The sequence below is a fragment of the Lepisosteus oculatus genome, chromosome 2, assembly GCF_040954835.1.
Source record: "Lepisosteus oculatus isolate fLepOcu1 chromosome 2, fLepOcu1.hap2, whole genome shotgun sequence".
Lineage (NCBI taxonomy): Eukaryota > Metazoa > Chordata > Actinopteri > Semionotiformes > Lepisosteidae > Lepisosteus > Lepisosteus oculatus.
In genome coordinates, this window is record NC_090697.1 from 46,936,884 (window position 1) to 47,185,766 (window position 248,883).

Below are 248,883 nucleotides of genomic sequence, written 5' to 3' on the forward strand. Positions count from 1 at the left end.
GTGGAAAAACGTATCCTATGTGACTAAAAAATTAGCATTCAGCTAATGGCAATTTTGCAGGCGAAAATGATGGTCATGAAAAATAAAACTACCATTTTATAAGAAGAAGCATCAAAGGGAAATGAAAGAAATAAGCTATTGGAGCTGAATTTAAATTGAAGCTTGCTGGCTCTTACTTTCTCTGGACCACATTATATTCAGGTTTCGTGGAATCATGCAGATTATATCAAAAGTGCTGTATACTGTATCTGAAGAGAATTTTCCTTCACTAAGAGCACACACGTAATCAGAAAAGAAATTTGCAATGGCGAAGAGCAAGGAATATTATTTGATGCAATTATCGTTCGTGCTTTATATTCTTGAGGCAGACGGTTTGTTTCTATCTTTCACAAAGCATGTTCTGTAAATAAATTATTTTTATATAGAAATTGTTGCAAAGCTAATGGGAATAGGCCTGAATATACAAAATGTTAAAAATGATAAATATAAAAGTGTATGTCACATTGTTCTCCATCTCAAACTTTCTGCTCCTTCCAGAAGAAACAAGTGCAGATGTTCCACGGAGGCTGGGGAAGCCAGACCCTGGGTTGTTTTCCATCTGAGATTCTACTTGTCACAAAGAATAGTACATGAGCATTAATGCACTAGCAATCATTGGAATGAGCATCTCAAACATGCACACTACAAGTGATGTAGCAGCAAGCTGTCAGTCACTATAGCCTTTTAACCAACAGAAGGCCCTTACCATTAGGAATCGGTAACCTTCAGGATGCAGCTTTTCATCTGAATGAATGAATAAATAAATTAAACTACTTCTTGAGAGTGGCATCTATTTTTAGGTGAAGGAAAAAAAACAGATTGGCAACATCAGGCGTGAATAAATGAATGACAAGTCTAATCCCTTCCTTGTAACCTTCAGGAAACAAAATAGAAAACATATGGAGATGAATGGGATGGGGCATGTGTGCCACTCTCCCTTCAGTTCCCCACGATGTAAATTGAACTTTCTAGAAAAAACAATAGGATCTCCTGCACTGTCTTTTGGAACATAAATACATCAAAAACAACAATACAGAAAATTGTCTCTAAACATTATATATACCCTTCCTCTCTGGCTTGTGGACTTGAGGTCTCTGTGACAATTCGTTTCTTTGGAGAAATCCGCTGTTTGAAGTATCTCCAAATGCTAAAAAAAAACAAGAATGTTTTGGTTTTTTTTAATGAACATCATACATGATTCCAGTAGTGTTGAACCTTTGCCCTGATCCTGTGTTGAATTCATTGTTAAGTTTCTCCTCAGATTGCCTTTAGAAACAATATTCTGATATGAGTGCCAATGACTTAAGATAAACTTGGCACTACTTGCCATGCCCTGCACTGCTGTACTGGTACCTGAAAGGCATAAAATGGCATCTTTTGAACAGAGCCATACCAGGGTCACTACACAGAAAAAAAAGCAGACTTCAGGCAAGCAGAAGCCCTAAATCTCCTCAGCAGAGATTAACAACTTTACTGATGACACAACATTATTACTACAAATGCTTCTGCTTCTGTCTTTCACTGACTTTAGACCCTGGAGACCAGAAGTCACCACCTCAGGGCTGATATCTGTATCAGTGACATACAGCTAATGGACTAATGGACTTTTCATTTTAAGAAAGTATGTATATTTTCTGAAGATGAGGGGGTAGCACTCCAGCATATATTAAAGTGTAAACTCCATTACATGCATTGAAATCTTTGAACACTTAAGAACTCCTTTATACAAAAGGAAAGAAAGTGGCATCTATTATAAGATTAAGGAAAAAACAGATGAACCTTGGCTTTAATACAGAAAGAGCTGTATAAGATCCTTGGATCAATTAACTACAAACTATCATACGTGCAAGATAGGCCAAACACCCTTCACTTGTTTGTGAATATTCTTATGTTATGTTCATATAAACATTTTTATGACCACTTCCCAGGATGTAATCATGCATAGAAAAACAAAGGAAAATGATGAATTACCATGATGAAAACAAAAGGATTAATTAAATTATTCTTAATAGGTTTGTCCAGTTATAGCATGCATGTATGTCACAGTTAATTATAATAATTATGTCCTTATCCTTAACAAAAGCTTGGGATTCTAGAATTCAAATGGCAAATGAGGACCTGATCAAAGATTAAATGAATGGAACAGCAAATTATAATTCTGTTTTTGTTTTTGTAGCATAAGAAAAACCACACTCACAATATTGAGAAAGCTGTTAATATTATACTTTGTATATGCTCATTGTTAGGTTAAGTTAAACATGCATTTCTACATTTTGCTAGCAGAGAGTAGGAGAGAAACAAAATGACATAGCAGCATCTTGCAACAACAGCCCCCCAACATACAGTAAATACACACCAAAAAATGTTTTATACAATAGCAGAGCATTCAGGTACTGTAGTTGTAAGAGAAATAACAATTCGGCATTGTTTAAAAAGTGATAAACCCTGCAAAAAAAAGGATAATATCAAATCGAAATATCAAGAATGTTGATGAATGAGAACACAAAATCCACAATACTTGAAATCTACTTTTTTAAAATTTGGGATTAATATGCCATCTATACATTTTCTAACAACTTTATTCAATACAGGGCTGCACAAGAAACACCCTGGGTGGGATACCAGTCTATACCACAACACAGACACACAGACGCACGCTCACACCAGGACCAATTCTTCCAGAGGCCAACTAACCTACTAGAGCTGTGAGGCGGCAATTCTAAGCACTCCTCCACCATGCCACCCACTGATTTTCCAATATAACAAAAACTCTACAAATGATGGTTAGACACAATGCTATACGTGGATCCAGGCCTCACGAACACACGAAAACTGAAACTTGTAAAATTGTTAACTTTTAAAATAGAGTAACTCAAGTAGAACTTTTTTCTTTGTTAATGAAGATGTGTTGAGGACTATGTGGAACTAACTGTATTTATTTGTGTCTGTGATAAAATCATGTATGCATAGTGTTTAGTGAATGTATATCAATGATTGTATTTTGATGTCATCTAATGGTCTTCAGGTTAACCAATCATGCAGAATTCTGTTGTGCTTTAATATAATAACATACCAAGGGATGAGTATCTTAGTAGGAGAGCACAATAAACACATTTTTATTTGAGAAAAGGTGTTAGTCCACAAAAACTGTTCTCAATGTAAAACCCCAGCCTGTTTTCTGTCTGGCACTGAGAAAAATTGATCATTTTTGACTGTGCCAAGATGCTAAAATAATAAAATAATGAATTTGTAAAAACATTTCCATCTTTGAAGCAAGGTATAAAAACAGATTTTCTCAGTGCTGATGTCAATAGCTGTAGTTGATGCAGAGTGATGGGAAACTTTTGTGCTGCTCAGCTGTAGAACTCCAGTGAACACAAGGATGTAAAAGTGGTGTCTTCTTAAACTGCTCAAGATGGATTAACTTGATGTTACTGTGATGCAGGATACCTTCGAGTAACTTTCTGTTGTTTGTGACCAGCAGTGAAGATGAAAGCAATCTTTAATTTTTCAACATTTATCACACTTTACAACAGAAATGATATTTTCTAATTGTAAATCTCCAAATCTCATGGGGAGAATGTGGGGGTGCACATACTGTAGATTGAAGAAGAGGCTTCTGTCTCACTGATGTGACCACAAAATCACAAGTGCCCAGGAAGCTGTGGGGTTGTTGTTTTACTAAGAGCCAAGAGAGATATTCCTAACTATTCCCAACCGTAGCCCCAGTAGCTCTGGATTACCTGTATTGGAGTGTACATTAATCTAATGATATTTGGATCATAAATCTCAACCTTTGCTTGAAATTAATGCCTTTATTGGTTAAATCCTTTGAAGCAATAAATATACAGTATTCTAAAATTGCTGTTCTACACTGCTTGACAATGAAAATAATATTCCATGGATTACAACTGAAGATTCCATAAACACACAACATGTTCTATATAACAGCTCTACGATACAGACTTTTTTGTGTGTGTGAGAGACAGATGCTTATTGTAATTTAAGGGACAGGACATTAACTTTGGTATATTTGCAAACACTATGTTGAGCCTGATAATCTAATAAGGTTTTGTTTTTTTCACCTGAAATGAAATAATTGAGATGACTCGTCTTTCCATGAAAATTGCCCAAGGACACATTTCTGACAAACTCAGTAGAGAAGGTTAAAACCACCAAACTACAGTCAGACTAATATTAATTAATAACATTAACATACAACTAGGTTTCAGGTTCCACAACTGCAGAAAAAAATGACCTGAGGCAAGTGGAAGGTTCAAGGTTATTAAATTTTAAAAAACCCAACCTGAAGAGACCCTGGGGGCTGGAGGGAAAAAAGTAATAAAGTTAATTTATGAAACTCGGGTTTATCAACTCCAAATATGTTATTGTAGAATTAGAAATGGGCCAGCATTTACATTTTATAATTTTGCAGTGTGTGATGGGTCTATACACACAACATTCTTTTTTATATACTCAGGATAAACAACAAAATGCAGAAAACATTAGGTATAATAAATAGAAGACAAGTGGCTCCATCCATTGCCTAGGACCTACAGTACTCTTCCATCAAACTCTCACCGACTGGTGGGACTATTAGTACTGCACCATTGACCGTAGAACTTGCCCAGATTGCATAAAAAGAATCTTAGAACAAGAAGAAAGATAAAAAGAAGGATCCAGAGCAAATCCCACCTACGAACAGACATTAAATGGAATATAATCTGGACATGACACCAGCCTATCACAGACATTCACCGGCATAAACATGAACACGCTCACACCAGGGCCATCTCTGTGAGGCACGGGCCATATATATATACTGTATGCATGCATGCATAAGAAACCATGATGCACACCTAAAGTTGTGACAGAATATCTAGACAGTCTATTTTTATCAATTTGATTTTCTTTTACAGAAACGTCTTTTCTTTAGTTCGTTTAAGAGAACTAAATTGTTTTTTTAAAGTGATATGATAATGTATGAAATAGTTCTTAATTTCCTGTTGTTTTCTTGGGTACACGATTCGGTGGTGGCAATCGAAGCAGAAAACTCTGCATTTTGAAGGCAGATGTTCGCTAATGGTCCACAGCTGCTGATTATCCTGTCATTCCGTATGTGCACTGTATATGTAATAAATTCTAATACACGAATGCTCGAGGAACTTGGTTTTAAAGACTGTGCACTGCTTTGGGTCTGCGTAACTATGGAGACATGTACAGTACCACCACAGCATCATTGGAAATAATTAAGAAAACACTTAAGACATTTTACTGCAATAAATGTACTTTATAATTGTGTTGTTTTTCCTCCTATTTTTATTACAGTGATACCATGTTTTGCCATCACTGCTGTTATTAAACCTCACTATGCTTTTATGATGTTTACTGTAAATGATGACTGAACATGTATTACATTATTTTACTTTTCTTTTGCCACAATAGACTAGAATAAAAAAGCTTACACACACTTCATTAAGCTCTCATCATTTCCCATAGCAGGTAAGCATCACAGTATTTAAATTAACATTTCAAACTCACATTTAATTAAAACCTTGTTTTCCCACTTTTGCTGTGGTAGAAAGTAAGTTTTTTTTGTATAAATATTCTGACACATGCCTACATCATATCATTTCTATATACAGTATACTGTACACTACATCCTAATTTTTAATGGTAGTTGCACCTGGTAAGATACTGTACAATACTCACCAAGAAAGCTAGAATCTTTCTCGGTCTTAATCGCCCTTTTCTTTCTGATCAGCACTTGTGATGGACGGTCATTTTTTTGCCTAAGAAGTCATATCCAGGGTACCTCAAGGCATTGTGTTGGGCCAATTACCTTTTCAACTATAATGATCGCCTGCCAACAGCAATTCCAAATGGATGTCTGTTGATCACATCATTGCATAACGGTCTGGTAATGTGGTAAATTGACTGTTTAAATAGCCTTTAGCAAAATGAATTTCCCTGTCCACCAATTACCCAAAGTCCTTTAGATATTCTTTTTTAAAAAAATGTCTGTGGTCTTTAAGAGACATTTTACCAGGAGATGTTGCAAAAATGGAATACCACAAAATGATTTCTGCTCGAGAGGACACAGTCGTTGTAGGGTCATTTTAAATGTTTTAAACACCTTTCTCTCAGATTCATCTTTAACCATTGATTCTACTCTTTACTCTGAGTAATAATACATTAATGGGTTTCTAGGTTTCCAACTTTTTATACCTAATTCCAGGTGAGTCCAAAAAAACCTTCATATACCTACTAAAATGGAGACATTATTTTTTGCAGGATCTACAGTACAACTGCAATCTGTTACTGTATATCTCTAACTTGTACATCTACTAATAACATGTAAAGGGTTAAAGAAACAGATAACTTTTTTGTAACAGCATTTCAAAATGTATACAAATTCCATATAAAATATATAGTGCTTCATGTTTTGCTTTTCCAAAAATCTATGCACTTGATTCACTGTAGGTGTCATTCAAAAAAAGTTTTTTGTGTTTTGCTTTATTGGTTATTTCTGAAGCGTATATTTTCATATATTTAATAGTTCACTGCCAAATTCAGACTTCTCCTCAACAAATGGTGTATTAATTAACTCTTTGTTCAACACATTAAATCCTTTAGTTTTAATATCCAAGTTATATTTTGGATGTTTCTTATTTATTTGAATTGATAGCTTGGGTCCACATAAGTCAGTTAAGTTCATGAACTATTCCACAAACCTAAAGCAAAAGGTGATTTGGCTTAAATTCTATTCTTGTTTTTCTTTTTTCCCCTTTGTTCACTGTCAATCAGGATAAAGGCTTTCTTGTCTTGAGATCTGGGTAATATCCAGTTATTCTCAGTTCTTGAAGAGAAAATACAACCCTCATGGGTTATCTGCTCCTTCTGAGAATTTCTTGGTGTTTGGAAATTTATTCTGCATTCTGGAAAAAGAAAAAAAAGCATGAAAACATGTTTAAAAAGAAAAAAATCAGTTTTCACTGCATCTATAAAAGATCTAAAAAATAATCCACAGAAGAAAGGAGCATCTACACTATTTTTTTAACTGTGAAACTGTGAAAAGCTGCCCTCACCCAATGCTTTTTTGCAATATAAAAGCACGGGAATGATGATTCATCTAGGAAAACTGGGGAAAATGAAGAATAGTGAAATAAACAAATGTGTAAGATTTATAGAAGGAGAGAAGGAGTGTTTATAGAAGGAGAAGGAGAAATGTCCATATCTACATTTGATCATAGATAATTAGACATGATGGTCTTCACATATCATAAGTGCAATATCCATCCACAAAAATGATGACTTTAATGTTAGTTATATGTTAGCAAAGTTATATATATATAGTATACAGTACAACATATATGACAATATGAAAAGGGAAGTGTTTGAGTCTCCTATCCCTCTGGCTCACAATTCTTATAGATTTCTTGAAAGATAAATAAATACAGTTTGTATAGTGCCCCTATCACTTCAAAAACTAATGATTATTGACTACCCTCAAGCAGGCATCAGGGAGCCTAGCCTCAGGGCCTTTCCAACCACCCCCTCCCCAACACACCAAACATTAAACACATGTTTTCTGGATTCTGCCAGCTATTGGACACAAACAAGGCAGACGGAATCAGCCATTTAGCATACAACTCATCTTGACAGATTCCCTGCTTTACACAAGAAGGCAAGAAATTCTCCTTTTATTAAAGCAGGCAGAAAAGCCTGGGGTGCTTTCGCCCTGTGACTCTCCAGCAAAAAGTGCTCGTGTCAATACGCGTCTGTGTCACCCGCTCAGAGCTGCCACACTGTATCGTGTCCAGGAACTGCAAACACAAGAGCTTGCTTTTGCTTTGCCCTCTTTATTGGCTGTCTAATGCTTCCATGTTAAGTGAAGTAGAATAGGGTAGAGAAAGGAGGAGGGGTTGTGCCAAAAATGCTGTCTTCAAGATGTGCACTGTGTTATTTTCCTTTCTATTTCTGAGAACAGCAACATCGTTCATTGTGCATCGCTACTGCCTCAGACTTTCCCCCCTTATGTACTGTAAATATATACACATACATACCTTTCACATTAATTGGGAAGCTGGGAGAGTCATAACATTTAAAAAACACAAACTGTGATTAAAAACACTAAAGAATGATTTGAACATGTTTTAGTCGTATTCACACAATGTACTGTATGAATACGATTATTATGACAATTATCAGTACAGTTTGATGTCTAGAATACTGAAATTGAATGAAAAAAATTACTTCCTTCATTGATAGATTGTATTTATACATACAGGAAGATATAATGTATCTGATAAATAATCTAGTCCTGAATATACAGTATGTCATATACTGTCCAGTACCTGAATACCTGAATGCTGGCTTGGAACAGTCAGTAACAAATTATTTTTTAATCATTGCAACTTGTTAACTGGACTTTCTTGTTTCTTCCATTCTATCTTTTAGATCTATCTCCATACATTATGACTGTTTTAACAGCCACATTCAAAATTACAAATTGTCTTGCACTGCTCAATATTGATAGCCTTCAATGGATTTGTGAGGCACTCTGCACAATACAGCCTACATGGTCAGTAGATTAAACATAGTGAAGTGTGATATGGACAATCTAAAAATTGAAAACAGTGTATCACCGCAATCTTCAGGTAAAATGATGGGGGGGTTTCTGAAATTAAAAAACTCTGAAATCTGAAATCTTTAGTTCATTTCCACATTGACGTTGCAAGTTGTCAAGAGGAGCCGCCCAGTGAATCTCAGACATGATTCTTTATATACTGTAACACTTGGTGTTCAAAGCTAAAGGGGGCTTCCATTAATTAAGATCATTATATTGTACCAGTATCTTGCTTAGGCTCAAGTTATGATCACAAAATGTAAAGCACAAAGATTACTTTGATTTTCAGAAGGTGGAATGGAGAAATCACTTGCAAGCTAAAGTATTACAAGCCACAGATATTAGACTGACAGACAGATTTACTGTATATATACAGTACTTATACAACCTAAGACAAAACAATATATTTTTAACTTATCATTTATTATTTCATAATTGATGAAGGCATAAGCCAGTACAAATTCATCAGTGCCAATAGCTCTTTCTTTGATGTGGAAAAGAAGCATATTGAAGGGGGTAAATAGGGGGAAATGTGCCTTCTTTTAACCATTTTAAATCTGTCAGAGGAAGCTGGTTAACCCCTTAAGTGTTTTGCCCTGAAGACAAACATTAAAAGTTAATTAGCACCACCTGGGACAAGCACCTCAAGGACAAAGTTAATGTGAAACTGTTACCAATGAAGCATGCAGCGTGCAGGAGAAATGATGCATCAAGGAGTGCATCTCGCTGAGTGAGCACTACCGAATTTGACAATCCCACATTGCAACTAACTTGACAGCACTTCCTGCCGAGCAAAAACCTGTACACAAAATGAAGTGTGGAATGCAGTAAAGCATTTATAATTGATAGCAACTTTCATTTGGAGAGCACAGGGAATGAAACTGGAATTTAATTTCATGAGAACTAGGATTCTGGTGGAGGCTGTGTGCTTCAACATGTTGGTTCAAAGCCTTTTATGTCTTTCTGTCTAGGTTAGGAACCTAGGCCAAAGTCTGAGGGCATCCTGCACTGCAGTATCTGGTAATGGGCTGACTTTTGACCTCTGTGAGTCAGAATAGGTACAGTATGTGTGGTGTAGGGAGAACAATAAATAGAGCTATTTTAGAAGTTGCTTCACAGAAACTATATTGATATGATTTACTTAGTTATGACAAAAAAATGAAGGTATTGAACCATTTATAGTTTAACTCTATAATGTATAAAATACTGTATATTATGTCCATTCTGTTCTAAAATGCCTTATTATTTTCATAATCTTGCATTTCTGTAACTTCTATTGATTTGAGAATTGTTAGCATAAAATTAAATAAGCATATCCATTACACACATAAAGTAAACCCATTCATTATTCATATATGCTTCTATGTTTTAATTAAGATTCCATAGAAACTAACTTCTAACATTTTCCCTTTTATTATACTATGCAGCATAAACTCCATGCATTTATCTTACCTTTGTTAGACTCCTGAGTTTTTTTAGTGTCATGGGTTCTTTGAATTCATAATATTCTGAGAACATTTCATGAATAAAATTATCACCTTCTCAAAAAAGCAAAGCAAAACAATGATTCATTTTGGACTATAATGTGGGGTGGTATCTTTCATATTCGCATGCATCAGATATAGACTGCCATATTTAGCCTTGATTTTATTGTTTTTGCATGTGCAAACTCCAGATATTCTCACAGGTGGTGTAAGGCATAAACCTCTTATGGCAGAAAGTGGAGAATGCCCTGAGGCTGTGGGCAGTTCAGAGGTGGCATCTTGATCCCATTTATCGACCGCCATTAGCCCAAGAAACCTTTCATTATATTTTATCCTACAGAAGTAAATACATATTTAATCAGTATACATTTTTAAAGACAAAGATCTTTACTATCAAGTTTCTGTGAATCTGACCTGAATGCTGAATGGAAATAAACTAACACTGGAAAAATGCTTATTAATGTATTCACATTTCTTTTACCTTGCAAGTAAAATTCTTAATAGTTAATTTGCATAGACATTACTTACATCCACATGTATAATTGTGCTATTTGGAAGTATTTATCATATCAGTACCTTGCCTACTCTTCTGAATCTATTTTTTAATGTGGAAAAAGTCTTGCTCATTTCAATTAGATTTCAAAGATTGATTCAAACGTAGAATTAAACAGATTGCTAATAACGCTGTAAGAATGTAAGAGAAGCTTGGTTCAAATTCATGTTTAACATTTAAAAAAATCAAATAACAGTATATAGTTGACTTTCATGGCTCAAATTATGTTGATATCTACATTTTTGATAGTCCATCCCTTGAGTACTGCAAATACTGACAAGTACATACAGTATACAGCACTGTATAGCATATCTTAAAGGTCAGGAGTAAGTAATGATAGCCTGTATCCCAGATACTAACTGGCTTGCCTTGAAAACATTTTAACTTTTGTGGCTCGTCAGACCACATTTGATGTCAGATTAAAAAAAACCCTCATTTAGATGTAAATAATGCAAATATCTGTTATAAGCTGGAGGCTTCACTAAAATGTGAATTAACCTTCACATAGATATGACATGGGTCTTTGTTAAAGTCAAATATTTCTGAGGGATCAGAAAGTGACAGAACAGATCCAGCTGTATTGTACTGTATATTGGTGGGCAAGAACTTTTGCTCCTTATGTGAGAGAGTTTTAAATGAAATAATGGTTGGGGTAATAGGAGTTGGGAAAGAAAATCCTATTATTTTTTATAATTTGTAAAAAAAAGAGCAGTTTGGAAGCTTATCGCAGAGAGAGTTGGAGTGTGTGAGTTAATGGATAGCAGTGGAGGAAAGCAGAGCGAGATGGAAAAAAGTTTAAGATGCATCACTATGTATATTTAAACCTGCATATCATTTGTGTTCACTATGTTTCCTCGTGACAATAGATTTTAATAGCCCACGATGAAACACAGTGGCAGTCAGATCTCCAAGTTGGATTTGTTTCCCATATACTGCACAAATGCTTATAGCCATGCAAAACAAAAACAGGCTGCGTTGTAATATTATCACAACATACTGTATGTATTGTCATTTCCAATATATTCTCAAAATTAAAACTATATATTTCTCTGATCTTATTCCAGTTACATTTTATTTCAGATAATAAATAACTTGTATTATTAAACTGCCTATCTACAACATTCTATAATTGCATTGTGGTGCTATAGTAAATCTAATCTTTGTCCATTTTTCCTCTATTTTGAGATATAAGCTTATCTCTTAATGTAACATGTTGTAAAACCTTTCAACGAGCATTGAGCAATTATTCATTATTTTCAAAATGCAGCACCTACTCAGGTGACAAGCAGTATTCAGGCTAAAACATTATGCAATTTCTCCGCAAACCTCTGATATACTCCATCAGCAATGTAGGGGCAGTGCCAGAATGTTTTGTGAGACATTTACATGAAGGACAAATCCATGCTGCTTGACTTGTTCAATTACTTTCTGTTGCTTTCAGTCACACTAAAACTCAACTTCAATGGGCTTCCCAGCACATCTGATAGAATCAATTTCAGTGGGCAAATGTGCATTTCTGTGCCTTTTGTAGATGAATTAAGTTTTAAATCCTGTTGAGAGCTAAGAACATGTATTTGTCAGGTTCTTGCCTTTTAAAGGCAACCCCAGAACTTTGCAGAGCTTGAGAAAGAACCCAACAGAAGAGGGAACACATTTCTCAAAGGTCAGGACTGAACCCTTGTATGTTATGACTGGTGCTGACAGATTTTGCTTCTCCTTGTCTTGACACAAACAACAAGTTTACTGCTTAATCTGAAATGAAATGTGAAATTGCTTATGAATGGGTGAGCTTTACATTACAGTGTCATGTATTACTATGGAAAAACAAAACATCAGGATGCATCTGTGATATGTAAGGTTTATATGGTATTATACATTTGGTAAAATGTGAATTGTACCTAGTGTTTTTCTTTATTCTATTTCTAAATGAATTAACAAAGATGAGTAAGGCTGCATTGCATTCAGATTATGTCATATTTACTTAACATCAATATACTCCTTTGAATATTTTTTAAAGTTGTCAAAAACCCCATTTCAAAATACATTAATTCTTAAGGCTGTGCACCTTAATACCTTGCTAACCATCTTTATGGACACCAGATATGTAAATGAGTACTTTAAGATACACTGAAGACTTCAGAAAAAGATCTGCAGCTCATGGTAGAAAATCCTGTTTCTCCCATAAGCGTTTTTTTTCCAGTCTAAAACCAGACCATAATAACCCATAGGAATCACCCTCCAGAGGACAATATCTTCAAGTACAGTTCGCCCCTGACAGTGTAAAAAATACTGTGCTCACTTGCTTAATATTAACACATGCTTAAGGGCTGATACACCAGTTTTGATAGATAAAAGCAAATTTATGGAACACTGGTAATTTCTGCCTGCAAAAAAATGCATTTGGATTAATATTCAAAACTAATTCGTCACCTAAAGAAATGCAAAATGCAAATCACATGTTGCATGCTAATGCAGAGCCTCTGTTACTGACAGCTTTATGTGCTGAAATGCTTTACAATGACTGCACTCTCAATTACACAAAAACGGGACCTCTGTTTAGAATTAACAATATTCCGAATTATTTTACTGAATACTAACAATGGGATTAGTCTGTATTACTGATAAGGAGCACATCATTGGACGACCATATTAAGAGCAAGTAAACAGAATGTAGACATTCTCACTATAGGAATTTATCTAACAATGCCAATCGTTCCTAAGACTGCTCAATTTCCAAAATTTGTTTTCTTTAATGTGCAGGGCGTGGTACATGCTTACTTAATAATTTCTTAGACCTATTTATGATTTAATCTCCAAAGGCTGCTATTATGTCTTTCAGTGCCATTTGTACAAACATAATGTATTTTACTGTACATTTCTGAAGTATAGTCTTGCATGGCATCACTAAATCTGCACATAGCAAAAGAACAACAACTCATAAGCAGGGACATTGAGTTGTAATGTAAAGTTCACATGAAGAGATGTTAACCTGAATATTCTGATTATATAGTTTGACAGGCTGCAAGGACATCCTGTCAGGCTCATATGTTCTCTTATCATTCAGTCTAGACAGATAATACACAGCTCAAGAGAACATGACACACAAAAATGTCTTTAGGATATTATGTTCTATTTCCATCCCTGGGAATGATGATATTTAAATTGGCTAAAAATGCAAATGTATTTTCATAGGTTTAAATAGCAGAGTCTCATTTAACATGGAAAGAGTCCCAGATGCAAAACATAAAAATAAATGCCTACAGTTAGGTTACAGTTTGCAGTACAGGAAAAGCTTTATTGGACAGCTCCAAATTACTTTAAATATAACATACTGCAGTAACCAACAGCCAATAAACTAACATTATTTTAAACGTGTTCATGTTCGTATTCTGCAAAACAAAAGTATTTGTTCTGGTTTCAAAAGTGCTTAAAATGAACATTTTCCAATTCCAGTGCACTTCTTTCAAAAACTAAGGACTTACTGTGTGCAGAGCACAACCTAAGAAACACTGCTCTTTTCGTTAAAGAATGGTACTAGGTAGAAGCGAACAAAGCAATCTCACACCGTAGGAGAAATCATATTTCCATGGGAAATCTTCAAAATCATGGGATATATTCATGCAGGGTTATCAGCCCCATCTTGGTTTTAGAAAATAATTGGTAGAATATTGGAACACTGTCTCAACAAAGGTAAAAGGCTATGCAGTAAGCATATTTAACTGCATGCAGGTTTTAATCTGGGCTTCCTACATGGAACCGTTTCAGGCTTCTTTGCTATCTGAAACATGGTTTTATAGCCTTAGCTGTGCATTATTCTACCACAGAAAGAATGTCAAATACTGTGAACTGGCTTACTTGATTGTATTGTCATTAGAATTAGTACTTAAATGCAATCCTTGGGGAGCAAGCCAGGTGCTAATTTAGCAGTCAGAGAGAAATGTTTTAATTGTGTGACCCTTATGGTTCAATAACTAGGAAGTTTATTACATGCAAGCCACTTACTGTACATTTGCAATGACTACTAAGTTGTCATCAAATTGCATTACTTCAAAGCAGCTAAAATAGAAGCAGCTGTTGATGATACTCAAGAATGGATATTGTCTGTACTTTAAAGCCATATTATATATGTAACCACAAACATAATTGCATATACTGTAAGTGAACACTTACATGTAAGTGAAAAGTTGCATGCATTACAAGTAACATTCTGACAATGGCTTTACTTGTCTGTTAGTTCTAGTAATGTTTGCTATCGTTATGTATTAGCTAAATTTTTCAAAAGGTGCTAGCAATTCACTGTCAAATTAAGAGAATTCAAGTGGAAAAGAAAGTAGATTTTTACGTTTATACTTGGCCTTCAGTACTTCAAACATGAACGAAGTTTGTTTGATGAATTGATATACTGTAATGGTTAAGGTAGGTAGGACCTTAAGGTACATCACCTACTGTATACCTACTCTTTACCCACCTTGGCATTTAGAAACAATTTTGTTTGCGTGTTCACTAAGCATTTCATTAGCGATAATTAGTATGAATAATATTGACATAAACCCAGAAAGAAAAAAGTTCGAGTTAAATGGAGATTTTAACTTGAAGGGTGAGTGAAAGAACACATGAGAGCTATTTTTATTAAAAGACTTCTGCATTACATCTTGAAAATGAGGCTCGAATCTGATGAGTGGTGCAATAATACTTAATTTTCTATGGTATTCTTCAGTCTTGCTTTTGCAATACAGCTCTTTAAAAGCTGTGAGCTATTTGCTTTGTGTTTATCACACAACTGAGCAGGACTTTCTGTCCTATATGAATTAGTCTGAAAATTGAAGATTATCCATAACACTGAAGTATTCGGGGAAGAGTGCCCCGTATAAAAAGGATAACGGTTTTATAGACAGAAATAAAATGGCTTTTGAGGATATGTCACTATTACATTGCAATAGGAACTCCAAAGTAGTTTTACTTTAACTGCCTGATTTGATTCTAGACTGTGACATTATTGTTGATAACTTGCTTTTTGATGAGAGCTGTGCTGCCAGAAAAACGGGATTTAGTAGAACATTAAGCCATAAACCAGTATGCGGAGTGCAATTCAGGGCAGCTTCATGGCATCTTGTCCAACTGATAATGTACCATCTTTTTATTTTCCAATTCTTTAGAAACAAGAAGTGAAACTGTTTCTAATCTCCCCCCATGTCATAAAAATAAATAGGGATGACATTTCCACTAATTCCTGGAGACCTGAGATTGTACCTCTGATGTAGTCAGCCACTCATCTGAGAAAAAACACTTTAAGATCAAGTAATAGAGATACACAAGGTGCATATTGAGAGCTTACAATGTTGTTATAGTTCAGTTTTTAATGTGGTAGGAGATGGCATTAAAAGGAATGAGCTTCTTTGTGTAGGTCAATTAAATGTACTATTTCATACAAGAGAACATTTATCCATTCATAATTCACACAACCATTTCAGCTTCAGCTCCAAGTATTTTTGTGTTTTTTTTTTTTTTGGTGTCTTTAAAGTAAATGCTTCCTAATATTAGTTATGGCTAAAATATCTAACAATGTTTTACTTTTCCTTCTCTTTCCTTTTTAATCGTTGCTCAAATGTTGTTTTTAAATCCTTGCCTTTTAGTTTTATGTTTTAACCTATCACACAATCATCAGGCAGTGCAAGAATTAGTAATGTTTTCATCACTCTTTATACAACATAGGTTGAAAAGTAAGTAGGGTTAAGAAGGGAATTTTCTTCAATTAAATACAGTAATTAATATGTGGATATCATACATACCAATTGTGTTTATACAATTTCCAGCTCAACATATTATTCAAAGAGATAAACCACCCTTACAGTAAAATATTTAAGTAGTGTTTGGATTATATACAGTATATATTATATTGTTTCAAATGCCTCTCAGTATTAACACTGAAATTAAACTAATTACAGCTGACGGTTTCTTTGGATAATACTTCCTACTTAGGTCTAGCACAGCTACAATTATTTATTGCTCAGAAATGGTTATAGCTAAGAAAGTTTTCTTTTCACTGTTATTGCTTGTTAATTATCCCTTTAAATTTTGATGACACAGCTTCATATTTAAAATTCCTCAAATAATTGGAAGGGGATTGAAAGAGTTTAACAGTACAGTGGGGGTCAGTCCCTTCTCTGGTGCCAACTGTGTTTTTTTCCAGCTCTGTATGAGACACAAGTCTTTCCAACTTGTAATGAAACAGAAATTATTTCAGTCATTTCAGTCTGGGTTTGTGCCTATCTAATGCACCAGAGGTGAAGGGGCCAGTGCACAAAGACTGCACATTAATCAAAGCCATTATTCCGTTTCCAAATAATAGAAAAGGAAATTAAAATATAGACATTGTAATGTCAATCTCTTCTTCCTCAAGGGGAGCAATTATTATCCGCATATTTATGTATGCAAACACAATATGAATAATTTTACTACCCAATTTTTCTCTCCGAAGGTTACAGTCTATTAATTAGTGTAAAACAATTAGTGCTAAAGTTTTTTTTTCTAAAGAGCTCCCTTTCCATAAACTAGATATGAAATTTCAGTCACCTCTTCAGTCAGAGAGTAGCTGTAATTAAAACTGCCATTATGATTCATCCCTTCGTTAATTGCAGCCTTTTAACATACATATCATTTTCAACTCCCAACACTTCTGAGATTTTTTTGCTAATATTTTTGTCTAATATGTAGATTATCCTGATGAATTCATTTAAACAAAGTGAATTGCTTGCATTACCCTAACACCAAACTGCCATATTGGGAACAGAAGAAATGAATAGGTACTGTATTTGAGTAATTAAATCTTCAGATTTATTTATTTTTACTTCTATGTTCTTTTAACATAATGGATGTGTTGACACTAAAATACATTTTCATTAGTTATCTTAGTTCTTATGTAGCGATAATTCTTTGAACTCTAGTATTGACTATAACCCTGGTTGCTCAGTTTGAGCAAGGGATCTGAGAATCTGACTCCAATTATCTACATGATCTTCAAACCTCAAAAGAAAAAAAAGTACATCAATGATTTTTTTTTTCATCTGGAAGTCCATCAAGTCATCAAGTATGTGAAGTCTCTCCTTAGTACCCACTTTTCTAAGCTGCCTAAATGCCTATAGTGTTCATATTCTTTAAAATTATTCAGCCAGCCAAACAGTTTGAAAAAAATACTAATGTGCATAATATTGATGAATACCATCAGACCAAGGACATTTCGATCAGTCGCTGTCTGATTACTTTAACCACTCAGTTCAATCTAGAGCTGTGCTACAAATGTAAAAATATAGTTTCATGGAAAGATATTATGCACTTTTTTGGCATATAAAGAACTATACCAGAATTAAAGGTCTATTGTTTGCATAGTACCAAGATTAGCTTCACGTGAAAATTCTGAAAAATTATTCAAGCAATGGTGCTACCCATCAGGTTTACAGGCTAAGCCCAACAGTCTAGACAGACCCTAGCAGTAAGATTCTTTGCCTTTAGCTGTTTGTGACAATGGATTCCTCAAACAGTGATGCATAATTATCTGAGTTCTGGTGGGTTTGAGCAGGCCCAACTAACCTCTTACTTACCAAAAGCAACCTGTTGTACCTGTCAGCCCTTCAGGGCATTTGAAAGTAGTATTCCAGTCTGAAATTCTGTGATTAGAAGCACTAAACTCCTTCGTAAGACTCAGTAGAACCATTATCCTGCAGCAATGTCCTAAATTACTTTTGTGTTGCCTAGTTTTTCCCGCAATGCCAAAATCAAAAGAAACGGTTAGGGAGCTAACGACAAAGATAGATTTTTTAATTTGACCATTTATTCCATAGGACAAGATTATGCTCATGCTAATATTTACTTTGTGGCAGTGTGGTGCATTACATTGTCCCCTGAGTTCTTTTAAAAATATGAAGTCATAGACCAAACCATGTAGGGATGACACAGCATCACCATTAATAACTGTATTAAGTAGGCAGTTCAGCCAAAAAGAAAAAAAAAAGAATGCATGTTGGAAAAAAATGAGTCTTTTAAAAATATCATCCTACTTGGTGATGTTACTATCTCTAGTAGTTGTAGGGGAGACATCTGAAACTATTTCTCATAGGATGTAAAAAAATAGAATGATTTTTAATGCACATTTTTCCAGAAGAATGCAATGCAGAATTGCATAGATATCTTAATTTTAGTATTTTTTTAAGAATCCAGCTGTGTACTGTATATGTGTTTTTAATAATTGTATCAATGATACAGACTCCATTCATATCTATAATGGTTACTGAATCAATTTGATATACAGACATTTCAAGCTTGTTGTACTTTTATCATTTTAAGTGGGTTTTGTAAGATAAAATAATTGAAGCTGCCCATGGCAATGAAGTGTAAATAAATCAGAATGCTGACTTCATAATTTTCTTTCATGAAACACTGTAATATTTCACATTTTGAATCTTGATTCAGGGTTATAAAATAACATAATTACTCTGTTTTCTATTTGTTCTATTTGCTTGATCTCTAAACAGATAGCTTGTAGTATAGATAATTCCTTCAACTAGGTACTGTAGCTGTGTCAGGCTGCAAAGGAGCAAGTGAAGGTTTATTCCATGCTGGAAAGAGAAGGAAAGAAACAGTGTTTTGGCTGTGGAGGCGAAATGTCGTGTTTCTTTTCTTCTTTTTAGTCAGCATGGAATAAACATTCACTTGTTCCAGTATAGAAAATTAAACAATGCCTTGTCAGAACTGAGAAACTAAACAAGGTTGTGTCTGGTCAAAACTGGGATGAAATTTACATTATGCTGCTGTAGGCAGTGTTTGTAAGGAGGACCAGCAGTATTCCCTCTGTACCAGAAAGGTGACCTGGGAGATTGTTCTTTAGGAGACACTGGACTTCAGGTGAGACATTAAACTCAGGTCCTGATGACTTAGTCTTTAAGGATCGTTTAGAGCTGCTCGTAGAAATAGGGGTGTTAACCCCAGGGTACTGGCTAATTTCCACTCTGGAATATCAGAATCCAACATCTATAAAATTATCCCTTAATTCAATGGATGTATTATTTTCTCACTTCTCTATCCTATCTGATATGTAAAGGACTACATTAAATGATTCATTCTTCTCATGATGGATGAAGCGGCTCTGCTCATATACTGTAAACGCAGGTTGTTGCTGTTGTTAATAGCAGTATTAATAATATAATTTGAAATGTTCTTAAATGCAATTACAGTACCTTAATTGTGGCTTGTATTTAAAGCAAATCATAGAGCTGCAACACATTTAGAACATAAAATGTTTGATACTGTTTGATTCAGAATGTGTTTTTCTTTGAGGTGGGGAACTATAAAATTATGGATTAATTAAATTCTGTAAGTTATTTTTCACTACAGTGGTGTGGCTTATTAACATATCTAAATAAATGTAAATCAAAGAGGCAAAATATACCCGGTGCAAATGGACTTCTTATGTTTGAGGTGCTATCTGGGAGTTTGGATGTTCACGTGGGTTATCTCTGAGTTCTCTAGTTTCCTCCCACACTCCAAAGTCATATATGTACATTGATTGGCTTCTGTGAAAATTAGTCTTTATGTGAGTGTGAGTGTTTGTGTCTGGGTGTATCCCTCCTTGCGCCTGTTGCTTGTCAGGTTAGAGTCTAGCTCCCTCACGACCCAGAAATGGATGAAGCAGTAAGAAAATGGATGGATGGATTTTGGTATCATTAAATTGTCTGTTCTTTGGCAGCTAGGCTTTCTGTGTGTCTACATTCATTTTAACTTAAGACATTAATTCACGTTGGGAAGCACTATTTGCAGTTAAAGTAAACATCCCCAGGGAAGGACAGGGTGAATATCATTTACTGTATGAAATTTGAAAGCAAAATTTGAAATCATTGCCCACTTTTCTCATGTGCATGCCAAATTTACATGAAAATCTTCACATGCTATACAGTACTTGTGCTGTTTCCTTATTTAAAACACTATTAAGGACACAGGGGAATAGGTACATTTCCAAGGAATAAGGTCAAACTTTGACTACGAATTAGGAATCAAGACCAATCTCGGAGACTGTGTGGACAAGAGATATCTGGAGTTTCACTATCTATTAGCAACATAATAAGAACAGTTCTCAATACAGACAGCCTTGAGAACATATGAGGAAAACATCCTTGCACAGATTTTCAAATAATTGATTTTTCTGAAATGGGCTGGATCATTTTACATTTTAGTTTTAATTTATTGAAACATCCTGTTTTCCATCAATAATGCCACATGAAAAATATATCTGGACAACATATCTAAAAATAATATTATTAGATAGCTAGGAGTGAGCCACCCATCATTCACATTTTTTGTTGTACAGTGCCTTGCAAAAGTATTTGGACTCTTGCACAGTTTTCACATTTTGTTTACTTAAAGTTTTCTGTCATTAAACTTTAAAGTAGCAATCAATATTTATTGCATACACAACCTCTGTATTACTCTATGCAATCATAGGAAAAAATAAAAAGAAGGAAGTAGATAGATAATTAAGATGAAAGAAAAATGCAATGGTCATAATCAAATAAGTATTCAAACCCTTTTCTGTGGCAAACCTAAACCCATGTGGGTACACCAAGTTTCCTTAAAAACAATACAGTTACAGTAGTTGAGTGGCCTCAGTATGTGGGCAAAAAATGGTGGTTCTGACGATTTCACAACAAAACACCTGTCTTTATAAGGTTCTTCAGCCAGATAGTGAATTTCAAGCAACGATTCAATTATGTAAACCAAGGAGCTTTCAAAACATCTCATGGATCAAACGGAATAAAGGCTCAGATCGGGAAAAGTGTATAAAATCATTTCAAAGTTCTTTAATATCTCTTTGAATGTGGTGAAGTTGATAATTAAGAGGGTTAAGACACCCAGACACAACCTAAATCAGATGTCCCTCTAAACTGAGCTGCTAGGCAAGGGCGACAATAGGGGTGTGACTAGTGCCAACAGTTATTCTGAAAGACTTCAGTGGCTGAGATGGAAGAAAATGTCCATTATTCAACAATACCCCAGTTAATCCACATAGGGCACTTGTATGGAACTAAAAACTTGACTCAAATCCCACCTGGGATTTGTAACAAAGCACTTAAGTGATACTGAAAAAATGTGTAAGCATAATTTTGTAATTACACAAAATGGAACAACATAGAAATACTTTTTGCAAGGCACAACACAGTAAATAAGTAAATAAGAACAACAATATTTCTGTTATTATGGCATCACAATCAAATAAAACTTTATTTGCCAATCAAGTCATACAAAGTGACAACAATTTTATACTTTTTGGTTACAGTTTTGTAATTATTCTACAGAGGGACTCACATCAGAATCAGGTTACATACCTATGGGCTCTTCCACAAAATACAGTACACAATAAAATATACAACATACTGATATACCTGTGCAGTATTGGTGTATATATATGTATTCTATATTTTATATATGTAAAATATAGAAACTTTAAAACCTCTTTGAAAAAGAATTTAATGAGATCACATGTCAGTTCTTCAGTCTGTTGAAGTTTCTGACAGCTTTAGGGTTAGATTTTCCATATTGATTGGAGATGTATGACGTGTGAAACCATTTTATATTTGATGTTTAATTGTATTATTACTGTACTATGTTGACATCTGAGAATGAGCACTCAATTCATATAAGGGAAATCTATGCTTATTGTATATGTTGTTCCAAAAAAACATTGAAGATCAACTTCAATTAAGTAACCACTATGTCTCTGAAATAAGGTTCACTAAATTAATCCATTCATTTTCTAAACTATTTTACACTCTGAACAGGACACCAGTCCATTGCAGTGCATAACAGATGCAAACATACACATTCACACCAGGGCTAATTTTACAGAATACAATTAACCTCTCAACATATCTTTGGACTTACGGGAGGAAACAATAGCACCCGGAGGAAACCCATGTGAACATGAAGAGAACATACAAACTCCATACAGAGCACCCCAGGAATTGAACTGTAAACATCTTCCTTTCAAGTACCGATGACAGAAACTGAGTCGCTCCGCTGTATGAGTTGGGGGTAAGGGTGTCCAGAGGTGGGCACCAGTGCTGTGAGGCAGCATTGTCAACTCATTGCTGTTCCTCAATGAGTTAATGCCCTTTTAAATCTTTCAACTATCTCTGAAGCCTCACTAATCATAAATTTTGTGCTCTTGGATTGTACAGTAGCTCCAGTCCTTTGCAGCCTGTAAACAAGATCTTAGGTCAACTAGGTATTACACATGGGGTGGACACATCTAGAACTGAAATTTTGACCTGAGGCTAGATTACTTCTCCTTCCTCTTCACTCTTGCCTTGACAAGTTTTTTATATACAGTATGTGAAACATAGCATTGAATTACACATAGTTGTTTTTTTAAATATTTGAAATCGCCAATTATTTTTTGCACACAACCCCTCAATTTGTAATGACCAGCTATCACTTAACTCTGCTGATAGATACAACCAGTAAGGAGAACTGAGGATCATGCATACTTTCCCTCAAAACATTTTCTACATTTTTTAACATCTGTCCTCGTTAGTTGGAAACGACATTTCCAAGACATCTGTCGTTTTTCACACTGTGAGCCTCTCAGCAACAATATAAGAGATGGTATCAGCTGAAGGAGTGACAAAGTTGTCAGTGAAAACCCTGAAAATGCACACGTGCCTGTCAGCCCTGAAAGATCAAAACCGTATAGCAAGCTGAGGACTCCTTAGCCAACTTAAAACCACCCATTAATTGAAGAACTTAACCATTTCTGGGCTGTCATTTAGGGAACCCTGGTCACAGTCAGCTAATGATAAAGCCAAGACTGTGCTGTAGAGTTCCGCCTGTACTTTAAAGATGAGTTTTTTATGGCATGAGCCACTTGGGAACTCTGGGTAAAACCGTAAAGCCTGAAACTGATGCTACCTTCAGAAGAGAACTTCCCTGTCTCACCATTGCCTGTTATGTCTCACATTTAAACTTACAGTTACATTAATCCCCACAGAATTTACCAGAAACCTTCAAATACATAGCTTAAAATACTGTGTACTATGCAAATGATCACATTTCTCTTCTAGTAGCTAAATCTTCTGCTCATATACTGTAGCACTTCTAGTAGTTACATCTTATGCTCATTGCAACATATGTAACGAGTACAAATAGAGAAATAAAAAGAGAATGGTGTAATTTTAAATAATTGAGACTTTCCCTGATTACACTGCTAATTTATTAACTGGTGAATGATTCATAAATATCATGTATGAGAGGTTTCTACACTGAAGGTGGTGTGAAAGGAATGTAGTCTTCCGCTCCTCATTTTAAATATATTTGTACATTTCAGTATGAATAATAACACCAAATCAATGCCATACATGACTTCATTGAAGAAGTCTTTGAAGTCTTCTTAATAAATTACCTCCCACTTTACAAAAAAAAGTGGTGCAATATTTATTAAGCTTCAGAAAATTTCTATTTGAATGTGGAAAAAAAAATCCTTGAAATTTTCATCAAAAGCATTCAAATCAGACTCTCCTCAGGTCAGCTAATGAGTTGGCATGAGCCTGCCCCTCACTGCAGTGTGCCTCCCGTAAAAAAAAACATAGAAGATAGTTGGCCATGTTTCATCAAAGGAAAAGCTCATTAGTAGAGCTTTCAGGAACTGATTTGATTATAGTTTCACTTTTTAAAGTGAAAAATATTTCGCTCATTAGGATGATTATGATTCAAGGTCATCGTTTGAAGCCAAGCCTGTCAATATAAGATAAATCGACCTCTATCTTTCTTCACAGTACTTCTTCATTCCTAGGCCTTTTTAAACACCTCTCTATCCTTTTGGTCTAAAAAGTTTCATAACTGTAATTACTCTTTTTTTCTCCTGCTATTTCCTTTCTGTAACAAAAGCTGATCAGAAAAGGCAGCAAGAACAAAGAGTGGGGTTGAGGAACAAAAGCCGGAAAAAGATGAGTGCGAGAGGGATGATTGTTTAGCTCTGGCAGAAGTTGGGGGGGAACATGCCTGAAATAAAGATCTTGTAGGAATTTGTGTGTGTTCTTTTTTGACTTTTACACTAGTTTATACAGTATGACACCCTTTTCCAAATTGCTTTGAGGAACTTGACTTAAAAAATGTAGAAATGCTCACCCTAGGGAACTATTTCTACATCAGGTAATATCCTATATACAGTACACTATCACTCACTAAATAATTACATGAGGCACAAAGTGGCACCCTTTTTAATTACATGTCCATGGCTGTAGGCATTCTGAAAAAACCTGTATACTTACAGCTACTGTATATCTGAACGACACCTCAGCAATACAGAAGCAGAAGCCCTCAATGAAGGCTGCATACAGATAGAATGAAGGTACAGTACCATTTCTAATTACATGGATCCTTCTCACATTATATATTTTTACATCTCAAAATATGACGCAAATTATCAGGATCTGGAGAAGCATTCAAATATTATGGCTTAATATGAAATATATTTTTAAACGAAAAGCTTATGTATCCATTAGGCATATCAGTACAGAAAAATCCTGGAAAAATACTCATGAAATATAAAAATAGCCCTAGTTTTTTCTTGATACTTTGTGAATCCACAACCTCAAGAAAACAACATGATTTACAGATGTAATCGTGAAATCAAAGCTGAATTGCTTTTTAATTAACTTTCACATGTGAATACCTTTGATTGAGTCAATTCAGAAATATAAAGATTTGACATCTTGGTTGGTAAAAGTTTGTCTGTCATTGTATTGTTACAGTGTGCTGGAAAACTAATTCATCAAATTTGACAATAAAACTTGAATTGGATTCATACGTATTAAGTGATATTCCTATTTTTATTTTAAAGAAGATCTCTGGGAAGGTAAATGCATGGTCTTAGCTCATTTTATTTAATTTATAGATTTATCAGTAAAGAGGTGAGTTTATATTTTACTACTTCAAAGTAATTTACTGGCATGCTTGTTAATTGTATTGTAGATTTAACAGTTTTAATGTAATAGTCCACTCATAGTCCGGGCGGAGCGGTGGCTCTGTGGCTAAGGATCTGTGCCTGTTGCTGGAAGGTTGCTGGTTTGTATCCTGCGGCCGGCAGAAGAATCCTACTCCGTTGGGCCCCTGAGCAAGGCCCTTAACCCCAACTGCTCCAGGGGTGCTGTATAAATGGCTGACCCTGTGCTCTGATCCCGTGCTTCTCTTTCTGTCTGAGTGTCTCATGGAGCATCCATGTCATCTTGGTGGACCATGTCTCTTTTTGGTCATATAACACTATTGCATTAATCCTTAACATACACTGGCAGTTGTTAGCATTGCTGGTTCACAGTGTGGGGCCCTGGAGTTAATTCCCGGGATGCTATCTGCGTGATATGATGTTCACATGTTTGTGTGGATTTCTTCCAGGTGATCTAGGTCTCACAGTCCAAAGACATGCTGGTATGTTAATTGGTTCTGTAAAAAACTGGCCCTTGTGTGAGTGTGTCTGCAATGTCTTCAATGGACTGACACCCCACCTGGCATTCCCCACAATGTTTCCTGGGATGTGCTGAGGCTCCCCACTGACCCTGAATTGAACGTGATGTGATGGGATGTGATCTGATGATGAACAGGATTTTGTCATAAACTTTACTGACAGAATATTATTTTCTTGGACCCAAAAAGTGCAACTAGTAAAAATTCATTTCAAATTCAGATTGAGATCTATAATCCAGACATCTCCAGTTTGAGGCTGGGATAAGACAAATCACCAGGTTTACCCAAACAGTGATGCACCACAACTTAAGAGCTGTTGGGTTTGTGCTAGTTATAGTATCCCATGCTTACCATAGTGCATGACCACTACAGAGGGTCAGTAACATGTAAATTTTAAGTAATATTAGTTTTATCTGCCCCAAGATTAATCCAAGATTACAGCACCAGTGTTAGGTGCTGTAGAACCTGTGTTGTGATACAGTGCTCATCTCATATGATTCCTCAGGACTCCTTTTGAAATAATTTCAGTTGTGTGATCATTCTGGTGAAATAGAATAGAAAACAAATGCTTACCTTTACAAAACTGAACATGAAAAACAAAGCATGTATCTTGTTGACACACAATAGTTGTTTGAGGAGCTTCAAGTTACATGAACAATCCAAAAACTTTTCCTGGTACAAATGTTGCTCTCTTTATGTGCATACGTGTGATGTTCATACACATGTAGAGATAAAGACATATTTATTTTTTATTATAAAAAATATTACGATTCCTATATTATTCCACTATTTAGCTGTCATAGTTTTTACAGTTGCTGTACAATAGTTGCATATCTGGCATTGCTTAGGTGAAAGCCAGGTCTAGCATGACATTGCCAGACAAGTTAAACGATTGGTAAACGATGGATAGCTAGGATATGTCTCCAGTGGTTGACCTAGCCAGCATACACAGATAATTTATCTGAAGAGAGAGATCCAGGGAAGCCAGTGACAAGCCTGGCTCTTAGGGCTTGCCCCAGGCAGTCAACAATGGTGAATGCTCTGCATAGGCTCACATGAAAAGTTTCCTTACCAACATAAAGCTTAATGGAAGTGAACCTTGACAAGTCAGACAAGTCAAGTGTAAGTGACATACTGCTTGGTTTGCCATTATGTATCATGCCCCCAGCGCAAGGTGTAAACCCTCCTGTGGGATCTGTTATATTCAAATGCCACTACATTGTTTGACAAGTTTCTTTTCCATTAGTGTTTAAACTATAATTAAACCAATGTATATATAGCTTTAATACTTGCTCAAATATCAGTATGTAATCTTGAAATCTTGAAGATTATTTGCTACAGTGGCACACATTGTTCTGTTGCCAAATTTTTGCAGTAATTCGTGTGTTCATGGGTGAAATAAATTGGATATTTCTGAAATGCAGTGATGCAGACAGGTAAAGGTTACTCAATTAAAAAGAAATGGCCTACAACACCTTTTTATCACTGTCTCAAAATGAAATGTATCCCACATTAGCACCTCTGTTCAATAACTTAGCAAGGCTAACTGATCAAGCTGTTTGTACATTATGTGATATGAGTGCCTGTGATATCCCTGATGAAAAAGTTATAGTTCACAGCCCTTCTTTTCATTACTCTGGAGTACGAATAGACAGAAACTGTAGCATCAAATGCATGGCAAGAAGAGACGCTCTTGTGAGTTACTATTATTGATAAACTATAACATGCTTACAAAAAATGATGATAAATTAGAAACATAGAAAAGACTGCTTAAAACAAACAAACATTCTGTAACAGCAGAAGGTGAGTTCAAAATGTTTTGGATTTATTAATAAAAGTGTTTTTTGTACATACTTTCAAATCTGAAACAGGTATATCTTAAAGCTCCTAATATCCACAAATACATACAGTATACATAAGGTGTGGATACACTAGGGTTATGCTCAAGCAGTTTTTACACTGAAAATAAGAAGGAAACACACCCTCTTTGCAAGAAGAAATGATTAATTTCAAGCACTGATTTGTGGGAATGGTCAAGAAAGATTTAACTTCATACAATTAATGTACAGGCTATACATGTACCGACGATAACATTAAAGTGTACAACATATTAAGGCTTTTAAGATCCCTCATAAAAGGTTAATCCACCAATTAAAAGCCAAGGCAATGTAGGAACATGGACCATGAACTGCTTAATGGACAGGAAACAGGTCATTGCTTTAAGCATCATAACATCAGATTGGGCAGATATAAGCAGTGGTGTACCACAGGGATCTATTCTAATCCAGTTGCCTTTTCTATATCAGTGATTTTGATTCTGATTTTGATCAGGCTAGTTACATTTGCAGATGATACAGAAATTGAGGGAATGGCAAAAACATAAAGCAGCAAAGGAATTATGGAAAGACAAAAATCACATTGGGCAGCCAATTTACATACTGTACAGCGAGGGAGGGCCCAGTTTGAACAAAACCCAGTGGACACAGGGGGATGCACCAGGACCAGGAGTGAGAACCCCTTGTGAAAAGAATGACATTTCTCATGTACTGGATATTGTGGTGGCAGCACAATCACTGGGGTGGCTGCAGGTCTATAATCACTCAGGCAGTAAGTCAGAACATAATCCAGCAGGCACAGGATGCATGGTGGGACTATAGCCTAAACAGGACACCGGTCCATCCCAGGACACAATCACACACAGAAATTCAGACATGCCAGTCAACCTGGAAAACATGCCCTTAGACTATGAGGAGAAATCTGAGTGCCAAATTGAATTCTGTACTATAACCTCTATGGAGAGCATACAAACTCTACACTCTACCCTCAACACAGGACCCAGGGGCATTGAAATACAGTAGCAGAGCTAATTGCCACACCACCACGTCTTTTTAAAAAGAAGTGCACAAATTCAGCTTTGGCAATCAACAAGCAAACATCTGACAAAGCACATGAGTTCCCTCTGCAAAATAAAGATTAAAAATAATACCCTTTCCATTTGAATTGAAAAACAAAATTAAGCTAGTGTTTTACCTTGGACAAAAAAAAACACAAAATGAAAGAAATCCCTAGAAGGATTACTTTTACTGTTTGAATATATTTTTCAATTGAAGAGAAAACATTACAAGATGTGGCTCCCAGTGCAGTGATATGTCTACAAATAATAGAAAAAATGTATTAAGCTCTACATTACTGAATGAATTATATGAGTGGGAAAAAAAGCTTCCTCAAATTAATCTTTTTTTTCAGGTAAGTGGGACTGGTGCTGAGAACAGAACACATATAAAATGGCTTAAAATAAGTTATTCAATTCTTACAAAGTTACTTGGATCAAAGTGCACAGTAAGCTACAGAAGTTAAAGCCACAGCTACTCTTTGCTTTACATCAAATAAAATTCTTCAGCATACAGTATTTGCAACAAATGGTGAAAGTCTTATACAGTCATTTACTGTGAATTTGTTATGAATAGTCCATTTATGCCACCAGCAATCAGTTTGAAATAATAAAACAATGAAACAGAGCACAGCAAGCACGCAGAAACAGAAAAGACTATACTGTATCTGGGGGTACTGCTGTCCCCCTATTCTGTGACTCTCACCAACACTTACACGTTTATCCAGTAAATCCTTGAAAAGTCTACATAAGACACTTAACATTGGTGGATTCATGAGTCTCATTGTGTGTGTTTCTCATTGGAGCTTGTTTCAGGGTGACCATGGAAATCAGCGTGTTGGAGTGACACAGATGGTATTGGCCAGGCATGACGAGTGTAAATTGCAGTCCCACCTAACGCATGCTCCCTCACTGGCTGGAATAACTGAATTTGAGCTTCTGACTGCCACAAATACTCGTTTTATATTTAATACATATATTTAACACATCAGAGCACCAATCTACTGGCCTGTCTCTGTATCTTTTAACGTTTGGCAGTAAACGCTGATTACTTGCAGAAGTTTGCTCTGAATGGTTGGTTAGAAGAGCTGACAACTGGCCGGTAGAAAATTAGGAAGCCTTAGAAGTGTGAATTGAAGTGACTCTTATTGGCTTGAAACAACTTTTGGCTATGGGGATGGAATAGCAAAGAGAAAAAACGGGATGAGCTGCTCATTTATTAGGGGATTGTCAGAAACCAATTTTCTCAAGACATAATACAGGTACCTTCAATCATTCCCTTCCTAGAATAGTGCAATGTCCAGCGGTCCAGGAAACTGTGTATGATGGTGTGCGTGTAGAATTCAATCTAGTTAAGCATCATGATCTTCCTAAACAACTGCTTTTTATCTAAGGGAACAGAGGATGTTTTAGACCTAAATACCCTTTAAAGGGTTTTAAGTGCAATGATCTGGATTCTCCAATGTTAGAGATGCAAGTGATCCCTTATTGAAGGAAGAGCTTAGCCACTAGAAAAGGCAATACCAGCCTCCTGCATCACTCAAAAGTGCCATTCACCAACTGAATCACCAAATGAAGGCTGCAAGACTGGTCACAAAGCATGCACAGAAGACAGTGTGATGTACAAGAGGAAGCAGGACCACAAGCTTGCTCTAGTACTTTTAGCTTTGTAGAAATGATTACTGTATATTGTAATATTATATTGTAACGCTCTGTATTGTATGTGCCGTCGCCTCTGCCACCTCGGGTCAGCCCCCCACCGTTGGGGACTCAAATCCGGGCCTCCGGCTTCACTCAACGGGGACGCAGCCACTTGAGCTAAAGGGAAATCTCCCATCAGCCCGACGGTTGCGGTCCCTGCTATTCACAGGTAAGGGTGGTGATGTCACCGCGCTGGTAAGCCGGCTCGAACAACCTGCAATGCTGGCCGTATGCATTATAATATTTTACAAATACATGTTCTATCCCTTGGTAATCCATTCTTTAGTAATAAAATGAGGAAAATTGATTTATTTTGTATATTTGTTGTTGTAAATGTCCACCTTCCTTTCTTTTGTCTACTTTGAGATTCTGCTCACATCTGAACATTTAATAATGTTAGAACCCCAGATGTTACCGTCTTAGCTTTTCTGTGTGAATGTGCCTCAAAGATACAGTAACTTCACTACAGAATGTATTGGTTACATGGCATTAGACACAGCACACTCTGGTTATTTGAAAAAATGTATCCATTATTTCTCTAAAGAATGAAAACAAACACATTTTTGTTATTTTTTTTCTTGAATTTGTCACTAATCATTTTACTTTTCTATATTCATCAGTGCTTGTGCATTTTTTAAAAGTGACTAGTAATTTTTATTTGGCAGATGCTTTTATCTAAAGTAGTTGACTTTGGAACCCATTTACATATACAGCTCTGTATTTTACTTGAACAATTCAGATGAAGTATGTTGTGCAAGTGTACAGCAGCGGTGTTTCTACTGGGATTCTTCCCCACAACCTTCCAGTCATGGATCCAGAAACCTAAACTCTGCTCCACTTTGCTGCCCCTTCTAATTGCTGCTAATATGCCATATACAGTCTGTAAATACTGTGATAAACTATTCAGACCTTTTGTCTTTCTCTAAACAGTCTTTTTGAATTTTTAAAACACTTTGTACTAGCAGTGTTAAATGACACTTATATCAAATGATTCTCATTTATTTGAAAAGGCAACAATATTGAGGTCTGCCTTTACATCTTATTTTACAATGTAGGCATTGAACAAAAAAAACAATTCGAGATTGTGCACTCTATCTTTAAAAAGACTCTAATTTCAACTCCCTGAGTTAGGGATTATGAGCTTCTGGATTAATTAATTGTTAATTGGTCTTAATTGCCATTTAATTATGGGAATTATGCATACAATGATGAGAGACAAGTCCAGCTGAGTTTGGTGGCTTGGCTATGACACTTAAAATGTCAGGGCCAATTGTATTTGGCCTTGCCAGCCATAATAAACTTTTTTTTGGTCTCAAGAGGATTACAGCCAGACACGCACATTCGGTATGCTATATTTTAATTTTAATTGTGCTAATAATGAGAGCCCAGACCTTGTAAAGCACTTATTAATTTACCCAATTAGTCCCACAAAAGGACAGAAAATCTATTTAATGCTGGATCAGATAATAAGGTAGAAATTGTTATTGTAATTATGCACGGACATAATTTATTTCTTCATGGTTGCATGTACAATATGGCTTGTGCTTGACAAAACAAGGTTTGCATTGAATTTCACCACTAAATATCTGGTAAAATGTATATTATGTGTATTAAAGAAAGGGAAAAAAGTCAAATATATCTTTGCATAGGCACTGAGAAGCGTCCACTTGTCATTTTAATTGGTATTGAAAATGTTTTCCCCACATTTCAGTGTTAAGTAAAGGATGAGATCATTAGAAATGTTCTACTCTGTATTTGCTTTGGTTTATTGCCGGTTGGGTAGTAACAGATTCAAGGCTGAGTCAGGATTTTACTGATGTACTGTATATACTGCACATATATTATTATCTGTTCAGTGTGGTAATCTTTGCTGCCATCACTGAAGTATGGTTGAAATCCTAGGTCACTGTTCTTCCTTTTTTATCCAGGCCCCAGGCAGAGATGGACAGTTGAAATTTATATAGAAATAATGAGAAATGAGTGGCAATGATAAGCAAGTGAGACTGATATTTTTCTCCAGTTGCCCCAGCTTAAATAGAAAGTAGTAAGGTTCCAAAATCCATTAGCCTATACTAAGTGGAAACCTATTATACACCTTTTTCCCTGTGATGAGCTGGCATGCCATCCAGGGTTTGTCCTGCCTTGCTCGCATTGTCTGCTTTGTTGTTCCAAGTGTTAAGTTCTGTACTCCCATGATACGGCACCTTGCATCTCTTCAGCCAGCACTGGGGTTTCTCACCTTTCCAGGTACATCTACACTGACGTTACATACTGTGTGCCAGTATTGTAGCAGTTTATGATATTTAAATGAATATCCCTGAAATTTCACTTAATTACTCAAATTCAGAAAAGAGAACTTTTGATGTATGAAATATTGATAAATAAATTGACATATGAAAGCCAGTACATATAAATGCATCCTTAGTTCTAGTTTTAAAAAAGCAATGGATTTTCCTTCCAGAAAAAAAATGAAGTGCTTGTCTTTTTTTTTCCTTCAAACTGGATGAGATCTTGTCCTCAGCAATAGGTTTATTTTACATTTTTTTCAAGAAATAAAGATACATTTTTTCAGACCGGCATTTTGGTTTCTCATGAGCTTCTGTTTGAGGCATATCCTTCTATTAATTCACTGTGCGGTGTGAATTAAAAAATGTAATAGGTGCTGCAATGCATAATGCATTCAAGGAAAACACAGTTTACCCTTTTTACATTTTTGTTTTCCCTGTTATCTATATCAAAAGTTGAAATTATTGTAATGGATTCTGAATTGAAAATGTGAATGGGAGCTGGAGTGTGACCTGGTTCAAGGTTCAATATGTCATTAAAGCTGTAAAGGGAGCTTATAGAAATCCTGATTGTTGACTGAAATCAATCTATTGAGAGTAAATATACTGTATAAGTGGCTCACAAAGCCTGTTTTGTTATGTATATCCATAATGTTTACATTTAATTATAGTTTTGCATGTTTCCATTTGTCATTTCAGTGTCATCACAGTAGCTTTGTGCTTGATTGAAATGGCTGGTGACAGTCTTATAATTTACAGATTTTTATTTAACTTATGTATTAGATAAGCTCCTGTATAAAAGCTTCCCAGATTCTTTACCATGACTATGCCAGTCTATTATAGAAGAAGGGAAGAGACTTGGAAGAGTTCTGAAAATCCCAAGACTTGTAAGTCATGAATGTTTACTGTAGGTGGTGCAGAATTCTGCTGCTACTTCACATCTTATTAAAGAAAGACAGGTGTAACAATACTGAATGCTCATTTAGATGTTAACACATCATTTGAATGTTCTAAACAACACCAGAAGCAATCATTGTAACAGAATGTTTGATAAGTTACTAAAATTCTAGAATTTAAATATGTGATGTTACTGTGTATTCAAATTGTAGGATACACCGGTAAGATCTCATTGAGAATATTGACAAAAGTTAGTAACAGCCAATAACAAATCAAACTATTCTGCTCTGGAATCACTCCAAAAAAGAGCAAACAGATGTTTGAGAGGTTAAAATAGTACCAGATACTTTCCTGCTAACCTGAGTAGTGCTGCTAAAATTGAAACTCCTCTGGATCATTTCCTTGACCTGCATGGGTGTTTGTGTCTGACTGTATAACACAGAATGAGCACAAACATGCACTTTTACATGTTTTGCGACAAAATGACCCAACTGTCTTGAGCTACAGTATATACCAGGGGAGAACAGCAAAATTAAGATTATATTAGGAAAGAATTTCCTTACCTGCACATAATCAATTTTATTATGTAAGTGTTTGTAGATTTTATATTCAATATGTGTCTCAGACTTGACATCAATAGAGCTTTTGAAACTGTTGTCAATGAATTTTTTTTAAATAATTTGTACAACACCCAAAGATATAACCCTGAAAGGACTGGAGTGTTCATTTTATTGTGTCTGATCACACAGGTACAGTAGCAGTCAATTCAGTGTTTTCTATATTAAAATGAGTTCTGACTTGCAGTGTGAAGGCCTAAGGGTCAAAGGACTTGAATGTTAAGTCAAGTTATTCTAGTTTTACATCTTAAAACTAGAATAACTTTAACTTTGAGATTAACCAAATTGCACCACTTACAGAACATTAAAACACGTCAGATTCTGCAACGCAATATTGCGGCACTGCTGATGTCAATCAGAAGTGGAGTTAATTCCTGATAGAAACATCTTAGTCTGACGCAGGAAGGACTGAAGCATTAGAGAAAAAGAAAAGGCTGGTTCATGCAAATGTCAAGCCAGTGTATTGTTTGATTATTTAGTAGTTCATTACATTATTGCCTTTAGGCAATTTCTTTACAATTATGTAGTTTAAGCTGGTCCATAACACAGTGCAGTACTTTTGAATTGAAGTACTTTTTTAAATTACATAGAACAAAACCAAAATCTTAGGTCAGCAATTTCCTCATCTAATAAACATTTACTAATTATAATTATAAATATTATCACAATTGGATTCGTTGGTGCTATGTGAATTTGTAGTCATCTTTGGATGGTTAAAACATATCTACTGTACTGTATATGTTCATCCAAACAAAGAACTCATATACTGTACATTTTTGTGCAACAAAAAATAATAATTTGTTTGGCTATATGGACTACTACTATATAATAATAGTGCATGAAAGAAAATCCATCATACTGTATACTGTATATCAAAGTGCCATAAAGTCAAAAGGCATTATTGTTTCCTGCAAAAATAATGAACAATGATTCTGAAAAAGCAGCAACAGAGATTGGTTGAATAAGCACAACTCCAGACCAAGGCTATTATACCGTTTTACTGTTGCACACAGGGCATCTTTTAGAAGACTGGATGGTGGTTCACCAGAACTTAACGTGACTTGGAATGCAAGTTGAATTTTTGGGCTAAACATTATTTCTTTATTCCCTAAGGCACACCAATCAAATGAGCCTTTGGGGAGGAAAAGCAAGGATCTCATTTTTTTTTTAAATGGAATAAACTGAATCTAATATTCTTTTCAATCCTTATCCTTCCAGTACACATATCCATGACTCCAGACTTGGTTTTTACTCTTCACTTTTTCAGACAGTGGCCCATACTGATTTAAGTTTTACATAGCCGAGTTTACCATCCATTCCTGATGAAAAAAATAGTTTCCTTTAGAAACTCTTAAATAACTATCCAGAAAGATTTGTTATTTATTAACATTTCTTGTTATCTTAGAAGGAAAGAATAGATGTTAATTTAACACAGCTGTACAAGTTGTACAAAAACAGCCCAATGGCAGTCATACCACTTTCTGTGTTTTTCCCTGACCTTTCCATGACTAAAGACCATAACTGTACGACATGCCTCTTTTTATTCATCTACATAAACTTCAGGTGATTCATTACAAAGTTCGAGGACAATAAAAAGCTTTCACCCACATCCAAATAACTTGATATCCTTGGTGGTAAAATTACTAGCATTCCAAAGGGAAAAGTTTGAAGTTATTCATTTGTGTTTAGTTGGTTCCTGCCATATTCATTTTACTTGTAGTTAAAGGTTCTTGTGTGTGGGGGGGGGGGAGGGGGGTTGGGGGGCAATAGAAAGAAGATATTAGGTACTCTTTTTCCAATTAAATTTAGAAAAGCATGTTTTTATTATTATTATTATTATGTGAGACCTTTTTATTTCAGAGCACCTTAAATATTTCTCTGAAATTTTGCTTTCTTAAAATAACTAGTAATTTTTAAAGAAAAAGGGAAGCTTTTTAATTTCATTTTCTCTTGGTTCATTTTTAAATTGACTGTATAAATCATTCAAAGGCAACACTAAACAGCTTTTTTAGATGCACTTCCAGCTGCCAGTAGGTTTCTAAATTACCAGTATCACAGATTTTCAATTCTTAAATGGCAAACTTTTACAAACAGGGGGCCTTAAAATGGAGGCTTCATTTCTACAGCTGATGTCCAGATGCTGCACTGTGGGATATCAATGACGATCGCATTTAATTACTGACAGGGAAATATCAGTCAAGAATAAATACAGAATTAGCTAATGACTAAGACATGGACAGAGTTTTCCCTCTGTCAATGACTGTTTGACATGCACAGCAAGAGATGCCATCTGGACCTAGCATTGATCCAGAGGCAGGTGGATACCAGCAGTAATTGTAGGGAGGAGATTGTAAAAGTAATAAAATGAGTGTGGGAATAGTTCCCTATTACTAGTTTACTCCCTGAGCACATGCTCACACAGTGGATTTACTCCTTGAGAAAAACTAGAAACTGAGCATTGAACTGACATTGCTCGCTGTTTCTATTAGTTTCAAGATTTCATCTAATAAAACTAAATTTTTATTTAATTATTATATTTCATTAAAAAATGATTATAGTGAGCAAAAAATAAATTGAGCTGGAATACATAAAATACAAAAATACAGTTTGATCATAAACTGTTATACATTTGATGCTACTTAATGTTTTTTAGTAGGATAGTCTCAGCTACAGAAGTGATTGTAATAGCAGTAATAGAGGTAATGGCAGTAGGATAAAATGAGAATTAACCTAGCTAAAATTAGCCACTTGCAAAGTGTAATATTATTACAAAATGAGGGGGATGCAGAAAATAATTTTAAAAACTGAATACACAAGTGGTAGGTATTTTGAGGCACATGAGTTTTGGCACATGGATTCTTTATTCTATCACAACTTTGATCAAAGTGCAACTAAATCAGGGTCAAATGTAGTCAGACAAATGTTTATTAGCAAAAGCAATAACACAGGTAAATAACTAAATAATAATAGCTGTAAATAACTAAAGCATTAAATAAAAACACATATGCTGGTTACGCTGTATACAAAACAATGTGTCTCAGAGGCCTATTTTTTACAAACTCAGAAAACCATAATGCTGGTGCTATAACCTTAAATCTTATGCAAAGCCTTAACAGACCAACAAGAGAAAAAAGAATATGACCCAGCATTAAATACCTTCCTGAACCCTGGATGCCCACATGTACAGCAAATGGAAATCTATCTCCCTATTTTAAAGATGCACCACCAAACCAGGAGAGAATGTCTTTAGCCTGAGGATAACACAATAAAGGAAAACAGAATTTCTTAAAATTAAATAGAACAACAAACTCTCTAAAACAGGATTCAGATTACCTAGCCAGAATCTAATCTTTAAAACAGATCAGAACAATGTCCTTTCGCATAGCACAAACATAGATTAAGAATATAGTGATGGTGTTCCATTGTCTCTCAATCTCGTTCTTTTGCTTCCTTCTTCTACTCCTGTTTCCTTTCTGTCTCTTTATGCTGTGTTTCTCTGTGTTAAATGTTTATCCTTTATTATTATTGATCAACGAGAGCAATTCACTCTGGACTCCATCATTGATCATTTGTTTTCACCTACCTTTAGCTCCCATGCAGCTATGTAAACACCTCAAATTCGGCCCTTTTTTTCAGTCTCCCTGTTTAGGCCCCGGTTATTTTGGTTATAGTGTGAACTGCATATTGATAATGATATCATTATCAATGATAGACTGTATGTCTGTTATTCTTCATTGTGTTTGAAAGTGTTTGACAATATAACTATCATCTGGTAAATAAAGTAGCACAGATATGGTCTATTCCATAGTCATTTTATGTGATAAAGAAGAAAAATAAGATTAAAAAGACATTTTTAACAACTTTCCCCTACAAGCATAATTCATGTGAATGTATCTAATGTATTACCTACAGCATATATTACTTCTAAAAAGAATGCAGAGTGAGTTCAAGAATACACTGATAGTGCTGGGACAATAACTCTAATAGGAAGTACAATACGTGCATTGAATAAATGTTCAGACTTGTTTATTTACTTTACTTATTTATTCAGCCAGAAAATAACTCTCTGACAGAGCTGGCTCTTTCACAAGGCCAGGAAAGACCTTACATACTAATTGCAGCAACTGGGAAGAAGCAAAAAATGAAGCACCTCATTAAAAAAGTAACCTTTTGTTACACTACATAACAAATCTATGAAACTCTATTGTTAAAATAAATATAACTTCAGATAAGTGCTTTGAGTGTCAAAAGGTTTTTGTTTTGTTGTATTTTCTTTATTTCTGTTCTAAGAGAAATGCAGCAGTGCAAAATGTTTTAAATTGAAGTACTAAATTGTTTCCCAAAATGTGACATAAATATGTTATACTGTGTGATCACTTAAAGGTAATTATTAAACAGAATGTACATATGTACATTCAGATCTAAATTTAAAACATAGTTTACTGCAAATATAAGCTTTTTTAATTGAATATTGTGGTATACCTACTACTTATACTAAAAAGTCTTCAAAATAACAATTATGTACACTTGTTCGGAATCTACTGGTTCAACTAAAAACGCAAATCTGAAGACACCATGAAAATAATTATCTTTTATTTACTGTTAGGAGATAAATAATCTGAACAATTACTTGTAAAATATTTCCTGTGTTCCAAATGCAAACCATTTTAGTGAGCTGTCAATATTGCTCTTAAAAACACCACTGCTGTAAAGTATCGTTTTTTGTGGCGTATCTTTAAAAAAGCATGAAAGGAGCTTAAACCCCAGCTATTGATCTTGCCAGCCCTCATCTCTGTGCGGAGTGCCATTTTAACCTCTTATAACTGAGTCTCATCTGGCCAAGAAGAGTCCTTTCTCCCTCATTTGCCTGCACTGATCCATGAACACTAATTGAAGCGAGTAATCCAGTGCATTGTAGGTAGGGAATTGAGGGGTGTGTGGGGAAAGGGTGAGGGCTGTGGAGGAGGGGGGCGGGGTGGAGGCAGAGAAAGCTGACAGCGAATAGTGTCAGCTGCACAGGCAGCAGAAAAAGCCGACATCTTAATAAAACAGCCTCAGGCAAAATCCCATTAAAGCCTTCAGAAGCTTGTTTCCCCGCAGTTGAGCAGGTAGGCGGCGAGTCGTGCGTGGCAGCCCAGAGCGCTCTCAGGGAGCCCGGTTCAAAAATGTGAGTGCTGTAAAAAAAAAAAAAAGAATATTATCCATCCAGGCTGGCTCCTCAGAGTCATTTGCAAGGCAGAGAGAGAGAGTGCCTTGATGTTCAGGGACCGAGTGACTCTGCAGTGACAGCACTGCTAGGGCTGTTAGCGAGCTGTACTCTTCCATTAACGAGGAATCCAGACCTCAGTCTGACCTTTGCTAAAGCAAAGTGAACCAGCAGGACACTTTGGGAATATGAATGAGCAACAACATATGTATAAATACAATCTGTACTATCCTCTCTGTAATAACCCACTGCTGGTTATTATAAGAACCATTATAATTAGATACCCATTCTTACCAGTTATGTTAAACTTATAATGTGTGGCATTAAACATACCAGTCCATCTAAGTATAATTAATTTGTGCCTTATTGAATTGGGTTATTGTGTGAATGTGACAAGTTATCTTTTCAGAAAAGAAAGAGTTATTCGAATGTCTTTTTGAAAATGGACAAGAGGACAGAAGGAAAATAGAATCACCAACATAATGTAATATAAAGGATTTTGTAGATAAGGCGAGATCAAATAGCTCCCTTATGAACCAGGAGCCAATAAATATTTTAGTGAATTTGTCTCAGTCATGTCCAGTGACAAGGCAGTTCTCACATCCTGATTCTCCGTAATCTGTGGTTATATTTAGGCCACAAGTCAATTATGGAAGGCTGGTGGTCTAGAGAGCAAGTGTAGCTTCTTTCCACCCTATCAAAAGCTTCTGTGATGGACTTTTGTTTGACAATACGTTTGATTTTTTTTTCAAAGGAGCAGTATTTTTATGGAAGATAATGCCCCAGCTCATATTAACTACACAGGGCTTCACAATAGTCTGACAGCCATGTTGTTCTGTAAGTCCTTATGAGAACAACCCAGCTATCCATTAACCAACTCCGCAGTCATGCCCAAGCAAAACTCACTCATGCCGAAACGTGCTGCAGCCCTGAAGGCAGGGATTGCTGATCTCTTTCACATAATCAGGGCAGCACCATATTACTCTTCAAAGCAAAGTCTTGTGTTTAGATTTCAGTGTCCATCATTGATTCATCTACAATTCACATTAAATTCAAATTGACAGTAAAAGTAATATTCATATCACAAATTACATTTTGGGCCATTCTCAGTGCATTGTTTTTACAGTTTAGCTGCCACTGTCCCATAAACAAGGTGGAGTGAAAAAAAATCACTATTCAAATATTTAAAAAATGGGTGCATGTTTTAAGAACAAAATTGTATCCATAGGTATTTTATTCATGTTAAGGATCAGCCATTTACTATGATGCTGCCTTTACTAACATTCAGCTATTTATCATTGTCATATAAATTGAAAAAAAATAAATAGAAGATTTTAAACAAAATGTTTTTTAATAAGAGTTCAGTCTATGTACTGTGTGCAGTTTTGTTGTGTAAATGTAATTGTTTCAGTTTGGAGATGAAAGCTGATCTGATCTAAAATTCTACACTACAAATTCAGGCTGTACGGTCAATATTAAATAACCGCAAAAACGGTCAATATTAAATTAATACTCATGAAATAATTATCATAATAACTAATTTAATAATTAAGCATTTAATTATTATCATTCCAGTGTGACATTTTTAACAAAAACATAAGACTGGATATGGTATGCAGTGTTCAGGATCTACTGAATGCTACTGTTAACTCAGTCTTATCAGGAATTATATTTATCAAATAATATATTCAATCAATATTATACAGAGGGATGGATTAATACTAACACCTACATAAATGTGGTTTACCTCATAGTTGATGTGATGTGCTCATATACTGTATCACATACATCTGGCTTTACAATAAAAAAACTGAAGCCTGTTGAGGCTACCAACATGATAGCATGCTAAACTCCAGACCATCATTAGCTTATTGGTCAGGAAAGGTGGAAAACTCAATGATTTTATCAATGAATGATGGGCGTGTATGTTACTGAAGCCACCAAATACTCCACAGTGGTAATGACTATTGGCATGATCCCTTGAACATGACCTAAGGTCTGAACACCATTGTCATCACAGATATGTTCAAAATCATGTGTTCAAGATCAGTCACAAAAGGAATGAAGCTATTAGTTCCTAGATACAGTATAGTGATATACTGTACCGTCCAGGATAACTAGATTGAAAAATGAGCATTCTTGTAGCTTTAGCCCTTGTATGTACATTTTGACATCCCTGTATTATAAGTCAGCTTTGTCTTAATTGCACATACTATATACCGTATGCTATGTGCAAAAGTCTGAAGTGTGTCACACACTGAATATGTAATGAAACACGATAAAACACAAAATAATACTTTGGCACCATGTTTTTGCACTTACGATAATGCACAGTTAAAACAAAATATCCACCCTAACACCTCTGTTGAAATATCTTCACAGCATTTGGTGTAGCTTGATTATAGGGATGGGCAATTAATGGTCTTGGAGAGTCTGTCTGTATGTTTTCTAAGAACTGTCAAAGCCCCTGAGGTTATGGGAGAACATGTAGGACAGGTTACATTAAGTCAATATTAAGTGATAGGCTGGTCTCAACAAACAAATCCTTCCAGGATGAGGACTGATCGTGCATGAACTAGGTAAAGATACTGTACAATCATAAAGAACACCAGTATCCTGGAGCTGTTACTCTTTGACAATGGCTGGCTCCTCCCACTTCTACTATATATACAGCTAATGGTACTCACAACCAAACCAGTCCTCAAGGTGTTGTAACCATCTTGCTGTCCAGAATATCAATATGATGTTTTAGAGCTGATATGCAAGTCAGAATTTCAACATAAAGTAGCTCATATTCCCATTCCTCCTGTCATTTCACATTAATTACATTTGTAAAATATGCAAATTTTACATTTATGATTACAAAGAGAAAAATTATGTTTTCTCAAAGTTTAAATTGTGATGTTAAATACATTAAGTTCCACTTAATTCAGTAGATCTCTCTACTAAATTCAGTAATTCTCCCTCTTTGTTTCTGTCTTCATCTTAAGCATCACTGAAATAATCCCTTTTACGGTCAACTGCAACAACATTGTATTGGAAGAGTTGTGTCTGCAGTGTTTATTTACATTTTAGAAAGACACCTCACAATTAAAGAAATGATTAGGTTTATTATACGTTTGTGCTGTATATGTCATTTCAGCATCATCATTTCTAGATAAGTTCCTGACAAGCACTGTAAATTTGAAAGGCACATACTATAGTCATTTAAGTGATGTACATCTACTGTATGTAAGTGATCAATACATTTCCTAACGTGGTCACCATGAGTGGACCATGAGTGGTGTGAATTAACAGAAACATCACATGGAGACCACAAAGATGTCCTTCTATTTATTCTGTAAAGCAAACACCTAAGCAACAGTGTCACTTCTATGCATACTCTACATCTGCCTGGAGCATATTGCTGCTGTACATTTGGATTAACATTCAGTGATATGCTGGATGGTACATAACATTGATCCCAGATTTAAGCCAAAAATGTTGTCTGACCATTGCTGTGTCGGAATGAGCAATATCAGTCTCAAAGATTGAGGAATTATATTCACATAGGTGTTATAATGCATCAGCAGATGGACCAGCATCCATTATGCTGAAATGAAGTCGGCATAATGCTCTCACATGGGATTACCATCAGCAACAAGCCAAATCCCCAATCTCTCTTTCATGGTCCTCCATACAGTACACAACTGCCACAGTAACAATGCTGTCCCCTTGAAGGCACCTCAGCAACCTTTCACAGAACAAAGAATTATCAAAGGGTGCCACCTTTGTCACAATCCGGAGTTGTTGTCAGTGCAGATATGCATATTGCACTCATGAAGTCTACATACATTAAATCAACATGTCAGACAATTCTTGGGGGGCATTACACACAGTTGTCTTGAAAAAGGATCACCTATGGGTGGTTCATCTTAGTTGCTACCCCTGCAGAGGTCTAGTGAGGATGGATAGTTGGATCCTGAATGTCATACTGTAGCAACATTGCTGCTCATTCTCTCACTCCTTCAGTAAGTCACAGCACCATTGCAGTGTGATTAAATCAGGCAAATCTGTGTGACTCTAGATTCACAATTCCACTTTCTTTGTATATCACAATCTCTTGTATCATACTGAGTCAAATTGATTTAGTAGAGTCATTTGTTTCCTAGCTGGTATCAGATACTTCAATCAAGTGCATGTTGTTTTAGGACTTAAATTATACATGAAAACATTTTTGCTCAGAGAATAATACTTTTTAACTTTTTTCCAACACAAACAAAAAAGATAACTGGGAGTTATGCAGTTGAACATCCTAGAAACTCACTGAGCAAGGTACAAAGTTAGGTACTTTAAGAAACTAATACTGTACATACAGTGGTTTCTTAAAAGCATTTATAAATTAGAATAATGTATGCATACATATTCAGAGCACTGAACTTTATATTGAGTATAGAACTCAAAAAGAAATACTACTGATATAAAAGAAATACACTGCACTACAAATGCTACAAATACACTGATATAAAAGAAAAGAAAGGAAATTATGATTGAACCCCCAATACATGTAAATGTCACATCAGCAAAATGAGGAAGCACAGATTTTGAGTACCCATGGAACTTTGGTGAATCAGGCCCTAAGGTACTAATTATCAGTTAGGAAGGTGAATAAGAAATTGCACACAGACCATTAACCTTCTATACAGGTGTAATGATGTGCCTTACCAGTTTCTATTAACCCAGAGTTCATGGTCCAAATTATAGATTTCTTGCAAATATTTTAAGATATAACTAGAATCCTGGTCTATTCACTGACACTAGATGTAAATTGTCTAGAGGCTCCTGTTCTGAGAGTTTTATTGACTATGACCTTTGTGATTGAGCAGACTCCTATAACTATGGCACAGAAATAATGAGCTAAGATGAAGCCTGTTTGACTGTGGTAGATTTAAATATTGCTACAATGGGCCTGAAAATATTCACTTAAATAACTGATATAATCAAGAATGTCAAAGACATACTGTACCTACAGTAGTGGATTTTTAAATTATCTAATACTGTTTCCTATAAGTGTAAATTTAATTGTGTTGTAAGGCATTGCCACCACCAGCTTTGTCAATTTTCTTCATATTTCATTTTTATAGAAAGTTTGAATCCGTTTTATACAAGTTTGAAGCCAGAATTTAGAGACATCAATTAACCTGGAAAGCATGTCTTTGCACCATGACAGAAAACTGGATATCAGTTGAAAATCCTCATGAACACGGAGAAAATACAAGATTTAAAACCAGGATTCTGGAACTTTAAACAGTGCAAGCTCTACTCCCTATGTCAAACATACATGGAGAAGAATTAATTCATATTAATTGATCGATTGATCGAGTGGTTTCTGTGGTTCAGAACTACTCTACACTAGGGATCAAACAAGTATAAAGAGAAAAGAAAGGATTCTAGTAGTGACCTCTGTATATGGAGAGAGTGAAGTGAAGAGAGGGAGTTACACCATGATACCCTGAAGAAGGACAGAGAGGTAAGAAGAGAAGTGGTTTCAGAAATGCACAATGGTGAGAGTGGAGGACAGAAGCAAAAGCAACAGAAATATCAGGGAGAACCAGTAGAAAGGAGAGAGAAGCAGCATAAATTACAAGAAAAGTTTATATCTGGGCATTTCCGAGAACAATTTATGCTACAAATATGTAAAAAGGAGAGAAAGAATCCTACACTCCACTGTCCATGTGCAGTATCTTCTTTTATCCTCAATGTTGTAGTCTTACTGGAGAAGCTGCCTGCCTTGACACAGAGAATCAAGGTCACTTGTGAATAGAATAAAACATCCCAAATACCACTAAATAAATGATGACAATCAAGATTTTGTTAAATCCTTGAATGAACATTGCTTACTTTATACACAATCTACATGAATTTAATACACTTCACCTTCATACTCTGCACTGACCTTTGAATCATTAGACACATAGATACTGTTTGACTGGTCACATTTGTAGTCACTGATCTCATATCCCTTTGAGCAGAGTTACACATCAAGCTAAAGACAGAAACAAGATCGCCATGATAATGTGCATTCCTGCACGTGCTTGGGAAGTTACTGCAATACCCATTTATTTACATTCTTATGATTTCATACTTGACAATACCCCACCCAACCCTGAAATAGCTTTTCAAAGTTTTTGCCAGTTGGAAGGCACACCCCCTAAACTGGAAAAAATAGTAATTCAAAATATAAACTCCTTATTCATGGGCTAACACTTAAAACTAGTTTTAAACATGAAATTTGTCCGATATTGGATCTCTAAATACCCAGTGGTATGATTTTTTTTCTCCTCTGTCATTTCATAATGTATGTTGCCTAGTCAGACAGAATTTGTGTAAACCCATTTATTTGACAAATACACCAGAACAGTTTTATTCCCTTGTAAGTCCAGCTATCTGTAACAAGTTTAGAAGTATAATAAAAAAAACTATTGATTTAATAGCAAGCAGGGGAGAAGGTCTTATTTTTGTGACCCCGTAGCAAGCATACTTATGCTAGTGTTTCTTGATAAATATTGTGTAGCTTATAGTGCCAAAAACAAAATATTATACTTCCCATTATCGTGTTGACATCTGTTTCATTTCATTTTGCCTCTTCCTGAGCAATGCATTACACAAGTTGTCAGTGACAGCTACCTGAAAGTCAACACAATACTTTCCAGGTACTGCCAATGTTGCCTGCATTTTATTTTTATCTTTTATTTTTGTGCTTCTGACTAAGTTCTTTTTCATCTTCACTGCTCCAACTTATTTCATTATGCTTCACTGTAGTATATGAATAACCCAGGAAACTACACTTCATTCATCTGCAGCTCGATTCATCGCTCAGCAGTTAGAAGTCTTCATAAACACACACAACTGTAGGTACAATGCTAAAAATAAATGTTTTAAAACTGCTCCCTGTTCTGTGTGTGAAATTTAGTCACCTCTTTAAATCAGGACTGAAGAAGAGAACTCAACATGCTCTGGTGGTTTGTTTTTGTCATCAGCAGGGAATCTAGACTGTTTCAAATATGTGTGCCTTGCCTATGGTGAAATAGTGATTAATGAACCATCTCTATCTACAGGTGTTTGTAGGAAACCTAATAAGGGGCAGACATTCCGAACAGGGAGAAATTTGTTTAATAACAGTGCTGATTAACTAAGGCAAGGAGGAGGACAGTATTACAGTATTGTCGGTATTTACAATAATATTGTATTAATGAAGAGGTGCAATATAAATGCAAGAAAATAAGTAGAAGAATTCAGACTTCCCCCCCCATCTTCCTTTCTTACATTATGAGATTTCCCACCCCACTGTGAGCAACATGAGCATTTTCTCTCAAGAGCTAGGACAGTTTTCCACATTTAATAACCATTAAAAATCGAACTCCAAAATGCCAGCACAGTACTTCAGCACTAATAAGGAAATGGAAGGGTTGGTGGATATTTTTACACTACACTCAGTTGTCCATTTCCATTTTCTTTATGCTGGGGAGAGTATTAGAATTCAGTTATTATTGCTTTGGTCTGCTTTATATATTATAAGAATTCAACAGCATTTAACATAAGAATAAATACAGGAAAACATTTAAACATAGTACATTACATATTTCCACAACCAGCACTTGTTGCATTTATAATGTATACAGTTTGAATGAACATTTATCAAACATATCACAATAATTTTAATAAAACAGCAATGCATTTCAGGGCCAAAAAGGTCAAATCAAAGAGATTTGTATCTGTCAGAAAAGTACAATACTACTCAGACTTTCCCCCAATTTGATAAATGGAAATGCTTAAATTTCTCACATAAAATGGCATGACTATCTGCAACAGTATTTGTTCATTAATGCTGTTATACCACATTGTTAACCCTAAAGCCAAAAATTAATTTACTAAACCTCTACATTCTAACTCTGGAGGATGTTCTTCTTGTAAAGACAAAAATATAATTGTGCATACATTGCTTTCAAAGTGACATTCTTTTGAATATTGTCAATGTTGAATGAAGTGAATATTAAAACTGTAAAAGTCTATAATGCAGTTAAAAAGTCTACTGTCCATAGAATTAATGTTTTAGAGAGTATAATGGACCTCTGCACTTAAAAAATAGCCAAACCCAGGCTCTACTTTCAAATAGTTCTTCTTAGGATAACATTAAAATCATTGCATGTGGCGGTATTATATCTTATCTCTTTGTTTGGAATACTGTCAGTTCTCTATTGCCTTCACACCCTATTTGAGACTTTTGGCAGGGTTTTGTGAGAAAAATTAGCATTGATGCCTTCAGTCACTTTGATTCCTTTTGCCACCGAAGTGCATGTTTCCATTGTAGGAAACACACTGACTTTGCATGTTCAATGGTAGGCCCAGATTCCCACCTCACTGTATTCACACTCACTGGGAGGTCAGCCTGCAACATGATGTACAGCACAGAACGATTTCCCCCAAAGAAATGCCTACCAAAACAAAGTTCAATAACATAAAGGAGCTCCCAAGCTCTGGAGACCACAAAAACAAAATACTGGAGAGTAGGCATTAAGTCCCAAGTAGCACTGCTAAATACCACAACTTACTTTTTATTGATCTTAGATTTATCGCAATAAATTCCTAAATTAGACTGATGCTAATTTTTTTTGAGTACCTTATTACTATTTATGTACATGTTTCACGTGGTGAGAGGATTTAAAATTTTTAATGTACTGTGAATTATTAAAGAAATGTATCAGTTGCAATTGCAACAGATAACCTGAAAGTTATTTCAGGTTAACATGAAACTTTAGTGGATGCACTACAATCATTTTGCTGAACAGTAAATTAATTATTGTAATTTGTCATCTAATTTGTCACACATTTGTCATCTACCATGAGTCACAGTTTAATAGCATGTGTGGCGGCTTTTGGCAGCAATACAAGCTGTACATCTGCAATGCAAACCCTATAACAGTTGCGTTGCGGACTGCAATGCATACCTAATACCATCTTGTGGGATTCTGTCCTTTTCCTTGCAGAGACCCTGGACAAGCATGTGTCTGTTCACCGGTCTCTGGGCCTCGGATTCTACACATCACCTCAGCTCCTCTGACCTGTACTGGGCTTCAAGGCTAGGAAATATGGCATCCATGACATAACTGTCAAACTCTCAGCTTGTCCAACTGGAATGTTGTTACAACAATCAATACAAATTGAAAGCTGTAGAAACAAACCTCACACACAAAACCTTGAGTCATTGCTAAAGTGGTGTTGCTCCACCATAGCCACGACTCAAAAACACTGCTGTCTTGCCAATAACGGTTTATTGTTTCCTAACTGCTCTTTTTCTTTCTTAATGTTTGATAGGCATGACATTCAACAGATTGAATGAACTTATCACATATGCTAAATCAGTTCAAATCACTAATGAGGTGATTTAGTGCTTATGGAACAGTCATTTGTCACAGTAATAAAAATGACAATAAAAACATCTCATCCCATGTAGTGTGTCATTCAATCTGTGTGCTTGACATTCCTTAAAAGATACATGCATAAATAGAATGAAATAAATGTTGTTGTTTTTTTAATGGTGGACAGTATAATTTAACTTATAGACTCTTAGGCGCATAATGCCTAATTGAGTTGGTGCTTGAGTTTATCAAAACATTTTCTAACACATTTTTCAACATTATTCATAACAGAACATGTCTTATCTTTCTTCTCTGACAGTGATCAATGTATAGAGCAGCCTGTTTACATCAAATACCTGGTTTTATGATTATTATTAGAGAAAGGATTCAAACTCCAAGATGACCATGCTAGTAGGCACAAAAAGGAAGGCTGCATAGATTATACAGTACTTTCAATACCTCTCTATATCTGCAATCTGCTTACATTCTGTCTCATTGGCTATATCGTTTGATGGAAGCATGTCCAATCAACCACTCTCTTTCAACTACAGGTTTTGACCTTGAAAAACATCTTACATACTGGAATATTCTGCATGCCGGTGTGCTTCATTTATTCAAACAAAGGCAAATTACTGAATTGAGACAGCCTAGACATTTATTGACAGTAGCTAACTTGTGTAGTTAATATTTGGAAGCTTGAAGGAATAGTTCTTGAGGCACTCATGAGTTTCATAGCACATTGCGTCTACATATGGTATATCCACATTGTGTTGCAGAATCTCCTCGCAGTAAAGTGTATTTATATTCTGTATAAAGCATTCTACTATTCAGGAATAGGACTTGCAGCTAACAGGGTAGCCTACCAAAAATATCTGTCAAAACCAAGTGAAAGCCTTGGCTATTGCAAGAATCTCTTTCCTTATGATTGATAATGATTGATAAAGAAATAGAAAATTTGTAAAAAAAAAAATAAATGATGAAAAAATACTACTCCCCCCTTCTGGTGGAATGCAGTACTTCACATTTTTGTAAACTATTGTTTTGACAAGGTGTCATTTCAATTGCTGCATTAAGTATATGAGAAAATATAGTACAACAGTGTGAAAACGGCACAGTTATCTTTATCTAAACCCTTAGGCTATTGTCATAAAGCAGTGGAATACTAAGAAGGGCGAACTAATTCAGTTGTCAGCTGCCTTGCCTATAAAATAGTGCACAAATGCCATTTTAACTGCATCAGCTAATGGGGAAGCTGGTAGGTCTGTTGATGGGGCACTCAGACTGTGTAGTGTATACAAGGAAAACAAAATGGTGTGTTTTGTGTTGTGTTATGCAAATCGAGTATTTTAGTAGCCTTTTCAACTTCTAAACTTCTGTAATGTTAAATCCCAGTGGGTTTAACTCTCGAGTCAGATAAAATATGCTTTTTTTTTACTATTCATCTGAGTAGAAATCTACTGGGAACTGAAATGAAAAAGGTACAGTCTTTTGTAAAAAATTGAGACTACAGACATGTCAAAATAAGTGGCCACATCAGATACACTCCCCACTTTGGAACAATGCGTTTTGTTTTTTTATAAAGATCGGGTTATAAAAAAAAGTAAAATTGGATTGTATAAGATGAACATTCCATATTGTGCAGCGGAAGAACAGCACATTCCATATTGGGCAGCTCTAACTTTCACCCAAGCAATTATTTTAGTAGGGATGCTCTTAATATACTTTCTTAGAATCTGTATTTTAAGGGAAAAGAACATTCACACAAAACTTTTATTTTTAATAAAAGTTGGTAATCTTACCAACTGTACATTCATACCATTCAAAGATTCCACACAATACCATAATTTCATTTTGCCTGTCCTTTAAGGAAACCAGTTAATGAAGAGATGAAAAGCTAAAATGGTGACCATAACACACAATGATCTTTTAACCTCTGTACTGAAGTTGTATCCAGTTGGTCTTCATTTTAAGCTAACACTGAAGCACAGAGAGATTAGACATTGCTGGACCATTCTTACTTTGCTAGAGCTTTAGATTGTATTTTGTACACGTAAATATGTAAATATTTCACCTAACCTGAAATCTTTCACATTTTCTATCCTAAAGACTCTTCCCTACTTATATGCCATGTGATGTTGTTCTTACTGTTGTGACCTTTCCTACATATTTAACCTTTCCATAAATGCCATATACTGTATTTTAGCCCCTTGAAATGAATATTTTATTTTTATATGAAGTGGGATTTTAATAAATGAGTCTCCTTTTTAACTCTGTATTAAAAGGACATTGTCGCTACCATGTCATGTAAATTACATATATTGGGTGCCATTAGGCCCATCAGTCAAGTTAGAAGCTTGGTATTTTGAAACAGAAAGGACATTTGTTTTAATGGGGAGCAAGGGAGTGCCTTAGGTGGCTAGGAAACTGCCTCTGGACTCTTTTCAGTCCTATAATGTCCTGAAGTTCCATGTGCAATAGATTTTTACTTTTTAAAGCTCTGCACTAGGCACAATCTTTCTGTTTCATTGCTGGAGGGCTTTGGACTCTACAGGTGGACAAACATAGTAAATGGTTGACCTCCGTCTGTGATAGGATCTATATGGTATAAATGCCCGTTTCACTGATTGGGAAAACAGTGCTGGCAAGCACCCAAATGGAAGGAAGTTAACTGAGTGTACAGTATTTAAAAAAGTTTCTGTTAAAGGGTGGAATAAAGTCAACTTCCTGGAAATTGGACTTGATTTGACCATATGAAATGAAGGCAGGTTGAAAAGCTAAGAAGACCCCCTAGGGCCTGCATTTTACCATACTGAGGATGATATACAGTACAGTAGATGTAATCAAGAATAGCTAAGGTGACCGGACTTTGCAATTTGTGTGAATATACAGCAGAACAGTATCTGTTCTTACACAAATACCACCCGCTTTCTGTTAAAACCAAAATGATTCAAGTTTTTAGTTTTTCTGCAAGATTCCATAACAGGTTATTCATCACCAAATAATACTGAAATTTATTGAGAACTACATATATCACATGTGAATAATCTCTTATTGAGTATTTATGTTATTCATGTAAAGTTTCAGGCTGAAGCAAAAGGACACATAGTGTATAAACAGATTGTTTTTCTGAAGTCTTTATGTTTTATTGTTTTGCTTTTCTGTAAGTGTTCTTTTATCACTGAAGAAAGTGTACATTTTGTTTAATTTATTTCCTTTGAAAATGCCTTATTGACACATCAACTAAAGTAATCTCTACAATAGAAGCCCTGCAAATTGTATCATACATACAGTACATAAGATATTCCTTTCTGTACATTCTCTTTTTTGTACTGCTGCTGTTTAGAAAAGCATTAAGAGATGAAAAGCTATCAATGCACAGTCATTTGGTACATTTGAGACATTCTTTTATACCATAATGAAATATAGAAAACCTGTTGTGTTTCTCTAGATTTTTCAAATAAGGCTTACTACCAGGAAGAGACACACTGTATGTTTTTATAACTTTTCAAAGGACTACAATCGAAATAATATAAAACAATATACTGACAAAAATATCACAAAATAACGAGATACAGAAAATTAAAATGTTTTGAAGAAGCCTGAATATTATTTTTCCCAGGTTCTTTTAAATGCATTGCAATGTAAACTACAAAGAAAAAACCCCAATACACTTCCCAACAATAGGATTCTGGATGAAAACACATCGCATCCAGTGTCAGAAGGAATAGATAGAGTCATATTGTTCCAACAACAGTTCTTATGCTACCATCTAGTGGCACGATATTAGAATTCATGAGGACAAATTAAACCTAAAGTATAATTTAATACTACGGCTTGCAATACTTTGGCCCCAAAGGCAGATTAGGCACCCAAGGCTGTGGCAGAATCTGAGATGTCTTTTGATGCCTCCGGTATTAAGAGATGCTTACAGGCACATCTTGTTCTGCTGAGAATGCATACCCTGCAACAGAAACAGCTTATCAACAATTTCAGCAGTAGATTCTCCATGAGCACCTGATTTCAGACTCTGTCTTGCCATACCTTCTCTGTTTTTAGTGGTGATATCTGCAGAGTTTAATGAGCCCCATTTGGTCCATTTTCAGCGACATGCTTTGGTTTTTAAAATGGTATGGGAATATACCGCATTCCAGAAATACCTCTCTGAGGCTCAGTAAACTACAAGAACATTACTGGAGCAATATTGACACCTACTGGTCAATATATAGAATGCAGCATAGTAATCTTCGAAATTTTGAACTCTTCCAAAGACATTACTGTGATTTTAGTCATCATAACAGAATCAGTGGTGCAGTTAACATCATTATTAGCAATAGTGGAAACTGTAACGGTCAAGTTGTTTCAGTGTTTTTGAATGCTATACAATCTCCTTTAAAATATAATAAATGTGTGAAATAAAACAATCCTGGTTTTCTATTACAAAGAGTGAAAAATATTAAATACAATCAGTCATATTTTTGTCCCATACAATTATACCTGTGCAAATGAGGCACTCCTGTTCTTTCTGTTTCTTTTTTTATGATCAAACTATGTTTTGTTCTTCAGTCTAAACTAGCTACATTTATAAATAATGTGTATGTGCCATAAGGAAAAGGGCTCTATCTTTTTAGCATTTGATATATGGATGTACATTTTAAGTAGTCTTAATCACAACACAGTGCCAAGTGGGAAAATATATAAACTATCGTGATTACCATTGGACATTTAAGCATGGCTAAAAATGCCATCAAAACTTTTTGGAATTATAAACCTAAAATGTTTTTGTCAGGCAAGCTACAGCATTTACATGAGAATTAGAATAACTAAAACACATACTGTACAATTCACACCTTGAGATTAGTACATTAGTAAAGTGGAGAAAATCAGATATGATAAATAGATTCCTCTTCTTGCCCATGAGTCACTGTCTTTGCTGACCAAAAATGTACATGGCACAACCTGTTTTTATTTCTTGTTAGTTTAAGGGCACAATTAAATTAAATGTGATGTCATGTAAATTTGAATGGTGTTAATATACTTCTTATACACAGTATAGCCCTATCTTTTTTAACGATTGTTACCTGATTTATTTTCCGGTTTCAAAATATGTGGCAAAGCATGATAGAAAAGCTGTCACACGATCTTTCGATGATTATACTTATTCTTTTTTACTTAAAAACTCACTGTCTTTTTTATCTCAAAATAAAGGTATTGTACCTTATATAAAATGATGGTTTTTGCATTTGAATCTCACATATTGTGAAGTCACAGACACATGGTCAAACTGAATAAATGATACACATTATCTATTTAAACAAACAGACACAAATACCATCCTTTAAGGAAGAGCTTTACCTGAATCTTTATGTAATTATTCTTATAACTATCCTGTTGAAAAATAATGCTCTATTCTTTTTTAGGATGTATAGATCGCTTCTTACGGATTACGTTTCTCTACAAAAATAGACAGTAAATCCTGTATACTGTACATTTAATTCTTAAATTAACAATGTTTGTTGTTCTCTAGGCAATTGATATTACACTTTTAAATCTCTGCTTATTAATGTTTTCAAGGGGAAAATGCACATCTCAGACTGTTTTTTTCCCAAACCTGTAATAATGTGGTTATTCATTGATTATAGAAAACATTATTACACTATAATAGATACTGTGTTTTAAATTATCTATATTGTGTTTTAAATTATGCCACATAACATTGAAAGAGAAAAAATATATATTTATATGTCATGGGCATGTCTTAAATACCATTTATGAGATACTAGAAAAAGACATCTGATGTAGAAATATTGTAGACAGATTATACAAAGTGCTGTAGATAAAATTGTATGCACTCAAATACTGCTTATGGATCATGTCTCCCAAACTTTTAACAAATAATTTTTTAAACTAACAGAGAGGCAAACTTGTACACTGCTTTTCATCAGCAGTCCATTCACAGACTGGATGGAGTAGTAGCTTATTAATATTCAATGTATCTGAATGACAATCAAAATTGATGATGAAAATCATCCCACATTGATGTAAGATTTGTTATTTTTCAAGAAACTAAAATGAACTATTGTTGTCATATGAAAAAAAAATAATCTAAAATAAGAAATAGTGTTGGTACCGAAAAAGTGTTAAAACTGATTGCTGCTGTAAAATGTTTAACTTTGAAACTTTTGACAAATCAAGAATTTGTACAGTATAATACAAAGTAAAGTCATATGCATATGTAACATAAAAATATAAAAAGATAATCCCAAACTTAAAAATCAGCAAAAAACATGATTAAAACCTGAAATAAAATAGAGTGAACAGATTACCATTAAAATGAATTTAGATATGTGAAAAGTTAAAGAAGATTGCATGAATTTGACACATGCTTATTGTTACAGTAGCTGCGTGTTTAGATGAATAGTAACAATTCAAAAGGGAAACAAAATATAAACTGTTGTTCATTCAATTGATCCAGAATTTCTTGTAAAGCCTAGAAATGTACTTTCCATTGCTCTGTGTTTGATAATTACCAGAAAAAAATGTATACACATTTTTTAAACATTGTCTAAAAACTCTATTATACATATCTTGAGAAATGCCATCAGAGGCATCAAAATATAATGTTCATGGGTAATAAATTAGGAAATTGTTGTGTGTACTGTATGTATTAAACAATGAAACAGTAAGTTGAAATACTTGATTTCCCCTGCCATGATCCACTAAAGATCACTGCATTTCAGAAAAACTGAACTATATTATTTACTCATATTTGGGAAGCAAAGGCTTATAGAGTATAAAACTACTAATATTTTTTTTTTCATCTGACTACTGGCTTTAGTTGAAACAAGTTCCATTTATACAGCTGGACATTTAACTGAAGCAGTCTGAGTGAAGTACCGTGCTCAAAGGTACAACAGCAGTGTTCTACCTAGGATTAAAAAAACACCAGCCTTCTACAGACTTAACCATTCCACACTGCTGCCTCCTTAAAAGTAAAATCATACGGACTGTTATCAAATTCCTAAATGCACCGAGGAAGCATAGCACGTTAGGGGACCACAGTTTCTGACAAAGTTGAAAAATTTATTAAATAGTCAAAAAAACTTTTATTTCTATCCTGAAGCAGTTGAAGCTAGAGACAGTTATTATTTAAGGTGTAGCTCTTCCAAATCATTAATCATGTTGATATTGTAATGTAAAATCAGATCTGTTAGAAATTGCCTGTGGAAGCTGTTACATATGATTAGATAGACATTTATTTATTGTTTCATATTTTGTTTACAGTATGTACAAATGCAATAATATATGTACAGTATATTGTAGTTTCTAAATGTAATTAATCCACAAGACAATGTATATTTTATTTCGGTTTCATAGACTTTCCTTTATAATGCCTTGCCAGAAGAATACCACAGAAAAGACTACTGTAATGAAAATGACACTTGAAAAGATTCAAAAATCATTTGAAAGACATCTGTTTCTTTCTGATTGTGAAATATTGTCCATTGTGTTCATATTGTTCATATCAAAAGTGCACAGAAGCTGAATAAATATAAACAGAGTAAATATTCCAGAACTACACACAGAAAGGGGCTTGTGGATTACTTTACATTACACTTACTTCACATTTTGGAAATTACTATTTGGGGAAAGATATGTACTGTATACCAAATTGTGCATTGAATAATTGCCAATTGCACTGATCCACTTGGCAAGATAATCAGACTGATAGACATGCAAAATACAAGGATCTCTTTAAACAGCTCTTGGTGAGGAAGAAAAAGCTAAGCAGAGAATAAAAGGAGGTTGCTTTAGTCAGATATACAAAGCAGTACTTCCATGAGCTCTAACCAGTCATCCAGCTTTTCTTTAAAGATGAGATTAGAGCAATATAAAGAATAAAGACTCAGGAATAATTTGTACTGCCTTCACATGTTCTATATTCCAACTTCGTGCTTGTTAAATATCTTATGGTTTTGCTTCCTGAAAAGTCTTCTCAGAGTCTGATTGTGATGAAGTTTGCACTAAAACCCATTGTAAACCTGATCTTCCTCCCAATCTAATTACTCTCCCATTCAGCCTTGAGAAATGTGAGATTATGAATAAGGCACAAAATGTAGCATGGATAGCCGAATTAAATAACCTTTTCCCTTAAATAACATCAATGTCTTCCTGCATGTATAATTTTACCACCATTGGCAGAAACAGTCATCTAGAATACACAATGCTTGTATATTGTACTCAATTACAGAAAAATGCATTGAGTATCTTACATACTCTAAATAACTGAAGAAGAGCCAATACATTATAAGCACAAGCATCAGAGAAACAGACACCAGAGGGACAGCAACCCTTGAGCAAGAAAGATACAGCACATCCAAGACCACAGGACAGAGCTCTGACCTAAGGTCAGAAACTAAATCTCAAGCTCCTGCTGAGGAATATTATACAGTTTGCTGAAGGGAGAAGTAAAGCATTTTATGACTTTGCATGGTGCTCAGAGACTAATTAATTGAAGGACAGATGAAGAAATAGCAGAAAAACAAATTTGCGCGGTCACCAGGTCTTCCAGCGAACAACGCCAACTCACTACTTCTTCCTCATAGCTTTGTCCAGGTTTGAGGAACTGCTGCCCTACAGCGTCAGCTTCTACTCCTTTTTTATAACCTTCCACCTTCTCCAGCTACCACCTAACCTGCTCCCCAAATTAGCACTAGAAAACAACCCAGGGATCATCAATGGACTGCGAAGGAATGCACAACTTCCCCAGACCAACACTATAGGGCAGTGCTTCCGATAACCTGCCCAAAGACACCGAGGAGGGAATCCTACTCCATTTTGTCTGAGTTTCCATGAGGTGACTGAGCTTCCTGATAGTTTTTATTCTTTTTTATTTAAACTGGTTGTTTTGTTTTGGGTTATTCTCTTCATTTTTCCCCACGACATACAAATAAACAAGGTAACCACAAAACCTGGAACTTAGCAACCAGAAATCCTGATATTTCTATACTGAGTATCAGTATCAGTAGCCCTCTGATCAAACAAAATATACAGATATTGGATATTGATTAAGTTGTTGGTATCATTTTGATTGACTGAGTGGTCATGCCTGACCTTCAAATGCTGGAGTGACCCTGACTGTTAGTTACGTAAGGACCAAATTATTGATGAAAGTGTTGATCGGGCACAGGCGATGAGCTGATTTAAACCCCATAAGCTTTCATCCTGGTGCCAAGAATGTGCCCCATACATAGAGCTTGTTCTGCTTCCAGTGGTGGTCACACCATTTCACAGCAGAACCATAACTGACCAGCACAGTTAATGACCAGTTACACTCAAGATAATAAATGTACCTGTACCCTGTCTGTTCAATAAAACGTAAGTGGAGTCCAATTTTTTTCTGATAATAACTTGTTATTCATGGAAGAGATATGTTTGTTTTGAAGATTAGTCTACATAAGGGACAGCCATTTCTGTAAAGAGAAAGGAGGGACTAATTCTCAGCAGCAGAGAACAGTTTGTTTCCCCACAGGAGTGAAAATCATCTTAATGCGTATGTATTTAAGGAGCTAACAGAATTGTTTGGCAAATTTTAATAAGAGGGAAGGTAAAGAGACATACTAAAAACAGTAAACATTTATGATTCTGAGGTCTATAAACAGACAAAAAAAACTAGACTTGTTTTTTTCTGTATCTAAGAAGGATACAGGACTAAGGAACTGAGGACTTGTATTAAAACCTATTTTCTTTCATTTCATAAAATGCAACAAGATGTAAATTAAATTGCGGTATTCTGGTTGAGATGTTTAGAAAGATGGTATCAGAGCAGCAGTTTGCTTTTTCATTTTCATAAAATAAAATATTTGCACTTTCAGGACCATCATTTTGGAACTCAAGCTGATAACAGCCTCTGGAAGATTGATTTACACCTGATTATCACAATAATGACACAGCTGGATCAAAATGTCTAAAAAAAGAGATGGAAAGATTATCTAATCTATGGAGAGGTTTCATGTAGAATTTGAAATAATTAAAAATGTGGAAATATTTAAATGTAATTATTTTGTCTTTATTATTATTAAACTTATCATAGATCATTTATCTCAAACTAATACACTGTATACAGGTATATGCATTTTACAACACCAGGTTAAAAATGATATTTTATGTAAGTGTTCACTTTTATTATCAGCAATAATTATTTTGCTTTACAACCACATTACTCGGAGGAAGACTTTTTTAATTTATGGTTAAGTGAAAAGAAATATTAGCAACATTTTTTTTAAAATATACAGTACAATGAAGAACAACTGAAAAGCATGCATCAGTCTGGAAAAATGACTGTATTTATAAGCACCCTTATATTAAGAGGCAATTTATAATTTATTAATGTGTTGCAAAGATCTTGACTTTTCAAAGTCAAGCATGTGGTGAAATATGGTCAAGAGTTGGCCAAGGGTTCAACATGGGATCTTGTTGTTCAGGTGTTTTTAAGAACAGACAGAATTAAATTCTGTATCATCTTCCCAGTGGGAAAAGTGTCATAACCTTGGCAGCCTGTGTCTCTAGGAAGGATTATGTGTATTTGCTCTTGCTGGGTTGAATGAGACCATTTTTAAAATATTGTCTAAAGATGCCTGTCGCAGTGTTTATAAGAAACAAGCAAAAAATGTTAGTCAAAGGAAATGTTTTTCAAAGATGTATTTACCGTATGTACAGTACGGGAACACAAGTTTTTATTAGTATGATTTTGGGCATGCCCTAAAACTAATGATTGGAATTTGCTGAATATTTTTGACAAGCAATTACAATCTTGTTAAAAAAGGTTTGTGAAGGTGTTTTCTTTTTCAGTTAAAGATGGAAAATTTGATTCCTTTGATTATCTTATGCGTGAAACAAAACACCCAGCTGAAGAATGACATTTTCCTACATCATTAGAGTAGTTCAGAGTGCTCACTTTAAAGGCAACTAACTCCATTTAACTATGTAGTATTAAATGAGGTATGTTTATGCAGTTGTGTGAGCAAGAAGAACCACTTCAAAACTGAAATCATGTTACAGTAATGCTTAGAAACAAAGATATTTTCTATATCCTCATGCTTTGAAATGCTGTGAAAGGCATATTAGCAAGTAATGTTAGACTTTAATCCAGGACATTTAGCAATTCAATATGAGTGACGTATCGTCTCCTGGTAATATCTGCCTAAAATCCTTGGTTTCAATTAATTATCAGACCTTTTCCTTGTTGTAGATCACATATGTTTCTTTTCATACTATTACATATAAACACTGTGGCTTTCTTATCATGTTTCTTCAGGGGCTTATATACACTACACCCACACAGAAAAGCTGCATTGTATCTTATGTCTTGGTTTGCTTGTTTATTAAACCTGTAGCATTTAAAGATTTGGGAATGTCTAAAAAGAGTTGTCCACTATTTGTTGGGTGTCTGCATTAATACTGAACAGAGAGGCTGAAGTGACAAGCAAAAACACTTTTTGAGGGAGATTTAGAATATTGTGCATATTTATATTGTTACACTATACAGTAATTATATTTCACAATTTTACCATGTGCAGCAAACAGTAACAGATATACAAAGTATCTCCTGACTCAGACTCAAAGTCTTGCATCACCTTTATCTTCATTGTACTTAGAACAAAAGAGATACTATTTGGAAGAGTCTGTGTCAAGACTAATATGTTTTGTTTCCCTGTGGCTCTAGGGGAAATTAGTGTATTTCCTTTGTCTCAAAGGTAACCTTTTAACACAGGGCGTGCAAGACGAACTCCATCCAGAACATATCTTCCCTAGATACCTGCTGCTGAGCCGCCAGACAGCATAGTGGCTGCAATGCTGCATGCATCTTAATCAATAATTATGAGACAGATGCAAGAAAAAAAAGCTTCCAGGTCCTGACCTACAGGTGCTTCAGTTTAGAAACATTTTATGGCAGCTGGAATGATGAACACAGCTCAGGCTGGCAGAGAAAACACCATAACACAATCAATATTTGGTATCAGCACCCATGAAAACTGGAAAAACAAAATGAAACACAATACTTGTAGGGGGATAAACTAATGCCTAAACAAACCTAAGCCCCTGCCCGGTATACAATGTGATGATGACGTGTGTCCAAACATTCACAGGACCAAAAAAAATAAATGAATTCTGGGATTCCAGTACCAGAGGGCTGTCAGTCAGCCATCCATCCATCTGACTAATTGGCTTCTTACCCTCTTTCCATCATGTTTTTTCTTAACTGGTTGCCTCTGGCTAAAAATGCAAATGACAAGAAAAGGAGCTGTCTAAAAAAAATTGCAGCTTTGCTTAATTATCTGTCAGAGTAAAGACCAACAGACTCTGGCCCACACAGCAGAGTTATGCTAAGCAGCAAAGCATCATGGGAATTGGAGTGACAGCTCATTTTCCTTCTGCAATTTTATATGAAAGGCAAGGCAGAAACATAGGTTTTTCCCACACTCCCTCTGAACACCTTGGCGAGTGCTCTGGGGAGCACAGTGCCAAGCCTGTCACTTACGCAGACATGGTCTATTTGCCTCCATGGTGACAGGATTTGTTGACAAATGCCAGCAGTCATCTCACTATCATGGGAAATATCTGCCATGATTTTGTCAGCAGCCTGACAGAAATTGTTAATGTCTCAAATCCTTCTAGTGACAGAAACTCATCTTGTTGACAGAAGTTGACATACCAGGCTCAATGTATTTTTTTTTCCTCAAACTTACTGAAAAATTATCAATTACTCATTTTCTTTGCCTTCTCTTGTAGAACAGTGATGATTTCTAGCTAATGAGAATTGTGCAAGTTTGGGACTTTAAAATAAAATAATTAACCTGACATGCTGTGAGCATTTCATGTTTAATTCAAGGATCTCCTTCCTTCTAGCAGTGATCGATATACTTTACAAATTGTAAAAATATTCTTCAAAAACAAGGGAGTAATTATTTTATTCCCTTTCCTATCCTTCAACAGAACATAAATAACCTTGGATGGTATTATCATGTTAAACTCCTGTATATATAATTAAAATTTCAGCAAGATAACCCACATGGATGAAAAGCAGGAAATTCATTATCCCTTCACTCCTTGACATTGAAATCTACTTCTGGACATGACCAATAATTAGTAATCACTGAAATCTAACTTTACTACTGAACTTAATACAAGACCAATTATTTTATGACGTGTTTTCAACTAGAGAAAAAAATATATTTTTCTTTTCACTATTCACAAAATGTGTCCTACAGAAACAGGGACAAAAAAGTGGACTAAAGTAATTACGTTACCAGTTTCGGAGTTTGTACTTCAGTATACAGTTCATGAATATGAAAATAAAATGCTGTACAGAATATTTATCATGTGCAAAGTTAGTTCCTAGTAGATGTATTAAGAAAGAAAGTAATTATTACGCTTATAAGCAAATACATAAAATCTAAATAGTCTTACACCCAGGAGTACTGTATAAATAAATGAACTTCTAATAGTCTCTTCTCATTTTTGAATGTGTACTATTCTACTGTTTGCCACCAGGGAGCTCTGGACTCCAGCCTTCGCTTCCCTTAAGTCTGTTGAAAAATACTAGAATAGCAACAGTAATAAATCTGTAATATTGTGCGATAACAATGTGCTTCTTTGCTATCCATAAACTTAAGACCATTTCCAGAAACTCCAGGGACCTCCCTTCAGTTTGGTCCCACCCACAGGTCTGTATAATGTGGGGTTCTGGTTCTCTCCCAATTTAAGTCTATGAGGTTTACATAATGGCTACCAGAAAATTCTAGAACTGAAAACTAACAGCCATTTATTCAGATACACTAACATATTAGGAAAGTCTAATAATGTACAGAGAAAATGAAAAACACACTGAAAAATGACAGTTATTAAATAGAATTACCTTTAAATATTAGCTTTCCAACTAAACTTAATTCCAGATATATGCTATTTAATATTAAAAAAATTAAGTCCATTGGTGAAGTGCAAATAAATTGAAATTCGCTGGAATAAAAAGAGCTATGTTTTCAAACATACCATAGCTTAAATAAGATAAGAAAGGTGTATCCTCACTCTTCTCATCTCTTACCCTCTAACAGGTGTACCTCAAGGATATGTTCTTGAGTACCTTATGGATTTGATTCCTTAGTTTTTTTTTTCCTTCACTGGCTATGACAACAAGTATCTCTGTGCTTTCTTTACTTTCATAAACACATCATCTCAAATGCACCCTCTATTTTTTACTTAGCATACAGGAGTGTCTCATAATCAAAATCATCAATGCCCTGAGCAACTCGAGCAACATGTGTTAAACACGTTACTTGAGCATGCCTAAAAAGTATTAAAAGATGTCATTTGCAACCTGCATTTATTTTATTTTCAATAGCATAAAAGCATTTATTCTTCCACAACACATCATATTGTTAGTAAACAGCTATTTAAAATCAATTAATGTAGTAATACAGTGTACAGTATATGCTTATTGGACCCTGCATTTATCTTGTTTTGAGATTATAGAAAAACATATTGCTTTAGTTTTTTTACTGTATAAAAATCCTATAGCATGTTAAGAATAAATGACCAAATGTCACTGAATACCATATTCAGAAATTACTGAAATGAGGCTTAATAAGTTATGAAACTAAGTAACAAATAAGGGAAATTAGGAAACAAGATTATATTTTTGTGAATGTCCTAGTGAAAATATCATGAAAACATTTTACAGACTGAGAGCTTAGCCAGTTTGTTGAGCTTAGTTGTCTGTGGTTAAAAGTAGCAAAACGTAAATAAAAATTAAAAGTAGTGAAACCTACATTGTTTTTTATTATTAATTATAAACACGTTTCTAACTAAAGCTAAGGCAAAATAAGTTCTAAATGGAGAAATGACAGAAAATAGTAACATGATAATTGTTAAGCATATCAAGATTATCAGAAAATTATTTAACAGTGGAATTGTAATTGAAAACTAAAAAAGCATAACATCACATTTGTTATGTGCATATTTATTGCATATTACATCTTCAGTTCTTTCACAACTGAAGATGTAATAATTTATGCATTCCTGAAAATTTATATAATTTTATAACACATATAATTATGCATTCTACTTCTAGTGGGTATAATGTATCCAGTGTTTATTGTTCTATTCTGATGAAGAATTTCTGCAAAGCTGGATCAATAAACCATCTGAAATAAGCAAAAGAAATGCTTTGTGACAGACATTGAATTAATATAAGGAAAGGTGTGTTTTTATTGAGTCTAGCCATTTATGATGGCTTAATACTCACTCTCACTTAACTCATTAAAAGTTCATACTTTTATTCTCTGAGCTTTGAGACTAGAACTCAATTATCTCCTGTGGTAACTCACGAAGCTCGATGATTTTGTGTCATTGAGAGGAAATTGAATGAAACAAACAAATCATCTGGGGACTCAGGAAACAATGCATTTGATTAATTGAAATGATTTGTTCAAAAAGAATTGTTTTGAACTGCATGGCTCTCTTTGTAAGCCTGATCTATGGTTATGTGATGCTGTTACTTCCCATATTGTTGTGTGGCCAAAATGTTTTGTGCATGGGATCTTTATGAATACTGCTTCTCTCAATCATTTTCTCCAAATGTCTCTCGGAAGTCACTGAATGGATGGATTTGTCTCAGACTTAGTCCAACACAATAAAATTTGAGCTTCAATATTTTTCACTAACCTCATCCCAACCATTTGGCCTCTACAGTATATCCATTTCTATGGAATAGCTTGGATTTGCCAAACATTTCCTTCTATAATGAACTACTGTATCACTTCATTTTTCATATTTCATCTCTGGTCAATTGGTACTGTATATATATAACATATGTTGTGGCAACCTAAATTAAGCAGGCTTGACTAGGTCATTGTGTTTCTTCTGTTTTTAATTAATTTCTCTCTTTCATATACTTTATAATGAACACCACCTTCACAAAGATCCAAGTGTATCATGCCTTTCCTGCAATGATAAGTAACACCATCTCTGCTGTGTAAAGTTCCCAGCTTTCATCTAAATTTTTATTTTAAACCCATGATCCACACCACATGAATTCACAATCAATATTGGTCCTTCCACATGAAGAAGCTTTTCTTAATTGCCCCATGAAAATGCCAATAATGTATTGGCCTTCCCTCAGTTCTTCACACCACTTACTAGTCTGTTTTGTTTCAATTAGAAAGAAACACTCTTTCACAGTGAATTTAGACCAGTAGCACTTAACATGGGTAATATTGGAGTTAGGTTGGAATAATGAAGTAGCATTTATGTCACGAATCATACTCCGCGAGCACCTCCCAGCGTACACACCGGCGCCGCTGTTAGCAATTAGCACGGCACTCTCCGCTTTCACATATAAACCCCTTCACACCGTTCACTCCTCGCTCACTGTTGAGTTGGTTTTTGCCTTTCTCTTGTGCGCCTTCCTTCTACTACTGCTTTCTGGATATCGACCCTGCTCTGCCTTCGCCCTCGACACCGTCTCTGACAAAATCTTTTGGATTTGTCTACCTCGCTGCATCGACCTCTGGACTCCCGACCTAGCCTGGTTACTCCGACTTCGCACTCCGTCTCCCGTCCCTTGGTAGTCTGACCTGTTTCTTGTTAGCACCGCATAGGGTCCGAAACTCTACACCATTAGTCTACTTTGCGTTGTGTGACAATTTAGCACTGTTGCCCCGGTGCTCGTTGAACTTGGTTTCTGGGTATACAGTACGTCTCCTCCCTTTGTTTTGAAAGTGCTGAGTGTGGCCATTCATGCTGACTAAGTTTGTTTGGCTATTTTAAATTTGTCTCCTTCTCTTTGGCCCTGCAGTGGGTTGGTGTCCTGTCCATTGTGATGTGAGAACCATTTTGTGTTTCAATCTTCCCTTGCATCCTATCCTTCCAGGAAAGATGTGGGGGTTGCCCTAACACTTATGTTGGATCGAATACTGGTGTTATTGAGCACATCTACTGTACGTGCATCAGATTGATTTTACATTATCAATTTCCATTTCCTTATGGTGCTCCTTGTACCTATCTTCTTGAAGATATATTCTCCAGCTTATAGCCAATGCTTTAAAGTATCTTCTAGGTAAGTCTTTCTCTCCTTCTTCTTGCCCACACTCATGCTAACCATTTAAGTTTGCCTTTGCTCTTTGCTTTATTATTCTGCTTGGGATCACTTCAAAACACCTTGGTCTTGACAGCTCCCTCTTAGCACTTTTCTCATTTGACTGGGGTCAATGTACGATGCCTTGTCTAAGTTCTCCGCTCTCCTATGCTTCCTGATTCCTGCCTCAGCCCCACTTGGGTGGACATCGCCTCTCATCTTCTCTCCACCGCCTTCTCAAGACACACCAGGCCAAATTTGCATCCTGTCTCCACACAAATGTTTTATTTATTGCTCTTTGTATTTAAAGTTGAACATAGTTTTCCCCAGTTGTACTTGTGAAATTTTAAGTTATTTGGTATATAATAATTTCAGAAAAGTTTGTTAGTGGATTATTTTATCCTTTGGTAATTGCCTTGGTCACCACAATTCTGTAACTTCTTTTAAACTCATTTTGTTTAGTAGGCTTACCAAAGTACACGATACCAATCATAACAAATCATAATTTTGTTGCAGGTTTAAGTAAAAAACCCACATAATCAAACCCATTAACAGGCACATTGAATACACATACAGTATGAATTAATACAACTGAAATTTCTGAGAGTCTGTTGTAATGTAATATAGCCCTAGAAAACTGAGTAGCACAGAATCTCCCAGAATGCCTTTTGGTATAATGGAATTTACCACAGAAGAGCTATTGTGTGACTTGGGGCTGGGAGATGCCTGAAATACTGTTATTGTATCCCAGCAGAGGATAAGCTGTACACATTACACAGTGGAACAGTTAATGACGCTAATAAGAAATAAGACAAGCCATGTTTTTACATATGAAATAATTTACATTGCATATTTACATTGTTAAATCCTCATTAAAGATCTATCAGCAAGGGAAATACATTTCAACCACCAATTCTACAACCAAAATGTTCTAATTCTAAAAAAAGTTCATCCCAAGCAGTTGAGATAATTGAACTGTAATAATTGAATTTTAAGCAGTCTGGGTTCAATTCCAGACCTGGGATGCTATCTGCCTAGAGTTTGTATGGTCTCCCTGTGGTCAGGTGAGGTTTCCCCAGAGTGCTCTGGTTTCCTCCCACAGTCCAAAGACATTCTGGTAAGTTAATTGACTTCTGGGAAAACTGGCCCTGGTGTGAGTGTGTGTGTGTGTTTGTGTCTGTGTGTGCCCTGTGATGGACCGGTGTCCCGTCCAGTGCGCAACCTACCTTGTGCCTCTGGCTGCACCATAATGGTGGTTAGACAATGGATGGATTTGAAACTGTCTATTTTCCTGTGCATCTCATACTGGATAAATGCATCTCATTCTAGTGCATCTCATACTGGATAAATTGTACAAAAGGTATTATCATTAAACATGTATGAAAAGAACTGAAAATGCACAATATTAAAGGAAAAGAGTTTTTGCAGACTAGTGGGTGCACCATATTCTCCAATTATAATGAAACTAGTTCCTGTCATAAAGGTTACACCTTTCATTTAAATGAAATGCAAGAGAAATGCATGTCTCTTGTGCTTTGCAGGAGCAAAGTGGGACCTGCAGCAATATTGTGTACCCTGCATTGAGTACAGGGCAGTAAGATTAAAGCCTGTCATGTCCTCTGCTCAATTAAGATTCAGGCTCTTATGCATACACAGCAGCCAATGTCTAATTTAGTAAGCTGTAATAAAAAGTACCCACCTAATCAAAGGCTGCTATTCTAGAGAAAATATATTTTTTTCTTTTTTTTTATTACTTGGATTATGAATGTTGAATGATGGTGAAAGATTATATATAAAATGCTGTACACTATTATTATACTACAAGTATTTGATAAGGGAAACTTCCACTAGAACAGAGCGTTGTACTGTAAGTAAGTAATATCTGTCAGACTCTACATGACTCTACAAGCCAAAACTACAGGTTTCTGTCAAGTTTGTGCTTACCTTACTGCAGTAGCTCTATCCTGGTCCTGGAGTACCCCTTCTTGTTTTCTGTTCCAACTGGGCCCTTAATGACCAGCACTAATTGGTGTCTGTAGTTGACCTGCTTGCCGGTTCAGTTTTTGTTTGACTGCACTCAGTCCTTGGTTTCAAAACCAGAAGTAAAGGTGCATTATTTCTGACATCTTCAGCACACAGAATGTCATGCAGTCTTTCCCAAATTTGCTAATTAAGATTTGTTCCCCGAGTTCTGACTCAACAGCTCTTAAGGTGATCATTTGATGCTGATAAAGACACAGGTGACAATGACACTGTATCAGACACTCCCACTGTGAGTCAGTGTTTTTCCTTCTGCTTTAAGTCCAGTTAATTCTATTTTATCTTGAACAGCTGAACTAGGACAGTCCTGAAACAAACTATTGTCTCAGGCTTCACACCAATTATACATGTCATTCAGCAATTTAATCCTCAAAAAGCAAAATTAAATAAATCAGCAGGTGTGATTAATGGCCAAAGTGAATAAAAAAACAGCAGCCATAGTAATTCTTCAGGACAAGGACCAAGAAACACTGCTCTGTTTCCTGAGTGGTATTGGATTGAGAACATATAATATTGTCTTATTATTGTTAGGTTATGGTGATAATTCTATTTTGGAAGAGCTTGGTCTATAACCATATACAAATATTTGCGTTTCATTGTTCCATTTCTGGGCAGTACAGTTGTACAGAGGTTAGCTGTTCTGCCTCACATTGCTGGGGTCCCGAGTTCAATTGCTGTGTACTATCTTTGTGGTGTTTGTATTTTCTCCCCGTGTTTGTGTGTGTGTCCACCAGGTGCTCCGGTTTCTTTCCACAGTCCAATTGGTAAGTTAAGTGGCTTCTTGAAAAATTGGCCTAGTATGAGTGTGTTTGTGCTTAAGTCTATGTGTTCAGTGTAATGGACTGGTGTCTTGTCCAGGGTGTATACTGCCTTGTTCCCACTGTCTGCCATAAAGCAGTTAGAAAATGGATAGATGAATGTTGCTTTTCTTTGGTGTGAATACATATTTGTATTTGTAGTACATCCATCTATATTTGTAGTACAAAGTGTTATTTTTTACTAGATATTTTATTCTCTTGGAATTCACATTATACACCATTTGATTTTTTTGTGCGACTATGTAAATAATTGTTGTTTATAGAAGTTTCCAAACAAGTTAATCTTTCTTTTCCAGTTAATCCACAGGTAAAAATAGCTAATTAATGCTCAGATGAAATGCTAAACTGTAGAATTTGCTATTTAAATTGCACCTGAAAACTAAAGACCAAAAACAACACTTACATTTAAATGAGGAACAGAATATTAAAACATCAAATAACAAGGACAGATGTTCAAGGAACTGGCATAAAGCAGAATTTCTTAAATGAAAAGTGAAGAGGTTAACTATATTTAACACATCTCTACAAAGGTTAATTCAGCAATTTTAAAAATCATCAATGCTGACACTCTGTAACTTTCTGTAACCAAAACTTACTTTTGGAAAACAAAAACCTAAAAAATGTCCGTAAATGTATTCAAAGCAGCTACATAAAAGTCCTTGTAGTACCAGAACTCTTTTAAATTAATCTGTCCCTTCGGAATTGAACTGTATACAGATTTGTGTTAAATTGGGAGGTAGCTGCATGCCCATTGACTTGTAAGGCCAGAAACTAAACTCTTTCATTCCTGATTTGATAAATGTTTCTCCTGCTTCCGCCTTGCACGCCTCCTCACCTAGAAGGAAGGGAATCTTAGCTGCCACCCATCCAGCCTATGGACAGTATCTTACGAGTTTCAAATACATCAGCCACAGATGTTCCCTGTTAGGGTAAGGATGTAATACAGAACACAATAGACAAGGACATGGGCCAAATAAGCAAACATTTGTTATCATGGTCAATATTAGAATCAAAATGGTTTTATTGTATCGTATCTTTATCCTGAAACATATGAAATAAATACATTTGATTTCAGGGGACTGTATTATAAAAATCTATATCATTACCGTATTCTTACAAAATTTAGTTTTTCTTGAATAGCACTTTGATTAGGACTTCGGTCTCCTGCTTTACTTTGCTTGAATTTTAGGGGAAAAAAAAGCTAATAATACTGTATTTTTAAATTATGTGACATAAACAACACTGCTTGGAGTTAAAACATAGTTATCCTTGTTTTACTCTTGTGCGGCATTTTCTAATCAAGCATCCAAGAAGAACAAAGTTTTTTATTTACCAGTTTTAAAGGAAGTGTTCTAAGGTCTTGGACTATAATGTTTAAAATAAAACAACTTTTCAAAAAGATAAAATCATGTCAAATACTACTACATCTAGCCCAAATAAGTGCATTGTGTATATTCAAGTGCTGTATTTTGAAAGGGAAAAAATATTACTGTTGAGGAGTATTTGAAAACAACAAAACTGAAAACTCTCTCGAAGATGAATGAGATACAAACACATGGGGATCCTTAAATCTCACATGAAAGCACTTGAGGGAGTGGGTGAATTTAAATGTGAAGAACAGTTTGAGTCCATTGGCAGTGTCTGTAGTTCGTTTCAACATGGAGTTGAAACACTGTTATTTACAGATAAGAGTTCTATTTCTGAGATAAATAAGTGCAGCATGCTGAATATCATCAGCAGCTGTAGCTCCTATGGGTACAAATTAAAAAGAAATGCCAAAAACATTACATTTCAGCAGTGTGATTTCCCACTGGAATCACCACTGATTTGGCCTGGTGTTTGTGGAAACAGAAAGCTCTGATTCCCCCACCAAAGGAAAGTGAAAACCAGTTCGAATTAAGCAACCTGAGTGTCAGTTAAAAAAACCTAGAACACAATAAAAGTAGGAGTCACAGAGCCCCACATATAGCATTTATACTTACAGCATTTTATACTTACACCTCAATAGGTGTTATAATAATTAGTAACTCCACAACATTGTAATACTGTGAATAAAAATAATTATCCAACAAAGCTTTAAAAATATATATGTAATTAAGAAAATGTGACATAACTCAAATACAACAATTCGTCTATAATTCAAGCTTAATCCTGGAGTAATTTGTGTTGTGCTAAGTAAATATTGATTGTGAAATTTACCATTCTTGCCGGTATCTAGATATCTATATTTGATAGTTCAGGTGGGTAGCTGCGTCAGCATGCATAGGCTATAAAGGAACAAGTAATAGGTTTATTAAATGCTGAAAAAAAGAAGAAAGAAAACAACGTTTTGGCCATGGAGCCTTCTTTAGCTCACACCTGAAGAAAGCTCCACAGCCAAAATGTTGTTTTCTTTCTTTTTTTCAGCATGGAATAAACCTATTACTTTTTCATCTATATTTAATGTCTGGGATAAAAAACTCACTATTTTTTATACCAGATTTTGGAATAACCAATTCTTAGTCAGCTCAGCCTTGCAATCCTGTATCAAACATGGAGGATGAGAATTGGTGAACAAACTCCTCTGACACATCTGTGAGCCAGAGGTACTTGTCATTTGACACACTGTGTGTTCCAGTGTCTTTACAGGACAATTGAGTTTCAACTTCATGCTTTATTATGCATTCCTGAAAAATTAATGAAAGAGATTTTAGACACTCGTTGGATAAGGCTTTTCCTTATCTAGTTGATCCTTTATAAGTAATTTATTGTCTACGGGAGAGCATAATGATTGTCAGTATGAGACTCACAACAGTTTAAATGAATGACAGGAAGCAGGAAAGTCGTCTTGATTGAACTGAGAAGGCATGCATTGTAACATTTCAAACAAGATAAGCCCGTTAGGTAGGTAGTAGCTACTGTAACTGATCCTGATTATGATTTATTAATTATATTACATATATTACTGATTTCTTGAAAGTAACCATGGTATGAGCCACAACATTGCTGTAGAGCTTGCTCCAGACCTCCACAACCAATTGTAAAAATTATTGCCTCAGTTCTAAGTTTTAAATGTATTTCCCCATACTTTTCCAAGTGTGACCTTTGGCCCAAAAGCAAAAAATTCACTAAACCCTTCTCAACTGTTGCCAAATTTGAGAGAAAAAAAAAGAGCACCACATTCCTTTTTTACTTAAAGGACTCTCCCAATTTAATTTTAATGAAAAGGAAAACAATTCTCATAAATATTAATATGTTTAACAAAACCCACCTAAATTCATTTCATTTACTGGCATCTCTTCCTTTTACATCTCTTTCAACTGCTTATTTTAGGTCCAATACACCAGGTTATTTTTCTTTCAATATCTGGATTCATTTTTTTTTTTTAGTGTGCAGATTCCAAATGACATTAGATTAAATAAAATAATGTCAAAACTCAACCCGGCTCTGTTCCACTGCACGTTGTCACAATCAATCAGTCGGTTTGTGCAGAGCATGGCAAGCATGCCACAAACCAAGAAGAAAAATAAAAAAAATAAACCTGCCCAATTTTATGCAGGTTTGGAGAGTTTTGCTGGCTGACATTGAAGCGCACACCGATCTGTCAGTTTGAGTTGTGTCTTTTCGGTTCATGGCCACTCATTCCAATTGCATGTGACAAGACCTTCAGCCACTTTTTTTATTTTTTACAGTTCTGCTCATGAATTCTTATTCTACTCATGCTTAATCCCTAAAGATTTGATGGTTAATACATAATTTGATTCACAATCTGGTCCACCACTTTATTCATTGTGCTTACCTTTGAATGTTTAGTCATTAAAGAAAAGGCAACTCCTGATTAACTTTATAAAAAAGTCCTGACACAATTTACCAATGTTTATGCGAGTCTGTAACAAGTTAGCAGATTCTTTAAGCTTTTAGCTGCACCTTTTCAATGTTGTCATTCCAGTTAAAATTAAGTTTTATTAGCTATGGCATCTTATTTTAAAAAGATTAAAATGGCCTTTTGCATCAGATTAATCAGTTTACATTTGCAGGTTTGACTCTCATTTTGCTTTCAGTGGTATGTTGAATTTGATACAATCTTATTTTTCACCCATTAATTTGGAATAATTCATATTCAAGAAAAACACAAGTCCTGAGAAAGCCATTAATAAATCACTTAAAAGAAAACATACAGACACAGGCACGAGTATTCATGCAGTGTGAAAACGCCCAGAACCAAAAACACAAGACCACCCACTACTTAGCTGCAGTGTACACAGACTAAAAGTAATGGTGATTTCCTGGCAAGGTTTAGTCAAGAGATGGCAGACTTTATAGACATACATGTACTGTATACCACACATACCCTGGAGTATCACACTTGTGCAAGAGCATTAAAATGCCTTGGCCAACATAATTTAGGGCAAAGCTAAGACCAATTATTTTATTCTATTGGACACTGGTCTTATAATCTGGAAATGACCTGCTTAACTTTTACATAAAAGTTAATTACATTTTATCTAATAAATGTCTTTATCACACTGGAGTTGGCAATTAAGCAATAATACTGAACATGTACAGTATAATGCTTAAGTCATTAAGTATTTATTTATTTTAATACATGAGCAATTTTACAATTAAAACTTGTCAGAAGTGTCCTAGAAATTATAGGCCCAGTGAGGTCCCTGTAGTAAAACTTATTCTCCATTTTTAAAAAATTGTCTTTCGATAACAGATAAATTAGAAAATTTGCTTCTAAAACTGTCCTTCTCCAATTTTACGGCTCATCACACTTCATTAATCTGTACTATCCTGACCAAAGAATTAAGCAAATGTTAGGATATTGAAATTATTGGATCTGTACAAAACATGTTTTACTTCTGAATCTGTAGTAAAACTTATTCTCCATTTTTAAAAAATTGTCTTTCGATAACAGAAAAATTAGAAAATTTGCTTCTAAAACTGTCCTTCTCCAATTTTACGGCTCATCACACTTCATTAATCTGTACTATCCTGACCAAAGAATTAAGCAAATGTTAGGATATTGAAATTATTTGAATCTGTACAAAACATGTTTTACTTTTTTTATTATTTCTACATATGCATGTATTAAGATTCATTTAATGTGCTGACTTTTACATTGAAAGCTTTATTTATACCTCTTTACAAAAAGAATGGTTAATGCAGCATATTAATTCACAATGTTTTGATTCAACTGGTGATGTTAACTGTACCTGCATTACATCGCTGTAGGAGAATGCCATAACAGAACCACTTAAAACATCTCACTCAGAAGAACGTACTGGACATCTCCATATCTGCTACCCAGCAACCCTCTCTTGATGGTGCAAACTGCGGACACTCTCAAAAGCAATTCATGACATCAAGGCAATGTGGTATTACTATTTACATAGATATCATTTCCATCTTAAAATCCACACGGCATTCTTCCTTCTCTGAAGTTCAAGTGCATTGGAATTGTTCTTCTAATACTAAGGCATCTCCTAGTCCATTTTCCTAGATTTATTGTGGATAAGCTTCCACAATCATAGCATGGCCCTAAAGAAACAAAGGAAAAAATTAGTTGTAAATATTTGACATCATTCACTAAAACACATTAGTTAAAAAGATTCCGCACCACCTTTGATGATCTATTTTGGCTGCATGTAAATATCTTTTAATAGCTCCATTTTGTGAATGTCAAGACTATAAAGCAACAGAAAATGAGTACGGAAAGAGTCAAGAGGCAAAAAATAATTCAAAGACGAAACTACCTGCCCCCCAGCAGCACAGGCTGCAACCAGGCCGTACTGCCCCCCCTCCTTCATCAGCCTGTGAGCAGCTGTCGTCACCAAGCGGCAGCCAGTTGCTCCAAACGGGTGTCCCAGGGACAGAGAGCCTCCCCATGTGTTAAACTTCTCCATAGAGGGAGCGCCAACCTATACACACAAAAGAATCATGTCTGCAATGAGCGCTTTTGTGCTTAATTTGGGCTTCATAAGCCTAGGAAACTAAAATGTTCAGTCTAACAACCAAGAGTTGTAAGTGAGTTTTAGTGGGAATAATACGAAAAGCAGGACGGCATGGTGATGCAATGGTTAGGGTTACTGCCTTGCAGAGCTAGGGCCCTGGGTTTAATTCCTGACCTGGGTGGCTATCCGCATGCAGTTAGTAATCCTGTGTTCTCACGGGTTTCTTCCAAACTCTCCAGTTTCCTCCCAGTCCAAAACATACTTGTCAGTTAACTGGCTTTTAGGAAACATGGCCTAGGTGTGAGTGTGTGACTGTGTTTGTATCTGTCTGCCCTGTGATGGACTGGTGTCTTGTATCAATCGTACCCCACTGTGTGCCCACTGCTTGCCAGGATTTGCTCCGGCTCCTTAGTAATTAAAGAGTTCCAATTTGACGCACTAAACATGTTTACATTTTTACTGGAAACTGTCTTATTGAAGTGACTCAACTATATAATTTAAGACTTTCCCTACACACTCAAAAAGCATACTTCACGAGCTTGTATCTCCAGCTTGATAGGGTCGAACTACTGACATCTTTATAAAACACACTGGAAATTTACAACACTAAATTCACAACTATAAATTGACCCACAATGCAGAATTCTATTCAGCAATACCAATCCAAGAGTATCAGTGGATTAAAATTGAACTGCATTAAAAGACAATTAAACGCAAATTAAACAGCGAAGATATCGATCAGATTATTTTCAAAATGTATTCATGTATTTCAACACCATAGATGTTAAAGGATTAAGTTCAATAGAAGCCAGTACTTGAGCTACATCATGTCCTGTTTTCACAATAAAATTTAATTTTATATTTGATGACAAAATCAAATCAAGAACAATGGACTGCAGATTTCCATGATGACATGTTAAAAGTGAAGCAATATTCACCAACAAGGCACATAACACTACCTTGGGGATGAGTAAAACCAAATGCTAATGTTTTCTCTGGGCTACACACACTTTGCAGCTTAGCATGTTATTCAAACTGCTTCAATTTAGAACATTTTTACACAGTGCCAGGAAATTATAGAATTCTAAACATGGTCCAACTATTGGCAGAAAAGTAGGTATGACTATTTAATTTTTATAACGATTATACAAAGTCTGTTTAATAATTTAAAAAGTAACTTTTATTAATAAGTTGACAATAATGATATTAAGTTCCCAGTAAATATCAAGCTATTTTAGGCTGCTGCTAATTCCTAGTGTTTAATAAAGTGTTACCGTACAAGGTGACCTCTTCTTAGAAAAACATAGGTTAATCAACTAACAACTCACAAACTGTAAAACTACTTAATCAAATTACAGTCCCAAAATGAAAGATTGCAATATGTTGACATTTAAACATACCTTGGATTTTCTCCCCATATATGTTTGTGCAAACCAATCAGAGTCCATTGCTTTAAGATTAGCCATAATTTGACCCTAGAAAGAGATATTCAAAACTTGATTAGACATTTTAGGTAACTGCAATACTTATGTATTAAAAATCTGAAAAACTAAATTGTACTTAGTATACAACTGAAACTCTGAAAGCTAATAAGTGAAAATGCATAAAAAATAAAATACATTCTGATTTCAACAATATTAAAAGTTGCAAATATGATAAATGAAAATAAAAGGTTCAAGTGCTTAGACACCCACCTACAAAACTTTTCTTACTAGTACAAAAACAATACTTACCGCAAAAGCTTCATGAAACTCAAAAACATCAATGTCAGCCAATGTCAAACCACTCTTTTCAAGAACTTTTGGTGTGCCGTATGTTGGGCTGCAGAAAATTGCATTTACAAATATCTGCTGTTAATTTTTATAAACTTTATAACTATTTTCTTGATGAATACAGTACTTTGCAATTTCAAAAATCTTAAAATATCCAACACTTTTTAAAATTGAAAAACTATAAATACTAATTACAAACAATGTTTAATTTACGGAACTAAAATGTTCTAAATGTAAGTAGGCCTAGTAATGCAAAACTTACCCTAGTAGCAGCTGATCTTTGGGATCTTGAGAGACATACACAAAATCTCTGTGCAAATTAAAAAGAATTATTAAAATTAAAGTTATTAAAGTTGCAACAGCAAAAGATAAAATAAAGGATATAAAAGATAAAATGAGGATGTTGGTATTAAAATTATAAGAAGCAGTACAGCAACACATAATTGTAAATCTGTACAAATTGTTTAAGAGATCAAAGACTGTTCACAAACTCTCAATATGTGAGGTTAGCAGTATTAAAGGTTAAGAAAGATACACATGATTAAAAACAAGAGTTGGAGAAAGCTATTCATGTTCAAAAATCTCTCATACAAATTTGGGTACTTTTCTGATGTGAAGCATTCTTGTAATTCAAAAGAATAAAAATGCATTTTCTTTCCTATGTTATGTACCTCAGGTAAGCTTTTGGCTTGTATCCCATCGCCAGAGCTTTCTCTTCCGACATGATGAGGACAGCTGAAGCACCATCAGTCTTTTTAAAAAGAAAAACAGATGTAATATTTGGGTCACTCTTTGCATTACGTCGCAGCACAAAACAAAAATTAGATGTGTGAGATTGAGGTGCAGAAATCCTGATTTCAGACCTCCTCACATTACCATGGCCGGGGGGAGTTTTTTTTAGAAGCAGAAACACAGAGTGTGGTATGTTTTAGTTTGCAGAACCAACTGATTTGCAAAACATTTGTCATTTTACTTACCAAGAAAGAAGAATTTGCTGCAGTAACTGTTCCATGGGGCTTCACAAAAGCAGGTTTCAGCTTGCTCATCTGCTCAATGGAGCTTGGTCTAATCCCATTGTCTTTGCTAACAGTCTCCCTTCCTGTTGAATTAAAACCACCAAGAATTAATGATCACAATGACAAATATTATATTGACTGAGATGGTACAAAACAATTTCAGAGCAGCAACAAAAAGTGACCTAGCTGCAAACAAAAGATATTCCGGACAGCAGTATATCCCTTAACGTGGAAATTGAACAGTTCAAGCCTGAAGATTGTTCTGGATCTGGAACTATAATGATATCGGTGTAATTTGGGATATAAGCATTAACAACAGAGACAGAATGCCTGGTATAAGGGAGTAAATATCTGCTGAAGTGCAGAAACCACAACAAATCTTTTCTTGTTTACGCAGGCCATCATGAACAGAAAGCACCATACTCAGCACCTTATCTACCTGGTACTTTGAAGCTGATGACGTCACTGAGAAGACCTGCGTCTTCAGCCTTCTTGGCCAGTGTGTGGGAGCGAAGCGCGAACTCGTCCTGCTCCCAGCGTGAAACTCCAAAGGCGGCAGCCAGCCTGTCAGCAGAGTGGCCCATTGTCTCGCTGGTGGAGAACTCCGCTACAGCTGGAAGCTGCAATAATATCATTTAAATTTCTTTATATTATATATATATAATTATTCCATCCGCCTTGTAGAAAAAGTTAAGAACACGAGTAACATGAGCTGATATGCTTGCAAAGCACAAGAAATAAGAGAAAATTGTTCTCACTGTTTAACTTTTCATTCCAGTAGAGTATCAGCTAGGTACACAATAATGAGTTAATTTTGCCCGCATTAAGCAAACAATTAACAGACAATTACCTCAGGGGCAAGGTAACTGGGGCGTATTTTTCCAAGCAATGCCAGCTTCTGGCCCATGGTCTTGGCCTTGTTCAGGGACAACATTGCCTTTCTCATTTTTCGACTGTGGCGAATAGGAACATCAGACATGAACTCTACTCCACCTGCTACTACGGTGTCACACTGGCCGGAAGCTATCAGACCCACAGCTGCACAGAAACAGGACCAGACTTAGTTTGCAAAAGAACACAAAATGCACACAGCGTTATGCAAAAATCCCAAACACCATACCTCCTCACACTTTCCCTTAATGTTTTTTACTGACCTTTTCTCTTTACAACCTTTAAATGGACAGATGGCTCCAAAGCTATAGGTAACACTTAAATCAATGGACTGGAAGGACTGTTCAAGACAGACAATTTCTATATGATTGTTTTCGGTATGGGATAATATATTAAGTTAAAATTTAATGATTATGACATTAGAATGTCCTTTTAACTTCAATAATACTAAAGCTTTGACCTTCAGAGACAAATTTCACTTAATTAATGTCAACAAACTGCATTTTGAAAGCTTTGTTGTTGCTTTTCTTCCTAAATAAAACATTCATGAAAAGCTTCAATTAAAATCAGAGAAAAGTGTTCATTTTCTTACATGCACAAGGAACCATGAAGAAGACGCTCAGATAAGAACGCTACTGCTATGTTTGAACCATTGGAAAAATTGAATTTTGTGTGTAGTTGAACGCATTTCTACATATAAGTAGCGGAGATACCTGTAGTCATTGCCTGATTAGATGAGATACAAGCCATGGTGACTGTATGTGCTGGAATTCTGTCTGAAAAACCAGCTCCCAAGGCAGCCTAAAACACAGAATTAAAATAAATCAGACATGAAACATTTAAGTGCACAAAGTTTCATATTGGTAAATTCAACAGAGGATTTCACAAAACTGCCAGCACACCTTTCATTACATTTAAATCATAAAGGGTAATTCCTCAAATATTTCTGAAACCTTCAAGCAATCCAACAAACTTTAGAAGTCTAAGAAAAGCACTTAAATGAAATACTGTGTTAATGAGAACAGTTTAATTTACCACAGCAATACATGGAAAGGCTGGAACTTATTCAAGACAGAGCCAAGTGCTGCCAACTAGAGCAAAAGTCAAGCTGTTGTTAAAAATACAGTTAAGCAAAGCAACAACTGCATGAGTATTTTCAATGCTTGGCTAATTGATATCATATTTCAGAAACTTTTTTTATAGCTCACATGAACGATCACTTATCAGTTTCATTTTAATAATCTTACAAACTAGGTGCCTTTTTGCTGGAACGACAACTGGTTATTAGAATTAATCAATGAGTGTTCCCATAGGAGTTCCCATGAAGCTCCATGATTAACATGGAATTCTCCTCTGCATGTAGTGCGGATTCATTTTCGTTCAAGTACACAGATAAAGGGAAGCACGAAAGAATGGATACACTGGATGGCATTTGAGGGGTAACATAGGGAATAAAGCACCATAACACTACAGTACATGGAAAAACTGTAGATTCAATGGGTTTATTATATTAAGACATCACTTCAAAACATTCTTTTGAAAAACACTCAGCAAAATGGGACAAGACTTCTGACATATGTAACCACTCTAAATTCTGATTTAACTATGCATTAAAATGAGTATGCAATGTTTCTAAGTGAACCCTGCAGACCCATGTAATGCTGTACATGTCCAAAATGTTTCTTCTTGCGGTGGTATGATTATAGAGGCTTGAAAATACAGGGTAAATGTACAAAATGAAAATACAGGAAAAATGTGTTTGTAGAAACAGAAATGGAAATCTTATTATATCAATATTACCCATAGTTACAAAGCAGCTATGCAAGAGATACACAGGAAATCCATGGAAAACTGCCAGAGTGCTTCTCATTGTCACGGACGTCCAAAGGGACTAACCATGGGGAGCAGGAGAGCAGAAAAAGACCAATATGCGTAGCGGCGAGACGGGAAAAAGGCCCGGGCTCATTAGTGCAAAGGGTTCAGGAATGCCGTATAGAAACCTATGCCCTCAGGGAGCGGACGTGGGGCGCCCTGGTGCTAGGCGGGTCTCAGGACATCCGAACGTCAATGCTGAGCGAGGACAGAGTGCAAGACCCGGAAATATATAGCCCAAGGGAAAGAGAGGGACAGGAAGGACAGCAGACCGGAAACTAGGGACAGGACAGAGAAGGAGCGCCCTCTGGCTGCAGAGGGTGTGACACTCATAGAAGCACTCCGCATGCATGAACAAAAAGCAAGGAGGGTTGAGATCAGTCTGAAAGTTGATCGTTACCTCTCTGGCAACATTGCTGGTCTTCACTTCCTGGATTACTGTTCCATAAACAATATAGTCTACAGCAGTTCTTGGGATGCCAGTCTTGGTGATGAGCCCCCTGTTGAAAGATGGTTTAAAACTGTACTAAAAAAAACACCTTTTTGATTGTACATATATTTAGTGTTACCGAATTTTCATATTGCCGTTTCCTGAAATCATACCCATTACCAAAGACATTTTCTTAAACGTAACCCCAAAGGAATATTATTTGAATTTTACAATTCATTTTACTTACTGCAACGCTGCTCTGGCCAAGTCATGAGGCATCAAATCACTATACCTAAAAAAATGTCAAAGAAATTTTGTCTTAGCTTGAAGGTAGATAATGACTGGCAAAACATGAGCTCTAATTCCCAACGTTAAGGGTAAAAAGATCACTTAACACCCAAACAGCACAAAATAAATACAAGCGTGTTAAAAAAAAAGCTGAAGGGTACAGCTGTAGCCTCAACTGTTAATACACTACTAGGCTATTTCACATGCATTAGCTTGTAGTCCTACTATCACAATCTATTTAAATATTTAAACGAGCAGCACTTTTATTGACTTCAGGAAAGAAGAATATGTCCTGAATGAACGGATGGGTGGATGGAGTTTACAATTCAGGTGTGTTAAGCTGGATTGTTCTTTTTCAGGGGAAAAGCCTTGTAGCATCTTTTGTCCCACCCCATCGGAAAAAAAAAAAGAAAAATGTTCTGCACGTGAAGAAACAATTATGTTTTCTTTGGGAATTAATCCATTAGTTTGAATTAGTTTGTGCATTAATAACTAAGAAAGATTATACTAAAGACATTCATATTTTTACTTACGTTGTTCCAGACTGCAAAAAAGGGGTGCGCACTCCTTCAACTAGAACGATATTCTTCACACCAGGTTTTGCCAGAGTCTTTTTAGTTTTGGGTTGTACTACAATAATAAAGACAAAACATTCAGAACATTTCCATTCTTACTAATACTAAACATAAAAATAAACTTAACCAAAATAATTGATGGTATTGTCAATCTAAATCATTAAACACATCTTTTGTAAAACACTTTTAAACTTTAGGCACAAAAGCACCGGTAAAAAAGTAATAAGGATCTAGCAATTAGAACAACACAGATTTAAAATATTACATTCTGTCCTTCAAAAAAGGATTTTGAAGAATCAAAGATTTCACACCATAAGAAAGGATAATTTACTTTTAGTCTTCTGGAAAGTACTGTAATTATCGATAAATTATTTTAATTCAAAACCCCCAAAGGTAAAATAAACATTTTGCTAAAAAAACACTTTTCTTTTTTGCACAAATGGCACAAAAGAATTAGACTATACCTTGAGCTTGTAAATGTGATGTCGTAGTCAGTGATCTAGCAGCTGATAAGGATGGAAAATACAAAATATTTCCAAGATTAATTAAAACATCCATTGTATATACACTAAAACCTATATTTAAGAGCTTTCCAATTTTTGTTCTGATATTAGCTATTTTTAATTAATGTAAGAAATTGAACAGATTCAACTCAATGCAAATGAACTGAACAAATTCTATGCAAATGGATTGACGTTATTTTCTGATCATGTAGTTACTGCAGAAATAAATTAGCACAACAGAGCAAATGCTCTCCTCCTGTTCTAAGGTTCTGATCTGATAATAGAAAGGGTAGCTGGAGTGAAACCAGAAGATACCAGACTGGAAATCCCAAATGACAGACTGATTTATTCTGAATTTTATTTTTATAACCTGTTCTTTTTTTCTTACCAAGTTTAACAACCCAGGCAGAATTTACTGGGCAGTTCCTGATGCCATGTGTCAAAATGGATGCCATTTTTGCTGTCCTAAAATGCAGAAGAAAAAGTCGTCAACATTCATTCTCCTTCTGTAAGGAAAATGTAATAGAACCCTGATCTTTTTCACAGTTAATCCTAAGATTGTTAAACAAAGTATTTCACTTACACTGAATGATCATAAAAATCCAGGTATGATATCACGACTTTCCGTTTATGAAGGATTCACAATTTTAGGAAATGCAAAATTTACCAAAAAAAAAGGAAAAACTGATTTAAAGCTTGTTTGTAAATGCATATATATATATAGAGGTCTTAAAAAGAAACAAAACACTAAACTAGATAAATAAATATCTAATAATGTTTAGTGGGGTACAAGTCAAACAGCCCCCACTGTTTTCTGTAGCATTTAATGAACATAACTACAACTTGTCTTCCCTTTTCATAAATGACAACTTCACAACAGTATTAAAGCTTTAAATGCAAAACAATCCACCTGCATTATTTCAATAGTTTTATTTAAATTCAGCATGATGTTTTTTTCCGTGCCTTTTACATAGCAACCACATGAACCTAAGTGAAAGGTTGTTCTCAAGATAATAAGCTTGATTTGTGTGAGAAGAGTCATTTCTTCACATAAAAAGCAGCAGGGTTACAAAAACTTTATAAAACTGTACCAATCCTAATCTATTAAGAAAGAAAATAAAAAAAATCAGTTCAATAATGGCCTGCGACTAGCCCATTTCGTGGTAAGTACTAAAAGTACAAGAATCTCAACCAGCCATTTATTTAAAGAATCTAAGATATCACAGCTTCAGCATGGCTGGGTAGCTTGTTCCAGACTCCCACAACCATTTTGGTAAAGAAGTGTCTCCTGTTCCTGTTTTGAAACGCACTTCTTCTTGTGTCCAATGGTTCATGTTTCACTGTTCATTCTGAAGGATTCTGCTGGGTTGACACTGCCAATGCATGTGAGGATTTTGAATCAGGTTCTGGATAATATCCCCCTATAGCCTTCTCTGATCATAACTAAAAAGTTCACGTTTCTTCAGCACTATAGTGTAGGACAATCCCTTCAGCCCCACAATGTTACTACTCCTTTCTGGATGGATTCTAGAGTAGCAATATCTATTTTATAAAAACATGGCGAGTTAAATTGTATACCATATTCTAAATGATGCTGTCCAGCACAGCAGACATATGACAGGTTTTGGTGTCAAAATTGTTTGACTTCATGGTTGACCTTAATGACATCTTTGAAGTGTTTTTTTTTTTTGCCTTCTGCTTGAGTGTATGAAGTTGTCTATCCAACTTCACACACACAGGGTATTCCAAATGAAGTCTGCATCACACAAATGTTAACATAACCCCCTGAGTTAAGTTCTACTCTTTTAAATATTTATCCTGCCATTTTGATAAAACGATAAGACAGTAAACTGTTCTGCAACGTCACTGCCTCAGTCTACACAAAGAAGCTGCATTCTGTTCTAGGAGACTCAAAAGCATTTTAGTTATCTCTCAAGCACTTCTATATATTTGACATTTAACTCCACCTTTTCAGAAATTCAAGGTAGTAAAACGCATACGGAATTCATATTGTACATTATATTCACAGATCGGGTGTTCCGGAGTGAGAGTTTCCTATCTGGGTGGAAGCACCGCCCACAGCTACACTTGACCTCTCACCTACTTCTCCAACCTCCATACCACACGAGCCTCTGCAATGAAACAATACATTGCAGTTCATTTTGGTTGGAAAAGTAAGGTCTGTGATAATCCAATCCACACAATTCAAGAACTGTGTTCCCTTTAATGGTTACACAAATCCCGAGATTAACAAAAAAGTGGGGCACTTCTTACTGGTAAAGAGAACTTTCAAACGATGTTGGAAATGCAAGGCGCTTGCAAAAATAATACAAAATCTGGCTCCGACAACGCTCGCTTAATTTGGCACGATTTTCTCGATCTAGAATAGAAAATGAATTATTCACATAACGTACCAAATCATAACCAACCTTTAAAAAAATATTAATCAGTTATCGAAAACAGTACCGATTGCAACTTATTGATCATTGTATTTCATTCACATAAAGATAACATCTATACGAACGATGCAATGTTAAACTATTAAGTAAGAGGAGTGTCACTGAAATAGAAGCGCCTGAATTTCAAATTACTAATGTGAAAACTGCAACGCAATGATTTGCACCTGATGTTTCCCCATGACTTAAAAAAAAACAATGCATGCTGCTTTACATACTTCTCTGCTTGTTTACACATGTTTTAGCGCTATGTCTGAAAGCATTACCCGATTTCTTTTCTTTCTGGCGAAATACGCTCACCTTGTCCGTAACGGAATACTCACACGCAACACCCAAACCCTGACTGACCCGGACACAACAAGCCTTACAGTTGTCTCTCTCTAAGGACCTTCGACAGGTTGTGCTTTCCCAATCCTCGCCTGACATCCTTGTGCGGCTCGTTACATTAATGAAATAATAGTAGGAAATTGAACAACAGTACAAACTGGAAACCTTAATAATTTAGAATATTTAGACTTTTATATATATTTAAATTTTACTTTTAGAAGCTTTCTCTTATGTTTTGTCTCAGGCTTATCTGTGGTGTCCTCAACAGATATTAATACTGAAGGTCCTAGTCTGCTTGCCAAAGGTTGTTCTCTCCCTTGTCTGAACTTGACTGGCAAAGATGGCTGGCGTAAGAGCGCTTGGAATACTTTCCAGGTTTGCAACGAGCAGATATTCACTCTTTTCAGGTAACTGAATATGTTAGCTTATTAAGATGCTGGGTGCCACCTGCACCTTCCTCTGTTGCCATTATTGTTTAAGAAAAGAGAAGTTTCTTGGTGCTGGATGAGTGGGTGTACAGTATGCAACTGAAGCAGGTCTGCATTGACCTTTCACCTACTTAAATAGTGACAGTTACTTTGATAGAAATGCACACAGAAGTCATAACATAAGGGTTTTGTTGTGTCTATTGTAGCTGATGCATATAAAATTGAATATTTTTTCTAAGGCAATTTGTTCCTTTATGCGTTTTGCAGTTTTAATTCACCCAGACGTTGCTCTCCTTTTTATTTTTTTCGTGATTGATTTGCTTTCTTTGAGTCTTAAAGGCAATTTCATTGAATTTAATCATGATTATTAGCGTTCTTAATAGTTAATGTTTTGGATTTTTGTAATTCTTTGAAGTAAGTGATTATAGTGCAGTACTACAAACAGCAACGCTAGGAAAAATTAAGACTTTTTCTACACACTGAGCACAAAGACTGAACACACACCAATGTACTCAGTCTTACAGTTTTTGTTTATTCTCCGTAGGGTGTGAGAGTTTTCTTTCCTTATGTGTATTGCATTCAGTTAGTTGAATATGGAGATTTGGAAAAAATACCAGAATGCTGTTAATCACTCTGCAGTAATTAAAGTTACCTTTTAATATGGAGGAGCATTCGTTCTACTTGACTACTCAAACACAGAATTGCTAAAGTATTAAATGGGGTGCCGTGCAGTTTAATATTCAGTGTTAATTATAGTGATCAACTTCTGTGCCTCTGACTTAAAGTTCATAAAAAGCCTATAAAGTATATTCATTTAATTTTTGGAAGGCAAGGGGAAAATCGATTTTATTAAGGCACACTGAGCCTATGTGGAGTGAAAACGCTGTTGCTGTACCTTCTTATACCTTAACATTCATGTCACTGTGGCAAGAGAAAATCACTGCAGTCTTCAAAACCCTTTCAGTTTAAGGCACTTTTTTATTCTGTAAAGATGGGAGAAATCAGTTCTATACGAGGGAATATAGATATTTCATGAAAGAGGTCAGAATATTAACAAAAGTTGATATTGTATGGAAAACATAAAACTGCTAAAAAAGCTATAGGAGCTAAACCATGTAGTGCTCTTAGGTCAGTGCCAGTTAAACTTTATTAAAGTAGTAAAATATGATTATTACTCTAGTTTAATACATGTGTTTTATGGTGTTAACATTTAAAGGTTATTCAGGTAGAGCTGTGTTCCATATTTCACTTTTTGGATTTCCATTTTAAATGATAATTTGATTAACATACTGCAGATTAAAATATTCTGTAAAATATTTCACTTGTGAATGTACTGTAACCTTGATTTAAGCAGTGGCCATTACTAAGCAGTTGCCATTGCCAGTGGTATTGATCTTGTGCTGTGTCACATGTTAAAAAGAAGGACAAAGGTCACTTTCTGCAAGCTTTTTATCTTTCCACCTATAAAAGGAATTTGTGTCAAAGTTCATTGCCTTCTTGCATCAAGTAGACTTGACGACCCCAAGTTGACCCCAAATATTAAAGGGACCACTTACTTCAATGTGATTTTTCACTTGACTTTCCATGTTAAGAGTTTTTTTTTTACTGTTTAGCATTTGTATTATTGAAATGCAAGCTAATTGAATATATAAACCTATACTAATGCAATATTTTAAAGCATTTAAAATGCTTCATTAAAAATATTTTTTTTTTATTCCTGAATGACAACTGTTTTGAAGGTCTTCTCATTTATACTTATAAATGTGACGCATTTGTTTCCCTCAGCCTTCTATATTTAACACTACACATCTTGCCATGGGTATTTTATGAATGTAGAAAGAGATTTGTCCCCAACTAGAAGCTGTAGTGTGTCAGCGGTCACTGGGTAAAATGAATATTAAGGTGTTGAAACAGCTACAATTATCCATCAAGGTTACAAACTAGTCTGATCAAGTACCACATACTGGACTTAAAATTTTGTTAAATTCCAGGAAGTTCTAGAAACATCCAGCAGATAATGTAACAATGTTTTGCATTTAGGGAAAGTTAACAAGGACTGTAAGCAAAAAGCATTTGAGCAGGTGTGGTTGAAGAGCACGAGACCAGACTGAACGAGCTACAGCCAAACAATTCAATGTTAGCACTTGATTCTGCCTTGATGAACCAGAACTTGTGAAATACAGGAGCGCTAAAAGGACTTCTTTTAAACACAGGGAAATGAGCTGTACGGCCAAATTTAAGGAGCTAGTTAAGAACCCATTCCGAAATCCACCAAGCAAAGTTTGTTTATTAGGAGTTTTGATTGGGACCAAAATGTGTCTCTCTTTTCCTCCGTTTAAAGGCAGGCTTTGCCATAGATAATTATTTGGTTTGTGAAATTCACTCGGTTTATCTTGATTGAGATGTATGTATCCTTCAACATGAATGATGCATTCATAGTCTTTTATTTAATTAGCTTGCATTTTGTGCTTCAGATAGTGTGATAAGTTTGTCACTAAAGCTATTGCCTATTTCATTGCTACCACCTTGAGGATAGTACATAAAAAAAGGCCACATGACCTTGTTCATGTGAGTAATTCACCTGACGAATAAGGTGGGTTATTATTCATCTTTAATAAATGTGCTGTTTCTCAGATTGTACTGCCTTGTTTGAAAGTGAATCTTAACGTAAAACCTTAACTACCTACTTTTGCTATTAATACCCCTTATATTATTATTCCTCATAAGTTTTATTTTCTTTCTGTAGGTTATGCGTGCCGCAGCTTCACAGTTTCTTCTGCCATGCTAGGTAACTATGGTCATAGTCTGTTATGTTGTACAGTATGTTTTGTTAATATTTTGTAAAATGGTTACAAATTTTGTTTTCCCTACAGTTCGAACCCATGTCAACTATGAAGTTAAGGGAGATGTTGCAGTTATACGAGTCAACGACCCAAACTCCAAGGTACTTCAAATATATCATTAGACTTTTTTTCCGATATTTCCAGCTTTTTTCTGTTCTGTGTTTTAAACGCCTAGTTTTCAATTGAATAACGTCAAGCTTTACTTTTGATATTAATTTGACACTAAAAACACAATAGCAGCTATAAGTGGACCTTTGGTCTCATTCACTGTCAGTTTTTTTTATCCTAACCAATAAGGACACCCGGTGTAACTGCTAAAGACTGGACATACGCCAGCAGAATCACTCTTTTATACCCACCTACAAAACAAAGTAGGAATGTATTAGGTTTATGAAAGTAAAGAACAATTATGAATATCGTGCTTAAAGCAATGCTCCAAATATAAATGAATTTTTCTAAAAAGTTTGTCCTATTTTGAGACATACTTAAATATGAAGATATAGAAAAACTAAATACAAAAATAGACAGGTAAAAAACATGTAGAAAATATTAGTATAATCTTAATGATTATATAATATGCCATAAAAAAGTGACTTAACTAGTTTTTATTTGTTGCCTATGTAAGGCAGGTTACATAGACGACCATTTTAATACTAAAGGAAACTTTGATTTGTCTTTGTCTTTTGCAGGTTAATGCTTTGTCGGTGCAGATGCAGTCAGAATTAACACAAGTAATGAATGAAGTCTGGACAAATGATGCCGTCAAAAGTGCTGTGCTCATCTCCTCCAAGCCTGGCTGCTTCATAGCCGGAGCAGATATCAAGTCAGTCCTAATTAATAGATTAAATTGAAGCAATTTGTCTGTGTATTTGTTGTGTCCTTTATTACCGATAAAAATTATTTTGCAACGCCATAGAAGTGACCGGCGGGTTTTTTTTTCATTTGCCCATTTTGGTGTAACTCTTGTTCAGTATTTTATGTCCAGATCCTGTCCGCTTCTCTTTTAGTTCGTTTTTATTCCTTTTCTTGCAGCATGATAGAGGCCTGTAAATCTGAAGCGGAAGTGACCAAACTTTCTCAGGAAGGACAGAAAATGTTTGAGAAGATTGAAAAGTCCCCCAAACCCATTGTTGCTGCAATTAATGGATCCTGTTTGGGAGGAGGCCTGGAGGTTAGTTTTCATTCAGTTACACACTCTTCTGTTTTATGAATTCATACCCAAACTACAGAAGTGCTTGATTTATGAAGTTTCACTGCAGCAAAGCTCATAGTTTAAAACTTGTATTTTACTGCAGACTGTGATTTTTACAAGGCACTTCCCTTGTGATGTCAGTTATTTTGCTCAGTAATTTTTGTAATTACAAAGGGATCGATTGTAGTTGTACACCTGATTTTTAACATCATGCCAGCAAAATACATTGCAGGTGCTTCAGTTGTAACAAAAGCAGACATGAAGAAGAAAGCAGTTCCACTACTTTAAAGAATTAAAGTGATGGAAAAAATCCAAGCCAAGCAGTTGAAAGACATTTGCCTTACCATGAGATGAGCAGCACTGTGCTGATCTTCATCGGTTCGCCATTTAAAAAACATGTTTACTGCTACAACAAGATAAATAAGATACCGATGAGAAACCTGCATAAGTGTTCTTATTTTGACAATTTTTATTTTGACTCACTTCATTGGTGAGTGCGTTGATGTTTTGTATTTTGTTTTTGTTTTTTCTTTTCAAGTTTGCCATTGCTTGCCAGTACAGAGTGGCAACAAAAAACAAGAAGACAGTTCTTGGTACGCCTGAGGTTATGCTGGGCTTATTGCCAGGAGCTGGAGGAACCCAGAGACTGCCAAAAATGGTATTGATGGAAATGCATCAAGATTCATTCTTCTCATGCATATTATGTGCTGTGTGTGTTCCACCTGTAGATTGACTAAATTATTCTTGGGCCTTTTGTTGGACAGGTGGGTCTTCCCTCTGCCTTTGACATGATGTTGACGGGAAGAAACATCCGTGCTGATAAAGCTAAAAAGATGGGGCTTGTTGACCAGCTTGTCGACCCACTTGGTAAAAAATTCTGTCAACGGAAAACTTGTTCTCCCATTATCAGTGCTTGTCTTTTTTTTTTCAAACAAAGTTTTTCAAACGTCAGCAGGACAGTTTTCAATTTAACTTGAAGTATTAATACTTATTTGGCATCTCCTGATTTATCCTATATGTTCTTTGTAATTATGCAAGGGACTGGGTACTGATCTGTTTCTTTTTCGCTTTTAAGGCCCTGGGTTGAAAAGTCCCGAGGAGAGAACAATTGAGTACCTTGAAGAAGTTGCTGTGGAATGTGCCAAAGGAATAGTCAGTAAGAAAATCTCCCTCAAGAAAGACAAAGGATTGATGCAGAGTAAGTCTGAGGAAGAGTCTTTAAATGTACACCTCTACATGGTCTGAGAGGTTATATAAGAAGGGTTCTATAAAATAGGAACAAGTAATAGGTTTATTCCATGCTGAAAAGAGAAGAAAGAAAACACAACATACGGATTCAGAAATGTTTAGTCTAACTATGCAGACCTTTCTCAAAATCATTGATTGTGGGGAAAAAGTTAGATTCATTTTTTTTTACTAAAACAATGAATGTGTACATAAGATTATGTGAAAGGCGGTGATCTGTCTGCCCGAGCAGTCTTGTGGCTTTAGACTAGGTTTTTAATTGGCGTATCTGGAGTGCTCTGGACTTCTGTTCACCCACAGAGCTGGGTATTTATGCTTTCCTTTTTTTCTTTAAGACACAACAGTCCCAGTCATTATTGTCTACTGCTATTTCGACCCAAGACGAATCGTCCCCAGAAGGAAACATAAAAATCAGTTTCAATACCTGTCTCTCTTTTCTTAGCAACATCATTTACACAGTAGAAAAAGTTTCCTTTGTAATCATTACACAGGGGACCCTTCAGTGGTCTATAACTCTAGATTTCTTCCCTGGTCTTGCAGGTAGAAGGCAATGTTTATGGTAATAATCCTAGTGGGTTTTTCACACAACACCAACCCGTACTCTATCACACCACCACACATCTAGGTGCTCTCTTGCATTTGGACCTACAATGTTACCACTTTACAGGAAAGCCTCCACCAAGCTCTTGGCCACTGTGAGGTTATGGTACTTTATCTAGTTTACCTTCTCTGTGGAAAGATGGAGATATTAAGAGCCAGCTGTTATATTTTCGTCCTCTAACATCACCAGCCTTGGTACAGACTGCAACTCCACTCTCCAGTTCTTGGAGGATGAATTCTGTGTAGCTCTGGGGAGGGAGATAGCACCCTCGTGTGGCCCAAGGCAGGACTGTAAGCCTCTTGCCAATGTAACATTAAATGTTTAAGAATATAATGTTGAGTCTCAACTGTCCAGCTGCTGCTATTAAAGTGTTTACTGGACCTCATCAACAGCCCTTTAAGGCATCACTTGGAGTTCAATATGCATAATACACCCTGTCCTCAGATTATGTAAGGGTTGGGTTCCACAAGTCTTTACATAGCCTAAATCTTGTGTAAATCAAAAACAACCCATTCTTAGTAGTTCTCTGAATACATATCAATAATTATAATATAGCAATTAAACCCTATAATTAAAATCAAATATAATACACTTAAAATATGCTGTACCTTAAATTAGAGAGAATTACTATTTAACAAATTTGTAAATACTGTATATTTCATTACCCTGTACTATAAATAAATATTAAATACACCGTGTATAATAAAATCCCGTAAGTGCTACCCTGACACGATTGCAAATTCAGATTACTGACAATTTTTATTAAAAGGTGTATGGTAACTACTATTTATTATCTTGCATGCATGAAAGCAAAGTGAGACTGAAGTGTAAAACAGAGCCCTGGTAAAGACTGCTTTACATGTACCCTGTTGAAAAAATGTGTCACACAGAGGTTGACATTTACAGCAAAGCTAACCAAGAGAGGAAGTAGTGAAGATGAACAAAACAGGGTTATTGGGAATAATAATTATTTTTTTTCTACAAAATAGTGGTTTTAGGTTATATGTTTATAGGTTTTGATGAATTCTTTATAATTATCCAAAAACACTACTAAATGGACACTTGTTAGTGACACTATTGTCCAGAGATGCAGTTTTCTCTTCTGATTAGAACACAGAGCTGCAGTTTTCAGTCGTTCTTGAAAATGTAATATGCCGTGTTCAGTAATGTTATATTTCATTTAAAATATTATATATGCCGTTTTTTTTTTTGTTCTTGTCCTGTGGATTCATGAGAATCATGTACTTAAATGAAAATGTTAGTTTGTGAGTGACTGTTACATTGTATTGTAACATATCTGGTTGAACAATATATGGCATGAGAAATGGTTAAAACATCTTTTAGACTTCAGTACAGCTGGTTTTTAAAATGTAGATGTTGGTTAAGTAATTAAATACTTGCTAGAATATAATCCATTCATATTAATTGATCAGTAGGTGAAATTAAGCTTTTAAATGATGCATATACAGAGTACTTTTATTAAATTCTTTTATATGGTGCTCCATAAGTCTTTTATCTGTGAATCATATAGCAATTAATGTGAGAGAATCATGTTGTAAAATACAAAACCTGCTTCAGTATTGTGTTTTGATTGCAGTAGATCCTGTAAAATTGCATTTCAATTCCTGTCATATGCTGTCAAATAAAACTGTAAAATCGGTATGCAGTTGATCAGAACAGGAAAGGCATAATGGACAATACTGATGATTACAAGTGTGAAGAACATCACAAAGACAGATATTTCAGGTTTCAGCAAAATGTTCTTTATTCAAACATGCAGGGGAGAGTAACTTTGGGAAAGTCACTTTGACCTTAAGATGTTTAGTAGCTTGGTTATGTGTTAACCTTATGTACCACATTACTTTCCTTCACCCTCTGGTTATTTACAGTGTTTTAACATTGCCACTAGTTTCTTCTTTATGTTCTTTATGTTCAGCCATGTAGCAGATTGTTCATTTGTCATTATCTGAAGGAAAGGGAACTGTAACAAAGAATGCTTTGCAACCACTTACAATGTGTTTTTCCCATGTTTCAAAATGCATTACAGAAATAACAGACTACGTTATGAGCATTCCATTTGTAAGGAAGCAGATCTACAAAACTGTGACAAATAAAGTTATGAAGCAGACTAAGGGACTGTATCCTGCTCCTTTGAAAATAATTGAGGTACGTTGGATGTCTTATATCAGGGATTTTAATTTAACTTTTCCTCTCCCATTAGTTTCTACTTTTGAAGTATAAAGTCCTTATAACAGGAAGAACCTTTCATAAACAGCGCAGATTAAATTTAACTATTTGCTCTTCATACAGTATGTTTTAGGAAGTAACATTCACAAGTACAGTCTTTTTTTTAGAGTTTGTTTTTATAATGTGAATCATTTATAATATTATAGTTATCATTTAAAACTTACACTTGCTTAGTGCGGGTATACAAGTGCACCATTTAGTGGGGTTACTGCCACATTAATTGCAGTAGTAATTAGTAATAGTAACACATTAAAGGATGCAGAGATGCAGAATGCCAATTTATCAGGACTTTTCTGTTTTTTTCTGGATTCCTGTAGGCTGTCCAGACAGGTATTGATCAAGGATCAGATGCTGGCTATTTAGCTGAATCACAGGTAAATACAAAACTATTAATATAAGGTATTATTTAATTAAATGAAATTTAATATTTTGGCCTTATTTTCACATATTAAATGTTTCTCTTCTTCAGTTGAGCCAATTAGCTTTTCTTGGGTTAGCAGTGGGACTATTAAGGGTAGAACATTGTATAAATTAATTCCCAAAAAGAGTGTGGCACAATGATACATCTTTCACAAAATGCTCTTGAAGAGGAAGTGCAATGCTGTTTTTATATTTAGGGGTGAGAAAGAATCAGCATTGATGAGTGCATTTCAGACCACAATGAAAGTATAATGTTCACAGTAACTTGTAAAACCTCCATATTACATCACGAAATAGACAAACTTTCCAGGTATTCGCAGTTTAATTGGGACTGCAGTTCCCCTTCAAGTTCTGTTACCTGCAGTCAAAGTTGGCATCTCCCAGAAGTGTGATTGCCTCATATACACACCAGCCAGCAAGAAAACTATTAAAAACTCAGGCTCCTAACAGTGTTATATTGTTTTTTATGTTCAAAGGGTTTTGGAAAACTAGCCATGACCAGTGAATCCAAAGCTCTTATTGGTCTCTACCATGGTCAAGTTACATGCAAGAAGAACAGATTCGGGACCCCACAGAAAGAGGTCACGTAAGTGCCCTTTTTTACATTTTCAGTCACAGTCATTTTGACGTACTCAACCTATGCCTTATTGTTACTCATCAAAACTAAGTCCGCAATCAAGACCCAATAAGCTCATTTAACTATCCGTTTTGGAGCCGTGCTTTTATATTTTAGGTTTTCAAATAAGGAATACTGCATACATTTTAAAATGCTATAAGCTCAGTACAGCTGAGCTATTTTTTTGAAATATCTGAATAAAACACTATGTCAAATCTAACCATGCTGTGGGTGAATAAACAAGTCTTTTTTTTTTTTCTATTCTAGAAACCTGGCCATTTTGGGAGCAGGTCTGATGGGGGCTGGCATTGCCCAGGTCTCTGTAGATAAGGGTCTCCAAACCATTCTGAAAGACACCACCATTGAAGCTGTAGGGAGAGGGCAGCAGCAAGTCTATAAAGGGTTCGTAAGATGCAATTTGTTTCCTTTACCAAGAGGTGGCACTACTTCTCTATAGTGTGAAATTATTGTCATTGAAATTAAAGTGGAAATAATAAACTGTTAGTTACCTCTGTATATGAATGAAGTATAGAAACAATTCATTTGAAAGATTTTCTGTGTGCCCAGGTTAAATGACAAAACTAAAAAGAGGAACATCACATCCTTCGAGAGGGACAGCATTCTTTCTAACCTCACCGGCCAGCTAGATTATAGTGGATTTGATAAGGTGGACATGGTGATTGAGGCTGTTTTTGAAGACATCAATATCAAGCACAAAGTCTTGAAAGAAACTGAAGCGGTGGGTGTAGCTGTGCGATACTATTTTTTGTTTGCTTGTTCTGTAGCCGTCATGCCTTAAATTAGACTTACCACAGTTAGATGAGAGAATTGTAGAACTCAGATGTGTATGTTATACAGTGTATATATACGCACACTGATTTGGTACAAAACAATGTCATGTCATTTGCCAAACTGCTTTATACCATACGGTGTTGCGGGAAGCCGGAGCCTACCCGGCACGCAAAGATCACAAGGCAGGGTACACCCTGGATGGGGCAGCAGTCCATCGCAGGGCAAGTGCAAGCCAATCATACATGGGGACAATTTGGAGGCCACGGTAAAGGCTGAGGGGGGAAATTTGGCCCAGTCGCCGGTATAATTTCCTGTTCTTATTGAGAAATGCCCGTGGATCTTTAATGACCACTGAGAGTCGGGACCTCGGTTTAACGTCTCATCCGAAAGATGGTGCCCACTACAGTATAGTGTCCCCACCACTATACCGGGGTAATGGGACCCACACAGACGGCAGGTTGACAAAACAATGTATTCAGACATAAACATGATGGAGAACTAAATGCTAGCGCCCCCTATCAAGTGCTCATTGCAATTTAAACCTGAAATACAAGTGCTAGAAACACTAAAAGGGAGGGAATAATTATTAAATTGGTGTTTATTGTATTACAAGAAAATAGAAAGTCCCTCCTCCCTTTATCTTTCATGGAATGATGGAGTTATCGATGCAATATCTAATGCTCAGTCCGTAATTGTTGCTAAAAGTAATTTTAATACTGGTTCTCTAAAATGTTTGTGCACACAATTAGGTTTGCAGGGCTCTTAAAAAAATGTCTTTTCTTTGGTGGGCTGAGGAAATGTTCATTGTAAAAATGTTCCCCAAAATTTAAAGCCGACTTTATAAGACCTTACCGATTTCCTAGACTCAGGAATTACTGACCATGGATAATTTTGCTTACCTGAAGTTTTACTGATTTCAAGAACTGGGCTTTTGAATTTATAATTTACGTTATGCAAGAGAATGGCAAAATGTCATTTCTTTCATACAGTACACTTTCATTTTTTGCAGGTTATTCCTCCTCATTGTATTTTTGCCACTAACACTTCTGCCCTACCTATTAAAGACATTGCTGCCGCTAGCAAACGACCAGAAAAGGTCAGTATTTTTTTATTTATTTATTTTGTACATCCTGTACATTTTTCTTTCTCCTCATCTACACAAATGAATACATTCTGCATTGGATGTTTTACCCAGGTCATTGGGATGCATTACTTCTCTCCAGTGGACAAAATGCAGCTGCTGGAGATCATAACTACTGATAAAACCTCTAAGGACACCACTGCCTCTGCTGTTGCTGTTGGCCTTAAGCAGGGAAAAGTCATCATTGTTGTTGGGGTAAAAAAAGATTTCCATAATGTCTGCAGAAACACTTTTCTAGCCGAGTTGCTGTACTGACTTCTTTTTATACATAAAAAAATGCACATTTTGTTTTTGAACATTAATTAGAGACAAGATCTGTAATCATTGATATTATAAAAATAGTAATTAATGGTCAGTTTGCCATAGTTGTTGTATTGTTTATGATCAAGATTGTATGCGAGTTGATGTAACCTCATTTTAAATTTCTTAATAGTGTATGGTCATCCAGCATCAGTCTTTATTTCTATGATCACTGCTTGAAGCCAAATGGACAAAAATGATCTTTTAATGTACAATTTTGTTTTTCTGCATTCATTTCAGGATGGTCCTGGTTTCTACACAACTAGATGTCTGGCTCCCATGTTAGCAGAAGCTGTCAGAGTCCTACAGGTTTGTTTGCTTCCTTTTTTAGGGTGCAACCAATGATGTGATCTTTTTCCTGTCTATCTCCAACAGTGGCCATAGAATTTAAAGCATTTTTTTAAGAACAATTATGAACAAAGGGGCACTTCTTGTCTTTCACAGTTGATTCTGTAATCCATTGCCATTGACAATACAGGGCAAAGGAAGATTTTGAATGCTTGGATCAGGTCAACTTATAATTTTCTCTGGTCAAATACGTTCAATTCTTTCACCAAGCAGTGTAGGACATTCTGTTAAGCCTGGGGATGTACTCTATCTGACTGCTCTTTTAAAAGCAATAGAGCAGATTTCACAGAGCTACAATATGTTTGTTGTAATGTGGTGAGATTTAACCAATGGATTGTTAATTGATTTTTTTTTTTTTAAGTCTCCAATAAACCTTACTGGAATGGTATTTCATTGATAATAAAACAAGTGCTTCAATAAAAGTCCCATTTGGGTTTTATTAAAATGCCATATTTGGAAAAACAATTGAGCAATCCTAAATTTATTGTTTATACATTTAGAACAGTAAGTTGTTGCAAGCAAGAATCAAGCTAGAAGTGTGTTATTAATGTGTGCGTGAATGTACAAAAAATATATATACATATGCTAGTACCATTAGTGAACTAAAGGTAGCTACTGAGATCTCAATTAAATTTCATAATGCCACAGGCACTGTGGCAGATTCAACTATGTAAGACTCAGTTAATAATTACTAAGAATGAATGTCAAGAAATACTAGAATTTTCATATTGGAAAAATGGAATTTTCCGATTTCTGTGCAGTACATTTGCGTGGTTTGGGGTGTGTGCAGCCTGTTTTCATTATCTTGCAGATAAGCTGTCATTTACTAGACATTTGCTTTCCTGTGTATACAGGAAGGTGTTGACCCAAAGAAGCTGGATTCTCTCACTACTGGTTTTGGCTTTCCTGTTGGTGCCGCCACTTTGGCTGACGAGGTTGGCATTGATGTGGCTGCCCATGTAGCAGAAGACCTGGGCAAAGCCTTTGGTTCCCGATTTGGTGGTGGCAATGTTGAAGTTCTGAAGACCATGGTGGAAAAAGGTTTCAAAGGTAAACAGAATGTACAGAACATTTAATGATGTACAAATGTGCAATAGTCTAAGAACAGGTGTAGTATGGGTTAGACTGAAAATCTTCCATGCTTTTAAAGTTACCAAGTGATGCTAATTAACAGGAAAGTAATGCCCTTGAACAATATTAAAAAGTATTAGCAGAAAATAGAAGTGAATAAATTCTGAAATTAATTAATTATTCTAACATACTAAGAGGAGATTGCATATGAAATTGTGAGCCAAGTTAGTAACCTGGATGGGAGACTTCCGGGGAAAGCTCACCTTGCAGTCTGTGTGGCTCCTAATGCCCCAGTAATCGTGTCGGCATCGCTAACTGTAAAAAAGGCACCATCCTTCGGATGAGACGTAAAACCAAGGTCCTGACTCTCCAAGGTCATTAAGAATCCCAGGATGATTCTCAAAAAGAGTAGGAGTTTTAACCCCGATATCATGGCCAAATTTCCCCCTGGGTTTTATCACTCATGACCTCCTAATACTCCTCATGTATGACTTGGCCTCATTACTCTGCTCTCCTCCCCACTGATAGCTGATGTGTGGTGAGCGTACTGGCACACTTTGGCTGTAATCTCATCATCCAAGTGGAAATTGGAGTGTAGTGTCCAGAGAAGCACTATATTATAATGATAACTTATTAATTACAAATATGAAATGTCACCCATATATCAAAAGCTATAATCATATATGTTGTATATACATATATGATCAATTTATATTCAGATCATTTACATTTGTTTTGGAACTATAGCTACGTATAGCAATTTCAAATTTGCTATTATAAATGTTTAATCATCACCTTAAACTTCCCTAAGTAAAATCAATCTGAGTTTTTCATGATAAAACTATAAAGTTATCCATCTTATCCGTTATATAGTGTGGTTTGCTTTTAATGCCTAAATTGCATTCTTTTTTTTTTTCAGGCCGCAAATCAGGAAAAGGATGTTATGTCTATCAAGAAGGAGTGAAAAACAAAAATGTAAATCCAGGAATTGAAGCAATTCTGGAGAAGTACAAGATGCCAGCTGACCCTCAAGTGTACGTTGGACTTTCTTTGGATTTTATTAAATGTTTTCTAAATCAACAATTAAAAACATCTCTCAGAAAAGGCTGCTGAACGTTATTGAGTAATGCCAGATATTTGTATAGTTTGTATAGCTAGAGGTCACCCTTTAGCCAAGTGGGTTAAAACCCGAAGGAATAAGTAAAATATAACTATATCCAAAAAGGTGGACATGTGTCTTAAGGCATCACCATACAAAACTACAAAAAACAACACTCAAATTACAAAATAAATACACATTAAAACAAACAAAAGTCCTAGACATGCAACGATACAAATACTGTACACACATCTCAATCTGCCCATGTTACTTTACTGTTATTCCTCATCCCATAGCTCATACATAACTGTAATTGTAAACATATTTGTTGATACTGGGTTTGTCTGAAACTCTTGAAAGTCTAAATCTGAGACTTAGCATTTACAGGTTTGTAGTAAATCTAGTTATTTGTTGTACCCTTGATTTTAACCATTTTATTTCTTGATAGAGACTGATTTCCGTTTTGTACTGAGCTGAGAATCTTGCAGATTAACACAATTTCCCAGAGGCCTTGAATGAATGAATTCTGAATCGGACAAAAATTGCACTGTGTAATTCAAGCTACAATACTTTGTATATATAATTGATCTATGGCAGTTACAGAGGAATTGCCATTTTCAGAAATGTACTGTAGTTTTGTTCACATATGTAAAAGAGTCACAAATGGAAATGTAGCTTAAATACATGACATTTAAAGGGTAGATGTATTTAAGGGTGAAACGTGCAGGAGAAAAATTTAGACGCCAAGTACATTAATATATAGCTCAGGTCATGTTAGTTAAACACATTGCTCTGTGAGTAAAGGTTAGGTATTTTTATCTAGTAAATTGGTTTTGTAAATACTGTCTGCCTTTCTTTATATCTGCTTGAACTGAGCTAAGTGAAACAAAAGGATTAAAAAATTGTACGTGTTTGTAGTTGGACTGATTTTACTATAAAATGGTAAGTGTTAACATTTCTTGGGCTTCCCAGAAGTCTTTTGCAAATCAAGGTTGTTTTTCATTCACAGGTCTTCGGATTCCGATATCCAGTACCGCCTCATCTCCAGGTTTGTGAATGAAGCCGTGATGTGCCTGCAGGAAGGTATTCTCAACAACCCAGTGGAAGGAGACATTGGGGCTGTCTTTGGACTTGGATTCCCACCTTGCCTAGGAGGTAAGAGTGTAGCTCTTTAACTGGCCATTGAAATGCTGGAATCAAGAAACAAAAGATGACTGGGGTCTCTTTTCAATTGAATTTGAGTGAATTTTTACATTTGCATCTCTCTTTCTAGGTCCTTTCAGATTTGTTGACTCCTACGGAGCAGATAAACTTGTTGAGAAGATGAGGAGGTTTGAAAATGTCTATGGAAATCAGTTCACACCATGCCAGTTGCTGCTTGACCATGCAAAGGATGCTAGCAAGAAATTCCACAAATAAACTTTGCAGCAATTCTGTTTATTTTCTAATTATGCTAAACTTTTGGAGCCTTTAAGATCTAACATTAGTCTTGAAAGCAATGTAATGGTAAAATCTAGGCCAGTTTAAACCATGTAAATGCATGTGTCATGTACAAATGCATTTAAGTGTTTAACCAAATTAAGCATTGGCATCGCAGGTCTGTTTTCCAAGGTGCCTTAGAATTACATGTGACTACTCAGGCACTTCTGTTTCTTTTAGCAGGGCTACAATTTGTTTGGGAGTTAATGCACTAGTAACTTGTAAAACCTGTAAAAAATGTTTTTTTTTTAAGAAAAGTCAAGCTTAGAAACCCATAGATGAAAAGGTTCTGAAAGCAGTGCACTTGAGTGCAGTGTTCCATTGTGAGAAATCTTGAATAAAAATTTAAATTGTTTAAACCTACTGACCTGGATTGCATCGCTTTTTCCTTTTTGAGTTTCTAATTGTTAAACAAGTTATTTCACCACAGCATGATTTAAAACATACAGACAAAAAAAGAAGCATTTGAAGTATGTACATCTTTCTTAACTGTTTAAATTCTGAGCATTGAAATAGCGATATGTTTCTGTATGTTTTTAGAAAACTAAAGTATTTTTCTGGATATTGATACTTTTGGTACAGTATCATTAAATTGATTAATTGGTAATAATTAACGGGGTTGCACTTCATTTTGTTGCATATTCTCTCATTAGTGAGCATTGGATGGATACAGGTCATGATATAACCTGTTGAAGCTCAAGCTTGGTGGAAAAAAGTAAGTAAAAAGTGGAAAAAGAAAAAAGTATTTTGTTAATATCAAGAACAAAACCCTTGCTAGCTACTTATGAAACAACATTGTGTTGATCACTTTGAAGTATGTCAGACAACACAATTATTGTTCTATACAACAAACCGAATGATGGGGAAGTCTGGGCAAGAGTGTGGTTGCTGTAGGAGTCTACTTGTAGTAATTGATGGTAGCCTGACTGCGCAGTGATCAAATCCTAGGACCTCACTTACTGCCCATCCTACTTGCTTACTCTGGCACGACACCAATCCAGCAGGACAAGGCATGTCTGTGTAGGAACCCTCTTCTCTGGCTTTGCCGTTCATTGAGCAAGAAAGCCAGGATGAGCTGGGAAGACATGTGGCATCCAGGGTCCAAAGACCAATGAACTGGCACCTGCTTGTCCAAGTTTTACACAAGAAATGGAACCAAACCAGAGAAAACAGCCACCTGCCAATTAGTATAAGGCATATATTGCAGATATAGTTTCCTTTCCCTCTAAGGTGGCAACACGCACTACTAGTCTGTAAAGCTCAAGTTGATACCCTGCTGATCAATCCCACTGATGAGAAATGTTAAGCAGCATTGTTAATTTATCTGTGCCCTGTCTGTTCAATAAAAATGTCAGTTACCTAGTGCAAAAATATATTTTTTATAGAGAATTGGGAATTTGTTGCAGTTACAAGTGGTTTCATTTGAGGCTCAGGGCATATATGATAGAAAACCGTGACATTCGATATTTCAGGCTTAGTTTTAGAAAAACTTGGAAAGCTCTAATGAAGACCATCTCTGTTACAGTAATTTTGTTACATTTAGAAGAGATTGAAATATGAGGGGTTAATATGTGATCTGCTTCAGTACAGTTCTAAGTGCACCTCCACCAAATATTATTCAGAATAATACAGAAGAACAATAAATACCATTTGGATCACTCATTGTTTAAAAATGTAGTTTCTTGTGCTCTATTTATTTTGCTAATCCATCAGGATTAAATCATACAAGAAAGAAAAAAAATCAGTACAATTGAAATATCACTACAATTGTTAAATATTATTATTTTATAACAATATTCTACTGAAGGAGAATGGGTGCTGTTCCATAAATATACATACACAAACTTTTGGGCACACAAATGTAGTTAAAAACCAGTCATTAAACTATCATTTCGAGCCATCTGACAAATAACACACTATACATCTCCAGAGAGCAGTGATTAGTAAGCTCAAATTACAGTCTTTTAATTCAATGTATTTAATTACAGGCATGTTCAGAACAATTTACAAAAGGCAATCTTTATTTCCCTTTAAAGGTTCTACTCTAATACGTAGAAAGTTACAATATTTTTTATACAAGTGCAGGTAACTGCACAGTTAAATGAACCCAAACTTCAGATGTGAAGGTTTAAAAAATGAAATGTCTTATTACATTGTTACCTTTCAAAGAAAAATTGAAGAGCAGGTTTCAACAGAAAGGGATTATATTGTCCTGTATTTTCTAAAGTGTATTTGCTAACCACACTGCTTCTTATAAAGTCAACTGTACAGAATACTGGGGAATTCATGTAGCTCATTAAATATTGTATTAAGAGTGAGTAATCCATTGTCTTTGCTTCTTATGAATTAAACATAGTCATACTGTAGCTCACACATATTAATGTATTTTTATACTGTGTGAATTTGGTATGAAATGAGGCTTTCAAATCTCATTGTCAGCATCTGACATTAACAGACAAAAAAATGTAACAAATAATAGGTATCTGACAGCAAACCATGTCACAATTGAAAAACTGCAGTATTTCATTTTTGCTTCACCGTCCAATTCGTAAAGACAGAGTTCACAACATAATTCCATTTCCATTAACAGCTCTTCAGTAGGGGCACAATAACATTTATAAAAATAATCATCAATCATTTCTGGACACAGAAATGGAGCGTTTTATTGGTATATTACAGATAAAAGGCAACATTGCTTGTACTTCCCCTTTCTGTCCAATCCTTTTAATTTTTTGTCTAAGATATTCAATAGGTATAACAGTTGGTAGCTGCAAGATGTTTTTTTTAGGTTTATTGCAAGCAGCAACACAATGTTAAATGTAAACTTTGCTACTCTAAGGTAAGCGCATACAGTAAATCTCTTAATACTGTGAAGAAGGCTTCATAGTCTCGTTTTGGTTCTTTGTTGTGAAAGAACGTGGCAAGAGCTTTAAACTGTTCACTTCGGTTTCAAGGATTTCATACTTCTGAGAACTGTAGCAATCACATGAATGAGCGTTTTAAATGAGTTTCAAAATGTCAGAGAAGAGTCACAATGCTGTTTTACTCCTACAACTCTTCTAATGTCCTCTGACGTCAAAAGGGATCATTACAATTCATCATATAACTGATGATCAACAGTTTAAGGCAATGAAAGGTGATATATCCTTTATATCCTGCTGCTTTATAATGGTGTTTTCCAAGTCATGTTTAAACTAACCTCTATTTTGTGTTTTACATGCATTGTATTATTCAGAAATTACATATCCGCAACGTCAAAATCTAAATTTCTCTCATTTTACATTTTCTGTATTTTATTTATTGGTATGTGCTTTCAGACAGGATCAACATTGTACTGTAACAATGCAGAATACAAAATGAAAAAAAAAACATTTCCTGCACTCTGTAGGAAATCAGTGAACTCTAGAGTCCAAACAAACTTTGACTTTTTTTTTCCTTAAGATCTAAACTTCTGAAAGTGTACTATGCAGACATTATTTAACAATGACAGAAAACATCACTTCCGGATTTTAAAATTAAGGGAAAACTATGTTTGACACTTGCCTGCAACAAATGATGTAAAAGATAATACCTTTGTTGCCTGGGGTAATGTAATGAGAGTTAGTGAATGATGTGAAAGAGAAAATAAATTCTAATGAGGATCCTGCGATTCTATTTGAAAAAATCTCAGAAAGTCATTGTGCTTGATTTGTTGAGAGAGCTAACCCTGGTCTTGATTTTGTATCTTTGTGTGTTTACACAAGCCTGTGCAATAGAAAACACTGTTGAATGCTTCAATGCACAGGACAAAAAATACAGAGATTCCATGCATAATATTAAGTACTACAAGTGTTCTCAAAGATTCATAGTGCATAAAACTCAGGGTGCAGCCCGTACTAGTATTATTTCTGTCTAATCAAACTATTTGAAACACAGCAGAACAAGACTCTGGTAGTTGTTCAATATGCAAATGTGTTGTCATATTCAAAATAATTCTATATTGAAAACCATGGACTCTGATTAAATGAAAATGGGTTCAAATATAAATGGGCACATTTAAATGGAGGAACACACTTCCATTGACAAAACAGCGCACAACCAAGGGCACCACATCCGTCACCCATAATGACCAGAATGTAAACACAAACATGGTACACATCTGCATGAATCTCCATTATCTATGTCCATGCTTACGTGAATTCATGGGGTCACCTCGTTCTGTGTAAGTACCGGATTTTCTCTCTCCTTACAGCAGTTTTCCCAAAACTGTTATTTCAGTAGGTATTACACACTCTAGATTATTTTTGTAGCTTAAACTGTAACAATCATCTAATAAATGCACTTTTACAGAAATTTACTGAGAGCACTTCAATTAAACCTTAAACTCACACATTTTTCATTCAAACCTGATAGAGAAACAGCAATGCCAGTACTAAAGACTTAATTTGTACGTGTGCTGTACATTTTGTTTAATGTTGTTCTTCTTTTAAGATTTATAGATGTTCTCTAAACTGTTTGTATAATGCAGAGATGTTGCATTGGTTAATGAGAGGCATAAGCATACTGAGGAATAAAACTAAAAAATCTCCTGTAAGTTTACTGAAAACTGTCTTTCTGTAAACACCTTGACTAAGCTACAGGGAAGAAGGGAATTGTGTTTTTTATATCTAAGCCATCAAAAGTCCTACATACATTTTGTCCCTCTGGAAGTATGATTTTATTTCACCATCTAACTAACAATCAGTGCAGCAGAACAACAAGTTGATGAAAATTACTTTTAACCATAATCCTGTTTAATTTACAGCCTTTATGTTTCTAATTAATTTGCCTGGTTTTGTTTCTACTTTGTTTATATAACACAGCAAGCTCAGAATTCATGAAGGGCATAACTTATCGGTCTGTCCAGATCCAAGCCTGAGTCACCAAACAAGCTTGATAATAGCCTTTAATTGTTGGTTTCTTAAGTTGGATATATCCAAAATAGTTATTTCTAGAACCTTCCGAAGTTATTTGAATACTGCTTCTGGCCTGTCCGAATCATATCATATAAAGATAGTGCCATCCTGACAGAACTACTATGACTGCTCATTTTATATGATGAATAATGTCAATTGCATGACTACTGCAATGTTACATTTCAGTACAACATCCAATAAAATTGATATTTAAGTACTGTCAACACTGCTGTACTATTACATGCTTTTAATACTCCAGCACATATCTGTGCAGAGGTGTCGAAATACTGTCAGCAACCTCACAGCAAATAACAAGACAGCAAGGATAATGTATCATTCTTAATCACATCATTATCCTCTGTTGAGTACTTTGTAGCAAACTTAGCCACGATTATCAATCAATTCACATGACTAAAGACACCACACCATGCAGAGATTTTGTCAGCAACACTTTGTTGTTGTAGAATTGGGCCATGCTCTTAATGTTAAATCATCTGTTATTGTCAAGAAAAGAGAGGCCAGTCCATAAATGGCAATTCCATATACAGTACCTTGTAACAGGTTCATTTAAATCTACCAACAAGTACTAACTATGTTTTTAAAATGTGATTTTTACGTTTACATGTGACAAATTCAGTCTGCAGTGCAGCATTGGAAAAACAAATCTGGAAAAAGGTCCAAATGTCCACAATTGGATACACTAAAACGATGGTTGAGTGCAATACTTCCTTGTAGAGGATGTATCCTAACAGAATTACTACAGACACCTCCTTGTGGTACAGTTCAGCTATTGAAGAGCTTTATAATGACACAGCCTTTTCTCCACCTTATTAAGCTATTCTCTAATACCATGGTTCTGGCTAGCTTACTGAAGATGTGGGTGTAGGTCACATTAGTACTGTAGCTTGTGCAGACAGTCTCTCTACTGTACCTCCATGGTAAAGTAATTTGTTTTCATTAAGTTTGCTTCCTCTTAATTTCAGGAAGATGTGCTTTTGACCTACAGAGGTTGGCTAGGAATTGTGAGGACAGTAATAGTAGTATGAATGTTTTTTTTTTAAATGAAAATCCCTTTATATGTTTTTTTAAGGAAAGTTATACTTAACTTTCTTGCATTGCTGCCTAAAGTGATTTGAAATATGACATTCCTTTTGTCTTCCACATTTCAATCAGACAGTCAGTGCCAACGTAATGACTGCATGGATGCCACGCCAATCTTTTTAATTTGGTTGTAGTGCATGTCCAAACTTTAAAAAAAAAACAGGAAACAAAACAAAAATATTACAACAGGCGTGTCTCTCTGTAGTACTTGTTTTTAGAAATATAGACAATTGTAGATGATACACTGAAGCAAATAACAGGGGAAAAAGTAAAGAATGGTTATTGTCTGCATGTAAATAACATGTAAAAACTCCCTGCCATGTTCATTTAAATGTATAATCAAATCTAAAATTAGAACTTATTTTGTTTTTATAATTATAGCTATTGACAACAATGACAATGTCTTGAGCAGGAGCTAAGCAAATGTTGAGATGATAATAGTGCCTAGAATACTGTTACTATGGGGGTCTGCAAGCCTCTTGTGATGTATCTGGGGGAGAAACAAATACATGAGAACTACTGCCCAGCTCATTCGGATGCAGGTAATGAACTATTGTCAACACCAGATTCCATGGTGGTTTTTAGGGACTTCAAACCTAGTACAATGTCATTCCATTAGATTGTTTTTTGTCTGTTCAGCTGCACTTTCATACTCAACCTTGCATTTACAAATGCAAGACTGAAATTATCCTAAGAATGGTCAGAAAAGCAAAGCTGTCATTATTAGTTTTGAAATGTAGGTGGTTAGGGGATGTTTACTGGTTGTGCTTCGCTCCTAGAATATACAATTTAATATTCACAGTTTATGTGCTTTCTTTCTTTTTTAATTACAACATTCATGCATTGCTGGGCATTCCATACTACTGGATTTAGGACATTTTTCACATGGGTTGCAAACAAATAAAAATACAGATATACATTGTCACCATGTGATAAAATAAACAGCCACATTCTCAAATATTTTCGTACCTGAGTCAATTATACTGTTGCAGGACTTCTTATGAATAAAGAGTTCTAAAAATGAAACATCCTTATTAATGAAGGGTCGTCAGGGCAGAAGTATCAAAAGTGAACCACTGTCATCAGCTATAGCACCTTTTGAACTTTTTTACACTTGAAAAACTGTAATATGGAGACAGGGATTGTGGTCTCTACTGGGGAAAATTAGTAAAAAAGTTTTTGCTTTTTGTGTACTTGGGAAACTTAGGAAAATTCTTTAAAAATAGAATACAGTACATTCCCAACAGGATCCCTAAAGTTTTCTGATACCTCTCTTAATTTGTTTGAGAGTGTTGTTTTGACAGACCTTTGACAGAAGGATTGACAGACAGGGGATTGTGACTGGACTCATGCCTTTGTAGAAAAGGGTTTTGAAATAAATGCTATGATACTAAATTAGGTCATTATTCCATAACAAATCACATCTGAAAAAAATAGAACTGTTACAGTTCTTTAGTCCATAAAACCTTCAAATGTGGAAAATCACTGTAAATTCTCTTTTGTAACAGCACAATTTCCTATTTTCTATGTAGGACATTTCTCATCCCTACCAATTTCCCGCAGTTTTTGTTACAGGATTTTTCCTCTCCTCTGCTACCAGATTTCTAAGCTTGTTCCCTCCGGGCAGAGTGTGGATTTAAATTTTGGGCCTCCAGCCTTTGATAAACTGCATGATTTTCTTGACCTGTAGCTTTGTCAGTTTAAAGTCATCTGAAAGTATTTCTTCCGTCAGCTGCACGAAGATGCTCCCGTCAATGCGTTCCCGGACGAAGAATGTCACCACGTCTTCCGACAGGCCGATGAATCTCAGGCACTTGGAAACCTCTTCCACAGAGAGAGTGGAGAGATCTGAGGGAGGGTGCCACGCTGACCCATCACCATTGACTCGGGCCACTCCTGGTGCCTCGGTAGAAGGAGTCTCAGAATTGCTCCGGGCAGATACAGGTGGTACTTCAATTACTCCCTGGGTGAGGTACACTCTTGTGATGCCGCCTTCTGCACCCCTTACAATAGTTGGGGAGAGAGGAGCTGTGCTTCTTATGATGATGTTTTCAGTGTCAAAGCTTTTAGGTGGACGGGGAGGGGGCGCAGGCCCCACGTTTCCCTCCCCACTCTTAAAGATCAGGTCCTGGTAGCAGTTCCGCACGTCCTGACCGTACCTCGCGTCGCCTGAGTTCAGGGAAGCAATGTCCGGAGATGTGCTCCGGCTGTTTGTCGGGTCGAACAGATCAAAGGGATCCGAGGCCAAGGATGGGGATTTCTGGCGATCTCCAGGCTCCAGCCACTCTGCTGGAGAGGAGGAAGGACTGCAAGAGTATCCTGGATTGGCAAATGGGTTCAGAGCCCCAAAGGGTGCAAATCTTTTCTGAGAATGGGGAGGTTTCAGCCTCGGGCAGCTGTAATAGCTTTTATAAGCCGTGTCGGCGCTGAGGAGGGGTGTAGACCGTCCGCTTGTGACACTGGGCATGCTCTCTGCATAGGCCCAAGGGTCTGACCAGGAAGTCTGTACTGGCTGCACTCCAGGGGTCCCGTTGCTGCCAGTATACTGGCGGGTGGATGAATCCACAGCCTTGCAGTCACCCCAGGTGCAGGGATAGCAGTAGAGAGAGTAGGAGTCTGGGGAAGGAGAACAGCTGCCACTGCGAGTCCCAGCACTGGTGGGGATAAAAACAATCTGTGTTACAGAACAGCAGAATTAGGCAAACCTTTCTAAAAACTTTTTTTAATAATTTATGGGTTTTTTTGTAAAGATATCATGCCTTTTTCATCACGGAACAAAAGAACAGGTGAAGCAGTACCTTCTCTGATTCCTTCTCTAGTTAACAGTCTATAACAGTGGTTCCCAATCCTGGTCCTGGTAACCCAGACCACTGTCGGTTTTTGCTACAGCCAAGCCCTCAGTTACACAGTCAAACTTTTCACTGACTTGATAATAAGATTGATCTGTACTGTTTGTTCCCAGCTCTTACACTTGTTGGAGCTTTAACCGTTGTTGAACTTCTGACTAAAAACTAAATGAAAACTTTCCAATGAAGCAACGTCTTAGATCAACTAGGCTTCAATGATCTAAAGGTGTGATGGAATGAAAACTAGCAGGTGTTTGGGTCACCAGGACCAGGACTGGGAACCGCTCTATAAGATGAGCCTGCTCAGACAGGTCTATATTTTTTTTACCAGTTAAATCACCATTTTCTTCCCATCACTTCCATAAATGGCATTTCAGATATTTAAAATGAATAAATATAATTTATTAATCAGTTGGTATTACATTGAACTTTGCAGTGAAATACAGGTATCTTATCCAGTGGGGGCCTTGTACTTTCATTTGACTTCACACATCATTAACTGTGATTCACCTCTTTTTAAGACAGATGGACTTGTGGAGCACATTAAACTATAAGCACCATAGATTACAAAATCACATATTTACCATTTACTGTATAATAGCTCCTGCTCCTTTTTATAATATTCCCCACACATTTGTGTTGAAATTTCAAATGTCTGTGAAAGATCTTGCAGTGTGTGGAGAGAAGACTGATTTTCCTATCACTTCAAAAAGAGGGAGTTTATGTCAAAGCCCGATACCTGCAATCTCTTTTATGATAATGTAGAACTCTCCATCGTACCGAATCAGAATCAGTTTATCCTAAAAGCCATTTGGTGTTAACAAAAACATTATTTTTCATGTTGTTTTAACTGTGTGAATAAGGAATTAAACATGTGCAGTTTATCAGCGCATGTCTTTCAGGATGCATGCCTCACTGCCTAGTATTCAATGGCTAAGATACTGGTCTTGGTTCAGGCACATCAGTGTAAGCTTGAACAAAAATTGCTGACTACAAAAGTCAGTCAGAGTCAGAAATAAATCAAGTGCTGCTTCTAAGAATAATTCACATTAACATTTAACAGGGGACAATTTTTTAATTCTTAAATAATAACTTAAAAATCAAAACATACAGTAAAATGTTGGAAAGTACCTAAGAGGGAACTAAGTGTTACAGTATTTGAAAACATAGAACCAGTCATTACTAATGACTATTTTTTTTTTAAGTGTAACATTTCATTCAGAAAGATTACCCACTGTGTTACATCAATACAATCTACCACTACACTATGTCAATAATATGTCAATATGCCATTATAAAGCTTCACAGTAAATTAAACACTGCTGGTTCCTTCTGCAAAGAAGAATTTATTTTAATATATTATGGCTGTGAGACAGGAAAAGTCAAAACTGTTTTAAACGTAACAGGAGTTATTACAGAAAAAAGTCAATGGACTTATTTTCTGTAGAATCCAAGAACTATTTCCAAGTAACAAAATAGAATTAGCAAAGGTTACTGTTGTATGCAAGTTTCTTTATGTCACATGTCACAGGATGTCTCAGTGCAATCTGGCACCATTTCAATGGAAATATTGTGTTCGCAAATGAACACATTGAAAGTTACATTTACTGAAATTCTACACAGCATTATCTTCCAACTTAATTATATAACCATATTAACCAGAACAGAAGTAAACGTCAAACCACAAACAAGCTTTACTTCTGTAGAAATTCTGTGAAAAATAAAAGTGGTGCTGGCACAGTATTACACGGGAAGTTCTCTGGACTCTTGAATGTTAGATATCCATTTTGCATCTTCACTTAGATTAATCATGGTGGTTAGCACTGCTGCCCCACAGCTTCTCAGTTCTGGGTCTGATTCTGACATGTCAGAATATTCTCCTCATATACATGGGTATTGTCCAGCTGGTCTGGTTTCCATATGGATGGATAGTGTTCAAAGAAGTAAAGGTAGTTCAATAAAGATTACATATTTTGTACTGCTTCTGTTTGCCATCTGATAATACTGTACAAAGACGGAACACACAATACCTGGAGAATAAATGAAACTGGTATGACAGATATGGTATCTCAGACAAGTGGTTACCATATACAACATGTGAAAGCCAGTTCAGGACTGAGACTGAGCAGCTCTGATTGGCTCAATTACTTGATTGAAATGCCAGTCGAGCCAGCTCGTTCAGATGTTGCAGGCCATTGAACCAGACAACCAGTCATTATCCAGCTGTGACAGGGATTCCTCAAACTGAGGTGCTCAGTGTTTAAAAAGCCAACTAGACTTGTAGGGTTGAGCTGTGTGTATGAGACCTTGTGGTGTGATTCATTCCTCCAAGGTACAGTATGTTATGTCAACTTCAGATATTGTAGCAAAAAACATCATCAATGGCTGACAAGAACACATTTAACAGAGGATACAATCCTCACCCCTCCTCTACTGGGAAAAAATTAATCTGTTAAAAAATGCAGATTGTTCTGAAGAGAGTAAATGGCCTTGGAAGTAAAACAAGTGATGGAAGCCCGATTGTAATTATATGAGGATTCCCAAACCTTTGACAAAATGTGTTCCAGTCCAACACAGTGATCACTTCCAAATCTGATATTTCCCAATGTCAACAAAGTAATTCCCAACAACATCATTAGATTTACTTTCCCATCCAGAAAGAATCCAGGAAACAGCTGTGTTGTTCCTGTACAAATCTGATTTTAAAAAAACAAACTTTGTCAAAGGACTTGTGATATCCACCACATTTAGGCTGTTGTATAAATAGTTAATGGAGTTCTTTGAAATTACTTAGAAGTGTATTAACAACCGTTCTAATTTTCAAATTTTGAAATGAATTGTGAGGCAAGTGAGGAAAAGCAATTAGTTACTATGCTGAATGTAGTCTATTCTTTAAGACATCCAACATGACCTAGTTACAGTATCACACAATATTCATTTTATCTAAAATCATGCTCATGATGTTTTTTACTTTTTGTTCAATTGCCATAAGGGGAATATTTCTAATCTTTGGAATTTTACAGAAACGCCATATGTAATATACAGTATATATATAACCATCTTGGCAGCACATAATCAGTAACAAAACACATACAATATATCGTGTCAATTTCTCTGGAAGGACAAGTTTGGAGTCATGCGAAATGATAACCTGTAACAATAATGAGTTCCTCTGGGACTCTACATTTGTATTGCACTTCAGACTGCTGTCAGAATCAGAAAGGTGTCCAAGATGTGGTCCTTAGCAAGTTTTGTACACAGACAGGTAGGAATTATTTTCAGCCTTTGTTTCTTCTGCTGTTCTGTGGCTATGGACTGTTCGATTAAGAATGGGCCAAGAATGGAAAGCACTTCTGAACAAAAGGAGTAATTAGCAGGGTTATTGTTTTAAAATACATAATAATTTAACAGTGTCCCAGCCAAACTACTGTCCTTACAATGCAGAACAAACCTCAAGGATGAAATATGTTCTTCTGCTCTAGTGCATCAAAAAGCCTTTAGAGCATGGGAACAACACAAAAGGGGAAATGGACAGGAAACAGATTTTAATAGCGAAGTCATTTGTGCGGGGGAGAAGTCATAAAGGCCAAATCTGGATATGGCTATCACATCTGTGTGAATACGTTCACTTTTACAAAAAAAAAGAAGTCCTAGGATTGTCAGGTTTAAATTGCTGTATGGATTTACACTAACAATTTCTGCTGAGATCTCAAAACATTTCACATCACATTTCATTTAGACTGAGAAAACTGTGGCAAAGCGCTTACATGTCGTGAAGACCGGAGGAGTAGTAGGAGAGGCTGGGGTTTGGTGAGTGGTTGGGCTGGGTCTGGGTTTGATGGAGCTGGGCCTTTGGAAATCGAGGAGGAACTGGGGGGCTGGGAGCAGGAACTCCTTTGCTGCCTCTTGGAGGTACTGGGGGAGCATTTAAAAAGCGGCACTCTTCTTTCACCTGTACAAAGAACAAATTGTCTGTAATTGCACTGGAATTCTTTCTTTTCATAATATTCACGTGGACACAGTTCATTTCAACCCATTAGCTGTGCTTTTAACCATTTATTCTACTCTGCATACAGTACATCATCTGAACAAAAGATATCAGACCAAGTACGGTACCATAATATTAACAGCATATTCTTTACTTACCAAGCAGAATCTGATTAATTTAGTTTCCCTATTTCCTTCTTTAGAAACATAGTGTAATATATAAACAGAATGTGTTTGATTTCTTATTTAATTGGATGATAGATTTATTCAAATTTTTTTTATTCCTGTTCTTGAAGTCAAGCTTGAAGTCGAATTCCCATCAATATTCAATTTTAGACAGCGAATAATCTGAATAGAGTTCCTATTTTGAAAATAACAAAAGGCTTATTTTTAAGATACTCTGGAGACATAACCATATTAGGTTGTTTAGGCCCTTCATTAACAAGCACTCATTTTTGGTACGTTCTGGGTTTGGTTGAAACCAAAGCTATTCATTCTCAAGGTCCGTGGGAAAGGGAGGAAACTTTCTTCAATGGCAAAGCATATATTGCTGGATTTTACAATAGAACAAATGATCTTTCTGGTCACAGAGTTCCACCCCCAGAAACCTAACAGTTTTAGCCATCTGGATATAGAAAATGACACAGATATGAGTGTTTAGGATCACTGTGGGAAATAAATACTGTATGTTAAAAAAACATAAGACAAACTTCACACAAATACAGTGATCTGGGAAGGAGTAGAGGCATTTGCTCTGAGTGTAGGTTGAGCTCTATGTTTCTAGTTTCCATAGCACTAGACTTTGTGCTGTGACTCCCTCCTAAACAGTAAGCTAGGGTACAACAGCAGTGTTCACAGTTCACTTAAGTATTTGAGTACCCAGTCTTATGACTGTGAGTCCACATCTCCCCTACACTGCAGTGCAGTAACATTCCAGGGAAGGCTTCTCTGCTCGGCACTGTACCCTGAACCAAATAAGATGTACAGTACAGTCATGTCTGAGCAGCAATATGCAGTACAAACCATTTTACTATTTGCTTATTTATATTGCAGTCACCTATGCCCAACAGCACACAAGAATAATAGGTTGTATCTTCATACCGTTATACTGTATTTATAGTCATCATCTTGGTAAACACTTAAAGTCAATAAAAAAAACCTGTACTGTAGCTTTACAATGTAATCATGCTGTTTGTGTTGACATATGTCTACCATGCCCTGGATTCAGTGCGTGAGATGGAAATTTGTTGACAGGAAGTGTGTTTACTCATCACTATAGAAACCATCCAAGCCGTTAAAAGGCCAAGGGCTGAAATACACACAGAACACAAAATATCTGAGAGTTTGAAAAAAATTGAATTTCTGTTCCAATATTTTTGTAGCGATCAAATAAAGGCTTGCAACCCTGTTATGATTTTTCCTTTTTTATTTCCACATTAAACTGTTCAAAATTGTGTAGGCAATCTCCAATTTATTCAACACTCTTTAAAGGCATTATTGCAATAATGCATTTAATTCAGATTTTCAGTATTACTTCAAATTTCTAGATACTCTCACTAGATATTATGCACATAGCTGAATTCATTCAAAAATAGCAGTAATATACAATGCACAGAACAACAAAAATGTAACAATATTGTTGTCAGAAATACAGAGGGAATATCGGCATATTCTAATTGATCCATGAGTTAACGTGGCCTCCACTTGCTTTTAAATGCTTACTTAGTCTGAACCCTATTCCTGGTTTTTAAAATATTTATACACCTAAATGAATGATCCTTTCCAAAAGCTTCTTGAAAAAAACAAGTAAAAGCAAATTACTGCAATAAGCAAGGAGTTGCTGTTCAGCGAAGGAGATACTGAAAATTACATTTCTTCTCTTTTGGAACCGCATTAAAAAGCTATTTTAAACTGTGTGAATTATTTATTATGGCTCACTGGCCATATGTCAGAAAACTATAAAACTATACTAAACTATCTATAGTAGCATTCTGTTTACATTCTGTATACATTTTCCTCCAGTGATCACTATAATCACCATCTTGGAGTATATTGTAACACATATGGCCTCCATTGCTTGCAAGATCTGAGCTGGCTTACCAGAGCAGTGACGTCACCGCCCTCCACTGTGAATAGCAGGGGCCGCAGCCGCTGGGCTGAGAGGAGATCTCTCTTTAGCTCAACTGGCTGGGTCCCTGTTGAGTGACGCCAGAGACCCAGGTTCGAGTCCCCGACAGTGGGAGGGCCGACCTGATGCGGTAGCGGGGAGGGCGCCCACATGAATCCCATAGCGTTACAATATACTATACCTACTGCACTGCAGTTTTCCTATAATCAAAGTATTTTGTTCCACATTAACACAAGATTAATGGATATTATTTTAAGTGAAAGAAAGCCCTTCACACTGAAACAACATTATTTTTTTCATACAGAAGTAGAGCTTGCAGTAAGCAATGGTTTAAGTCATTATGTTAAAATTCTAAAAAAGAAAAATAATAATCAAAGCCACTGTGAGGGGAAAATAATAAAAATGTGGTTTTAAAATTTAAGAAGCATTGAAAAAAGCTTGGAGCATCTCGATAGCGCGGTGGTTGGTGTCGCTGTTTTGCAGTTCTGGAGCCCTGAGTGGGTGCTATCTGTGTGGAGTTTATATGTTCTGCCTTGGTTTGCATGGGTTTCCTCCAGGTGCTCCTGTTTCCTCATTGAGTCCAGAAACATACTGGTAGGTTAATTGGCTTCTAGGAAAATTGGCCCTAGATGTTTGTCTGTTTATGTCTGCCTGCCCTGCGATGGACTGGCTTTCTGTCCAGAATGTACCCTGCCTTGGTCCTGTTGTTTGCTGGAAAAGGCTCTGGCTCCCCCACGACCCTGAATTGGAAGAAACAGTTAGAAAATACATGGGTAGATGAAAAAAGTTCACATCACATCACTTCATTCGACAGTACTAGACTGTACAGGGCGTCGAAACAACTTCATACCTCCTGAAGGCTTTCTGCCAGTACAATGAAGTTTAGAATTACCCAGAATTAGACCCATCTAATCATAACAAGGTGGCTCCTATCTGTTGTTTTTTACTCTGAATATCAGATATCACTTTAAAAGAAAAAATGGTGATTTTTTCGTTAAATAGATAAATATGCTCCATGGGACATAGATTAAGATGCATTTATTATCAAACAGGACAAAAGCTTCTCTGTATAACATGTGGTAAAGACTTCAAACGACAATTCTACAGATAAAAAAAAAGAAATGATTTAACTGAATGGTCTCATGAATAACACTGTCCCATACTGTACACACAATAACTAAGGTAAGGCTACAGAAGGAAAACAGTTCCTTATAAGCTTTTAAAGCTCCTTTCCTCTGCAGAGAAAAACTCCATTGTCTACTGTATACTGTATAAAGGGTAATAAAAATATTTAAATATCCATAGTTAGAGAAGTAAAATCTGTAGGTGCATTAAAATAATCGAACAATTAAATTGTTTTTCAGCCAGTATTTCAAGCAACTCAAACCTTTATCCTATTACAACAGATAGTGTACAGTACATAATCTTAAATCTTAAATCTTAAGGCTATATATATTAGGGATGACTAGTACAGTTTAGAAATAATCTGAATAAATGGGATGTAAAAACCCAATATAGAAACAAATACCATTGCTCAGGTCTATAGAACATTATAACTGGCTGACACTGCGATCTAACCTCTTAATGGTACGATTACAGAAAGAAAAGGGCAGGATGGCAAGCCAGTTGCAAGCGTTCATATTATAGTTTTGAAATGACAGACGTGGGAGAAATCCGGGCAGTTTCATGCCAGGTTCTCACTAGATTGTGACACTGACAAATTATAGGGGAACATGCAAGGCTTTGTGAGGAAGTCAGCAGAGGGTATAATTCAGAGAAGAGCAATATGCTGGAAAGTCTGTTCGCTATTGACAGCCAACTCCTCTGCTTGGTTCTACACAGAAAACCAAACTCAATGGAAGACTTCAGGGCTTAGGCACCGTGTACAATGTTAAGTACTGCTAATTATTTTTTGATATTTTTATTTTTCATTTGCTAAACGATTTCAAAATGCAAAATCAAAGCACAGGAATGCAAATGTAAAAATATAGTGATTCTGTGTGTTGGCTGAAAAAGACCAGATATATTAAAACAAAATCTCCTAACTTGCTTACCTATAATTTTCTCCTTGGCCATTAACACAAAGATTGTTCTATTGTATATGTGAGAGTATCAGTTGCATGAATTATTACAAAGGATTTTATCCCTGCTCTTGATTTGATATATAATAATTGATATATATATAGATAGATGTTATATAAGCTTTACATGTTTGGCTACAATAGCTAATTAAATATACATTTGTTATATAAAGTATACTGTAATTTTATATACTGTAGAAAACTAACCTGCTTTGGAAGCATGATAAAACTCAGAATTGAGAAGTCCTATACTGAAGTTGTCTGTACCATTTATTTCCAAACTTTTGTATTAATTTTGAAATTAATAAAACAAAAAAATGCAGAAGCTCACACAACAAAGACAAAAGGAGCTTAGTAAACATGTTCTGAATCAAGAAGTTGCAATTGATCACCCATCCATGTTTCTACCCTAGTAAAATTTAATCATTTCTTTAGTTTTCTTTCCAGAATAGTTTCCACAAATCAATATAACCAAGTGTGAGTTAAAAGTATCTATCTCTACCCGGCTTTATAAAACAGATTTATTTAGCTGCAATTAGTTCGGCAAACAAAAATGTTTGTGCTTCAATGTGCTTGATAATTGAGTGCTTATGGGCTCAATGGAAAAGTCACACCATTATATCCAAGGTCCTAATTCTGAATCCTAAAACACTTAAAGGTAGGTACCAGATCTGGGCAAACCTAAGCAGGAGATATCGTCATCACAAACCATCAATGTGGGGTTTTGTAAATACATTAGCTGGTATGTTATGTTTTTTAAAGAAAGAGAATCGTGCCACACTCAATAAGGACTAACATCCAGTTTCTGAAATTCTTTATACAATACTAAGGCACCTGGGTAGAGACCAATTTTTGACAAGAGATTAATGTCATATGGAGAGGAACATCCTTGTGGTCACATTTGAAACAACCACATAAGCCACTTGGTGACAGGTTAAAGCAGTGCCCCGTGGCACTCCATTGGGACAAAGGGCAAAAGAGTCTGAGATAAAGCAAATACAGTAGGTAAGCTGAGGGAGTGAGGAACTCCCCCTCAGTTCTTGAAACATGCACAGGCCATGGTGATCAAAGACATCACTAAGGGTGGGCAAGTAAAGGACTGACAACCTGTCAGCAAGAGGAAATTGTTCCAAATTTGTGAAAGCTTCGGAAATTTTTGGGGCTGCCAAGAAAGCAGTTGACTTTCCTCCAAATGTGAGTTTGCAATGACTGGTCCTATTTGAAAAGAGACAAAACCTCTCTTACAAGCAGAATTTAAGACATCCCAGTGCCTAATTGACTTCATTAAAGCTTCCTCAGTTAGGCTCCCTGAGGCTAATGCTGTGGAATCCAAGCATGTTCAAAACACACTCTACTGGAAATACCAATTGTTGTTATTGAAATTAGGTACAGAAAGGCTACCAAGACCCCTGATGCACTGTACTGTCATCCATGAGAGCCCTGGCTGTTCCCTCTCTAAATGAAACTAGGTATAGTATAACAGACTGGGTCCATTACTTGTCTGCTGAAAATTACAGGAAATCTTCAAATCCAGATAAGTTAAACCTGAATGAATAGAAACATGGGGTTGAAAGAGAAGCTGTCATACAACAGCTGTAGAGGTAGAGGGCTGTAGAGGTAAAATTTTGACCATTGATTTTAATGTTATGTCCAGAGCATCTACTAAAGTTATCAAATGTTGAATATATAGGGAACTGAACTAGGAGTAACAGAAAGAAACATTAAGATGTCACCACCATATTGCCATCATATTCCCAACATTTTTTTTATGCCTTGTCTTATACAACACTGAAAAAAGTGCACCATATGGGGCCTTATGTGAAAGCTAGAATTCTTTCAGGCTTATTAAATGTATGTGTATCTGAGTGCTAAGCTATGACATTACACCCCTCAATCCATCCACCCTTTTACTAACCACTTCTTCAAATTCAGGGTCACAAGGAAGCCGGAGCCTATACCAGCAAGCAATGGGCACCTAGCAGAATACAACCTGAACAGGACACCAGTCCATGGCAGGGCACACACAGACTCAAACACACACTGTTACGACCCCAAGTGTCTAGGGGAAAAGGGGTGTAACATTTAGGATAATTCTTCTGGAAGCAGGGGGGTTTTGGTGAGGGACTAGGAAACGTGATAACAAGAGTAAGGAACTAGAGTGGTGCCAAAGAAAAGAAAATAACAAACAAAATGGATCTGGCTAGGACAGTGAGGGAAAGCTAATCTGACTACAAAAGAAAGACTACAAAAGTCTTCAACACCCTAGCTAATCTGCACTGACTACCCAAAACCATACAACACAAATGGCACTCACCCGTACTAAACTAGTGTACTAATACAAAATCAACTAAGTGTGTAAGTGTACCCAACAACCTAAACTAACCTTATATACAAAAGTTCACACAAAAACACAAGTAAACCAGGAAGACAAATAAGGGAAAACAAGAGTAATGTAGGTATCAAAAACCAATTTAAATATAAAATTGACCTTTTTAGTTCTGGAAATAGAAGACCACAAAGTGACCTTATTACAAAGTCTCAAAGGTGTTGACAAGGCAACCCAGCAGATTTCTTCACAACCAGCAGGTACAAGTGGAAACGATGGAGAAATACATTTCACACCATGAACAGGAAGTACTTCTCTACACAAAGGATTGTGGGAGAATGGAATAGGCTACTAAGTTGTTGCTGATACCCTGGCTTCTATTAAAAATTGGCTGGAAGAGATCCTTGTATCAATTAGCTACTAAATATCAAATGGGCTAAATAGGCCTCCTCTGATTTGCAACCGTACCTATTTTATGATATCATTCTTTTCAAAGATGAGATATGGTGCGGTTAAGTATTCATTTGTTTAAGTTATAATATTTGCTTTTGCCAATCAATTGTCTTAAGAAAAAGTAAGCAATACAAAAACAAACAATGGGCAAAGTACTACCAGATGCACTAAAGCTTGATTCATATAGACATATTAATTTTAGTCTGAGACTCAGTCTTAGAATTACTTATATGATTAACTATGTACCTATACTGTAAATAAAAGAAACTGATGTGTTACTGACCCAAAACTACCCTCTAAGGATAAAGAGCTAAGGAGCAAGCAGTACTTACAGCTTCAGATTTGGGAGGTACAGGAGGTGGAGTTGGCACTTTGTTCTCTTCCATTTGCTTGACAGCAATGTGTGAGGGTCCCATAGTTCCATCTAAAGATGTTGTGGATGAATGGAAGGAAATGAGATTTGGTTCCCCTTTTCCTCCACATTCTGACACCGCTGGATTCCCGCTGGCTTCTGTATAATTCCCAGGGTTTTGATTGGTCCATAATTCCTCATAGGGGATCTCGGGCTGATCTGCAGTTCGGAATTCATTTTCTACCCAGTCAGGCGTCATATACTCCCGTTCGCCTTCCCCTCCCTCATTGGGGGTCAGGAGTTCGTGTGGCATAACCTGCTGCTCCCCTAAGGAATCCCTACAGCCCTGAGAGTGAAGGTCCCCATTGGTGTGCATCAGCGTGCCACTGTAAACACACAGGGACAGACGCTGGAAGGACTGGGTCAGCTCCTCACGTGCGTAGTTCAGCGAGTTGGAAGTAAAGCCCTGAAGGCAAACGCGGATGCGCCGGGGGCTGGTGCACTCCTCTGTGAAATCCGTTTTCACTTCCCGCACCGCCTTAGAATACTCGTCGGGGTTGAAATGCTCTTGACAGAAAAGAGAGGTCTCATGAGCAGCCTTCTCAAACAGGGGATCCCCCCGGAGCAAGCCCTCGGGAAGCAAGAACCGGGGCATATCAGTCAGCAGCAGGAAGTGAAAAGGGGTCACTTCCTCCTTCCTCAAAATGCAACATAGGACCACCGTCTTGGAAATGATGCTCACCAGCTTATAGCGGTGGCCTTCCCGGATAATGTGGAGATCGTAAAGGTTCCTGGGAGGGCGACTTGGTACCATAACATTAACCGGCAGTCGGACCTTCTCGATGATGCTGCGGATTGTGTGCTCGCCCTCTTGCATCTGGATCTCCAAGGGGCTGCGTGTGCTGAACTTGCCTTTGCACTGAAAGGGCAGGCTGATGCTCTCGTTGGTCCGGTGGTTCATGCAGATCAGGCAGGGCATCTTGCCTTTCACCTGCTTGCTCAAGGTGTTGGACTTGCCCAGCTTCCGGAGGATGGTGTTGAAACGGGATTTCTCCTTTACTGTTTTGGCACACAGGATTTCAGCCTGGCCCATTAGTGTAAGTTCGTCACCAGCATGCAGTGTGAAATTATACGCTTCACTGTCTTCACTGAATTCCCCTGAAACAACCTGCAATGAAAGCATACACAAGTGAGGCATGGCCAGTTTCAACTTTACCTGAGATTGAATTGCCAGTCAAATGGGGCATTTGACACTGAAGTCTTAAACAAAGTAAAGCCACAACACAATAAAATGTGGCAAATGAGGAGAAAATAATAGATGATAAAATTCACGTAAGAGCAGTCCTTCCAAATGAGGGATTGCAAAAGGTACTATTGACTGCTCCAAAAAATAACACTGTCAATGTTCACTGACAAAAGAAAGAAAACTATTGAAAAGAGCTTTCATATGTTTTATGGATGTACTGTACAAACTAACAGTTCAAAATGTTATTTCTGTACTTGTTTTCAGGTGTCAACTTCCGTTTCTGTTATGCTGTTTGTGTTTCATATTTGTTGTGTGGCCTTCACCTGCAAATTAACTGCAACAAAATCTGGGTTTGCATAACAAACCTGCACAGAAATTAGAAAGAAGAAAAGCAAATATGCATGAGGTCGTGATGAAAGAACTGATAAAAGCAACTTGGAATCTTGTGACTTACTACAGCAAAGGGATGGGTTTTGAGATCTCAAGGCCACTGTTGCATTTGTGATCAAATCTCTTTATTTTTGATGTCCTGAACCTCAGGAAACAGACTGTAAATAATCCAAGGAAGCACTAATAAAGTATATGAGATGGTCAGAACATTTTCAGAAACATAAAACAGATATAAGTATTCACAATATACTATTTTATCACATTTGACCAATAAAACATCATTAAATTAACAAAGCACAAGCAAACAACAAAATAAAAGCCAACCCATTACACATATATCACACATTTAACAAATATTTAATAAATCCCAATAAAGAAGTGAACCAACAAAATAAATATTATATAATCTATATAATATAATCTATATGTATTATGAAAGTATTACAGTAACCATGCACTGTTCTAGAGGCAAGTAAGTAGTTATCTGAAGTGCTTCCTGACAAAAATACAGGAAGACATATAAAAGGAGAATTTTGAAAGAGGACAGGATGCCTTTAAATAGTTCTTCTTCTTTTATTCAGATTTAACAGTTTATACAATTCCTTTTCCACTCGGAGGCAATATTGAACTGCCACTTCTTTCTCCTAAACGTGTAATTGAAAGTGACAGTAAATGCTCAGGCATTTGACAATAATGCAGATTTTAAAAGGTTCAGTGATGTGGAACTTTTAACAGAAATATTCTTGTAAAATGGCTGATGCACCATCTGCTGGAACAAAAGATCTAGGCTGCATTATGAGAAAATTATAATATACTTCTCAGGAAAGTCTATCACATATTCCTTCTAACACCACACAGCCAAACACCAAAACCATATAATTCTATTTGTAGTACATAATGTGGTTGAAATGTATTACGGGAACTGTGATATTCCTGCTAAAATAGCTCAAATATATCATAACAGTAAGTGTTAGTCATCTTGGATAAATGCACCTACATCATAATCGGAATGCTAAAACTACTGTATGCACCAAATAAAAAGACAAGACTGCCAATGGATCAGAAAAAAGTACAACCATGCCACTGGAATGCCACTATGTCAATTTGGTAGTTCAGTCAAATTCTAACAATGATGAAATAAGACAGCCAATATAAAGGAGTTTTATAATTTGGTGCTAATTATCCTGGCTGAGGAAATTCAGGGCTTCCACTTCCAAGGAATGAGCCAGAGAGCCGCTGTAAATATGAAGTTGGGTTGGAGGGTGCTAGAAAAGCGGTGTGGAGAGTGGGCACTACGAGAGTTTTTCTATGTATAGTAGGAGCGTAGAAGTTTAACATTAGAATATGACCATTTCAAGAACGTCTGTTAAATAATACCACTTATTAGTTTTATTTCTTTATAAGTATCTTGGGGAAGACACAGTTGTACAGAAGTGCCACACATTGCACAATTTAGTCATAAATATTTTTTTCCTGTATCACAAGTATTTTAAATTTACTTTAGCTGCTTAAAGTATGCTATTTAAATCATAAAAAAGTTGGCAGCAAGCAGCAATCACTATGTGGGCAAACCACTATTTAACAGTCAGGAGTGTGTTTTGACAGAACATTTATGGATATTCCTGTCTCAGAATATCCATGACCCTCTTTGCAGTCTCAAAGGAGCTATAAGACTGTTTTGTATTTCACCTTAAGAAGAAGTCATAGGTCACAAGCAATATTACTTCTGAATTCAGCACTGATGGATTTTTGTACCGGACCATATGACTCTATGTTCACCAGGTCACTTTAAGGCAGACTGGGATTTCAAAAGCTGCCCTGAAAATTGAAAGACATGAATTAATACGTTTCATATCATGCTTTTGTTGAGCTGAAAATGTATTATATCAATGAACAGCTGAACAATGTTGTTGAAAGATTTGAAAGTGCCCATTCTATTTAGGTTTAAGAGTGAATAGCTGATGAGTATTACAGGTTTATTGGGCATGGGAATTAACCACCAGTTTTAATCTCAGCAAAGGTAAAAAAATTGCATTCACGAATGAATATCTATCAATTTAAGAGCAAGGGTGGCACAGTGGTTAGCATAACTGCCTCACAGTGCTGGGGCCCTGGGTTCAATCCTGGACCGTGGGCGCTATCTGCGTGGAGTTTGTATGTTCTCCCTGTGTTCACATGGGTTTTCTCCAGATGCTACGGTTTCCACCCACAGGCCAAAAACATAAACATAGCTTAACTAGCTTCTGGGAAAACTGGCCTTAGCAGTGAGTATGCATACCTGTGTTGTTTCTGTGTGTCTGTTCTGCTATGCACTGGTGTACCCTGCCTTGCACCTGTCGCTTGCTGGGATAGACTCCAGCTCCCCCACTCCAACACAACCATGAATTAGAAGACGTGATTAGAAAATGTAAAAGTGCAGCTTTAAAATCTCATCGTGTCTCGATTCCATATGCTTATCCTAGTTACACTACTGTCTATCACAAAAGTATAATGCAATATGTCCAAATTACCTACTGTATGCCTTCAATTTGAATTATTGCATCTATCTTATAGATATAATCTTATTGCAGCTATATTTTTTTAACATAACATCTTGCCAGGAAAACTCTTGACCTACTGTATATATATATCATGTTTTGCTTTTGTTCATCCTAAAGTTTTTCAGAGAAATAATTTATTTTTACCAAAACGTAATACAGTGGCAGAACCAGATGACCAATCACTTTGACATGATCATCATTTTGTAATGGATTTGACAAAGAACAACCCACTAAGTTTCAAACGTCTGAAGATTCAGTTACAAAAAAAAACACTTTTCAAGATTTTGTCAAGAATCCAGTACAATGCCCAAGTCATAGGGCATGCTGATGTAATTTCCACTCTGACACAACTTCCAACTTTTTAAAATGATAGTAAAAGGAAAATAGTATAACAACTCTTAAGTTCTTGAATTGTGGGAGTATAGAAGAAGCTACTCAGCAATGTGATTGTCGATACCCTGGCCTTTTTCAAGAAACTGCAGGATGAGATCCTTAGATCAATTAGCTACAAACTACCAAGCAGAATAGATGGGCCAAGTGGATTCTATTCATTTGTTGCCTTCCTTAAGAAATTAAAAGATATTCATGAATTTAAAAAAAATTGAGTTCCACTACAGACACAATAAAGACCTACTATTACTTCACTTTATCCTTGAACTAAACTGAAAATGACTTGAGTGAAATGTCTCAACAACCAAAATTATAACGGTAAAATACAGTCAGAAAAATCATTAGCAACTGAAATTAGAACATTTATTATTGTATTTCAAAACTTGCATGTAAACTTGGTCTACACAGGACTAACTCATAAAAATCACTTCTCCGCATTATACATTTTAATGTCCCTTTACTTCAAATTTACGGATAAGCCCTGTCTAAAGAAAGCCACAGCCACAAAGCCCCTTTCAGGAGACTAAAAGGACACTGACAGAGAGGATCATCAGCCAGTTACAGTACATTACTTCTCACGAAATGCACATTCACAGAACAAAACCCCTAACCTGCAGTAACTGGTCTCAAAAAAACTATGTTCAAAAGAAAAGCTCAAAAGACTCAGAACCAGCACTGCATAAATCTTCCCCTTTGTCATAAGCTCACATCATTCCATTAACATGTTAGGGTTTCCTGAAGTAGCCCAAAGCTGTGTAGTATTCAGTTCTGTGAGGCACTGGGATTTCTTGGCAGGATTGGAGAAAGTGGAAATCTTAAGTAAATATGCCACGGCAACATATCCCACAGAGACTAGCAGGGGAGTTTTTTAAAAATGTTTGGTCCAGAGCAGAATTTGTTTTCAATTGGTGTTTTTAGAAAAGCATGATCGTGATGGTTGTTATCATCTTGGCGATCAAGCTGGAACGGCATAGCGGCGCCACATGTCAGTGAGTGCTGCTTCCTCACTGCTCTTGGGTCCTGGGTTCAATTCCAGTCTAGAGAGTCTTTTTGTAGGGAATTTGCATGTTTGCATAGGCTTTTGCAAGATACTTTGCTACTCTGCTTCTCTACCCGCCACTAAAGGTATAATAGTCAGGGTGATTCTCAGAATTATCCCTATATGCTTGCTGTGCACTTTGCAATGCACCCAAGTCCTGTGCACTTACTGACACAAGTGGAAGTAAGTGGCTTTCTGACAACTGGTGGGTGTTTGAATGCTATAAAGTTTGACATAAAGTGGACAACATTAATTAAATTAATGTTTTTCTTTTTCAAAATAACTAATTCAGAAGAACAAGCAGAGCAAAATTGGACTGCAGGGAAATGCTTTGAAAGTTGAATTCCATCAGAAGGCTTTATCTCACATATAGAAACACGTTGGCTAATGGTTTGTCATTGTAAGCAATTTAGAAATAATTTGCATCAGAAATTGTCGAACCTCTAGGATGAGGGTCTAATGAATTTCTTGTTTTATAAATCAATAATGTATAAGTATTCCCAACATTAACAAACAGGTCATTTCAGTTGGCCTATAAAGCTTACTAGACTGGGGCTTTGTAGGACCGAGGGTAGGAACTCCTGGCCTAGACTATTGCAAAATTGAAAGTTTTGGTGAATATCCAGTGTGTTTTAAGATTACCTGAATTTGTTCTATCAATCTGACTATTCTGCCTTTGGAAACATCTCCAAATTTGTATTATTTTGATTTGGCAATTCTATTCTTATCCTGACTCCCAAAATAAAGTTTCCTATTGTTATTTACCTCAGCTCTCCCATTCAATCATTGCAGCTGTACCAACCAGTGTGAGATGAGGGACTTGTAGTTGACAGAGCCAACTGCTACAGTTTCCATACTGGCAACACCTACAGGAGAGTCAGCGTTGAGTTATCCTTTCTGTTAAATCCAGGTTGGGTCTGACACACATCTTAGTGCTGCCCCTAACAGCCAACACTTTGCACAGGGACTCAGTCTGTGTCTTACCCTGTGCAGACTCACTCAGGAGGCATCTCCAGGCCTCCATTAAGTTATCAATGAGGTGTACCCCATTCTTCCAATGGAGCTCCTTTTTTAAGGTCAATTCCCTGTTCAGCACTCAGACATTGAGCGAAATCTCAGTGTCACTACCTAGAACTGAACTTTCTGTATTCCATCACCGTAGAGCACTGACTGGAGAGGGAATTCTCTCTTTCCTACTGTCGCCTTCCCCTTGAGCCACACTTACTCTCCTCCATAGCAAGTCTGCTACAGAAACAGGCAAATTTTGCTTCCCGTTAAATGCTCTGAGTCCCTCTGAGAACCTGCACTTAAGAGCTGAGCTTACCATTCATCATGGTCCCTATATGTCAGGGACCAGATCTTAGCACTTTCTGGCTGCAGCACACCCAGGCTTACAGTGGACTGCTAGGACTGCTCATTGCACAGCCCAGACCTGTACTGGCGACATCTGGACAACATGTAAGAAACATGTAATAGGTTTATTCCATGCTGAAAAAAAGAAGAAAGGCCGTGGAGCCTTCTTCAGGTGTTTTCAGCATGGAATAAACCTGTTACCTGTTCCTTTGCAGCCTACGCATGCTGACGCAGCTACCCACCTGAACATGTAAGAAACATGTCCCTGTAACATACAAGTCTAGTCCCTTTAGCACCCAAATGCATGATAGGTTTGTATTATCAACTAAGAAAGTGCAGAAGATTGAGTATAATGCTGGCACTCTCTTTCTCTCTGGTTTTGTTTTGTTTTTGCTCCTAGCTTTTCTCTTCTATATCTGACATCCTACACTCCACACACTGTTATCAACAGAGACAACCCTTCAGCAGGTATAATAGCTCCAGAGAGAAGTCACAAACTCCAAACCATTAGACACCAGGTGTCGTCCCTCAGCTGGGGTTGCAATTTGGTAAGGTTAACAATCAATGCAGATACAGTGATATAAAACAATGCAGACAACTTTGTTAACATTCCAAAGTTTATGCTACTTCCCAGAGTGAAGCAATAAATGTCACTGGATATTTGCTAAATTACACCTTTTTTATCCATAGAAACTAATTTATGAGCATGATTCCACATTAATTAAAAGTCACAATAATTACACCTCACCAAAGGAGTTACAAATCAAATGATACAAAAATGTTAAAATCCTATGTACAGTAACAACAGTATGCAAGGTATTTAATAACAGACATTAAAGTTAAAAGAGGCCCCTGCACCCTCACTATGCACTCAGCCTCAACACATCTACATGCTTATTTCATTTTCTTACATTTCTGCAACCAAAATACAGTTGTATTCTTAGCATCACCAACCTTCACACTAAAAGTAATGGCCTCCATCACAAATACTCTGTCAGGAAACACACTTGCTATTTCCTCCACACTGCTGAAGTACTGTATAGGTTCTCTCACATCCCGGTCTTGGTCCAACAGTTTAAACTTCCCTGTAACAAAAAAAACATGGATATTAGAGATAATCCAGTCTTTGGACAGAAATTATACTTTGTATTGTACTTGTATAGTAATATTATTTCACTAAACTCTAAACATTTGTGTGTTTTGTTGATCAGACAGAATGAAAAGCAAAGAATGTATCTATGATTTTATCATTTTTATAGGTTTATTCATACATTTTCAAGCAGAGGTTTCATTGTTCATATGGAGTGCTCTGAGGATGGAAGGAATTCATAAGAGACCAATTAATAGTGCTTTGAGTTTGCCATTATTTTTATAATGGTCTATAAAGAGCAGTTTGCGTAATGCTGAAATTAGCCAGACTATTCCTAGAATTAATCTGTTAATTTACAATTAAATGGCGACACACTCGTTCTCAAAACAGAAAAAAGGTCAATGGATCGCAAAGAAAAAACTGTATATAGTACTGTCAAAATTAATCCTTTGATTGTTTTCTGACTTTACCGTTATTGAAAATGATATGATTGAAAGATCGAAAGAAGAGCACAAAGATGTAAATCAGAGCCATGAATGAAATCCTTCTGATTTCAAGATCTGCTGTAACTGTGATAATGAGCATGATAATGATATCCTGAAGAAATATAAATCAATATAAGGTATTACAGAGATGCCAAGTGCACATACAAAGATGAATAAGGATGAGAATATATATAATATATATAAGAATATGTAGGATGACAGAAAAACAAGAGTTTCCCTGCCTTGGATTAAATAACTGAACATTGGTACCTGGAACAGTGAGTTCACACTCTAAGTGAGAAGTGGGATTTCTTTGCTTTTTGTCCATTTAATTAGTGCTTTATTGCTGCAATTGCGCTTTAGAAATGGAATCATTGTGTTATGTAGAAGAACTCTTCACAAGAATTTCAGTATTCAAAAGCAACTAGCAATGACCAATTGAAGTGCACTACGAGCTATTCATTACTCTTTATATGAGACCATTAATATTGAGGGAAATTCAAAAGTTCAATGTCTGGAAGTAAATCAGCACTCTGTACTGGTTTGGTAGGATACTTGGTTGGAGTTAATGGTGCATGTTTACTTGGTGGAAGAGAATGAGAAAAGAAACAAGGGAACATTGTTGTTTAACTATTAAGATCTTGAACAATTAAAAAAAAGTAAAGGTCACTATAAAAAAATAGACTTTGGAACTTACTAAAATTGTCATTCAATTTTAAGAGCATTGTTTGCATAATAAAAGAAATATATATTTTTTTAAATAACAGGAGAATATTTTCCAAGGACTTAAGACCAATTACTTATTATACGAAATTCCTGTGGTGTTAGTGAGTTGCTAAGTTCTCAACGCCAGTTTCCAAGTTAGTTGTCACAGGTAAATGATTTCCCATCTGTGACTGCAGCTAAGCAGCCCAGTTGACCCAGGAGTTCAATTCTTTGCTTTTAATGAATTTTCTTGCAGAATATTTGACAGTGCTGATGATGTTTATCAGCTGTGAGTGTAGTTCACACGACTCTGAAGACCCTTCAAGTTCCATCGCCTAGCAACAAGTTTCTTTCCCATTTCCAAAGTAGCTCTCTCCAACCACTGAGCATAATTAAAAAGAAAACTATGCAGACACTTAATAGCAGATTGATAGAAAAGCTCATCGGCCTGGCAATGCACAATGCTTCGTCTTGTCACTTTTTTGATCTGTACTGTTCCTTGTAATCACTGAAAAAAATCCACATTCCCTGTATAGTCTTTCAGAATATGATGCATTGATCCAAGATCTCATCTATCGTTTAGATAAATCACAGCATGTGCTGTATATCTGATCTGCTCCCACAAAGTCAACCCCACTTGTATTATTAACAAGAAATTCAGTAGTTGGGTTAGATCTTTATACAAAGTGAAGGAGAGATAAAATTTGCTGAGTATATTTGGCGTAGTTTGTCTGGCTGAGGGAGCTTGGCAGCCTCGCCCAGATGCTCTCTCTGTGTTGTGAAGATTGAACCAGGTAGTTCCTGGGGGGGGGTGTGGAAGTGGTGGTGGGAGAGGAACAAAAGAGATCTACTAGGTGAAGTCACAGGCGCGAGACTTACCATATCTAACAGACAAGTGGAAGTGTGCAAAATTAGAATCTACCCAAATTTCTACTAAAACTTCTATTCAACCTGTTAATATTCCACTAATGCATTCCGCTATCATTACCCTCGATGCTAAGATATGAATAAGCAGAATTAAACTTTTGGTGAAAGAAAAAATATGACTTTGAAACCAAGATACCTACAGTACTGTACATGTGTGTGCCCTTTGCAAATTGTATCATCTCTGAATGTGTAAATAGATTTGCTTACTTTTTCATAAGCTGAGCAGTTGCCTGATGAAATCATATCGTTCCTCAATGGAAAAAATGTTGACCTAATGACATCTAAAATCTTCTTTTTGATGCACTTTATTCACTCTGTTACTACACTCTTTCATATAAAATACCAATCTATTACCGCAGATAACAAAATTAATGAATAGTCAGCAGCTTAAAAATGCCCGTACGGATACCCAGAAGGCTAAACCTGAAAAGGCACTTCTGTACTCTACACACCAGGCTTGATGACAGAAACATGAGTCTTGATACCGACACCACTGAAGGAACAATATCATAATTTAAGCCACATCCTTAGGAACTGACCCATCTTGCAAAACAACACATTAAAAATTTTAGATGCTCCAACAAACTGAGTAAAAAACTATTATTAATAAAAATAAAGATAAAAAGAAAAATTTAACAAGAAATAAAGAAATGTATTAATATTAATCCTCCTTCAGTTTTCTCCCACTAATGAACTCATTAACCCACTAAATATTTTCAGTTTCTGCGGCTGAAATTCATGTAGGATTTTACCAGTTTATGTGGGAAAAACTAATATACTACTATAAAAACTAATTTAGTTTTTAAAACAAATTCTAAATTACATCATATTACATGTTGAATGATAATGTCTAACTAACATAACAATAGCTATTTATACTGTAGCATACTCCTAACACTGTACCTTTAGAATGTTTTTTGTTTAATCTAACCCATGTAACTTCAGAGACTTGCTACTGTACCTCTACCTTTAGTTCCTGAGCCTGAATAATCTTTTTGATATTTTGTTCTACAACTTCTAATCGCCTGTCTTTCCTGTCTCTTCAGAACAGTGTGTATTCACTAATGTTGCATTCATCACCATTGTTTCAAGCAGTTTCTTTACTACAATTAGAAAATTAGAAAAACAATCAGAAAGTTTCCCATTAACTGTCTAATCATATTTTTATGTAGCGCTACCTTAGCAGGAGAGGGCAGATTTTATAATCAGTATAAATATAGTATATACTGTATGTAGCTGCCTAGAGCTGACCTATCCAAGTTAAGAAAATGTTTTATCAAAGGATTGTTACCAGAAAATGGAACAAGTACAACAGCAAGATTATCAATATGAGGGAAAATTAATACTTTCTTTTCTGTCTTGAAAACAGTTACTTTGCACTTCAAAAACTACCAGATTTAAATACTACCAGTATCTACAAATCTTTTTTGCACAGATTTTGCAGATCTGTTGCTCATTTTATTGTTTATGATCTAGAAGAACCACTGATAAAACTGATTTAAAACATTACTCTGCTTCTATTTTGGATTCGTGATTTTTTTGTTTTTTTACTCTTGCTGACGTGGCCACAGTTACACCACTGCTTGCTTAACATCTACCATCTAATTTGCTAATAACACTGCTGTTTTGGAAAAAGTTACCCACTAAATCCTATTTCGGAAACTAATTTTAAAACACAACTCTAATGCTAGTTTGGATTTTGAATCTCATTTTGTTTTATTGCTGTTGGCAACTATGAATCTGTTACTGCTTCAATATTTACCATACAATTTTCAAACATATTGAAAATCTTACCATCTCCATGCCACTGAGGAAACTGCTTCTATTACTTTTTTTCTGCATTTTTTCTTTCAGGAATTCACAGTAAATGACTTATTTAAACCATCCTTTCACTAATATTTTGAGTTTAAGAACATTCTTTAATGTAGACATTTTGGAAACAATTACAGTATTTGCTGCTTAAAAGTTATTATTAAGGAGCCCTTTTTACAGGCTGCATTATACAGTATATGACTACCTTTGTCTAAATCTTTCTAAACCAGAAATGTATGAACTGGGATTGTCCCACACTCCTTGCTTTTTGATTTGAAATGAGTCTGCAGGGTGAATGGGATTCTAAAGCTCTGGTTATACTTTACTGACTTTTGGCGCAGCTGATATTTATGGTATAAGGAGACGACGTCATAAACGCAGAAACCAAAATTGTGGTATGAATCTCTCAAATTGTGTCCTCTTTGTTGAGCTGACTACTATAATTCAAAAACTAGGGAAACCACAAATTCTAGCCCTAACATACTTACAGGCCAGCTGAATGTAAGAGCTATGTCTGGTAAGTCATTGTTACTAAATGACTTATTTTCCAAAAAACGTATTGTTTTGTCTTACCAAGTTTATGAACATGGTCAGTTTGACACCACTTACAGTGGGTAAAATGTAAAAATAAAAATTTAAGAATATATTTGTATTCCCAGATAACATTGTTGAGTTGTTTACTGCTCTCAGTAAAGTCATAAATACAGAAGCTCCAGTTCAGACTCATTACACTTTAACTTCATTTTCATGGACATCTCTAGACATCATTCTCCATGGTTTAAGGATGACCCCAAAGCCCTCAGACATAAAGGTTAAGTTGGAGCAGCAATTTTGGTCAAAAGCTCATAAATAAGTAAGACAAGACTACTTTAATTTAATTTGAAATGGGATAAATCAAACTGCTCCTTTGAAATTATTTTTTCTCTGAAAAAAATAGTTAAATTTGAACTCAGTCATCTTCTGTTGTTTAGGATTTTTCTCCCACTTATAACCCAATTTCAATTTCTGTTTACCCTGCAAATACTGTAGTTCAGCTCTCAAGACTTTCGAAAATGTGACTGTCTGTAATACTGTGAAACTGATATGTCACTTTAAGCTACAGTATGTCCTATTTCAATTAGCTTAGATCTTTAGCCAGACAGGATTCTTAAAGAGTGCATGCCGATTCTTATGGCCAATACTATGGACCTGCAGATGGATGTAAGGTCAATACATGGTCTATGGATTCTACTGTTATATGAATATGGTCTTTAATAAGGTCTTAGTGATTAATGTAGAGTTGAGTGTGGTTTGCAAAGTTTCTTCTTGCACTGTTGCCTTTTGCTGCCTTGGTTCTTGTTTGGACATCTTGATCCTGAAAAATTCTCCTCCTAAGCCTGACAAAAGCCCTACTGGCACTGCTTATCCTGCAGCATATCTCCATCTCCATGTCAGCCTTAGCCAAGAACACACTGTCAAGGTAACATATTACATAACATATTTTTGTTATTTAATGTTAACATATTTTTTGGAGTGCTCTTGTCAACATCAATGTGAATTATGGAGATTTGTGGATCATTCCGAGTTGCAGGTTAATAAAGATTTTGGTTCTTTTTAATGTTCCCCTCAAGATCTAGCAGGTTTTATACATTTGTAAAGGAAATTATACATTGGAGGTTTGCCTCAATAGGTTACAATTGCTTCACCCCTTAAAGGATGGTTGTAATTAAGATAGCAAACAGGGTTGAAACCAAAATACATGCCTGTTTAACCCCAGTTTCCACTTTGAAAGGAGCAGTCTCGGCTGTGCGACTGCTAACTACAGCTACTGACATTCCTTCATGCAGTAGTCGCAAGATCCGAATTAATTTATTAGGGAAATCAATTTTTGACAGTACAGTATTTGCCAGAGGACATGACAGTGTACACAGTCAAAAAGTTTAGTTAAATCAATAAACGCCAACGTAGAGTGGTTGATTTTGTTCCTGGCATCTTGAAGCTGTCATGCTATAAGGATCATGACAGTTGTACCTCTGGATTGCTAAAAGCCATGTTGTGACTCAAGTATTTCCTCTGACAAAGGTAGCAGCCAGTTTATTAGTATGCAGGAGAGTATTTTGCCAGTTGTGGATAGAAGGGAGATACCTCTGAAGTTGCCACAGTCTATTTAATCCCCCTTCTTAAAAGTGGTGACTATAAGGGTATCCCAGCAGGGATTTCCTCCTTCTCCAGATCATTAATAGTCCCTCACATTTGCCTTGACGTTCATGCTAGGAGGTTCACCCTTGTCCTCCTTTATGGATCACTGAGGGATTCGGAGTGCTATATTTATTTCCACAGTGGTGTTTCTATACAGCAGCTCTTGGAAGCGTTTTTCTCCAGCAGGAATTGACAACATCATTGTCCTTCAAGAGGTCTTGTCCATCTTTAGAGCAAAGGGAGTTTAGGTCACGGTAGCTTGTCCGTACATTGCCTTTGTGACATTAAAAAAGGCCCTGGTGTCACCTGAGTCAATAAGATTCGGGATCTCTAGGGCCTTCTCTGTCCATCAGCTGTTCTTATGTTCCCTCACTTTGGAAAGCAAGATCTATCTGAAATGTTTTCGGCTGCTTGCAATGACTGCAGTTCTGCTTTCAGGCCTGTCAATGAGGGTCTGCACATTCCGGGCTCCAATATTCATTCATTTTCCTTTGTTTCTAATCACATTGGGGTGTTCCCACTGAACGTGGTAATCCAGTTAGGATTATGAGGCAGGCTATTTCAGGACACCTTAGCTAGCCCCTTTCCCATGTGGGGTGAGCATAATGTGTTTTCATAATGCTAATTTTTGTACCCAACACCCAGTACTTGCCCCAAGATGGTTACACCTGTCATCTAACCCATTAGTAAACAGATTGTGTACTGAATGTTTACTGATTGTGCTGGTGAAGTTGTCTTTATTATTTCTGAAACTAATTTCACTGTCTGATGATTTATTACATGCACTTTAATAATGTGAGGCTGCGTCTTATCAGGACAGGTAGAATACTTACACCAATAAAGTTATTCAGCAAAAACAATTGCTATGAAAATGACCAGATTTGGATGAGTGGTAAATAATTACAGTGATAACTGATATCTGACTATTTTGCATTAAGGATATGCACTCAAATGAATAAAAGTCGTTTTTGATCACTTGTGTGTCCAAAAATATAATCACTATGAAAAACAAAATTTCATTCCTTTGCTTTACCTTCACAGGCTATAAGGTCAAATGGTCTCTCATTTGTAACCATGATAAGATAAGATAAGATTTTATTGTCCCCTGAGGGAATTTTTTTATGGACACCCAGCACTCCTGTACATTTAAACAGAATGCAAACAAAAACAAAAGCAGAATTGCACATTATTCTATTACAAAATATAAGAAAAACATTGCACATGTACAGTATAACACATATCAACATGTAACATTTATAACACATCACAAGAGTCAAAATTGTGTTTATCCTTGACAATTGCGTTGACAGCTTTAATGGACGGTGGAACAAAAGAATGTTTGTATCTGTTTGACTTACATTTGGGAACCCTAAAACATTTGCCAGAAGGAAGAAGTTGATATTCAGAGTTGAGGATTTGGGAAGGATCTGAAATAATTTTTCCTGCCTGTTTGATTATGGATTTTTCAAAGATTTTAGTATGGTGAGTTTATAAACTGTGCTTATAAACAAAGGTATAATGTACCCAACAAATATTCAAACAAGAATACAAATCCAGGTTTATGGTAAGTAATCAAATCATTCAGTAAAAAGTGTGTGCTCAAATATAACAGTTATCATGACTTAAGATGTACACAGTAAAAGTAAGTAGATTTTTATGAAACCAGATAAGATTTTTAGCATTTGTCTTGAGGAGAAAACTGTATCCCTACAGTATGTCAGTCCTGCCTGTAGTTCATTTCAACAATTGTGGTGGTCCTAAACAGATCATGGGTTAGAAGTTAGAAGTACTGTAAGCAGTCAATGTTTAGAAAAAACTTTTTTTTATCTTTATCTGTGACTCTCTCTATATATATGAATAAATGTATGTTTGTGCATACAGTATATGCATACACACAGTGACTATAATCCACAATATCCTGTTGATAAGGAAGCATGTCAGTTCACACAACTAGCTGCATTTAGGCAGAACAATGGCTACAGCTATGTCAGTGATGCAAAGTAACCACATTTAAAGACATGAAAATCACTCAAATCCTAGTCAAATTAGGCCCTGATGGCATAACTAACATAAATTTCGGTATCTGTCATAAGTTAAACCCTGTGACCCACCAGCAGACTGTGACTTCTGCATAACAGCTTCATCTCCAGACAATTTAACCCTGTGAAACTCAACCATATCTCTTCTTTCTTATTTGGATCAATCATGCTTTCAATTTCTATTTAATTAATGTAGATATGCAACACAGGGTCATGTCCATAACCGTTGACCTCAAAACAGCTCCATTTTATCAGATTTAAAGCCTAATAAATTTCTTAAGTATTCCGTTCTCAGAAATTCATATTGTGTCCACTTATCAATAAAATGTTCATGATATTCATTACACAATATTACACACATTATTGCAGATCACCCTGAGATGATGTATCATGAAAGGTGGTATATAAAATAAAGATGATAATTCATCAAATTATCTATCTGAATATAAAGCTTATGGGAAACAGAGTGCACTCTAAAAACAAAACACACTGATTGTCATTCATGTTCATGACACGAACTGGGAAAAGCTAACCAGGTGTGTCTATAGCTATTTTATTTATTGTTCATACTCCCAGTGCACAATGAACAAAGTAAATGTTATTTTATCCTGTATGAAATAGGTATACTGTATGAATCTTCATGTATTGCTACTAAAAATACTTCTAGTTATGGATCAGAAATGTGAGTAAAAGGAAGTTATATCATTAATGTTACATAAATAACAGAGATGACAAATTGCCATTCATGGCAGTGCCAGAAGTGGTACAGGCCTTACACGGACTATTGACATGAGAAAATCTGACTTCCTGAAAAGAGCACTTGTAATTGAGAGTGGCAGTAACTAAGACTATGCAGTCATATTTAACTGATATATGAATGCAGTGATGTGTTTAGAGTTCTGTACTGTCTATACCAAAATAGTGATAACAAGCAAGTACCTCCAATAATCCATTCATGCTAGAAGATGCCTTTTGCACTAAAGCATATATATGATCCTAAGGATTGAGAAAGCATCAGAATGGAAGAGCAGTCTTGTAGTTAAGATTCAACCCCAATTTGTGCCATGGCAAGTGGTAGGTCCATTTACCATTAAACTCCTTCAGTCTTAGAGCTGCTCCGCTTACCATAAAGCCTATTAGGATTCTTGCAAACAATTGGTAACCAATTTCACAACATTCTTCTTCCATGATAGGTTATAGATGTAAAGTACTGTACCATCGGGATTACTGGCTATTTTGGGGAATGAAGGCTGCATCCGAATGAGACCTACTGTTATCTTTGTCTCCATGAATCTAGCCTTTCGGATCAAGGTCGCATTCTGTCATCACATGCATGAACAGTTTCTCCACAATAAGAGCAGTCATCCACCCCAAGTACTCAAATGGATGGTATACATGAAGAAATGTGACATCGGTATAAGCTAAGAGATCAATATTTAAGACCCAAAGGTGTCTGAACAGGGAAGAATATCATTTAAGAAAACTCATCGTGGCAAGATCACCCAGATAAAAGACAAAATACATCCCAAGACACCACCTTCTCAATCTAACTGAGACTGTGTGGATACCAAATCTGAGATATTAGCCATCTTCGGGTTCAAGGATGACAATCATCCTAGACCAGGAAAGATAGCCATTGAATCATGTGTTAATGTCTAACCATTGTCCATTTTGTGTCTATGTTCAAAACATTTGCAATCTCAGTCTCATGACAGTTACTTAAGTAATTGATGTACTTGTAGGCTATTATAGAAGGAAAAATAAAGTGTTCTTTTTTTAGATTCTGAGTGTATGGTATTATGATTTTCTAAATTATAAGCTATATTTATCTTTTTTTTCTTATTGGTTTTATGTTAGTAATGTTTTTTCCCCACTTTCACTTGTATTAGCTATATCCACCATTTTCAGCAACCACTTCACCCAATACAGAGATGCAGTGAACCAGAGTCCAACCCACCAGACAATAAGCACTAGTTTAAGTTCTCTAATACACCCTACTCTGATGAAAGTGTCTCATTAACTTTAGTCATGATCATTGAGATACCAATAATGTAGTATTTTTGGAAGACCCTAATGCCCTGATACTGGTGCTACATTTGAAAATGGAAACATATTCTGCCTACAAAATAAAACATGCTGAGGGCAGATGTCAAGCATTAAATTCACAGTGATGAAATGAACTTCAGACAAGTAACTGATTATCTGTGTTATGCATCGCTTACAAAACTCATACTGCATTTCTTTTTATTAAATGTCTTTTATAACTTGCATGTTCTATTATGTTCTTTCTGCTCATAAAGCTTTCAATATTGTATTTCCATAGAAACCAGACCCAGGCCTGAAAAGATCCAACAGCTAGGCCCCATTCATTATCTTGCTATTCTCATGCATACCCAGTATGCAATACCCCACACTGCTACTGATCTCACAGTGGCAGACATTTGAATTAGGGTGCACTAGTGTATAGATCTATCAAGAAAAACAGCAGCAGAGGATTTGATTACAGCAGTATAACAATAAAATGCAGATACTGTTACTCCTTCTCTTATAATTTATGGTAAACATTTATAGAGGATGCCACATGTACTTACACATACTTGTTGTGGAGTTAAACAAAGGAAATAAAGAACAGAAGATGCTGGCAACAGGTTCTGCAAAGGATGAATTTACTTATGAGTATCAAGACCCGAACCTCATGAATATAAGAATATTACACACAGAAAAAAAACTGCAAAAGAAATAAGAAATTATAAGTTAATATAAACATCTACTTCTACTTCTATTTTAATAGAGACATACTGCATTAGCTTGGTTATAAATATAAAGAAATGGAAATATTATTTTATTCACGTTTAACTGTTCCCTCATGAGATAAATGGCCCATACAGTAACTTTTTTTCCCCCCAGTGCAGAGTTGTCTTTGTTACACAATGAGAGTACAACTCAGAGGCCACATACTGTAGAGCAGATCATACAGAGGAGAGAGAAATTAAGGGGAGGCTTTGGGAAGGCTAGCTTGTACAAACCTAAAGTGGAATGTAGCCAGGATACCAGGGCCAGCACTCCTACTCTTATAAACAGTGCAGTGGGATCTTAAATGCAAAGTAATCAGGAACCCAGTTTAATATCTCATCTCAAAGCTACCTTCTGAAGAACAGTTTCCCATGTCACCATACTGAGGAATTGGTTCAAAATCTCTGGCTTTGTTACTCCATTATGACTTGGAGCAACACTGATTTTCTGTAGCATTTTGCTCAGATCAGCTTCTGGCTCTGATGGGATCAGACCAACAAGGTGGTAATACTAAGTTCAAGAAAACCAGAATGAGTTACCAAAGACAACTCAAAGAGAGAAAGGGTCTTGGTCAACTCAAATATTTTTGTAGTGAAAAGCAAATGTGTTTCTTAAAAGCACTAACTCAGCTTTGACCCTCTCATTGATCAAATGGCTGTTTATTTTCATTTTTTAAGGGGAGAGGCTGAAGAAAACATTGAAATGTTCTTGCACTTCTTTTATTCATTTACTGATGTTTGACTGGAAAAACACCTTTCTGTATTCGAAATGTATTGCAGATGCATCTGCCATCCTGTAATTCAAGATGGAGTACTTTAGTCAAACTGACCCTCCCAAGAGCAACAGTCACTTCAAGCAACTGACTGGTATGAACCCCAGAGTAAGTTGATAAATATCCATCTTTGTGTATTAGTGCATTTTAAGTCATATGATTGAAATGTTCATGCACTTGCGCACTGACACTTACTGTACTGTAAAATTAGGATGTCCTATTGTGTTATTTACATGTATTGATTGTTTTTTGCGCAACAAAAACAGACTAAGACAATTAAGAGCTAAGAATAAATACCAGCAGAACCACCAGCTCCCCAGAACTGAAAATGAAGACTACTGCTCTACAGATGAAGCCAATGGATAGTGTGGAAAGTTATGTCATGTCATTTGCCAAACCGCTTTATACAGTACCATACAGTGCCGCGGGAAGCAGGAGCCTACTGTACCTGGCAAGCAATGAACACAAAGCGTTGAATTTACACTATTACAATTCAATTTGAATTATTCAATTATTTCAACAATTACTATTTCTATTATTGACACAATATCTAGCCTATTGTGGCCCATTTATTTTTCACATTTCCAGAAAGTGTGACTTTACTGCTTTTCACTTCTTCAGAATTATAAAAAATAAAATTATCTACTTCAGCAATATTTTTTCCAAACAGCTTTCAGCATTCATATGCAAATTACTGTATAATCCTTCTATTTTAAATAGCAGCACCAAATTTCAAATCTTATTCTTTTCATACACAAGAGCTACAAGCACTGTATAGACTGGTTGCTATAAGAAGAGAAAATAGGGCAGCATATGGAAGATTATAAGGACAATTGCAACTATTGATGAAGCATTTATGCTCCAAAGAACACTAAAGGAAAACACATTATTTATGCAATAAAGAAATGGTCAGAGTTCACTCTCACAATTCCAGGGAACAAAAGAAGGGGGCTGTTATTGTTTCTCTGTCACTCTTAATGCATTTTGGGGAGGTTTTTTTTTTTGTCAGACTTTCTTTTTCTGAGCTGACCTTTTTCTAAAATTATTTAAACTTGTTACATTTCCTAGTTTCCAATTTTTTGTTCAATAGGGCTTCATAGTTAGTCACATTGAAGATGAAAAGAAGAAAGATGATGATAATGATGATGATGAAGCTAGCTGAAGAATGTAAAGTTCCAAATAACAATGTAAAGCCTTGATTCCATATGAATAACTGTTTTGGGCATATAGGACATACGTAAAACCCTTATTTAAAAAATACATCAGGAGTATATTAACACAATATTAACACAAATAATTTATTATCTCCTTTGCATCATTTACTTAAAGCCATTATTGTTATAGTCAGATAGTTGTGCCTTTGTTTCAAACAAAGTCATTTTAGAAAGCTAAAAGCATACAGACCCTGTATCAATAAGACAAGGGCCTTGAAAAATCCCAAATATTGAAACTATCTGGACATTGTAACAATGTTAAGTAAAGCATCAAGGACTGAATTATGCTCAATTTGATATAATTAGCTTATGTCTGGCAAAGGGGTATGTGACAAGTGAAGACTTGGCAGTAGTTTACATATTCTGAGAGAATTCCACATTCCCAGCCTGTATGACTGCAGATTTTTTTAAATTGAAAATATGACTAAATATTTTAATGTAATTAAAATATAAATTGATGAGATAGATGGTGCTTAGTTTTGCTGCTTCACAGCTCCTGGGTAGTGTACTAGTGTCGGACAGGGGTGCCTTCTGTGTTTGTCATGTTCTGTTGTCCATGTTGTTTTTTCTTCCAGTGCTCAGGATTTCTCCCACCTTGTTGCTAGGTTAACTGGTGCTTTTAAACTATTCCTGTGTACATGACCTGCAATGGAATAGTCTGGCTCCGCATGTCTGCAATCTTAACCAAGAATATGTCACTTTCTGAAAATGGACAGAATATGCATGTATTTATATACAATATACAGTATGTACATATATTGAGCATCAAAATAAACCATTTATGACTGCAACAAACGCATGAAGTTATTGCCAGAGAAATCATTATTTTACCATTTTTTGTAGCAGGTGCTCTATACTTTTATTGAACCTAAGTCCTTTTGTTGATTAAAGCCAGTCACCAGTGGCGTTGGGGTGTACTGTGAAAGCTGCAGGCATAACAGGCCACCTTTCAAAAGGAAAACAAGCTGTGTAACAATGATTCCTGCTGTGTACAAAGTTTCAGTTGCTGTGTTGAGTCGGTCTGTCACATTCTTCCTATATAGAACCTGGACAAGTATGTGTGCGTTCACTGGTCTCTGAGCCCTAACTGCCACACACACTCCCACCTCATCCCACAAATATTCAATGACACACATGCAGCTTGAACATAACACCTTGTCCTCCTGGAAAGTTTATCATTTCAGGACGAGCACAAAGGAAGGGTAGCAATAAGGATCTAGGACTTGATCTACTGCATGCAGCACTGTACAGTCAGAATGCCATTAGTTGCTACTGGAGTTTCGGAGGAAGTAGAGACTTCTGCCCAGATCATCACTCTTGGGGACCTCCTTATCCATCATTTTTTTTGGACACAGTCTTTCTGCCCTTCTGCATTACAAACACTGCCATCCATCAGGGTGGTCCGTACAAAACTTTGATTTCATTGCTAAAGTTTCTTCCTCCTGAGGCCTTGCTCCAGCATACTGCTGGCACAAAGGAAATTTTCTCTTGCCGAGGGAGGCCTATTGGATCCTTTCTGTGTTTTCTGTGTCTTGATACTTGACCATAAGACAATATTAACAAATGTAATAAATAAAATCTGTACATATTGTTTTTCTAAACACAGATGCATAAATTGTAATGTTTCTTTTTATACAGTATAGAGACTTAAGAGCTCTTTCATCTGCTCAATGAAATGATGAATATGAAGAGCTCAAATGTGTGATTAACCAATAGAATTGAAGTCCATGATACACCTCTTGCTTTTACCATACGTCTGTCTCCTATATCCTGTGGAGTCTGCTTTTTTAGTAGTGGGTCCCCAACATGGTCCTGGGGGATCCCTGTGTGGTCTGTTTCCTTTCTAACTGACCTGTAAATCACTGGTGCTAATTGATATTGCTCCAACAAGTTCAGCCTACATACCTTCATACAAATTCTGATGTATCCGTGATGTTTGACCAAAAAGCTCATAACAGTTTATCACTTTGTGATGAACAGGCACAGATAGGAAAGACAAAGTATCAAAGACTCCCATATTCAGCAGGTTTTATGAAACTGGCACTAGGTCAACATCAATTACAAATTCCATTTAAAATTGTAAAGGCTGAAAGCAAATTTTAAAGTATTAAATAGAATTGGACCCAGTCATCTCAAACAGAAACTGGAACCAATTAGCCCGTGATTAGGGATTAAGAACACAGCTGGAACAAAAACCAAAAGAAACAGAAGTTCCCCAGGATCATTGGAATCACTGGTACAGTATAAGGTAAATAAATGTGGAAATAGAACAGTTCCTTGTTAAATGAAGAAAACACAAGAAGGCTTAGTGGACAGAGTTGTTCAGGGTTTCTAAAGATGTGTCTGTCTGTGCATTAGCTTTCATCACTAATGGTCTAGTCTCTGAAAGCATATTGTGCTTAGCCTAGATTGCACTATTCCCATTGGTGCCTGGGCCCCAGCTGGGCAGGGTTCAATCATTCTCAGCAGAATAGGTCATTTGCTGTGAACAGAGGGACATGGCAGATGGAAAGCACTCAGGTCCGACAGGTGGCATAAATGAGTGGGAATCTTGTCTGACTTGGCAGCGTTCAGGCTCGCACTGAACTAATTAAGAGTCCCGTTTATCATCATTTTGTCCAGTGTAAATACTTTATCTCTTACTTCACCTCCTTCCCCCAGACAGGCTCCGTTCAATCTGTAACAGAAGTACGGGGACTGAGGTTTTGAATGGAACAAGCTGAGAAAATCCAGTTTCATTGGCTTCCACTTTCAAGGTTACAAAAACACTCTCAGTCTCCCAGATATTCACTGGCAATATGAGAAAAGCTACACCAATGCAAATTTAACCAGGAGAATTTGCATGTAGCAATTTTATTTTAAAAAAAAATCTATCCCCTAAAAAGCCACATGTATCTCAAAAACATTTCTTCCAGTCTTTCAGTACTTCCTTAAGCTTGTATTGTACTGATCTACAAGATAACTAATATTAAAAAAACATATATACTGTATTACATCGTGGGTGGTTCTTAAAGAATAATGAGACTTAGAATATCTTAATATAATGTAAGATTAGGTTCTTTGATTCAATTCAAAATTGTCAAGTGGAGCCAAGTATACAAAATCATTTTTAATTAATGAGAAAATCTGGAACTGTAGCAGCTTAGTTACTGTATTCAAAATTTTAGAGAGGTTATTCTAATACAAACTAACAGTAAAAACATTTTTAACAGGCTTTATACTGAAATACCTGATTTTTTTTTCCTTTTAACTATCTATATTTAAATCATGTACTCAGCCGTACATGCCACACAGCAAAGCTTACTTAAACATACCCATTTCATGATAAGTCTACAAATTTGCTTTCGGAGAGATCATATCACCAATAAAATTACAAGGTGAGATATAAAAGACATTCTGATGATGGAATCATCGGGATACACGATAGGCTCCATTCTGTAATAACGAACCAGTAACTAAGAAAAGATGTGTAAAAGCTGCGATGAGCTCATTGCCTGCCATGACTCATCAATGAGGAAATTCTATTCAGATCCTTCATATTAAGGACTAACTGGCCAAAAATAAGTGAATTGGTTTGGACTGATGATCTCATCAGCCATGATGGTGTCATGGAATATTGGGTAACACCCCCTTCCCCCTGAGAGGAAGTGCTTTCCATTCAACTGATTCCATTTTGAGAGAAATCTATTATCGCATTACAGTGAGCAAATATTTTGGGATATATAGTCAGCTACAATACAGCCGGCTCTTCAAATATTCCCTAGTGACTGTGGGAGATGAAAGTCCATTCTTCGCCAGCCTGCATGAATGAAGCCTTGCTTTTATGTTTTCAAAGAGTTTCAAACACTTGCATTAACATTGTCTTTTTAAATTAAAAACTGCACACCTTGGAGATAAAACATATGCCGTCTACAACCTCCACATCTCTTGGTTTACTATTGTCACTGGCAGCTGCTGAATCAGAATCTGTGATACCTACAGTACTTTAGACATGAGACAACCTGGAGCATAAGGCTTGCGTGAAAATGAGTTGGGTTTTTCTTTTTTTCATAAAAGCCAAGAACAACACTGTTGGGCAACTTCAATTGGGACTATACTGTAAATGGTGGCAATGTGTCATTTTGGTAAAAACCTACAAATTAATAAGTTACCATCCTTGCAAAACTACTGACAAAAATGTTAAAGGTGGTTTTAGAAAACCCTTATGTGTTTCAGCTTTAGTGATATCATTACACTCTGGAAGACTTTATCTTCAGTCAACACTATTCTCAATACAATCTCCTTAATATGTTTTATTACTGTATAAAAACCTATGAATTAACAAGTTTCAGGATTGGACAGAAGACTAAGTAAACAGCATTACACTTCTAGGGAAGTAGATAAGGACCAGATAGTGTTCTATGTGTTTTAATAAGGTCTTATCAATGTGAACACATTAATGATATTAATGTTAAACTAAAAATTAAGCAAGGTTCCCCTATTAGTTCAAATGCATTTTGCAATCACAGCAGTGTTTCGGAAAACTCTCGTTCTATTTTAGGGTGCAGAATGAATAAGGCCCATCTGAACTTTCCGACAAAAGTGCAGTTCAAGATTCATTAACATATTATTGATCTGCTTATAAATCTTCTTTGAACACTCCTGTAGAGGACACGTGTGCCACAGTAAAAGCAGATTAACCTGTATTAAAGCAAACTGAAATCATTAACAAAGGTTTTGTGAAGTGCAGATAATGTAAAAGGGAACAGACCTGGGGGACCATGAAGAAATGATTACATGCCATAATTAAGGGAGACTCACTGGAAACAGAGGTAATGCTGTGTAAACATACCAAGGTAAACTTGCACATAAGAACATAAGAAGCAGCTCACTACAATTAAGGTGACTCAAATTACCCTCAATTAACGCAAATGATTCAAACTAACAGTTTTTCTTTTACATTACAATTATAACACTAGCCATCACATCAGTTTTATTAACGGGCTCCCTTGCGCTCTGGCAGCATAAACGCCAACAAAATCACACTAAACATGACTTTCTATGAGATGCAGATAAACCCAAAGATCTGACTTTGACTCCCATTTTGAACAACCACCGCCGCTGCCACAGCACTCCTCACAGAAGAAAAAAAAGAGGAGAGCTGCTGGGGGCTGGAGTGCTTGGAGGCCGTTTCTCAACAGTAAGTGAAACGGTGTTTACTTCAGTGGTTTCCTCCGACACATTCAGAAGTATCTCAGTGGCTGGGAACGGAGTGAAAATCAGCGAGATGTGACAAAAAGCCATCTGCCCACTGAACTCATCCTCAGTAGCCCAGCCAAATGGAAAAGTAAGGTTTTGTTTAACGAACAAGAAGGCTGGAAATCTCCAAAGTCATGTAAGAAACAAAAAAAAAGGAAGACCACTGAGAGTAGCTGGTTGTGTAATCCAATCCCCTCTTCACCAAGAAAACACAACAATAGCTTCCCAGCACTTTGTGCTAAACTTAATCTGGCAATAAACCAGGACTGTCAAGAGAGTATCAGCGAGTGACAAACTGAACCGTAACCCTTTCAGTGCTCAAGTAAGGTAGTTTGAGGCTATCATATCATGGCTAGTCAAGTTAAATACTATTGAAAAGACTGAGGTGGTAAATAATGAGCTTTTGTAAAACAATATTTTGGATAAGTGAAAATGTATTTTTTTAATTGGGAACACTTTTCAAATCTTTTCTGAATACACCTTTGACAGCCGAGCAAGAAAGTGATATGGAAACTGCTACTGTAAATTTTAATCACTGCATTACACAACTGTTTTAAATAAATATACAACTGTACAGATACATTTCTCTATTAAAAGTTTAATGCACTGAATATATTCTCTATTTCCCTTATTAAAAAGGAAATAAAGATTAAATGGCTGTTTGTAACACTTAAAACAATAGCAAACACTGATATGTATGAATATCATATGTATGTACTGTATGGAGATGGATTTCAACTTATTTGTTGTAGCACCAGAAAAATGTGTTGAAGCAGGAATTCATTTTCAACAGCAGGTAATGTTTTATAAATTTGTAATGTTAGTTTTATCCTGCTTACCCATTATGGGTAAAAAAAATAATCAAAATACAAATTCTGATGTGACAGCTATGTCTCCAGCTGCCACAAGTTGCAGCAGATGAGCATATCTGACCCCCCCCCGTTTAAAAAGTCCATCTTTTGGGGTTGGAATTTTAAGATGGCGCAACAAGGCAGAAGCAATGGTGGTGTGGCTATGACACAGTAGGCACATGTCTCAGCTGAGAGACAAAGAGGAACTAAGGGCTGAAAAATGAATTTGTGTCAAACATCCCTGCTGCTAGAAAAAAGAAACTATGAGAAAAGTTGACTGCATACAATCCTTTAGCCACATTTGAACAGGGAACAATTGATGAATCTTTTCTGCGTAAACACACGGATGAATAAACTGTCTGGTACAAGAAGTCAATATATTGTTAACAAGCCTCCCCTTCGCTGAAGACCCCTTCCTGCCTTTCAGTTCACAGGCTCCCCTTAGAGACTAGTGATTAAGTACCCTGGATCTCCATTACACATTACTTATTTATTAGGACGCATCACAGTCAGGATGGGCAGCACTTAGGGCGCCCATTAACCCATCAGTTATTGTAGCTTTAGTGATCTCAACTCCTCAGAATAAAACTCAAATCAGCTTTTCGCCATCTGTCAATAATGGCTCCCACTTCTGGACCACTAAGCAATCTGGCGCCGAACGTTTCACAGTTACCCCCATTTTTGTTTCAACTCTGACCTCATCTTTTGTGTAGTTCTGGATTTCACACCAGTTAGCATCCCACTGCCATTCCACTTTTTGGGCACTCTATTGGATTCCCAGATTTGTGAGATTTTGACCCTCTTACTAAGCAAGGCTGCTCCCAAAATTGAAAGATGTCCAAACACACAAATACATGAGGAGTGATCAGTAAACTGTTCATTATCAGACTGAAAGTGCAACCGTTTCTGAGATGCTCAGTGATAATTCTGGAGTTTGTTTTAAACATGTTCCCCTGTTAAAACTGTATGAGGAGAAAACCACTACACTTATAACATTTAGCACATAAACCTTTTTGAATTATAACTATGGGAGTGGGTCTTTATCTTACCCCCACACAGATTGCAGGGGATGAAGCTGCTACAAGATAAAAATGGACATTTACTCTGCGATTCCCTTTGGGAGAATTGCATCCCCTTTCTAGTTGGAGAGCACACTGTTCTCTCATTTGTCTTCCAGGTGAATTTTTAAAAGCACTATGGCAGCATTAAGAAGGACATTTTTGAAGAACGACACACCCTTACCATAAGTAAATATATCTTCAGTGGAACTACTGGATTATCCAGCCTTGATAATAATGGCATATCACCAAATTTAAAATCCTTTTTAATGTTTTTTTAACAGCGTAAATGTAACTGAGTCTTCTGCTTCATGACTTCACAAAAACATGCATTCTGTTGTGTCATTACAGCTTTACACTATTTTGATATAGTTGAGAGTAAAACTGTTAGGCGTGTCATTGTTTTTAAATTTCCTCAGATTTTGTCTGCTACAATCACACCAGTTTACAATGGGGTAATTCCTTTGAACTTGTACGGTTTTGAATATATGTGAACAGTTAACACTGTATATTTGCAGAAACATTTTAGCACCACAGAGAAAAAAAACTTTTGCATTTAAACTAACTACTAAAATACTGAGTTTAAGGGAGAGAGATTTGGCATTTAAGAGAGTGTTAAAACAAGAAAAAGTAATTTGCAAATAAATTCTTTAGATAAGTGGGATTCTTTATTCTTTAGAGAAACTCTGTGATATGTTAAATTCACCTGGCTGTAAGCATTGATACATGGAAAGTAAAGATTTTAAGCAGTAAATAGAAGTAAAAGAAATACAGCAGTACTACTACGCAACCAACTAATGTATGTGAGGTTTATCACAACAGGAAAAGCACAAACCTATTTTACTGAACAACACCATCTCCTTTCCCCAAGACAGAAGTAAAACAAAAAACCGTAAATCCCATTACAATTGTTGCTTCCGCAACTTTATTTGCAATATAAAGGGCATCACTTTTCCATTTACAAGAAAATATCCCAAGTGGTCTGAATGAAATGCACATCAATAGGGGACTAAGCAAATGGAAAAAAAATGAAAATGACTGGAAGCTATTCAACAACAATAAGATAAATCAACAAGATTTAAAGATAAGTGGTAATTAATGAACAGGTATACAGTACCGCTTGACCATGTTGAGCAAAACAGATAGCAATTGCATCCAGCCATTCCTGACTTTCACCTCAGTCAAGCTTTTTGGAAATATATTGCCTTCATTTTTTAAGTTATGATTCCATATGAATCATAAACTTAATGGCTTTGATCTGTAGTTCATGGACATGTGTGCCTCACACAATTTTGACATGCTGTAAAAAATCAATGCACTGTTGCTATAAAAATACAGCTTTCAAAATAAACCAAATCAGAGTGTGACATTCATCTGTACAGTATCAGCATAATTTTTAAAATGCAACCAAGGGCTGAGGCTCTGAATTGGAATTGATATCAGGAGAAACACAGAAAAAGACTCAGGATCCAGAGGTGAAATATAGTTGCACTACAAATCGATTCATGATGAAGGAGATATTCTCAACCCACCTGGATATTGTAATGGAATGTCAATCTTTGGCCCAATAACGTAATGGCCTTCTTCCAAGCTGTGCGCAGTCACTGTGGTCCATTGTCTGCAGGAGTGAATCAGTATCACATCCTGCTCGGTCAAGCCCTCCACATGATCACCTGAAAAAAAAAAAGAAGTCAATGAATTGCAAAATTCAGGGAGAGTATAAACATGTTAAACCTGGCCAGCCTTAATATAAATTGGATCCTGTGTGGAGTAGAGGAAGAACTGCTGTTGGAAGATGAGAGATTTCTTCAGGCAAAAAAAAATTCGATCTGTGAGACTGAAGCCGTGGTCTAAGGATGAGGTCGGGTTCAAAGCTGCGGTTTCCGTTCAGAAAAGTTTTAGCGAAGGCGAGGTATAAACTCCAGAGAGAAAGACCAATACCAGGCACAGTGTAATGTGAAGTGAGGGTTTCAATGGAAATAAGCTGATGGTAGAAAGCGGGCGATAATTAGTTACCTCGTGCGGCGGTGTTTAGTGTTGATAAGGTGCTTGCGGCGAGTAGCAGCCATAACAAAACAATGCCCCTGTGTCCGACTTTTATCAGAGGAATGTATTACAAAATAAAATAAAGGTTACTACACAATGTGTGGTCTGCAGATGCCATTGGGCACTACTGATAAATAAGTTGATGCTCGTCAAGTTTTGTTTTTTTTTTCCTGTAAGACAATCAACTGCTGTGCTATAGTTTTGTGAACAGCATGACTATTTCAGGTATTGCAGTCCCACTTGATCCATTCTGCTGGGTGTTCGAATTATTTCTGTTGATTGTTCAATGTATTAAATTGTTCTGTTGAGTTCAAACGGCTCATCAAGTAAAAGCACTTGTCTAGAGGACCGCATTTAATCTAAGAGAGTTTACTTACAGTACTGCTCATGGTGGCATACCCAGGTCTGAATTAATGTAAGCAAACTGGACATATGCATAGTGTCCATACATTAAAAAGGAAAGTTGCCAGATGGGTAAATTGCTTTTAATTTTCTAGTTTTTTAGATTTAACTGAACATGTTTTATATGTAACCAAATTATATAAAACCAAATTATATTTGTAGAACCATGCCATAATTTATTTACATATACAGTGCAGTATATGCACACTTCCACTATGACCTGCCTACTGCTGGTGAAGGATACAAAGACTGTTAAATGAGTTCTGGTTCATTAAGTGTTGCTGCTAGCTACATAGAAAAACGCACTGTGTATTGGCTAAATTTGCTCATGCTGGGCTACCACAAAGCAATGTGTCTTTTGAGAGCAGTGAAGCACAAAGAAAAATAAATATGCCATTGTAACTTACTTAATTAATTCAGAAACGCATCCGAAAAGCTTTATGCCATCTATGACTGTCTAGACTGCAATGAAGACTGTGAAGAAAAAGAGTAAAAATGGATTTTGTACACAAATTCTTTCAATAATTTCAAGGTTTGTACAAAAGCATAATGTTTAAAAAAGCACATGGATGTTCTGAAATGCAGAGACATCAGTAATGACCATGTGCAAACTGAGCCTGAAGAACACATGTGGAGACACTTGCCTTTGAATGGACACAAAACCTCCAGCTACATCACTCTCTAGCTGCTCTGAGACCTATCATTTTCATTGTTGAAATAATTAAAGAACTGCCCCTGATCAACGGCAAAGGATGGAAAACTAAAAATGCTGCTATAATTGGTGATTGAAACCAAACCTCGGAGTTGAAAAAAGTTATTAAAGAGTTTGCCAGGAGAAAAGAAAGAAAAGCGTTTAAATTCAGCACAAATAATGTTTCTAATTCAACACTTTCGCAGCTGTTGTGTGATTTTAATATATGCATCAGATTTATGTCCTCATTAACCACTGCAAATTCAGTTTTTCCAACAGTAAAATAAGACTATGCATGGCTGAGCCATGGTCTGATTTCTTCATTTAAACTGTGTGTTAAACTTGTTACAAAATGGTGCTACAATAATATTCCTTCAGTAGTGTATAATAACTTATTGGTGTATAATGACTTAAAACTGAGAATTAATCCATCTGTAAATGTGGTGTAAATACCTGTTCGCATCTTGGTGGAGATGTGAAGATGGAGAGTCTTGTCAGAACCACATTTCCCATAATACCCTGGGGAATGAGATGCTGCTGTCAATCACCTGACCAGATCTGATGAGATGACTGGTTGGGGGATAATCTAAAAGCCAGGAAGCTGAGGCTTCTGCGGTCAGTCTTATCTGCTGTCTGGGGGCAGTTTTGGGAAGACATTTCAGTGAGAAACTTGAGAAAGATTTTGTTTGGATTTTTTTAGGAGAAGCTTTGGGAGAGTCTCAGAGTGTGTACTTGCTGTGAAAGATGGCAGGCAGTTTAGCTGTCCAGCTACAAATAGTGAAGAGTCTGTGAAGAGTCATTCATAAACTCAAATAAGATCTTAAGTTTTCGTTTATGATTGGTTGGAGATGTTTTGACTTTCCTGTTACTTCTCAGTTACTCTTCCTGTACTGTTAATAAATGTGCTGGCTTAATACTTTAGGGTGTCTTTCTGTCTCTTTCCTGGGACACCAATGTAAAAGATTGCAGCTATAGCTATGGTACCCAAACCCCTACATTTCAATAGAGCCGTCAGAGTTAATCTGGACCTGAGTCAGTAAAGTCATCATTGGTTTGCTGCACCAAGTGGACTTTCCTCCTTGTACAGGGATTGTAGCAGTGGGTCAAGTGGAACCCAATCAGGGGGATCAAAAATACATGTACCTGGGAACATAGACAGGGTGGAGCGGTTCAACACTTGTGTTTGGAGATTTCTTTGTAACCTTGTCAAGGGATTTTAGATGTCACTTTTTCGGCCAACTCTTAAAACACAGAAGATTGATACAGAAAGAGTAAGTGAGTTTGAAATGTAACAGCTTACAACATTACAACACCTAATTGATCCAAAGATCACATCAGAACCCTTTCTTGAAAGAATACAGGTTATCAGCTTCAACAACACAGCTGGTTAGGGAGAAGGTGTTTTGTGTGTTTTTGCATTTTTGCACCTTTCAAGGTCCGTCTCAAATTGATATTCATGCTCCCACAAATCAGAAAAGAAATATAACGAAGAACTGTTTCACTTTTCAGCTTCCCTCATGCATGTTTAAAAGACAATTTTTATCTTTTAGGATTGACTGCTTCAGAATGAAACCAATGAGTCCTTAGTTAATATTAAATGTTCACATTAAAGTCGTGTTCCTTTCCCATTACATATTTTCTTACCATGTGAATTAATTAATACATGTTTACATGTTTGTTAATTAATTTAATTTTTTATATCTCCAAAACAGGTTACTTTACATTATGAAAATGTATATTTCAGAACACATTGTGAGAAATAACAAAAGATCAATGGAATGATCTTTAAATCTGGAACAATAGTTCACAAAACATCAGAACATTGCTTACAGATATGAATTCACATGTTGGTGGAATGTTCCGCCATGTTTCTAAGTCCTTTTTCATTATTACAATTATGGGCATTTAGAAGAGCTGTAAAACCTTATTGCAATGTTCTATGGGCTAATTGTGCTGGAAAATTCTGGTAAAGCATAAGAATTTCAAAATGAAAGAAACACCTTTGACGATTGTGCTGAGTACCATCAGCACAGAGTGCAAAACTGTGTTTAACTTAAGGGGTGGAGTAGAGCTAGACTAGCTAACTAATTCAGTGTTTTCATGTCTCAAGCGTCTCAAGAGTTCAACACTAGGTCATGTCAGTACACCAAGGGAGATCATTATGATAGCATTTTATGATATAAAATGCAAATTATATTACTGATTAATTTGAATCCATTATTCGCCTGCTTTTAAATAAGGCATAGTTTTGTACATTTTACATCATTGTGTATTCTTGTAAGGAAAAAATATCAATACACTGCATATTCAAAATTGGTGCTTTGGTTAATGGTCACTCTGTAGATTGAAAATATAGAAATGTGAGAGTGATTACTTTAATAGCTCTTCATCAGATGTAAAAGACTTTATTAGTTTGTTATAGATGTACTGTAGTTTGCATGTTATGACGCTGAAACACAACACTATTAGAACAAAAGAGAACATAAAAAATAAACCATGTCACACAGACTTAGTTGTAAAATAATGTTCCATACCTACAGTATGACATGAAGGTGTCCTTAAATGCACTTCAAAACAATGCACAACTGAGTCTGTTCCTTCCCTGGATATGGATTTGAAATTATTTGATGTGAAGGTTCCCAAAATCCGAAGATATTTTATCTGTTGATCTCAAAGATTTGTTAAGATCGTAAGTAAAAAAAATACTCGTGGCCTCAATATGCTGCTGTATTTTAATCTGCGTAACCACTGTCCTTAATCGATGTCGGAAGTCCACCAAACATGAAAGGTTAGTAAACGAGAGGAATTAATTTGGCCTACAGTATCTAGATACTTTTACTTTTTAGTAACTAATTGATACAAAAGTCTCATTCAGCCGTTTCTTAAATGAGAAGGAATTTAAATTATGGCATCAGCTTCAACAACATGACTCGGTGACCTATTCCAGACTCTTACAACCCTTTGTTAATTCACCCTTAGTACTGTTAGTATAAAGTGCAGGTCTTCTCACAGTTACAGCTAACATTCTCCTTTACATATTTTCCAAGAGCTCCTCAATCACCACCACCAAAAAACATGAAAGGCAAATCAAAAAACTTTACTTAATTGCAAATGATGTAACGCAAATGTTCTGACTAACTGTTAGAATCTGCCTTGTTCATTTTAAAAATCCTGAATAACTATATTTAAAAAAAACGAAAACCTTTCTTGACTGGTTTACAGAGCTCTTCATCTGAACGTGTGGGCTAACTATAAAAAAATCATGTTACAAATTTATGCGAGCCACTTCCCAAGTAGTGTATCCAAAATGAGCCCTTTTGCTGTCTTATAATGTGTCTATCGTGATTTCTCCAGCTGCATCTGCTGTATCTAGAACAGTAATGCTTTTTACTATTACTGTATCCTATTGATCACATTCAACACTCAATACAGCACAACTACTCAGCAGTATACCAGGAAACAACAATATAAAGTGTTTTCAAAATTCACACATTCTAGAACTGCATTAAGCCAATATGCTATTTTCAGTGTGCCATATGCAATGTACACATAAAAAGAAAAAAGAAAAACATAAAAAACAAATGCAACATAATGCATGCCCCCAAGTCATGAAAATCAATTCAGCATGCTGAGTTACCTAAAATAAAAATCTATTGATTTTCCCAGCAGCATTATCTACTTAGAAAGCAGAAGTGTCATGAAATAGGGTTTTCTTTGTCATAGGATTACTTTACAAAAAGAAAATTGATACTTGTGTTTATATGGTCAGCATTTGAGGGGAAACGGTAGAAATTGTAAGTGAGATATTTAGTTTAACGTGTAATCTTCCTGAAACTGCAAATGTGTGGGAATGGTTACAGATATAGCCTGAAAGGGCTAGCTTTTAGGATAATATATTTTACTTCAGCAATGTAACAGCCTTCTAAAGGAGATTTACAAATGAGTGTATATTGTGTCCTTCAGATTCCACTCCTGGTTAGCAGATGTGCAACCGGACATTAAACATTTGACCAAAGAAATAACTTACTCTCTTCTAAAGAAGTCTGTTGGATTCACTCATCATAGTAGGCGTAGTTACATTTAGTCACCTTAATGGGTACATCGCTCTTATTTTTAGTCTTAAAGACTACCGCTTGGGTGAGGACAGATAGAAATGCTATTTTTGTTTACAAAAAGTGACACACATGTTCCAAAGCACAATTTAAAACAACTGTTAATTTTGGCAAGCTCCAAACACAAGGAAAAGGTCAATTCAAACATCAGATTATAAAGTGCTTCCAATGAAGGCATTTCTACCAATACATCAATATCAATACTGTACATTTTTACCACTTTTAAATTATATTAAACAATTATCTTCTTCCTGGTTAACTTAGCCTGTCTTAAATTACAAAATTGCAGAACATTGCAATTCAATATCAGTGAATGAAAGTACATCTTAATTTAATCTTAAGTGCATTAAGGATAATAACTTAAAGGTTAAGAGGGCCGTTCAAAGACTTATGAGTATGTATGACTGGGTTACACTATTTCAGTCCATAAATGCATGCAGGCATGTAAGTTTCAAAAGTCATGTTGTTGCTGATTTGCATTTTGCCTGTAGACAGGAATGGATGTAGAAAATGAAGATAGTGTGTTGCCACTTGATTTTTGATACTAGAGATCAACTACAAAAAGAAGAAACTCTGAACATGCACTGTGGTGAATGCTGGCCCCCGGGCCACTATAATTATCCCAGAGACTCCATTAGTTTAGGAGTGCACAGTTCAATGCTCTGTCACTGCTATTGGCTTTCTAGGCTCCTGTGATGTACTGTACAGGTGGTCTCCATGGCTCAGACCCAAAACCAGTCTGTTCCTCAGAGGTTCCATTTGCACAGTCATTCCAGTTCCTCTTCCTCTCCTATTGAACAAATCCCTTAAATGTCCAAAAAACGAAACTCAAAAGGTAGCATTATCCTGCCCTGGAACACTCCGTCGCTTATAAGCTGGCTCGGCCCTTTACGGTCAGTCTTCCCTGCTCTGCAAGATTCATGGCCCATGTCTCTTCGGAGACCTTCTGCTGAGCATTACCTGGCTTAGCCCCTTTCATGCCCAGATTCCCCACAACAGTACCCTAATCAACTTGCTCAGAAGCTTCAAAACGAATTTTAGAAACCTAGTATTATCAAATCAGTTATACTCTCCTTTGACTCTTTCAATCACTAATAAAACTAATCCCCCAAAAAATCATTGCCATCTTCTCAGTGCTGTAAGCCATCATTAACACTGGAACTGCTGGCTGGTCTGCTAATGGAACAGCACAGGAATCATAGCTGCAGTTCTACTACTACACACACTCCCTGAACTACAGTAGCCTAGACACTCCCTGCGTCAGCACACCTGCCTACTAATATACTGTATGCTGTGAGTCAAGCCTGTGGAATGTAGAATCACCAACTTGACCAACCAAGTCAGTTTTTTTTCTTCCAGTGGTATTCCAGTCACACACGAAAGGGAAACTGCAGTCCCAATTTCTCAGACAGGTTATTAAATATCAGTTACAAAATAAGTTAATTGATCGTATTGAATTTGTTTTTACAAATTCAGAATTAAACACAAAATCAAGAACCGTATGGTTGACATGTTGTTGTAAACCTCTGGTCTTGCCACAGGTAAGAGCGAGAGTTCAAGAGAACTGGCACGTAAAACCAGCCCTTCCTGCTCACAAGTCACTGCAATGACTTATGTAAAGCAGAGTTAACAAGTAAGTAGCATTTGTCAGCAAAATTGTCTGGAAGTCGAGAGCAATATTTCTGTTGGATTAAAAGAGACGTATTCACAAGACTGCTTGTTTACAATGTAGTAAGGCCGCAACACATCACAGGAAGTTTTGTTGCTTTGTTCTAAATCTCAGACAATGACGGCATTACTTTTATTGTGGTTTGAAATCAACTCATCAACGCTGATTCTTTCTAAGCCTGAAATATAGAAATAGTGTTGCAGTTTCCTTTTAAGCCCGATGTGTCCAGTTTTCACTCCCAGAGGAGAACCTGGCCAAAGCCTTGACTTGCACTGTCACACACACAAAATTCACTCAGAACTTTAAATTGACATAGTTTGACAGAGTGAGTTAACATGTTAATTGTACATGATTATAATCAAACTGAATTAAAAAATCATTCAAATTCAAAATAATTTGGGAAGCATGGTGGCACAATGGTTAGCAGTACTGCCTTACAGACCTAGGGTGCTTTCTCTCTGGAGTGCATATGTTCTCCCTGAGTTTGTGTGGGTTTGCAACCCACAGTCCAAAGTCATGCTGATAGGTTACTTGGCTTATGAGATACTGGCCCTGTTGTGAGTCTGTGTGTGCCCTGTGAGGGACTGGTGCCCTGTCCAGGGTGTATCCTGCCTTGTGCCCTTTGCTTGCTGGGATAGGTTCCAGCTTCTCTGTAACTGTAAGTGGTTAGAAATGGCTGGATGAGCTCTTTATAATGTCACACATCTGCTGAGTCAGTTTGCCTAATGAAACAAACAAAAAAAAAAGAAAATTACATACAGACACTATGCTTCTGCATCAAGGACATGCACCAATTTCATAGTTTTAATGAAAACAATACATTTAACTACTCCTTATTGAATGGGCCTATCAACAACTCAAACCGTTAAATGCACTGAACAAATCATAAAAAGACTGGAACTGTCTTTTACATAAAAAAGATAAATTACACATTCCTCATTCACTCGCTCCATCACTTTCGTTGTTTAACTCTACAACCTCGACCTCTGTACTCTCTCCAAAAACAGAAATTACAGCAGGCATTATAAATCGCACAAGCCAGGGATACAGTATAGTATTTGGAAAATACTAGCAGTACATCCATTCGTCTGTTTTCATTAAGCTTTTGATAATTACAGGTTTATGGCGAGCCAGAGCCTCTCTTGGAATTATACCAGCAGGATGGGACGTCAGTTCATTGCATGGCACATATCATACACATATAGCATGTCTTTACAGTATACTGTGGGAGGAAACTGGGGGACTTCGATGTAATCCATACAATGAGAATATATAGTCTCCGCACTGAAAAAGCCAAAGGCAAACCCATGTAGCTATGAAGTGACTGTGCTACTCCCTTTACCAATGTGCCATTCAGAAATGTGCCAGTTCAGAAATTGGGAGTTGTTTTAGAATACCTATGGCCAAGAAATTGTACACAAAATAAATATTGTTCCCTTTGCAATTAGTATATTAAACACAGCTAAGTAAGTACTTCTGGTTAAATCTTTCAGATTAATGTAATGATTGTGTAATATGAGTATAGTGTGATGTGTGTATATGTATTGTTCCATGGCTAGGACTATTGTTTGTTTTTAATGTGTGTTTATTTTATGTTGAAAGGTTGTTCTTTATGGTGATGCCAAAAACATATTTAAACCTTTTTGGATGGCCAAGAAAGTTGTATAAAAATAAAGAATAAATATTTTCAACACAGTATTGTAAAAAGACATATTGTATGTTGATACATGCATAAGAAAGCTTCAGAATAATTGGGATAGAGCATGTATAAAGACAGCAAATCACTTGGTCAGACTGAATGTGCTGTACGTGCAATTAAGTACTCTTCAATTAACTAAAATTGCTAAAAATATCTAATTAGAGACAGGAACATTACCCCCTTTATATTCTGGTAATGACAGATCTCAGAAGCTAACAAGAAAGGGCTTAATACTTGGATAAGAGACCTCTAGAGAAGATAAAGTTGCTACTATACGTGGTGTTGGTGAACTAGGACACAATACTGTTCTTTCCAGATCAGAATTTTCAAACTTATTCCTCGGATGAGACACCCTGCAGTCAGAGGTACTGTTGCTTGAATGAGATGCAAAAAAAACCCAATGTTCTCACTATTTACAAAGGATCCTTGGTCCCATGTCAGATACAGTGGGACTGTTATTCCTGGTGTCCTGATTTACTCCACTGAAGGCTTGCACACTACTCCACCTGATCTGCACAATATAGTTGCAACAAGTCACCCAAATGGGTGCTGAACTTTTGTGGTGGAAAACAGGAACTGTTGAGATTTTCCAGATCCCTAAAACTGGGAAAGAGTCAATGCTATTATACATTTATTATAATATAGTAAAAGAAAACTTCTCAGCTTCATACAGTATATATTTCATTGTGAGTATAGTGAGTGTTCACAACCTCAGAAGACACTGTCAAGAAACCTACGATCACCTGTGATATGACATCCACCAAGACCATTTTATCAGAAGGCATCTGAATGCATCTTTGTGATCACTTACAAAGTGCTCAGCTGCCTGGAAAAACTGTTAGTATCCTGACATTATTACTGTTCTACACTATGGTGTCTATGCGAAAAGGGAATACATGTTCATCAACTTCTTGACAATATTCTCCATTTTTTTAGGACAGGAGTTGTTTGTTTTATTTTCTTGTCTTCTCCTGCTTCAAAAAAAAACAGCCTCTGGAATTCAATGATGTGGGCTTATGCCCTGCAAATTCATGCTCAGCAAATGAAAGCCCAGACCTCTGTTTGAGCAGGAGCTCACCAGAACAGGGAAGGCTGCTTGCAGTGTCAGATTTTCACTCTCATTGGGTCAGTGAGCACTTAAGCAGCATGGTGGACAAACAGTACCCCACTGATATTGGATACATAAAAAATGTCTAGGCAAGAGGTGCTCAAACAGCAAGGGAGAAATGAAATTTTGAAATGAAATATGAATTAAATTGTTTCTAAACACTTGATAGTTTTATTGTGAGTTGCTGACTAATTAAATACCATAATCCATTAACAATAAATGCACTGTTTGTTCTGCTGTAACATATAAATGTTTTTCTGGTGTTAAAAATAAATTAATAATCCATTTTATAACTGCTTCATCCAATTCAGGAGCACAGACAATCCTGGCAAGCAACAGGCACAAGGCAGGATACACTCTGCAAGGGACAGAAGGCCATGACATGGTACACTCAGACACAAACGCACACATACTCACACTCACACATGGGCCAATTTTCCCAGAATCCAGTTAACCTACTGAAACCCACACAAACACAGGGAGAACATGCGGATTCCACAAAGACAGCACACCAGGTCCGGAAATGGACTCAGGGCCCCAGCACTGAAAGGCAAACCTATCATCTTTAGAACTCTCTTTGGAAATAATTAGGATTTTTTTTTACCCCTTGGATACTTAATATTGTTTTCAGTTTGGGTCTTCAAGCACACGGCTGTGGATGTCTGAAAACAACTAAAACAGACAAATAAACAAAACAAATATAGATCAGACCAAACAGACGGACACCCCAAATAACTAATTGTAAGAAATGCCGCGTGACTCTTAAGTAGATTTATTATTTGCTTTGTTTTTAAAACAGCCCCTCAAATTCCGCACGCTGACACAGTTTCAAAACTGTTCATCCCCAAGCTGCTGCCCTCATGACCCTATAATTCTAAACCTCTGCTAATCTTTAAATCAAAATTCAAGACATGTTTACTTGGAGTCAGCCAGGATTTAGAAAAAAATATAGTTACTTCCACAATCTAGTAGCTTCTACAATGCGTTCAGGCAAACCTGACAACAGCCTGACAACTCTGTAATCCTATCCCTAAAGTTAGGGATTTCGTTTTTTTTCATGCCGCCTGAGGCATATAGCAGCCATACTTCCTATTGTGCTCAAAGCTATGGTCCTCTTCATATGACTTGCAAATAACTTCCATCTGCAAACTAATTTGCTTTAGACAATGCGTTCTGTTGAATATTTGTAGAGCATATTCTCCCTATTGTGAAATTGGCTTTCTTATATTTGCCACTAATATGCAGAGAACAACAAAAGTTCAAAATGCACAGGGGCTTGTATGGTTTGAAGACACTGTTTCAGTCCCAAAGTAGCAAAAACAATTCAATATCCACTGGTTAAATGGAGTGAATTACAATTCCTCGTGGATAGCAGCAACTGTCAAGTGCAGGCCTATTCATACAAAATTATCCTCACACTAAACTGCTGGAGAACAGCCAATTGCAACTGGCCTGAAGTCAGACCAAATGTTGGCAGCTGGACAGCCAGCACATCAGTTTTTAACTCAGATTTGGTAGTTACTTAGAAACCACTGTTTTCTTGTTTAATGTTTTAGACTATTTTTAATTTACCAAGTATTGTATCTATCTGACTGGGAATCAATTCAATCATTTTTTCAATTTCCTTAATAAGCCTTTATTTAATTTCCTGTGTTACTGGAGATACCTGGAATACTATATTACATTATATTTTCGTGCATTTTCTATATTTAATACAACCCACCACCACTGATACTCACTGATAAACTACCCAGCTATGTTGTTGAAACTGATACCTTTGCCTGTTTCAAGAAACATCCGGAGGAGATTCTTGGATCAATTAGCTACTAACTTCCAAAAGGACTAGATGAGCAGAATGGCTTTCTCTCATTTTGAACCTTTTTTATGCTCTTATGATAGATCACATCTGTCTTCACACAGGAAATAACACTGTATATAAACAAAATGAATGTTGTTGGCGCTTATATGATGTTTCATTTCATTAATGAACCATTAATACTTTTTGTAGATAAAATCTAGATTACACAGATATCTGGGAGTGACATAATTTTATCACAAAGAAGATTGTGTCAGTTCCCAAAGAAAATATTCATGAGATCAAAAAGGTAAAAAGGAAAAAATCCTTCTTCAGGCTTAAGTAGTCCTAGGCATCGTCAATACACAACAGCTCAAAATCATTTCATGAAGGGGTCATCACTAGGGTATTTCTACAGCAGACATGATTCTAACTCCTTCTGCGCACAATTACAAGGACCAAAAGTGTAACTGGATGGCGACTTTTATTGTGTCTTTGTGTTTGACAGATTGTGGAAATCTTCAAGTGGCTGAAGATATCACTGTTTCCATTTCATTTAGGCAAAGGTGTAGCTGAAAAATAATATTTCCCTAACTGACAACTGATGGATTGAAATGAAGCAGCATTGCCTTCCCGTGACAATAAGAGAAATGGATGTTTTTCTGAAACAACCAACATCATGGAGTTATACTATATACACATCACTCTTTACGATTTTGTATAAATATGTCATAATCATATGGAGTGTTATTTCTACATCTGTGCATGAACATCATGAGCACAGTTACACTAGCTTTTGCACTGGAGGACCTCAGCCCAATCCACATACAATACAATGTACCCACACCAAAGCTGCTCAGTAAAGCCTTAATTTCTGCACACAGAATTGAATTACAAATCAGCCTCATTGAAAGGGCTTGAATCCAGCTGCAATAAGGTAATACAGAGAGTCCTGAGCAATTTACACAGCTGAAATGCTGTCAGCATTATGCCGATATAATCTTTCTGTTAGAACAGTTTTAAAATCCCAAGTGACAGAAAAACCTTCACTTTAATAGCTTCTAAATCAGGAACAATAACATTGCATATCAGATTTGACTGGAATTTAAAAATACTTATTTTGAGTAAGGGATGAAAGCCTTAGTAAAGAGAATCCCAAGTGTGTCCCAAGATCAAAGAATGCAAAAGTCTTGTGGTGCTTGAATGTATTGGCTACTGTACAGTGTGTACTGGCTACACACATATTGTAAGTGCACACACATGCACATATATTTATCCACGGCAATTTAAATTAAAAAAATTCAATTGACTGTATAACATCATAATGTATAATGTACAAAAAAACAATACTTTCGGAATACAATATTTAACATAATCTAATGGGTCTCATTCCCTAAAAGGCAGTAATATATTCCGTGGATGGTAGGAACCCTTACTATGAGTGGTGTACTCTTCCACTACTGAGTGACAACAAGCGGTGTGAGGCCTAACAAACTGAGAACAGTCCCCCAAAAATGACCACACAATAAAATGTTCAAGGTGTTTACATTTAACAAACAAGAACAAAATTAGAAAAGCTTCAAACAAGAGGTGGCCATTTAGCACATGAGATTGCTTTCCCAGATTGTCTAGATGATGTAAATGATGTGTCAGCAGAAACACCTAAGACCTTTTCATATGAACTGTACTTTCTTCAAGCAAGTTTTTTCATCTTAAGTTTATTTTTGCTAACTGAATGTAATATTCTCACCTTAAACACATGAAATGATGAGTGCCATGTGCCCAGTCTTGACTTCTATCTACATCTTAGTTTCTTTTGCAGCTTCTACAGTGTTTCCTAATTCTCTTATTTTGGTATAATCTGCAAATATGGTTAGTTTTCTAACAATACCAGAGGTTAGAGTATCGATATGAATTAGGTCATGGTATAATTTCAATTAAGATCATTGATATAATGGTTTCCTAAGTGGCTTAACTGGTAAGAGGGCTTGCTTGAAGCTAGACTGAGCTCTGTGATGCAGGGTGTGAGCCTGGGTCATGCCACTAGCCAACTGTGACTGGGATATCCCATGGTGCTCAGCTACCTAACCTTGAGTGCAGGGTGGGATTACTTGGCAAAGGCCCTCCTGATTCTCTTTGACCTCAGTGATCCCCACAGCCTCCCTGGCACTTGCAGGCATGCAGTACTGTTGCTGAAAAAGGTGCCTTTCTTCCAAGCAGAGTTGAACCTCCAGTCTTGAGGTGAAAATGCCTGTGATGTGTAAAAAGACAAGTGTCTGAAAGCCTCCTGAAATCCTTCCCTGTGTGCGGTTACAAAACACATCAGTGCTATAGGGCATCACAGTGGGACAGTGGTTAGCCTTGCTACATTGCAGTGCTGGAGCTCTAAATTCAATTCTGGATCTGCGGTGCTATCTGTGTGCAGTTTGTATGTTTTCCCCGTGTTTGCATGGGTTTGCACAAGGTATATGAGTCCAAAGACATGTTGGCAGGCTACTTGCCTTCTGTGCAAATTGGCCCCAGTGTGAGCGTGTGGGAGTATGTGTGTGTCCTGCGATGGATTAGCACAAGGGTCCACTGGCAGTACACTGCCCTGCTCAGGATGGCTGCTGCTCAGCCATGCTACGTCATTGGGTTGCTTAGGGAGCAAGGAAATGAGCCCTGTAGAACAATGATGCAATTACTGTAACTAAACTAAATTACTGCATAATTTCTCCTGAATGAAATGCTTTCAGAAGCACTTTTATCAATGGTTAGCCTCTATACCTTTGATGAAGTAGTGAATTTGAATTAGTGAATTATTTTATATGAAAATAAAGTGAATTTTCAATTTTATTGGCTTTTAAACTATTTAAATTTGAAATTCCATAGATGATCCAAGGTCACCTGAGAGTATGTTATGAAAACACTGCAAAAAAAGTAAACAACAGATTCTTTCTCCCCAAAAATCTGTAAAGCCAGTAAACTGAATTATATTTCAAAAAAACAAATGCACCATCTGAATCATAGTTTGAAACTAAATGACGGCACAACTTCAGTGTAATTTCATTTTAATTATAGTTCATCAACTTAGTTTAACACAGACAAAGAACAGCCTATACAGTGTAATCTTCCAAATAATACAGTTTGAAACAAAATCAAATGCATATTGTACATGTTATATGGCAAATGGTTATTTAACGTACTGTTTGATGTTATCAAGTCTGACATTCAGCCTCAAACAAATTCCTTAGGCAAAATCCAGATTTCTCATGACTGTGGTTTGTCGGCTGTCAGCCTTGTAAGAAACACTTAAATTGTCGCTAGAGAGCATTTCTGAGAACCATGTTTTCAACAAGCTGCTGGTCATGTTTACTGTACGTACCGCTTCAGATCAGGGGATTAGATTCCTCTGCTATGTATCCCAGAAAATTTCAGTTTTCAGCTCATGCTGAGATAACTTTATGAAATTGAACTTCTGTGGCCAGAAGTTTCTTTAAAAAAAATATATTGATTGTGTTGTGTTGTGTTGTATATTGAAAAGGTGTTTCTTAAAGGCAGCCGCAACAGTCTTTATCATTCCACGTCTGAATATTGAGAATATTACTCAGCTTTTGACTGCAGTCCATGCAAAAAGCATTCTTTGCTCAAAGCTTGTCCCTCTGATAAACAGTGTCACAGCCCCCATCCTCCTTCGGAAACATGACCTGGGGCTCATTATCTTAGTGGTAATTTCTTCGCATTTCAGATTTGGTATCCTCTATCCTACAATGCCTGCTCCTTCTTGCTACATGTCCAGGCTATTGCTGTTTAGTTCTCCTCATTCTTACAATGATGTCACATGCACTTTTGTGCTCTAACCTATTCACTGCTTGTTTTGTTTCTCCTTGTTATTCAGATCATGTATCTTTTCATGGTTCTCGAGGCTGTTTATAGTTTCACTCCAGTTCTGAAATACAGGCAGCAGACTTAGATCAAAAACTTCTCTTTTCAAGAAAAAAGGCAATGTCCCTTTCAGAATTACTCCTAATCTCCCCAAGATCCCCCAGTCTGTTTACATCCATCATTAAATTGGGACTTTTGCTTATCGGTTTATGATCCTTTTTTTACCCTGACAATTAATAATAAATGATATTATCTTCTGGCATGATGGTGTTTACTTAATTGTCATTGGGAAGTTTGCATCTATTGAATATCTCTTTAGATTTCTGAGACCTTATTTTCATGTAAGTGTTGTAAGTGTAAAAAACCTTTTGAGATTGGAGATGATTTCATTTTCTTCTTGATCAGGTGAATTGAATATTTCATATTCATCGGAAAGACAGTCCAAGGTACTGGAATAATTTAAAAAAACATTCCAGTTTCATCTTTTGTCCAGACAGAAAATGTTTTTTCTTGCAGTCTGTAAGCAAGCACTTTGGTCTTTGATAAAGAAATCTTGTTGATTACAGGAAGTCAGCTAATTAGTCAATAATTCCTATGGTCTTCTTTTTCTCATTGTGCAAAATGTCTCTTTTTTCAATTCAATTCAAGTCAATGTACTTTATTCATTCCCATATTTTCATTAATGCCTTTACCTCTTTTTTCATGACTTTACTATATTGTATTCCCCACTTGCTTTCCTGCTTTCCCATTTAACATGCACTCGATAGTACCATTCACACACATCTTGTCTGATGTGACACTGACAGAATTTTGGGTACTTCAGCTATGAGGAGGGAACTAACTAGCATTTCTTTTTTATTGGAAATTGTCACCATTTTTTTATTCTTGATGTAATGCACAAATATCGAGCTCAAGCAGATCCGTACCAAACAAGTAAGCAATACTGGAAAACACAAGACTTGTACAGAATAAAACTCGCTCATGTTTTATATTCCATTCATATTCCCTTTTTATTACAAAAGGGACACTGTTTTTCCCATATTGGAAAATCTGTGACCTGTTTGATTAAATTTAAACAAATTACCATGTCTGCATGTTAGCTCTTTAACAAAGAGACATTTTAGCTGAAAAGATTGCATGATAGATCCAAACAGCAGTGTTTTGCTCATGTGGGAGGACAAATCCCATATACAGGCTTAAATATAATTTTTGAACTATTACGGCTTCATTACAAAACACCATATAATATTGATGCCTCTACTTCCTACTCAGAAAGATTAAGTAGAACTACATCTGGTAGAGCTACATTTATAATGATTTGAGTGAAATGTAAATTTGTTTTGTGACATATTGTTCAAGTGGGACTTGCCTAGAAAAAGTAACAGATTCATCTTTCTCTTTTTGTACACTGAAGATGAACCCTTTTGTTTGTTCCTACAAGAATTACCAATTGTAGAAACTCATCTCACAGACAGAAAAACAGAACTGAAAGGTTAGGTTAAAGGTTTTAGTTGAGCACGACCCAAGTTATGGACTCAAACAATAACTTATCATAAACAGATTTCCAGAATTCTATGTGCTTAGACATTAGATATTGCTCACCACATTGTTTGCTACATCCAGTCAATTTCAATAACCACTTAGTCCAATACAGGGTTGAAGAGAACAGGACAGACAGACAATGTTCAAAAGGCAGGACAGACCCCGAATGTGATATCAGTCCCTCAAAGGTGGTACATTCTGGTGACATTTTTAATGGCATTTTTTTTTTGGTTTAAGCTGCTTCTAAACATCAGATTAAGGAAATTCCTGTAATAGTAATTCAACAAAATGAACTGACATCCACTGGAGCAAATATGTGTGATTATGACACTATTGCAATACAAGTATGCCAAAGAGAGGTGTAACTCTGCTACAGCAGATCAATTATAATAACTATACTGTTTAATTACAGCTACATTCTCTTGGGTGTGTCAAAGGTCAATTAAAATTACAACTACTGCATGTAATCACTGCATCACATTAGCTGCAATTTTTTAAATTACTCAATAAGAATAGTAATTCACCAGTGATCTACCTAGATGGTATGCCAAAATACTTAATGCATTTTATTGTAATATTTTGGTTGCATCACTTACAAAACAACAGATAAGAACACGTCATTCAGCGCTAGAGAGATATAACATCTGCATACCACCAAGACCATAAGTCAAGACCATAATCAAGCCTTGCTAATGCACATTATCTTACTTCTTTAACATGGTGTATCTGCTCATGCTTATTTGCAAGCTTACTTTAATAGCCTGTACCTCAACAAAGGTTTTTTTCCTGTATATTACACTCTAAGAGAACACAATTCAGTCAAGAATTTGGTTTATTTCACATAATGATCACATAGAACATGCCTGTCCTTCATTGAGGAGGCTAGAAATGGCTGAAATCCACCTGAGAACAGTGAAATCAAGCAGAGCAAGAGAAACACAGCAGCTGAAAACAATTTGTTGGCAGCAATCGTCTGCTTTATATGTGGTCTAAATACCAGGTCTGCCACTCCTGATTGCCCTCTATAATTATGTCTGCTCACGCTCTCTTCTTTTGCCCAATTAGGCATCACGTACCTGGGAAGCACAGACTTGCTCACCTCATCAACAGTTTATCTAATGCTCCTCATGGCAGCCTGCTATACAGATTTCAATACCCTGCAATTAGAGTTTTGGAAGACTCCCCAGCACAGCTCAAGAAGAGTCTTAATTGCTACGATGCCACTGTCAACTGGAAATACATCTGAGGCAAAGATTTTCATTTTGTTTCCCCAACTGAGATGGTAGATGAGGAGTTACATGGTACACCATACATGCCTCTTACAAATAAATTATTCAGCAGGCAATTTTGAGAGTCTAATATAAAGTTAAAATTCTGCTTAAAGACACTTTAAATCCATAAGACTGCAAGACAAATCTAGAACATAGAAACAAAAGTAAAAATATTATCTTGTTTCTCACCTGTGATCATTGCCTTCTAAATGGCAGATACCCAAGATTAACTTATTTTATAGAGTGATTGCAAGAAGAAAAGTTTCAAAAACATTTATATGAGAACATAAGTCAGTGCTGTAGACAAAATTCTATCCTCTGATTTTTTTTTCTGAACTGGACTTTCAGTACACCAAATCTCTGAAACCAAAGGCTGCAGGACACACATCTTAAATCGCACTTCTGGAACCTGGAAATTAAATAAATAAAAACAACTGGCGATTACCCACAGTTTGGAAAAATACTCTGCCTTTGATTCAGAGCTAAGGTGTTAAATAATAATGATCGTCTCTGGGGGAAATCCTATTCAAGTTTTACACCACACACATAAAAAAGGAACAAACCTCCTATTGTCAAAGATCTATACAACAATTATCCATCACTTGAGATGAACCAGATGAAGCAAGAGTTTGAGTTCCCTTTATTGTGGTTCTCACAGAACTAACTTAATCGCTAGTGCCAGATGTATATTTTTACTGTAAAAATAACACTGATTGAAGTGTGGTTGTGCTAACACATAACAAACCTGTAATGATTTCCAATGTCAAGAACTCACTGTGGATACAAAAAAACATTTGTACTAACTAGATGGCTGCCAATATAAAGTGGTCAGCCTGCGTAGACCAATTTTAAATGATGATCATACGCTTGTAAGGTAATGTCTAATATAAAGGGACATTATTTATAACAGTAAATAATTTATTTACTCATAAATTATTATTTATAACAGTAGATTCTCTGATTTATGTACTATGCTAAGGAACTAGTGTTCATTCACTAATGTGGATTATAGCCCCATGAACATTTTGCATTATGTAATCTGACAGTGCTGAATTGCTAAAGAGAATGTTTTCTCTATTGTCTTGCACTATTGGACTATTGCAGATTAGATTTTAGGTTAAAGCATTTTGGAAAGTGTTGTGAAAAAAAAATCTTAAGAGATTCTCAAGGTCTAGAATATTGGGCATCATTTTTTTTGTTAATTCATTTATTTGACACTTTATTTACAAAGCTTACAATGAGCTAATTGCAACATTCAATCATCAGTACCCCCTTTAGATGGGTTAGTGGGAAACATTAGAATTAAAGCCCTATATTCCAGGGTACTGTAGCTATGTGCCACATGGCTTTTGAACCCGTTACCACTTCTTCACACCACCACCCACAGTAAGTGGCTAGGTAAATAAAATGCCCTCAAGATCATTGGTGAAACACAAACCAAAAGACCCAATTAGAAACCAAGGAAAAGTGTGTTAAAATAGGGAACAGAAGGCAGTCATTTACACATAATGGTGTGCGAATGTAGTACAAGCTACATAGTCACATTTTTTAAATTGATACTCTGGTTTCCTTGATGAATGGCTGGATACGATTGATACAGTACAATATGATTGAGTGCAATGCATCTCCTAAAAGCAGGTTGATTCAGAAAAAATGAATTTGTTATAACATAATAAAACAACACACTTTAACAAAAAGCAGTACTCAGAAGAAAATAAAAACTCAAGTCAAATGGGGCACATGTTCCATTACTAGAACCTTCCTCTCATGGAAAAAGCACACATTATCAAAGTACAGGGGCTTTTTAGTACAGTGCTGTAAGTGATGTGACACAACCACATGATATATACAGCTATTAAAATGCTTTATTTATATGTTTTAGTTAATTTGTATGAAATTAAAAATCACACTCAAGGTTCATGTTGTAAAGTGCTAAGCAGCTAACCAGCCAGCAGTTATATCACCCTGCAACTCACAACTGGTACCCACTGAAGCTAAGCAGGTGTGAGCCTGGTCAGCACCTGGATTTGAGACCTCCTGGGAAAATCTAAGGTTGCTGCTGGAAGAGGTGTTTGTGGTGCCATCAGGGGGCGCTCACCCTGCGGTCCATGTGGGTCCTAATGACCCAGTATAGTGATGGGGACACTATACTGTAAACAGGCGCCGTCCTGTGGATGAGATGTAAAACCAAGGTCCTGACTTTCTGTGGTCATTTAAAGTCCCAGGGTGTTTCGTAAAGTAATGAGAAGGGGTGTAACACCGGTGTCCTGGCCAAATTTCCCATTGGCCCTTACCAATCATGGCCTCCTGATAATCCCCATCTATGAATTGGATTCATTACTCTGCTTTCCTCCCCACTGATAAATGAAGTGTGGTGAGCGTTCTGGTGCACTATGGCTGCCATTGAATCATCCAGGTGGATGCTGCACATTGGTGGTGGTGGACAGGAGTCCCCATTACCTGTAAAGTGCTTTGAGTGGAGTGTCCAGAAAAAGCCCTATATAAGTGTAAGCAATTATTATTATTATTATTATTAATTAACCATGCTACAAAGACACTTGTACATTTAGTACTTCAGAGGTCAGGAACTCCACTCTGACTGGCCTCAGACACCCCTGCACAGTTCAGGTTCAACACTAGGGGGTGAGAAGGGGTGTTAGTCACACCACAAAAGACCTGCTCAAACATCACTTATCTTATGACAACTCTTCAGAAATGGCTCCGAAATGGTAAGAAAGAGTATTGAATCATCCCGTTACAAATTTGAATCTAGGTGAAACTAAAGCACTACTGCTTAAAATCAGAGAGGCAGCCTCTGATATGGTGGTTTAACCACACTGTGAAAAAGTCTAAAAGGAAACTACAGTGATTATATTGTCAAACGGGGGTGGGGTATTAGGTGTTAAATTATACCAGCTGTAAAAAATGTCAGGCAAGGGAAACAATAGAGCTTCAACAATTAGAGTCATAATGACTTCCCCTTTAAAAGGGTAAAAAGAAATGCAGCTCACGTTGTTAGGCCGTTAACCTTTTCTACAAAGAAAATACAGCCAAAAATAAATATTCAATATGCCAACAATGTAACTTTAATGTAAGTCCAGAACTTCTAGCAATTACAGTTCTTACAAATCACTACATTATACCTAGTTATCTGTTGTAGCTATAAATATAAACGGCTCAGAAAAGTTCAGCTTTCAGAGTCATCCATGTAAAGCCTACATCCCCAAAATTAAAAAAATCAGTATTAAAAATGTAGCGGCAGAATTCCATTAATGATATAGTAGCATGCATTTTTTAAAAGGCTTCTGTGGCCTCCCCAGGGGCTGGATCATTGAAGGGCATTTGTCCACAGTGCAGCTTGAGATTTATAGTCCAAACATCAACAGTTTGAGTTTAGGCCACATCATCTCCCAACAGTTAGCAAGATTTCCCAGGCAACACATCATGTCTGCTTAAGCCTGAGCATCAACTTTAGGAATAATAATCATCAGAACTTCTGTTTGCTAAAAAGACATGAAAGTGATTTTTTTTGATAGCTCTTTAAACTAGAAAAATTGCTCTGGGACTTCCAGCACAGCAATACTACAGTACAGAAAATCACATAAGCAATTTTAGCTGTAGTAACAGTATTAACACCACTGTACAGACAGGCTTATAACCTGATTGATTTTTGTTTGGCTACAGATGTTGTTGATCAAAAAAAATTATCTGACAGCATAATTCTATGCATAATTAGGCCCTTCAGTCTCCCTGATGGCTGATGTCTGATGGCTGATGAGTATGACAAGTCATGACAAGTATGAGAGGTTCTGCTCTGTAGTTGATGGTAGTCTGAATGACTGCTGCCCCTGACTCCAGAACTTTGATTCCATAGAGCAACCTTAGTGCATGCCTATAGCACTCTATTAGCTGGAGTGTATCTTTGGCTCAGCAAGAAACTGCTTGTGATACCCGAACATTTGTTTTTTGTACAGCAGATCTACAACGTGAGAGGACAGAAAGAAGAAGACTTGATTTGTTTTTATGGGGAAAACGGCCTCAGAATAGTTCAGACAAAGAAATTACGGGGCACAGAAGTTAAAGACTAGCAGTTACCTTCTCCTTCCATTCTGTATAATGAATCAGTGCGTCCCACTGAAATCTAAAAGGTCTCAGGATCTAAAAAGTCTAGTGGAGTGACACCAACTCCAGCAGGCCCTGAGATTCATGTCTGAGCTGATTCTTGAGGCTTAAAAACCGTTAGCACTTAGGCTTCTGAGCAATTACTCCCACTGAGAAAAAAAAGGTTAAGGTAATAAGACAGAGATGTGCTAATGTGTCATTTAGCTGATGTGATTTTTCATACACTGACCTAGAATAAAAAAAGGATATGCATCAGGTTTGAATTAAAATTGCAATAAGTACGCCCACTGGCTAAGAATTACAATTTGCTTTTCTTTTAAGAACACAGGGGATGTAGAGTGGCTCTCTCAGTAGAAGTGCTCATTTTGAGCGCCTGTTGGAGTGTGGGCTATGTTAGCTTACTGCACAACAGTGGCCTTTTGGTTTTCTGCATGCCTGTGGGTTTGCAATGTTCCCAATGAGAGCTGTCTTCCTTGCAGTGCCAGCTCTACAGCAGGTACTATGGGGCTCGTGGCTTGAACAGTGACAGATGGCCCCACAGTGCACATTTTACAGCTCAGTCCTCTGCCATCTCCTGCTAGAGCAAGGGTCAAAGCAGTAAACCCCACTGACTTGACATGTGGCGATTCCATAATGGGGAGAATTTAACAGAAAACAACACACAGCACGACTTAGCCATCTCAGGTTATAAAACATTTTTCCGTTCCTCCAAGAGGAACCCATTATTCTAATAAAAGCCTGTTTATGAGACCACAGGAAAAAGAACCACAAAATTTCTGGGAAGTAATAAAAAATGTAAATCATTATTGAATCAAAGGCAATAATAGCGCACTAGATCTTAGTTTACATTCCCAACAATAGACAGTTTGTGAAGTATTAAAAGAAACAGAACTAAACTCCAATAACTGTATTCTACCATGTGTCCTTTGAAATGAACTTGCAGACTAACACAACTCAACTCTCTAATTCCTATCATAGAAGCACATAGATTATGACCTGGTTAACTGCTGGAATACACAATCCAGATTTATACAAACCAACAGTTATGGCTGCCTACTGGTTTACCTAAACCTGTGCATACCACTTGGATGGCTATTTTGTCCTGTACAGTTATTAAAGGCCAGTTTCACAGATTAGTATCAGAGCAATGCCACTAAAACACAGTATATAACATCAAAATCATTTCCTTTATAATAGTACACTCATAACACAGCTATTGTGAAATTAAAATCTGAACAAATACTCAAACAGATAGTACTTGATGGTCAGTTAGACAAAGAGACTAGCCAGGAGCCCTCTTGTAAATCCAGTCTAGTTTTACTCTGGCATACAGTACTAGATACAGCCACACAAGAAGACACAGAACAAGTACAAAAACTCAGCAGTTTGGAATTTATTCTGTAGGAGGATTACTGCACCACAAGTTTACCAAACTTCTAGGACAACTCTCATTCATATGGTCTGCAATACATATGACTGAATGTTGTATCTAACTCAAACCTGAAACCATGTCTCCCTTTCCTGATGTGTGACTAATTCGAAAGAGTTTGTGAAATTGATAATGAAAGTGTCACGTTTCCTTCAGCTGCAAGACATTTTTATTCGACTTTGTACAGTTTTGCATTTGAAATACTAATTTCTAAAGCTACATTTACAATCAGAACCCAGAAGAACCCAGAGTGAAAAACCTTCAAAATGTTTGTTTTATTCTCATAGGTGTCTGGTGAGAGAAAAACTGCCATGCATGAACCCTGAAGGCTTCCCACCACATACTGTGCATATCAACTCCTACAACTTAGGCATATTTATACACAAAATAAATTAAGCATACACTCATTTGAAACTGTTAGAAAAAAATCCAGAATTTAAGGAAATGTATATATTTTATTTGAATTGTATTAATTTTAGTCGACTGAAAGCTAAAGATAACCTACTAATAATTATCTTATATTTGCTTATTTAGAGGTTGGTTTCTAATTCTCTGCTGTTTTTTTAACCTTTTTAGTTTTCTATCAACTTTAGGAAATAAGGAATATGCTAAGATCTAAATATTATGTGGTCAGTAATATACAGTGAAAAGACTGATAAACCCTTCATCGTGTGTTAGGTTTGTATTATTGTTTTAAAAAATGTAATAAAATATCAATTGTCTGAGGAACTCTTAGGAAGAATCGGTAGTTTTATTCCGTTAACTTGAAATATCGTTTCATAATTAGACTTGTAAGTTCAGTTTTGGTTTTGTCTCCTGCCCTGTCCAGCGCGTCTCTGGTTTCTGTAGCCTTCAGACTCGAAAACACGTGACTACCTCCCCCACACCGGATGGGATACTGATCCATCACATGAATTAAACCCCAGCAATGCTGTTCCCCACTTATTCAGCATGGTAGCCTGGGCCAACTGGGGTAAATTACCTTTCTCAAGGGAGCGTGATCTTGAACCCCAGTCTGTCAGTTAAGAGTCCAAAAGTATACGCACTAGGTATTAGTTAAATCTAGTTCTTTTCTTGATGTAGAGCTGAAAGAATCACCACGGAGCAGGATGAACTAGATACAAATCTCGTTCATCACAAGTGCAATCTGCCCCCCAAGTTTAGTGCAAAATAAATGTACCACTTCGTAACTTCTTCGGGTTACGCTGCAGAATGTAAACGTGAAAATATGTTCTGAAGCCTATGGCATTTAAATCTGGCATTGTGTGTCAAAGTTATTCACGCATAATAAAGATTAATATCTGGACTAATCAGAGGTGTTATGTGCACAACCAAAAGAAAGAAAATAAAACGTGTAGGGAGTGGGAACTATAAGTGAGAATAAAAGCAAGAAGAGAGCTTCATTCTTAAAACAAACCATATCTGCACTGCACCTTTAAGTTTAAGCATGTGGAAAATAGCTGCAGTAATTATATCAAAGCCAGCGCACACCGAGATAAAGTTTCACTTGGAGAAGTGCTGAGTTACTTATTTCACCGCGGTACGCGAAACAAGGATGGGAAATGATATGCCTGTCTGTTTTGAGAATATATCCTTGGAGATCATTTAAAATCACAAGTGAAAAATATTTTATTTTACTTCTGCCTGTGATCCCTCATATACACCCTCAAGTCTTGTCTCATATTTACTTCAATGTCGTTTTAAAGCACACACATTAATGCAATGTGAGTAATATTAATTTAATACAATTGTATTGCTACAGAACAATCATCTGTATCTGACAACTGAAAAAGAAGATCGCATGTCTGAAAATGGGAAATCTCCTAAAAGCACATATGACTGCAGCCCCAAGCCTTTTTAAGTAGAAGGGGTTTCCTTCTGTATGCAAATACAGAAGACTGGAAATCATAACCACGCAGAAAACAGGGACTCAAAATTGCAATCATAGTAATTTAAAGTAAATATTTTTATCTCCTCTGGGAAGCGTCTATGGAAAAGAAAATAGCGGAAAGGGCATACATTGTTCAGATAATTGTTTTAAACTTGGACGTTTGCTCTCGCTGTGCTTCTTAGTATTCAGGACACTCGGTTGCCGATTACAAGATTTCCATATGAATAGCTGTAGATCACTTCTGGAATACAATCATAGACACTTTGTCACCTTTGGTGCCAAGGGCGAAATAATCTTTTTTTATATACAGGATGTCTTAAATAGGTAAAGCAAAATGTGATGTCAATAACGGCTTTAAATAACTAGTTGAGCTGAAATACTATGTTCCCATTTGTGAATTAAGGGAATTTTATCTAGTGCATCATTTTCCGTTATGATATTCATTCAGCATTGCATCAAGAAAGATTCATGCTTAACTAAATGTCCGTCTCAAATGTACAAGCAAGTGTCAGCAACTGTCAAAACCTTTGTTAACCGAATTGACAGCCCTTGTTTTTTTCACTCCCTCGAAAAAGGTGCACCTTCGAAACAAGTAAACTTTTCTTACCTTGGCCGAGCCGCACAAGCGTCGGCAATCTGAATTTGCTGACTACTAAATCCAAAGGCAAGGACACCGAGCTCCATTTGATCTCGGAAATGCTGGCCGAAAACTTGTCCATTTTTCCAACATCATAACCGGCTGGGAGTTCGGAAGTCTGGTAAACCGCAACGGGTCATCAGCATCATCTGAGGTGCCCTGTATCTTTTCTGAGGAATTCCTACAGGCTTCGCCATGTTGAGAATGAATGGGTTTTCATCGGAGAGAGAGAGCTTTTTCCCTTTGGAATTTTAATAGCACCACCTACTCCCAGAAACTGTCAACTGAATACTGCAACACGGAGCACCACCCATTGTAACACTAAGCAAACCAGCTTCTCTACGATTCCCTCTTGGAGAGACGCTCAGCATCTCCTTTCTATAGAGCTACTTGCTACTTTGTCCTCTTTGGCAAGACTTTTCCGAACTGGTCAGGAACTAGTAACTGTAACGCTTGTTTTTCATTCCAGAATCTGTATCTTGTTTAATTTTATTGCAGCAGGTGTCAGAATACCACATCAACAACCATTCGTGATTTTCTCTGTCTAAAAAGTAACAGAACATACAGTTTATTGAGCAGGAAAGTATTGGTAACATGTACTGTACCTTAGTTTAATTCAGTAAAGGTTTTTACATTCATTTAACAGACACTTAGAACATTATACAGTACCTACTATTTACTATGATGAATGAATTACAAAAAACATTGATTATTATTTAGCACAGTTTCAAAATACACTCATTTGGACCAAAGAATTTGTAAACAGCATAGTCAAAATTGTCAGTGATTGCACAGTATCGGAACCTACAGTACATGTGTAGAGAGAGGACAGACAATATTGATTATTCTTTTCACTGCAATGCCTAGATTACTAATTTCTATCACCAATGAACTATCATCTTCTTAGGTAATTGTACACAATGTATTAGAAATGTGGTGGCAGACAAACCTGTAATCCTTGTAAAAATAAATGTAAATAACAGCTGGGAACAGTATAAACCTAAAAAACATGCGTGGGTACATATTTGAAATGCTATTTAAACTTTGGGAAAGACTGCACTTTAAAACCTCTCCAATAATTAAATGAAACTGTGACTAGAGAAACCAACATAATGTGCAGTACAGATAATCTTCAGCTGTACAGGTGTCAAGTAAAAAGAGGACACGTGACATATATTCTAACAACTGTGATCTTCTGTGACGGTGAATATGTCATGTTTTGAGGACATGATGGCTGTAGCCTGTACAGAAGTCAAGATGTAAAAAATATTTGTCATCTAAAATATAATTATTGTAAACAGTCTAAATGTACAGTACTTAATCAGACAGCATTTAAAATGACTGAATGAACTGGTCTTGTAATTCATGGAATGAAGTGACTCTTAAAAGGAAACCACCTGCCAGATGTCATAGCAATGTGTGTTTCAGGGCTGTGCTGGTGGACCAGTAGGTGATGCTCTTTCCCCTGGACAAGAAATTCCAAAGGATAGTGTGCAATAGGTAGTGCTGTCCTCCAGATGAAAGGGGTAAAGCAAGGTCAGAATTAGTTGATTATTAAAGATGTAACAGCATTTTTTGAATGGTTTTAACCCAGGTATCCTGGCCAAATTCCAACAGAGGCTTGTAAAATTCAGTTGAAGAAACATTCAATTACACATGAACTGCTATAGCTTGATGTAGCTTGCTGTGGTTGATCGAAAATGGTGTTGCACTAAATAGTCAATTATGTGGGTCCCCTCCTATCTGTTAAATGCTTTAAGACCTTTTAAGATGAAAAAGCATTATGTAAATGGAAGAAGTTGTTATTTTTTCTTATTTTGGCAGTGTTTGAGAAGGCTTTTGGTAGCTTTTGGTGGTCAAAACTAAGACTAAGCACCGTGCTTATTTGACTGGTAAACATTTCTTAAATTTACAGTAATTTGCACATTATCAACAGAGAGAAGTGCTATTTCAATGTTGGAGTTTTCCAGCGTAGGCTCAAGATGCCTGGACATTTGTGAATGACTATGTGATCAATGATTATAGGCTTATCCCAGTGTCTCAGCATATCTTCCAGTATGAATCAAGCACCCTTGAGGATCCATCAACATGATACTGTTAGATCATAACTTCCTGCAGTAATGCATGTCTACAGCAGTCAGGCTGAGGTCACTGATCCAACATAAGCCAAAAACAAAACTGACCAAAAACAAACAAATGAATGAACAAATGAGAAAGTAGATGAATAATGTGACTATAGTTGCATTGTTGTACCTCACCATTAGTGGTGGTGAGATCATTCACAAACACTAGAACATTATTTATTGAGCTTCCTGTTTTATTAAAAAACAACCAAGGGCTGCAATAATTAATGAGCTTATGTCATTCCCTTAAAAAGGACATGCATGACAAAAGATGTGCTTTTCAATGGAATAATATTAAAGCCTTATATTTCTTTACACTAATGAATGTAATTTGTCACTCACTTCTTGGAGTGATGTTGGTGTAACTAGCCAAGACCAATTTTGAAATAATTTGTTTTATGAAACAAAAGGATTTGGAAGGAATATTAAAAGACCTATAGTTTAATTCTCATTATAGCATGTAAATTTAGACACATTTCAGTCACTCTGAAAGGAGACTACTAAGCATCTGAAGCAGTATCCTCTCTCTTGTTTTTAATATACAAAAGAGATGCAATATGGAAGCTGGGTCTCAAAACTACTTTGAATTTTTATTGAACTGGGATAGGAAGAAACTTTAAGATCAGTTTCTCATGCTTTCAGAAAGAGTTAGTGTTTAATTATAAACATTGATAGTGTATAGTAAGTAGTCTTTTACAATAGAGATGAAAAGTGGGGGGAAAAAACACTTCATCATCATGCTGTACAAATTGGAGGTTTTGAAAGCTTAATTATTAACAGGAATGACCCCTCATGACTCTAAAATAACATCAGCCACAAGCCATAAAGATGTTTAGAATAATTACAATCCCTTAACATAGTTCTGTAAGGGTTAGTCTTTTAAAATATGACTGACAAGGCTAAAATTTGCAGACAGAATCTCACTACTCCAAGTTACAAATGGAGGGTTATAAAGCTGGTGAAAGAGCTTGACCATGGGGTTTTACCAAGAAGTGAAATAATTATTCATAACCCCCGACTAGTAGGTGACTTTTAGGAATATACCAGAGCAGCTGGTATAATTGAAGGCACATGAGTTCTTTGTTCTCTGGCACAGCTTTGTTAAGAGGAGTAATAATTCAGGCAAACTTAGTTAAGTGTGTTACAATGGCAAGACACAAATTACACTACATACAACACACAAGTTACTTTATGTCCAGTATTTACAAGCAAGGCATTTCAGAGGCCTACCATTCTGATCACCCAGAAACCCCAGACATTTCTAACTGAGGTATCTTTGACCCAGGAAACCAGAGTTCCCCAACACACAGAACAACATGCTTTCTCTAACAAGGTTCAAATACTCAGCTGAAGTCAGGTTTGATTTGGATGATCATGAAGCAGGGGCTCTCGCCTGGCGCAAGCTTCAAGTACCAACTCCAGCGGATTCTCCTCCCTTCTCCCTGTTCCTTCTTTTTTCTTCCTTGCTCTTCACCTCCTTTTACCACTTTTCTTTCTGTGCTCTGTTAATGTGATCTTATATTACATGTGTCTGTACTGTCAGGAAACCAATTGGTAGAACTGGAGGATCCTTATGCAAAACCATGAATCTCACAGAATGTGGAGTAGCACAGGGACAATCAAAAAGGCATAATCCAGGGGCTTGGTCAATAAGGGAGGCAAAGAGTCCGGTAATGAGGGGAATCCAAAAACAAAATCCAAAAGGTGTGGTCAAAAGGCAGGAGCAAAGATTTGGTACCAGGAGATCAGTCAAAAGGCTTAGAACCACACACAAGAGAGTTCTACTGGAGGCTTCTCAATAGTGAGCATGGGTTGGTGTGTCAGGGAACTTTAAATACTGAAAGGAACGGGATGTGGTTGGATAATTGGTTCAGGAGTGAGAATTTGTGGAATCTGATGCATGTGGGAATGTGATGGGTTCAATTAGGAAAGAGATTGTGAAACAGTGGGTTTGGGAATGGAAAGGTGTTTGCGAGGGAGAGTGTGGGGCGCGACTGTTCCTTGACAATCATTAATCCACAACTTACCTTAAGGTAAACTTTACCATTGTTTCTGCTCCAGGGACCCCCCCCCCGAGCTCAGCAAACATCCTCCCTCCTTTGAAGTTTGAAGTGTCAACCCTTCCAAGTGTCACAAACTTTAACTGAAACCTAAGATACACCTCTGTCATTAAAGCTGTAACAATATTAATACAATTTATTTTCTCACACTTGTCAATGTCTCAATGTCTCGGCAAACACAAGTTTTCAGAAAAGCAGTTTTTTAAAGGCTGAGGTATTTGATTATATAAGCAGCCCACAAAGTCAGGGTTATCTGACTACTGTAGATAGCGACTCCAACTGAGTGGAGGCCAGATGACTCAACAACTTATGAGGCCGAAATTTCCTCAGACATTCTCTATCAAGCCACAATGCAGCCTTTAAAAAGACAGACAGCAGTAAACAAGAATGAAACAAAAAGAAACAAAGAGAAGATAAAACAGGAGGGAATGAGTCTAAAATTCACCTTCACCTGTATGATGTATTAGGCACTGAACTAGGACCCTGTAAAATAAATGCAGAAAAAACAGTTATGTTTTTACATATTTCTGGAAATGATTAATTCTTAAAACCTCATGCAGACTTTGTTACTCTGTTGTGGATCTATTTGTATTAAGGACAAATCCTCTGTGCTCCTTTATAGTCATTTTCTTATCGTCAGTCTAGAAGGCAGGCTACCCTAAGGATAATTCCTTATTTTATGTGAGACTTTACATATCCTTGTAAAGATTTATGTACACTTCTTAGTGCACGGTTTCTAAAATATCCCCTATATTGTACTGATACAGTAAAATACATAATTGCCTTATTAGCATGTTTCTCCTCAGTTAGCAAGGTATTCAGCTGACACTGTGATGTAATAATGGATTGTTATCACAGAGCCCATATACAGTAGCTGTCACATATTGCATTAGCTGATCCTAACTACAGTGTCAGACTGCAGAGTGTCAGTCAGTGTCATGTATACTAAGAAAACAATCATATTTCAGTCTCAGACTAAACAAGCCCAAGAGCAGAGAGGATGATGATCAATTGAGTACAATGAGCTTTCTCTTAACTTGGGACACATAAGCTTGGTAGGTCTTCTATAAATCATCTTTCCTATGTACAATGTTTAACACAGGCCCATTTCATCTTTCACTTCCAGTTGAGTTCTGTGTTTAATGTTCATTGTTTGCACAAAACATTGTTGAAAAAACTCAAGAGATATAACCCCCAAGCCGTTGTCCTACACCCACTTTTTTCACCCTGTGACAAACTTGTACAAAGTGTCTGTAAAGGCAAGATTAGAAGTTATGAATTATTAAAGGCTCATGTGATATGAAATGTCAGTACAGGTCTCAATACATACTGTATTAGTAGAGTCAAAGTAGAAAATAATATTGAACCTTTTGAAATTAAGGTATATTCATCTCACCATTTTTTAATTGATTGCATATCTATTGCATTCAGGCCTGTCTATCAATCTGTATATGTAGAGGTGTGGTATTGTGATAAAGCTTATTGAGATACGAATATTCACACATTATTGTCACAATTGTAATCCCTCCCCCGGGCACTCCGGCTCGTTCACATTTTAGTTGATTTTCTGCACCTGCTCCGTGTTCCAACCTCCCTACAAAAGCCAGACGCTTACTCTGTTCCGGGCTCTGCCAAGGAACATGGATGCCTGGAGGCCCGCCTGCCACCGAGTCACCCTGCATCTGCGGCTCAAGGGCATAGGCCTCCTATCAGCATCCCGAACCAGCCAAGTCCGGGACTTGGAGTTCCTGGTCCCGTTACCTCTTTTTATCTCCTTTTTTATGTATTACCTTTAATCTGCAGCAACTCCCTTCCCAGGACTCCTTCTTTTCAGGACCCCAGGTCACTCCAGCAAAGATTAAACTCACAGCGAGTTGTAGAAGGTTGCAGTGCGTGCCCGTTATTGTCAGTTTTGTAGTGTGACACCCCAAGCGAATTGGTTAGACTGCTCTTAACAGCCCCGACAACTCTCTGTGACTCGCTACGGAAAAATCAAATTGGTTTGATTTTCTAGTAGCAAATCGCAAGTCATAGGGGAGGGTTCTTGTGTCTGCGACAGTCAACAGCCAATGAGTGCTCAACAGGAAATACAATGCATACAATGCAGCTGCAAGGAAAGAAGCGAGTGTTTTGGACTGTGCAAATGGAGGAGAGGCTCATCGAACTTTGGAGCCAGCACAGATGTCTGTTCGATGTTTCTTGTTTGTCGTTTCATGTTTGTTGTTTGTTTACTTTCGTGCAGTTCTCCTCCTTTTATTCCGGTGTGCTCCATGTTGATTGGCTGCCAAGATGAGGTGACCTCGCAGTACTTTCACGGCGCAATGCAAAATTTGGAACCATGATGAAAAGTCATGAGGGAATCGTGTAGTCACATCCTGTGATTCCTAGTCGTATAATTTGACACCCTCTAGGACAGAAAAGGCAGCGAGATTCAACTGCAGTCATTAAATTTGACATGCTCTCCGACTAGAAGTCGTGTCAAGTCATGTAGTGTGATGCTGGCTTCATGGGGTTTCACAAATTCTAGGCCAGTACTGGTCAGTATCAGTGAGAGGCTATTATCTTGGTACAAACAAGAAGATTTCTTTTCAGAATTGTACCATTCCTTTCATACAGTATGCACACCATTTCACCTGCATTCTTCTTTTCATTTCTCCCTTTTCCTTCATCTTCCCTGATATATTTAACTCTTGCTATATCCTTATTCTAGTCACAGGTACTGTTCCTTAAAGTTTTTCTTTAATTTGAAACTTTATGAAATAAAATATTGTTCCATTTTGTACTATGTAGGCTGTGCATAGCTCATAAGAACATAAAGGTTGCGGATGAGAGGCCATTTGTCTCACCTTGCTTGTTTGATTGCTAGTTGCTAACAGATCCAAAGATCTCACCCAGCAGTTTCTTGAAAGAAGTCCCTCTGTACGTGGTCTATCCTAATTTAGGCTCAAATATCCTGCTTGATCATACGTGCATTGGGCATCATATTGATTACATATATTACAACAACATTATGAGGAGATGTACAACTCAGAAATAATGTCTTCATGATTGAAGGTCAGTCCCTCACAAGCAAGTAACTGATCATGTTTCTAGGCTTCAACACATTCCTGTTTAAAGTGGCAGAAGAATAAGCCTAGAGTCTGAATAAGATTAGAAACTGTCACCTTTCACCCCAGTGAAGTATCCTGCTTAAATCATTGTTATGGCAAACAAAAAAACAATAAAGGGATGCCTAGCAATAAACTCAATGGTTTTCAACAACAAAGTGTACATGGGGGAGGGGAGGCAAGTTTCAATGTGGTGGATTGCAAAGAGGGATCTGTGAGATCTTTTTTTCCTGTTCTGGGACTGAACTTTCTGAACACCATTATTCCCATTTTGGACACAAAGAACTCTCTTAATTCTTAAGTGGGATGAAGTGTTTTAAATGGATGATCTCAGCATGTACATGTAGTTGAGTCTGGCTCCTGATGGCAAAGCAAGGCAAACTACAAGTATAGCACAATTAATAAGAAAATGAATTGTGATATTGTGGACCCCCAAAACAATTTACATTTACTTAGAAGTTGACAGCCGTAGTCTCTGGAACTCCTCAAGAATATGCTACACTGAGACTATATGTATAGTTTTCCTGAATCTCCATTCGCAAAACACGTCACCAATGATGAGGCTATAAGACTGCTTTGAGACTATGAGATTTACCTTTTCACAAAAATCGTTTTTTTACTGGTGTAATTCTAATAATGGGAAGATTCACAAGGGGGAAAGTTGGAAATCATATGTTTAGATTTTCTTTATCCATTGAAAATTAATTGTAAATGTTGAAAAAAACAACAACAATAAAATACCTTAATGTGGAAAGGATGTCTTATGTACCGTTTCTAGACAATGCAAGACAGTGTAATTTGCTTTGGACAATATTTCTACATATCCATTTCTTATTCAATACTTTCTTAACTTTTAAATTCCTAAATGTACTGAAATATTTACCAATATTAATGGGGTATTTCTTCATTTTCCCAAGTATCTTGATTTTGTCACTTCACAAAAGATTAAATGTTTTTTAAGGAATTTCATTAATTAAACTTTTTTAATGTTGAGGCATACTGAGTTAAAAGTTATAGATCTGTCAAAGTTATAGATCAGAGTGTAAACGTCTAGTAAAATCAAATATAAATATATATATTGTACTTTTTTAAGAGCCTTAAAACAGAGCTTAGATAAGACTTACTGTACCAAGCAAGTCCTAGAATTGATTAGTGCAATTACAGATTCAGACATGGCAAAAAATGAACTTCTTAAGCCTGGACAACATGAAAAGATCAAAGACCTTCTAAAAGACAGATATGACAAGTCATTAAAGGGCACATATAAATTATTACAAGAATGAAATAGCAAAAGATTTTCAGAAGCTGAAAAGAAGTAAATTCAAATTTTCTGTATTTAACTAAAATAGAAACATAATTTGATTTTTGTTTTGGGAAGAAGCTTTACTAATACAAACACAATGCATTGAACAGCGGTGAGATGCCAAATACCTGATGCTAATACTGAGATAGGGGCATAGACTAAAAAGGCACCTGGACACCAAAACATTGTTTAGGGTGTGACTGATATTCTGCAAGCACTGGACACAGGTATGTATGTATTTCTAGGACTTGCTGGGTATGTGTGAGGATGCACTGATATCACTGAGAGCAGTGTCACTCCTCTATTTGATACTAGCTCTCCTCTTGGTTTTAAAACAAATATATAAGTCCAGTGAGCAAGGACCTGCCTCTGGTGCTGGTAGCAAGGTAAGAACAATGAGCAGATTCAATTAATAAGTAACAAGTGGTGGCTCCAAATCGGGGAATATAAAAAGAAAACATCTGATGATTCTTATATTTAACATAAAACAACACATTTAGGGCAATGTGTAGGGAAAAGAGTAGAAATAGACTATTTCTTGCAGTGGAAACCAGCAGGCTGGAAAATGCACTTTGCAGCCAAAAAGGAAAAGCATCAGCCACCACTTTCCTCTGTATCACAAACAAAAGAGACAAAGCCATTTCTCAGAATTACTGATGGTGGTCTGCCAGTATGAGCTCACAACAAGAAAAAACGTATGTGCAGTGTACTGTACATATGTTTCAGTGATGCACAGAAGAAGTGTACTGTAACACTCAGGGCTCCTGTATTTGATCAAATATTGTAAACATAATATTATAAACAAAATAACAGAACATAATATTTTGAGCACAATCCAGATCTTTAAAGCATGAGGAGTATTCATTATGAATAAACTTAATATTGGGCATGACATCCCTCTGCATTGACACAATCCTGTCTGATACATAGACCTGATCAGCTTTAAAGAGGAACTGCAATGCTATCTGTATATTTCAGGGTTAGCCAGAATCAGCATTGATGTGTGCATTTTAAGCCACAATGAAAGTAAAATGTACACAGTAACTTGTAAAACCTCCAATTTACATCCCAAAATAGATTACATTTCCAGGAATGAGCAGTGCCTTGTTTTGCAATTCAGAATGAGGCAACAAAACTTCCGGTGATGTGTGAAATTGTAAACAAGTAGGCTTGTGAATATATCTCTTTTAATCCAATAGAAGTGTTGCTCCTGACTTGGAGGCGGTTTTGCTGACAAATATTACTTGTTAACTCTGCATATAGATCACATTGGAACATATCTGTACTAAATTCCATTCCATCCATTATTTGCTTGGACATCTCATTACATTAGTCATTGTAGTAACTAGTGAGCAAGAAGGGCTTATGAACTCTTGCTCTTTCCCCTGGCAAGACCAGCAGTTTACGACACCATGGCAACTTACAGTAATTTCAGAAAGTTCGTGATATTGTGCTTAATTTGTAAAATTTTGTGATACTGTCAATTAATGTCAAATTAGTTTGTCACAGAGAATTAAGAATTGGTAACTGAGAAATTAGAACTGCAGTTCCCCTTTAAGATGGACTGCTGTGGGATGTCTTACTGCTCTTCCTATGCAGATGTGGATAGCTGACAAAAGTTGGCCAGCAACTGTCTCCCGTGGATGGCATTTTTAAATTGTTCCAATGGATTTACTGCTGGATTTAGGTCAGGTGAACAACATTGGTCATGTTATGACCTCTTCATTGTTTTATTGAAGTTGTGTCATTGTCTTAGCACTGTGTGATCTTGCATTGTCCTGCCAGAAAACATAACACTTCTGGACTGACTGCCAGGATGGGAAGAACGCTTGGCTCAGTGCATTGCTGAGCATTGCAGATGATGCCAAAGGCAGTCTCATGTTAAAGGAGGTTCATCTGCACCCTACTAGCTAGCTTGCATATCCCAACAGTCAGCATAATGCTCACCATCTCTCTGCTTGCCAAGCCAGGGTTCTGTTTAGGAAGAAATTACATTCATCTGTGAATAAAACACTCCATACCTCTCCCTGCTGCCACCTTCAATATTCTCTGGCCCACAGATGTGAACAATTCCATCTTCCAACTGTAAGTATATTACCTTTGAAAGGCCTCCAAACATGCAGATCATGGTCATGCAGACAGAGAGCTACAGTACAGTCATTCTACTCATGCACGGGTTATTTCTTCCCGGCATTTCTTTTGCTGTTGCCACCACTGTGTGAAAACGATTACACAGATGGATTACAAGGATTTGTGGGTGTTGGACCACGTGATGACCATCTGCCTTTCAGGGGGTGACCAGACACTCACAGTACTGGTTTCCTGGTTGCTCTAGACAGGCTTGCTGATAGAGGAATCTGGGTATCTCATCTTACATCAATCATACTGATGGCAACCAGGTGATCATCATGACATAGGTGAAGTATGATCATATCTTTTGGTGTATTGGAGTAAATTAAAAATGACATTGTGAATGGTTATTTACAGTATATACCCATTTTAATCAATTAGTATTGTCCATTTTCTACTCTGCTGAAATTCCAAACATTGCACACCCTATGCCTTTAAGAAACCACAAGGCTTGAGCTATTATACCAAGGAATCGGACTACTCAAATATGCAATACACCAATTCAAAATGCATGTGAACAATAAGTTATTGATGCCTTCAATAATTGTTGGCCCAGCATGCCTATAAAGTCATTCTCATTTTCAGAAACTTTAGAAATATTGAAAAGGTTGAAGTATTGAGGAAAACACAGGCGTATAGGAGCAGGGACACTACAGTAGGTGCAGCTGAGGATCCTCATCCACCTGATCTTCAGTAGATGACACTTGCTCATCTCAATTTGTTCTTCTCTCTTCTCCCTGCAGGGAGCTGTAGTGGATATACTGTACCTTTCAAACAGTGGAACTGTAGAAGACTGGTCCAATATTTCTGAGAGAGACCCAACTTTCTCTTGGCCTATTTGATAATTTTTTCTATTTTATTTTTTGTTGTTTAAATATGGATCCCCCTCCATTTATTTAAAACTGCTTTTTGTATTAAACCAACTGTCCTTGCTCTGGATATTTTTGTAAATGTTTTTTTTCATACAAGAGTGGAAAATAAAGCTAATATGTTAAGTTGTAATGTTATTAAACTGCTTTTCAAAAACTAAAACTAAAAAAAAACGATTTAGTTCCAATATAACCTTTTTATAATTGTATTTATATTTATGAATAAAATTATTTTTCTCTGACTGAGAACAACTTAGAAAATGATTTATGAATAGTTTTATGCTATTCATAAGCAGTCTTTACTTATTCAAATCAACAGAGGTTATTGATTGAAAGACTACATTAGATGAATCAGAGGAAATGTATAATGTGCACCTGGTACATTAAGACTAATATCTTTTTAGAACCTTTTTTAAAAAATTGCTTTCCTGCTGTAAAGACAACTAGTTTAACGTATTCTAATGCATTAGTGGAATACATTTAGATGTTGAAATATTATCTCTAGAAACAGCAGGTAGCAAGGTTATCAGAACAGTGTAACTTACTGCATCTGTCTGGAATGGAGTATGAATATGTCCTATTTAATACATTTATATAATTAATTTATATATTGTACATGTACTGTATGTTTAATTATAATTTTTCTGTACAAATTCCAATTATAAAAATTAAGAATGATTCATTTTCATCTATAGCTGGAACACAGGCCAAATTCATGCCACACTGTTTGGTGGGGATTTTTCACTGTTTCTATTGTATTTTTTAATATTTCTACCATTAGTGCTATTCCTCACTAAATAAACTGATTCAACAGGTTTTAATTAGTAGTCAACAGGAAATGTGAAATGCGCAGCCAAATTTAACTGAACAGTTTGGACATACTGCTGTAGGACACTTTGTGCTACAGCAGTATGGGGAAATATTGTAACTTCCACCTGCAGAATTTATTTTGTCACCCTAGAAAAAGTAAGTTGTTGTTTTTTTCGGAAGCCTACTGAGTTCTTGAAATAGTCAAAATGCTCACCCAAGCACTGGCTGAGCTGATTGAGCCTGGGATCACGCAAGTGGCCGCACACAATCAGATGATCACCACCAAGCACCACCATTGTGCGGGAATTGTCATCCGGGAACCCATGTGTCCTCTCCAGCGCTTTCAGCCTTGCAGTTCTGTCATGAATTGTCTCCAATCAGTGCTGACCCTCCAGCAAAGGGTCTGTGAGTCCTGTGATGTATAAAAAGATGAGTGACGTTGAGGTGGGCAGGCCCAGAAGAGCAGCATACTCTCCTGTGTGCAGTCACAGGGTTGGCAGCTGCAAGTCGACACAGGACATACACACATTTGGCTGTTCCACAGCTGGTGGGTGTAACACAAAAATAGCTTTCCGACTTAAATGTAGGTCTTGAGGAGAAGTATCTCCTCGTCAACATATTTCAATTTTCAGTATTTTATTTAAACTTCAGGTTATGTAGCAAGCACTATAGGCAAATGTTTAAGTGGGTAACTGCATCAGCATGCGTAGGCTGCAAAGGAACAAGTAATAGGTTTATTCCATGCTGAAAAGAGAAGAAAGAAAACACAACATTTGGGCTGTGGAGCCTTCTTCAGGTGTGCAGGCAAATGTCTCTTAACTATCTGAAGCCAAAACACTACCTTATATATGACAATAAGTTTGTGGAGGATTTCAAGCACTGAAGAGCTTACTTCTGTAATGAACAGTTCTTTCCGGACCCTATGCGGATGACACAATCCGACGGAGTGGGGAAACACTAGTGAAACGTCATGCAGGAATACAGGGCAGAAGACAGGGGGGCGTGTCCACGGTGCGCTGGTGCACGGGGGAGGTGTGGCCGAGGCGAACAATCCGAGAGAGTAGTCCTTAGGGAATATCCAAAACACACGAGAAAGTCCAAAACCAGAAGATCCATCAGAACAAGTTATAAGCCACGAAGGCCGGGTCGGAACCGGCGGACAGGGAACGGGAACGGAGGTTAAAACCTTAACGGGACCAGGCGCTTCCAGGTCCCGGACTCGCACGATATGGAAATCAGATGCAGAGCCCGGAAGAGCGTCAGTGCCTGGCTTTTAAGGTGGGCTGGGAATAGGGAGCAGCTGCATAGAATAAAGTCTTTAGTGAAAGAGCTGGAGCACCCTTAAGGAGGGGGAACTAATATCGTGACAACTTCATCCTTTAGTGGAAATGTGCTTATGAGAGATTTTTTATTTTGTGCCTGCAGCTTCAGCACATTCAACATTGACATGAAGGACAATGTCTCACAAGAGGAAGCTCTGAACCTGCTGGTAACTGCAGAGTCTTCAAAGATTTAGTACCAGTTTGCATTTTCAGCTGTTTCAAGAGCAGGTAATAGTTCATGGTAGAAGAGAATTGCAAATTAAATATCTATTAATAATAATAATAATAATTGCTTACACTTATATAGCGCTTTTCTGGACACTCCACTCAAAGCGCTTTACAGGTAATGGGGACTCCCCTCCACCACCACCAATGTGCAGCATCCACCTGGATGATGCGACGGCAGCCATAGTGCGCCAGAACGCTCACCACACATCAGCTATCAGTGGGGAGGAGAGCAGAGTAATGTAGCCAATTCATAGAGGGGGATTATTAGGAGGCCATGATTAGTAAGGGCCAATTGGAAATTTGGCCAGGACACCGGGGTTACACCCCTACTCTTTTCGAGAAGCGCCCTGGGATTTTTAATGACCACAGAGAGTCAGGACCTCGGTTTTACGTCTCATCCGAAGGACGGCGCCTGTTTACAGTATAGTGTCCCCATCACTATACTGGGGCATTAGGACCCACATGGACCACAGGGTGAGCGCCCCCTGCTGGCCCCACTAACACCTCTTCCAGCAGCAACCTTAGTTTTTCCCAGGAGGTCTCCCATCCAGGTACTGACCAGGCTCACACCTGCTTAGCTTCAGTGGGTTGCCAGTTGTGAGTTGCAGGGTGATATGGCTGCTATGGCTGCAGGGTGATATGGCTGCTAAGGATATTTAAGGATATTAAATATCCTTGCTGGACTAAATACAATTTGACAATATGGAGAATGTATTGTATAGCATAAGTAATATCACATTTGTTTTTCTTTAGAAATCAATATATGGTAGATTCAACACAGCTCAGCATGAAATGCGGAAGCCTTTACATTTTAGTTGGAAAGGCAAAAGGCAAACTATAACAACACTAGTTCCTCTGAAATCAACACCCACTGAGTTGTATCCTATAGAATAAAAGTGCTTCCCGTACATCAATGACGTGACTGTCTTTCAAACCACTGGAGCATTCAATTATTTAACTGATTTTGTCTTAAAGACAACCATTTAGCGCCTTCTTTTAAACTTTAATTATATATTGAAATAGCATCCATTTGATGTTATTCAAATAATTATAAATCACTAAAACAACCTAGTGTTAAATATCACACCTTAGGTCCATAATGAGTTCCATATCTACAGTTGTGGTCAATGTTTTTAATCTGTTTGCAGAACAATGGATGCACAGAATTATCCTTACTCTCAGGATATTGCCTAGTACAACACAGTATTTTCTATACTTTTTATACATAGTATATAACCTGTATTAACCGTTTATACTTCCTTCCATTTTCTAACCACTTTATCTAATACAGGGTTGTGGGGGAGCCAGAACGTATCCTGGCAAGCAACAGCCATAAGACAGGATACACCCTAGATGGGACACCAGTCCTTCTTGGGGCAGACAGACACAAACATGCACACACTCAAACCAGGACCAGTTTTTGTAGATGCCAATTAACTTACCAGCATGTCTTTTGACAGTGAGAAGATACCAGAGCCCCTGGAGAACATGCAAACTCCTCACAGATAACATCCCTGGAATTGAACACAGGGCCCCAGAGCTGCAAGGCAGCAATGCTAACTACTTCCACCCAAAATATATCAAATATGTTTATATTCTAATAATATGCATATAGTAGAAGGCTATATGATTTTGTTAGTGTGATATGTACAGATTTTAAAATATTGAGTTCATTAGGTCAGGAAATATTCTACACAAAAACGTCCATACACTGTTAGACTAGACGACCAGTCACAGAGACATGAAACCCCCACTACTTATCCTGGCTTGGAATTTCCTCAGAGAAAACCTGGGTGATGAGGACACCAAAACCACTGGTTTGCCACTGTACTTGACACAAAGTTGTATCCTCTGGCACCAGACATTTGGCACACTGAGCCATAGGAGGTGACATATTGGGATGGGGTGTTAAATGAGATCCTGACTACTTGGTCATTAAAGATTCTAGGGCACCATTTGTAAAACTAGGGGTGGTAACCCCAGAGTCCTCGGTAAATTCTACTGGGCTTTTCAGAACCTGAGCTCCGAAATGTCCCCCTTGATTCACTCAGTAAACCAATTTCTCCTTTATCTACATGACTGTCATGCATCACCATTGATTGAAATGCACTACATTTCCTTCCTATATGTCTGGAATGAAAGGCATCATTTAAATTTGTTTAATTATTAATTATTACTGTAACAGAGTCGGAAGCCCCTAAAAGGGGTGGCTACCGCTATTATCCCTTTATTAAACTAAAGACAGCAGGATAGACTCCAAGAAGGGGTTACAGGAGGGTAGGAAGTGGATCATGAGCCTCATCTGCAACATCTTTTCAGCAGAAGACTGACTCTGCACAGTAGCAAAGGAAAATGAACTGCCGGTCACCTCACAGACCTTGCCCTAGAGACCAATATAAACAGGATAACAGCAAATTTGGCTGTAAGGTAGAGGCGGCGTATTGTTTCAGATTTCTTCACTATGGTGTCCAGCTGGGATCTAGGCAAAGAACAGCCTTAAGCAAATGAGCAGCCAAAGAACACATGAGCATGAACTTCCCCTCTGAACTCCCCCAGATTTGACACGAGCGGTCAGGGTGTTCTGGGGCCAGGTAATGTGATTGTACTGTAAAAGACTAGAAAAATCTTTTGAAAAGTGATATTCTAGTTTTTTACATAATTTGTATTCCGTCTTCATAATTCATTTTTCAATAATATGTTGATTGTCTGACCACTGCTAACGTGCTTACAACTGCCCACTGTGTCCAAATATTTTTTTCTATGGTGGACTCTGTGCTCTTAGTCATTAAAGCCCTCTCTTCCCACATAGCTCCATTCCATATTAAAATCAAGTGTTCAGGAAATTGAATGTAAAATTTAATTAAAATGTAATACAAATTGAATTATCTATTTCCTCAGCCTTCCATGCCATAATGCCCTCCATGATTCATCATTTTAAGGGATAGTACAATAAGACCAATCTAGAGCCAGTATCCATCAATTCAAACATCAGTTTAACTAAAATCTAGAGTGTAAAAGTGACTTTTCAGACTCAGACGTTTTTAAGATTTAAAAGTGATGGTCACCCAGAGGCCTCCAGTTGGGAACTGGGCCAGTGCTATGTACATGTATGTCTACAGTGGGTTGAATAGTTCACTGATGTTGTCAGGAGCCAAACTGTTCAAGCCCTTAAAGGTGAGCAGCAATACTTGGAATTTTATTCTTCAATACAGCGCAATGAGGCTAAAACAAGAGCACTTAGGCACTTACATTTGTGTTCATATCCCAACAGATGAGTTTTTTCCATGCTTCCACATGTTACAAACATGTTTGGATACACCTGCAAAAACTCAATTACAAAAATCAAACCTGGAAAAGACCAAATATTTCTTTAGTATCGGATAGGGGGGGATGTGTATGGATATGAGCAATGTTCCTTAGATGAAGAGACCCCTCTAAACATAGGAAAGACATGAGTTACAAGGATAAGGTAGAGGTCTTACCTGAGTGGATCGATTCCAGCACCTTCATTACTCAAAGCAAGTTGTGAAGCTGATATCTGGTGGAGAGTCAGTCAACATAACTTCAGTCTCGTCAAAGTTCAGATGTAAAAAGCACACTGATTAGTCCCAACAATGGCAAAACAACCATAATATTGTTACAAATGGTGAATACGAAAATGGTGAATTTCAGGAATTGACCAAGCAGTTTAGTCAATGAGTAAAACAGACATTCATAACCCCCAACTTGTAAGTGATTTATCTAGAAAATACCTGAGTAGTTGGTATTATTAGAGGCTTGTGAATTCTTAACATTCTGGCACAGCTTTGGTGAAAAGAGTAAAAATCCAGTAACAAAATGGTTAAGCAAACATTAATTATCAATTACAAGACAAACACTGCGCTATACACAACAACCGAAGAAGGCTCCGCAGCCAAAATATTGTGTTTCCTTTCTTCTCTTCTCTTCTCAACGAAGTACTTGTTCCTTTGCAGCCTACACATGCTGACGCAGCTACCTACTGGATATCAGTGATGCTTTATAAAGTATCCCATATGTGAGGATGCTTTGTAAAAAAAGGGGTTACATACGGACAACAGGGAATACTAAAGTCAGTGCTGGAAGATCCCTAATTACCACTATGAGATGAGAAATACCCCCCACGTGCTGCTATTACCACAGGGATCGGGCGGCCATAACGTCATGGAATTACAGAGGGGAAGTAATTGAAGGATGAAAGAGGGAGTTTCCTGGAACTGGCAGTATCCTGTGAGAGGGAATCAGATGTCAAGCCTGAGAGAAAGTGTCATACAACAGCAGGTGGGAAAACTGAAGTACAGCACAATTCTTGTTTGGCCGCACCTGATATTGTTTGACAATGAAGACAGAGAAAAATGAAAGTTAATAAAAGTGTGGAATGTACAAATTGTGAAACTGGAATGTCTACATTTTCTACTAAAAATAGACAAATAATTAAGGAGATAATTGGGTAAGGAATCAATAGAGTAGTGCCTTCTTACAGCAGTGCCATTTATTAAAGGGAAAGAAAGTGTTTTCTTTATTACTTCAACTGTAAGAATAAGAATTGTTTTTTTTTTCTTTTTTGCTTCTATCAGCATGTGCTACTACTGCTAATTCCTTAAATACTTGTGTTGTGTTGTAACTTGTGTTAATAGCTCATACTGTATATGTGTATATTTTCTACAATAATTGAAAATTTGGCTTTTTTATCTAGCACATTTTTCAGTATTTATCTGAAAACAGAATCTACATTTGTGTATGAGCTAATTTGTCAAATTTTTTTGGAGGATGATGTTCAATTTTTCTAATGTTTCTAGTGTTCTTCATTACAATTCATTATAATTTTACAATGCATTCTGAAGGAGATATGAACAAATACATTTGAGTTCAACAAAAAATCATCAAACCCTAAACACCATTAAGATGCACTGCTGTAACCAATTCCCCTAATTATGATGACAGAAACAATTAAGATAATTTATTCGGATTAAAGTTACTTATGTACAGTACCATAAAAGAATTGAACAACAATTCAACAACTCCTTTTATTGTAATTAAATTGATTTTATTCTTTCATAATAAAATCCATTTTCATACTTCATATGGTCCCAGAGCAATACATGGATCTACAATAAACGTTGAAAAAAAAAGCTAAATTTTCACTGAATTTGGTCACATGCTCATGAAACAACAAAAGTAATAAATCTTCTGTTCTCTGATAAAAAGACCTTGCCTATAACTTTCGACCTTTCGTATAAAAATCGAATAACCCCTTGTAGAATGCAGACAGGGCCTGTAATTATCAATAGCACATTTCTTAAAAATGTTCTTGTTTTAAAATATGCTAACCTCTTTTAATGGTCAGATGCAAAACATACTCAGTATTAGAAAGCCCGCATATTGTAATGCTTACTATGGAATTCAAGTAAAATAGTAATACCTACTATAGTGAAAAATACTCTGGCTATAATCTTGCCACTCTTGGGAATTGCGACACATGAAGAGCTGTCTGTTTCTGGTTCAAACACAACAGAGTTAGCAATGATCAGAGGTGTTCAGTGCATCTCTCTGGCAATAACACAAATTTAGAGACACCTATCAGGACATAATCACAGTAAGCTTCTGGCTTTCTTGTATTTTAAGGAGTTTCCACTCACCCAGCTAAAAGAACCAAAGTAACAGCATATTAGTGAGCAGTCAGCACTCAAAATATTTACTACAAATTATCAGTAGAGGGAGACATTTTAATTTTTTTTTAGTTGTCACATATAACCTGTACATTGTCAGGACTATGCTTATCTGCTATTTCCATTATTCTTAGGATTTCTCATTTGCAACACAAGCAAATATCAAATTTTAAATGGAGAGCACAGCACCTAAAACAGAAACAGAAAATGCAAATGCAAAAGCTTGCCAAGAACAGAATAGATTAAAATCTGCAGAAGGAATTGGTGATAAAACTGTACAATACACCAGCACAATCACTACCAGAATATATATACCACATTTACACCAAATGTGAAAAATATTTTAGTGAAACCAAATTAATAAAATTGAATAAAATGTTTCAAATTCTACAAGGGCAAAATCAACATAAACTACACAGATCAGGGCCTGAGCATGCAAATGGAAATTAAATTCAAGAGGAGAACAGCAAACTCTTTTTTACACACAGCGATTGGGTGTACCAAACTGTCAAGTCATGTCACAGATGCCAAGTCAAGTTTCCAAGTGGTTCTTGGGTCATTGCTAACAACCAAAGGAGCAACATAGATTGAAAGGCCTCCAGTTGGAACCTCATACACACTGACTTCTCGTGTACGAGTCCACTTAGTTGGCAAATTTCTAATGTAATTTCATGCATAAAGAAACTCTGCATAGTATAAATTCCATATATTTTCATTTAACATCATGACAGGCTTAGGTGAAATTTGAGACCCGGACAGATTTAGTATCTACATATTTAATAACGTACTGTAGCAAAATGTGTGCCTACTGTGAATTTTTGTGATCTTATTCTGTAGAAGAGAGCACCTGATCACATTCTAGGAGAGAACGTCTGACAATTAAAAAAAAAACTGTATAAAAATGAAACATCCTAAGATACAATTATTATATATAGAATTCTATAATTATGAATATTTAATAGAACGCTATAGAGTAATATAATTGGTTACAGTGTGCAGAATAATCAAATGTCTGTTCCACCAATATTAGCTTTTAGTAGATTTGTTAATTCGAACTCAAATTCATATTAGCTTTTCGGAAAATTAAAAAAAAAGTTTAACAAATTAACACTCAGAAGTTGTGAAAACCTTTGGCAGAATGCTTGGGAAGACAGTTAACCAAATATTTTCCAAGTGTTTTCAACTTCCAACTGCAGCTTCAGACTGAAGAGTAAGGCGCAACAAAAATTAATGTCTGCAACTGTCCTTTGTGAAGTTACCGGCATTAAAACGTGTTGATGACATCTGCTGGAGAAAGTTGCGACTGCAAATTCAGATAAATAGAAAAAAACCTTTGACGTTTGTGCCCGTTTATCTAGTATTTTCTTGTGCCGTAATATTCTTTTAAAATGCTATAAATATAAACTGCTACGGTATATTGTTTTTTCCCCATACTCCAGGTAGCCTTCACCTACCGCAGCAGAATCTTGACGCTCCAACGAAGTACTGGCCGAACTGCCGGAGTCGGAGCAGCCCTTTTTAGAGCAGCGGTTATTGTAAAACAATTATTGAATATCGAATGTATGCACTTCCACCCTCAAGGCTGTAACTGATTCAAATATTTATGCATGTTGAAAAGGGCATGCTGCACATTGGTGGTGCTGGAGGGGAGTCCCCATTACCTGTAAAGCGCTTTGAGTGGAGTCTCCAGAAAAGCGCTATATAAGTGTAAGCAATTATTATTATTGTTGTTGTTTGTTGCACTGGAAGGCAGTTTTCCTGAAGCTGTAAGGAGCAAGATAAATGGGTCACCAGTACAGCCGAGCTGCAGAAGGCTCACCATCTCAGTCAGGCTGTATCGACCGGCAAGAACATGAGCTCTTTAAACATGCTGCCTCTATTCCAAGAGCTTGGAGCTCACTTCAAAATACACAATTGAACAACCGATCATAACTACAGAACCACTACACCTACAGTATGTGTCCCTTGCTCTGTATAGTCAGGTCAGTGTGAAAACTTGTTAAAACTCAAACTTGACTTTCCATCATCACAAAAAAAAAATCGCCACAATTGTTAATTGTAATTTGCAATCGTAACATCAACCGCACATGCTCTTTGAAAACGAAAATTGATATCTGTTACAATATTGTATTACTGACCTGTTAATACTGTCCTTTAAAAGCTATATAATACTATGCCTTTAATGACCGTAAATGTTACGCTAATTACCATGACAGATGGAAGTTAAACAACTTAGAAACAATTTAGAAAACGTTAATCTAAAGAATTTTAAAGTAACAGCCACTACAGAACAAGTCACCACTCGAAGATGTAAATGTCTATGGTTATAAATTCTACAAAATCGAATAAACGTAGAACCTTTTACACTTAAAATTTCCATTTATAGTGGAAACCACAAGGGTCCTGACTCTGGCTGCAGGTTTATAACATGGAGAAATTATAGTAGTTACGTTTGCGGTGGTCTCAGACTGAAATGTCAGAGACAATGGGTAAATTATAGGTTAAATCGTAATGTATCGGTTATGAACCAACCAAGTTCTGGTTATGAATCTTGTGAATTTTTCTCTCTTAATCATTCGTGAGCGCAGGGAACACTTCAGGCATCTTGTCGAGTTCTTACCCAGAAGAGAGCGGATTTAGGTGGCAAATGTGCTTTCGAAAGCTGTGAAACGTAACAGGAAAGGCTGAAGCGGTTTAAAACGCACGGCAATAAACACACGGTTTAAAGGACAAAAAATGTTCAAAGAGAATTTGGTTTGTGAAATCAGAAATGCCAGTAACGGGGAAATGCAGAAATAACATAAACTTAAAATAAATACTAAACAGATTTAATATTCAGTAATTTCAATGGTGAGCTATAGGAGTAGGTCAATTACTTACAATAGGTGATGTGCTTCGTAAGGTTTAGCGATTTTTTTGTACATTTACAATAAATTAAAGAGCTGGTATATTTTTAATAAAAAGCACGAACAATTTTGATTTAAAGTCAGATATTCCAGCAAATATATGCTGTTTAACATATTTCTCATAATACTTTTTTTCGATCAGGAAAACGTCTTTAACAGCTATTTAGCTTTCACCTGGTTAAACCGATGGTTTACAGTAATTGTTTAAATTCCAAATTCATGTCTTTATGCTTCATGTTTGATTACTGTAGCACAGGAGTGAAGGTATGAAGGAAAATTCCTTTTCTTAGACGCTGGCATAACATTCCCTGCACCTTCACACGACAAACCAATATTTTAGCACATCTTTTTTTCCCCAGTGAAGATACTTAATATTAATGAAGGAGCTATTTATAGGTAACTAGGTTAGAGCAGACACAGGAAAAGGTAGGCATCATAACCAGGTAACAAATGTCACAAACATTTCAAAGTTTTGAGATTCCATGAGGTTTTGCAACACGGAGTTCTGATCCATACGCCAGATTCTTCATTCAACGCATTTATTTTACTTAAAAAATGCGTTTCTCTCCTGTAGCGCGTATCTTCCTCTTTCTAGATCTCCAGCGAAAACTTCACTCCACAGCTCATTTGTTCTATATTAAACAATTCATTGGCAAAACATTCGCTGTGAGCGAAGGAAATAATGCTAAAGAAAAGTGTGGTCAAAGAGAAAAGTGAATGTGTTCAATTTGCTAATGGAAGCCAGTGGCAGCATGCTGGGAACTACAACCATCCAGTGTAGTTGAGGCTATAAAGAATCTCCTTCGATGTTATTTCTTTACGCAAATTTATTTCAGGTGTTAGGAAAGGTATGCCATCTTGTGGTGAGCATAACACACGAGTCTTCCACACCGAAAATAATTTTACGGCAAAATGCTGATTTTAACGCCGTAACGGTTTTCATAAACATTACCATGCAATCTTACTTTGTCATTTTCAATTTTATGAGGAGAATGCGTTTGGGTGAGTGCCAGGTACTTAGTTAAATCTTTTTCTGATACGACTTGTATTGGTATCTTTTAATAAGAGCAACCAGTTAGAAATTTCACCACAAATTCTATTAAGTTCCTTTCAACAGATCATGGGAACGTACTAGAATGAGCATTTGAAAGTAGTTGCTGTTCTCATTTGATAGGTAGCAAACCAGATTAATCAACACCACATGCCATTACATCAATTCAAGAAAATGTTTGTTTGCAAAACTAGATCCCAGCATGAAACAGCAACAACACTGGACCATCTAGAAAGATTTCAGTTTATTTAACATTTTTAGTCATATTAGTAAATATTAAAACTAAACCCTTAGTCTCCAGTACCAGAGTAAATGGCTAGAGTATGGTTCTATGCAAGTGACTTGTTGGTCTTTACACTGCTGCTACACAGGATCCCAATGTACACACAGAGAAGCTTTAGCCCTAAGAAAAAAAAAAGGCAGAAACCCAATACATTTTAAGGAGCCTCTAAAGATTAAGTTAAATTATCTTCCCTTACAGTTTTAATGGCAGAAAGTGCAGATATAACAGGAAACAAAACACTGCAGTGCATTATTTACAAAACACTGAGCAGCATGCTTTGTATGTCAAAAACACAAATCCTATTCATCCTTGGGTCCATCTTTGGTTTTAAGAGGAAAGCAATCGCCTTGGATAAGAGACGATTTTATGAAATCTTATGGGCCATAACCATTCGACAAACATTAACACAAGTTTACTACTACCACCAAGTATTGGTTTAACTAAATGTCATTGTCATCATGACTGTAACAAATGTTATAGGATTAATTTTTGCTTACAGAAATATAACAGGATTTAACTAGCCTATTAAGAATTCTGTCAAGTTTCACAAATTCTGCAATGTAAACCAAACATGGAACCAAACATGCGACAAGAAAAAAAAAGTGCAAATTCAATAAGGTATCTGCATAGGTTTTCAGCACTTTGTAGTACGTATTTTGAAAAGTCAGGTGGTGAATACAGCAGGATACGTGGAATTTCCTGTGGGATGTTCTCTATATAGTAAAATCTGATTTTCCATAATGACCCAGCTTCTGCAGAAACTGTACAGCTTGTTCAAACACTACTGAGTCACAAGAGCAACATCAACCCAGTGAAAACACAGCACTAGCACATGCAAAAAACCTCCAAGTCTACCTTAAATGAACCATAAAATAAAAAAAAGAACTTACAAATAAAAAAGAAACCACAATTAACATAAACAAGCTTATTTTAATGGATCTGCAAAACTGTTTGAATTTCCAATGAAATATTCAAACGTTATCCCCCCCCCACTTTGTGAATTAGTGCTATTCCTTTGATTGAGCATCTTGGCAAACCCAGAAAGGTTGTCCAATCCAAAGAAAAGAGCACAAAGAAGTACTTGAAGGAAACCATACATGTAAAATAAACAGTCATGGTAAAAAACAAAAGATTCTCTTCAATCGACAGCAAGAAATTCAAACTTTTCTGCACTTCCTTGTAAGTTCATATACTGACACTGTTATGGAGAAGCAGTAAGAACTGAATATTAAACTGTGAAGTTATAAATGGTTGGTCGATCATGGACGTGGCTCTACCATCAAAGATTATGCTCCTTTTATTCCATGTAAGGCACAGGACAAAATAATCCCACCTAGAAAAGTTCAAGCAAGTTCTACACAGGTGTTTGTCTTGTCACTTTTACACGTGTATACAAACGGTAATGACCAAATACAGTTATACATAACAGAAATTCCACTATTGTACAAAATTGTTAATTCTAATTTTTTTTTTAAATTCTGACTTTTTATTTTTGCCGGTTTCTAAACCATTATGAGTCTTGAGGTTGATCGGGAGTTTTGACTGATCCCAGAAATAAAAATAAATGTAGTGGTGAGTCTGAGCAACTTTTTTTTGTATCCATTAAAAAAAAAGGAGACAAGAAACACGACATGATTTCTTTTTTTATCTATACATTTTTTTGAAATAAAAATTATATTGTCAGCAAGCAGTCATGAATGGAAGAACAAAAAGAAGATTAAAGTTTTCAAATGAGGGGAGGGGGAAGGGGGGAAAAGGGGAAAACAGGAGGTTAGATTTAGGTGGGTCAAGTGGTTTATTTCCAGAGTTTAGAAACTGAAAAAAGGAGAGGAGGGGAGAGAGAAGGGAGTTGTTCAGCTGCAGCACTTGCTCTTCCAGCCCGTTACTCCACTTCCGCTGCTGATATCTACGTTTTCACTGTTGGGCTCTTTTACGGGTGTCTGCAGAACAGGAAAAAGAAAAAAAAAGTTGCATTAAAAGCCTTGTCCAGATGATGGAAACCAACTTGTCAGCACGGTACAATGTATTTCCAAGACAATCTTTTTTCTTTACTAAAATCAGCATGTGACATATAACAGTTACCATTTTCTCCTCTTCCCACACCCCTGCAACTCTTGCAAACCATACAAACAGGGGGAATATGAATGTTAACACCACCACATAACAGAAGGCTGTTTTACGTCAACTTTCTGGGCTGCCAGAGTACAAAGTTTTGTCATGAAAGCACAAATTTGCTTAAGTGGATTTTAAAGTTATTTGCATCACAGCTCACAGGGGAGGGGATGTAATGATTCTAAAATAATATACTTCAACTGTATTACAAGAACCACAGTGTGAACACATAGATCAACATGCAGAAGAATATGGCACATGCATAACTGTAACTAACTTTTTTAAAACTGTATACACTGCTGCTCATATTTAAAGTCTTTAAACAGCCTTGCCTTCTGACTACTTTAGTGAACTAGTAACTCTCTATACGTCTACACATCATGAACACTCTTTATACCATGGCCCTCTCAGTCCCCCAAATGAAGCACGGGAAACAGGGAAACCACAGTTTCTGCCGCTCCAAGGATGTGAACTCATAGCCCATATCAGAACTTACAAGTCAGCCTACAATTGCAAATCCAGTCTCAAAACTTTTTATATCCTAACTTAACTATTGATTTGTGTATGCATTTACGCATTATGGAAGGTGCTACATAAAATAGTTAAAAGCCTTTTTCCTCCCCAAATGAAACATCAAATACAAATCTCACAAAAATGGTAAATTTGATGTAACCATTTATCTATCACCTGTCTTCCAAGAAAACTTTCACATTTCAGAATTTCCACAAATTTGAAAGAGTAATACTGAAAAGGCAAAGACTTTTAGAATAGTTATGCTCCAATTGGTTTTATTAAGAGATTATTGCAATTTCCAGCATCAAAGCTATTCCATATCATTTTTAAGGGTATAGGAAAACATTGATGTCTGGAAAATTGAAAATTGAATATGGCTCACAAATCAAACTAAGCAGATATATAACTTTTCATGTCTGAAATGAACAGGAGATAGTAGGGATTTGATTGCCATTAAAATTAAACACTGCAACCCTCATGGAAATGTTTTATCTTTCTTGAAATTAATATACTATATTATAATAGCCCTTTTAAAGCACATTTTTGGGGGCTTCTAGTTCACTTGTTCTTACAAGGACAGATCTTCTGGAATAACTTTACTGAAAACTATGATTTCTGGATTGACACCTCACAAAATTAACATTACCTTGATAAGGTAAACAAAATCTACACATCATCCAGCCGACATTTATACCAGTAGATAATCACATTTCCTTCCCGGAATTCTTCCCGAGATTTGAAACTATACCAAGAAAACCATTACATGACATCACAAATATTCTGCACCTTCAAAGCAGTCATGTAGAACTGTTCAAAGGAGCATCACTTCCTGTACAAACTAGGTGTGCAGCGATGACACTTCCTCGATATGAATACACAAGATCAAATTATTACTAATTATCTGTATAAATTATTGCATATACGCCTAAATTAAATTGGCAATAATACACAGTAATTGAGCATATTGGATTTCTACAACTTCCTAGTAGTGTACTGTTTTTCTATTTGAAAAACAGAACTCCTTCAAGGGGCACCTCTGCATGTTAGGGAATCTCAGTCTGGGCAATTAAGTGAATGTCAGGCCCTATCAGACCATGGGCATAGCAGCATAACCTGTCTGCTGTGCCTGATATCTCTCAGTTACCGGAGCAGAAAGGTTCTGTGGCCTTTCCACCCAAACCACTAACGTATCCAGGCATTAATGTGAAGTAGAGGCACATAAGCACAACTACTTTGTTTCAACGGACCTAGGTATTTTAAGGTAAGATTTTAAAAATGTAATGTTTAGTTCTTAATTTTACTGCAAAATGAAAATGATCATTCTAGTGTTATGATATATCTTTGATTTAAAGAACTGATCAATGATTTTAATAAGGGTTGCAAGACTATTTTAAGAACCAAAGGGGTCCGGACTGTAAGAACTGTAGTAGAAACTAATCTTAGCAGCAAAACAATATGATAACTTTACACTGTACAGTAATTTTACAATTATACATGTCTCTTTAGTTTGATTACCACATTTTTATAAGCCACATCTCTTAAAGGCATTATATACAGTGCTAAGAAGAAGTTTATGAACCCCTTAGTATTTTTACAAATGATTAATACTGTATATGAAACTGAAAATATTAGACAATCTTTAGATTCCTAATAATAGAAAACCTGGTGAAACAAATGACACAAAACATGATATTCTTGCAAAATATTTGAATGTTGCATCATTTGAGAATCAAATCATGTGACCAAGTTCGTGAACCTTCAGATTCAATAACTGGTATGAACCTCCTTGAACAGCAACAGCAACTGCAACTAAATGTTTCTTATCATTGATCAGTCTCTCACATTGGTTTGGCGGAATTGGAGCCCACTCCTCACAAAACTCCTCAAATCTGTGATGCTGGAGAGAAGACTTGCATGAAAAGCGTGCTTCAGGTCCTGCCACATTTCCATAGGGTTTAGGTCCTGACTGAAATTATTGTAAAACGCAGAATGTTTTGCAGCCACCTTCAATCTGTATAGTGGCCAGTAGGGGGCTCTCATCCTCCGGTCTGTATGGGTCCTAGTGCCCCAGTACAGTGACAGGGACAGTATACTGTAAAAGGGTGCCATCCTTTGGATGAGGTAAACCCAAGGTCCTGACTCTCTGTAGTCATTAAATATCCCAGGGCGTTTTTTCTCTACTCTTTTTGAGGTGTTACTCCAGCATCCTGGCCAAATTCCCCATTGGCCTTTACCAATCATGGCCTCCTAATAATCCCCATCTATAAATTGGCTTCATCACTCTGCTCTCCTCCCGATTGCTGATGTGTGGTAAGCTCTCTGACACACTATGGCTGCTGTCACATCATCCAGATGGGGGCTACACATTTGTGGTGGTGGAGGAGAGTCCCCATCACCTGTAAAGTGCTTTAAGTGGAGCCTCCAGAAAAGCGCTATATAAGTGTATGTTATTAATTATTTTATTACTATTATTAATATTTAGGATCTGTCTTTCCACAAACTGGTCTACCATTCTCGACTATAATCTTATGATAGTATGCAGAATTCATGGCTGTGTCAAGGATGTTAAGCTGTTCTGGTCCTGGGACAGCAAATCAACCTTAATCCACCACACTCCCACTCCCTGCTTGACAGCTGGGATAAGGAGGTTTTGTTCAAAAGCAGTGTTTGGTTTTCTCCAAACGATGTTTCTCATTTATGCTTTTAAACTTGTCTGCCCAGTGAACTTTGATCCGGATGCCTTTTGGATCATCTGTGCACTCTATGGCAAACTTCAGACAGGCACCTGTCTTATTTTTGGAGAGCAGCGGGTGTCTCCTTTCTAGCCTCTCCATGAACACCATTCTTGTTCAGTCGTTTTCTGACAGTCATGAACTGTCGCATTAGCCAAGGAGAGGAGTGGCCTGCAGTTCCTTGGGTGGTATTCTGAAGTTCTTTGTAACTTCCTTGATTTTCTGGCTTGTTCTTGGAGACATTTTGGTAGGGTGACTGCTCTTGGAAAGAACAAGTATGGTCTTGAAATTTCTCCATTTGTAGACAGTTTGACAGTGGTTTAGTAGAGGCCCAAATCCTTCTTCTAATCCTTTCTGGACTGAGGAGCATCAAATAACTGTGAACCTTCCTTAGATCGTGGTATGATCTAATTTCTGATTTCATAGGGTGGGGCCTTCCATACTCAGTCCCCAATATCTTCTAATTTAGACACCTGATTTTAATTACAGAATGACTTTGGATTTAACGGACAACCTCCTCAAGGGAAATTTTGTCTATAAAACCAGAAACATCTTACTTGCCAGTATAACAGACAAATGCACAAACAAGGTAAAAAATGACATAGTACATACATTCAGTATTGCAAAAGACATGGAATTTGTTTCTGTAAACCCTATTTAAAACAAAGATTCGTTTTACATACAGAATTGTGCAGATCTCTCTTTGGGATTCATCAATTTTTCTATGCAGTGTACGAACACCCGGAAACTACACGTTATTTCATAATGTTAGTATTTTAAACAAGCAACACAAACAACAAAAGGTAACTTGCACATTCTTTAGTACTCATATTTTATACAAGTTAAAATGAATCAAGAAAACATTGTATAGCTCAAGTAGTGAGTCAGGTCTCACAGTTAAGCTGCATGAAGAAAACCCATACCTTTCGAAGTATGTCTTCTGCTAATGTGAGGAATGCCTTCTCAATGTTGATATTTGCTTTTGCACTTGTCTCAAAAAACCTAATGCCATGTTCTCTTGCAATCTGTAAAGAGAAATTCAGTTAACGGGGATGCTTCTGAAGTTGGTGTCAACAGGGAAAAGGATGATTTTCAGATTTAAGGTGGTTTAAACCATTTAAAGCTTAAAGACATTATCAATATTCAGGAAGAGAACACAATCAAACCCCTCAGAAAATAGCTGGAAAGAAGTTAAAAAATGTCTTTCTCTCTAAGACCATAGGTCTGATTTTGTACTTGCCTTATACATACGTAAAGCAAGCAACCCAACACCTACAAAGTCTGTATAATCTCACTTAGATATTAAGCTTAATAAGCTTGATTTAAATTAGATAAAAGGTTTGAAAATGTCAAAAGAAAAGTATCTAGTTACTTAGTCCTTATGATACTCAATGTTAGTCAGAATGACAAGTGTCCCTCTCACCTGCTCTCCCTTTGCCTTTGGTACCACTCGCTTGTCCTCCATATCGCACTTGTTGCCTAGCAGCATTCTCTCTACGTCTTCGTTTGCATGCTGGAAGGAAAATATGCATTTTATCAGTGCAAGAACATCACTGCTTGATGTTTTTTTTGAAAATGTATACAACTTTAGCCATGAGGACAAGTACGCCTTTACTATGGATACACTGAGAGGCAAGGAAGACATTTCCATCAGTGAAACCATTTCGATTCCATGAAGGGTTACATAGTAAATACATTAGTTTGCTCACTTTATCAATGCAATAAACACAGATAACACCTACAAACAGCATTGATATGACTTGGCTGTGACATTACAGATGTCTTGGACGATGATGGCGACAATAGCTTGTAGGGGTTGTGGTGGGGACAGTGAACATGTCCATGACTGTTTTAGAATAAAATTAAGGTCAAAACCATACAATACGTCCAGAAACTGCAATTATTTTTCACTGAAACAATTTATTCCAACTCTAGCATATGACAACAAATTAAGAGTTCTGAGACTGAGTTTATAAAATTGAGAGTTTTTATAATGGCCGACAGCTTGAAATAACAACCAATAAGTCCAAAATGATGGCAAAAAAATTAAGGAAAAAAAGCAATATACAAGTAACCTATAGACAAATTTCAATAGAATTTCATTTCATTCTTGTGAGAATTTCATTCTTGTGACAAATGCATATAACTTTAAAAAATATTGATAAACTACAGCGACATTTTACTGATAAATTATTCATAGGTTGTATTTGTTATACTGCTGAAAATAGAGAGGACTGTAATAATCACTTAAGGGGAAACGACCAATAAAATGTAAACAGCTTATGTCTCAAAACACCTGTAGTCCACTTATTATAGTAAAGACTATATTTTAGCTGACATGATGAATACAGGATATATGGGTTTGCGTTTTTACAAGCTCTTAAAGAAATACAACAAAGAGTTAAATTAGCAATAGAAGCACAAGGTCCTTTTTAGTCTAGTAAGCTTCACCGATTATGCTAATTTATATTTGAGGTTCATTGCAAAGAAACTGGGTGCTCTTGGTTTGCAGAGCCGACACAGAATACAATATTTAAGCTAACCATCTTTCTTCAGACTACTTGTCCAGTCTAAAAATATTGTTTAATACCTGGAAAATAAAAACCTCTCAGAGCACTGAGCTATGGTGTCGAGTTGCTTAGTTTCACCTGCTAAATAAAGCTTAACACTTCTAAAGCTAAAATGCAGACTGTACTTGTACAATGAGCAACCCTTAGTTAAGCTGCAAGTTAGATAGTTTAACTGGACAAAAAAAGGCTAATTTGTCTGGGAATAATTGGGGGGTGTATGAATTTTGAATTACTAGTCTTCAGTTTCACATTACTGGTGCAGTAATGCAAAAAATCAATTCAAGTTGAGTGCCTGGACTCAAAGAAGGTGAATACTCATCATATCAAGACATTACAGAGTTTTCTTTTAAATTGCATTTTTAAAAAAATAACTTATTTCTGTATTTGTAGAGGAATTTGTGCAAATCAGCAACAAAAAAACCCATATAAAAGTAATTTCTATTTGAATTTGATAAAATATTATGAAAAAACTCAAGAAGGAGGGAGGGAGAGTTCTGAAGTCATAGTTCTGCTTTTAATTGTCAGGCACTGGGAAGCTTGTGAGGCTTGAGGAGAATATAGATGGAGCAAAGTACGGGCTAATCTTTAGGGGAAAGCTTGCTTCAATCTTCTAAAGACCTAAACCTGGGAATGTCCGCAGGATACGGACTCAAGCACCAGGTCAAAGCCATACAGGAGTGGCAGAACAAGAAATTTGTGAATTTTTTGACCCGTCAGATCAAGCTCCTAACCTGAAACCAATAGTAAATCTGTGACTGCATTAGAAAATTCATCAATTTAAGTTTGCATGAAGAATGTGTGATTCTGGAATACAACGTTGGTAGAGTCTTCTCCCCCAGTTATTACAGCCAAAGTAATGACAATAGATCATGACTGCTTAAGAAGTCAGTTTAGTTTGTTTTTTCTATGGATGTCTTGCTAAAATTTTAATTTTCACCACTAAAAGTGTTCAGTTTGAGCATTCAAGTTTTAATTACAATACTCATTGGACACATTGGAATGGCGCTGAATACTTTTGCAAGGCACTGTATTGTAGATGGATAGCTGTTTTACTTACAGTATTCTTAGTACATATATTGTAAATATGACCTACTCAACAGCAAAGTAAAAGGATCACAGTCACAGATACTTAAAAAACAGGAACCCATTTAAATGAACTCAATAGCAATTGAGAGTTTGGATCTCTCCCTACAACCGGCATCTGCATAAACCTATTTTGTTTGTTTAAAAGTATGGAGGAGAAGAGAATCAATTTCACCACCAAACGAACTGTCTCACCTCGTCAATGTTTCGCAGCCACTTGCTGATGTTTTCAAAGCTTTTGGCATTTGTGATGTCATACACTAACATGATCCCCATGGCACCTCTGTAGTAGGAAGTGGTGATTGTGTGAAACCGCTCCTGCCCTGCTGTATCCCTGTGGAAATGAAGGGAAGAAAAATTACACTTCTAACATTCGGCAACTTGCAAAACCTTCCCCCGTCGGGAGAAAACTCTTTATCCCTAAAAGCTCTTGAGGTCCCTTTTATTTAGCCATTCTATTTTGGGTAACCCAAAGAAACAGACCAATTTAGTGCTCTGTCAAACCACCAAGTGTGTCAAGTCAGTTCCAGACTGCATTTGATTTTTATAGTTCTAGTGGTAGTTTACTTGGTAGGGTGTTCTGTAACCCTTTTGTAAGATTTGAGTGAACAATTTCACATTTAATACTTGTACATGTACATGTTAGGTTTAAATTACTACTTTTGAAAAAGGTGTCTTTCTGGAGGAAAGTGTTATACTTAGCTATACGAGTCAATTGATTTTTTTATTTAATGCCGATTTGTATTCACTACCTCACAAAACTGCTAGACATCTGCGTGTTGTAAAAGCAATCAGAAACAATTAAATGTTTTGCACCACCTGAAAGAGTATGGAGAGCTCCTTTAATGGTTTTGAAAATGCAAACAGAACTGCTTTCAACCAAGGAAAACCGTAAAGGGATTCCCAATTCTTTACTCCTTTACACACAACAGATACTTATCTTCAAGGTGACATTCGATCTCTATCTACTGTATGCACTGCTTCAAAATCAATGGTGATGTAAAAAGGTGTCTGACAACTTGACAGCAAATTTAAGCACTGCCAATTGATATGCAATAATTTAATGTACATGCTGTCATGGACTTGACTATAAATTAAGAAGCAGCTACAGCTGGAATCCAAAAGATAAAATCAAAAGACCAGTCATCCCCTAGACACCATTTTCTTTCAAGCAAAATTCTCTCCCTGTATGAAAATTCCAGTAAAAACAGAATCCCACGCAGTCCTAGTCCTTTGTGTTATTTATTTTACTGTATAAATCTTGTGGAGTTCAAATTAACAGATACAAAAAAAAAACATTTGAGTTACATTCTGTAAAATAAATTTTTCTAAACCAATTCAAAAGTTGAACATGGAAGCTTCCCTGACGTTTTGGAAGGTTTCCCAATTACAATCTAGTTTAACAATTCATTTTACTAAACAGTTCTTGGCTCTTCACCTGATGAGGTCAGACTGTGAATGTTTTTGTTAGATAAACTACGTAATGAGGTCTCTTTAAGTGACTGCTGAAGAAAGTCATCTGCCGCCATCTGCAGAACCTAACTATACACTAGCTAAACCCAAGAGACAGGATCTCCCTTCAAGCCCCCTGATGAGGCAGATGTCTGAAGCAATCGGTAATATAGCAACAGCAACCCAACTCCACAGATGGGCTTCTGGGAAAAGAAAACAAAATGAACACACTTCTGACATTAACTCCTGCATACGTGTGCTTAAGGAAATCATTTTTCTGGCTTACAGTTTTGAGTTCTTTTCACTAATTCTTTCATGATGTCATTCTTCTACAAGTTACCTTTAACTTGTGTCATTTTTGCAATCTGTGAATACAATTTCTAAGGTCTCTCCCTTATTAACACCCAAATGATTCCCCTATATAATGGGCAGCTGACTCCTTGTTGCTGAAAAATCTTTCGTGAGGAAAGATTTTTCAGACAGACCTCAGTGGGATGAAACTTAGTTCAACACTTGACAGCTAATTTGCATTTGAGTAGCTAAAACCACATACTGGGGTGTTCTTTGCTTAATTAACACTAGACAGCCTCTATGTTAGGCCTTGCTTTGAATATACTGCTTGGGTTCCTCATTTACCATGGTGTTTCCTTTTTTTTATCCATTACCTGTACTTTTCTCAGAGTGCCAGGCAGGCCAATGCAAAGGTTCTGTTCCTTAAGAAACACTCCAACCCAAAATATAGATACTGACAGCACACGGTTCAAACCATGCGACTGCAAGCTCCCTGGCTGCCACAGCAATTCAGACAGAAGATCTAAAACAATTCCTGAGATGTGTTTCTTGAGATCACCCCCCATCTTACAATTAAAACCAATTGAGCAATAAGTGAGCAGAAAAGCTATTCTAAAGACATTGCTCTTAAACCAGCAAACCTGTAAATCGAACAGATCTTCTCTTTCCTTGGATTCTCATGCTGCATAAAACCAATGTAAGAAAAATATTCAAAAGAGCAGCATAAGGACATTAAATACGGCCTCAACACAACCGGAGAAAAAGACAAAAGGAGTGAGAAATGGGCGATTAACGCTGCAGATGGGTTTTAAATATGACAGCATTTTTCAGCCGTTAACAGTGGTGCTTTCTAAGCTGCTTCACATTCTGCCAAAACACAAAGCAGCCCGTTCACAGGTAATTTGCATGGATCATCAGTATTCTGCGGATCAAGCCCGTTGGTATGCTTCTGCGCCCCAGGTCTTTCCACTGACACACATGCCAACAAATTCCAGCAGGACAAGCGAGAGGAGATCTTTCTCCCCTGCAGATCTTTGATTTGGGTTTTCATATTTCTGAATGACAGGCCACACATACAGTCTCTAATAATAAGGGCTAGCATAGTAACAGGATGCATACTCACCATATCTGTAGTTTTATCTTCTTCCCTTGTAATTCAACTGTTTTGATCTTGAAATCAATTCCTAGAAAAAAGGGGAAAACTACATTTCAGTTGTGTGGTACGTATGCAGAAATGAAGGTGGCAACATGGGCAGAAAAACTGAATCCTGAAAATTCCTAGATATCCACAGTTTTCCTACAGGCTATTTAACCATGTATTGATCGACTTTAAAACTATCAATAGAGAGTGCCTTGCAAACATTTTCACCTCCCAACAATCACATTCAGAATAATTAGAATCCCCCCCCCCAAATGAACTTCAAAACTGTAATGATCAAACTGAACAGTTACAAGTGAAATGGACTATATGTCAGCTAAACACGCAAAGAAAATATCCCAAATAAAGTTTATTATTGCTTAAGTATTCAGCCACCTATCTCAGCACTTGGCGGAAGCACACTTGTCTTTTTATAGAGGTCCCTGAGGATTTACTACAGTGGGATGGTTTAGGCTTTGGATATTCCTCCTCAGCGGTTTGTCCGGGATCGCAAATGTCTCAACATCCATTTTCTATTAAATTCTAGTCAGGAGTTTGACTGGGTCACTGAAGGACATTCACTCTTTGTCAAACCACTGCAGTATGGCCTTGTGAATTGTGCCTTTGTCCTGCTGAAATGGGAGTTTTCAATCCAGTTTTGGTTGCTGCCTGACTCGAGCAAGTTTTTCCTCAAAGATTCGCCTGTACTTTGCACCATCCATCTCCCCCTCACCCCCAACAAGCTTGCCGGATCCTTGCCGATGACAAGCAGTCCCATGCTATGATGCTGCTACCACCATGTGACATAATGCAGTGCTTAGCATTTAGACCAAATAGGTAAATTTTGCCTAGTCTGACCACATCTGCTGTACAATTTTAATGCTTTATTTGCAGACATGGCTTCTACTTTGCCACTTGCTAATACAAACTAGCTTTGTGTAGCGATTGGGATATTGTTCATTGACGAAGCCCCATCTCAGAGCTAGAACTTAAAATTGTACACAGCCAATGGGTTCTGGGCATTCTTTAGCAGTTTCCTGCCTGACTGGTTGCTCAGTTTGGAAGGGTGTCCATATCTAGGTAGCGTTAAGAGACACATTCAGCTCTTTCAGGAGGATCAGTAAATTTGAACTTTCTTGCAAGCTTTTCCTCATCTGTGCTTCTGTTCCACTTTAGCTGTGACTTGCTTCAAAACCTTCCTTGGCTGTTATGAGAGTTTTGTCATATCACCATGTGAACTGTAGTTTAATGACTAATGCAGGAAACAAAAACGTATTTACTCTAATCAGGTTAAAACACTGAGTTCACAGAGAAACCATCACACTTACTCTGTGACCTTTCATAGTGATACTGAACTGAACTGGTTTAGAGTTGACGTAGCAAAGAGTTTAAAAACATCTGGTATTGAGAATACTTTAATTCCCTTTGACTAACGTCTTTACTCAGCACTTTTTAGCTTTCAGTTGTGATTGCGTAGAGTCTAAATATCAAGTCTGATGAAAAGGCCTTAAAAATGTTGAGTTCAAGTGCAGACTGCAACAAAATATAAGACTTGGCAGGAGGGTGAATGTTTGCAAGGCACTATATATGTTTGTATGTAGCTCTTATTCTCTTTTAAAAAAGTTACTACTGTTCCTTGTTTTTTCACTGTAGTATCTTATTACAAGAAATAATGATTAGAAATGATTAGAAAATCATAAGAATGATTAGAAATTCACTTTTTCTTCATTTTTACATACGTTTCTTTGGATTCATTCCACACCATATGTAATGAGCTAAAGGCTTGTTATGAGTGTTCAGTCACCCTCTTCTGACCATCCCAAACGAGTAGGACATCACATTCACCCACTAAAACTCATTTGTATTCACAGGGACTCTTGGCCTACAGAGGTCTGGGCAAAGGTTACACTGGCTTAACTGCATGGGCTCCAGGAGGGCACACTACAGTCACTATGGAATTTCAACTCCACAATGTTTCTATGAATGAGATATTTAAGAGGGCCATGGAAAAAAAAAAGGTCTCTCTTGCTGTGCCTGGATTAATTCCAGGCACAGAATTTGTGCTGACAAAGACATTGACGTGGACCTTAAAACATCTTGTGTGAAAGCCAATTGTTTCAGGCGAGGCTGCTGTGGAAATGTTGAATGTAGCCTAGTTCACGGTAGCTGTGCAATAGGCACTAGTGCTGGGATTCGACTCCAACCAAAGAAAACTCCCCAAAGAACTGCAGTACTAGCAGCACAGTCGCGCTGCCTGAATATCTGAAAAAATACTTTAACTATGTATTAACTATGACTCTGAAAAGAACTGGAGTACTTTATTTGGTGATAAATGTCTTTGCCACTTTACCAGATTTTCTACAAAAAGTACAAGTAGCTATTACAAATTGTTAAAGACCTGCAAAAATCTTTGAATTATCAGCCACATTGAGTCGGTAGAGATCCCAAAACACTGTGCATACGTTTGATACAGCTGAAAATACAAGTGGATTAACAATCAGAAATGTTTTATCTATGTGATTAAGGACAAGTAGACACATATTTTGCACCATTTTTATATGTTTTGCACATATCTTAGTCGGTAAACAGTACTGCGACATTAATCTGGAGCACCGCAATATTCCGTTTTGGAATAGAATATGTAGGAGTGACAGAACTGAACTAAATCCCTAATGGTCCAACATGCATGTTAAAATAATGAAAGGTTCGCTGCCAGTTCCTTATTCCAAGTTTTTAAGGCAGCTGTAATATAACATAGCCGCAATAATCTTGTTTCTAGTTACATTCTTCATTTAATTTTCCATATTTTAATCATATTGTACAAGGTATTGAAAGCCCATTACAGGAAAACAGGGTTGACTTGCATTTTAATACGAGACAAAAACAATCTCACTGTACCGACTTGCACTTTACTCCTGCAATGATAAATGAACACAAACTTTTAAACGATTCTCCACAGAAAAAAGAATGTTGCTTCTATGCTTTACTTAACCTTTAATTCACCATCTTGAATCAGCTTAACATTAAGAAAACAATTGTCAATTGTGAACGCTGCAACCGATGTTGCTTGGTCATTGCTCTAGGTAGCTGGCAGTGCAATGCACATCAGTCACTGTCTTTATAAATTTCCTTTGACCACTATCCGTTTGATTAATCTTGTTGGCAATGGATTTCTTTGTAATTTAACACATCTTAAGATCTTAATCTATGTTTAGATTCTAAACAAAAATCCATCCATTTTCAATTCCCTTTATCCAATACAGGGTCATGGAGAAGCCAGAGCCTATCCTAGGAACAGCCACAAGTGCACGCACAGACACAAATATGCACAAAATCACACCTGGGCTAATTTTCCTAGAAGCCAGTTATCCCACCAGTAGGTCTTTGGACTGTGGGAGGAAACCCACACAAACACTGGTAGATCATACAAATGTGGGGGAAGAGTAGAAGGTGTTCTTCCTTTTCAGTTGCTTTTTACTCTGTACCATGGAGAACACCCAGCCAACACTAGAGCTTTCGTATTCACCCAGTTACACCTGTTTTCTTCACCTCCAATCTTTGATAATTACCAGGTACCTGAGGGTTCATTCCATGACACTCTGCTTCTTGTACTTTTCACTGTACAGCAGGCACTGGAGAATTCAATTTAATTAAGCCCCTGCTGCCAATTTCTCAATGTTCACCTCACTAACCACAACTCGCTTTACACATCGAGAACACAGAGCTTTAAACGTAGCTTAACCCTTTCAATCTTCAATTCTTTCCTTTTAATCCAGACTGCAGTCTTCATTGGTGTCAGGCTACCTTGGGACGGAGAATTTCAGTGGCAATCAGAAGCTGGAAGCTGTAAAAACTCACATTTTCAACACAATGACGAAAATGGTGCCAAACCAATAAAACACGGCAAGCCGTGGAAGTGGAAGTGGGGTTATGGGTCAGCAAAAGGTTCTTTTTATACAACACGAGTGCAAATAAAGCTACTTAAATTACGGAATACAAGTAAAGACATTACATTTGCTTGTTCGATGTTAACAGTTACAGTAACATTATAGAAGGCTGACAATAACACCTTGTCCACAGAATGTCACAAGGAATACTGGATGGCAAGTTCAAATCAACAGGGACACATGGCTAAACATGTTCATTAAGAGTGCTTCACTATCAGATACTGCACAAATTCAAGTATTTAAAGGAGGGGAGATAACTTCATCAACCACTGCAGTGATGTGTGGAAGCCATTTTACACTGGAAGCCCCACTACACAACAGGTCAAGTGCAATTTACTCCCAATAGACACCTCACTTTTTATTAAGGAGAACAGGTGACAGAACATCTTGTTTTGCTGCTGGTAAAGTATTTTCTCCTTCTAGATGTTCTAAAAACTCCCATAATATCTTATTTACATAATGCAACCTACTCAAATCTGCAACAGAACACGGCTAAAGCAGCATTTTTCAAATTCTCACATTGCAACATTAAATGATAAAGCTGTTTTTTTCTTTTTTGTTAATGCATATGCATTTAGAGTTCATACATATTATTGGAAATATACTGAGCTTAAAAAACTGAATCCATGTTTTTTTGGAAAAACAGATAATTTCATGACTTGATCATCAATCATTTATGATTCTCATAATAATAATAACAACAACAACAACAACAACAACAACAACCTTTATCTCATATAGAGCCTTTAAAGGTGGCTCCTCAAAGCGCTTTATAGAATGACAACAATAAAAAGAATACACAAGATAAAACACAATTACAATACACAGAGGAGACTGTGGATGGTGGTACTAAGAAAAGCAGAGGGGTGAAAAATGAAACCAGTTAAGTAAAGGCTCTTCTAAAGAAGGTTTCGAGTCTGGATTTGAAGGAGTTTAGAGAAGGTGACTCTCTGATATCCTCGGGCAGAGAGTTCCAGAGCTTGGGGGCATAACAGGAGAAGACCCTGTCACCCATAAAATGTAGATGGGCTTTGGGGGACAGTAAGGAGACCAGGTGGGGTGAGGTGGGGAGTAAGGCGATAATAGTTCAGACAGATACTTCTCAATCATTCATTGATTATAATGCACTTTAGTCTAGTGATAGAAAAAAGAAACTAATAAGGCTCTCTTATAAGAGCAGTGTCTTTGTGGCACTGGTACAAACTCAGGGGTATCACAACTGCATTGAGATAGCTGTTGGCCATTCATATTATGGACATTCCAAGATTTTTAATTGACAGTTATATGGCAACTTCCTGTGTAAGACTTGAGGTAAAGGTTTTGTTCTGAAGATATTCACTTGAAGACAATGGAGCAGACAGATGTCCAGTATGGATTCACTGCATGAATACTGAATGCTGTCCAGGGTCCTGAACTCCATGAACACCTTCTCTATCAACTCACAGGTCAAATGTAGGGCTACTAAACATTTGTCTTTTCCTGCATTTCTGTGAAACATTTGTAGCAGATTATCTCCATGTTCTTTTTATACACAATTTATTCTCCCAAAATGTTTAAAAGTCACTTTCTAACATCAACACAGAAAATGTTCTGGTGTATTCACAGAGAAAACTATGAAAATCCAAAACTGTTAAAGGAACTGTTCTAGCAATAGTGGACCTCTATATGGTCTAAATTTACACAAACCCTACATTACAGAGAGAAGTCAAATAGCTGAATTAATCCCAGTTTACATTTTACAGAAAAAAATATTTAAACAAAGTTGTCAAGTGGAAAACAAGTTTTAAAGAAAGCCATGCAATATTCAGAAGTTGTTATAAAATAACTGAATACTTTTATGAAAAAATCTTTTTCCATTTAATGTATTATTGGCATTGTAGTTCCGTTTTGTGCTGGGACTAATAGCCCGTATCTGAACAAATGTGTAGTTAGTCACTATTCCTAGATATGAAAGCAAAGTATTTTAACTGAGAGGTTAAATCTACAGACAGGTTTCAGATTACAAATTTACAGTGGTTCTAGAAAGTTTGTGAACCCTTTAGAAGTTTCTGAATTTCTGCATAAATTTGACCTAAAATGTAATGAAATCTTCATCCAAGTAATAAAAATAGATAAAGAGAACCCAATAAAACAAATAACACAAAAGGATATACATTTTCATTAATTTATAGATCAAAATGATGCAACATTAAATGTCTTAGTTGTATAAAGTATCATGTCAAGATCAGCAATAGACCACCCCAATGCTTTCTGGGCATTAGCAAGTGTGCAAGCATGATGATCTGGGCAGAAGTTTTCAGTCACATACAACTCCACTGCAAAATCACTATGCATGTCATTATGCTGTTTGCGTAACAGACTTATTGCAAAATGAGAACGTAACAGTTTTGCTATGAATGTCCTACACACTTCAGCCCCACAGAACATTTGTGGGACAAGCCTGAGACCACCTGTACACAAGCATGGGACATCCTCTCCCAGTTGGTAGACGTTCTACATAATGCATAATGAACTATGTGAAGTTATTGCAGCATTAAGTGATAAGTTTTCTTTTGATGTTTAATATAAGAAAGATACATTGAGAATGCATAAAATCATTACTGTCCTGTCTTCAGGTGTCAGCTTACCTAAAAATAAAATTCTGCATAAGATTCTGCATAAGAAATAGAAACCAAAGATGAGTGGACAGTGCAAAACAACACCCCTTTGTGATAAAATGAGTTTATATGTAAGCACTTAGATGATATGGTTAGATAAAATTAAGATATTCTATTAGGTTTAAACTGTTAAAAGATAACTGTACACTGACTCAGTGCTCACTAACAGAAAACAAAGCCGTGAGGCTTCTTTCTGATAGAAACCCACAGTATTTCTTCAGGCTTTGTGAAGATCCGTTTAGGTTTACGTTTATAACAACACATAGCAGTTGTATGGCATAGAAAATTCACAATTCATATTTCACAAAATAGTTTCTCAATTTCAAAACATTAATACGAGTGACTTTTTAAAATTTGAATGTGATGGGACCACAGGTCTCATTTTATGGCTGCTTCTACTTTGGTACAGTAAAAAAAAACATTACATTCCACAAATTCTCCTGCTCTTTCAGTTACCATTTTCTTTTTCTGATTAGAAAATTACCGGCAAGAATGTCAGTGTGAATATTCATCAGTCTCCCGTCAGTGTGACAGCTGTAGGGTTCATCATGAAGCCTAGAGAAACAAGCATAGGCTCAGTCCACACAGCAGGAAGTCCTAATATGAGGACTCTTCGCTGCTTCCCTTACGATTGAATATCAAGTCAACATGGGAATCCTGCTGTACAGCTTTTATTTGTGACATGCACACTGATACCAGAGAATGGAAATTTCCAGAAGACTGCAACTGTAACTGCAATAGATTGACCCAAAACTGTTCAGGATTATACCTCTTTTACTAGACAGTTGTAATGTTGCACATTTTAACTAGCAGGATGTGATGTGGGAAAGCAGAAACCATCTAAATGTCTTTAAAAACCACAAATAAAAATAATGGAAGTATTACTACAAGAATTAGTTTAAAAAAAATTAGCTTTTTATATAATTTACTATTCTATTTTTAAATTTTATTCTACCACAGGACTGTTCCATGCCATACCTTAAGGATTTTGTTCTGCTGCCTATTACAAGCCAGTTGATGGTTTTTACTCCTAGATTTTAAATTTAGTTCTCTGGACACTGGCTCTTCATTATCAACACCTATGATTCCTTCAATGCAAGGGTACAGATGTGCTGTAGAGAGAGTTGTGCCCCAACTACACCACATTACACGAGACACTCGTTTCAGTTTTGGTTTCATATTTTAGTTAAGCTGAAAAATTATGAATTCTAGTTTTCAGCTACACGGTCAGGGTCCAGTAGTTTATGCTTCATTTTTACAGGACACCTGTCCATCACATGGCAGACAGACAAGTACACACTCACACCAGACCAGTTTTCTCAGAAACCAAATAACCTGGCAGTAAGTCCTTGGACTGTAGGAGAAAACTGGAGCATATGAACATGGGGGAGAACATGCAAACTCCACACACAGCAAAACAGGAATTGGACACAGGGCTGTGAAGGAGCGCTTACTACTGGACTACCATGTCACCCTAATAAAGATTGTAACTACATGAAACCAAGATAGAAATACAAAAAATGTATTACAACTCAGTTCTTATAAGACCTGTTCTTTTACATAAATGTTTGCTTCACTGCACCCCCTCCAAAAATGCTTCCTTATCTGAGTTTACAATTTTTTAAATTGAAACTAACATGTAGTATATTACAGATTGCTACACGCGTGTGACATTTATTTTTCCTGTCAGTCACAACTGTTTAGTTGTAAAAGAAGGAACTTTTAAAGGAGCTGAGAAGGCAAAATGCCAAAACAATGCAATTGCAGCAGTTTTAAAATGCTGATTGGGGGAAAAAATTACCACAACAGAAGGTATAGAAATATACATGCAACTTTATATGGGCTACTAAGTTGGAATGGGTCTGAAAAGCTCTAAGGTTAAGAAACAACCTATTTACAGTAAGTGAAATAAGGTCAGATATTTTTAATGAATCATCAAAGGTTACAAAAAATATCTGTTGGCTGTAACTGACATCTGGGTACGCATTCACAGATGCACTGTATACCATTATCAGCCTTTTCAACTACGAGATAATGCAAGTAAACCACCTTCTTTGCAGACAATGGAAGAAAATTGAGTCTACAATTCAGTTTGTGCGTAAGAGTGCCATTCTTCTCAGCTCTCTGAAAATAACAGCTCATTCGGAAATGCTGCTGGCATCCAGAAGTTTTTTAGAGGGGATTCTCACTGCAATTTACACCTCCTAAGAGAAAGGCCACAGATTATAACATCGTACAATAAGAGAAAGCTGTTTATTGAATATTTTCAGACATATAGCACATCATTTTTTAACTGCATAAAAAACCCACAAAAGGCACAAAGCCCCTTCATTTAAGATTCCTTCATATGGACTGTTCGTTCCTGAAGAAAGTACCTGCTTTACTTTCTACAGGAGACCCAGTACTTCCTCTGCCAACAGAATCTGTAAGGCACATTCCTGCATTAAAGATAGCATGTGTGCCAGTTTAAAAGCATCCCAAGTGAGATAGTGGCTTTTTTAAAGAAGGCAGAATAAAGCAAACAAAAGTTCTCTGATGAAGAAAAGGAATCAAGAATCATCAGTTGTACTGTACTAATAGATGGGCTGAAGATAACATGGTGTTCAAGGTACAATAAAAATGCAGTATTTCTATGTATTTTTAGCAGGTTCAATGGACTGAAACAAGACAAATTAGTTCCAATATATTCGGCAATGTATTCTGCAAAAAAAATTTAACTCAGCTGAACTTGTGCAAGGGCTCAGCACCATTATGCGATTAAACGCATGATATTGTATGAAAGTTAAATTTCTTTTTTTCAATAATCCTACTTAATACAGTCTGAAATTATATTTGTGTTCAACCTCAAGAAGTGTTTCATAATCACCAAAATTGTCTGGGAAAAGACACTTTTGAAAGAAATGAATAGTCCAGCATTATGAAAAGTGAGAATGTTGTGCAGAAATGTAAAAATGCATTGTTTACAGTTTATTGTGCTTTTCAATTCATGGTTCAGTGTATGAAATGAGAGCTATGAATTATGAAAAGGAAACCTCAAACACTAATGAAATAATGAGTTATGGTAAACGGTATGCTAAACGTTATGTTATGTACATCCTGAGGTCACCACACAAAACCAATTTAAGCCTAGATCCCATTTAAGTAGATAATGTTTATGAGCTGAAAACAGTCAAATATTTCAAAGGAATTAAGGGTATAGTTATAGTTTTCGAACAAAAGTATTTGGGAACAAATACAAACAGGAGTGCTATCCTCCAGCACCAGGATTGGGAAGCCCTGAATAAGACTCTTATTGGGTTTGAGTCTTTTTTTTCTCCCCCAACTAGATGTATCAAATCTTCTTGCATGAAGCACTTTACGCATTTACATAAAATGTCTATAAAGCATTCAATTAAAATACACCTGCAGTGCAAAATAGTTTTAATGTTTCCTCCTCTATTTTATTCTATGCGAAGCTATCACACAGTTTGCAAAGTGTCAAAGAGAGTTTCATAAGCTCCGCCACATTATCATCAGTAAAACACCCTTGTTATACTTCTAGGTTATATTTGGTACCGTGTGATCATATGCTAGACTTCTAGAACAGTTTAATATACATCTGCTAAACCAGCTGATACTATAGTTCTCGTGCATGAACCAGAACAGAATATACAAACTATGGTTGCAGAATATCACCCCCAGTTTCATATATTCTGAACATGGTCCAACTTCAGCCAGACACAGTTCTTAGTTCTTGGTGTGGTGATGGAAGATGCTAGTGCTTACGTGTTTCAGCAGTCATTTTCACAGAGCCTCACCAGGTGGTCAACGTGTGACAGTGGAAGTCCACGTGTCACTATGCCACATGACTTGGGCCTTCATGCACAATTGTGAATGGTAACATTTTTACAAAGGATGCAGTTCTGCATAAAACACCAAGCTGTGCCCTAAGAGGAAAGATATCGTGCTGAACAGTATGGCATCCGGCATGAATTTATCCAAAACAATCTGGCTGATAAATACTTGTATAGTCCAGATTATACAGAAGATGCAAACACAGGGCCAGGAGAGCCACAATCAGCAGGTCTCAAAGATCACCTGTAAACTGTTCATTTACAAAGACACTGAACGCTTGAGTTTTGTCCAATCTTATAAAATAATCGGTCCATGTAAATATGTAATGCACTGCTGGTGTACTTAAAGAGCTAAGGGGTTTTGGCTTTTGTTCCCAACATCAGTTGGGACATCATCATCTCAGTGAAGCAAAACCCAGAAAATATGACCATTCATTATCAGTAGATGAAGTCTAGGCAGTCTTTCATGTTTCTCGATTTAAATGGTATGTTATTTTGCAAGATTAAATTTGTTTAATGTTACAGAAAAATTTCAAATTAAGCACAAAATCATGAACTTTGTGAAAGTTCCCATGTTGTCACAATCCACTAGTGTGGCCTCAGGTGAGAGTTCCCACAAATTGCAACATAATGCAGCCGTTCCTGCTCACTAATCAATGTAATGACTAATCCAATGTGATGTATAAGTACATTTTATGTGGCAGATATTTGGGATATTCTGCAGAAATGCTCCAACATGATTTGCACGCAGTGTTGACACGTAGTATTGGTCGGCCCAACTGTCTCGAAGTTGAGAGCATTATTTCTTTTGGATTAAAAGAGATGAATTCACAAGACTGCTTCTTTATAATGTAATAGGGCTGCTTCACGTCACCACAAGTTTTGTTGACTCATGAATCACAGAACATAACTGGAAATGTTGTCTATTCTGTGAGGTTTGGAGGTTTTACATGTTACTGTGTACATTTTACTTCCATTGTGGTTTGAAATGCACTCATCAATGCCGATTCTTTCTAATCCCGAAATATAAAAATACCATTGCAGTTCCCCTTTAATCCCTTTTTCCCCAGTAAAAAAAAAAAACATGTACTTGCAGTTAGAATCTACCAATGTACCTGAGATGCAACAGCTCTGGAAACAGCAGGTACACAAAGATGAGATATGAGCTCAATCTCCAGCCCCCAGGCCCAGGGCGTAACAAAATCTAGAATCCAGGGATCATCTGCACTCAAAAGCAGCTTCAGAAAGTGTCCGCAGCAGTCATGAGCAATGAGTCATGTACCATGAACACTCTCCCCACCCACAGGGAAAGCAAACTGAATGCACTACACTAACAAAACTACCCAACCAGCTCTTAATATCCAGTTATAATAAATGTATTAACTGCCCCCTCTCCTCGTTATTCACTCGCAAAACTGAATTTGTAACTCAATGTTGACATGCCAAACACTAAAAATTTCCATACTGCAAGATCACTTCTGCTCTGAAAGTTTATACACCAGGGAGGGAAAAAAAATCCCAGATATGTTTTCCCCACACAGGAGGAGACCACAAGGAATGAGGCTAGGAATTCTGTTTCAGCTGTGCTGAACTCATACTTATAAAAAAACGTATGGAACGGTTTCACTATTAATATGAAAAGGTTCAGACAAATTCAAATCACTGCAGTTAAAAAGGTTTTTAAGGTTTTTCGTTAATAATTACACTGAGCTTGGACAACATTTCATAAACATACAACGTCTACTTTATGGATTAAACTACGTTTCTTAAACTTTGCATGATTAGTATAATACTGAAATTATAGTTTATTACCTAAACACTCTTCACCAGAGAAAACAATTTTCTAAAAATTCTAGAAATACACTTTTGATCTTGTTCATTACACCATTCCAACTTGCATCCTTAACTCTGCATAAATTCAGTTGCTAAGAACAGTTTGTATACTTCACAAATACAATACTAAATGTTTCACAGTAAACTTAACTAAAACTGATTAACCTGAAGAAGGCTCCACGGCCGAAACGTTGTGTTCTCTTTCTTCTTTTTTTCAGCATGGAATAAACCTATTACTTAAAACTGATTAAGACTACACTCCCAAAGAAACTCAAGGGTTATCCTTCTTGCAGAAACCTCATGGCCCAGACATAGTGAAAGGGAGTTTCCAACTATATTTTAAGACGCTGAGCTACCCCCACAGCCTCCTGCAACACATTTCAACTGGCATGGCTTTGCAAAGTTCACAGAGTACCATGTCAGCATGAATGACACAGGTTCCTAAAATACCCTCCCACCCCAGAAATATGTACTTGCTAACCAGAGGACAAGTGGCTTTCCTGTCAATTTCACAGACCCTTTAACACTCTCTAGTATAGCCAAGTACAAGCAGTGGCTATGAAAGAATTTTCCCCAAACTAATCACTGGGCAAAGATGATTGTCCTAAATTCAATAATACTGTACTGCAGAAAATGACTTGAAGGTTCCCATTCAAACATCTTTGGCACTGAACAGCACTGAATCAAAGCTCCATTGTAAGCAAAATCAAAAAGAAAATAACGGAAGAAAAAAAACTAAACAGATAATAATCCTCCGAATATAATGTTGGACAAGAAAAAGTCAAGTGAACAATATAATAGTGCACCTTTAACAGAGCACTAAAACATTAACTTAAAGTAAAAATGGGAATAAAAGCAATAAATAAACCAAAGACTGTAAAAAGAAATGCAATGAGGGAATAAGAACAACACTAAAACTGGCAATAGATCATGGTTTACAATAGCAAACACTGGTGCCTTACAAAAACAGGATCATCGATGGTAGGATTCCCTAAATTGTGGAATGACGGCTCCTTCGCCAGCAGAAAGTTACAAATCCAGCACCTTGGGATCAAAAAGGCCATCTAGACACTTATGAACTTAAAAGACTATCTGTATAATGAGTTAGAAAGACCCAACTACAGCAACTTATGACCCAGAAACCAATCCTGAATTGTACTGGAAGCCAATGTAAGGCTGTCAACACAGATGTAATATGGCCATACTTGCAGTTGAAGGGAAAACCTTGGCAGCAAAATATTTTATGGAGACAGTTGCTGGGCAAAATCAGACAGACTGTCTGAGAACATGGTACGGCAATAATAATAAACCCTAGAATCTAAAAAAGGCACACAGTCTCAGAACAACTGAGGTGTTGGCTTAACGTATACATCACTGGATCATTCTCGATGAATATTGGTCTGAGATACTAGTTTATGTTTAAAGCAACTACACATCAGTTTAAAACAATAGTACCGTTATTACAGATTCTGAATGATACGTCGGCAGCATGCCAACCTTAAGCCAAGCACAAAATATTGACAAAGCACTCGTTAAGCAGATGAAGGTCAAATCTGCCTTGAAGATCTTACGATCCCAGCTCGCCTTACTCCCTTTCAAAGCATTAAATCTAACTTAAACACATTCATAGGCAAACGCCTATGTTCACAGTGAGAGTTTAAAATGCATATTAATATTAACACGCAGGCCCGCATCCCCATGTCTCCAAGATCACTAACACTTACACACAATGAAACCGGTATATACCTCGTTTCCTTTATGTATTAAAGTCGTGCTGCATTTATTCTTGGTTTTTCACTCTCCTCTGTGTACTGGAGAAGGTCTTTTGGTTTTTGCCCTCTGTGATTCAATCCTGTTCATTGATCACGTCCTGGATAGACTCACGTGCCTCGAAAACTTGCCCGTTTTTTGGATTCTCTTTTCTTCATGGCACTTCAGTCAGTCAGTGGCTTTAGCTTTCAGCTTGCATGTGGACCCAGTCTCATGGCCACTGTACCGTCAGGTCAGTGAAGCGGTTTCACCAAAAAAAGGTAAAAGCTTTTCAGGCACTGTCTGACAAAAACATGCACTAAAAAGCCAAATCTAAATGATCAAGAGACTGAAAACGACTGAAACAGTAGATTTAAAACCACCAACTCTGCTACGCACAGAAGTTCAGCTTCACTGTTTTACCAAGCTTCCAACGACATCTTGAGGGGTTCCTAAACTTAAGACTCACCTTCCCTCTGGAACAAAAATGTCTTTTGATGAGACAGGGCTCTCCCATTGCTTAAGGATATTTCTATGAGTAGAACCCCCAAGTTCCGCAGTTTTCAAACACAAATAATTCGACTTTCTCACAGCATTGTTCTCCACCCAAAAAAAAAAACAGCAAAAGAATTTGTACTTCACAGTCAGTCAATTTTGCAGGTCCTTTTCCTGTTACAATATATAATTTTTAAGGTATTCTTCATTCCTGGTTCAAAGTTCTTTGCAGCCAAGCCAACAGGATGGGCAGAGCGGGTTCATTTGTAGCTGTAGGAACATCTCTGCAGAGAGACGGGCCACCCAGCCACCTGTTACTGACCAGCTGGCTGAAGATCTTTCTTCTGATTTTTCAACGCTCCACTTCCACAATTCCTCCTCCAGCAAGATCATGCTCTTTGCTGTGCTAAACTGAACTGACTATCACTAGTAAGAAATATTTTTTGTAACTCTCTAAATATACCTGCATTTCAAAACCCTAGGTACCTTGGTAGTACCATCAGCGGAAAGCTACAACACAGCTTGGTGAATATATTATAAACATTTGCTAACACATTCACTACTCTACTTTCAAAGAATAAAGCAATATTCTATAAAAAAGATTGGAATTAAGTGTGAGAAGCTTACAAACATTTGTGAACTCTAGATGTCAAAAATATGCTTCTAAAGATGTTCTTTAATTACAATTAAATTACTGTATATATGAAGCATATTAATTGAAGACAGTCCCCCCCCTCAGCATGTCTGAAAAGTATTAAGTGCAAAAAAAAAAGCCAAAACTCATTTTGTCGGGGGGGGGGGGGGGTTTGAAGACAAAAGATTTTCCGTGATTAAAAAAAAGAAATTACTTGTTCATAGTCAGAGACTGGATAAAATAACACACAGGGCTCTGCTGGAAAAATACAAGAGGCCGAGGGGCAAGAAAAATAATGTAGCCAAGTCTGTTTAACATAAGGGCGGAAAGTCAAACACCATGCCAAGAAAACACAAATGTGCACAGAGGAGTGGTTGCAGGTACATCAGATCTGGCATGCAGGCAGTACAATTAAAACCCAACAAGAACTGAGGGCAAAATGAACAAGAAGCCAAGTCTAATCAAAGACTGCACACCTACATTAAGTAATATTTTACAGCATTTCCATTTCAAATCCTCATCCAGTAAGCACTAGTTTGCAGCTCAGGAAATGCTAAAAGAGGGTGATGAAAGAGTTTGTAGTGGTTTTTAAGTCCGTTTGCGATCGCATTAATCTAGGTTTAGACCAGCAGCTAATATTCCACAAATCTGTTTACACTGAATTCCTAGGAAGAGATCTCACCATTTTTTTAGAAATATTGAGAGCAGTAAAATTCCCAACTATCAAATTGCTTATCTACAATTACCCATTAAAGGGACAGATTTAACCATAGATCACGGCTTTTAAAACCTGAAAAAGTGCTCAGGAGAACGTGCCACCAATCCTGATCCAAAGTCTTTTATGAATGTTAATCTAATGTTAAAAAATGAAACAGGTGATTAGAAAGCGAGTTAAACGATTGTGTACCAATCTGAGCAGTGCAGCAAAATAACTATCTAAACCCCATAAAAGAGAAAAAAAACTAAAAAATGTAAGAAGCGCAAAATTGTAAGTCTCTTAATTGACTGGACAATTTCTTAGGGGAATGTAATTTGTCTGGGTACGTGGGGGTGGGGGGTGGAGGGGAACTGCATTGATTTCTTACAAGAAACATAACTGAAACTGTACAGCAAAAAGCACTGTGTCGGGGAAAAAAAGCTCAACTGAACAATTTTATATTCAAAGGTCTCAAAGCCACAGACAAGTACACATTGCCGTATGCATGTCTCGGTTCCTTAATTTGGTTTTCCTAATCCCTCACTTGAGCATTTTATTATCCTGATCTCGGCTTTGAAAAATTCAAGGAAATGTCTGCTCAAGAGGCAGGTTACGTCACGAAGTGGCCTCACACAAAGACAGCAGCGGCTGGGAAGCAGTCCCTTCCTTTACCAAGACAAAATGTCACCCCACCCCCATCAGCTTTACATCCACCCACTCCCTTCCTCCCCCTGAAATACTAATACTTCATTTTTAAATACGGGCATGTTTTAAAAAGATTAAGAAGGACAGTGATAAGACATTACTAAAGCACCCTTTAGCGTCAAGATTAAAATTGTCTGGAATGAGTACAGCCTGTCACAGAACGTTTCTCTTTGTTTGTACTGAGGCACCTGTGCGGCAGAGCTGACACTGCACTTGGAATAAAAAATATCCTTGAAGCTGGCACAGCTTCACTGTGTGAAGTAACAACCACAATTGCGAACCTCTGCCCTAAAAGAGTTCAGATCCCAAAACGCGTATATGGAATTACATATCTTCTGAAACGCTGGTGTTTGTACTTTTCCCACGATTGCAGAGAATCCAAGATGACCGGTCAAAATGCAACACACGTGATCAAGATTTTCAAGTCTCTGCCAGTTATTAACATCTTTCCCTATCCTGGGACAGTTCGATTAAAGTATAGTGTGCATGTTAAAAATTGAGAAATGCAAAGCTTACAGTCCCCTAAAACAGCAGATCTCAATTCTGATGGTTGATTTTGCTCTAGCTACATTCTTAACTACAATCTAACTGATTTCATTTTTTTTATTTCAGGCTCTTTTTTAAAGAAAACTTTCAGACCTTAAAAAAAAATGAATGTGATGTTTAATCGGTATGAACCCTACGCTAATTAGTGAGTTTCAGTATTGGCTTCATAAGGGTTTGCAGACTAAAAGCTAACCAACTGGAGTTTGTGGTACACCGTTACCCCCTTCGGTCATCAATTGATCACGACATTGCTGCCTCTATGGCCCTGGGTGCAATTCCTGGGATGCTTCTTGCATGGTGTTTTGTTCGTTCTCTTTGCGATTGTGTGGGTTTCTTCCAGGTGCTCTGGTTTCCTCTTGCAGTTCAGAGATACACCAGAAAGATTAATTGATTTCTGGGGAAACTGGCCTTGGCAAGTGCGTCATGAGATGGACTGGCGTCCCATCCAGGGTGTATCCCGCCTTGTGCCTATTGCTTGCCAGGATAGGCTCCAGCTCCCCCGTTACCCTGAATTGGATAAAGCACCTAAAAAATAGATGATGAATTAATCTTGTATTAAGAGCGGTTTAGTAATAAATAATCAAGAAAAGTATGGAGCAAACACTGTACAAAGTCCTGTTTACGGAGGATGCTGGAAATAATGCACTTTAGGATATTTCTGAAATCAATGATTGAGTACAAAAAAAAGACTTATCCAACAAACAGGTCAGCTACAGGCACCACATACCGCTGGTGATTAAAGGACCATCAGCAACAGGAGTATTTCAGGACAAAGGTTGAAAACCACTACTATTTTTCACACTGCATGTTGACTTTTTGGACTCTTTTATTATACTGGAACCTGTATTTACCTTTAAGTCACCAAAAAAAGGTACTCGAAACTTAAAACAGTTCACATGCTGCAGAATACTTACTGTACATACTACCGTGCAAGTCTCTAATTCTGCTTCTTGTACAAGAGGCAGGTTGTGGCCTTTAATTATCTTTCACTGTGATTACACAGAGCCTTCTCTGTCACAAAATGTATCTGTACAGCCCTACTTGATTTAAAAAAAACGACAACAGTAGATTTATAAATTTAAACTATAACTATCCAAATTCAAAAACCACTATTATTCTAAGGGAAAACAATTCCCCATCTTACCCAGATCCAGGACAGCGCTCCCCCCCCCAAATCAGTAAATACCGTTTATAAAATACTGTAACGCTTACGGCCGACAGGCACTGTGTAAGAGCCGACGTACCAGAGCAGGTGACGTCACCGCCCTTCCCTGTGATAGCAGGACTACAGCTACTGGGCTGTACAGAGATCTCTCTTTGGCTCACCGGGCTGGGTCACTGCCGAGTGACACGGGAGTCCCGGGTTCGAGCCCCCGACGGTGGGGGGCCGACCTAATGCGGCAAGGGCGCCCGCCTGAGCCCCCGTTGCGTTACAATACTTTTTAGAGTAACACACCTGGCACTCTGCCATACCAAACATCAATAGTTTTACTTCAAACTTTACGTTTAAAAATAAAGTGCACATATAACGTATGGAAGTATATTTACTTTTCTGAAGGTCACCAGACCTTTATGTTGGCTTCTGAATTCACTACTTGGGAAAAGATAAAAGCAGTTTCTCCTTCAGCAAACAGGCCAACCTGGCCACACAGCTAGTTAAGCGTTCGTGTACAGTAGCACACCTTAATCAAATTCCATACGTTTCTAGATTCAGAAGAATAATTCTGAACATCTTCGCCAAGAGGCAGACAGATTTCCCCCCCCACACACAATCTCCTGCCCTTACTGTTAATGTCTAAATAATGGCACTGGCTGCTACCATTTTTGAACAATAAACCGATACACTTAAACCTGAAATCTGTGCACACAGATGCTGCTGACACAAGGACAGAAACGGGTTGCATGAGAAAAAATTCTCAGAAGAAAAACCACAAGTTTAATGTGTATGGCAACTGACTACATGAAAAAGCAGCGAGGAAAAAGAGATTTACCCCTTCAAGTCAGGATGGATGTCTGTTCAGTAAAACGTTGGGGAAATTCCCAACACTAATGTTTACCATTATAATAATTTCTCATTTATTATTTTGCTTTTCAGTGTCACAGAATCAAATTAGTCTTCAAAGCCTTGTTGACCTTGCATTTTGTAAAAGTCTTAAAATTGTTTACAAAACAAGAATTCAGGAACACCTATATGATGTACTGTTTAATGCATACAGTAAGAACAATTTGTGCTACACCTTAAAGGGGAATGGCAAAACTATCTTTATATTTTGGGGTTAAAAAGAATTGGCATTGATGGGTGCATTTCAAACCACTATAAAAGTAAATAGTGCCCAGAAACTTGTAAAACTTCCAAATGACATCACAAAATAGAACTTCCAGGTATGCGCCTACTCTTCCCACGTTCTGTAGTTCAAAACGAGTCAACAAAACTTCCAATTATGTGTTGCATCCTTATTAAATTAAGAAGCAGGCTTCTGAATACATCTCTTTTAGTCCAATAAAAATATTGCTGTGAAAAAATACACCCCATGAAAAGGTGAGTTTCTCAACATATTTGCATCTATGGATATTTGATCTTCGTTTCAACAGTACTGATAGACAAAGGTGACCTAATTTAACAAAAAACAATAATTATTTTTGCAATCATTTATTCAACACAAAAAGGTCAGAAATGCAATTGTCTGCCGTGGAAAAAACAAGTACACCCCCTAGCTTCAATGGCTGGTGTTGCCCCCTTTGGCAGAAATCACTTCTTGGAGGGGTTTCTTGTAATTGTCCATCAGTCTCCTACGCCTACATGGAGAAATTGTTGCCCACTCCTCCTTACAGAACTCCTTCAATTGTGTGATGTTTGCGGGCTTTCTTGCATCTACTGCCTGCTTTCCTGTGTCTTCCTATGCATTCCTACGGGGTTAAAACCTGGGCTTTGACTTGGCCTTTCCATAACCCACCATTTCTTCTTTTTGAGCCATTCTTTTGGGGATTTGCTTGAGTGTTTTAGGTCACTGTCTTGCTGCAAGGTCCACTTACGGTTCAGTTTCAGCTTTTTGACAGATGGCCTCACATTCTCCTCAAGTACTTTCTGGTGCAATGTGGAATTCATGGATGACTCTATGATGGCAAGCTGGCCAGGTCCTGAGGCAGAAAAGCAGCAACAAACCATAATGCTTCCACAACCATGCATTACAACTGATACGAGGTTCTTTTGGCCATAGGCAGTTTTACATTACCTCTGGCCAAACAGCTCTTCCTTTGTCTCATCCGTCCAGAGCACATTGTTCCAATACTCCTGATCTTCAGCTAGGTGTTGTCTGGCAAACTTCAGTCATGCATCTATATTCTTTTTTGAGACCAGAGGCTTCTTCCTTCCTGACCTCGCATGTAGGGCAAAGTTGTGCAGTCTCTTTCAGATGGTTGACTCATGCGCTTACCTGTAAATCCGTTTATGCTATCCTGGGGTTCTTGGAGACTTCCTGCAGCACCTTTTGGTCAGCTCTTGGGTTGACTTTGGTGGGACGACCTGGCCTGGATAGACTGCCAGTGGTTTGAAATTTTGTCGATTTGTAGATGATCTTTCGGACAGTGGAGTGATTGACGACAAATTGCTTGGAAATGGCTTTAAAACTCTTCCCAGACTCATAGGCATCAACAATCTTTCTTCTGAGAGCTTCAGACATCTCTTTTGACCTTGGCATGATGTAGCCACACACCTCAAATGCTAAAACCAAACCAGACCACAGGTTCCTGATGTTTATAGATGGCAGTGCCTCCACGTTACTCTCTAATGTTATTCTAATCACTTGCATCCGTTTGGGTGCACCTGATTATAATTTTAGGCATTTGATGCAATGTACTAACTTTTTCTGCACAAGGAAATTGCATTTCTGTTGTTTTAAATAGTACAAATGAGTGCAAAATGTGAGTCAATGTTATTTTAAAACCACCTTTATCTATCAGTATTGAGAAAATGAAGATCATATATCCTTTTGCCCAAAAATGTAAAAAAGAAACCTTTTTTATGGTGTGTACTTACTTTTTCACACCACTGAGTATCACATTACATTAGTCATTACAGTGACTAGTGAGCAGGAAGGGCTGAATCACGTTGAAAATTGTGGGAACTCGAATGCGAGTTTGTGACATGGCGACTTACAGTACTTTCACAAAGTTCAAAATTTTGTGCTTAATTTGAAATTTGGAAATTATTTCTATAACGTCAATGAATTTATTTTGCTTCCGAGATTTAATAACCAGTCTGAGAAATTGGGATGGCAGCTCCATTTTAAAATTGAATAAACAGCTGAATATCACATTATGGCATTTCTAGCTTGAAAGCACATTCTAAACAATATATGCTGTGCAAAAGCAGTTATGCACCAGGATGAACAACGAAGCCTGGGAGATGCACAGACAGCAGGGTAATCTGTCTCCATGATTTTGCAGCCACTGTTCACCTGCCTTTGTTTCATAATGTATACTAAATAAACCCAGAAAAAGCCTTAGCCTGCATGTTACATTTATCTTTTGTAAAACCTAAAATAAATAAAACCCCTCAAAGATACCATCTGAAAAGAAGTCCAAGAACTAAATTCCATGCAAAAAAAAATGTTTTGAATAGATTCTTTAAAAAATTGTCTACCTCAAATTTGAACAAATAAGAGTTCACTAAAGAAATCCAATTGGCTAAAAACCTCATAAAGGAAAAAAATGTTCACAGGTGCAGAAGGGTGAGGCTAACAGACTGTTGATAGCAATACAGTCTCACCTATGGGCAACTCCAGCACTTTCCACCCCCATTAACAGTCCTCCCTTCACAGTTCACTCAAAATTAAGTTTTATAGTTTAGTACAATGACATTTCACATTTCTTATTATTTATGAGTTGGACACTCTGGCTGGGAGTGGACCCATTTCCATACATTCCTGTGGGGAACCAGTTCTTAATTTACACAGTTTTTTATTAAGGTTTAATTTTTCAGGAATGCCTGTACTGCCTAAATTAAGACCTACCTGCAATCATAAATTATCAGTAAAAATAAAAAATTGGGCAAGAAACAGAACTACAAAAACTCACCTTGGTCACATGTTCTTGTAACACTGTATTTATAATGGAATGCCCTGCAGGTGGACAAATGCGGATGAGATCATGGAAATACTCGTGTTACTGCACCCCTGACCATGGGTACAAAACATCAGGGAAACGTGCGCTGATAACGGCTAAACCAACATGCTAAAGGAAGCCACCGGGATACTGAGGGCAACAATGTCAATGTCCAGAGAGACACCAAGTATGATATCACTGACAAGTGCACACTGAAGTCACAATAACTTTAGAAGGGTTTGACTCATGACTGACAGTGGTCAGGGCGACAGTGCGTCACCAGGCCTGAGCAAGAATGGTCTATCTAAATGACGGGTCGCAAGGACCGCAATTTTGCTTCAATCTGTCTCAGCATGCCAGCATGAGAACGTACTGCAGACACAGATGCAGGGAGAGGTATCAGCCTGGTTGTGCTGCAGGACCAGCCTAGATGTTGGTGAGGGGATGGCGACGTATGGGCTGTTACAGTATGGATGGAGATCACAGTGCTGTTTATTAAGGCTACATGGCTCTTTACATAAAATTCCTCCTTCATATTTCCGCATGATGACATATTTCTCGTCTCTGCCATGCCGTTACATGTACAATGGACCGGGCACCCTGTTCCCCTGACACGAACCCACACAGCACCTTAAGGTCACGCTGAGCCGCTATGCGCCGCATGGAGCCAAGGCCAACAACACTGACCGAGCTGCCTGTAGAGGATCTCAAGCTATACGCAATTTCCCTGGGATAAAGGAAACACTCTTAGCATTTAGGACCCATCAGAAGTGAGCACCACCAACAGCAAGCACAGAACACGCAAGACACTGAACTTGTTGACTACATGGAACCCCTTTGTATCAAAACATCCTTTGATTTGTGAAACTGAAACAGTAACGTATGTTAAGTGCTCCAGTGTTCTGTGTGGCCCATTTTCCTGCCTACAACATAAGACCATTACATATACCTGTTTTCCAAAATTTGACCCTTAATTCAAGGCCGCACACGACCACAGTGGTTAGCAGTCCTGCCCTACACCACTGGGGTCCTGGGTTCAATATCTGGGGTGCCACCTGTGTGGAATTTGTATTTTTTCCCTGTATTCACGTAGGGTTTTGACAGGTACTCCGCCCATAGTCCAAAGAAAGTCCCTGGTGTGTGTGTGTGTGTCCTGCAATGGACTGACGTATCCCTACTTGCACATGTTCCTTATTAAGATAGGCTCTGGCTCCCCCGCAACCACGTTTAGGATAAAGCATTTGAAAATGAATGGGCAGATAGATCCTCAACTCAAATGTTGCATTTACATTTTCTCAGCTCATTGGGTAAGCATGGATTGTGATCTCTTAACTATAATTAACCATTAAACAATGGTCATATCTTTACACATTCCCTGCACCCCTAATGGGACCTTTAATGAAGTAATTGGGGATCACAGTTTAACTTTTCCAAAGGACATCTTTTTTAAGTTTCTTGGGTACTAAATTAATTCCTAGTTAAACATTGCATGAAAGAATATAAAATGTGGAATATTCAATTTTCTCACTGTATGTGCACTATTTTTTCTAAATCAATGACCTGCATTATTCGACATACTGCCAAAATGCTGTAAAGGGGAGTTGTGATTGTCACAAATTCACCATATTTTATTTTAAATTTATGTTTTTCCCTTACTAACCTGAAAATTCAGACAATCAAAACCATAAAACCTCACCCCATATTTCAGTTATATCCAAACCCTAAGGGAGTTAAAACTAAAAGAAAAATGCATAAAATTAGAATTAACCTACAGTCCAGGGGAAAAAAATAACAGCCTTAAATAAAGAAGGCAAACTCTTCCCTTGTGCAAATTAAAGTGTCAGATGGTTTTACTAAAGAAAACTCATCTCAAAAATTAAAAATGTCAGCAGTTTCAGCAGAAAAACTCGAGTCGCATGTCCAGACACCAACTCCAAAAATCCAGTTTCATTTCTAAAAGCGGCACGCCTACCACCGTCCCAGAAGACGGCCTTCTGGTGTCAGCATTTTGCCAGCGTCGTCATTTTTAAGAAGGAGCCTATATTAACACCAGCACCTCACATCAAACAGTCAGCTCAGTTCTGTTCCTTACACTTCATCACACTGATGTCAAAGGAAATAAAGCACCTTCGGATATGGAGTTGCTTAAGATGGCATTTAGTTTTAAGATTAGCCTTTAGATTTCCACGTTATCGGGATGACGATGATGAGGAACTGTTGATTACATGACCAGACAACACTATTGATCAAATATTTTGTCACACAATGTTCTCAAAACCACTGTTTTTGTTTAAAACTGCTTTCACCTTGCTTTTCAATTAAAGTGCATTACCAGGTCAGTAAAAACAATCATAAAACTTCAACCCACTGCCTTCCCATCCAGCCATATATAATTGAATTTTATATTTTACATTTAGAGTGAATTAACCAGTTAAGCATTTTAAAGTGCAACACATGAAAACTTCAGACTTGTCATGAAGCAGTAAAACACTTAACTCCAGTTTTATAGCAGTCCAAATCTAACATCAAAACCTTTCTATATTCTCTCTCTAAAGGGTAACCAGAGATTTCTTTAAGGTCTCAAGAGACAGCTGAGGAGCACAGGCCTATCTACTGTGGTAGATAAAACCTTACACCTTGCTATCACTGAGCCATTGGCTGCTTTGTTGTCATATGAATGCTGCCCTGGCCTTAATGCACAATGTGAATCCAGGATATCAATAATGGTTGGCCTGGAATACATTACATCTCACAATAAAGAGATATCCAATTTCTCAGTCATTTGAAACTACCCAACTGCTTTGTAGTCCTAAAAATTGCAACTGAATGTGCAAGAAAACCAGAGACCAGTATGGACAGCTTGTGTGAATGAAGTAGTGGAGCTTCGACGAACAAAATTTCAAACTTCGACTCCGAGTCACTTATCTACAAAAACATACAATGCAAACGTCTGAATATCATGTAGTGTAAAGAATTATGTAGTACTTGGCAATTTTTAATACATATCCATATGCCACATAACAAGCAACTGCTGTAGATGGCAAATGTGCCTTAAAAGACTCAAATCAGAAATAAAAAACAAATAAGTCTAAGTGTACTAAGCCTTGATGTGAACAGCAAAATATTACTATGATAGTTACAAACTTAACCCCGTTCAGTTATAACTATGCTCCACCCTTTGACAGTGTGATTCAGCAACATTTACCATGAAGCGAAAACATCCATTTTCTAACCGTTTTATTCAATACGGGGTCATGAGGGAGCTAGAGCCTATCTCAGCAAGCAACAGACACGAGGCAGGATACACCCTGGACAGGACTCCAGTCAATCATACAAATACCCACACTCACACCAGGGGCAATTTTCCCAGAAACCAATTAGCCTACCAACATGTTTTTGGACTGTAGGAGGAAACTTGAGCACCTGGAGGAAACCCACGCAAACCTGGAGAGAACATACAAACTCCCCACAGATAATGCCCCAGGAACTGAACCCAGGGCCTCAGCACTGCAGGGCACCAATGCTAATCACTGCCCCACCATGCAGCCCTGGAGATTACAATGCAATCTGAAAGCCTTATTTGAGTAAACAGTTTTTGTTAACACACAAAACTATTACAGGAATAATCTGGAGGGCAGGAAACTTCTCCCATCTCATTTCTTTTTTTTGTTGGTTTTTATCTCCTATAAAGTAATGACCTGTTGTGAACTACAAGTGTTTAATCCAACTGATTGATTAAACTAGGAGTCTACATCACACAGCAGCAACATGCTGAGCCAAAAGAGCAAAGCTTCAGAAAAATAATGGATACTTTTTCATAGCACGCAAATAAAAAAAGACATTTTACATATATACTCCCAATGACCTATTATTGAAACTAAGGTCTTTAAAAGTTGCCTAAAAAGCGATTTAAAGGTCAGCTGTTATCCATAACCAGTTTCCTTGCTGAAAATGTAATACATTTTAAAAAACAACATCCATCACCAGTAAACCACTTAGGGTATCAGCTCCAAGGTAATCTGGAAGTGAAGGACACAGGACAGGATAAGCTACAAGTTCAGGGCACAAAAGGACCATTTCAAGAGCACGATGAACTTGCCCAGCATGTGATGGGGAGTAAGAGGAAACTAGAGCAGAGAAGTATATGTGAACCTGGGGGGAACATGCAAACTCCTCACCAAAAGTGCACCACACCAGCATGAAACCAGACCCCAGGGGGTGAGGCAGCAGCATGACCCTCCATGCCCACTGAATTTGGACAATCAGATACAAACTACAATATGCAACAAACTGCCCATACCTCATAATGAAACTCCACCACAAAAACACACACTGGAGGCTAGCAGGACTGGGCAGTCCATATCAAGGTATGGATCTACGAACGACAGCCAGACCCTGAAGTCTAAGGGCTTCACCTTCCAGGCCTTTGTCACCCCACTGTCTGATGGGTTTTGTCACAACTGAATGTGTAATTTGAATGAAACCCAGATTTTGTTTTTTACTAAGCAGAGATGCTTGACCTGTTTCCACTACTATAAGATGTTTTTTTTATTTAGCCTACCAATAAATAATTGTAGGCAACCCAATAATTACATTTTTGGAAGGAGATAAAAAGATATAATCAATAACATTATCAGCACCTAGTACGGTTAGCTGGATTCCCCAAATCCTGATATTTACAGCAAATAGAAAGACCACTGCTGAAGGCAGGTTACCAAGTCAGATTGTCTTCTCAGCCAATGGATCCCCCTGGAATCACTCTTTCCCTGACTAAAGGGCTTGATTAAAAGGGACAATAAAGCACAGGGCACTCTAGGTACAGTGGACTGTTTGACCAGGAGTAAAAACAATTGTACCAAAGCTCATAGTTCTTTGCATATTTCAGGGTAAAATGGCTAATCTCTTAACCGAGAGCATTAAAAAAAACATGCTGGTCATTTCTGGGAGGATGCAAAACGTGTTTGGAGGTATTAACTTCACACATGAACAGGTAAAAGAATTAGCGTGCATTTTCTGGACTATAAACCAGAGCAGCTTTGACTAAACTTTCCCCAACCAGGTACTCCCAGAAAACTGACAATTCGGAGGCAGAAAGCGGGAGAAACAAACACAGCAGGGCAATTCCTGACGAACAGAAAAACTCCGGCCGCTGGCAGTCAATGTCAATGTCATTGCCCACGTAGCGCCAAGGAGGGTCCAGGCCGACCATAAACTAAGGCCAGTTCTTACGTGGACGATCTGGAAGCAGGTTCTCTTCATACTACCCCGGTGGCAACTTAACCGGGCACCTCCAGACCAGGAAAACCCCAATGACTGTGCGATCACCAAGGGGAATCCATCACTAGCTTGTGACTTTTAACAAGGCCTATGCTGCTGTAACATTATATGCTTCAGGGCAAACGTTACAAGGAGGGGTTCTTCAAACTAAAATGGCAGCTCGCAAAAATGAACGCTACTTTTCTATTTTGAACATGGATCACACTCCCCGATCCACGGTCTGAAAGAAAATTTTGATTTATTCCCGTTTTTCCCGGAGCCGATGGGCAGAAATGCTTGCATTGTTTAAGGCGCACGAAGACCCCGAGCCCATCGCGGTGATAAAACACCATTTCCCCCACCAGTCCCAACACAACACTGAATTGCAACACAACATCCCGGTCCTCTCCGTGTGTTGAAACGTGTGTCAGAGAGTGACACGAGAGAAAAAAAAGGCCGCACTGGTCTCTTACCTATGGTGGAGATGAAGGTGGTGTTGAACGCGTCGTCGGAGAAGCGGAACAGCACGCAGGTCTTTCCCACGCCCGAGTCTCCAATGAGGAGCAGCTTGAATAGCAGGTCGTACGTCTTCTTCGCCATTTAAATCAAGGTTTGTGGGGTTTGGGTCGTTTTAAAATAGTGACTCGATCGAAAGAAAAGAACTGCACACACACACAATAAGATTAAATGGATCGTTTAAAAAAATCAATCTACCGATACAACTCTTCTCCTCGGAAACTACAAAACACGGGGTGCAGCACGGAGTCTTTCCGGATCTGAGCTTCTCTTGTCCTTGAAAGGCGTTTTATTTAAATATTTTCCTCCCAATTTTAGCTCCGTTCCCCCCACTTTCTTTCTCTCAGTCGGGACAAAATGGCTCCCCCTCTCAACCCGACTTACTCTTTCTTCTAACTACTATTAGCTATTTCAAATATTCGGCGTCCCCAAACATGCCAACCACTTCTGATCTTGGGATCGGAAACACGATATATTTTTCGGGAAAAGTTTGCAGTGCGATTAGCGCTATCCGCAGCTGCGTTCGCCCTTTTTATCTTTATTCGAAGCTGAAACACAGACGACCGCCGTCGCCTTCGAATAGAGCCCCCTAGGCGACACCCTGGATTCGAGAACACGCCTCCTCCCCGCCCCTCGCCTCTAGAGTCGGAAGCTGACTTGCTATTCATCCTGCCTTTCAAAGAGGCGTCGCATTATGATGGGCAGTTCAGGTCAGTCGTCATGCCCCCAAGTAGGCGTAGCCCCCGAGCTCATATGTTACAAAGGGCAAATGACTGGTACTCGCCCCTTTCCGACATGTCGGCTCTGTGTGTTTTACGTGGGCACGTATGCAAGTATGTAAGTGGGTTGAGCCAAAATGGCTCCTGTTTCGCTAAGGTCTGTATTGATCTTTGAAACCCCGTGGGGCGTGTTGTCTCTGGTTTTTTTTTTCCCGTATCTGGTGACGAATTTAACACGAACCGAGCTGAAATTAAAACTGAATGATGTCATTCCATAATGTAACTTACATTGTAAGGCGCAGGCGTGTTTCAGATCAGCAGACACGTTGGGGCGGATCATGAGACCTAGAACGGGTTAGTTAGGTCTTCTCCTAGGTAGCGTGGGGGTGTTTCCCTCGAAGGTAGTGACAAAAATCTTTGGCTGGATTTTTTGTGTGTGCATTTTTCTCACTTAAGGTATTCATTACCGTATCACAATACAGCAGTTGCAGTGATTGACCACGATGCATTGTAAATTCCAGTTTATTTTCATGCAAAATATTCCAGCCTTTTGACTTGGGATTCAATGTTTCATAAAAGTAGTTTTGTCTCCTCCATAAGGCGAAACCTCGATAGTCTCCAGTCAAATTTAAAATTCAAAGATCAAAGTAGTCATTATATTTCCAAGATTGTATTGTTAAGTGTTTGAGTTACCTTCTAGAAACAGTTATTGGATTAAATAAAAATAAGATAAGATCACATGATTAACCACATACAATTTCTTGCATTAGGAATTTGTCTTTTCGCATACCCTAGATTGCTCTCCAGGAGACACACAGATAGGGAGAGAGAAGCCTGGGGTCAGAGCACAGGGTCAGCTATTGTACAGCGCCCCTGGAGCAGTGGGGGTTAAGGGTCTTGCTCAGGAGCCCAACGGCGCACCCGAAACTCATACTGACAGCTGGGTTCAAACCTTTGACCTCCAACATGCAAGGCACACGCCTAAGCCATTACACCACACACGTAATAATACATTGAAACAAGTTCCATAGTCCCCCTCCCCTAGATGCATTATAGCTGTATTATAAATGAAGTGATGACTGATATTGCGAATCTATGGTAAGGTAACATATTAGTAATACATGTATCCTGGGTAATTATTTTACAGTCGCCTTTAAAATTAAAAGTATTGAGATAAGGAGATCTGAAAAAGACTCCCCGCATGGTCACTGTAAGGCTAGAGCGACCACAGCAACCATAGTTTCAGTTGCTTAGTTTTTCAGTGAACAGAAACTTTGACCATACAATGATGTGAAAAATCGTCACACCGAATAAAGTCAGGCCTTTCCAACACTGCCCCGGACTGGCCATTCACCAGAAATTAACCTGTGCACTTAGAAGAGGATCTTCACCCATTTCCCCCTTTCCCCTACCAAATAAAAAAAGAATAACATGGGCTTCAGATTCTTGTTCTGTCCCATCACTAAGTACTTTTAATTCTTGATGTCTGTTCATTCATATCTAGCTTTGACTGTATATATGTGATGCAGTGTGTAAATAATGACCACAAATTACTGTCATCCCTAATTTCAGATTAGTTGGGGAAAGTTTGGCTGGCAGTTATTAGCAATTTTCTGGCACTTTAGGCCTTTAATATGTAACATTTGATATCCCCAGTATTGCAGTTTAATACTGAACAAAGTTACTACATTTCTGCGATTTCTATATTGCCCCCATGTGCCTGTACATGTGATCACATACTGTAACTGATTTTCAGCATTTTAACACACACATAACAAACCCGCTTCTACTAATATTGCAAATCAGTTGCAAGTTGCTTTCATTTCCACAAAACGCCCATTTCTTCCAAATGTTTTCCTCACCTGAAGGTTTAATTCCCTCACTCTGAGTTCTGAGAAATGTAACTTTACCTGACTGCCTTTTTCATGTTTTTCCTGCCACACTCTATATGTCATGTCATGTCATTTTTCAAACCGCTTATACCATACTGTGTCACGGGAAGCCAGAGCCTACCCAGTAAGCTACGAGCACAAGGCAGGGTACACCCTGGACGGGGTGCCAGTCCATCACAGGGCAAGTACAAGCCAATCATACATGGGGACAATTTGGAGGCCACGGTAAAGGCCGTGGAGGGAAATTTGGCCCAGATACCAGGATAACTCCCTACTCTAATCAAGAAATGCCCAGGGATCTGAAATGACCACTGAGAGTCAGGACCTCAGTTTAACGTCTCATCTGAAAGATGGACATTATTTGAAATGTTACAGTACACTATATGCTGTTACTTCACTATAATTTCTAGGCCATTCTGTCTATTCTTAGAGAGCACAAAGACTGTACCTTTGGCATAAGCTGCATTTCCATAAGCCATAAATAAAACTATATGGAAAGGAATTTATATTTTTCTGTTATGTTCCCAGACTATGGCTTACCCGAAGGTAAACTTGGGCTCTGAAAAATGTAACTTTACCTGACTTTGTAAACGGAACTTTTACCATGCCTTTTTCATGCATTACTTCATGTGATGAAGTTTGTGATCTTTTATAGCATTAAGCATTCCCAAGACTCAATATGTTAAACCATCTCTCCCTGTCTAAGTACTCTATACAGTGCTTGGAGAACCATACCATAATACAGTAGTAATATGAAGTAACAGTAATACATTAGTATTACTAATTAACTTGGTAGTAATGCTTCTTAAGCCTCCACTTCTTATAAATGAAGCTAAGCATTTGTTTTACATTTGTACCTTCTGTTGTTTCCATTTGTGTTTTACCTAGTATTTATAACATGCAATAACTTGAAGAAAATGTTGGCTCAGAAGAGGTCCTTATATATTCAGCATTCAGAATATATGCTATAGTACCAAGGTACTTAGTATTGAAAGCTAAGAAACGGTGGTTTCTAAAATCCTGCATATATGAGGAGAGTAATTTCTGAAATGTGTTTTGAAAACAAATGAGAATATTTTAGAATCTGTACATTGGTGGAAATATTTGAACAAGGAGCAAAGCAGATTTCTTTTTTTTAATAAGATGAGGTATGCAGTTTGTTTCTTTTTGCTTGACAGCTGAAAAATGTTAAACCTTTTGTGTCTGGGAGTGGGAAGAAGCACAGGTCTTATTCATTTTGATTCTCCATATCCAAATTGGAGTATGAAAGATTCTGAGTTTTTTTTTTCATTTTTCAGAATCAGGAATATGTTCCTGATTTTCCCCCATAATTTGCAAGACATTAATTTCACAAAGTTTGTTTTTGTTTGTTTTCCAAGTTTAATTCAAAACATAAGACAAATCTGAAAGAACGTTCTATGAACTGAAAGCTTAGTGAAAGCTTTATTAGAATCACAATAGCATAGTGCAGGAAAATAAAAGATAATTGCTAGTGACAAATAAATGGTGACACATTTTAACGAGACAAAGAAATAATGAGGGCTGGGGTAACTAATCTTTTAATTAATTAATCACGAGACCTTGTTCTTGCACCTTCAAAATAGGATACAAAAGTGTACTCTTTCTCCAGAAGCATAACTTCCCGTGAATTCCTCAGGATAGACTTATTGTAACATTCAAATAATGTGTATCAGGGAATAAAACCTGACAGAAAAGGTCAATTGAATCTTTAGCTTGTTTTTAAAAGGATGTTATTGTGAATTGTGTGTGAGAAGGTGTGCATGCAGTCTAATGTGGTGCTTGATTACATGAACACGACTCTCAGGCCTGGCTCCAGGGGTGGGGCTCATTGTCCCTAATCTGGTCTGGGCAGGGTTTTCTCAGTTTTTAATGGAACCATCATGGGAGTCCAGTTTGGGTCATCCTTTGTCCGGCCCCCCACCATAGACCAATTTGCCAAACGTAACCCTACCAGGAGCACAGCGCTCCAGACAACATGGGGGCACTTCAGCTCTTCCACCACAACAAGGTCACTGTTCCAGAAGGGGATACTGTACAGTATATCTCTATTATCTAGCCTGGGAGCACCTGCGAATCCCCCAGGAGGAGCTGGATGCTGGTGCTAGGGAAGGGGAAAGCTTCTCAGCATTACCACCTCGACCCTCACCAGGAGGTTAGAAAATGAAGGAAATATTAAAAATAATATCCTAGGATAACTGTTCATTAGTATTATGTCATTCAGAGTATGCAATTGTGTTGTACAGTGTACAGTATGTGCAAAGAGTCAATTGCCATATCAGAAAGACTAAACAAGGAACGATTACATCAGAACATGGCAAGTACAAACATGTCAAACAGGGGGTGATGTGCTTTCAGATCAGACAAAAAGAGTACAATGAAGAAGAGGGATCATCTCAGTGAAAACTGAAAATGGAGTGAGTTTCTATTCAACAGTATTGCTTCAGTTGTCCTTTTTTTACTTTGTGGAAGACCCTGCCAGGTCAGCGTGATCCCACATTGAAGACTCTAGTTTAAATTTAAATAAAAAGTAACTTAACACCAACTAAACAAAAACACTATGTTCTTTCTGTGTCAGGAAAACATGTTTAGATCTTTCATCATTGATATCTGGAGTTCTGTAGGGAACATTCTAGGTTTTTGGAATTTACAGAGATCAGTAAAAGTAGTTATAACACTCAGGAAAGACTTTTCAAGTAACTTTCTACACAAATCAGCGCTTAGCATGTCCAATTACATTTCTGTTTGCTTCACATCCTGTACAAATTACCTTAGAACTTGTCTGGTATAATTTGTAGGCTTGAGGAAATTTGCCTTCTCTGTGGTATGTTTAAATATTTCCAGTAGGATGGGGTCATTTGGTTGATTAATTTAATGTCAGATGAATTGAAAAAAACCTCAAGATTTGAAAGATTCAGGTCACCATTAGATCTCATGCCATAGGAAGAAAAAACAACTTTTTTTAATGATAACAAGAGTACTAACACAAACAGTGTTCGGTTTCTTTTACACGGAACTTTTTTGTTTGTCATCTGAACTCAGCATGGGTATATGTATCCACTATTTCTAGTACTGTGTACATTTTGTTTCTATCAGGAGGAAATTCCTTGTTTTAATTGCATGATAAATTATCATGTTTTGTTTTTAATTTAAAACAAATACATTTGTGATAAACATTTAATATTGTGTCATTAAAATATACTGAAAGACATAACAAACCCAACAAATCTGATATCGTATACTCATGAGACAAAACAGAATGTATGTTTTGAACTGGTGTCAGTAAAATATAGCTTAAAGATATTTTCAAAGGTAGAGTGTTCTTTCAGATTGGTTGGAATAATGACTTGCAAGGTTTTTGTAAAACCCTTTAGCACAATTTATAAAAGTGCAATTTGTTAAAAAAAACATTTTTCCTTGTTCTCTTGGGTCAATCCCCCAATCCTTTGATAACAGTGAAACATAAGTGAAAAGAAAAGTGAAACATAAACGGAAAACAGAATCTGAAACAGAAACTGGTGATGTCTTACAATAATTCTTTATTTTAAATGCAATTACATATTAAGTAATGTAGTTTTGTTTTGAATTAATATCAAATTTACTTCAAGTTACTGTACAATCAATTCATGGACAACAGTAATAGAACTCCATAGGGGAAGAGCCTGTAAAAAAATACTGTTACAAATGGGGGGTTATAAAAATAGAGAAAACCAGAAATTGACCCAGCAGATTAGTCAATAATAAAAATAAATATTCATAACCAACTTGTAAAGATAGTTGGTATAGTTAGAAACACATGAATTATTTATTCTTTGTCACAGCTTTGATGAAAAGAACAATAATTCAGGCCCGCTTGGGTAAACACATATTTATTAACAAAACAATTAATACATACAACATACTGTATACAACACAGAAGTTTCTCTTTGTATATAGTATGCACAGACAAGGTGTTACAGAAGTCTACGTCTAAATCATCCAGAAAACCCCCGGCTGCTATTTGGCTTCTAAACTAAATAGAATACAACTTATGATTAAGTCACTCTCTCTAATCCGAAGGATGGCGCCTTTTTACAGTGTAGTGTCCCCGTCACTATACTAGGGTATTAGGACCCACATAGCCCGCAGGGTGAGCGCCCCCTGCTGACCCCACTAACACCCCTTCCAGCAGCAGCCTTAGTTTTTACCAGGAGGTCTCCCATCCAGGTACTAATCAGGCTCACAAAGAAAGTTTGGCACATGCTTTCTGCATTAGTGGCACAAGCTAAAATAATAATAATTCTTGTTATGAGTTTTAACAACATCTATTTTATACAATATTTATTTTAAACTGCCGTTTTAAAAATGAAAGATGTTCTTACTTTCTCTTTTTTTCTGAAACCGTTTAGATGCAGGGATATCACAGTAAGTGGTAATCCAGCACAGAACATTTAAAGGATTGAAGAGTGGAGCTGGGAGTAAATCAGGACTCATCACTACCCTTTTGATGCGATGTCTGTTCTTTCTGCTTCACTGGCTCCTAACCAGTGTCATGTGCAGCGCCTCTGAGTCACCAAGGGGGACCTGGCCTCAGCTACTTCCCTGGCCATTCCACTCCAACTGACTTGACAGCTTGAGAGATGTGAGGTCAAAGCAAGGGAGTGGCTGAAAGTCTATAATAGGATGTGTGAAGGTGCAGAATGAGCAGAAGTGAGTCAATGTTGCCATTTTATTTCTGTTTTAAATGTCTCTTTAATGAAAGATTAATTGAAGTGGAGGTATATGGCTCCATGCACACAGCCGTAGCATGATGGGTACTGATCATTCTGTAGACATGAAACCACTGTA

At 36.8% G+C, this 248,883-nt stretch overlaps 4 protein-coding genes across 6 annotated transcripts; 1 reads left to right on the forward strand and 3 right to left on the reverse strand.

Annotated features, from left to right (window-relative positions):
* Positions 1-74,226: 74,226 nt before the first annotated feature.
* Positions 74,227-85,334, reverse strand: hadhb (hydroxyacyl-CoA dehydrogenase trifunctional multienzyme complex subunit beta). Of its 3 annotated transcripts, none has more exons than XM_006625857.3 (16): positions 85,232-85,334; positions 82,864-82,940; positions 82,437-82,478; positions 81,931-82,027; positions 81,357-81,401; positions 81,080-81,179; positions 79,521-79,608; positions 78,767-78,954; positions 78,356-78,536; positions 77,878-77,999; positions 77,572-77,651; positions 77,163-77,210; positions 76,862-76,949; positions 76,529-76,603; positions 74,931-75,095; positions 74,227-74,715 (listed from the first exon to the last, which is right to left on the reverse strand). In XM_006625857.3, exons 2-16 carry the CDS (start codon positions 82,928-82,930, stop codon positions 74,680-74,682), a joined length of 1,422 nt encoding a protein of 473 aa, XP_006625920.1. In that variant the 5' UTR covers positions 82,931-82,940; positions 85,232-85,334; the 3' UTR covers positions 74,227-74,679. The 3 variants fall into 3 exon arrangements, with proteins under 3 accessions (XP_006625920.1, XP_015204024.1, XP_015204034.1); XM_015348538.2 differs by having other exon boundaries at positions 85,198-85,291; XM_015348548.2 differs by having other exon boundaries at positions 85,255-85,277.
* A 221-nt stretch (positions 85,335-85,555) lies between these two features.
* On the forward strand, positions 85,556-101,443 carry LOC102683906 (hydroxyacyl-CoA dehydrogenase trifunctional multienzyme complex subunit alpha). The gene is made up of 20 exons (XM_006625856.3): positions 85,556-85,665; positions 88,433-88,474; positions 88,560-88,630; positions 89,219-89,352; positions 89,562-89,700; positions 90,260-90,379; positions 90,486-90,588; positions 90,797-90,919; positions 93,615-93,733; positions 94,132-94,188; positions 94,711-94,820; positions 95,118-95,252; positions 95,418-95,589; positions 96,652-96,738; positions 96,838-96,978; positions 97,324-97,392; positions 98,286-98,481; positions 99,422-99,536; positions 100,611-100,756; positions 100,875-101,443. Exons 1-20 carry the CDS (start codon positions 85,599-85,601, stop codon positions 101,018-101,020), a joined length of 2,292 nt encoding a protein of 763 aa, XP_006625919.2. The 5' UTR covers positions 85,556-85,598; the 3' UTR covers positions 101,021-101,443.
* A 2,345-nt stretch (positions 101,444-103,788) lies between these two features.
* On the reverse strand, positions 103,789-178,246 carry gareml (GRB2 associated, regulator of MAPK1-like). The gene is made up of 6 exons (XM_006625908.3): positions 177,657-178,246; positions 150,941-151,081; positions 129,201-129,331; positions 121,269-122,456; positions 113,729-113,913; positions 103,789-109,769 (listed from the first exon to the last, which is right to left on the reverse strand). The coding sequence occupies exons 1-6, from the start codon at positions 177,766-177,768 to the stop codon at positions 108,752-108,754; spliced, it is 2,775 nt and encodes a 924-aa protein (XP_006625971.1). The 5' UTR covers positions 177,769-178,246; the 3' UTR covers positions 103,789-108,751.
* Positions 178,247-201,504: 23,258 nt separating this feature from the next.
* rab10 (RAB10, member RAS oncogene family) lies at positions 201,505-242,036 on the reverse strand. Its single transcript, XM_006625855.3, has 6 exons — positions 241,385-242,036; positions 213,442-213,502; positions 210,771-210,909; positions 208,346-208,435; positions 207,846-207,947; positions 201,505-203,505 (listed from the first exon to the last, which is right to left on the reverse strand). Exons 1-6 carry the CDS (start codon positions 241,509-241,511, stop codon positions 203,419-203,421), a joined length of 606 nt encoding a protein of 201 aa, XP_006625918.1. The 5' UTR covers positions 241,512-242,036; the 3' UTR covers positions 201,505-203,418.
* Between the last annotated feature and the right edge of the window lie 6,847 nt (positions 242,037-248,883).

Coding starts and splice junctions, on each gene's coding strand:
- hadhb (XM_006625857.3), bottom strand. CDS start 82,930: ATGGCATCCATTTTGACACATGGCATCAGGAACTGCCCAGTAAATTCT. Junction 79,609..81,079: donor CCAGCAATGTTGCCAGAGAG/GTAACGATCAAC, acceptor TCTGTGTTTTAG/GCTGCCTTGGGAGCTGGTTT. Junction 78,537..78,766: donor CCAGTTACCTTGCCCCTGAG/GTAATTGTCTGT, acceptor ATATTATTGCAG/CTTCCAGCTGTAGCGGAGTT.
- LOC102683906 (XM_006625856.3), top strand. CDS start 85,599: ATGGCTGGCGTAAGAGCGCTTGGAATACTTTCCAGGTTTGCAACGAGC. Junction 85,666..88,432: donor CAGATATTCACTCTTTTCAG/GTAACTGAATAT, acceptor TTCTTTCTGTAG/GTTATGCGTGCCGCAGCTTC. Junction 98,482..99,421: donor GGTGGAAAAAGGTTTCAAAG/GTAAACAGAATG, acceptor TTTTTTTTTCAG/GCCGCAAATCAGGAAAAGGA.
- gareml (XM_006625908.3), bottom strand. CDS start 177,768: ATGGACAAGTTTTCGGCCAGCATTTCCGAGATCAAATGGAGCTCGGTG. Junction 122,457..129,200: donor CCATTACTTTTAGTGTGAAG/GTTGGTGATGCT, acceptor CTTTCATTGCAG/GTTGTTTCAGGGGAATTCAG. Junction 113,914..121,268: donor TACCTCCCAAATCTGAAGCT/GTAAGTACTGCT, acceptor TTCTTTGTACAG/GTGAAAGAAGAGTGCCGCTT.
- rab10 (XM_006625855.3), bottom strand. CDS start 241,511: ATGGCGAAGAAGACGTACGACCTGCTATTCAAGCTGCTCCTCATTGGA. Junction 213,503..241,384: donor CACCTTCATCTCCACCATAG/GTAAGAGACCAG, acceptor CCTTTTTTCTAG/GAATTGATTTCAAGATCAAA. Junction 208,436..210,770: donor GGCTGCGAAACATTGACGAG/GTGAGACAGTTC, acceptor TTTTCCTTCCAG/CATGCAAACGAAGACGTAGA.